The sequence below is a fragment of the Girardinichthys multiradiatus genome, chromosome 2, assembly GCF_021462225.1.
Source record: "Girardinichthys multiradiatus isolate DD_20200921_A chromosome 2, DD_fGirMul_XY1, whole genome shotgun sequence".
Lineage (NCBI taxonomy): Eukaryota > Metazoa > Chordata > Actinopteri > Cyprinodontiformes > Goodeidae > Girardinichthys > Girardinichthys multiradiatus.
In genome coordinates, this window is record NC_061795.1 from 18,728,380 (window position 1) to 18,971,403 (window position 243,024).

The 243,024-nt window shown below is 39.5% G+C and overlaps 5 protein-coding genes across 10 annotated transcripts; 3 read left to right on the forward strand and 2 right to left on the reverse strand.

Moving 5' to 3' along the window:
• Nucleotides 1–280: 280 nt before the first annotated feature.
• Nucleotides 281–20,228, forward strand: mov10l1 (Mov10 like RISC complex RNA helicase 1). Of its 5 annotated transcripts, XM_047383067.1 has the most exons (27): nt 287–427; nt 1,374–1,472; nt 1,572–1,759; nt 1,946–2,105; nt 3,464–3,576; nt 6,356–6,543; nt 6,631–6,771; nt 6,850–7,104; nt 8,496–8,693; nt 9,419–9,533; nt 9,753–9,930; nt 10,007–10,077; nt 10,155–10,246; nt 10,376–10,431; nt 14,195–14,256; nt 14,337–14,409; nt 14,510–14,691; nt 14,802–14,948; nt 15,417–15,538; nt 15,631–15,730; nt 17,625–17,771; nt 17,952–18,125; nt 18,276–18,425; nt 18,546–18,653; nt 19,432–19,572; nt 19,709–19,800; nt 20,050–20,228. In XM_047383067.1, the coding sequence occupies exons 2-27, from the start codon at nt 1,376–1,378 to the stop codon at nt 20,075–20,077; spliced, it is 3,378 nt and encodes a 1,125-aa protein (XP_047239023.1). In that variant the 5' UTR covers nt 287–427; nt 1,374–1,375; the 3' UTR covers nt 20,078–20,228. The 5 variants fall into 5 exon arrangements, with proteins under 5 accessions (XP_047239050.1, XP_047239023.1, XP_047239044.1 ...); XM_047383094.1 differs by lacking the exon at nt 1,374–1,472 and having other exon boundaries at nt 281–427; XM_047383081.1 differs by lacking the exon at nt 287–427 and having other exon boundaries at nt 1,159–1,472; nt 19,709–19,850.
• Nucleotides 20,229–24,879: 4,651 nt separating this feature from the next.
• Nucleotides 24,880–26,744, forward strand: szl (sizzled). Its single transcript, XM_047353286.1, has 4 exons — nt 24,880–25,624; nt 25,711–25,877; nt 25,981–26,073; nt 26,180–26,744. The coding sequence occupies exons 1-4, from the start codon at nt 25,257–25,259 to the stop codon at nt 26,488–26,490; spliced, it is 939 nt and encodes a 312-aa protein (XP_047209242.1). The 5' UTR covers nt 24,880–25,256; the 3' UTR covers nt 26,491–26,744.
• Nucleotides 26,745–33,599: 6,855 nt separating this feature from the next.
• dbx2 (developing brain homeobox 2) lies at nt 33,600–41,034 on the reverse strand. Its single transcript, XM_047390324.1, has 4 exons — nt 40,662–41,034; nt 37,414–37,497; nt 34,391–34,572; nt 33,600–34,226 (listed from the first exon to the last, which is right to left on the reverse strand). The coding sequence occupies exons 1-4, from the start codon at nt 41,032–41,034 to the stop codon at nt 34,026–34,028; spliced, it is 840 nt and encodes a 279-aa protein (XP_047246280.1). The 3' UTR covers nt 33,600–34,025.
• A 14,588-nt stretch (nt 41,035–55,622) lies between these two features.
• LOC124860380 lies at nt 55,623–59,494 on the reverse strand. Its single transcript, XM_047353680.1, has 8 exons — nt 59,311–59,494; nt 58,557–58,857; nt 58,189–58,350; nt 57,951–58,047; nt 57,473–57,817; nt 57,218–57,368; nt 56,845–56,954; nt 55,623–56,740 (listed from the first exon to the last, which is right to left on the reverse strand). Exons 3-8 carry the CDS (start codon nt 58,302–58,304, stop codon nt 56,414–56,416), a joined length of 1,146 nt encoding a protein of 381 aa, XP_047209636.1. The 5' UTR covers nt 58,305–58,350; nt 58,557–58,857; nt 59,311–59,494; the 3' UTR covers nt 55,623–56,413.
• A 1,840-nt stretch (nt 59,495–61,334) lies between these two features.
• Nucleotides 61,335–225,093, forward strand: nell2a (neural EGFL like 2a). Of its 2 annotated transcripts, none has more exons than XM_047354661.1 (20): nt 61,335–61,714; nt 61,945–62,076; nt 75,484–75,634; nt 79,803–79,976; nt 81,318–81,414; nt 87,688–87,760; nt 88,385–88,467; nt 91,476–91,604; nt 96,132–96,237; nt 106,622–106,713; nt 111,574–111,679; nt 113,332–113,460; nt 140,214–140,339; nt 155,878–156,000; nt 161,282–161,377; nt 186,665–186,805; nt 191,435–191,628; nt 207,234–207,410; nt 216,595–216,819; nt 224,334–225,093. In XM_047354661.1, exons 1-20 carry the CDS (start codon nt 61,663–61,665, stop codon nt 224,373–224,375), a joined length of 2,448 nt encoding a protein of 815 aa, XP_047210617.1. In that variant the 5' UTR covers nt 61,335–61,662; the 3' UTR covers nt 224,376–225,093. The 2 variants fall into 2 exon arrangements, with proteins under 2 accessions (XP_047210617.1, XP_047210625.1); XM_047354669.1 differs by having other exon boundaries at nt 96,135–96,237.
• The last annotated feature ends 17,931 nt before the right edge of the window (nt 225,094–243,024 follow it).

The following is a 243,024-nucleotide window of genomic DNA, read 5'->3' on the forward strand; positions in this document are numbered from 1 at the left end:
AAAGAGAAACCTAGAATTATTCTTGTTCTGAATGAGAAGGTGTGTCCAAACCTTTGGTCTGTACTGTATATTTACATATAAAGAAAACAGATTCACTTATGTAAGGAGAGTTATTATTGTATTTATACTGTAAAAATTGATTAATAATAAACATAAGTAACATATTTATTCGAACTTCCCTATAAGTACGAGTTGTTAGCTATATATATATATATATATATATATATATATGAGTTTATGTTGCTCCACTTGTGACGTTCATCGTCAACCTGGTTGTTTGGTTGTTTTAGCGCCCCCTGTGGAAACATGAGCGCATGTCTGATGGCCCACTCTCATCTCTGCTCGTCACTCACGAACACCTGATGCGGAAGGCTCGACCACAGAAACTGAAGTGTTTTTCAATATTTAATAATTTGTGTGAAACCCGGTAAGCTACTAATATTTTAACTACTTCCGCTGGATTATTTTTTACAGTTTTTACCGCTGCAGAGTGCTTCGTGTCGTAGCTAATGTAGCAAACCTGTCTTTCGAATACTGAAAAACGTATTTTCTTCAGTAAGATGTGCCCATTCATTGTTTTTTATATTTTTAGACCAAAGTAGGGCCTATACTATAAATAGGACCCTTAATAAACTTTAGCAATACTGAAGCATATTTAATGGCATTGGCGGCTGGTGAAGCTTTCTCCAGGGTGGTTACAGATGGCTATAGTCAAGGCGCATTTCCCATGTGGATCCCATTGTTTGTGCTTCGTTGCCTTTTCTGAAAAGTGCTTTAAATCAGTCATACCCATTTTTATCCATACCAGGTTCTGAAAAACAACCGAGTGTAGAGTCTCCCTCTGTCTTTGGACCGCAAATTAATTTTGCTGTTTTTCTGATCAGCTCCAAGTTCTTTCACTTCGAGCTTCTCCTGATGCGATCTCCTCTGAAAAAAAATAAATAAATAAATGTTTTAGGAGATTTAACTGAATTGTTTAACTCATCTGTCCACCTCCCACCCCTCGACCTGTCAATCAGCCATACTTTATGACGTCGCCCCCATGTGCGTGGTGGTACGCAAATGAGGCTCTTGGCGTGGGCAAGCTACGCCGAAAACGTTTATTGAAGAGGAGCTACTGCGCATGTACCTGTGGGCAAAGATTTCTGCGCCCCCAGAACGGAAATACGTCACCAAAAAACAACATCCATGAACGAAAGTTCGCTCATCAATAACTAAAATATTTATTTTGTATATCTAGAAATATATATATATATATATATTCGGCGACCCCCTAGCGCCCCCTTTTGGCCAGCCGTCATTGTTTGCTGTACAAATAGTTTTCCTAGCGCGAATAGCAAGTTACGTTGCTCCCATTTTCCTATATTCGGCAGAAATGCTTACTGCTGTTCGCTGTGTGCTAGCCAAGCTGGTTTCTCCATTTTGGAGAACGGCTGAAAAAGGTGGCGAGGTCATCTTCACAGAAAGCCCTGGTAAATGCAGTTCTCCCTGCAAATTGTTAAACATCCACAGAGTAGCATGTCCTTTTTTGTTTGTTTGTTTTTCTATTTCTTTTTTAATTTTCTGCACAGGCACAGAGGACATTCGCCACCTGCGGGGCAGTGTGGTGACGCAGCTGTGTTTGGACTACGGCATGATAGACGATGCTATCTACTTTACAAGTAGTGAGGTTCTGGGCGGGATGCCACTGAAAGAGGGAGACCTGGTGAACTGCATCGCAGTGAGACGTGGTGCCGAGAGTGGATGGAAGGCTCTAAGAGTGAGGACCCTCTCATCCATCATAACAAGTGGCAGCTTGAACTTTCATACAACGTGCACTTCATATTCAGTATCTGATTCTGTTTATTCATGTTGGTTGGGTACTGGCTCCATTCAGAGATTATAGATCATGTTTTTAATAAGGTTTTGCTCTGTCAGACTTTCAAAATCCAGTCTTGTCGTTCAGGTGGAGAGGAGTGCAGATGCCTGGGATGATGGAGGAAGAACCTCCCTAGAAGCGGACATTATGCAGCTGCGCCCTCTTGTAGGAACTGTCACATCATTTGACGGTGATGGTGGCTACATCAATCAGACCACGTACTTCACACGTTACAGCCTTTCAGAAGGTAACGATATAAACTTGTTTTAATGAAACTTTGAATTTCCTAGTCCTTAGATATCTTTCTTTCATTGTAGAAATTGAATTGAGTTACCAAAGTCAGTAACTGAGCAAAACTATTAATTCTTGTGCTTTTTCACATTTTGTCAGGTCACATAAATGAATGTAAATGTATTTTAAGATATAGACTAACACAAAGCAGGGCCGAACTTTGAAGTTGAAGCAAAACAATACATAGTTCCTTAAAAACATTTTTACAAATAAAAATCTTAAAAGCCTACCATGCATATGTATTTATTGTACTTTTTAGAGCCACCTTTCATTGCAGTTAAAGCTGCAAGTCTTTACCACCCTTTCTCATCTGGAGATCTTCTCAATTTTTCTTCACAAAATTGCTAGAGCTCAAACATATTATTTAGAAAGCATTTATGAACATCAACTCGTAAGTCTTCTTACAGATTTTTAATTGGATTTTTCTCTGGACCTTGACCGGGCCCTTCTAACAGATGCAGCTTTAGCTGGATTTTTAGGTGAACCTCAGCTCCAGTTGCAGGGGGCTTTTTCCAGCTCCAACAATTTTTCTTCTAGGACTGGCCTCTATTTTTGTATTTTATTATGCCTTTTCTTTTAGTATGCAAAAAAAGAAAAAGCTTTATAAAAAAAAAAAGCTTTTTAAACAGGTCAATAGATTAATAAAAAAAAACTTAAGTGCAACTTCAATCTTTTTTCTTAAACTGCCTTATGGTGACGTTTGTTGTGGATTGACACTATATAAACAAGCTGAATTTAATGAAAGTATATTTAGCACCATCCATCTTCACATCAACTCTGAGCATCTGATGAAAAAATGTCCTTCTGCAGTATGATGCTGCCACTGCCATGTTTCCTGTTGAGGATGCTGCCTACAGGCTGGTGTGTAGTGTTAGTTTTCCACGACTCGTAGTGGTTTGCATGTAGGACAAATCGTTTCATTTTGGTATCCTCTGAGCACAGCTTCATCTTCAAAATGTTAGCTGTTTCCTCTCCTGGCCATGTAGACCTATGAGGGCTGAATACAAAAGCAGGCCACACTTCCATTAACCTTTCCACAGTTATTAGGTACTCTGGTTGGTCTATCACATAAATGAAATCCATTGGGGTCTTTGGTTGTGACATGAGAAGATACTCAGCAAGTCTGTCCCCTAAGTGGCGATAAAGTCCTAGACGGCATTTATGTTCCACTCACAGACCTTTACTTTCAGCAAATGAGGTGATGTCATTCTCTTACAATTTCATCAACATTTCCAAATCTGATAAAAGCTTATGTTGTCTTTTTTATCTAGTGTTGGTTGGGTTTGCTTTGTGAGTTTGTTATTGTTCTTACAGGTTATGAGCCAATGAAAGGCGACTGGGTCCAAGCAGAGTTTTACATCAACCCCAGCCAGTGGACCACCCAAGCTCATTCTGTTGCTCCATTACGCTATAGTCGCCTAGACCAGGTGGTTATCATTTGCTTGTGGTATATTCATTAATAATACCTATCTTTAAAACTGTATTTTTTTATACAGTACAGACCAAAGGTTTGGACACACCTTCTCATTCAAAGAGTTGTCTCTATTTTCATGACTATGATTGTAGCTTCACAATGAAGGCATCAAAACTATGAATTAACACATGTGGAATTATATACTGAACAAGAAAGTGTGAAACAACTGAAAATATGTCTTATTTTCTAGGTTCTTCAAAGTAGCCACCTTTTGCTTTGATTACTGCTCCGCACACTCTTGGCATTCTGTTGATGAGCTTTAAGATGTAGTCACCTGAAATGGTTTTCACTTCACAGGTGTGCCCTGTCAGGTTTAATAAGTGGGATTTCAAGACTTATAAATGGGGTTGGGACCATCAGTTGTGTTGTGCAGGAGGTGGATACAGTACACAGCTGATAGTCCTACTGAATAGACTGTTAGAATTTGTAAGTAAAGAAAAATTAGTGGCCATCATTATTTTAAGAAATGAAGGTCAGTCAATCCGAACAATTGGGAAAACTTTGAAAGTGTCCCCAAATGCAGTCGCAAAAACCATCAAGCGCTACAAAGAGACTGCCTCAGATGAGGACCGCCCCAGGAAAGGAAGACCAAGCGTCACCTCTGCTGCGGACGATAAGTTCATCCGTGTCACCAGCCTCAGAAATCGCAGGTTAACAGCAGCTTAGATTAGAGAACAGGTCAATGCCACACAGAGTTCTTGCAGCAGACACATCTCTAGAACAACTGTTAAGAGGAGACTGTGTGAATCAGGCCTTCATGGTAAAATAGCTGCTAGGAAACCACTGCTGAGGACAGGCAACAAGCAGAAGAGACTTGTTTGGGCTAAAGAACACAAGGAATGGATATTAGACCAGTGGACATCTGTGCTTTGGTCTGATGAGTCCAAGTTTGAGATCTTTGGTTCCAACCACCGTGTCTTTGTGCGGCGCAGTAGAGGTGAACGGATGGACTCTACATGCCTGGTTCCCACCGTGAAGCATGGAGGAGGAGGTGTGATGGTGTGGGGTGCTTTGCTGGTGACACTGTTGGGGATTTATTCAAAATTGAAGGCATACTGAACCAGCATGGCTACCACAGCAGCTTGCAGCGGCATGCTATTCCATCTGGTTTGCGATTAGTTGGACCATCATTTATTTTTCAACAGGACTTATTAAACCTGACAGGGCACACCAGTGAAGTGAAAACCATTTCAGGTGACTACCTCTTGAAGCTCATCAACAGAATACCAAGAGTGTGTGGAGCAGTAATCAAAGCAAAAGGTGGCTACTTTGAAGAACCTAGAATATAAGACATATTTTCAGTTGTTTCACACTTTTTTGTTCAGTATATAATTCCACATGTGTTAATTCATAGTTTTGATGCCTTCAGTGTGAAGCTACAATATTCATAGTCATGGAAATAAAGAAAACTCTTTGAATGAGAAGGTGTGTCCAAACCTTTGGTCTGTACTATATACACTGCTCAAAAAAATAAAGAACACTTAAACAACTCAATATAACTCCAAGTAAATCAAACTTCTGTGAAATCAAACTGTCCACTTAGGAAGCAACACTGATTGACAATCAATTTCACATGTTGTGCAAATGGAATAGACAACAGGGGGAAATCTTTGGTGATCAACAAGACACACTCATTAAAGGAGTGGTTCTGGAGGTGGGGACCACAGACCACTTCTCAGTACCTATAATTTCTGGCTGATGTTTTGGTCACTTTTGAATGTTGGTGGTGCTTTCACACTCGTGGTAGCATGAGACGGACTCTACAACCCACACAAGTGGCTCAGGTAGTGCAGCTCATCCAGGATCAATGCGAGCTGTGGCAAGAAGGTTTGCTGTGTCTGTCAGCGTAGTGTCCAGAGCCTGGAGGCGCTACCAGGAGACAGGCCAGTACACCAGGAGACGTGGAGGAGGCCGTAGGAGGGCAACAACCCAGCAGAGTCTGGAGACACCGTGGAGAGCAATCTGCTGGCTGCAACATCCTTCAGCATGACTGGTTTGGCAGTGGGTCAGTAATGGTGTGGGGTGGCATTTCTTTATAGGGCCACATGGTCCTCCATGTGCTCGCCAGTGGTAGCCTGACTACCTTTAGGTACCGAGATGAGATCCTCAGACCCCTTGTGAGACCATATGCTGGTGCGGTTGGCCCTGGGTTCCTCCTAATGCAGGACAATGATAGACCTCATCTGGCTGGAGTGTGTCAGCAGTTCCTGCGATGAAGACATTGAAGCAATGGACTGGCCCACCCGTTCCCCAGACCTGAATCCGATTGAGCACATCTGGGACATCATGTCTCGCTCCATCCACCAACGTCACGTTGCACCACAGACTATCCAGGAGTTGGCGGATGCTTTAGTCCAGGTCTGGGAGGAGATCCCTCAGGAGACCATCCACCGTCTCGTCAGGAGCATGCCCAAGCGTTGTAGACAGGTCATACAGCCACGTGGAGGCCACACACAATACTGAGACTCATTTTGACTTGTTTTAAGGACATTACTTCAAAGTTGGATCAGCCTGTAGTGTGTTTTTCCACTTTAATTTGGTGTGTGACTCCAAATCCAGGCCTCCATTGGTTAATAAATTTGATTTCCATTGATGATTTTCGTGTGATTTTGTTGCACATTCAACTTTGTACAGAACAAAGTATTCAATGAGAATATTTTATTCATTTAGATCTAGGATGTGTTTCTTTTGTTCAGTTTTGTGCCCTCCTGTGAACGGCTCTCTGTTTTTAGGTGCGTGTGACCAGTGTGTATAAAAACGGTGGAGTGGTGGAGGACAGCTTTTTCTTCAGCTTGGACTCTCTGCTGCTGCCAGCCCAGTACAAGCCGTCACTGGGGGACCTCGTCAACTTGGTAATAGTGGAGAGCTGTCAGTCCTTATACTGCTGGAGGGCCCTTTGCATGGCACCCTGCCGTCAGAGGTACAACTGTAAATATAAATCTAATCTTACTTTTTCAAATTCGTCTTCTTCCTTTTTGCTGATTCTAGTGTTTTTCCTTAATTCCAGCTGCAGTATGAATTTACCCACTACACCGGTTGCTGAACTCGAGCACCTCTTGGAAAACAAAGGAGGGCTTGTTGTATCAGATTATGGGCAGTTTGGGGACCTGATGCTCGGGGAGAGATGCGAACTGGTGCTGTGGATACAGTGAGTTGGTCTTGAGTCATTTTGGCATAAATGTCAACAATCTGAGACAGTGTGAGCAATTGTTCTTTTCCATAACAGAAATGAAGGCTCTCAGTCTCAAATACTGAAATGCTGTGACTTTGCTGGGTGGGACTCTGAAGAGCAGTTCACGCTGGTCACTGCCAGCATCAGAAAGTCATCGGAAAAACAAGTTGGAGATGCAAAGGAGGTAGACGGAGAAAATGTTGCAATACAGACAGACGCGGCACAATCGCCTGGTGCAAGAAAGGACACGGGGGAGGTGGAAATATCACCTGGAGGAAGAGTGTCTGTTGTAGTAGCCTGCAAAGCTAAGTAAGATGTCATTAAAACTGTTTATATGTATGTATCGTGTCTTGCAAAAAAAAATCATATCCCTGAAAAGTTTCACATTTAAGTTACAACCACAAACTTTTATGTTTTTTATTGGGATTTTATGTGATAGTCCAACACTAAGTAGCTCATAGTCGTGACAAGGAAGGAAGATGATGCTTTAAAAAAAAAAAAAAAATGTATACAAATAAGAATCAGAAAAGCGTGGCATGCATTTGTATTAAGCTTCGCTTAGGCAAAACTTTCTAGGTGGTTCTACCTTTTGCTGCAGTCACAGATATCTCTCCCAGATTTGAACATTTAGAGTATTTAGAGAATGAAATATTTTTGGCCGTTGTTCTTTGCCAAACTAGCCAATGAGAGTCAAGCATAGTTAGATTGAATGAACGAGTTTACTCAAAAAGAATTTAGTCTTGCCACAGATTTTTCTATTGGATTTAGGTCTGGACTTTGACTGGACCGTTCTAACACATGAACATGCTTTGATCTAAACCTGTCCGTTGTAGCTTTGGCTGTATGTTTTTGGGTCATTGTGCTTTCTGGAAGGTGAACCTATGGTGTCTAAAAGGTTTTCTTGTAGGCTTACCCACTAAATGGCTCAATTTACCTTCCCATCAACTCTGCCCAGCTGCCCTGTTCCTGCAGATAAAAAGCGCCCCCTATACATGATGCTGCCGTGGCCGTGTTTTACTAAGGCAATGGTGTGCTCATGGTGTTATCCAGACTTGAGAAGTTAACAAGATTCTCTCACTTGAGCTGTGTATCTCTGCAGCTCCCCCAGAACTATGGACTTCTTGGCTTATTCTCTAAATAATGCATGGCCGGTCAGTTTAGGTGAGCAGACATATTGAGGTATTTGCAGTTATGCCATAGTCTTTCCATTTTCAGATGATGAATTAAACAGAGCTCTGTGAGATGTTCAAAGCTTGGGATATTGTTTTACAACCTAACCATAGTTTTAACATCTCACCTGCTTTATCCCTGACCTGTCTGGATATCTTCCCTTCATCTTCTTGATGCCCTTTGTTCACTAATGTTCTCACATGCACATATGCTCATCACAGCTACATTTATTCTGAGGTTAAATTACACACAGTTGGATTGGTTTACCAATTAGGTGACTTTGGAAATCAATTGGTTGCACTGGATTTTCTTAGGGGTATGAGAGTAAACGGGGTGGAATATAAAATTCATACCACCCTTTCTATATTTTTACTTTTAAGATTTTCTTGAAGGTCTGTCACATACAGTTCCAATAACAAATATAGAAGGTTGTGAATTTAATGTAAGAACATGTAGAACAAAAAGCAGGATGTTTGAAAACTTCTTTAAGGCACTTTATATATTTTTGTACATGTTGGATTGCACCACAGGAGCCTTGGATGCTGTACCGAGCTGCTGTTGCTGCATTTCTCTTCTTTCACCATTGGGAGGCGTCTGGTGGTCACAGTGGGCAGTGAGGATGAAAACCTGCTGAAGCCCTCTGAGGTCTATTGTCCCAGTACTGACAAGCTGCTCCCGAAAGCCCCCTCACATGTGGTCACCGTATCTGCTCCAAAAGGTGCACCAAGGTACCAAGAGAGCTAATGAAAACTGGTACTAATGAATACGTAATGCTCAGTGTTGGGAAGGTGAGACGAATCGTCTTGAATGAACAGAACAATTCACGATGTCTACGTTTATTTATTAAATGCAATAATGTGAAATGTTCAAGGAAAGACATACAGAGACATGTTGAACTGATTTATACACAATTCATTTTTAAATGTGTTATGAACAGATTCTTCTGTTAAACATTGTCACTGCTTATTTGCAGTTTGTAATTTGACTAAAGCATTCATGATGGCGCGCTGCTGTTGGTGTAGGGGTTTAAGTGTGTCATGTACTGCGGCTTTGGTCCTCGATGCGGCCGTCCCGGGTTCAAGTCCCGGCACCGGCGACGTTTGCTACGTGTCTTTTCCTCTCTCTTCACCCCTCTTTCCTGTCTGCCTTCTGTCAAAAACACAGAAAAATAAATGCCACTAGTGCTGCAAAAAAAAAAAAAATAAAAAAATCATTCATAAAGTGAATGATTATCTTCTGGTTTATTTTCAAACTGCTAGGTAAACAAGTTGGATAAAAATATTTAATCGTAGCTTTACTGTTCCTGTTTTCTGCTGCTCCTGGCATCAGTATTTAATCTTAGTTTGGCTGACCTCAGTAACTGGTATTGTTTTCCATCTTCTGAAAGATTTGGCTGTTTAGATCCTGATTATCTGTGTTGATTCTGGTTTGACCCTAACTCTGCCAACTCCAGGCTCAGTAAGCGATTGATGCCAAACTTCCTGCAATGCTTTCCGGTGCCCAAGGCCCTGAGAGACTGTGTGGAGTCACAGAAAGATGTGCTGGTTGTTCAGCCCTGCTTAGGAGAGGTGAGCATTGTCATGATTAGGTCTGATTTATACATTTATTCAGATTATTCAGATCACATGCAGGTACCAACGTTTAGGAGAAAGCTGCTCCTCAACTGTTTGAACATTTATGTGGAGCAATTTGTTTCAGTTGTGGTTGTTTTAAGCGCTTTCTAAAAAAGTTTGTATGGTGGTTGCAGATCTAATAATTAAAGCGCCTTGCTGTCTTCCTGTATGCAGGTTCTCTCACCATCCAACGTGCATTCACGATTCTCAACCCTTCTCTGGCTTGAAGAGCTGAACGCAGAAAGAGAAGTGAGAGAATTCACCATCAGTGGAGCTCTTCTCCGCAAAGGAGGCGTCTACCTGCACCTGGAGGTGCTTGGGTTGGCTGAAGGCAGACCTAACCTTAATATAGGTGACGTGACCTCAGGTGTCTTTCAGCATTACCGTTAATTGTTTTGTAGGTTTTTGTTGACAAGCCTTCTCCACAGGGGACAGGGTTTCACTAAAGAGGCTACACAATGATGGCATGGCGATGGAGTATGTCAGTTACGTCGCTGAGGTAAGCCAGTTTGAGGCTCTGAGGCATCTCTGCAGACATTTTATATTTTCGTCTAATGCTTTAATGCTCCTATTCAGATTAATGAGGAGGATGTGAGTTTGAGAGTGAATTCAGACTTTCACCATAGCTACCTCGGCGAGCCACTTAATGTTGAGTTCACTTACAACAGGTAAGGAAAATAAATGCATGATGTTCGATTATTTGATCTGTTTCTGGGTTTATGTTTTACGATCATTCACCTTATTTTCGCCTAAACTCGTACAGTTTTAGTGATATTTTTTCTGTTTTCAATCTTTAGGTTAACCATGAGGAGATGTCACAACGCTCTTGAACTGACAAAACATTTTGGGGAGAGTAAGTAGTTGTTTTTTTCTCGACAGTGATTTGTTGTAGCGGGATCCAAATATGTCGGATTATTAATTCTGTGGTCGATTTTTAGTAACCTTTTCCTTTTGAATTTGCTAATTTTACAACTTTTGCCCTCCTGACAAGGGAATTTCTTTTCAGCAGAAATCGTATCAACGGTGACTACTGTTGTTCAAAAGATAAAATATAACAGCAAGTATCGTCTGAAAAAAAAACATTCAAAAAATAAAAGTGTGTACAATGAGGGGTAAAACAATATCTCGTAGTACAAGACCCCACAATATTGTAACACCATATTTCTGTTCAAAGTGAATTCTGGCCCACTAAGCGCCATCTAGTGGTTACAAAATTACTAGCTGTTATTATAAACATCCTGACACCGTTTGTTTAAAATTCCTATTTTGAAGTAAGGAATTAAGTAGGCCTTTTTATTCCTGTCATTTTATTATCTAATTGCTAAAAAACTGAATTTCTAAAAGTAAAAAAATATCTTTAAATGCCAATTTTGTTAAACTTGTTGATCATCTTGGATTTTCAGTGATTCACTGAAAAGCAGCAGAAAAATCCCGCCCCCAAAATTGCGGTATTAAACCGCTATATTTATATTCTGCGCCCTTTTAGAACATTTTTTTTAACTGGACCCTTGGTTCCAGAACTGAGTCTGGTTTAAATGGCCACGAGCACTAAAAAACGTTTTAGTTTTACAGTGAAGGTGTTGATGGTCACAGGGTGTGTATAAAATATTCCAGACAATAACAAGTCTAAGTAGTAACAATTTGAAAAAGGAACTGGTCTGCAGTCATGAGAAACATTGACAGCCCATTAAATATTCAATTCTTTAGTAAGAATTGTTCCCATATTGAGGTGGAATCTTTTTTTAAAGTATCTGTGGAAAATAACTTGATTTAATTGATGGTAAATAGCAAAAATTAGCTGATTTCATTCATTAAACAAAGCTAAAATGTTTCTACCTGGGGTGGAGACACCCCACCCTCTAAACACTGTTGTTGCCCACCTTGGCTGAAATGACTTCAGTGAGATGTTTCTTGGAGCCATCAAGCAGCATCAAACGTGTTTCAAGAAAGTTTGCCCCAATCCTCCACTTTCAGCTGCAAGATGTTTGAGGAGTTTCAGTGACCTGTTTCAAGTCACCCCACAGCATCTCATTTGGATCAAGAGTTTTACTCGACTCACAACTTTCCATTTCTGAATTTTTAGCCTGTCCTTGGTTGATTGCAGGTATGTTTTGGATTATTGTCCTGTAGCAGTGTCCAGTTTTGCTTCAAGTTTATTAAATTTCTTTTTTGCCGATGGTCTCACATTTTCCTCAAGCACCCTCTGATACATGGCAGAATTCATAGTGGATCTTAAGCTGGTGAGCTGGCCAGGTCCCGCTAACAGTAAAGCATCTCTAAACCTTGACACTTCACCCTCTATGCTTCACACATGGAAGAATGATGTGTTCCTGGAATGCTGTATTTGGTTTATGCCAAACATTTCCTTTGTTCTGGTGTTCAAACAGTTCAGTCCAAAGAATATTATTCCAGAACTTTCTCTACTTTCTCTTAGGCAAATCAAAGTACTTCATGTTTTTATGGACAGCAAAGGTTTCCTCCTTACACATCTCCCATGAAAGTTAAACTTATTGCCATCTCTTTCTTACTGTACAGCCTGCTGTTGGTCTTCTAATGACAATTTAGGCTTTTCTGAGACTTTTCTTTTTTTTAGCATGTTGCAATGTGTTCTTTGGCTGAATTTGCTTAGACGGCCATACATTTGCACTATTGCAGTTGTTATAAATGTTCTCAAATTTGAAGACTATTTTCCATACAGTTCCCATCATATTAAGACCTCTTTACATCCCTTACCAGACTCATAAGCTAAACATGGTTTACAAGATAGTTAATGAACCTTTACTTTTATTTGCAAAAGCACAAAAAAGTCATTTGAATATTTATGGCCTTCCATTAGCTTCACTTTTACAGAGTCTGTGATTTGTAAAGTCGTTATTTGTGAAAACAAAATTATAAAAATTTTCCTCAGAATGTTGCTAAAATCTTATCTCATCTCTTTTTCATGACCCCAAATATCATGTGGTCCCCATAGTATTTTTTCCTGCTTGACCCTGGACAGATAAGCGGATGATGATGATGGATGATAAAGTGCTTTTATTTTATTTTGTTACAGTTAATAAAAAACTGGGTGATTACAAAAAAATCTTTACTTGCATAACGGTCTGAATTACTATTTTTTTTAAGTGGATGGGCACAAACACAGCACTACAATACCCACCAGGGGGTGCTGGTTGTATTATTTAAATCTCTACTAAGCACCACAAAGAAAGAAAGAAATAGCAATAGCCTTCAAAATCAATGTAGCATTTTAAGTGGCTCTTTGAATCACTTTTGTGCAAAAAGTCTGTCAGGCTTTTAATTTAGTAAATCCTTCTTAGTTTAACCATTAATTCAGTTCAGTTTTATTTATATACCACCAATTCACAACACATGTCGTCTCAAGGCACTTCACAACAGTCAGGTACATACATTCCAATTAATTATTGAACAGTGCAGTCAGATTCAGTTATTTATTGAAATTGGATAAAAAGTTTTTCTGTCTAAGGAAACCCAGCAGATTGCATCCAGTCAGTGACTTGCAGCATTCACTCCTCCTGGATGAGCATGTAGAGACAGTGGACAGTCACTGGTGTTGACTTTGCAGCAATCCCTCATACTGAGCATGCATGTAGCGACAGTGGAGAGGAAAAACTCCCTTTTTAACAGGAAGAAACCTCCAGCAGAACCAGGCTCAGTGTGAGCGGCCATCTGCCATGACCGACTGGGGGTTTGAGAGAACAGATCAGAGACACAAAGAGAACAAAGAAGCACTGATCCAGGAGTACGTTCTATGGGAAGGAAAGTAAATGTTGATGGATGTAGCTCCTTTAGTCGTTTCACCTAGAAAGAAAGAACAGATAAACTCTGAGCCAGTTTTCAAGGTTAGAGTCTGAAAAAGAGCACATATAATTAGCACATAATATTAGTTATATAATCAGTCATGACTGCTAAGAGCTAAGTGAATGGATGGCTCAACAGAGCTATGACTCTGTGTAAGTTTAGCAACTGTACTAAAGAGAAACCTAGGATTATTCTTGTTCTCTTCTATTAATGATGAGAAATAAGCGGTTCTGGCTTGGCGAAGTCTCTTTTTATACAACAGTAGGCTATTTTTCCGGTTTAAGTAGGAATCCTCTAGGTGAGTAAAGTGCCATTTTCTCTCCAATTTTCTAACATTGTGCTTTAAAGTACACAGATCTAAATTAAACCAAGGAGCCAGCCTCCTATGAATGATTACCTTCTTTTTCAAGGGGGCTGCATTGTCTAATGCATCACGCAATGATGAAGAAACACTATGAACAAGAGAATTAATTTGTGAAGGGGCAGAAACAAAATTATTGCCCTCCACTGTGTTTTTCTGTGATAATGAAGAAATTAAAAGTGGAACAGATTCTTTAAAGGTTGTTACAGCATCGTCTGATAATGATCTACTATAATGAAATTTTCTTTCAGGTGTGGAGTACTCGGTTAAATTAAACTCAACGGTTATTAAAAAATGGTCAGACAGGACAGGGTTATGAGAAAATGTTATGTCTTTACACTCAATGCCACATGTCAGCACAAGGTCCAGAGAATGAAGACAAAAGCCATTAGGCCTTCCAGAGTCTCACTGGTGTTAATTTCCTGTTGCTGTGTAGTTATCTTCCCCTCCAGAGTGACATCTCAGACCCTTCAGTGGACTGGAGCTTGGATGGATGAGGTAGGCCATAATTAACAGGAAAAAAATGAAAACAGAAAATCTAAAAAGAGAATACTTTTAGAAACTTATATGATCACCAGAGTTCGGCAACTGAAAATGAAAAATTGTGGAGCACGTGTGTTGACATGAAGTCGAAGGCCACACAGACTAAAGGTAAATAATTTTTAGCTTTGTATAGAATCTGCCTTTTTTTGTTTTGTTTTTTGATGATGATATCAAAGGTTTCAGTAAAAATTGTAAACATTTCTTCTAGAAGGACAACAAACCTCCAAACCGATCCCCAACCAAGGGCAGTTTTTTAACCCAGATCTCAACCCATGTCAGAAGGAGGCGGTGAAAAGGATCCTGGAAGGAGAATGTCGACCTGCTCCTTATGTGTTGTTTGGACCTCCAGGAACCGGAAAGACCATCACTCTCATTGAAGCCATACTCCAGGTGCATTCACAAGTTATTCAGAGGACAGTCCTCGACTCTTGTACATGTTGAGTTCAGTCCAAATCATTTTCCTTTAACTGTATGATCCTATGAGGCCTTTCAACCATCAGGTCTACCACTTTCTGCCCAGCAGTCGGGTGCTTGTATGTACTCCATCCAACAGTGCTGCTGACCTCATCTGTGTTCGCCTACATCACAGTGGCTTTCTACATACTGCAAGCTTGGCCCGTGTTAACGCCTCCTGTAGGGAGCACAAGGTACTGAACAGCAGCAGACTAAAAATACTTTGTGTGTTTCATCAAGACATCTCACTCATGTGTGATAAACACATATGATAACACATTCCCCTGTATTCTCTGCTTATCTGCAACTATTTTCATAGTTCATGAAGTTGTGGTGAACTCTTTCCACTACGTCTACAGTGCTTTACACCTCATTTTGTCATTTTCCAAACACAAACCTCCATGTATTTCGGGGGTTTTATGTGACGGGTGTACACGGGTTTATAAATCTCTTTCGTCTTATCTAAGCTTCATGTAGTTTGCAAAGAAGAATGAACAGACAACTCAGTGTCAACATGTGCAGACCTTGTAGAGAGATGCCTCTCAGGACTGCAACTATTGTAGCATTGGATTTGTAATTGCAAAAAGATTTGGAAACTTTTGCAAGTCACTGTATCTACAGTATTGTTTGTATGTCAGGTTTTTGTAACTGTTACTCCTTAGTCTATTCCCGAAGTGTTGCATCCTTACTCACGGGCTGGAGAAGACATCCGTCATGCTGCTTTCCACAGGATTGTGGTCAGCACCTGCTCCAGTGCTGGCATGTTTCATAATGTTGGATTACAGTAAGATCAATGTTGTAGACGAGATCAAAGTTAACATTTCCAGTATGTCTCAAACTAAAGTCTTAGTTAACTGTCCGTCTGTATTGTTTCAGAGTGGGACATTTTACCCATGTGTTTCTGGATGAAGCTGGCCAAGCCACTGAGCCCGAGTCTCTGATCCCCATCAGCTTCATCTCCGAGAGAGATGGACAGGTAAGAGCAAATAGGTTTACTTCTGCACCAGTTAGAAATGTAAAAAACACTCATCAGCATGAATGTCATATTCATTATGACGCATTTGAACAGTTTTTTTTTTTTCCCAGGGTAAAATGGTTGTGCAACAATCTTAACAAAAAAATTATTTAGGTGCTCAAGTCACTTTTATAAGGACTTTCTCAGGTCTAACCAGGGTCAAAATATAAATACATACATAGGTGTATACAGTTAAAACAAGATGAATTAGATGTAACTGAGTCAGGTTTGTAGAAGATCAGAGCTTTGTTATGGCTGCTCCAAAACATTTTCTCTGTTGTCCTTAGGCCACTTTTGAGCTAATTTAGCAGTATGTGCTTAGGGTTAATATCGATATGGAAGACTCATTTTTTCTCACGTGTCAACTTCCTGGCTGTCTTAAGATGTTGTTTCAGTATTTCCACATAATGCCCTCTACTCATGAATGCCGTCTGTTTTGTGAACTGCACCAGTCCCCCTTGGAGCAAAATAATGGTGCTTTACAATTAGTTTAGTGTTTTGAGGCTTAAAAGCTTTTGTCTCTTTTTCTTTAAGAGTAAGGATCATCATTATGGCCAAACACTTCAGTCTTAGTTTCTTCAGACAATCGATAATGTGTCTGTCTTTTTTTTTTTTTACATCTCGTTGAATTAGTCGTTTTATTCTCTTTGACTGGCCTATTAACTGTAAAGGACTGCTTTCACTGTGGATAATATCGCTTGTACCAGTTTCAGTCAGCATCTTCACGGGATCTTTTGCGTTTGTTCTGGGGTCGGATGAGCACATTTCGCACCAAGAAGCCAGTGTGTTCAGTGTTGTTTTAAAATGCATCCACAAGTATTTCTCCATTTAACTCAAATGTTGTGAAATGGGTATGTAAACTTGTGACTTTAAAGAAAGTAATAAAAAGTTTATTATTCTGGCATTTGGCAAACAGAAGTAGTTTGACTGGCCTAAAAAAGGAAAAGTTGAGTTTGATTTGAGTCTCGGAAAGTGGTGGGGGAAAAAGATGGTGTGATTTTCTTTTTTTTGTTAGTATATGACGAGATCTGATTTCAGCTGTATAAACACCTCACTAATATTCAGAAAAATAACTCTTAGCAAATTGCAGGAAAAACACTTATTTTTACCTTTAATGTACATTCTTGTTATCCAAAATGGTAGAACTAATTTAAATTGAAGTTTTGTTTGTGAAGTCATTAGAGCTGAAACAATTAATTGGATTTATTGTGATTAATCGCTTATGGAAATAATTATCCGCTATTTAGTAATAGAATAATTGTTAACTAGAATACATGGACTCTAAAACATGTCATCTGCTGAAAGAACAACCCACTCAGAGCAGTAATTAGGCCAAATTTGTATTTAAGATGAAAAAGCTTTGTCTGTAAATTTCCTCTATCCAGAACTATTTAGTGGCAAAGCTTAAGATTCACCTGGTTCAAATTCTGTAACAAATCCCCTATGAAGCACCTTCTGCTATCCAATTAATAATCGATTAATTGCAAAAATAGTCAACAGATTAATCGATTAGAAAAAATAATCGTTACCCTAATAATCAGAAAAGCTTCAAATGCATAATAAAAAGCACCCAATTAATGATTTCATCCTAATGAATGAATGTAAACTTCTGACTGACATTGTGCTTTTCTTATATGAAGTTCATTAGGGTATCACATTTTTTTCTGGTTGATGTAGTCTTAATAAAACAAAAGTGTTGCATTGTCGAAGATATTTCACTTCATTATGATTAACTTATTATTATTATTATTATATACTATTACCACCATATGTTATGTTATATATAGATATAGATTTGACGGAAAAGAGCAAATGAACTTAGATTTATTGCTGAATAAAGATGTTTCCTGTATAGATAGTGCTGGCTGGAGACCCATGCCAGCTGGGTCCCATAGTGAAGTCCAAGCTCGCCATGGCCTTTGGGCTGGGGGTGTCTTTGTTGGAGAGGCTGATGGCCAACCCACTGTACACCAAACAGGACTGGGGATATAACCCTAAACTGGTAAGTTCTCAGATTGTTTAGTGATTTCATAAATGTTTCCCAATAGAAAAATCCAAGGTGCAACCATGTCATGTTTTTCATGGAGATGTTGCTAGAAGCTTGCTAGAACAAAATGCTCTTTATTTTTTTTCACATAAATCATTTTTGAGTCTTTATTTATAGATGCGTTTTCTCTAATAGGTGACTAAGTTAATCTACAACTATCGTTCCCATGGGGCCCTGCTTGCTCTGCCCTCCAAGCTCTTCTACCTGGGAGAGCTGTGCTTTCAAGCTCAGAGGGATATTGTGGACTCTCTCTGCCAGTGGAAAAACTTGCCAAAAAAAGACTTCCCCCTTCTTTTTCATGGTGTCAGGGTAATGCCCAAATAAAAACAGCATGTTTTTCCTTTAAACTAGTCCGAGTGCAGCTGTGATGTATTATTTACTCTCGTTCCGCATTAGTTTGCTAGTCTTTGCTGCAGGGATAGAAAGTTTCCTTGTTTATCGTTTTTGTTTCTGCCCCAGGGTACAGAAATGAGAGAAGGCAACAACCCATCATGGTTCAACCCAGTGGAGGCTGTGCAGGTGATGCTCTACTGCTGCCAGTTGGCAAAGAAGCTCTACAACCCTGTGCATCCCTCTGACATTGGCATCATTGCTCCCTACAGAAAACAGGTATGTCTGCACCAATTAGTGCAAAATGTTGTGTTGTTTTCTTTCCCTGAGTTTATTTAATGGAAGTTTGAGCTCAATCTAGCAGTAGACTTTAAGGTGTGTTGTCATATTGCTGTCCAGTGTGAGAAGATTCGAGTGCTGCTGTGTAAAGTGGGCTTGTCTGACATCAAAGTGGGTTCAGTGGAGGAGTTCCAAGGACAAGAGTTTCTGGTCATCATCTTGTCAACGGTGGGCCGAAACACGCTTTGATTCATGGCTTGCTTTAATTGCAGCCTAAATTTGGTTAGGTAGAGTTCTCAAGCTTCTAATGGGTTAAGAAAACAGTTAAACTGTTTTGAAAACATTTGTAACGTCATATTTCTTGTCCTGTAACATTTTCTAACAATAATTAAGGCTGAGGTTTGGCTGCTGGGTAGGTTTAAGCAATAATTCATATTTTGTAAATGTCTTACGTGCATTGAACAACTTGTCTTCACTTTGATGAAAGAGCTTTGTTTTTCCAGCTCGTAATTAGTCAGTGCAGAGCCAATCCATGTTAAAACAGCAGTTCCTGTCACCAGCCGATTTTCCTCTCATCTTTTATTGTAATCCTAGATGTTTGCTTACAAGAGGTCGTCTTAAAAACTAAACCATGTGCGTTAATTGTATTTACTTCTATTAAAAAGCTGAATCATAATTAAACATAAATAGCGTTTGAGCTTCATGCAGTAACAAATTACACGATTAAGGTTATTATAGAGTTACTATGAATAACTGTAGCGCAGGACCAATGTGCTTTACACACTGGAAAGATGAGGCAGATTTACAGTCAGATGCCATAGCTGGTTAAAATTCAATCAGTTGATTTTTGTCTTGATATTATCTGATTTTGTTACTTTAAATGAGCTTGAAAGTTGAATTAAAAGTATTTCTCTGATTTACTGCCATCTCATAATTTTTCATAATTATAACAGTAAAAAAGCCAAATTGCAATTGAACTATTAATTTTGATCGTTTTATGATCCAGGTGCGCTCTAATGAATCAGTGGGAAGTGATGATTTACAGAGTTCGCTTGGTTTTCTAGCCAATCCGAAACGCTTCAACGTGGCTGTTACTCGTCCCAAAGCTCTGCTAATAACAGTCGGAAACCCCCACATTCTCATCAAGGTGAGTGGGAAAAAAAACAACCTCTGTGGACCTGTGATTGTTTTTCTTTTAGGTACTGTTGTTTTTTACACTCACTAGTATGTGCTACAATATGTTTTGACATAGAAAAACTCTAAATGTCTTGCTTTCTCTCCAGGATCAGTGCTTTAGGGCTCTGCTGCAGTACTGTTTCAACAATGGGGCGTACCTGGGCTGTGACCCTCCTCAATTCCTGAGGGATTCCCAGATGTGTGTAAACTGACGTCAGGACATCACAAACCTATTTTAGGATGAACCCTGTAAAGATTCATTTTTATAAAGGGAAACTTTTTGCATAGTTTTGCTTTGAAAAGGTCCAATTTACTGATTTGAATAAGTAACGGTTCAGATCAGTTCATACTAAATTAAGTTTTGTCTCAGTAATTCCCATTAAAATAGTAATTGCACGTTAATTACTGTAAATTAATCTGCTTTGCCTTTTTCTTTTAACCTCCATAGCACTGCAGAGAACCAAAGAAGTGCTTAAGAGGAACATGGCGTCACTGATGGCAATTCTTCTGTTTCCTTTATATTGCTTTGGCTTTTTCTGTGTTGACTGTTGTTAAACTTGGTCCTAACCGATTGAGGAGAAACGTTCGATTTTGCCTTGAGTTGTAAAATAAAGATTACGTGTGTTATTTTTGTTGCCCTCCGAGTTGTTCTTGTGCTTGATGTGACATGCCAGCTCATTGTTTTTCAGGAATTTGCTATTTAAAAGATTTTATCCAGTTTTTTTTTTTTTTTATTGCTGTAAATGGAGATAGATGCAGGACAAGTTTATTCTGTTATTTAAGTGCAATAGGTTTTGGATCTGTCTGCAGCTTCTGGGATTGGGGGAGCAAGTATTCTGCTCAGGTCAGCCTGGCTGTGTCTGCCAATAAGGCTTGGAGACTGGATGTAACAATTGAGTGCTATTGACAGTCTGTACAGGGACTGTCAGTCTTGCTGGAGCCCAGCAGGATGGAGAAAGGAAGGGGTGTGAGGGTGGAAAAAAGAGACAAATGGGTTCAATGTATCAGTGTTCTGTGTACAAGGGTAGACAACGTTTATCTGAGTTTACTGTGCTGACACCCAGTCCTCCCCGTCTGCCTAAATATACCTTAGTCTTTGATGTGTTCCAAGGGGCTCGTTGTGCTTCACAACATGGCCAGAAAACAGCAGTATAACATTATAATTGATGGTAAGGGTGTTTAATAGTTTCAGTGAGACTTTCCACACAATTGTTGAGATATACAGCGGTATTATGTTTTCGTCCTTACAGATTTCTTCAGTGTTTGCTTTTTTGTTACACCTGAATGTTTCAGATCATCAAACAGATTTACTGTTGGATAAAGATGACCTGAGTAAAAAACATCATAAAGGCCTGTCTCGTATTTGGACAAAAAACATCTTAATGATCCCTAAGTGAAAATCTTTGGAACGTGTGCATTATGTTACATCTGACATAAAACTAACAGCATTTCAGTAAAAGACCTTCATACTCAGTCAAGCATAGAGGTGGTAGTGTGAGGTTTGGGGGCTGCTTTGCTTCCTCAAGCTCTGGACAACTTGCCATAAATGATGGAATCATGAATTTTACTCTTTACCACATGATCCTGCAGGAGAATGTCCAGCCATCAGTATAGGACCTTAAGCCCAGGCACACTTTGGTCCTGCTGCAGCAAAAATGATCGAATGCACAATAGAGAGGCCTCTGAATGATTAAAAAAAAAAAAAAAATGAAATGAAACTTTGGAGTGGCCTAGCCAAACTCTGGACTTATACAGCAGTATCTAAATTGGATATGACCTTAAACACACTCTTCATACTCAAAAACCCTCCAGTGTGGCTGAATTAAAACATTTCTGCAAAGCAGGGCGGGTCAAAAACTCATTGATGATGTTGAAGACCCTTTACCTCTTATCGCAAACTCTGGATGGCAGTTGTTGCTGCTAAGGGTGGAAGAACTAGTTATTGGGAGATTTATTTACTCCAGGCCAGGTTTGAATAGCTTTTCTCCCTTAATAATTGAATGAATGAAATCATTCAAAACTGCCTTTTGTATTTACTCATGTTATCCTTAGCTAATATTTGATGATCTGAAACATTTAAGTATGACTAAAAAGCAATAACATAAGCCACTATAATTGCTAAAATAAAATGTCCACTTCTGTATAATTAGATTTAAAAAAATCCTGCTGTTCTGTGAAAGCCTCAAAGGTTAAGCAAACAGCATCCTGAAGATCAGGGGACACAACCACAGAGGTCAGGGATAAAGTTGAGGAGGCCAGTACAGCTTTTAATTGTGCACTCTACAGATCTGCCCTTTATAGAAGAGTGGCAAGGAGAAATGTAGGTCCTGTTTTCAATGTGCCACAAGCCATGTGTGGGATAGAAAATATAGGGAAGAATGTTAATCTTTTTGTCCAACCTGCAACATGCTATGCACATCACCATAAACACCACCCCCACCATGAAACATGTTGATAGTGTCATAAAGACCTTTCCACAGAAGGCACAGGGCAACTGGTCAGAGCTTGTTTTGGAATCCTGGAAGGAAAACCTCTTATGCCGCTTTTCCACTGGTACCTACTCAACGCGGCATGGCTTTACTCACCGTTTAGGCTTTTCTATTAGAGGCTGGACAAGACTTGATGCTGGGGAAGTAGTTTGACTTCCAGCAAGACAGCAACTTAAAACCTACAGTCAGAGCAAGAGTGGAATAGTTTGGATAAGCTCTAATGTTTTTGAATGATCCTGTCAAAGTCTAAACCTAAATAAGAATCCGACGCAAAACAAATTTTTCCACCAGTTTTCTTATTCTAGTTTGATCTTGAGCTAATTTGCAAAAAGGAATAGGCAAAAGTTTCAGTTTCTTTGCAAAGCCAATAGAGACATACTTCAAAAGACCTGCAGGCATCATTGCCCCAAATGTTGGTACTAAAGTATCAACTTGCATTTATTGCTTTTTGAAAAAAGAAAAAAAAAAAAAACGCATAATTTTCCTTCCACTAAGCAATTATTAATTACAATTAATAGACTTACTATTACTTAAAATACCAATAAAATATATTACAGTTTGAAGTTAAATAAATGCATTAAAAGTTTAATCTGCACTGATTCACATGGACAACTGCTTTATCAGGATTTGTTGTTTCTGTCAATGTCTCCCTTTGGCGGACAAAGAAACTAGTGAGCTACCAAGAGGATGTGGTCAGAGAAAGCTTTCTGATGCAGGTGGCAAATGAAAGATGCTCTTCAGCAGCCATTATGAAAGAATAAAAATGGTTTAAATTCTTTAACGGTTGTTAATGTTTCTTATAAAGCAAAGGAGTGTTATACTTTGTTGCATAGAGTGTGCCTAAGCTTGAAGGACTGGATGGATCCCACCATGGAAATTATATTCCTCATGAGGCGATGATCTTGATCAGCAAGAAAATCTGCTGAATTACAAGCTAATTTGAACAGCATGACTTTTAGTTTTTGTCTTAGTCTCTGAACTCTCTAGAAATATGTCAGTGAACAATTGTAGGACGTGCTGTAAAAATTAGTCGGGTGTTGAACCACTCTGCTGACTCCTGCCTAACCTTCTCATTCACTGAGTTTGGGGCAGGCAGCCCATTACTAAGACAGACACACTGTCTACACAACCGGCATTAGGCCCAACAACAGACCCCTGCGGAGATCCTGGCAGGGGGAGCTTGTTAAATGTATGGATCTATTGTTCGGCCAAATTGGCCTGTGACTCTAATTGCCCAGTCAGTCCCCTCTAATGGGCTGAACTCGTCTACCCAATGTGGAACCAGCCTCCAGTCTTTAGATCATGCCGTAAAATGTGGCTCAGCTGTGGCCGGTTACATATTCATTGTCCCTTTTCCAGACATTCCAGACAGGCCTGCTGTAAAGTCATATATATGGGAGTATACTCAAAGGTTGACTCTATTTAGGCAAGTCCAACAGACTGAGTTCAACGGAGACCTCTGATTCATAAGAAAAAGGGCCTGGAGGAGTTACCCCAGGTTTAGATACGCATCTAAATTTGGAGACAGCCAATCCCTATACAAATACATTGAAATGTAATGTAGTAAGTGGCTGGAATACAAGAGTTAAAGAGAATGAGAGAATTGGGTTTGTCTCTGGTCTTATTGACAGTAATAAGCTTGTTGAGCAGAAGCCAGAAGTAGTTGTTCAGAGTAAAATGGTATATGTGGTCTATATGTTTTAGTAGTAAGAATACATTTGTGATTGTGATTGAGACATTCACACTTATTTTTCATGGTCTTGATTAGTGGTTCTCTAGGTTTTTTTACGTCTTTTGATCCTTTTCTCCAGACTTTTTTTCCTTCCTTTTTCCGTTTTGTTCCTTCAGCTCCTATCTCCTCAAAACATTATTTCCTTTTGGTGTAAATACAGCTCTTCTGAAATGGTCTCTGTGGTCTGTTACTAAGCATAAATGAAAAAGAGCATCACGTTGACCAAGGGACACAGGAATGGTCATAGATAGAGAAAATTAAAGCACAGATAGGTTGACGAACCAGACAGCTTACAAAGCATTGTTCAATCCATCATCACAAATAAGAGTAACTCTATAGGGGCTGCAGATATCCACAGCTCAGGTGGGATGATCTGTTGATAGGACAGCTTGTAACTCTGCACTCCATAACTTTGGTCTTTCTGGAAGAGTGGCAAAAAGAAAGCCATAAGAAGTCCAGTTCACAGTTTGACTCAAGCCACCTCTAACATGTGGAAAAAGGTGTTCTGGTCAAAGTGAGACCCAAACTGAACTCTTTAACATCACCCTGATCACAACATCCCTGTGATAAAACACGTGAGTGGCAGCATCATGCCCTCAGTTGCTTTTATTTTATTTTTTTATCAGGGAAGCACCTCAGACTTGATGCGAAGATGGATGGACCTGTAATTTTCAGGATCCTGCTATAAGTTGAGGTGAGCAGACTCTGTTTTGTTATGTCACAAAAAATCCTAATAAAACACATTGGGGTTTGTGGTTCTATTATAGCAAAATGTGAAAAATGTAAAGAGCTTGTAGCACATTTGTGATGCATTATATAAAGGGTTTATTAATTTATATTCATAATGATTTTATCATGCTTAGGCATAAACCTTTACATCCATAGCTGTCATTAAGTCAGTAACAAGGAAAACAGATTTTGGAACAGTTTAGCTTTATGATTGAGCTCCTACAGGATTATCTGCTGATGAAACCCTGCAATTCTGAAGCAAAAATTAAATGCAAATAGCTTCTGAGTTGAAAAAGACTTTTTACAATGCTTAACATTTCTGATTCTTTCCAAAATGTAAACCTCCTGAGATATAATACAAAATTTGTTGCGTACTGCCAAGTTCTTTTTAATATGATGTTGATTTTCTTTCATCCTCTTCGAACTGTATAAGTGAGTGAAACAGATTGTGTGGCTGGTTTTCACTCAGTTAAACTGGGATGTGAGTGCCCATTGTCACACCCCCCCCCCCCTCTCTCTCCTCCACCACCTCCACCCCCATCACACACCCTCCATCTGCTCACTGCCTCCTTTCTGTCTGCAGTGATCACAAAACAAGCCGTTGTCTCCAAACACATCGTCTCTATGTCTTTTGATAGATAGTTGATAGCAGACTTGTTGGCTGATTGGGCTGGCTAACCTTGCTGTATATAAAGGGAGACACTCATGAAAAGGGCACCAAGGACTCACAACCACTGTGAAAAGCTCAGCCATTCCTCCTGTGTGCTTCTGGGACTTTGTCAACTTTCCATTATGGCTGCTTTCTTGACTGTGCTTCTTGCAGTTGTAGCATCTCCTTTACTGGCTTTCGACATGGGCCAGTCCACCCGCTGCGTTACTATCCCCAACCAGATGAAAGTCTGCAAAGATGTTGGATATTCAGAGATGAGGCTGCCAAACTTTTTAGGCCACAGCAACCTTGAAGGTGAGGTGGTGCCACGCTCTGAGGACTGGCGGCCTCTGTTGCAGACCGGCTGCCACCCTCAAGCCCAATCCTTCCTCTGTTCCATCATTGCCCCTGTCTGTCTTGACACGTAAGTACTTTATTTTTAAAGGTTTTCTGTTTAGATTTATTTCTGTGAATGAAGATGATCAAATCTGTGCTTTCGTTTTTCCTCAGCTTCATCCAGCCTTGCCATAGTCTGTGTGTGGCTGTGAGGGACAGCTGTGCCCCAGTGCTTGCCTGCCAGGGACATCTGTGGCCTGAGGCTCTCAACTGTGATCGCTTCTCTGCTGAGGAAGACATGTGTCTAACCCCCCTTGCAAAATTTAGCCACCTTATTAAAGGTGACAACCACAACATAATACGTTTAATTATTCATCTTAATGTTCTTATGATAGCCCTTGTTCCCACCTACAATTAGTAAATATGTTGTTTTTTTTATCGCAGACTTACCAAAACCTGCTTGCCAGAACTGTCCCTCTGTGGAAGTGGCTCCTGCAATGAAAACAGTTCTGAGTGCTTTTTGTTACCATGACTTTGGTAAGTTTTCAGATTGTTTTAAGGCAACTCATTTGCTCTATTCTCATGCAGTTTGTATCAAATCCTCAGTTTTTCCGAAATGTTAATTTCTTTCTGTCCTCCACAGCTGTCACAGCTAAACTTCACCGTCTTCGCCACCCCACAGGAGAGCCAGATTTCCAGGTCGAGGGCTGTGTGGAGTTTATCCGTCAGGGCCCTCTGTTGCCTTATGACACTAAGCATCTCCTCCAGGAGTGGCTCCTCATCAACCTCAGATGTGCCATCGCCCTGGTGCGTCCAGGCCGCTCGCAGCTCTACGTGCTGACCGGCTCTGTGCAGCCTGACGGCGACATCATTCTGGTCCATGTATTCCCCTGGCACAAAAAAGATGCAGGAATTGCACTGGCCACTCGCAAATGGAAACATCATAGATGTTGAAGTACATTGAAGATCAGGAGATCTATTTGAAGGCATTGAATTACCTCAGCACAGATGGAGAAAATCTTAAGACTTTTATTATGCACTACTGTTGGATCCAAGTCAAACTATATTACTCTCTTTATTGAGTCACATTTCAGATGCCAGTATGCTGTAATATCATGCACTCAGACCTGTAAATAGTATTAAAAAAATGTAAATTCACATATTTAATTTTCTTTAAGGATATTGATGTATTTATAACATCTTTTTGTGTGTTGTGTAGACGTGACAAATAAAATATTTTATATCATGTTCAACATTTTGAGTGCCTATAATTTTTAGTGCTTATTATAGACTAATGTTTCCTAATCAGCTACAGTTCTGGTCAGAAGTTTACATACGCTCATCATCAGCAGCATGCATGTCATTTTAACTTTGGGCTATAGAAATTATTTGGTAAACAGTTGGATATATATATTTTTTAACAAAAATGATCAACCCGTGAGGTTTTAGAGAAAAGAAAACCACCCCCTATGCAGTTATGCTGTTGGTAAATGAAGCTGCCTTGGCAAATAAGAATAGTGAATGTTCTGTCAGTATTTATATTGCGTTGCAGAAGGTTTTGATACTTTAGGCCACAGATATTTCTGTAGAATCTAGCGAAATATGAGACACAAAGTTTATTAATTCATTATTATAGTTTATTCATGGTCAGAAAGTTATTTAAAATAGTGAGTCTGCAAATTAAAGATGCAGTGTGGCAATTTAAGGTGACCAAATGTGGAGTCCCACAAGGAGCGGTGATTGGTCTGAAATTATTTCTGTTGTGTTTCAGATGTGTTAAAATATATATTGATCAAATATATATTGCAAATGACATTAATTTATGTTTGGTAAAAACTTCTAAAAACACCTATCTCTGAATAAGAAAAACAAGTGTAAGTTTTTTGATAAATAAAAAATAATATTGAATAACAAAATTGCAATGCTAATATTAAAAGACTTGGTAAGATAAGATTCATTGGGGTTGTAATTGTTTATAAACAATCATGGAATCAGTGTGTCATCAAAAATAAATGAACAATTTAAAAGTCAATGGCACTACTGTTTAAATCCAGAGATTTGTTAAATTATAAAGACTTATAAAGCATATAAGTTATTGCTCACATCTGTGTAGAAGTATGAGGTTCAGCCGTTAACACAACTTTGAATTCACTAACTATAAAAAAGCCATTTGAATCATATATAAAGAGTGGTTATTATGCTCACAAAAATCCACTGTTTCTAAATGTTCATGTTATGAAATGTAATAATTTAAAATAATGAAAAAAATGTCCAGAACAAAATCAGTGCCACCTACATTTTTTTCTTATTCAGGTAGAGAAAGTATGATCCAATAGGTGTGTGTGAAATACCCATTTGTTGTGGAAGACTAATGTCTGTATTCACCGAGGACTGCATGTACAATGTACCTCTAATGAGAGGATAAATGAAATGCTTTACATCTCAATAAATTCATTTTCTCTACAAGACTGAGCAGATCTATCTGCAGTTATTAAACAAGCTTAATGTTTTATTTTTGTAAACAAAACTATTCAGTTTTACGCTGCAATGTTCAAAATGGGCTGTTTAACTATTTAAATAAATTAATCTTTGAATTAGATGATATACTCCATTAAGCACCAGTTATTTTAAATGTTTCAGCAATGTTTTTCATCTGAGAGTAACATTGAAAAAGTCTATTATCATTATTCTATTTAGTATTTTACTGAATCACCATATTAATGTATAGTAAGACTGTGTTTTTCCAGTTCATTTTAGTTTTTTTAATTTGTTATTAAAGTTTTACTTTGTAAAGATATTTACTTTTATCCTAGTTTTTCATGATGAAATATGGCGATATTTGTTGTTGCAAAAGTAAAATCAATAGAAACTCTAATGGCTGTTAGCAGTCACAAAAGCATCATAACTATAAATGATATCTTCAAATACACTTTTAATTTTTGGTTCTAGTCCAGAATAGCATACAAATTTGAGACACTCCAGTAAGTAAAATCTTAAATCTTTAAATTAAATTTAAATGAATCACCTAAATCTGTGCTGATTTAAAAGGCTACAGTTTTACAGTGATTCAGTTTTGTGGCATAATGAGTATCCCCTCTTAGAAGTAGTTGAAAACAACACTAACATACAGGCTTCATGACAGGTGAGGGAAAAAGTTGTGGAGAGAATTAAAGCAGGGTTAGGCTTTAAAGCAATATCCCAAGCTTTGAAATTCTCACAGAGCACTGGGACAGTGGCAAATATCTAAGACATTGCCATCTATTGATACTGACAGGTAAGGAGATCATTAGCCAGAGAGGCATCCAAGAGGTCCATGATAAGCTTTCCTTTACAGGACATGTAGGTATCAATTGTGCTCACAACAAATCTGGCCTTTGTGGAAGATTGGTGAAAAGCTGAAGGAAAGATGTAAGTCCTGTTTTCAGTTTGCCAGGACCGCTATAGGAGACATAGCAAATGTATGGAAGGTGCTCTGGTTAGATTCTGGCCTCTATACAAAACCCTACGTGTGGTAGAACACTGCACAATACCTTGAACATACCACCCTGCGAAACACAGTGGGTATCAGCATTATGCTCTCAGCATGCTTTTCTTTCATCAGTAATCTGGAAGCTGGTCAGAGTTGATGGGAACATGAACAGGTCTAAATAACTTAAAAAAACCTAAATGGTTTAGATCAAAGCCTATTGATGTGTTGGAAAGGCCTAGTCAAAGTTCAGACCTAGGTCCAATGGAGAATCTGTGGCAGGACTTGAAAATTGACGTACACAGAAGCCAAAGACTTGCAGCTTTAAGCATGGTACAATGCGTTTCAACAAAATACTGATTCAAGCTGCAGTTATACCATCTTGTACCAGTTGTCTAGAGAATTCAGTCACGAAGAACATCCCTTTGTTTTTTTTAATACTGTAGTCTCACATGAGACGCATGGCATTCACTGCAGATATTTTAAACAGTAGATGGTGCTGAGGATAAAATCTGCCTGCATTTGAGGGAAGAGTTTATAGAGAAGGTGCATTCCTAACACAATGTACAAAGTTTGGCATCATAAGTGTTTCCTTTTAGTCATTTTAAGAGTCTATTAAACATTTTACCATATTTATTTTCACTGTTTTTTATGTTCAATTATTCATATACTTCGGAACGTCAAAACAGTGTGTGTGCACACAGAAACAGACATCAAGTATAAACCAGCAATTAAAGAAATACGTATATTATTTTCCTTCCTCTTACAATTATGCATTAATTGTGTTTGTCTGTTACATAAAATATAGTCACAAATATAGGTTTGTGCTTGTAATGTGACTAAATGTGAGTACTTTTATTTGAAGAGAGCTCTACTCATCGGATCTGTTTCACTACTCCAACTAAAGAAAAATTACAAAAAGGTGTGCTATCTAAAATTATCAACAGTTCAAAAATATTATTATGGATTTTGGGGATTGCTTTTTTTTACAACAGTGTAGGTGGGGCCAATTCCCTAGCAAACCTATTTGATTAAGCTTTAAATCAATGTAAAGCAATTCATGGCATTTACATTCTAAATTCGTGCATTTTGTCATGCTTGACATGGTATCATCCATCACCACCTAAATGGCTTTGTCAGACATTCCTTTATCATCAATCACCCATGTTGGAGTAGACTATTTTCCAGGCAGGGCTTTTTGACTGCTTTGTACGTTTCTCTCTACACAGGAGCGGTTAGTCTATCGATGCACGGATATCACCGGAGAGCAAGAGTGCAACACAACATTAAATGTGAGCACGTTTAGACTAGAAATTTTCATTTTCATTTTTGAAACGTAAGGTTATGGCTTTGCATGCACACAGCAGATAACAAGATGACATTTACATGAAAAAGTCCCATCTTGATGAAATTGTTCATACAGTGCCTTTGGTCTTCATTTCTTTTGAAATGTATCAACTTATTATTTTAGCACAACCTTAAGCCTCAATGTGTTTTAGTCAAAAGGTCAAAGTATCATTATTTGTCTCCCTTGGACTAATTTGCTTTGGACAGAGGGTCTTACTGCACCGGTACACGTTGCACTCATCTGTAACTTCACATAGCTAAAGAAATAAATCAAACAATTCCTTACAAAAAAGAAGAAATTCTTAGAAAAAACAACTAATCACTAAAACACTTCATTGGAAACAGTTGGTTAAAAAGATTAATTGAAAATTAGTATAAACAGGACCAAATTTACTATCGTCCTGGTTAAAAGAACCTAAAGCATCCCATGCTCCTCCTACCACCTTGCATACGGGATCACAGAAACAAACTAGTTAATGAAGAGATGAATATCTGTGTGACTTTACAGGTGTCCTGGCTGTCTGTTCATCTCACGCTAATCATTAATTAATGAGCTTAATTGATGATGGGATGAACAAATGTGTGTTGGTTGTGTTTACAGAGTAAAACTCTATAACTTCTTCCAGGGTTTAGTAATGTATGTTCAGTTTGCAGAACGTGAGAAGTATCTGATAGAATGCTGTCTGCCTGTCTGAAAATGTTTTTTTTCTTTTTTTGCATTTTGCTTTTTGCATTTTGACCACATTAGAACTGCTTCATTTCAAAATTTACAATCCTTAAACTATTGAAACCTGGACTAGATTGCTCTAAATTAACAGCAGAATATTTCAAACCCAGTTTGCAATTTGTGAAATCTCTATTTGATTTGTGAAAGTTTATTGAAATTTTATGCGATAGACAAAGTTGTTATAATTACAAAGTGGAAGGAAAAGGACGCATGGTATGTTTTATAAGCAAAAATCTTGAAAAATGTGGCATGAATTTGGCTTCAGTCCCACTCGTAAATACTGTGTAGAATCACCTTTTGCTACCTTTTGGACAAGTCTCAACTTTTCGCATTTAGAGATTATCATTTAGTCCCGTACCTTTTTTTCTAAACAGCTCAAGCTCGGTCAGACTGGATGGAGAGTGTCTCTTCTAACACATCTATAAGCTTTGATCTATACCATTCCATTGTAGCTGTGGCTGCTGCAGAAAAGCATCCCCACAGCATGATGCTGCCATCACTATAATTTATGGTGGTGAATGTGTGTTCAGAGTGATGTAAGGTGTTTCGTTTCCTACACACACAGCATTCAGCATAGAAGCCAAGACATTTCATTTTGGTCTTACTGTAAGAGAGCACTGTTTACCATTCTTGGCTGCTCCTATGATTAATTCCCTGTCAGTATAGGTGGACAGCATTATCATGGAAACTTGCAGCTGTGCCATACTATTTTAATTTTTGTCTGATTTATAAACAGCGCTCTTAATACCAGAGTGGGTTGCATTTCTCTTAAGAGTTGGGAACCTTCTTTTGTATTCTCACAAGAAAACCTCCACTTAATGTGTATCTTTTCAGGATTAAACTGTTGGCAGCGATAGCAACTCACAATGTGGTTTGCCTTGCATATTAATTCGTTTATTTATTTTTCATTACTTTGTAAATCAGTTTATGTTCCTGAAACATGTACTTATATTTAACACATTTGGATCGCTGTGTTAGTGCCTGCAGCATTACTACAAACAGTACAGGAAATAATAGTAACCTTATTTTTATTATTTTAAATCCATGTTAACCAATAAGCATGTTTAAAGAAATGTGGTATAGAATTTTTCATTAATCATTTGAATCCTGATGCAGTTAACTTTCTCATTTTTAAATATGGACCTGTCTCCTAGCATTTAGTTGTTTTTTTTTTTAAATTAGACACATTTTTTTGTCCCTAAGGACACACCTGACATGTTTCGATGGAGGCTTCCGTCTTCATCAGAGGTGTCACTAGATGGTACGTGACTTATCAAAATTAGCTGTTGTTCTCTGAGGCTGTGACACCGCCCCCTGCTGCTGGCTCATTACAGGAGGATGTCATTCTAGATAAGGGAAAGCTGGAAGACCCCCCTAGAAGGGCTCACTTTCTAATCTCCACTGCCTCCATGTTTTAATGTGTTTTCTAAAATAGGATAGAATAGAAACAGACTTCATGAGGTTGGCCTGAGGGCCTAGCGTCCTCTAGTAAGCCCGGTGCTCACTTTCCGGCACCATGGAGCTTGACTGGCATTTGCCAGAGGACACCAGAGTAGGTAGGTTCGGCAACCTGTTCTTTTGACAAAGGTAAGCAGGTTCACTCTGAGCTCATTTGTCAGACATGAAAGATCCTGGAGAAGCTGTGGTGAAAATCATGCTTTGTACAAAATTTGTTCAGCATGATTGGTTTGATGGTGGGTCAGTTGGCGTGGGCAGGCATATCCATAAATGGACACGCAGACCTGTACAGGATAAATGATGGCACCCTAATTAAATCCTTACACCCATTGTTAGACCCTTTGCTGGTGCACTGGGTCCTGGGTTCCTCCTGGCTCATGATAATGCCCGGCCTCATGTAACAAGAGTATGCAGGCAGTTCCAGGAGGATGAAGGAATTGATACCATTGCCTGGCCTCCACACTCCCCTGATCTAAATCCAACAGAACTTCATGAAAGATCCATCTGACACCACCAGGTTTCTCCTTAGGCTGTTCAGGAGCTCAGTGATTCCCTGGTCAGGATCTGCGAGGATATACCCCAGGACACCATCTGTCATCTCATAAGGCGCATGTCCTGATGTTGTCAGGCATGTATACAAGCAGGTGGGGGCCTTTCAAACTACTGAGGGCCACGTTGAAGTAATGACATTTTAGCAAATTGGACCAGCTTGCCGCTTCAGTTTTTCATTTAAATTTCATGGTGACTTTGGATCAAGCCCTCTGTTGTAATTTTCATTTTCATCAAATGATGTGGCATCATTACGTTTTTAACACATTACCCATTCCATATCAGGATGGATATCCAGTATGATTTTTTTTTTTCAAATTGAAATCTGATGTGTTTTCAAAGTGTTCCTTTAAATATTTTGAGCCGTGTATTTAGTAACACACAGCTAGCTTATGAGGAACATACCAATGTTGTTATAGAGGTAGAGGTCTTGCAAAAACTTGTCCCTAATAATAAACTATAATAATAAAGTAAAAGAAATTATTGACAAGGTAACAATTTAATAAACATGTCATTTACAACTGATCCATGTATTTAAAATAATGAGCAAAATATATCAACATGTAACCAAAGTAATATGCCTTAAAAAGACTTAAAAAAGAACTGAAAGAATCTTTCTAGAATAAGGATTTTGTGTAATTTTAAGAGAGCTTACAGTTTAAGTAAAGGTGTACATGGCTCATTTGACCTTTAGGTGACAACAGTTTTAATTGAAAAGTGGGGGGTCTTTCCTAGAAAGTGTAACAACCTTTAAATTATTTCTTGAAGTGACAGGAAATCAGCTAAAGCCACAAAACAAACATACGTATTTATTTACATACATTGATGACAATGGAATAAAACCTGACATGCTTGCATTTCAGTGTGAGTCTGCAAGGTGTTTCATCAATATTCAAGTCTTTGTAGAGGATTCAGCAGATGTGAAAAGTCACTTGTTTAGCATCAGCTCATGCATGTGTCCCTTGTGCTCTTCTGTGGCACTGAACTCTCTGCTTTCAGGTTAGTGTGACTGTGTGACGTTTGGTTCTCCTCTTGAGGATGACCTTTGGCCATGAGCTCGTCCATCGGGGAGCGAATGTTATGAACTTCCTTCTCCTTGTGGTTTCTCCATTTCATACGACGGTTCTGGAACCAGATCTTCACCTAAGTGAGTAGGAAAGTAGAGAAGTACCTCTGTTCAACCCATGGTAGGTTTATTTATTAAAGGTTAAAGCCAGAGGAAGATTAGGTTTTTATTGCTACGTTCTCTTTTACCCCTTCTCTTAGGATTGTAGAATGAAAATCTCAGATTGTATCAACTTGATTACCTGCGATTCTTTCAAGCTAAGATCAGCTGCCAGTTTGTTCCTGTCCATTTTGCTGATGTACTTTTGTCTCCGAAAAGTTCTCTCCAGCTCTTTCCTTTGTTCTTCAGAGAAAACAGCCCTCCTAAGGATCCCTCTGCGGGATTTAGGGCTTGCATTCGGTGACCACATTTGAACATTTGCTCCTGAAAAATAATAAAAACAAGTTGTTTGAATTATATAAGCTGAGACAGGGACTTGCAAGAGTATTCCTACCCTTGGGACTTTTTCATATTTTCACATGTTACAACCACACACTTCATTGTCTTTCATTGGATTTGTTTGTGATTCAGGAACATAAACTAAAGCATAAATGTAAAGTGGAAGGAAAATAGTTTATGGTTTACAAAATTTGTATCAATAAAAATCTAAAGATGTGCACCCATGCCACCTTTTTCAGCCGTTAAGGCAGTCTTCTGAGTTATGCCTCCACTAACTTTGCACACTTAAACTTAAATTCTTGCCTATTATTTGCAAAATAGCTCATTCTTGGTCAGATTGAATAGAGAGACTCAGTGAACATCAATTTTCACGTTTTTGCCACAGATTTAAAAATGTTTTGATCTTAACCCTTCTAGTTTAGCCCGTGCTGTATGTTGAGGGCTGTTCTAAAAAGGTGAACTTCAGCCCCAGTCCTTTGGAACTTCTAAAGGGTTTTCTTCCAGGATTCTGGGATTTTCTTCCTGTATTTATTTCCACCAATCATCCTATTGACTCTAGTTTGTACCCCATTAAGAAAAGTATCCCACAGTATGATGTTACCACCACCATGTTTTACCATGTGGATGGTGTTCAGGTCATGCACAAGGTTAGTGTTGTCCAACAAAAATCATTTTGGATGTCAGTCTAAAAAGGTCAGTTTTTCTCCCATCTGACCAGAGCACATGTTTGCTGTGCCCCTTACATGGTTTATTGGAAATAGGAATTCCTGTAGCTATTTTTAAATGTAACTATCTTGTTACCCTTTTGTGAAGGTCATATTTATGGAGTGGACAACTAATATTTGTACTATCAATAGATTCTTCAACCTGAGCTGTATATCCTTGTAGCTTTATGGGTTTCCTGGCTTCTCTTAATATTCTCTTTGTCTGGCTGTCTTGATTAGGTTTCCAATTTTACCATACTCTTTTAATCTTTGGATAATTGATTAAACAGCGCTTCATGAGATATTCAAAGCTTAGGGTATTATTTAATAACTTAAACTTGTAAAAAACGTCTTAGCAACTTTATTCCTGAACAGTCTTCAGCATTCCTTGGTTTTCACAAAACAGTTTTTTTCACTAGTGTTCGCTAAGACAGATAGGGAATATTGTAAATTGATACTAAAATAAAATTACACACAAGTGGATATTACTTACCAATTAGGTGACTTCCACTTCACAATTATTTGCTACTTTGCATTGCTGTTTCTAGCTTTTGCATCCATGATTGTTATATGTTAAATGTGTTATATGTTAAATGTGTTAATCACCCTTTATACCTTTCTCTTAAAACCAAGATAAAAGCTGTTTTTGCCATTTCTCTTTTGCCATTTTGGCTCCTCTCTTTCCGATTGTCTAGTTTAACAAACTGGGGATGAGTAAACTGAGTAGAGCATTGCTTTTACAAAGAAAAAAGGAGATTTGTTGACCTGTAAAGACCAGTCCCACGGTGCCTCACTCACAGGTTCACGCACAACAAAAGTCAAGTGAAACAATTTATCTGATACATTCAGAATTGCCTTTTTAATCTGTACGACAAATCTGCACATAGACCACCTCCAGGGAGCACAAAACGGGGTTGGATATGCTTCTTACTTTTCAATTGGACCTCAATAGCTTTTACTTAAATGGCTGATTACCAGGTCATTCCTGGGTGATGTGTGTGTCTATTGTAGTGGGCCAACTATTGAGCCCTGTGGGACACCAACAATGCGGCCTTACAATAGAAATGCCATTACTCGATGGCTCAGTGGCCCAACACTAAATCGTTTCTCTCGCAAATTTGAAGCCAGTTTGTATGTGAAGATGAGCTCGAATAAGTCTATAAAAGTCACTTTCATTGAGTGCTTTATGTCCTAGTCAAGTGGTCTCCAATGGGCCGGAATGATAGTTGAAGGACAGGAGAAAAGAAGGGGGGTCTGCGAGCCAAGCTCTTTAGCCACACAATAGGTGGGGGATGTTCCTCATCCTGCCTTCTCCTGCAGAGGAATGGGCGAGTTTTTTTCACACTATGTGGAGTTCATTGCTGTGGTGAAAAATTGCAGTGAGGTCGCGTGTGGATGGTGAAGTGAAAGTGCCGATTGGTCACGGCCGCCGTTGGCATTGTCTTGTTGCTGGGCACTGTGGGAAAGTGTCAACCTACCAAGAAGACTCAAGGGACTTGTGGGATGAGGGCTCTCTGATTTGTGCTTTTCTCTACAACACCTGACAGCTATCATGAATTGCTGCAACTAATAACTTCCAATTGCCAAGGAAGACTAAAGAAGACAAACGTTTGACTTAATCAGTTTTGTGTCAATTTAGGACAGAATAACAGTAGTTCAAGCGCAAGACTGCAAATTTCACCCTAGAGAAAATGACAACATTTGATATGAATTTGTTCCTTTGGTGGATATCCAATTTAATTCCTTCTGAAAGTGAAGCTTCAGATTGTTAGGATTGTCAACCAAACTCATTAGAAAGTACAAAAAAGACACTATGCCTTATTTAACAGTAAGAATTCCCATCAGGTTATTGTCCTAATATGACAATATGTTTACTAGCTCTACATATATGCAGTGGTAAACAAGTGCATTTGTAATTACAAAAGACTGAACCTGGGACTCCCCAACCCTACGACCCCGTCCTGAACAACCGTGAATGGTTATGAATAGCGCTGTGCAGAGATGAACGGAGAATTAGCTTTTTGGCATTGCATCAATAATTAGCCATGGAAAGTTTGGAAGACCTCACTGCTTATGCTTAGAGAGCAACTGAGGCATTGCTGATGAGGTATAGAAAACTCACTGGAAAAGATGGGAGGGGGGCTGGACCCACCGCAGCATGCCAGCAGATACTGCGGGCTCTGCAAGAAAGCGCTGCTCAGAACACCTGCAAAGATAGATACAATCCTTAAATGTACATGCAAGGTGTGATCTGTTTAATAAAGTTTTTTTAAGTTGTGATGCTGTGTAAAATGTTGGTAAAAACACAGTTCTGTTGTGTTTAAATTATTAAAATATTTCAGAACTAAAATGGTTGTACTTTACAACATGTTGTACTTTACATGCTGATGTGCATTATTATGGGAGACATCTAAAACAGAGTTATTTAATAAATAAAACCATTGGACTGGCTGGAGGTATGTTGCTGTTCTGTGTACAAACTGAGGTTTGTCATGGTTTTGCTGAAATAACATCTTTCTTAAAAAAGCAGTCCTCTCGATGAAAGCCTAAATTACCCCAAACCATAGGCGGTTCTAGAAAGGGGCCAACAGGGGCCAGTACCCCTGTAGACCTGGTCCTGGCCACTGTTATGGCCCCTGTAGTGAAGACATAATACTAAATCAATTTCTTATGATAATATGCGAAGGCCTTGGACCAGTTTTATTTTTTAACTTTACAGTTTTACTTTAACAATGAATTAAAAAAATACGTTGTTGCACTTTTAGCTTCAGCCGTATTGAGATATGATCACAGTTTTTTCTTTTCTTTTTTTACCGTGTCCTGTCTGGCAGAGTAGAGCTCAGAATTGTTGTCTGAGTGCCAAGAAATTGCCCAACAGATTTACTTTCACAAGCAGAGCATCACAGCTAATGCTTTAAAGCTCTGCTTGATATTTATAGAAGAAACTTTATTATAAACTTATTTGGGAATATTTCAATTGTTACGGACACGGAGACTGAAATGAAAAGGAAAAAAAATATGATCACAGTTTGCATCTGCTAGGTCAGGGGTCTGCAACCTGCAGTTCCAGAGCCACAAGTCTCTCTGTGGCTCACTTAAGATATGAAATGGTGAAATATCCCCCTGTTATTTTTGGTTTAAATATTTTGTTCTGTAACCCCATGAAAAAACACTGGTCCCATCCTGGCCCCCCTGGTAAATTTGTTTTAGAACCGCCACTGCTCCAAACCCCATATAAATTGCCCTCCGCAGTTATTGCCACCCCTGGTAAAAATGTGGAAAAAAAAAACAGTCAAATTGGTTATTAATTGGTAACTAATTTATTCCAAGAGTATGATCTCAGATTTTCTTTACTGTCCTCATCATTATGTGTACTGTAATGCTAAACACTCATTCAATAGCTTTGTTTAGATTTTTACAATTTTATGAAGATACATTTCATGTTGTGGTTGCAATAAAGCAAAGTTCAGGTCATGAACACATGCTGTAGGTCGCAGTTTACCATTAAAGTGACATTTACCTGATCGTCTTTGCTCATAACTTCCACAAATCTTCCCTTATTTACAGAATAATTTTAGCTGCATTCTATACTGCTCATCTATCATGTAATTACTACAGATACCTGCCTCTGTACTTTCACCTTCACTGCCCTCATCCTGATTCTCACCCTTATCCTCATATGTCTGACTTTCTCCTGGCAAGTATTATTTCAGCTCATCTTTTTCATCACTGCTTGGTCCTAAGTCATCTTCACTGTGCTTAGCAAGAAGTGTGGTTTCTACCCTGTTCATGCATGAAAGCTTGTAGATTGAAATTGAGTTCTATTTCTAAATTAAAGAAATATATGGAAATTATAAGCTAATAAGACAGACTTTGTTGTAATAGTAGAGTATGGCCTACAGATTATAGAAATAGCTTGATCTTTATGTTATTGCAGCAAAAAATAACGTTTATAATCATTAAATTGTAAAGACGAAAGCAACAAAGTAGTGAATAAAATGCCTTTGAACATTATATATACTTCAGCACACTAACAAAATGTCATGCTGCTATGGTCAACAGGTGGATTTATTCTTTAAAAAATGTTGTTAATTGGTTAGTTACTAACATATTTATGTAAAAAAAATTTTTCCAAATGGAAAATTATTAGGAAATGTTCAAATTAGTTGTAACTTTAAAAAATCTGTAAAAAAGGTTTGAGAGTGGCTTCCTGAAAGTAATTTGGCAAATTAAAGCATTATTATTGGCCCCTTATGTTCTTTAAAGCATTGCAAAAGGACTGCATTTTAGAGATATGGCAGACCAAAAATGGGTCAGATGCATGAGGTAAACATGATACCCCAGAGGGTTAAAAGCTCCTCGACACTCTAATCAGCTAAAAATAGTAAACGTTAGTAAATCAAACATAATAAATACATGCTTGAGCAATTTTAGGGTACAATTTATAGCACCATGAGCAAATCTGATAGCTATTTTTTAACATGGAATTTTTCTTTACCCCCAAAACTAAATGTGCTCAAATTATTTTTCAAAAATGCTCACTGTCAAGTTATTCTAATGCACTAAAATAATTTGTTTTGAGGATTTTTACGCATCTTTACCAGGTCTACCAATAACTGTGGTAGTATATAGTATGGTATTAACCATATCATTACCAGTAGTAAGTGCCATCACAGACAAAAAATGAATCATGCACTGGCACCTCTATACTGTCATTTAAAACAATAAACTCATAGAAGAAAACTGGACAATAGCACACATTTACACAAAGGATTTGTTTTGGAAATATAAATAATTAGGCCACAGGTTAGTTTTATTTTTATATTCAATCTGTCTTGAATCAGCTGGAGCACAATGTGGACCCAAACATGTTATTTTTCTCCTTTTGTTTAGGTAGAAAATCACTTGTATTTGTGAATATACATCCATTCTTAACAGTAGCTTTGAAAAACTCCTGAGCCAATGTGCCTGCTTAGGTCCACCACAGAATCTATGGCTGTTTCAAATGCAAGGAGCAGATTTGGTTAAAATAAATGAAAGATCTCCAATATACTTTCTGTTTCTTTTGGTGGCTTTTACCCTGGGAAATATATTTAAGCACAAATATTTCTAAGTTGTCCAATAATCACTAGAGGTATTAAACCTCTTACTCTTTACTTTTGAGAGAAATCTTTGAGGTATTATGATATTACTCACTTTTTGCCAATTATCATGACTTTTATCATGACAAATGCTGCTTAAATCAGTCAAAATTCTTTTAATTAGATATTTTGTCACACCATTTTTTCTTCATTTAACTAATTTAAATTATTGTGTTAGTTACTGTTATTTATACATATTATTCAAACACTTAAAGAATAAGACTAATACCTGAGCAAGGCAAAAATGGTCTCCCCATGGTTTTCCCCTGTGGAGGACTTTGGGTCAGGCTTTGATGGGTTCCCTGCTCCTGGCCCCAGGTTCTCCTTGGGCATTCACATGCAACTTGTCTCAGGTGTCCACATGCCGTTCCTTCTGGATGGACAGGAGGACTTTGTGCTTTCAGAAGATTGTCGATAAGAAAGCTCTTTCCGGAGCTTCCAAAGCCTGGTAAAGTTTCAGCCATATTCCTTCTGGTGCAGCTCTGAACCATAACCATCCTTCTCACAAACGTCTGGCACTGCAGTTTCCTCTTCAGCAGTTGCAACTTGGTGACACTCGATCCTCTTTTAATCCTTTCCTGGATGACCCAGGCCAACTTCATTAAACTCTGAGGAAGACAAAAGTTCTGTGGTCTTCTTATTTTGGGCCTTACTTTGCTCCAGGGCTGTGATGTGATTGGCTGAGAGACTCTAATGTGTTTCTCAATTCAGATAAGGCTGGGGCCTTTCTGGAGTGGCAGAAGGTGGGTCTGCCTCATTCATTATGTCAAATAGCCTATTAAATGATAGACACCGGAGACAATGAGGTGCTGGCCGAAGTTTAACATGGACCAAACAGTCCTCTGCAGTAGTAAATAGTTTTTTCTTTTCTCCAGCCTCCCTCAGAGCTCCATTGTGCCCGGTAAAAACCCCTCAGCAGTTCATTGGAAATGCACTTTGTTTCCTTTTTCAATGTAATTTAAGAGACTTTGCTTTGTGGGTCTCTTCCTGGTTGAAAAATGTATCTGAAAAGGGTCAAATGTTTATGAATATATAAAGGTTGATAAAAAGCATAAAAATTTCAAGTAACATAAAAAACACATATGCATTTGGTTTAGAAATTGCATTTGGTCAATGTTAATTTGGCATTTATGTTTGAGCTGCTGTTTAAAAGGAAGAAAACAGAAGTTAGTATTTGCTGCTTGTACCAAGTTCTTACAACAGTGATCCTATGTTTGATGGACTAATAATAAAAATTATGACGAAGAATAAAACACAACCTATGTTGCCTAAATTACACCATTATTTTTTGAGCCATTTTTGCTCAGGCTTTCGTTTTGCTTTTTGCTTTTACTGTCATAGTGTGGTTTGCCGGCAGACCAAAGTGCAGACAAGAGCTGGGCAGCAACATGTTGTAAAAGGTTTTAGCTTTATTTCCAGAGGTTTTCAAAAGAAACCAAACAAGGCACTGCAGATACAAACAAAGTCCTGATCCAAAAACGTACAAGAGGTTCAACAGGCACATGGAAAAAACTCGAATACGTGGGTTGAGAACGGGGTATGACAAAGACAAGGAACCATCCACAAACAATGACACAAAACCAACTAATATACTGAGGGATAACAAAGGGCAGGTAATCAGAGAAAACAGGGAACAGGTGTGACAAGGAGGCAGAAGGAACAGGTGAAACAAACACAAAGACTGACCATTGGCAAAGTAACTAACAATAAACAGAAACACAGACCAAGCAAACCTATAGACAAAGATAAATAATCAAATGGGGAATAAGAAAACTAGAATAATCATGAATAAAGTAAACAGAGAAACTAGAGGGAACATAGGAACAACAATAACAACCTGAGAACAAACAAAGAACTCATAAAGAAAACCTGAATACAAAAGTAAACAAACCTAACCACACTGACTGAATTAACTGGAAAGGAAACAGAAAATAAACTAGTAAACAAGAAGAGTGCAAAGAACAAATAATAAAACACAATAAACACAAAGTTACTAAAGAGAAATAAAACTAGAGAATCCAGGGAAGACCAATAACTATAATAATAATAATAATAATAATAAACCATACAAAGTAATAAGAAAACAACCATAAAAGAACTTAAGAAGTAAACACTAGGAGATGGAAGAGGGAGAAAAGAAAACATGATACAAAAACCAAAATGGAAACATCTAAGCAAAAGGTAAACAAACACAAAGCCACAAACAGAGTCCAGAAATGTCACTCTGTGACATTTACTGTGGAAAATACCAACCATTTGTGTATACCAAACGTGTGCACACCGCTGTTAAAATGTCAGGTTTTTGTGACATGAAAATGGTCATAAATCATTTGAAGATGGTACATTCATTGTGACATTAATCATCTAAAATTCAACAAAAAAACAGAAAAAATATATAATAAATAAAAACGTTGCTAAAATATGGTTGTATTAGTGCAAATACTCTCAATCGAATACTTTTGAATCAATTTTCACAGATATCCACCACAGATATTTAGTTAGATTTCTGGGTTCCCTCATTAAGCCAGTTTTGCTGACTGTGGGGTATGCTTGAACACACAGTGATGTTAACAAATAAAAATCCCCCCTTATTTTCAACTCTTTAGTTGGCAATAAAAGGTTTTGGTTCAAAACTGGCTGGAATTTAGAACTGCTCGTGATTTTGATAATCAAAAGCTGTAGTTCTTTGCAAAAAGTAACCCCAGAGCATGATCCTGCCTCTTCCATATTTCACTGGCTTTTGGTGTTTTTTTGTTGATGCGTACTGTTTTTGTGGCAAACTCACCTGCTATTGTGCCCCAAAAGTATGTTTTAATTAGACTACAACACACAAGGGTGTGGGAGATTTTAGCCAGGCCTGGATGTTTTCTTTGAAAGAAGATGATTCTGTCTTGCAATCCTTCTAGATATTTTAGACAAATGAGAACATAGATTGTTGTCACATGCGGGTCAAACTAATGCTTAGTAGCTCCTTTAGTGTTCCTGTCAGTCTTTATGCTGCCTCCCTTACTAATTCATTCCATTCCTTTCCATTTTATCTTTTCATTATTTTTGTACAAACATCCAGTTTTTAGAATACCCATGTTGTCCAATACATTCTTTATTATTAACATTTTTTTGTACTCTTCTCCTAACTGTTACCTTTGTATTTGAAGACAATGTTGATCCTTTGTAACCTCTCTCTAAGCTGTGGCTTTAGGTGAAGGATGCAAATGAGCAAACGTCATAAAAAATTATGCAAAGTGATGTCCCCAGAGGCATGGAAGTGCTTTTTTTTCAATGGTTAGATTTTATTTTTATTAAATAGCGATTTGCAAAAATAATAATAAAACAAATAAAACTGACCTCAACATGTTGTTTAACATTTGCCAAAATATATTTAAAGTGAGTTTGATTTCATGGACACATCTGACTTGTAGATCTAGTCTTTATGCACTATGTGCTGCAACTTTAAAATAAATTGGGTTATTTGAGAACACGCACACATATACAGACACACAAGTTTGTGAGGTTTTGCAATAAACACATCCAATGAGAGGCTTGTGCAACCTTTCACACTGCAACTAATGATCCTTGGTGTGTGTATGTGTGTCTGGAGGCGGGTGTCTGATAGATCCAGTCCACGCGTGCAGATACCTCATGCTGAGCATGGAAATTGGCCCAGACAGCTCGGCCTATTGTATAATGGCCAGGGAGCCAAAGGTTGCTTGTAATCAAATTTGAGGTTTTTATTCTTCAGACTGGTGGAGAAACCACAGCGCTCTGTGTCTCCTAACACCATGAGTGTTAGGAGACACCATGCTCTATCCACTTTTGTGTGTGGAGTGTGTGTTACAGTGTTCCACAAATAGACCCGTGGCTGTGATGGCCCACCATCAGCCTTTTGTTTGCTTGATGAGTCATTTGGTTATATGATGAGAAAAGAGGAAAGATAGTTCTTGAAACTATTTTTGAAGCTTAATCCTCAGATTCATCTTTTCACATTGCGAGGAAACTGAAAAAGCCATTTCTGATCAACTCTGACAAGTTTCCTTGTCAATGCTAAAAAAAAAACTAAAACATTCCAACAGGATGATGATGCCACCACCATTTTTCATGGTGGAAATTATGTGTTCAGAATGTTGTCAAGATGTTATTTGTCAAAGTATTCATTGTTGATGTTTAAACTGTATGCCGCCTGACATTTAGTTAGATTTTTCGTCTCACAGAACTTCATGCCTGTGCTAAAAGGCAAAGCTAAGAGCATATCATTATTAAGATTCACCACTGTGTAATTAGCCAGATTCCAATAAAACTCTCCAGAAGAGGGGAGGTATAATTAGGCTATTCCTAAACAGTAGGCTTTAGAAACACCCTGAAGCAAGTTCATGTGAATCTATTTGATGCCCACCTCTTGTCGAGAATGGAGGGAAAAAACAGGGGTCCCTGCATTCAAACAACTCACAATGGATCTGTTGAAAGCTAGCACTCTGCAGGGTGGCTAACGTTCCTTTTCTCTCTTTTTCAACCCCAGAAAAGCTCTTAAAAAGATACCGGGCCATTGCACACGCAATTGATATTCCACCACTCGAACTTAATATTGTGAAAGGAGGGCCAGGTTCTATGAATCAAGCGGACAATGCGCTTAGCATAGCAGCAAACTGGCACTTTGTGTGTGGTGTCTGTGTCCCACAGGAGGAAGTTTCTAATGTGAGGCTCACAATTGTGCATCTATAGAGTTCTAATGAGCTTCTGTGTGCTGAGTGAATGGGTGAAGGCTATTCATCGCGAGGGCCCAATGAACCAGCTCATTGCACACATTCACAATGGCATCCAGGAGGAATGGGAGTGACTGTGTGGAGCAACTCCACTGCCATGGCAGTGTAGTAGAGCTCTCCATACCTTTAAGCATGCGTTGATTAAAAGTATGTCCACATTTAGATGGTTACATTTAATAAGAATTATTTGGATCTCCATGGTAGGACAAGGTGCTTCCAAGACAGTTGCTTTTCTCATAAAAAAACATTGTCCACCATGATGGTGTAAGTAGAAAAAAATCACAATTTAATGTCCTAGCTTGTCACTAGCTTACCAGCATCCATCCATCCATCCATTCATTTCTGGTACATTTTTGGGTCACTGTGATGTTACCGGTTCCAGTTTTGCTCCAGGTTTAGTTTTCGTAAAGATGGTCTCAGAATTTCCTCACACAGCCTCTAATACACAGTAAAGTGTGTATTTATTCTATTATGTGAGCTGGCCAGGTCCTGCTGCTGCAAAGCATTCCCAAACAGTGACACTTGTGGGTCCCATTGTAGGGCTTTTGAAGACTTCTTGTATCATCTTACACTTTGTTTTAAGAGGAAACAAGCCTGGATGACCAGACCTGAATATGTTGGCAGCTGTTTTGATTGTCCTCCACTTGTAGACCATTTTTCATACACTCAAATGGCTGATATCAACATTTTTTGAGACCCCTTTAAATCTCAGCCTTTGGACCTCACCATGGTCTTCAATCCTACTTCAAACTAAACATCTGAGGTTTAAACAAAGCAGTTTTTTTTTTTTTTTCTGTTTTAATTCTATATAATCTATATAGCACAGTTTAAAGTGCTATTTTGTGTTGGTCTATCACATTAAAATAAAATACTTTGCAGTTTGTAAGGGTGTGAATACAATTGCAAGGCACTGTTGTATGTTACTGTTATGTTTTGTTCATTAATAATCAACTAGGTTCTAATGCATAGAAGAACTTATAATGATCACAACTGATTTAAGAAAGCACTAACTCATTACAAAACATTACATAACACTAAACATACAGCCAGAGGTACAATGGAATGGGTAGATGAAATGATTTTCATGTGTTCATTTGATTACTTTTGCTGGACATTGCATATACTGTAAATACCCTAGAATTAAAATAGGAATGGACTTCCACATAAATAACACAAAGTAACTATAACTTGAAAGGTTTTTTGATAGCCAAATTTAAAAAATCACAAATATTTCTGAACATTATTAACCTATAATTGATTAAATCTATCTTGTCTGGTTTTCAACTCCTGGTCTTCACAGACCTTTTTTACATTCTGTTTAAAGAGCCTGCAGTAATTTATCATTCTGAAGGATAATGTTTTGCCATATCATGGCCTGAGGGTGACACTGTCTGTTGGACTTCAGTACTGCTTCACCGAGATGCAAATCACTGCCTTTTCCAGATGGCACTGAGAAAATAAGAGGCCAAATTATTGCTAAGTTTAGAACAAAAAGGGCACATATATTTAGTTGACTTATGGAACCATCTGTTCCTGTATTATTATCTAAGTATTTCTGCATTTTCAGCTTTACCTGAGTCACGTTTTTCCTCTAGATGTAAAATAATTTTGAACATCTCAGAGTGATTTCATCAATACATTAATATGTGGTCAGAGCTTTCTTATAGCCATTGAATAAGCCTCTAAGAACATTGTGCTGCATCATCTATTTGACTATTGCAGAGATGGAAGAAAGGACCTCCACTGTTTCTCTGTCCTTGTCCTGAGAGATTTGCTGCGTGTTTGTGCATACGCAACAGGGGAGTCAATGTGTTGTAATGTGCACCTTTATTACTTTTCTTTTTTTCCTGAGTGCATGTTTAAATGAGTCTTGTTTTCCTGATGGCACTTTAGGAAATGAAAACTTGTGGGCAATAGAAAATAATTACATTCCCTGCGTCTGCTCCCAGAAGAAATCTAGTTTTATTAATTATGAATAGAGGGTTGGGGGCCCTTTCTCTCAGCAGATGTGACACCGCATGAAGAGCCCCTGCTCGCCTTTGTTTCATTGACAATAACTATCCATTAGCCGCTCACTGTGTGTGCATACCGTGAGCGTTACAAGAGCTGTATTAACAGATAACATGTTTGTCAAAGTACATCTGTTTTGCCTAAATCATAAAAAAGATAGCAATTAGCATTGAACAATGATGTTTTAAGGGGAAGACAGATTGGTGGAAGACTGCTATGAATGCTAACCAGGATCTGGATCTGTCCCCAGAATCACTGCTGCTGGTGCACACTTGTCTACACTACTTTAGCAGATTGGCACGGGCAGCATTAGAGAACCAGGGATTGGCTAGACTTTGAAGTGGGTTTAAGTTTGCCCCTAACAAAGCCACTACAAAAAGGTTTCAGTTTATGTCCATCTGTCCAGAAATATTTTAGGATTTAGTAAAAATATCCTTGTTTAGTACATTGTATGATTAGGAATTTGTATTGCATGGGCACAGATATGTTTAAAATGGTAAAATGACTGACATTACCCAGAAAATAAATACAGCGCCATAAAAAATATCCATGCCACTTCATTTTATTTTCACATTTTCACTACTAATTTGAATGTAATTTTTGGGGATATCATGTGATAAAGGAGCACTAAATAGTGCATAAGAGAAGCGACAGGAAAATTTTAATGCCTGGTTTTCAAAATGTTTTACAAAAAGTGCACGTTTGTTTTCAGCCCCCCTGTCTTTTGGGAATATGTCTACCAGCACTGTAAAACAACCAATTTGCTTTTTTTGGTGCTGAAAAATTGTGACAACCTGTAAAATAAAGTGTAACATATTAGGGATAGTATCTTAAGTCAGTCCAGCAAACCAAGGTGGTTGTAAGCTTTAACATTATTTAATTGTCAGTACAAATATTTCTAAGTTGTAGGTCATTGCGATGGGCAAACGTTCTGCTAACTTTCATATTTTTGTTGTGAAATGCGGGAAAACTTTGGTTTTGAGTTGGAGGCTGAGTATTGTTGTAATATTTAGTTTTAACAATAAAAATGCCGCCAAAGAAATGTTGTTGTACTTTCTGGACAATGCCAATAAAGCTTCCCATTAATTTAAGTCACTACAACTTATAGTTGAGTTGCCAGTAGTCAGGATTATTAACTGTTATATTGCGGCCTGGAGAGGCAGGCATCAGCAGTCTGGCTCCCATGTTTGTTGGTTCAAAACTCAAACTGTCACTCTGGGTCTCTAAGCAAGACCCTTAACCACATAATCCTTCCTGGGTGCCACTGGTGTGTGCAGCCCACTGCTCCCTGGAAAAAACAGGGGATAGATGGGATAATTCAGGATTCAAAGTTCTTACAGCCTACAATTGTAAGTCTTTACAACATTTGGTTCAGTTACAAAAACATAGAAATTAGTTTGGAAAACTCAAAAGCAAGACTTTACTGGTTAAGTTGAAGTCCTAATCTTAATAATGCCCTGACGTTTGTTGCCTTAGAATTTTTAGTTCTGCCAACTTTTCTTTTTTTTTACAGTGATGTTTCCACATCTGGAGACTGAATTTTGTACCCATATTTCATTGCAAATAGCTCATGTTCTGCTAGATTGTGTCTGAGAATAAATGCTCAAGTCTTGCTACAGATCTCAATTGTATTTAGGTCTGAACTTTGACTGAGCCTTTCTAACACATGAACATGCCTCATTCTTAAGTGATCCTTCACCCTGGTCTCAACTACTTTCCAACCTCTTAAAGCTTTATATCCAGGATGACCCAGTATTTGGCTGCACCCATCTTTCCATTACCTCTGACCAGCTTCCCTGTCTCTGCTAAAGGAAATAATTCCTTCAGCATGATACCACCATGTTTTTCAGTTGGGATGATGAGTTTAGAGTGATGTACAGTGTAAGTTTGTTGCTACACAGGGCGTTTTTCATGTTGCCCAAACAGTTCAGTTTTGGTCTCATCTGAGCAAATTACCTCTTTCAACATGATTGCCGTGTCTTTAACATGGCTTGTCACAAAATGCAAAGGGGACTTATGGCTTTCTATCAACAATGGCAACCAATACTCCCACTTGCGCTGTAGATCTCTGCAGCCAGCTCAGGAGCTCAGCCATGTCATTGTAGGCTTACAGTTGTGTCAATCTCTTTCTATTTTTGGATGATGAATTGAGTAGTGCTGTGTGAGTTGATCAGAGCTTGCAATATTGATTTCTAATAAACTAATCTTGCTTTTAATGTTTCCACAACTTCATACCTGACAGTCTGTTGTGATCCTTCATCTTCGTGATCCTTTTGTTAACTAATGTTTGTTCTGCTGTTTTTGGTACTGAGATTAAATTACACACAAGATGACTATTGACTTCTAAAGGCAACGGCTTCCACTGGAATGGGAAACGGGCTGAAACATAAATGCATGCCGCATTATACTGATTATTATTGGTAAAATGTTATGCTTTAACTTGCAATGGCCTGTCACCTAACATCTTGTTAAAATATATAGAATTTTGTGATTGTTATGTGACAGAATGTGAAGAAGCTCACTATATATTAACTACAAAGCATCCGAGTGCAATAAAAGGCATAAGAGAAAGCTTAGTGAGGTATGCAGTTGATTTTAATGCCACCTGCTGAGCAGCTAATGTTCAACTTCAAAAGACGACTTGAGCATTTTGAAGGAATAAAGCTGGATGCCAGCAAGAGGTCACACAACTTTGCACAAAGAGCAGCCTTAGAAGGGTTTAGAAAAGCAGTAAAACACACCTTCAAAGTCAAACTGAAAAACACCCATCAACATTTAAACAACTATAGATGGTGGACCTGGAAGACCATTGCCAAACTAGGAAGTTTCACTGCTGTTTGCCTTCCCTTTTAATAGACTAGGAGCAAAATAATGCTGACAACTTCTCAGATACTATGCATCCATTTGAATAAATAACTGAATCTGACTGCACTGTTCAATGGTTAGGATTAATTGGAATGTATGTACCTGACTTTTGTGAAGTGCCTTGAGACGACATGCGTTGTGAATTGGCGCTATATAAATAAACTGAATTGAATTCATTTTTTATTGCCACTAATCTTGCTTAGTCACAGCGCTCAGGCATTATCTAACATTAACATGAAGCCATCAATTAGATGTTTGTCCAGTGTCTGTCAGAAGAAGCCTCACATGAAGCCTCTGAGAAGCACATTCTTAGTCCAAACAGGGGTAGGTAGTCACTTTTAAACATCTGCAGACGCACTTATATTTAATCATTTTTACTGTTTTGATTTCATTGACCTTTCAGTCCAATGGGTAAATGTTGCATCTTACTGGAAGATGGCAAAGGACTTTATGGACCCAACCTAATGAGTGTTTTCTCAGTTAGCAACTAGCATTGCTACTAGCTTATCAGAGATTTCACTGTATCGAACCACTGTAGCGTGACATCAGCAGGCCCAGCTCCGCCCCTTGGTCTCCCTCTGACTGTCAGATGAGCCACACTGCTGTTATAAAGCATCATGAAACTCATGCAAAATTGGGTTGGGTTGGGACTGAGCCATCTGATATTCATTTGCAATAAGTGGCAGGATTGCTTTCTAATTTTAGCTGATGTCATTACTTTTATTTGACTTTTTTCACATCCCTGTCTTCATGTGTTCAATATGTTCCCTCTGTCCATCCATTTTATACACATAGCTTCACTTATGGACAGCTATGGTTTGAGTTCTTTGCATGTGTGGACTGGATGGGCTGTTACAGACTTCTGGCACCTTTAGAATAATATTTACTTAGAAACGTATTGTGTTCAATACTAATTTTACCCACTGTATATGCGTTCAAATACATTGCATAGCTATTGAGTACAATTCTGCAAAGCAAGAACAATAAAAGTATAATATTAGAGTAGCGGGACCCGGCCGGGCCAAGCCCAAACGAGAGACGCGAGGCCATCCCCCAGTGGGCCCACCACCTGCAAGGGGAACCGTGAGGGACCGGTGCAAAGAGGATCGGGTGGCGGACGAAGGTGGAGACCTCAGCGGCCCGATCCCCGGATGCTTAGGCTGGCTCTAGGGACGTGGAATGTCACCTCACTGGGGGGGAAGGAGCCTGAGCTTGTGCGGGAGGTTGAGAGATATCGACTAGAAATAGTCGGGCTTGCCTCCACGCACAGCGTGGGCTCTGGAACCCATCTCCTTGAGAGGGGTTGGACTCGGTTCTACTCTGGAGTGGCCCACGGGGAGAGGCGGCGGGCTGGTGTGGGTTTGCTTGTTGCCCCCCAGCTCAGCCGTCTCGTGTTGGGGTTTACCCCAGTGGATGAGAGGGTCGTATCCCTGCGCCTTCGGGTTGGGGAGAGGTCTCTGACTATCATTTCAGCCTACGGGCCGAGTGGCAGTGCGGAGTACCCGGCCTTCTTGGCGTCTCTGTCGGGGGTGCTGGATAGTGCCCCTCCCGGGGACTCCATTATTCTGCTGGGGGACTTCAACGCCCACGTGGGGAACGACAGTGACACCTGGAGAGGCGTGATCGGGAGGAATGGCCTCCCCGATCTGAATCCGAGTGGTGTTTTGTTATTGGACTTCTGTGCTAGTCACGGTTTGTCCATAACGAACACCATGTTCAAACATAAGGGTGTCCATCAGTGGACTTGGCACCAGGACACCCTAGGCAGGAGGTCGATGATCGACTTTGTTGTCGTATCATCAGATCTTCGGCCGCATGTTTTGGACACTCGGGTGAAGAGAGGGGCTGAGCTGTCCACTGATCATCACCTGGTGGTGAGTTGGATCCGCTGGAGGAGGAGAAAGCCAGTCAGACTTGGCAGGCCCAAGCGCATAGTGAGGGTCTGCTGGGAACGTCTGGAGGAGCCCTCGGCCAGGGATGTATTCAACTCCCACCTCCGGGAGAGCTTCGACCAGATCCCAGGGGATGTTGGAGACATAGAGTCCGAGTGGACCATGTTCTCCGCATCTATTGTCGATGCTGCTGCCTGTAGCTGTGGCCGTAAGGTCTGCGGTGCCTGTCGCGGCGGCAATCCCAGAACCCGGTGGTGGACACCGGCAGTAAGGGATGCTGTTAAGCTGAAGAAGGAGTCCTATCGGCTGTGGTTGGCTTGTGGGACTCCTGAGGCGTCTGATGGGTACCGTGAGGCCAAGCGTGCTGCGGCCCGGGCTGTGGCAGAGGCAAAAACACGGGCCTGGGAGGAGTTCGGTGAGGCCATGGAGAAGGACTACCGGTTGGCCTCGAAGCGATTCTGGCAAACCGTCCGTCGCCTCGGGATGGGAAAGCAGTGCTTCGCCAACACTGTTTATAGTGGGGGCGGGGGACTGCTGACCTCGACTGAGGACATTATCGGGCGGTGGAAGGAGTACTTCGAGGATCTCCTCAATCCTGCCATCACGCATTCCGTGGTGGAAACAGAGGCTGGGGACTCGGGGTCGGACTCTTTCATCACCCAGGCTGAAGTCACCGAGGTGGTTAAAAAGCTACGCGGTGACAGGGCTTCGGGGGTGGATGAGATCCGCCCTGAGTACCTCAAGTCTCTGGATGTTCTAGGGCTGTCATGGTTGACACGTCTCTTCAACATTGCGTGGCGGTCGGGGACAGTGCCTCTGGACTGGCAGACTGGGGTGGTGGTCCCCCTTCATAAGAAGGGGTGGTTAAAAAGCTCCGCGGTGGCAGGGCTTCGGGGGTGGATGAGATCCGCCCTGAGTACCTCAAGTCTCTGGATGTTCTAGGGCTGTCATGGTTGACACGTCTCTTCAACATTGCGTGGCGGTCGGGGACAGTGCCTCTGGACTGGCAGACTGGGGTGGTGGTCCCCCTTCATAAGAAGGGGTGGTTAAAAAGCTCCGCGGTGGCAGGGCTTCGGGGGTGGATGAGATCCGCCCTGAGTACCTCAAGTCTCTGGATGTTCTAGGGCTGTCATGGTTGACACGTCTCTTCAACATTGCGTGGCGGTCGGGGACAGTGCCTCTGGACTGGCAGACTGGGGTGGTGGTCCCCCTTCATAAGAAGGGGGACCGGAGGGTGTGTTCCAACTACAGGGGGATCACACTCCTCAGCCTCCCTGGTAAGGCCTACGCCAGGGTATTGGAGAGGAGAGTCCGACCGATAGTCGAACCTCGGCTTCAGGAGGAGCAGTGTGGTTTTCGTCCCGGCCGTGGAACACTGGACCAGCTCTATACCCTCTACAGGGCACTCGAGGGTTCATGGGAGTTTGCCCAACCGGTTCACATGTGTTTTGTGGACCTGGAGAAGGCATTCGACTGTGTCCCTCGTGATGCCCTGTGGGGGGTGCTCCAGGAGTATGGAATCGGGGGCCCTTTACTAGGGGCCATCCGGTCCCTGTATGAGCGGAGCAGGAGTTTGGTCCGCATTGCCGGCACTAAGTCGGACCTGTTCCCGGTGCATGTTGGACTCCGGCAGGGCTGCCCTTTTTCACCGGTCCTATTCATAACTTTTATGGACAGAATTTCTAGACGCAGCCAAGGCCCAGAGGGGGTCGGGTTTGGGGACCAGTGGATTTCGTCTCTTCTTTTTGCAGATGACGTGGTCCTGCTGGCCCCCTCTAGCCAAGACCTACAGCATGCGCTGTGGCGGTTCGCAGCCGAGTGTGAAGCGGCTGGGATGAGGATCAGCTCCTCCAAGTCCGAGGCCATGGTACTCGACCGGAAAAGGGTGGCTTGTCCTCTTCAGGTTGGAGGGGAGTTCCTGCCTCAAGTGGAGGAGTTTAAGTATCTCGGGGTCTTGTTCACGAGTGAGGGAAGAATGGAGCGGGAGATTGACAGACGGATCGGTGCGGCTGCCACAGTAATGGGGGCGCTGTGCCGGTCCGTTGTGGTGAAGAGAGAGCTGAGCCGAAAAGCAAAGCTCTCAATTTACTGGTCGGTGTACGTTCCTACGCTCACTTATGGCCATGAACTTTGGGTCATGACCGAAAGAACGAGATCCCGGATACAAGCGGCTGAAATGAGCTTCCTCCGTAGGGTGGCTGGGCACTCCCTTAGAGATAGGGTGGGGAGCTCGGCCATCTGGGAGGGAGGGGCTCGGAGTAGAGCCACTGCTCCTCCACATCGGATGCCTCCTGGACGCCTTCCTCGGGAGGTGTTCCAGGCACGTCCCACCGGGAGGAGGCCCAGGGGACGGCCCAGGACACGCTGGAGGGACTATGTCTCTCGGCTGGCCTGGGAACGCCTTGGGCTCCCCCTGGAGGAGCTGGAGGAGGTGTCTGGAGAGAGGGACGTTTGGGTGTCTCTGTTGAGTCTGCTGCCCCCGCAACCCGGTCCCGGATAAAGCGGAAGACGACGAGTATGAGTACGAGTACGAGTATTAGAGTAGCAAAAAATAAAAAAAACAACACAAAGATGTACAATAATTGACTAATACATTAGTTAAAAGTTAAGACAAGAAGCCAAAGATTAGAGGTGACTCTTTAAAAATTCATTTAAGGTTTCTAAATTATGAGCTGCTCTTAAACGGGGTGGTGGACATCATTCAACAGGGTGCTCCCCTTTATGAGTTTTCATAAATAAAAACTCTTCCCCTCTTCTAGACAAGTGGTTCTCAACCTTTTTTGACTTGTGTACCCCCTGAGACATTTTGTTATACTACAGGTACCCCTTTAGTCAAATGTAATTTAATCATTTATATGTAATCTCCTTAACTTGAACATTTAATGCCTAAGAACTATAGTTCTTAGCCATTTTATTCTTTTCAGCTCAAATTAAACATAAAAATAACTCTGTTACTGTGAATGTCATAATGTTAACTGCCGACCAGACCCACATGCAGAGAACAATCAGAGACAGATGAGATTAGTGAATGTTTATTTAAACAAATGATCCTGGGAACGGGAAACAAGACTGGAACCGGGAGAAGAGCAGAGTTACAAACTGGACCTCAGAAAACGCACCAGAACTGATTGTGCAGCTTACAGGTAAGCACAGGGAAACCCGCCGGGGGGAAGGGTCATATATCCAGTGGTGTCAGAGAGAGTGGCTCGCCTTGACCGCCGTGTTCGTTGAGACGTGGCTGACAGAAGGTGCTGGGAGGGCGGACAGGATTCGCTTCGCTGGTGGCTCACAGAAGAGTCGGCCTGAAGGTTCAATTCGGGACTCGGTTCAGACCAATTCTTTACATCTCTGGTCAACTCCGTCGGATCCAGAGGTAAGGCACACTCTTAAAACAGATGTGTCAAAAACAACACATGATGTGTTCAATTTTAACACATGTGCTGAATCAGCTCAGGGACAACACATGTTGTGTCATTTATGACACAACTAATGTGTTAGTCATTTTAACACAACTAATGTGTTAGTCATTTTAACACAACTAATGTGTTAGTCAAATGAACACAAATGTCTGTCAAAATGTGTTGTTTTGATACATATATGTATAAAATGTGTTTGCATAGATAAGGTCAAATAAAAATGGGAATTTTCATTTGAGGATATTAGAGATACTTTTATTACAATTAAGTATGTTACAACAATAATGCTGGGGCAGCTAAATATTTTAAAAAGTGTTAAAATAAATTCATATCACAAAGTCAAGCAAACAAAATACCCATTTTTCTAAGGTATTAACACCAAACCTTTTTAAAAATCCCTAACTGTCTGTGTAATAAAATATGTTTTCTAACATTTAGTGAACATCTATGAAAAACATGGCAATAAATTTCATAAAAGAAATAATGAAAAAGAATCCCTGTCCCTTCCAATAATAATCAGCTTTTCCAATTGCACTCAAATGGCAACATGTATTTACAATCCAGTACAGTCATCAACCAAGGTACAAGATTTTGTATTTTGGGGACACATACAACTCTTTGGTGCCAAAACTCCTCATAACATCTAACGGATGCAAATCTGAAACTTCTGCAGGTGTGATCAACTCGTATTCGCTTGTTTTTTGTACTGCATAAGCATAAAAAATCGATCATCAAAGTACAGTACATTTAGTATTCGAACAAACATGAAAATGGAGTCGTTATGCACCAGAATATGAACAACTTCTCCAAATAAAGGCTCCTTTCTGTGATCTGTTCTCAAGGGCAGATTTCATTTAATAAAACTAGTAATTTCGAATTTAAAACGAATTTAAGTTATAATATGTCCTTGGACAACGGTCTTGACCACATATAATTTTTATATTCTGTCCATCTGATAAGCAATGTATTTCACGGAGGTGCAATATGAGGTTTTTTACCTCTTTGAAAGCAGTCCCTCCACATTGTGGACAACTGTACATTTTACTTGCAAGCTTTCAGTTGTGCAATCAGTTCCAGAACTTTTGCCTTTCTTTGTGTGGAGAACAGTAGATCGTAGATGTACTCAAAGAATGTAAAGACAGGGCAGAGTTGTGGAGGATAAGACAAGTTACAGACCCAGTAGAGTTTGAAAAGCTTGTCCACAGCACACGTGAGACCATCATTTAGAGGGATGGTGACTTTGTCATTCTTAGCTACAATGACATACTGCTTCAATGACCAGAGGTCACCGATACAGATCAGCTGGGGCTGATGAGTCGTTGATGAAGCAGAGGAATCACTGCACAGCGATGCTATTCTTGTTCCAGGCTTAGAGACAAAAGATCACAAATTAAACACATTTGTTAGTGGAATGATCAAGGTCTCAGACAAATTTTATATTTAACAGAACTTTTACCAAATTAAAAACATACCAGCACAAAATCCAGAAGGTACGTTATTGTTGTCTTGGTGCTACAACGACTGACACCAACAGGGGGTAGTAGATGTGTTAACAACACAAGCATTGTGTAACAAGCCTCATCTGAAAGTGGAAAAACAAGCAAAACTCAAATGTATACTTTATGCTGTGTGCCACTGTAAATACACATCATCTACCATTTTCTATAATTACCAATATACCCTCCTGCCAATGGCTGGCATTATACATAAAAAACTTGGCATTTCAAAAGAATTCTCTTTTAAGAAATTTTTCAACAAAAGTGCTTTTGTAAACTTTTTTCCTTTTTAAATATTACGACCTGAATTATTTACAAAGTTCCCTAATTCCTGGTTTCACATAAATACCTTTGGTCATGTCTTCAATTCCTTTCAAAAGAGTGCACAGTCTTGGTTCCATAGCAGCCACGGCTTTGAGTTTTGGCATGATGTTGGCCTCCCATTTACGAAGGAATAGGTCTGCCTTTTCACCTGTGATCCTTCCAAATTCTGAGTCCAGCTAAAACAAGGAAAAACAAATACGATTTTGGAAAACTAAAAGTAGAGCATTGTTGTTTCAGTAATAAACTTAGAAAACTAAACTTGGAAAAGAAGCAAACCTACCAGACTTGGCATGTCCAGAAACCGTGGATATTCACTCAATATTTCTGCGAGCGTGGGTGACTCCCTCGTAATCCAGGCTCTGCGATGAGTGAATGTTTTCTCCATTTCTGACTTAATTGCTGAAAGGTTTTCGGAAGAGGCCCGCAACCTTTTGATCAAAGTGACCCACTCATTTGTGGTGTTGTCATTTTCAGTCTCAGTAGCATTGAATGTGTGTGTTTCCCCTTGGTCGCTGGTCACTTTTTGTTTCCTGTAGCGCCTTTCTTCTTGTTGCAGATTACGTCGAAGGTTGCGCAGTTTAATCTCTAGGAACCCACTGTGAGATGCTGGATCATAGAAATGCTCCTAGTGAAGAATATGTTTTTCAATTACTGGTAGCTGAGGATTTTTCAGAAATTCAAAAGAAATATACAAGGAGAGACAACTAAAACTTTTATTTTTTTGGCCCCAAAAGAAAATTGCTATGTTGTTGACTTACAAATCCTTCTCCTTGTCCAGCCACCTGGACACTCAGAGATGGGAAGGTGGCAATGATGCTCTTTGCTAAGGCCGGCTTGTCTCCATTAAGAGGATAACTGGGCGGAAAAGACCACTTATTCTTAGTCATTTACTCAATTTACTCATACAAAGGTGATCAAATTTTTCTACATCAGTTCACAAAGAGATTTGTAAAGTGAAAAAACAACTCTGAAGTGTCAACAAAGAACAATACTTACAAGCCACACCTCTCAACTAGATCTCCAATACACGTCTTCACAAGAAGCTTTCTTGACTGCATTGACAGGAAGCCTGTGGTTTTGTATTCCTGAAGAATCTGTGGAGCTTTCTTCATGAGTAGTCACTGTAAGGGCTGACTCCTCTCCCCTATTAGTATGAGGCTGTGGAGGATAAAAGTTATTGCTGCAGTATGTTTAATATCATCACAATAATCTTGAATCTAAGAACTATGAAGAAAAAGTGAATGAGTTGGTGATTAAATTACAAATAAATTTACTCTGTAAACATGCTGAAACATGAAATCCTGATTTTAAATGAACATGAGAACAGTATAAAAATAAATACATTTGTCCAACTCAAACACTACCTGGTTTTGATTCATCTCCTCAAGAAAAGCTTCCACTAGGGGCCCTCCAGTTGACAGGAACACATGAAATCTGTCAAAGTCCTTAATTTCCACATTGGTGTCAACATCAGTGATCAGTGTACTCCAAGAAGTCAGAGTTATACTTTAATATCCTGTCCAAAGAACATCCAGATTGCTGGGCAAGATTTTGTTCAATGAGATTATTGATACTTGAAACATGAAGAATTTTTTTAGAAGTCTCTTTTCCATTTTGAAAAGTTGTTACAAGGACTTTGACAGATTCCAGATTGTCAAATGAGAACTGAAAAAGAGAATAAACAAAAATAATACAATTAGAACATTTTCGTCTAGATTATAGACATGAAAAAATGCTTGTTTGTTAGCTTTTGAATTCAACACCATCATGATCCAAAATTGCACACAAGACAAACTAAATTTGTTGAACTGCAGCCATCTTAAGAATAATGTTAAACAGAAAAGTTTTTTCCTACGCTAATACCATACTAATTCGTTCCCACGACATAGGTATAACGTGCGCATAAAATATTAAATCATAATCTTCCTGTACAGCGCACTTTCTGAAACATAGGGAGGAACAAAACAACAACTGGATGAAGAGGGATAGTCTGATCGAGTTTCATTTTAGGCTGGGGAGGAGCTATAAAGAGATTGGGAAAAGTCTGGCATCTTATTAGAGAGAGGCCATTAAATAGAATATTGAAAGCCAGGTGTTCACCCTTCCTGCTTCTGTTACCTGACCGTGGTCGGGAAACACAGGGGAGATGCTTCCTCCATGGCCAAAATGGTTGTTCACTTCGGGGTGTAATTTTTGTAGAGGTAAGGCATCTGGACAGGCAAAATCAGTGCAAGTTTACAGAAAATTTCAGAAATAACTTTCAAACTACGGGAGTAGATTTCAGGGGAGGCCAGTAGCTGTACCGCAGGGGCAAAACGCTCAGGCAACGAAGTGCAGGCGCAGCCTCTTCATATACTGTCCAGTTGATAAACCTGATGAGCTGCACCTGACCCTTCTCCAGCACCTCCAGGCAACGACACCTGGCGGTAAAATGGTTAGCTGCAGGCAGACACACCACGGATTCTGACAGTGAAAGTGAATAAGTAATCTAAATAACTACACAATCAACATGAATATTAAACCTGCCTTTTGGTTAAAACAAAGCTGGAGCTCTTTTGAATAAGTCCCCAATAAAACGACATTTAAACTTACAGAAAATCAGGAGCAAAGCACTGACCATGGAAACAGCTATTACTTGTTTTTCTCTCTGCATTGTGCAGGTGAACAACGACACCCCTGCTTTAGACTTTCCTACCTGTAGTTATTTTATTGTGCTTGTTGTGCTCTTCTGGTTGATAAAAGCTTAGTGTATTTTGCACCTGGGTCCTAATAAAGCGTCACACATTTATGAATTATCCCTACTAACTGATGATATTTACCCATCCTCCTGGAAATAAAATATGAAAAGTTTCCACGTACCCTCTGCAATGTGCTCACGTACCACTAGGGGTACGAGCAACCCCAGTTGGGAATCACTGTTCTAGACCATATTCTAGGAGTTCATTAACATGCTGTATATTTAAAAGCATTTCTCTAATTCAATTGCAAACGTGAAATTTATATATGATACATATTCATATCACACTGAGAGATAGATTTCAAGTGTTTATTTTTATTAATGTTGGAAATCCAAAATTTAGCTTCTTAACAAATATGAATTACAGAAGAGCAAAACAGGACATAAATGTTGAAAAGTATGTCAGTATGCTGGAGAGTATATGCACTCACTCCTTGGCTCCTTTTGCATAATTTACTCCATCAATCCACTGCAGGCCTGTGGTTCTGCTGAGGTGTTAAAGACACTCAGGCTCAGAATGTTAATTTTGATAAGGGACGTGACATTTGCCATCCATCCTGCCGACTTGTCCTGCATACCTCTACATAAGGTCACTCTTGAAACACTGACTCCAGCCACAGTCTGCACCTTTTGAATCTCCCCCAAGCTCTAGAATGGGCTTTGATTTATGCCCTCTCAAGACTGTGGTTATCCCTGGTGCTTGAACACCTTTGTCTACCACACTTTTACCTTCCATTCAACTTTCTATGAATGCATGTGGATACAGCACTCTGTGAGCAGCCAGCTTCTTTACCAATGACCTCTGTAGTTTACCCTCCTTTTGGAGGATGTCACTGAATCTCTGTTGGACCCCTGTCATGTCAGCAGTCTTCCCCATTACTATGAAGGCCACAACATAAAATTTCTGAATTAGTAGTTGTTTTTTTCATTTACTTTATACTATATTCCAACATTCTGAGAAATTAAATTTTGAGGTTTTATTTGCAGCAAACAGAAATAAATGCCTGAAATCATTCTGTGTGTAACGATTCTATGTAATGTACGACGTTCACTTTTTGAATTCAATTCTGAAAATAAATGAACTCTTTAATGACATTCTAATTCTTTCAATTGTATTTTTACCTATTTAGCAATGCCTCCCCTGAACATGGTTACTGTATAGGTTAGTGATGTGCGAAAGGAATTGATTATGATAAAATTCTTCTTTAAAATTCTGTCTGTCTACATTTGTATATTTGTTATGTATCTTCTAACAGAATCGGGCACGATTATAATCTCACAAAGGTCTTATTTTATGTTTCTTTGCTGAAATCTGCCCAGAAGGGGGCGTCATGGTCCCTGTTTCTTCTCCTCTCCCCTCTCTCTCTCACACACTCACCCCTTCAGCGGTGAGTGCGCCCAGCCTGCTGTAGGAGCGTCTGTTGAGCTGGTGATGCAGGGCAGCCCATCCACCTGTGCCGCGGATGCTGCAGCCTGGCGTTACATGGCGTAGTTTCTGCGTCGCTTACTTCTTGTCTCTCCTGAGGATTTTGTCTTTTGTCTTTCCTCCTCTGGCATTTTTTCCCCCCCGTATCCTTGAAGCATCTAAAGTTGTGATGATGCCTCCGCTCGGCGTGTGGGATTTGTAACAGCCTCATGTGCGAGGGTGATATCCCGTCAGCCTGTGATTTAACGACACGGTCCTTTGGACGCGGATAAAACATGGACTAATTCTTTGTCTAAATACAGTCAGTATGGGATTAATACAGCTATTTCTGGTTTTTTGCTTATTTTGCACCTCCTCAGGTAGGATGTCTCTGCTACCTCATGTAACTTTGTAGCTTTTAGGATGACATATGCAGTAAAAGTATATTCTGGATAATTTGCTTCCAGAAATCTTGCAGAAGTTAGTCAAAAGCTATTGAATGTAATATATATTATTGTGCAAAAAAAAAAAAAAAAAAAAAAGCCATCATGGAAGAATTTTATTATCCAGCTAACATCTTCAGCGATAATTTTCTTTGTCTGGAAAAAAGTTGTAGGTTTTGGGGTTGACCCTGCCCTGCGTATCAGCGTTTTTGATGAACTAACACTTGGAGAAGGAGGCTTTGATGGAGTTACTCAGGTCCAGGGCTTCCACAGCGAGTCTAGAGCATTCCACTTTCAAGGTACTGGAACACACATCCTGCTGCATGTTTCTGTTTGGAGATAAACATTTGTGCACATGATATGAGCCCTGCTGTGAAACAACATACACTATACCTTGTTTCTATACTGTGCTTGTCAGGACTTTCAAGACAACCATAGTAGAGCCCTGAAATCCCTAAATTAGATTTTTCTGTCAGATAATCTGGGAATATTATAGTTCAATATAAAACGAAATACACATATCATACTGGAGTATTTGCTATGTCTGCAACAGGAATGAACTTGTGAGAGGATCCCATCTGCCTCTCTTGATGACTTTCAAGAACAATGCAGGCCTAAAATCCTGAAGTTGTTACCCATGTAGATTTTTTTCTTACAGGTAAGCCAGTGATGGCTCAAGTGCTAGTATACACCAATAAGCATGTAGCATTATATACACAAATACTATACATCATACTTGATTGAATTTTGTTTTTGCAACAGAAATAAGCTCAGGAGGGGTCCCACCTGCCAGAACAATAGGCAGTATTAGGTCATAAAACAGTGGGTTGTCCAGGGCAAGAAAAAAAGGTGGATTGTGCAAAGGATATGTTGATCTTAATCATGTTATGTTAAAGCAAAGATATAATATGTCGGTCTAGAAGGAGGATAAGCCCCTTTCTTGAATTTACTGGTAATCTTCTGGAAGTGTTTAGTAGTTTGAACAGTTTTCTTTCCAGAAATAAGTCATGCATCTGTGTTTCCAGTTGGAATGCAGTTGTTTGTTGTGCTAAACATAGACGTCAAAGCTGCATTTGCATTGTCATTAAGTTTTTAATTTCATCCACCAGTGTTACATCTTTACAGTCCATTGCAATCCAAATGATGCTGCTGAGAACCTAATCACAAGGATAGAGAAGACTATCATCATAACCCAGCTAAAAGTAGATTTGGAGTCAGAGGCAAAACTAAACATCTACTAATTTATTTGAATGGATATTGTTGTCTTCAAGCCAAAGAAACAGCCCGATCAGCTGCCGACATGTCTCTTCCTCCTCGTTGTCTTCACCGATATCTTCTCATCTCCCTGCACAGCCGGTGAGGCGGCGTTGCTTTGCCCTGCTGCAGCGGCTCCGGCATCCTTGCGAAGGCATGTTATGTGATGTCTTTTGTGTAGATGACACTCAAAGATGCGCTCTACACCAAGGCAGGTGGGAGAAAGTTGGCGAGGGTTATGAAAGGGAGTTAAACATAGATGCTTATTGAAAGACTCACCCACTCCTTCTTTTTGTAACAAGGTAAAAAAAACACAAATTGTACTGCGACTGGCTCCATTCTTTCTTATTTTACCTTCTCTGAGCACACGCAGTCAGGGTGTGCAGACGGTATGTGTTATTTATGGCGAAGCTCGCCTACATCCTTCATTCTGTGTAAATTCAGCGGTGCTGATGCTGCTGCTGGGCAAAGGAAAAGGGGGGGTTGTTGGGTGGGGTGGGGTGGGGGTGTGGGGGGGTTTGGGGGAGTCAGAGCAGAACAGACCTGGGCCTCTGCTTGTTTGTTATCAGAAACAGACAGCGAGAGAGTCGGGATGAGAGAGAAAAAAGCAGGGAGGCTGTCTGCTCGCTGCTTGATAGGCTGCGTTGATAACTCATGTGTGGACGTTTGGCTGGCCAGGACCAGCCAACAGGCCCAGCTGTGACATTCCGATGCTCATTAGATAGCAGGCAGAACATATCCATGGGTGTCCTCTCCATTGCCTGCATGCTTCCAGAGGGTTGTATCTCTCTGTGTTGCTCGGTGGAGGCAGGGGGAACGATCTTATTCTCTATACCGAAATGTACAATGAATATGTGCATATTTGTGATATCTCTGGATCTTCGTCTGTGAAAGTAGGTTTTATTTGCGTGTGAGCAAGAAAGAAGAAGGCTGTGAGCAGTGGAAAGGGGGTTTGCTGCTGAGGCTTTTTGAAGGGAGCTGTCAGTGCTACATTGCATGGCATTAGGAGACCTCAGAGACAGAGGGGAGAGAAAAGCCCCCAGGCCATGCTCCTATAATGTCCCGATGCCAGGTCATACTCAGATGCAAATTATCACATCACCAGCTCTTTCCCCCACAGTTGCCAGGATCCACACAGCCACATATTGCTCTGTATGAGCAACAACAACAACAAAAAGAAAGGGGGCCACACCCAGGAGTACTCCCTTCCCCCCAGCGTGCTCACACCCAACCTGTGTGGATGCAAGCATATGGATCAGGCTCATTTGAAGTGCAAACAGCACAATTTAAAAGTACCCTTTGAGCCACAGCACGGGGCTCCCTGTAATTGCATCTGTGTGTACGTGCGTGCGTGGGTTTTTGAATATGAATCCTGTCAGTCTCTGAAGCAGCGATTTTACACCAGCAGTAAGATGTTTCTGTGTTTGTTGTGCTTATGATGTCGCTGACTGCAGCGACAGTTAAGTGCAACAGGAGAGAAGAGGCTCATTTATTATACAGCCATGCTGTGTGTGTTCTGTTTTGTGTCCGTGTGAAAAGGAGACGGCAGACTATGACAGGCACACTTGATTGGTGTGTTTCCAAAATAAAAGTAACCTGACCAGCTGCTAATAAGGAAGACACTGGATGTATGTGAGCAGTAAGAGGGATGGTTTGACCTTGCAGTGGTGAAACTGTAAGCTCATTGGATTCAAATTCATTTGAAATGGTTCAGAGCTTTCAAATAGTAATCCTCACAGTTAATATGAATTCAATGCTCTTTTTCACACTCTACTATTCTTTTAAAATACAGTCTGTTGTCTGTGTTATCATTAAACGAACCATAAAGCAGTTCAATGTGAAAAGAAATATAATAAACCACCGTGATTGTTTTGCCTGATTTGGAGAATGGCAGGACGTTGCGATGCTGGCTTTGAAGGAACCTTCAAGAAACCACACTGTAAATGTTTTAGTAAACTTCTTAAATGTCTATTTGAACTGTGGCATGCTGGGAAACCTGAAAGACTTGTTCATTTCATGGATCTTCTTGGTCATTCACAGAGTCAACACCAACTCATGAGACAGTTAACCCTGGACCTACACACAGAGAAAGCTTTATTGTCTTCTAAAGTGGTGCATAGTTGTGAGATACAAGGAAATTATACATACTTTTCAGCATTTGAATTTATTGATTTTGTTTTTTTTACATTTTAAAGAAATCTCTGAATGTTTTGTTTTAAATTTTTAAGATTCTTTAAAATTAGGACTTGTGCTATACTGAGCTGTGCTCTGTGAAATGATCAAAGCTGTTGTATATTATTGTCTTACAACCTAGCTCCTTTAAAGCTGTTTCACCTTGACCTGTTTGCTTTGTTCCATCGTCTTCATAATGCTGGTTTTTCCACTAATGTTCCCTAACAATCCTCTGAGGCCTTCACAGAGAAGCTGGATTTATACCGAGATTAATTTGCACAAAGCTGGACTTTATTTACCTGTTTCAGCTATTAACTAAACATGTGATTTCTGGAGAATTGGTTGCAGTAGATTTGGTTTTTGGGATATTAGTGAAAAAAGCTGAATACTCAGTAATTGTAACACAACTCATTGTTTTTCAACTTTTAATTAGAGATGGTTAAAACCAGCATGCCGTTAGTGACATAATTAAAATGACTCATTTAGGATTACTCCAATTAAAAATCAAACTGCAAAAGGCTGGAGGAACTTTGCAAAACGGCCATTGGTCTTTTGTGACCAATACTTGAGAGTTAATTGATGTTAACTTTTTCTTACTAGTCTATTCATACAAAAGTGTTATTCCTAGCTGTCTTTTCATCATGTCTTTATGGTGCTGACTACAGCACCATAAAGAAAAAGAGTCGGATTTAACCTAAACTGGTGGGAACCAATGTTCAAAGTTAAGCTTAAGCTAATGTGAAGCTTTTAAGGTCTGAGTCGAACAGATCAGTGGGCTTTTTTTTTTTTTTACTTAAAGTCTTCTTAGTGGGGAAGTCCCTCTTTGTACTTCCACTGAAAACATTTACTGGCTAAACCACTGCAGATGGATTGCAACACAAAGTAAAAGACTAGTACAAAAATCAAAAGAAAAATACAAAATGACTGCATAACTAAGCTCACTGATCCCTGTTACTAGTTGAAATACAACCTATAGCTAAGATATATACTAAGGAAATTTAGTTTTGAGAAATAAAGTCTTTTCTATTTACATTTTATCATAAAATGGTAGGTCTAATATTATTCACACCCTTTTAAATAATCAATGGAAATTTATTAAGGCCTTTACAGCATTCAGACCAGTATCATTTCTATCTTTGGTGGAGAGTTCGAAGTCTTTAAGGTTGTAAGGCCTCAGTGCCATCACCCTAATCTTACACTGCTTCCACAGATTCTATGGCATATTCAAGTTGAGGTTCTGGCTGTGCGACTCCAAAATGTTATTATTAGTCAGAGGAAATATTTTTTATTAAAATTAAAAGATTACTTTTAACCTAAATCGGTCAAGTGTGTTATTAATTTTGGGCTTAACTGTAAATACCACTAATAAAAAAACATACAATAATTTCACCATTGTTAATAAAGTCTTTTGCAATATTTTGCAATATAATATTCTTGTGTCGTTTTAGAGAGCCACCAGACTTTGACTAAAACTTTTCAGCTGAATTCAGATAACCTTTAAACACAGTTTTGTTTTCACTTCAACATAGTTTTCGCTGTACCCCGTCGCATGCGCGCACAGAAAGTTTGCCAATCTCTCCAATCTTATGACTGACATTATCCCCAACTCCCTGTGGTCAAAGTCATCTTTGCTTGCTGACTTCTGAGGCAAAGCTGATCCACACAGGAACGCGAGTGGCCATGGAGAGAAAGTGATTTCTATCCCTTCAGGGCAGTTATACAGTTGGGTGGCTGGAATGCTGTCATTAGCTTTGTGTATGTGTGAATGTCAGACGGGCAGACACTGAAGAGGCGATCTGAGCATTGGGGAGAAATTGCTGGCCGAAGCAGTCCTGGAGGTGACCTTCGTTCGGTTTAGTATTTGTTCCAGACGAGTGAAGCCATGGGAGACGGTCGAGGGTGGGGGGGATGCTTCAAAAAATGCAGATTGCCTGCGGTGCAGTGGGGTTCAAGATGGACTGACCTAGTGGCCCTCATGGAGCAAAACAGCAAAATGTAATAAATGTTTTGAAAACGCACCTATTGATTGTACCTATTAATTGAAATAATTGTATAAAAATAATTCTAATTTGACTTTGAAAAGTTGACTGAATTCAACAAAAGGAAACATTTTCATAAACTGAATTAAAAAATAACAGTGCCGCTTGCTAACACCCTTTATGGATATATATTTGAAAACACATTGCTCAAATCTTTCTTATTTTGTAGAGATGCACAGATCCGGCTTTAAATAGCCAACACCCATTATTCAGATATCCTCTATGTCTGATCTGCTGCTTTTGATTTTTGTTTTTGAAGGATTATAACTCATGAACTCTTCTGTGTGACTTTGTTTAAGTTTAGCAATTACATGTAACCATGACCATTACAGGTGCTGCTGGTTACTTAATAAAGGTGGTAGCTTGGAATCTAACAGAAAATGAAGGAAGTATAAGGTTATCCCCATATATGCTTCAAAGCTTTTGTCTCTCACCTTTTATCTGATTTTAGTCTAAACCTAAATAAAGTGCATCGAAGGACTTGCTGATTGTTGATGAGTTTGCAGACTGAAAAAAAGTGTGCTTTTTTCAGGTTTTGGTGGATTTAATGCAGATTAGGGAAGATTTGCTGATTTTAATCACTGGCTAATTGATGTCTGCATTACTAATATTTTTTCCATCTGTTGATATGTGTCGTGTGTTCAGTATAGGAGGCAGCAGGGTAGCCCCACATTATGATAAAAGCTTTACCATGTTTTGCTCTTGGTAGGGTGTTGTTTGACTTTTAGGAATCCTCTACTTAATCTGTGAAGGGAAATATTTAGTGGCCATTGCTGTTTTCAGTTTTTGTGTTGTTTTAGCAGTGTTCACTGAGTTACTCTGAAGCTTTTTAGAAATCCACACTTTTCAGCGTGTGACCTGTCCACAACCGGTTAGAGCTAAACAAAGGAACATAGACCTATTGCCTTGGCCATTGCAATTTTTTTGTTATACAAAGAACCACTACCATGTTTTAGGTTAGGTTTTGTTCTACTATAAGAACAGCTCTGTCTTATAAAATATTCGGTAATTATTGTTTTCTGTTTTTGCTTCTTTTTCAGCAGTTCTGTTTTAATAAGTTATTCTGCAACTTCTTGGAAAATGTTTTTTATCACCGACTGATCGATTATTTGGTCGATTATTATTATTTACATCACAAATATTTCGTTTTTCTTTTGATATATTTAATGTGTTCAGTAACAGAGGCAGCTGGGCAATCCCACATTATGATAGAACCTCTACCATGTTTTAGTCTAGGTAGGGTCTTGTTGGAAGTAATATTCTTTCAGTATTTGACCTATTGATCACATCAGAGCCTATAAAAAAATTTGACAATTTTGATCACTGTCACTGAGTAATTGGTACTACACTGATTTTTTGTTACTCTTTTGATATATTTAGTGTGTTCAGTAAGAGAGGCAACAGGGGAGCCCCACATTATAAACCCCTTCCCTGTTTTAGTCTACTGTTTTTTTCACTTTTAACTTAACTGAAACATATTTCATATTTGGAAATAACTATTGTTTTCTATTGTTGCTACATTTTTTGTAGGGCTGTCTATTAATTCAGTCTTTAGCTTGGTTGTTTTTGTTTTGTGTGTTTTCAAACAATCAAACCTCCACACTAGGCTTTTCCTATTAAGGTATTACTTAAAAATAGGATGCAGCACTAAATAATCATACTGCAGTTTCCACTCTGTGCAGCATCAATATAGAACTAAATCCAGGATGACCCTGTAATTCTTTTTTTTATTTTGTGGCACTAGTGGCCTTTGTTTTGTAAGTTAACCGACAGGAAATGGGGTGGAGTGAGAAAGGAGAAGACATGAAGCAAAGGTCGACCGGGCTGGGACTCAAACCCACGTCAAGGACTGTAGCCTCTGTGAATGGGTTGCACTTTTTAATCCCAGCGCCAACGCCACGTCCTATTGACCTGTTAATTCTGAACTCTATTCAGAACTCAGAACCAGAACTCCATTTAGAATTTGTTTGAGCTTGTGTCCATTTTGCTGAAGCCCTACTCACTACATTTATCTCTTTCTTTCTATTGACTCAGTAGTTGCAGAAGATGAAAATGTTCACCTTTTATTGTACATCTTCCAGACTGCACCTGTTTATCTCCAGGCATGCCCTTACAGCATCGTGTGTGAGCTCTGACATCATAGAAGACTTTTGTGTTTGCTATAACTAAAAGTTTATCATCGCTGTGAATCCTCCTGCCAGAGGAGGATATGGCTTCGTGTGCATCCAGTAGATAAAATATCTTGCTTGGAACATGTTCAGTTCTTTGAACAGAAAACATTCGTCCTGGGAAAATAGTGCCGTTTTAGATGCTTTTTGGGCAGTGATGTCTTCCTTTGACATGTGGTTTTACCAGCATATTTAATGCAGAACACTCTTGGCTGTGGGCTTTTGATCACATCTCATGGTTCACTTGGTCTTAACTGGTAGAGAGATTGCTTATTAGCAAAATGCTGTAGAAAAGTTGTCGGATGTGTTGTTATGTTCTAGGAAACCACTAGGTGACTGAGAGTGAAAGTGCTTATTACCCCACAAAAGTAACCACAATCGTTTCATCTATCATTAGTAAGACTATTTTAAGCAAAATTTCCTGTATTACAAACTGAAAAATGAGACCAAATGTGTAATTAACATAGCTAACTTATGCCAGTCGGAACAAGCATCAGGGGTAACCTTAATCTCAAATACATTTTTACACCATAAACCATCTGCAATTGCCCTATGAAGTGAGATGAGTCAGAGAAGAAGCCTTTGGAAAGATAAAGGGGGATTAATTTAGGACAGGGGATTGAATGAGTGACTAGCACATACATTGACTTGCAAAAGTAATTACACCCTTTGGCACCCTTTACAACTTTTTCACATTGTATCACATGACAAGCACAGACTTCACTGTATTTCCTTGGGATTATATTTGATAGACTAACACAGAGTAGCATTTAATTGCAAAGTAGAAGGAAAATAATACAGGTTTTCACTGCAAGCATAATTTCCAGTTTTATGGGGTGTGTCCACTACAGCTTTGAATTTTTTACCTATTCCTTTTTCAAAATAGCTCCAACTAGTGATGTGATGTTCACGAACGAATCGATTCTTTTGAATGGCTCCTAACCTTGAACTATAGGATTTGAGTCTTAGTTAGTGAGAGCCGTTCATTGTTTGTACTACTTTACTTGCTTCTAATGCTACTTTTTCAGTTTAATTTTAGATTATATTACTTAAGCAATTAAAGACGAAAACCGGAAGCGGGTAGGTACGAGCATGCTCATTGCTCACTATTTTTTTCCTCATGTGTCATGACGGCAGGGGGTGTGGCGCTGCGTTCAACCTGGCTGCAACGCCGACACATGCAGTGGTGAAAGAAGGACGGTCACAGCGTGCTCGTTGCTCGGGGACAAAACAATACGTGGCACAGCAAAATGTTTGCACACTTTATTTGGTTAACGTTTACAGTTGAGTGTTGTTCACCATTAGTGCGTTGCCTGAATTATGATATTTAATGTTGTAGGAAGTGATTTTTATTTCTGCCAAAGCAACTCAAGTGCACTTTTTCTCTTCTATTGTGCTTTCTTTATTGTGTTTCTATATTACATATAGCCTTGAAATGCTATTAAGGCACACAAAAGTTGTAAGGAATGACATGGGTATTTGATATTTATGTTTTGATATTTTATACTTAATTTTGTGGAAATAAATGAAGATTTGTTTTTGCATACTGTAGTTCTATTTTGCACCTTTTAAATTAAACAATTATTCTTACTTAATACAGATGATTTAACTTTAATTTAAAATTTCACCAACACATTCCAGGTTTTCCAAATATTAATATATTTAACACTATGTTAGGGGTAAAATTGTTTGTTCTACTAAATATCCACATTTTCAAAAACTGATAATTTCAGCGGCTCTTTTGATCGGCTCTTTGAAGTGAACAAATCCTGAAGATTCGGTTCCCTTTAAAGAACCATAAGTCTTGTCACTAGCTCCAAGTTAAGGGAAAAACGTAGTTGGGTGCACTTGACTCCGCAGATGTCCGCGGACGTCCTTCATTCCTAATGTGGTTTAATGGCCTTTAACACCACCTTCTTTTCTTTTTGTTTTTCTAAAGCTACATGGCAAATTAGTTGTGCCTCTGTGTCTGATGACGCCATGGCAGAAAGCGATGAAAATGCAGGAATTTGTCACCAGAAATATAGGAAATTGGTACGCTCGTGTATGAAGCCGTGGACAGTGCGCACGGAGTTCGCACTGCTCACAGTACGCCTGAATATGTTCTGCCCTTTAGTTAGACTGTATTAAAAAACATGTAAACAGCAATTTTAAAGTGTTGCCACAGATTTTTAATTGTATTTAGGTCTGGCCTTTGACTGGGACAATCTAACACATGAATATTCTTGGATCTAAACCAATTCCATTGTAGCACTGGCTGTGTTTTAAGTCGTCCTACCCCAGTTTTTTCTTCCAGGATCACCTTGTATTTAGCTCCATCTAGCTTTCCATTAACTCTGACCAGCTTCACTGTACTTGCTGAAAGAAAGCATCCCCAGAGCAACTTTGCCATCACCATGTTTCACCGTGTGCTTGGTAGTTTGAGGGTAATGTGCATTTTTATTGCAGCAAGTTGCCTTTTGATCTCATCTGACCAGAGCACCTTCTTCCACATGTTTGCTGTTTTAACTACATGGTTTGAGGTAAACTGCTTTCCTAAAGAACAGATTTGTGGAGTGCTGGCAAGTAGTTGTCATGTGGACAGATTATCCCACTTGAACTGTGGATCTCTGCATCTCCTTCAGATTTCCAAGGGCCCCTTGGCTGCTTCTCTGATCAATACTCCGCTTTCCCAGCCTGTCAATTTAGTTGGACAGCCATCTCTTGCTAGGTTGTCTTATTTTCAGATGATGAACTAAACAACATTTTTTTGAGATGTTAAAAACTTGGTATATTGTTCTAGAACCTTACATTCATAACATTTCTCCATGACTTATCTCTGACCTGTCTGCTGTCTTTATTGGTCTTCCTGATGCTGTTGTCAATGGTTCTCTAACAAACCTGTGAGAACTACTTTGAGATAAAATTGCACACAGGGGGAGTGTTTACTGAAAAAAAACCAGTTTAATTAGTATTACTACTTTTATAGGCTATTAGAGCACAGTTTACTTAAAGATGGAGGCCAAAGCTGTATTTTCTAAATCTGCTATTAGGATTGTGGGTTTTGGAGCTTTGTGGCCAGCTGATAGAACTCGGTAGTCCTCAAAACACAGCACCTCAGCTGCTGCTTTCAGGCTGTAAACATCTAAAATAGATCAGAGGAATTTGATGCACGAAATCATCCTTTTATAGCAGTTTTGTGTCAGGATTTCACATCACTGTGGTCATTAGGTGCAGGTGGCTGCCCCATCCAGGCGCCTGCCAATACATAATCAACCAAAGGCCTTCTCAGCAGGGCTGCATTGATTTGGCAATAAAAAAACGCTGACTGGCTCATCGCAGCCTCAAAAGTGCATTTATGTATGTTTTTGGAAATGCAGAGATGTTACTGCTTTGGTTGTCTTCATCTGATATGCTTTCACAGCAAACAACATGTAGATTACAACAACAACCAATTGGGAGCAAACCTCATATCAATAATCCCCTGAAGTACCATATGATGTAGCCCCTTGCCCTTAAATATAAAGGAGGGTGATTAAAGTAAGCCAATTATAGGTCAAATGTTTCTGGCTGCACAAACTGTGGATCTGCCCAGTGTTAGAGGTTCCCTGCACTTCACCATCCCCCCCCTCATCGGCCTCTCCTCTGAATCGGACACGCCCTGACACCTGCTCCCACTGCGCATATTTTGCTCAAGCTTAAGATGTCATGGTACTCACTGTTCAGCCTATGGCCTAACAAAATAAAAACTCAGGAAACCTATTTATAGTTTATTTTGGATAAAAAAAAGAAAATAATGTCCATTAATCTCAGATTATTTCCAACAGTACCATTTGGATTTGGTTGTAGCAGATTGTAGCAGATTAATGCTGGACAGAACTCTTTTTGCAGTCATTGGACCATCTGTCCCACGTCAGTGAATGACAGAAATAATATCTGTTGATGCAAAATGCTTGAAACATCCCTGTCTTTTTGTAAGGCACAAATTTAGAGAAGTTTACACAATCAAACAAAAAACAAAAATCACATACCAGAAAGGGATAATGCTTAAGTATGCCAGCAGAATATAAAAATCTTAATCATGCTTTTATACTTTGTTTATCATTCTCTGTATTTAGACTTCATAGTTGGCCTGGCTTCCAACTTTACATGGCACAGGGTTCATTGGCTACTCCCACCAGCTGAAAGTAATGTAAATACAATGAAGAAAAGCTGCTATAGCATTCTGGAGTGCTAAAGTGTGCCAGGGCAGCTTGCATGCCTCCAATAGCTGAAAGTGAGCTTTCTGATGTGATTACTTCTGAGAACTGCCATTATTTATAGATGTTTCCATTAAAGTTGCACTGAGTTTTGTTTGAAAGGAGGAAGGGGGCACATGGCTGGTAGAAGGGCATACAAACTAATGACACACAACTGGAAATAAGTTCTCTCCTGTAATATTATTAGAGTTTCATTTCTTCTCTTGAAGTAACCTGGGTTCATATATTAGATCTTACAACTAACCAAGGAGATAGTTCATAGCTGGGAACAACAACCTGCAGCAATAAGACAGAACATTTTTATAAGCTATTAAAATCTAACCATATAAGTCGTAAGAGAGCCTGATCTGTGAAACGTCCTGAGCACCTCAAGCCAAGGTCAAGTGGATTGTGGCTGACGATGTGTCAGAGCATCTCTAAAATGGCAAAGCTTACAAAAATAATTCCAGTCCAGGAATAGTGATGCCATTCTCACTAGGTCTGTCATTTATCAAACATGAATAAGTCAGAAAAATGGGCGTGTGGAAATTTTTATGCTCATTTTGGGAAATACTCCGATCCCACAGCAGGCCTTAAATTGTCTGCACATTTACTTTAGTGCAGATATGAGAAGCAAAAAATATTAAGCTTTGTAGGTGAATTATTAGTACATTTTGGTGCAAAATTTTAACTGATATTTTTACTGTAGGTTTTATGTGGTGGATCATTTTTTTTCCATCAATTCACCTTGAATATGGCACAAATGTGTCATAGTCAATGCAAAGTTGTGCCATTTCAGTATCGTACATATAATACAAGACCTATGTAAACAATTCATTTATATCAGACACAACTGGTCCTTATTATTGAACAAAATACGTAGACACGTATTCATCAATCTTCAAGCAGACAAAACCATCACAAAATATACACTTGTTCCAGTGTTTATAGATGCTTGATGTATACTTTGTGTCACTATGTGTTAACATGATCTGTTCACGTGTAAAATGTACAAGCCCACATATTTGCAGCACTGTCGCTTCACATCATCATCACAAAGATCACTTCTAAGATATGACCCAAATATTTCAGTTTGCTCAGCAAATCTACTGCTCTAATTGAGGTATCAATTCTTTGATAAATGATGCCCAGTTTGAGAATGGGTTGTTGTTTCTGTGTTTGGAGATGGGTAAAAGTATGGTAAGCCTGAAGCCCAATAGGTAACAACAAAATGGTTAAGGCTTAATATTTACCAAACCTTGACCCATTGCAACACACTTGACTTCAACCTGTTTACAACAAAGAACTATTTATCATACCTTTTCCAAAAATGTTACTTAGGTAAAGTACCAATTTGTTTTGCAAATATTTATTTTTCCGTGCTGATTCTTTTAGATAAAACAAAACATCACCCCCAGTAAAGCATGGTGGAGGCTACATCATGAAATGTAACTCATTTGTTCCCTCTAGGACAGGAAGCACTGAATAGGCTCCCTCTATCAGTATTTTCACAAGAAGGTTAATTATGAATTTCTTGAAATAGGCAGTCATAATTTGTATATTACAATACCTTACCTACTACCTTACCTTAAAATACCTCACCTACAAAATCATTGGCATTATTGTAAATTATAAAGTGTAAAAAGCATCCAACTAGGTTAACGTTTTCTTATTCTCATCCAATCAGAGAACATGTTCTAGTTCCAGATCAATGTATACCTGCCTTACTTGATTGCCATGTTGTCTTGTCTTTACTATTCTGAAGGGCGAGTAAGAGAATGAGCCACTATGCAGTAAAGAAGAGATTTATTTATATTTATTGTCATAAAAGATTCTATCTTCCTGTCTCACTCTAGGAACCTCAAGGGAGGTGAAAGCTCCTGCTGTTGTCTCAAAACGAATGGTCCAGAAGCTTAAAAGCAAGAATGAGTTTACTGTGCTGGCAACACTCAAACAGGATCATCTCAACTCAGGAGTCATTCTCTCCATCCATCATTCTGAGCACAGGTTAGTGCAATGCACTTTTTAATCGTGATAGATATATATTTTTTAATATATACTCACCGATCTGATTTCTGTAATCAATTTCCAATCTGTGGTTTTTGTAAAGCTTTCACCTGCCGATACTGATTTTTGTTAATTCCAATTTTTCTTTGAGAACTTTATTGAAGGAAAATATAAGAACAAAATTGTAAATATTTTCAAGCATTCTGGCTGTGATGAGCAATTCATCAGATGTAGCAGGAGTAGAGGTAACGTTGCACCATGTGAAAGAGTAGCCAAAGTAAAACAGGATTTTACTATTGCAGTTTTATCCAAATACTTACCTTTACTTCAGTCTGACATTAAATCAAACTCAACTTTTGCTTTATGTCACATAGGATTACCAAAATCATTTCTATTTGCTAAATGCCAGAATATTAACATTGATATTTTTGATATATTTCTTTCTTTACTTTCTTCAATATCAGAAGTTTACATACACTAATTATTAAGCAATTTGGGAGAGACCAGAGGATGATGTCATGGGTTTGTGAGCTTCTAGTTATTTAACAACACTTGAGTTAAAATGAGGCACAGCTGTGGATGTATTTTAAACTTCACTTCAAACACAGTGCTTTCTTGTGTGGCATCATGGAAAAATCATGAGGAAAATTTTAAAGGACTCAACAAAAAATATCAGGAAGAAACCTGTTGAATTCAACAAGTATGGTTCATCTGTGGGTACAATTTCTGTCTAGTGAATAAAATTAGGTTTCACCATTAAATATTCAGATTGTTAATAAATGTTCAATCGACTTTCAACAACCTTGTTTTTTATCTCTGCACAAGCAAGGAGGGTTGGTTGCACTTAAACAACAACAATTATAATTATTTTAACCCATTGAACAAATGATATAAACAAAAATGCGTCTTATTGATGAGGAAAACTTTAGGACACCTTACCCTCTTAATAACTTAATCTACATCCTTTGGTTGAAATAACTTCTGTGAGACATTCTGATATAGCCATCTTCCAGTCTCTGAGGAAAGGTTGCCCCACTCCTCACCTTTAAGCTGTGAGATGTTTGACGTGTTTCTTGCATGTAGAGTCTGTTTCAAGTCTGCTCAAAGCATCTCCAAAGGATAGAGATATTGACCTTCTTTTTGTTTCAACGTGTCCTGTCTTGGCATTTCAGGTATACCATATAGAGCAGATGGTGCCAAGGCAGTTTTGCTCTACAAAAAGGATACGACAGTATTCTAATTGTGTGATTAACTTCATTAATTCCAGATTCAATCCAGCATCAAAGTAGGCCATAATGATGTTATAGTAAACAATCATTTGGAGTAATTGTGTGTTATTGCGTGCGTGTGTGTATTTGTGTGTTTGTGTGTGGGTGAGCATGTGTGTAGAAATGAGTGTGTTTCTGTTGAGTGGGTGTATGTGAGTGTGAGTTTGTCACCTGGAAGTGTACATTTGTAAGTGTAGCGAGAACAGTAGAAGGCCTGCAATCCACAGCACCTAAAAGCAGCAAAGGACATGTTGACTCAGCTCTGAAAGGCCACAGCAGTCCTAAGCAGCCAGACATACAAATCACTCCAGATCAGCCATATGCCCCACACAGAAGTAGGTTGCCAGCAAGGCACAGGAGCAACTCCCCCCACACCAAGGAGGCACAGAGCAAGACGCAGGGCACAGTCCCCCCGACCTAGCCACACTGCCAACCCCACCTGTGCAGGCCAAGCTGGTCTGGTCCGGAAACTGGCCCGCCCAGTGACCCAGGGCCCGCACCAACGACTAGCAGCAAGACCACCCGGTGCCTAGCAGGGGAGACCCCCAAATCCCCCACACATCAGGCAAGCACCAGCTCACCATACCAGTTGGAACCCAGAGGGACCAAGGTAGGAGGGACACATTGTATTTCTCGCTGGGGGGGCAGTGCCAGAGAGGACTATAGGGAGGGATGCCCACCAGAGCCCAGCACAGCCTCCGTGGCCCTCAACAAGCCCAACACACCTCTGGGAGCAATAGACCATGTTGAGGATTAAAATCATGTAATTTCATTCTATTAGTTTAGTTTGCATGTGAGAACATTAAACTGAGATTTAACATGAGTGAGCCTTGAGGAGAGATCACAGATCACAGCAGGAGTCAGGATAGAACAAGGGTGAAACAGAGGTTAGAAAGTTCTCAACAGCTGAAAGCAGTAAAAGCTGGCTGTATGGACAACAAAGCAATAAAGGTCAACTTTTGGGCATGGTATAGACACCATAAGGGAGCTTGGCTGATTTACAACACCAGACGGCAAAAGGGGAAGGCACAGTCAGTAAGCTTTGAAGTCAATGGTATAAAGATGAACTGGAACTTGTAATGACAGAGACATCGGGGTAAAGACAGCCATGCTTTGCTGAAATCTGCAAGAATATCAATCCGCAAGAATATCAGTGATAGCATTATTGTACCTCAACAACCATCACCTTTGAACTTCTTTTTAGACCTCTTTAAATCCCTCACAGACTAATAAACTGCTAAGGACTCACACAGGTTTTTTGATATCACCTCGGTATTCGCTCTAACTTCCACAGCCAAGAGCACACTAAAGTAAACATCTGTGGTTGAAATGGGGCAAACCTCTTGTAATTAAAGGCTACTAGGAGCAGAAGAAGCTATTACTCCAAAAGCAACATTAAAAATCCGACTACAGTTTGCAAACTGGTCTACCAGTCTGCTGACTGGTAAAAGAAAACATGAGCACATTACTCCTATATTGCCCTCCCTGCACTGGCTGCCAATACGTTTTAGAATTGTTTTTCAGATTTTACTTTTGGTCTTTAAATGTTGCAACGGTCATGCAACTCTTTACTTATCAGAGCTCTTACACAAGCATGTTATCAGGAGAACTCTGAGGTCAGGGAACCCGCTACTTTTAGATGTTAAATCTGTTCTCAAGAGTCATTTTTTTGACTTGGCTTTTTATTCCAGTTCAGCAGGAGTATCAGGCTAGTTTTATTAATAGTTGTTTTATTTTCTTATCTTTCTATAGTTTTAACTGCTCTAATTTTACTGTATATGCTGTATTTCATTGCTTATTTTATGTTTTTATTTCTTTTATGGACCTGTACAGCACTTTGGTCACTTTAGGAGTGTAAAGTGTTCTATAAATAAAGGTTGATTAATTCATTGATCAACTTGTGATATATGCCTAATTGAACTTAACTCTAAATTTAGAACATCTCATTTTGTCATATCAATTGACTGAATCTTTGTAATCAGTTATCATCAACATGTTTTACACACTATGTAAATAAACATAGCATCTATTTAAATGCTGATGTATTTCACCAAATAATGTAAGCAAGGAGTTTGTAATTTTGAGCTGTAAACACTATCTGTACCCAGTATGCAAATGTTGCCATTAGTTTGTGCTAGCTGAGCCGATCAGAACAGCAATCTGACTTTCACATAATGCACTGATTGAACAGTTTGTACATTAAAGTCAGTCCTGAGCAAAGAGCTCCCAGGGATGTTAATGACTTTCCCCCTCTGCTTTCCCAGCCGCTCAGATTCTACAAAGCAGCGCTGCATGGTTTCATTTGGAAATGTGACAAGGACTAATTCAGCATCAGAAGTATAAGCGAGTGCACTTCCAGAGCCAGGATTAATGTGCATGCATGGGTAGGGCAGAGTAAATCTATCAGATGTGGTTTGCAGATGAATCAGTTCCATTGCTACTCTTTCACGAGTGGCTTTTTTTTTCTTTTGAATGATGTTTCCAGGAAACAACTTTTCTTTAAATAAGTCTTCCTTTAAAAGCAGAGGTGATGTGTGTGTGTGCTAGCAGCTCTTTCCATTAATCTCTTGTGGTTGGTGAAGCTCAGTGCTGTGGAGAAGAGGATTCTCCTTGAATACTAATATACCAATGTAAACAGCCAAACAAGTGCATGTGCTCCATTGTTGGGTGCTGCTGATGTTGCACCAGTACCAGCCACTGTACACAACTAAGTCTAGCTAATGATGGGATTAAATTTAAAATTTTGTTGCAGATCTAAGGAATTTGAGTACACATTTTTAATTGTCTGAGGTGTTTACCTGATGATGGAAACTTAAAGCTTAGACATTTGGGTGATAACTGCAGGGGTTTTATGCTTCATGATTTGACATCATATGACTGGTGCTATTTTTATTCTTTAGGTTTCTGGAGCTTGAGAGCAGTGGACAGCGCAGTGAGGTGCGTCTTCATTACCGCACCAAAAGCCACCAGGACCATACTGAGGTGTTCCCTTATAGCCTGACTGACGACCAGTGGCACAAAGTCTCTGTGGCCGTGAGCGCATCCCATGTCATATTACACGTCGACTGCAACAGGTTCGTGATTCATAGACAGGATGCACTGGGTTTTTCAAAAATATTCATCCCCCCTGAACTTTTCCATCCCCATTGAACTGTCTTGTTACAATCGCAAACAATATCGTGAACAATTTCTATAATTTCTATAGTTCAAATGTTCATACACTAAATGATTGGAGAAGAAGCCTGTTTGCATCTGACAGAAAATATTGTGGAAGAGTGCGGCCTATGTCTCTGAGTCCACGCACTCTTCCACAATATAAATTCTGCTAATATAATTAAAAGCTGACTTGCAATGAATCCCTTTAAAAAAAAAACTATGCTTTGAATTTAATGGTACAAAAATAAAAGTTAAGAAAATGAAAAATAAAAACCTTTTTTATTTGAACAACTGGCAACAAGAAAAGCATTAGGGATTCTGGCTCAGGGATGGCAGGCTCATTAGCAGCAGCTTTGGGTTCCCTGTGTGCCCCATTTAACACATCTGTCATTACCTTTGGGTGAGAGGCTTTTGAGGGATGGCAACGTTATTTTATATATCTCAGCCAAAGTAATAGAGAGATGAAAACCTGCATCAGTGATCTGCCACAATAGGCAATTTGAATCGAACAACTCTCCCCAACTGCTTTGTACAAAAAACTAATGGAGCTACTACCATTCATGTTTTACTTTTCTTTCCCATAGAAAGTACTCCTGCCCACTGTCGCTACATGCTCATCCAGGAGGAGTGAATGCTGCAAGTCACTGACTCGATGCAATCTGATGGATTTCCTTAGATATTAATACTTCCTAACCAATTTTAAATAATAAACTGAATCTGACTGCACTGTTTGATAGTTAAGATTAATTAGAATGTATGTACCTGGCTTGAAATCTGAGTGATTCCATTGAATTTACTTTGTAAAGTGCCTTGAGACGACATGTGTTGTGAATTGGCGTTATACTGAATAGAATTACAAAAGGGTTTTCTGTAAAATTGAAGTGGCTAGGGCTCCATGTAAATGTAAATGTGTTTACCTCACTTTGTAAATGTTACAGGCACCTTGAATTTTCCTGTCATGCGGTCTGACTGACTGACTGACTATGTGCACCTGTTGTATAATTTGACTGGGGTGTTAATGCTTGTGTATGATGATGCTCCTTGGCACAACAAAAGAAGCAGACGGCATGACCATGTGCAATGCTGAGTGGATGTTTGTACAGTCCTTTGGGGAAAATGTTTACAGGAGGATTTAAAAGGGCACGACCTACAACATGGAGAGAAATAAATGCAATGAAAAGAGTAAATGCCATCTAGGTGTTTTAATCACAAGTTTAAGATTGTCAGCTTTAACCCCTTTATGTTTCTGTTTTTTTTAGGATCTATGAACGGGTAGTGGAAGCGCCCTTTATGGACATACCTGAGGACACTTCCTTTTGGCTTGGACAGAGAAACGCTGCTCACGGCTTCTTCAAGGTTAGCACTGCTAAGCAGACCTCTCCCTCAAAATATATTAATGTTGATGCCTGTCCTGATCTGTCATTCTAGCAGGCAATGAATGATTCGGAGCAGCAAAGAGCAGATCTTTTTAGTTCGAAAGCACTCTTGGTTTGTCTTCTTATACTGTATTTGTCTAGTTTGGGGTAATTTATTACATCTCTGGGATTTAATTGCATGCCTATTTCAATGGCTTGCCATTTTAATTTGAAGGGTTGTTGTGCTCACTCTAGGAATTGAGATTTTTTTTTTTTTATCATTGTTTATTCCTCTTCCCTTAGTCTGCAGCAAAGCCCAGCACAATTATCTCAGCAACTCCCACAATGCTGATTTGGGAGGGATCATTAAATAGCCTGTGGACTGAGCTCATTAAATTTAGAATCTACAGTACTGTTTTCTAGACACACAGACACTATATATCACCACTTACATACAGGTCTGAGCTGCAAAATGTCTCACCTGGGGAGACACTTTAGGGCAAAATATCACTTTACCTCCAGGGGTTACTATTAAAATCTGTCTGCGGTTGACTGGCTCTTTGTGTGATGGTGTGGTGATCTTCTGCATATGTGTACTTGTCGGTACTTTTCACACTGTGTCCTGGCTGTTTGTTTTCTCTGTGTTAATTGATTAAACAAAGAGGCCCTGATGGTCAACTCCAAATCTTCTCTAGCAGCATTACTATTCGATTTTTCAGATCTTGATTAGTTGCAAGGAAGACACCTCTTCTCTTTTGAAAACACGCGTTTGTGCACATGTGCTCAGTCAGTCACAAGAGTATACTGGTGATGAGTAAATAAATTATGAGGCACCAAAATTGTACTGTTGACTATAATGCGGTAATAATGATATTCCAGTCTTTTTACAATCAGTAAATGCAGAATAGTGCTACCAGATTGCAATAACAGTAATGGAGTTCGGTGTGGACTTGTCACTGAGGGCTCAAGGTTAGCTATTGTTAGTAATAATGAGCTGTTTAAAAATAAAAAGCGCAGCGACACAACAAGGTACTAAAAAGGAAACCAGAAGTTTTTGACATGTGACATATTTGCAGTTTATTCAGGCTGCGAAAGAGAGAGAGAGAGCTCTCTCTTCATAAGTATATTCAATTGATAACATATTAAAACTGTATTTCAGAAAAATTAAGATTATATTTTCACCTGGGAGAACAACACTTTTAGCAAATAAGAAGGCTAAACAAAGAAAACTTTCTGTTTTCTCTTTTTGAGCTTACAACCTTTATCTGTCATTGACTATGCTCGATTTGGAAATGTTGGGAGCCTTTTGGAAATCTCAGAGCTAAGGTAGTCATTCATGATAGACTACATATTGAGACTGCTACTTTATTATTGCTAGGTGTGCTAACCCTAATCTAAGATTCTAAGGACAGTTTGAAATGTTATTCTTAGTAATTTCTTTTTGTTTTAAAATAGTAAAACTCTGTTTTACAGGGACTGCTTTCAGGGACTGTTGTGACGTTATCTCTGCTCCTAACAAAAATAAGTTATCGTAATTGGGTGCTTTCTAGTGCTTTAACACTAGTCACATTCACCCAGTTGTGCTGCCAACGTTTACATATGGATACACTGATACTCAGATTGGTAGAGAAGCTGGGTCATAACACTGGTTACAAGCCAAACCATGGCAAAATGTTCATCTTTTCTTCTTTTTATGCTCTATATATTTTCTCACCTTACTGTTAGCTCTCAGTAGAATATCCTAGAAAGTAGATTTTTCATATGTCAGCTTGTTTATTAGACACCTGACAGCTCTTTTCTTTTCTGTATTCCACCAGCTATAGTCTCTTAAACTGATCCAATAAAACGTAACAGATTTCATATAAATTCACTCTGTTACTAAACTTCACACACAAATTTGTCACATTAGTTGGTTAAATGCTTTGTCTCTTGCTTCTCTGTGACTGCACTGCATATCCTCCTTCAACACAGCATTCATCACAGTTCAGATGGAGCCGAATGTTATGAAATTTTGCACTGGGTCTACAACAAATGTGCTTTTTCATGGTTTGATAACAAGTTTGATCTCCTATCTTCTTCCGTTTTTGGTGCTCGTTCTTAAAAAATTGTTGAGTTATTTCCACGGGATTTTAAATTTACAGCCTGCAAATTGAACTGGCAAGAAAATTTATACAACAATTTCTCGTATGTTGCGCTGCTCCACTTCTGTAAGGGTAATAAACGTTCTCAAGGTGTGTACTGGGCCAGGTTACCATGGTAACTGAGTATCTGTGTTTAGATGTGCATGTTTAAGGGGTAGCCGGTGTTTGGACAGAAAACAAAAGGTTGTCAGTTTGGTCTTATGTATCAAGCTGAATCTGTATCTAATGGTCATGCTTATGAGAAGAGATCAGAGTAGGAAAACAGATTTCACATACACACCAAACCTCTCATGTTGTTGGTTCACCTATCTTCCAACTGGTTTCCATATATGAGATGACTCATCAGAGCAACAGCCTAGAGGATAGGTTACCTCTCACCTACTGTTCAGACTGATAAATATGTCTTGCTCACTCTTAGATTTACTGCTGATGGTCTATTTCAGCTTATTTAATCCCAGCAATCAGCTGGAAGTAAACAGGTTTCTATTGAGTCCCAGCTTACTTACTGTTTTTTCTCAGTTTTAGCATCTTGTTTCTTTAGCTGGAGTTAAATGAGCTTGCTGTACTTATATAGGCATGAGCCTATTTAAGATTTCAATAGTAAAGCAATCTTTTTTAATAGTTTGTATACAGATACAATGCCCTACAAGACTCTTATCTTTTGAACTTTTTCACATGTTGTCATGTTAAAACTACCAAAGTATTTTATTGGGATATTATGTGATACACCAACACAAGATGCATACATGTGACGTGGGAAGAAAAGGATGCATGGTTGAAAAAAGTGTGTTAAAATAAATATCTGAAAAGTGTGGTGTGCATTTACCTTTAGCCGTTCTTTGTCAATGCTTTGCACAGTAGAACCGTCTTTTGAAGCATTTACTGCTGCAAGTGTTGTGGGTTATGTCTTTATCAGCTTTGCACAACTAGAGAGTGAAATCTTTTCATTTTTGCAAAATAACTCAAGCTTCGTCCGATTGGATGGGTTTCTGTAAATATTAACTTTGAAGTTTTGCTATAAATTTTCACTTGGGTTAAGATGTAGACCTTAACTGAGCCATTCTAATGCATTCCCTCACATTAATATACTTTGGCCATTCCATTCTAGTTCTTGCTCTATGTTTAGGGTTGGTGTCCTCCTGTAAGCTGGACTTCTGTTCCCGTCTCACATTTTCTGCAGCCTCTAACATCCTTTGTTCCAGAATTGCCCTATATTTATCTCTGTCCACCCTCTGTTCAATTCTTACAGCCTCCATGTCCCTGCAGGGGAGGAGCATGGTGCTGCCACCACCATGTTTCACTGTGAGGATGGAGTTCTTGGGGTGCTACACTAGACATAGTCTTTACCCTGGTGGCTGAAATTTCATGTGACACTTAGATTGCACACAATTTGACTTTTTTTAAACAATTATGTGACATCTGAAGGCAACTGGTAACCTTTTAGAGGCCTCACAGCAAAAGAGGTGGATACATATGAACATGCCATGTTTGAGTTTTTCTTAATATTCTTTGTATTTTTCTTTATGTTTTAGAATGTCTTTCCCACTTAATGTGTCTCTTTATTTCATGACTATTTAAATTGTAGATTCTCACCAGAGCCAACAAACCTGTGAATGAACACACATGGAATTATGTAGTAAACAAAAAGTGTGAAATAACTCTAAACATTTTTATATTTTAGATTATTACAAAATAGCCACCCTTTACTTTGATGACTCTCTTGACATTCTCTCCATGAGCTTCATGAGGTGGTCATCGGAAATGGTTTTCCAAAGAGTCTTAAAAGAACTTTCCAGATATTCATTTAGAGATGGCCAGAGGTTAACATTTCAGTCATTCCTGCAAAGCGCAGCTATTTTAAGGATTCTAAAATATAACATATTTAAAGTTATTTTACAATTTTTGGTTTGCTATATAATTGCATATGCGTTCATTTCACTGTTGCCTTCAATGATAATCTACGTACAATATAAATAGTCATAAACATAAAGAAAATAATTTTATGAAAAAAGGCATTCTAAAACTTTTGACCGGTAGTGTATATATATATATTTATATATATCATTTCACTTCACCAATTTAGACTATTTAGTGCAGATCCGTCACATACAATAAGATTAAAAAACATTTAAATTACAGTTTACAATGTAAAAAGCCAAGGTGTGTGAATACATTTGCAAAGCACCATAAACAAAATGAGAAAATAAAAGCCAATACTTTTTTTTTGACAGTTTTAAGGTAAACATACCCAATGTACATAATATTATTTCTGTTCTGCTCTTTGTGAAATAATGTTTGGGATCTAAAGAGCTGATGGTCGGTAATCAGTTAGTGGTGCTATACACCCTGGCACCCAGCCTGTTGCATACTGTTTATTTTACTGACAGACATGCTGACTCCCACGTGGGAAACGACAGTGACACCTGGAGGGGTGTGATTAGGAGGAATAGCCTCCCCAAGCTGAACCCGAGTGTTGTTTCAATATTGGACTTCTGTGCCAGTCACGGATTGTCCATAATAAACACCATGTTCAAGCATAGTGGTGTTCATCAGTGCACTTTGCACCAAGACACCCTAGACAGGAGGCCGATTATCGACTTTGTAGTTGTGTCTTCAGTCCTTCGGTTGCATGTCTTGGACACCTGATTGAAGAGAGGGGCTGAGCTGTCCACCGATCACCACCTGGTGGTGAGTTGAATCTGTTGGAAGAGGAGGAAGCTTGGCAGGCCCAAGTGTATATTGATGGTCTGCTGGGGACGTCTGGCAGAGGCCTCGCCCAGGGATAGATTCAACTCCCACCTCCAGGAGAGTTTTGACCAGATTCCGGGGGAGGTTAGAGACATAGAGTCTGAGTGGACTATGCTCTCCACCTCTATTGTCGATGCTGCCGCCCATAGCTGATGCCTGTCGTGGCAGCAATCCCTGTACCCAGTGGTGGACACTGGCAGTAAGGGATGCTATAAAGCTGAAGAAGGAGTCCTATCGGCTGTGGTTGGCTTGTGGGACTCCTGAGGTGGCTGACGGGTAATGTGAGACTAAGCATGTGGGCCTGGGAGGAGTTCGGTGAGACCATGGAGAAGGACTACCAGTAGGCCTCAAAGAGATTCTAGCAAACCATCCGGCACCTCAAGAAAGGGAAGCAATGCTTTCACCAAACACTGTTTACAGTGGTGGTGGGGAGCTGCTGACCTCGACTGGGGACATTATCGGGCGGTGGAAGGAGTATTTTGAGGATCTTCTCAATCCTGCCATCACGCCTTCACTCGTAGAAGCAGAGACTGGGGACTTAGAGTTGGACTCTTTCATTACCCTGACTGAAGTCACCGAGGTGGTTAAAAAGCTTCACGGTGGAAAGGCTTCGGGGGTATATGAGATCTGCCCTGAGTACATCAAGTCTCCGGATCTTGTGGGATTGTCGTGGCTGACACGTCTCTTCAACATTGCGTTGCGGTCGGGGCCTCTGGACTGGCAGACTGGGGTGGTGTTCCCCCTTCACAAAAAGGAGGACCGGAGGGTGTGTTCCAACTACATGGGGATCGCACTCCTCAGCCTCCCTGGTAAGGCCTATGCCAGGGTATTGGAGAGGAGAGTCCGGCCGATAGTTGAACCTGGGCTTCAGGAGGAGCAGTGATGTTTTTGTCCCAGCCGTGGAATGCTGGACCAGTTCTACACCCTCTACAGGGTACTCAAGGGATCATGTTGCAATGCTACCTTAAAAAGAGTAATAAGTGGAATTCATCTGCGATCCAGAAATGAGTTCCAAACAACTGAGTGGACTTAATTTTTTCCTTCTGCCAAAGCAATAAATCCAGAGAGTTTGCCTTCATTTAGCCATCAAACATAGCTAAATGACAATTCAAAGAAACTGGTGGGTATAAGATGACACTATGATGCATACACCCAGAAAAAGCCCTCTAGTATGTCAGTAAAGGGAATTTAAATTGCAGGAACAGCAGGACAGAAACATTTGGTGGTGTTAATATCACAAAACCAGAAACCGGCCAAAGCCTGCTTAGAAAACCCTATCAGGTTCGTCACATTATCCTCTGTTATCTGATTTATACAGTCTCTCTGTTCACTGAAAGCTATTATGTTCGCTAATAAAGACACTGATTATATGTCTGTGTATGCAGGGAGTGATGCAAGATGTGGAGATCCTGGTAATGCCACAGGGATATATCTCACAGTGTCCTGATCTGAACAGAAGTAAGTCTTTCTCATCTCATTTAAAAACAAAAGTTATTTTAGCCGCAGCTAAATTAATTTACACATACTGATACATGATTGTACTCATATTTTCAGGATTTAACCTTTGTACCTTTTGTAGAAAACTTTGATAATGTTTTTTTTATTTTTTTTATTCAATGGTTCCAACTGTATTGAGGAGACAAAGCAATCCCTTATTTACTGCAATGGTCAAGTTATAGAGTTTGTTTAGATTAGATATATTACAGATACCTGTTGCTGCAGCTTGTGAAGGCTTTAGCCCTATCCCTCTGTGAACCTGTTGGCAGATAATAAATGTAAGGTATTCTCAAGTTGCACAAATACCCCACTGCACATATAATCTACAAATCTCCTTAAAAAGGCTTTTCACTGGTCATATGTGATGGTCATTCTTTTGAAATGTTTTTTTTTGTTTTTATTTAAATAAGTTTTTGTTCCATACTTGGAGGCTTTCAGAGGGGTTCATATGAAGAATGGAGAGAAATACAACAATCAAATTTATTTCAGCTTAGCAATTTTTTTCTTTTTGCTTTATCATTACGGTGCATTATCATGTATTTATACACATGGCTTACAATTGTTGTGTTGTCATTTGTGACCCAGCATGTCCAACCTGCAATGACTTCCACGGACTTGTGCAGAAAATCATGGAACTGCAGGACGTCCTCGCAAAAACATCAAGCAAGGTAATGTAGAGTTTTATTTTTGCTAAAAAGAACATAATTTTCTAAAAAATGAGTCTAGTTGTAGGTGTAAATTAAAATGTTGTAATAGCAAAAAAAAACAAAAAAACAACTAAAAACAGTTATAAACAGGTTTCAACCCCAACCCAGCAAGTCCACCACTAGCCCTGCCCCTCTCAGTGCACTTTCTGGCGTCATAACAGGTCAGAATTATCTTTTTGCGAACAAGCCATGCCCATTCTGGCCAATCATTACCATATTGATAGCACCGTCTCAGGGTATCCTGAAAATACTCAGTAAATTTAATAAGAATCTAATTAGCCGTTTTGGCTATGTACATTTCTTCTATTTATAGCGCCCCCTAGTTTTTGATTTCACTGAATATTAGTACATACTTCAACGCTATGCACCGTTGGTATGGCATTTATTGATTATTATTAAACAGTTTTCAAATTTCATGTTTGTTCATGTGTAACTCGTAAATTTTAAATAATTTTGAAAAACTGTTCACATCGTTTGATTGGTTATGTCTGCAGTCTTATCAGACACAGTTTCTCTTTGATTGGTATTGACCCTTGGGAGGAGGTATAAAAATATGATTTGCAAATTAAGGAAGATTCATACTAATTGGCATAACTCCACAATTTATTTTCAAAAATTAAACACAATTTGGAATGACTCAAGGAACATGCAGTAAAAAAAAGAATTTTTTTTGTCATAAAACGCCAGGTGTAGAGGGTGCAATTCTATGTTCATTATGTAATTTGCCTGACAAAATTTTTACATTTCTCTGAGTTCAAAGATCAAATGTGAGATACCCTATAATAGCTTATAAGCCACGCCAACTTTATTATTCATATTAAAAATATGTCCTCAGAAGAAGGTCTCTAACCTATGTACCAAGTTTTGTGTAAATCTGTCAATCCGGAACGTATATATATCCGAATGTAGCTACTAGAGTTTCATCCATATCATTTCATTTGGTGCATCTATAAATGGTATGTACCGAGGTTTATGTCGATCAAGCTTAAAATGTAGGAACAGATTTTGAAAATAGGTTTTGCCTTTGTCGAAGTGTTGCAAAAAATACAGTGGGATCCTAAAAATGTAAAATGTCAACATCTCATTGATTACTGCAACAGACTGTTAGAGATATTATCAAGCTAGAACTGAGCTTTTTATCAAAGTAGAGCAGATTTACGAAAGTAATTGCAATAATCTTTTTAATTATCAACTTAGTTGCAAAAACAAATTTGCTACTGAAATAGCCCTACTGAGCTAATAAGGTCCAACTGCTCCAGGGGTCATGTTAACCGAATATTTTCTGTTTTTTTTTAAAAAGGTGTCAGAAAAATCTGAAGACCATCTGTCATTTTGACAGATTGTAATTCACACTCATGACCACTTGGTGGTGGGTTAGCATATTAATTAGCTGTTGTCTCACTTGATGCGTGACCTCGTGGGCTTTACTCAAGAAAATGTCACGGCTGAGTGTACAAAGTTTCTTCAAAAAGCCCAATAACGATGATGGTGTTGATAAAAGAGATGAAAAAAGAGGGACTGAAGCAGAGGAAGATGAAGAACATACAAGTAATCAGTGAGCAAAGGGCAGCAAGGAGGTTAGAGGTCAGCGGAAGCAGGAGTTCTGGCTGAGGAGGGAGGATGGAAAAATGTTCTGCAACGTGTAAAAAAGCCAATACAAGATACGGATTTGTCCAATGACGCACGAACATGCAGAAATTAAAATTTATGAAAATTAATGTATAATTAGAATAATTTTAAAAACAAAGTAATGGGTAAAAAAGATTATGACTTCTTTAATCCTGTCAGTCAAAATGACACATTTAACTGAAATGGCCTTTTAATAGCTGTATATTTCACAACATGAAAACTTTGGATTCTCAAAGACCAGAGCTGTTTTAATTATGCAGATAATAAATACAAAAAATACCATCTGTTGAAAGCCAGTAATAATTATGGTTAGGGGAAAAAAAGGTTGAGAGAGGGGAAAAGAAACCTACCTGATGTTGTTCTTACCTTTACAAAAAAAGGGTCAGGGATGTCACAAAAGGTAGAATTTATCTGGTTCTATTGTCAGATTAAATAACTTATTTAATATTTCTGTTCAAATAATTTCTCTTAAGTTGTGTTTAAAATTGTGTTATTGGTTTTTAAATCAGAGAATACAATCCTTATGGTGGAAACACTAACAGATGCTTCACATGCAGCTGTCAATATACAGGAGTTTAAAAAATTAACTATGAAGAAGATCCATCTGTGTTGCACAACTCTGATAATGAGATGAGGGACTGGTGAGAGACAGTTAAGGTAGTGTGATTTAGGAGTTGCGCAAGTAAACATCAAACACCCCTTATGCAAAACCAAATACCCTTTTTTCACAGTGAAATTGACAGGAGGTAATTGTGTAAAGGCATTCCTTTTTTCTTTTGATATTATATTTGTGTAGTCTACATCGCAGAAATGTCTGTATCTGATAAATTTTTATCTTTAATTATTCATTTTCAGATGAATATATCACTCTTTTACAATCTGCAGTTTTATTTACTGATGTAAAAACATCATTCTGATTCCTCTAGGCAGATAAATCTTTTTAAAGTTTTTAAATTTTAAGGAGCTGGAGTTCTGTGTTAATCAAAATACTAAAAAAGTGAAGAAAAATCTCTATGTCTATAATCATTTCTCTGCATCTGTTGTTTTTGTGGCTGAATAATTGACCAAAACATAGCTGCAAATTGCTTCAGGCTTGTATCAGTATTCATTTATTGCAATCTGCTTAGTAAATCCATCTCAGAAATAAAGTAAATGTCCAGTGCAAAAACAGTTGCCATAAGGAGGTTGCACTGCTTTGTCGATTCTCCCTCAGTGTGTGGAAGGTGTTGGAAGCCCCCACTTGCCGCATGCAAATATAGAAACAGACTGAATCTGACTAGAATCCTCCATTCTTGGCTCCTAATGTTTTATTTTCTCGTGTTTTTGGGCGGGGCGAGCAGCTGTCCAGGGCCGAGGAGAAAATGAACGGGCTGGACGGCTGCTATTGTGAAAGAACCTGCAGCGTCAAGGGGGTCGTCTACAGGGAGGACGAGGGCTGGACAGATGGCTGCAGGAACTGCACGTGCACGGTGGGGCTTCACAGTTTGACGCGTTTGTGTGTGCGCCAAAAGCAAAATTTTAATCTCATCGTGTGTGAAAGCATGAATTAAATGAAAACATTTTTGCTTATTACTGCTAGTTCTTATGTTCATGAATGTCTAAGTGTGTAATCAAATAAATTCTGTAATTATGCGAGAGGTCATGAGGTTTATGTGTATTTTGTGTCTGGGAACATGCATTTTTAGTCATATCTGTAATGCTGTTGTCTGAGCTCAGTTATCCATATGTTAAGCACGCATGGTCGCTTCTCTAATTGTAGGAGTTAGCTTTTATTTTTTTCTGTGTTTGATTAAGTTTGCCAATGCTGGGGTATCTAGATAGGGGATTGGATGGGGAATCGATGCAAATTGCTTTTATCAGCTTGTATTCTTTCCATTTTTCAGTACATTATGAGATTTTCTAACCCCAAAGAAATGAAACTGTTTTCCATGGTGCTCTCCACTGAATACAAACAGCAAGGCTTTCAAATATTTCTTGCAAGCATTTACTTTGCCATATAAAAAGTGTAAAGAATGATAAATGGCTGAATATATTGGGGCTGTTCCACATCAGCGAACAGATTTCACCGTTTGTCAGCGTACTCAGTTTTGGAACATGAATCTCATTGAGCGTTACTGAACTGCTCAATCCGGCCAATCAGATACCTTCACGCACCGCTAACCAACATGCAAAGAAAAAAGAAAAGGAAAGACATCATACATCTTTTAATGTACTGCACCTAATTGCTCCTGACAGATGATAATTATCATCAGGGATTTGTTCAACCCACTCATCCAATGGAATAGCTACATTCGTTAGAAAGGCTGTTTTTGCCATTGCCCAGCTGCAATTAAGGGATTAGATGGGATACGCTCCTTACCTTATGTGCTGCAATTATTGGTGACCTTTAAAATTCAAAGGTGATGCATTAAGATGTTATCAATTATGTGGATCAGGTTCATAGATGTTGCTGTCACAGAGCTCTCAGCCATGAAAACGATGCTAATTATAGGCATAGCAGCCAGAAAGTAGATGGCATCGGTGTGTGTGCTGGCCGCACTGGGAAATATATACTACTGTTAGTTTATGTGCAGATTAAGACACAGTTGTCTTTTTTCTAACTGAAGTGTGTGCATTTAATACTGGCAGAATTCTGCTGTTCAAAGGTATCAATGTTTCAGACTTTCCTGTAATACTTTAAATTTGTCATGCTGCTTTGTTTCAAGCCACTAAACTTAGAGCAATGAATCCTTCATCCATGAAATACCACCTAAAATCCACACATGAAAGGTCTATCTAAGCAGTTCTACTGCTAAACCACAGATGGTCCTAGAGCTAGTTCTTTGCTGGTTTCGTAAAGTGACGCTTTTGGCCAGAGAACCAGCTTGGAAGAACATGATTAAGTCACTAAAAAGTTTCATAATGTTTGATCCTCCTGCGCTATATGCTGAATTTTTATGTAGAGGACGGCATTGAAGCGGAACAGTTTAAAAAACACAAATTACATTATCTCTGTGCCCCTGCAAACAGATGTTCAAATATCACTATAATAATTTATTACGGTTGGTTTAAACAGCAGTCAGCATTTGTGAACACCACTACAAACTTGCTTCAAGGATTTGATGGAGTTTTTAAAGCAACCACGTTATATTAAAATACTGATACTTTTCCTATATATGGATTTGGGAATGGCATTATAAGTGCAGCTATTTGCAGTGCATTAACATACACGTATCAAAATAAACTAATGGAATTTCATGTAATTTCAGTGCTAATTTTATTTTTACTAATGTTATAGTTGAGTGGATTTGCAAAGATATTACCTGTAACCATTTCACATTTTGTCACATTTCAGCCATAAACTTAATTGTATTTTATTGGGATCCTATGTAATAAAACCAACAGAAATTTGCGCATAATTGTAAAGGCGAAAAAAAAAAGCCTCATTATTCTAAAAACGTCCGCAAATGAAACCCTGAAATAAGTTACGTGCATTTGTATTCAGTGTCATTTAGTCTGATACCTCAGAGCATTAATAGTTGTTAAAGTTCTTAAAAGAAAGCCATACACTGCCTGGTTTGCAGTTTGTTAGTAACCATGTCGAGAAAACAGCACACATGTAGAAGAAGGTGCTCTCTTCAGACAAGACCAAAGTTTTTGGCTATCTTCAAAATGCTATGAGTGGCAGAAAACTAACACTGCACATCACCCTGAACCAACCATCCGCACAAGGAAACATGGTGGTGGCTGCATGATGCTGTTAGGATGCTATTCCTCAGCAGGGACAGGGAAGCTGGTAAGAGTTGACGGGAAGACGGATAGAGCTAAATTTGTGGCAGTCCTGGAAGAAAACCTGTTAGACTTGAGAGTGGGGTGGATTTCCACCTTCAAGCAGCAACAAACATATAGTCAGAACGTCAATAACATATTAATGTGTTAGAAGGACTCAGTCAAAAGCTTCAGCTATTTTGTGAAGAACACTGAGAAAAACAAAATGTCTCTTGTGTGTAAATGTTACTGCGGACAAAATTCCTTTACTTTCACAATTTTGCAATGTTTGCATTGGTTAATTTGTGGTTTTAATGTGAAGTTTTGAATTGTTACATAACCAGTTGGGAAAAGGTTTAATACTTTTACAATGCACCATATTTGTCTGTGCCAGAATTGTTGCTGGAGGTTGTACAGGTCCTTCTCAAAATATTAGCATATTGTGATAAAGTTCATTATTTTCCATAATGTCATGATGAAAATGTAACATTCATATATTTTAGATTCATTGCACACTAACTGAAATATTTCAGGTCTTTTATTGTCTTAATACGTATGATTTTGGCATACAGCTCATGAAAACCCAAAATACCTATCTCACAAAATTAGCATATTTCATCCGACCAATAAAAGAAAAGTGTTTTTAATACAAAAAACGTAAACCTTCAAATAATCATGTACGGTTATGCACTCAATACTTGGTCGGGAATACTTTTGCAGAAATGACTGCTTCAATGCGGCGTGGCATGGAGGCAATCAGCCTGTGGCACTGCTGAGGTCTTATGGAGGCCCAGGATGCTTCGATAGCGGCCTTTAGCTCATCCAGAGTGTTGGGTCTTGAGTCTCTCAACGTTCTCTTCACAATATCCCACAGATTCTCTATAGGGTTCAGGTCAGGAGAGTTGGCAGGCCAATTGAGCACAGTGATACCATGGTCAGTAAACCATTTACCAGTGGTTTTGGCACTGTGAGCAGGTGCCAGGTCGTGCTGAAAAATGAAATCTTCATCTCCATAAAGTTTTTCAGCAGATGGAAGCATGAAGTGCTCCAAAATCTCTTGATAGCTAGCTGCATTGACCCTGCCCTTGATAAAACACAGTGGACCAACACCAGCAGCTGACACGGCACCCCAGACCATCACTGACTGTGGGTACTTGACACTGGACTTCTGGCATTTTGGCATTTCCTTCTCCCCAGTCTTCCTCCAGACTCTGGCACCTTGATTTCCGAATGACATGCAGAATTTGCTTTCATCCGAAAAAAGTACTTTGGACCACTGAGCAACAGTCCAGTGCTGCTTCTCTGTAGCCCAGGTCAGGCGCTTCTGCCGCTGTTTCTGGTTCAAAAGTGGCTTGACCTGGGGAATGCGGCACCTGTAGCCCATTTCCTGCACACGCCTGTGCACGGTGGCTCTGGATGTTTCTACTCCAGACTCAGTCCACTGCTTCCGCAGGTCCCCCAAGGTCTGGAATCGGCCCTTCTCCACAATCTTCCTCAGGGTCCGGTCACCTCTTCTCGTTGTGCAGCGTTTTCTGCCACACTTTTTTCTTCCCACAGACTTCCCACTGAGGTGCCTTGATACAGCACTCTGGGAACAGCCTATTCGTTCAGAAATTTCTTTCTGTGTCTTACCCTCTTGCTTGAGGGTGTCAATAGTGGCCTTCTCAACAGCAGTCAGGTCGGCAGTCTTACCCATGATTGGGGTTTTGAGTGATGAACCAGGCTGGGAGTTTTTAAAGGCCTCAGGAATCTTTTGCAGGTATTTAGAGTTAACTCGTTGATTCAGATGATTAGGTTCATAGCTCGTTTAGAGACCCTTTTAATGATATGCTAATTTTGTGAGATAGGAATTTTGGGTTTTCATGAGCTGTATGCCACAATCATCCGTATTAAGACAATAAAAGACCTGAAATATTTCAGTTAGTGTGCAATGAATCTAAAATATATGAATGTTACATTTTCATCATGACATTATGGAAAATAATGAACTTTATCACAATATGCTAATATTTTGAGAAGGACCTGTATAAGCAGAAAGAAGTGATTCTAATTGTTTTATTAAACCAGGAAAACTAATAATAAAAACTACTTTAAACTATGCCAAAGTCTTGCTGCTTAGAGGTAAAGTAACTAGGTAGGTTTTAAAATCTTTGCAGAGCACCCAATAGTTTAAGAAGTCAGCATTTAAAGAGGGGGGCGGGGGTTGGTTGTTTGGTCACTGTTTAAACAATGTGATTTTCTGTCCCCAGCAGAACGGCACGGTGCAGTGCGAGGCCATCTCCTGCCCTCCCCCTCAGTGCCCAGCAGGCACAGCTCCTGCCTACGTAAAGGGCGCCTGCTGCAAGGAGTGCTTGTGTAAGTGGAGTACTCTTAACCTCAGCACCTTTTTTACTCTTATGAAATCATGGACGCTATAAACACTCACACACACTACATTACAGCGGAACAGCCTCCACAAGCAGATACAGAGTGCACACATAACGCCTCCACAAGGGCTGCCTGACAATTGACCAGGGCTCCGCCGTGTTGCTAAGCTACCTCCTAACATGTCCCTCAAGATGAGTCTGTCCTTTCTGCATATACATGGACCAATCAATTATTCACAAGCTGGCGTCAAAACACAGATGGCCGGCAGTCACACAGACAAGGAAGCCAGTAAATCTGGGATCATTGCATGCAATGAAATGTACTTCCCATTTGTGGCTTGACATGTTGTGGCTCTGACAAAAGTGAAGAGGAGCAAAATGTTAAAGGCCCGAAATGAGGCACATGCTCTGTAGCTTCTCCATAAATGTCCTTGTTTAACTTTTAGCATTCATGCGTTCTGGCTGGAGGGATAAATAATTCTGTTTCATCATATTGCTACAAAGAGGGTCGGCTTTCTTTCCAAAAGACTTTGAGCTTAGCACTGAACTCTTATTAGCCTTCTCACAGCAACAGTCTGCATCTCATATTCTCTCAATTCCATTCTCATTACAAATGGATTTTAGTGGATATTATCCTTTTGCACCATGGAATAGTTTTTGTAAATAAAAAATTGCTTTTGGTAGAGAAAGACTATTGCTGTGTGGATCTATTTCCAATACGTTATTTATACAGTCTAATCACCTAATTCTGAGGTTTTTAATTACTTATATTTTCCCATATGTCCTATAAATATCTATGGTCAAACATCATCTAAAAAATACAATACTGTAGCAAAATGTATGCTTGTATACTATTTCTTTGCAGATTTGACTTCACACGTTGTGCCAGCCTACTTCATTTGACAGAACGCTTCTCACGAACTCCCACGTTCTGCTGTTTCCCTCCGGCTTCATTTGCCTACGTGACATAAGATGAGATTCAGCTCCATCAGAAAAGACACCGTTAGTCTCAGTGAGGGATAGGCGATACTACGTAAAAATCTTATCCTATTATTGAGTGATAATTCTTGGAATGATGATAAAAGGGATGATAAGAATTTCTCCCACTCTGTTTCACTGTAAAGGTTTCGCTGCATACAGTCAGACCCACACAAAAACAACTATCCTTCTAAAAATAAAAGTGAAACTGGCAACAGTTACATTCAGTAGTGCCACACATTTGTTGCGTTTTATCATACTTTGAAATACAAATCAGTAGTTATTGGTGATTGATCCGGCAGATACAAAACACTTCAAACAACAAAAGTAAAAATCCCAATCCTGCAACATTTTGGGGGTTTGTAAACATAATCAGTTAAAGTTTAGGGTTATTTTTATTGGATACCTTCTTATCATGATGAATATTTTTTTTATAAGATAATCATAAATGATATGATAACCCCCGGTCCCTGGTTTCTGATCATCTTGCCTCAGCATCATGGTAACGGTCAGTGGTATAGCCCTGTGGCTTTAAAGCATAAGCATTGTAGCTACTCCTGCATTTTGTAAATAAAAATTCCTGTGAAAAAGTATTTGCACCCTTACAGATTTTTTCTGTGATTGCTTTTTTTTTTATCACACTTCAAACATTAAAGAAATTCTAATACCAAACAAACTAAAACCTGAGAAAATACAAAATGCATTACTTTCCCCCTCTTGGAAAGCTGAGCTCCAGCCCTGATTAATGCCAGACCTTTAGAGTCAAGTAACTACTTAAATAGAACCTTTCTGATGACATGAATTAGGTTAAACAATCTCTAAAAGCAACACATTGCGCCCTGATCTAAAGAAATTGAATAACAGATGAGAAACAAAGTCATTGACATCTATCAGTCAGGAAAGGATTACAGAACCATTTGTAAGTGATTGGGACTGATGCAAACCACATGCCATTATTCACAAATGGAGAAAACATGGAACAGTAGTAAATGTTTCCGGGAGTGGCCTGCCTACCAAAATTACTCCAAGAGCACATTTACAACTCCTATAGGAGGTCACAACAGAACCCCAAAACAACATCTAAACTCTACAGAGCCAATTTTTCTCAGTTAAGCAGGGTGTTGATTATTAAACAACAAAATGGGGTTTCAAGGTTAAAACTACTGTTGACCAAAATCCTGAAAAAGGCCTTTGCCAAAAACATCTTGATGAAACATCTTGATGATCCCCAAGACTTATTCAGTTGACTTATGATCCCTAGCATATTATTATGTCTACCTCTGAATGGCTAAAACAACAAAATGAATGTTTTGGAGAGGGCTAGTCAAACCCCCGGATCAAGACAGAACAGCAAATAAGAGTGGGGCACAAAAATGTTTGCCAGTCATCAATTTCTCAAAGGCAGTTAGTCCTGCCAAGGGTGGCACAACCAGTTCTTAAATTTAAGGGGCAGTTACGTTTTCACTTACTGTTGGGTTGTTTTGGATGACTTTTACCTTTTATATATTTTTGCATATGCAACATACCTTTTAACATTTTTCTGATAAAAAAAACAACATTTTGCATTTACTTTATTTATCTAAAACATATAAGCATGGCATAAAAACAGAAGAAATCTGTAAGGTGGCAGAACTTTCTAAAACTACTTTTGCTGATAATACCCATGCAGCTACAGTCTTCATTAAACACTCATCTTCCCACAGCTGAGAGTGTAGTGCAGTTTGCTGAAGTGCTAAGTTAACGTTAGCCTGCTTAAACCCTGCTTTGATATTACGTCTGATAATACTACTCGTTACATATTTCAGTGGGTTTCCAGCAATCATGTAAAAAAATAATGTTAAAAAGTTTTTCTCCTCCTTTAATTACTTAGGGATTTGCTTTGAACATTATAAACTTTAACGACTAGTGTTTCAGCTGCTTTCATTGGAGCTCTTCCTCCTATGCAGACAGCTGTCTGAGCACAGCATGCAGAGCAGGCCTCATGGTATACACTGGCAGGGAGCTGCAGCAATCAATGCAGTCTCTCTTGCAAGCTAAACGGCAATTTAAAATGTGAAAAACTTAGATAAACTTAGAAAACCCACTTAGATTTTTAGGAAGAATCCATATTTGATCAGGTTCAATGTGCATAGCATATGATAAAGTTTTCCAGGTCATTTACACACAAAGATTCTTTCAGACACCATATAAACACTGCAATACTGTTGCAGAATGTATGTATGTATAGTATCTTTTTGTAGATTTGACTTCACACATTGCGCAAGTGGATTTTATTTGAGAACTCAATCGTGAAAAACTCCCACACACTTCTGTCATTGCTCTCCAGCTTCATTTGCAAGCGCGATATAAGATGAGATTCAGCTCAGGAAGAACCCATTAGTGCCGGCTTCTAAACATCTTGCCTCAGCATCATTTCAGGGGGTTGCAGCACAGGAGGCTTTAACCATAACTTTATCTGCAGCAAGGTTTCACAAACATAAACACGTTGCAGATACTCTTGAATTCAGCAATCCTGAGCGCACTCATCTCAACAAGGTACACGCAGCTAATGAGGCATGCTGCGACTTTTGAGAGAAGTGCACCACATGTTTTTCCTCAACAAAGACATGATTCGTTCTCCAAATTAAAAACTTATCTAATTTTTCTTGGCCTTGTAGGGGAGGGGTTGTATTTGTTTTTTTCCTTTTGACTGTCTGTCAAGTATAGCATTTGAGAAGCCTTCCCCTTTTATCATACATCGCTTTGTGATAGTGCCTGACCTGTGATGTCAATCATCCCTGCCCCTCAAATCAGTCTGAACCTGTCTGACCCCAACAGATCATAAAACTAACTCTTTCCACCCACATCTGTGTTTTGAAACACCCCTACTCCCATCAGCCTCTTCTATTATTTAAAACAGATTCTTGTTAAAGCGGTTCTAAGAAGTGCTTTCTCTCTCCACACATCAACTATGTCCTCACTTCTTCCATCGCAGTACTTAATTGGGTTTAACATGCTTGATTTGGTCTGACTTTCATTTACCTGAGACTTTAAAAAGCTTATAGAAGCTTTTCATAATAAGAATAGAATATGTCAGGCATGTTAAACAGCACAGGGTTTATCATTGGGTAATTGGGGAAAAATCAAAATATCAAGAAAAATCAAGACATTTCTTGTAAAGTAGGTAAAGTTCTTTCTGTTTATTATTTGTATTGAAGCCATCATACAGTTATTTGTCATGAATTGCCTAATGTTATTAATGACTAATATGATATAGTGATACTTTTTACTAGTCAGATTAGGGATTCATTCATCTTCATCCCCAGAAACAAACTCAATACTTTCTATCAATCAGAAATGTTCTTCAAGCTCAAGCCTCAGTTTTTAATCCAGATATTCATTCTGTCTCAATTAAATAAAAGACTTAAAAGTTAATTCAATAAAAAAGAAAATGAATTCAGTCATTTCTGTCTTTTGCTGCATATACTGTATTAGATATAGTGGATTCATATGTTGGAGCATTATCTGTCCTACAGCACTTTATAAAAGTATTCATATGCTAGAGCTTTTCCACATTTTGTCCAGTTACAACCATTCACTTATTGGGACTAAATCAACACAAAGTAGCATATATAACTGTGAAATGGAAGGAAAAGATGCCCATTTGTAGTCAAGCTCTTTTACTCAGTTCCCATAAATATCTGTGTGGAATTTAATCTCAGTATAAAAACAGCTGTTCTCTGTCAGCTCCAGAGGTTTGTTAGAAAGCCGTATTGAACGAACAGCATCATAAAGAGACACAGCAGACAGGTCAGACATAAAGTTGTGGAAAAGTATAAGAGAGTTAGGTTACAATAACAATATCCCAGGATTTCAAGATCTCAGAGAACACTGTTCAATCCGTTCATCGTCTAAACATGGAGAGAAGAGTGTGGAACAACTGGACACTTAGCCAGAGATAAACATCCTTCAAAACTGACTGGCTGGGCAAGGAGAGACTTACTCACAGAAGTCCAGGAGACCCTTGGTAACTATGGACTTCTTAAATTAACTTCTTATGGAAAAGAAAGCCATAGGAAGTCCTCTCTGAAGGTTGGCACAAACCATTTCTGGAAAACAGAAAACATCTGGAAGAAGGTGCTCTCTTCAGATGAGACCAAATTGGAACATTATGGGTTACATTCAAAATTAATACTGCACATTACCCTGAACACATCATCCCCATGGTGAAACATGGGGGTGGCAGGACCAGACTATAGGAATCATTTTCTTCAGTAGGGACAAACAAGGTGGGCAAAGTGGATAGGAAGATGGACGAAGTATACAGGGCAATCCTGAAAGAAAACGTGTTAAAATCGGCAAGAGATCTCAGACTGTGGTGGAGGTTCACCTTTCAGCAGGATAAAGATCCTTAAACATACATCCAAAGCTCCATTGTTTAAAAGGGACGTATCATGCGTTTAAATTCTTCCTTTTCACATTGAAATAATTCGGTTGTGGTCTATATGAAGTGGAACTGAAATGCTTTGGTCTGAACTCTTTGTTAATGTAACTCCACAGGCCCCTCTTTTACCCCTGTTCTGGGGTGCATCTGAGAGCAACTTGTTTTGGTGCCGTCTCTTTAAATGCTACTGAGCTACTTCACACCCCACCCCACTCCAGGTCAAGTAGTACTGCACTTTGACCCATTGGCCATTTTGTAGTTTAATAACAATTATCTAGCACCACAGAATCAAGACAACAACAGCAAAAACAATGCAAAACTGTTTATGTAATAATACTATTCAAAACTTCGAACAGGCTCCGATGCTGGGGCACGGTGTTATGAATTGTGTGGGTTAATACACCCAACAACCGAAGCCAAACTTATCTTCTTTTAGCGTAGGCATACTTGAGCTTGGACTACAAAATCGCAGCAAGAAATAAACCTGGCGGATACACCAAATTTATCAGCTGGAAGTCCATGACCTTATTTAGCTGTTCCGCAGCAAATACTGTGATGTAACAGTTGGAAAAACGTAACAAATGATGGAGAAAACTGAATGGAGTGAAAAATATGATCCAAAAAGTATATAAAGATATCTCCGCAACACCTGGAGGGAATAAATTCATCTTTTCTGCACTCCTACAGACTCCAGGTACACAACAAAATATACAATGCTCAAAAAAATAAAGGGAACACTCAAATAACACATTCTAGATCTGAATGAATGAAATATTCTTATTGAATACTTTGTTCTGTACAAAGTTGAATGTGCTGACAACAAAATCACACAAAAATCATCAATGGAAATCAAATATATTAACCAAAGGAGGCCTGGATTTGGAGTCAAACACAAAATTAAAGTGGAAAAACCCACTACAGGCTGATCCAACTTTGAAGTTATGTCCTTAAAACAAGTCAAAATGAGTCTCAGTATTATGTGTGGCCTCCACGTGCCTGTATGACCTCCCTACAACACCTGGGCATGCTCCTGATGAGACGGTGGATGGTCTCCTGAGGGATCTTCTCCCAGACCTGGACTAAAGCATCCGCCAACTCCTGGACAGTCTGCGGTGCAACGTCGCGTTGGTGGATGGAGCGAGACATGATGTTCCAGATGTGCTCAATCGGATTCAGGTCTGGATAACGGACGGGTCAGTCCATAGCTTCAATGTCTTCATCTTGCAGGAACTGCTGACACACTCCAGCCAGATGAGGTCTTGAATTGTCCTGCATTAGGAGGAACCCAGGGCCAACCGCACCAGCATATGGTCTCACAAGGGGTCTGAGGATCTCATCTCGGTACCTAATGGCAGTTAGGCTACCTCTGCCGAGCACATGGAGGGCCATGCGGCCCTACAAAGAAATGCCATCCCACACCATTACTGACCCACTGTCAAACCAGTCATGCTGAAGGATGTTGCAGGCAGCAGATCACTCTCCACGGTGTCTCCAGACTCTGTCACGTCTGTCACATGTGCTCAGTGTGAACCTGTTTTCATCTGTGAAGAGCACAGGGCGCCAGTGGCGAATTTGCCAATCCTGGTGTTCTCTGGCAAATGCCAAGCGTCCTGCACGGAGTTGGGCTGTGAGCACAACCCCCATTAGTGGACGTCGGGCCCTCATACCATCCTCATGGAGTCAGTTTCTAACCGTTTGTGCAGACACATGCACATTTGTGGCCTGCTGGAGGTCACTTTGCAGGGCTCTGGCATTGCTCCTCCTGTTCCTCCTTGTACAAAGGTGGAGGTAGTGGTCCTAGGCCTCCTTCACGCCTCCTGGTGTACTAGCCTGTCTCCTGGTAGAGCCTCCAGGCTCTGAACACTACGCTAACAGACACGGCAAACCTTCTTGCCACAGCTTGCATTGATGTGTCATTCTGGATGAGCTACACTACCTGAGCCACTTGTGTGGGTTGCAGAGTCCATCTCATGCTACCACAAGTGTGAAAGCACCACCAACATTCAAAAGCGACCAAAACATCAGCCAGAAAGCATAGGTACTGAGAAGTGGTCTGTGGTCCCCACCTGCAGAACCACTCCTTTATTGAGTGTGTCTTGCTAATCGCCAAAGATTTCCCCCTGTTGTCTATTCCATTTGCACAACATGTGAAATTGATTGTCAATCAGTGTTGCTTCCTAAGTGGACAGTTTGATTTCACAGAAGTTTGATTTACTTGGAGTTATATTGTGTTGTTTAAGTGTTCCCTTTTTTTTGAGCAATGTATTTAAAGACAAAAAAAGTGGATTTTGCATGATATGTCCCCTTTAAATCGTAGCATATTCATGGACTAGAACTGCCTCAAAGTGGAGAACTAATCCCAATTAGCTCTCATGTGGCAAGACTTGAAACTTACTGTTTACAAATGCTCTTTATTAAGTCTGACTGTACTTGAGCTTTCTTACAAAGAAAAATTGGCAATAAATAGTCTCTAGATGTACAGAGCTGGTATGGAAATACACAAAAAGACTTACCGCTGTAAATGCATCATTACTTGTATTTTTTTGTCTTGGTCTGTCAAATACAGGTCCTTCTCAAAAAATTAGCATATTGTGATAAAGTTCATTATTTTCCATAATGTCATGATGAAAATTTAACATTCATATATTTTAGATTCATTGCACACTAACTGAAATATTTCAGGTCTTTTATTGTCTTAATACGGATGATTTTGGCATCCAGCTCATGAAAACCCAAAATTCCTATCTCACAAAATTAGCATATCATTAAAAGGGTCTCTAAACGAGCTATGAACCTAATCATCTGAATCAACGAGTTAACTCTAAACACCTGCAAAAAATTCCTGAGGCCTTTAAAACTCCCAACCTGGTTCATCACTCAAAACCCCAATCATGGGTAAGACTGGCGAACCGACTGCTGTCCAGAAGGCCACTATTGACACCCTCAAGCAAGAGGGTAAGACACAGAAAGAAATTTCTGAACTAATAGGCTGTTCCCAGAGTGCTGTATCAAGGCACCTCAGTGAGAAGTCTGTGGGAAGGAAAAAGTGTGGCAGAAAACGCTGCACAACGAGAAGAGGTGACCGGACCCTGAGGAAGATTGTGGAGAAGGGCCGATTCCAGACCTTGGGGGACCTGCGGAAGCAGTGGACTGAGTCTGGAGTAGAAACACCCAGAGCCACCGTGCACAGGCGTGTGCAGGAAATGGGCTACAGGTGCCGCATTCCCCAGGTCAAGCCACTTTTGAACCAGAAACAGCGGCAGAAGCGCCTGACCTGAGCTACAGAGAAGCAGCACTGGACTGTTGCTCAGTGGTCCAAAGTACTTTTTTCGGATGAAAGCAAATTCTGCATGTCATTCGGAAATCAAGGTGCCAGAGTCTGGAGGAAGACTGGGGAGAAGGAAATGCCAGAAGTCCAGTGTCAAGTACCCACAGTCAGTGATGGTCTGGGGTGCCGTGTCAGCTGCTGGTGTTGGTCCACTGTGTTTTATCAAGGGCAGGGTCAATGCAGCTAGCTATCAGGAGATTTTGGAGCACTTCATGCTTCCATCTGCTGAAAAGCTTTATGGAAATGAAGATTTCATTTTTCAGCACGACCTGGCACCTGCTCACAGTTCCAAAACCACTGGTAAATGGTTTACTGACCATGGTATCACTGTGCTCAATTGGCCTGCCAACTCTCCTGACCTGAACCCCATAGAGAATCTGTGGGATATTGTGAAGAGAACGTTGAGAGACTCAAGACCCAACACTCTGGATGAGCTAAAGGCCGCTATCGAAGCATCCTGGGCCTCCATAAGACCTCAGCAGTGCCACAGGCTAATTGCCTCCTGCCACGCCGCATTGAAGCAGTCATTTCTGCAAAAGGATTCCCGACCAAGTATTGAGTGCATAACTGTACATGATTATTTGAAGGTTGACGTTTTTTGTATTAAAAACACTTTTCATTTATTGGTCGGATGAAATATGCTAATTTTGTGAGATAGGAATTTGGGGTTTTCATGAGCTGTATGCCAAAATCATCCGTATTAAGACAATAAAAGACCTGAAATATTTCAGTTAGTGTGCAATGAATCTAAAATATATGAATGTTAAATTTTCATCATGACATTATGGAAAATAATGAACTTTATCACAATATGCTAATGTTTTGAGAAGGACCTGTATAATCTGAAGGAAATATTGTAAGGTTTAGATTGAACTGTAAATTGTTTTGAAAAAGTTTAAGCCTTATGAATACTATTGCAAGGAACTGAAATCCTTAGGACTAGTTTTAATACTTCAGATCCTTTCATGTGTACCAAAAATTAGAGAATGTTGCCCTCAGAAACTGGCAATGCTTTTCGGTTCGTCTTCAGCGTCAAAAAATGAACTCTGTCTAGTTCTTTTCTTCTACCCTACTGATGCCAGACTCAAAGTGCTGCTCTTTGAGCCATTACTCCGATACTCGAGCACTCACCGTCTCCACACAAAGTCCTTCTCATTTGATCTTCAGATATTTCAACCAAAGCTTGACTCTTTTAGCCATTTGCAGACAAGGCACATTTTCCATTCTTTAAACTGTTTATTTAATCATTTTCACCCCACCAGTTGTGGGGCTAGTGGGGAATTAGCCGTGCTAACTGTGTTGAGCTCAGATGATCTCTTTTTTTCTATACAGAGAATAAAAACATGTAATTAGTATGCACAAAATAATACAAACTATTTATTTGACAAAATCCAAAATATGAGCGCAATGACACTTTTTATATGTTGTTTTTTGAAATGCAGACAATGTTAAGAAATACTTATTGCCAAACCACTTTTTGTTGACATGCCCTATATTGGACAAAAAGAGACACATTGCTATTTTAAATATAACATCAAGTAAATGTGGACTTGGGCTGTTATGTCTGTTTAATCTAGATGTATTTAGTGTACCTTCTCTAGTGTGTATATATATATTTATATCTGTGTGTGTGTCTGCCACCAGCTGTCTGCCTGTTTGGTGGAAGAGGGTTGGTGGAAGGAGATCAGAGGGCTGTGCGCGATTCTTCTGGCAGGTGCCTGCTGTTTGAATGCAGGGTAAGTCAAGTCAGCATGTACACTCAGAAACATGCACTGCAACCAATTCAGTGAAAAGATTTTAATCAGAATCCTCTCATAAAAGAAAATTGGGCAGTAACTTAGGTAGTAGCTATTACACTATTGATGTCCATGTCACAGTTTGCAGTATGCTGTCTCACAAAATGTTTATTACATATCTAGAGTGGTCTAGCTTAAAGTATTAAGGCTTACTGAGCTAGTTTTGTTTTTGCTAAACTTCTTTGTCCCAAACTTTTCTAAGCACTGCAGTGTGCTGCTCCACTTAACCTGGATCTTCTTTCTTTAGCTCCAAATATAAACATTCACTCTAAAGTGATTGCTCAGAATCTTCTTCTTTTAACACACCAGAAACAATTATTGAGCCCCATTTGACTCGTGCAGACACCAGTTCCAAAAAGAAGTAATTTGCTAGTTTAGAACACAGGGTTACCAGTATTGAGGAATGGAGTGCAAATCTAAGATGACTGGCAAGGTTTTCAAATAAAACAAATTTACCAGTAACTCTTTTTTTCTGACTGGACCAATTCACAAACACGCACCCATTCATACATGATACACAGCTCAGTAAGCAACTTAAGGCCCAGTGGCACATCCACATGTGGCAGGAAGAAGCTGGATTCAAACCCACCACTTTCAGATTGTACGACAACTACTTATTCAGGCTGACTGGTAATTTGAAAACCAAATTGCATCAAATGCAGAAAAGTTATTTCATTTTGTCTGCTAGTCTGTTTAGTCTGAAAACAGTGTTTCACTCATACTCATACTCGTTGTCTTCCGCTTATCCGGGACGGGTCGTGGGGGCAGCAGACTCAGCAGAGACACCCAGACGTCCCTCTCCCCAGACAGCTCCTCCAGCTCCTCCGGGGGGAGCCCAAGGCGTTCCCAGGCCAGCCGAGATACATAGTCCCTCCAGTGTGTCCTGGGCCGTCCCCTGGGCCTCCTCCCGGGTGGACATGCCTGGACCACCTCCCAAGGAAGGCGTCCAGGAGGCATCTGGTATAGATGCCCGAGCCACCTGAACTGGCTCCTCTCGATGTGGAGGAGCAGCGGCTCTACTCCGAGCCCCTCCAGGATGGCCGAGCTCCTCACCCTATCTCTAAGGGAGTGCCCGGCTACCCTACGGAGGAAGCTCATTCCAGCTGCTTGTATCCGGGATCTCGTTCTTTCAGTCATGACCCAAAGTTCATGGCCATAGGTGAGGGTAGGAACGTAAACCGACCGGTAAATCGAGAGCTTCACTTTTCGGCTCAGCTCTTTCTTCACCACAACTGACCGGCACAGCGCCCCCATTACTGCGGCAGCCGCACCAATCCGTCTGTCGATCTTCCGCTCCATTTTTCCCTCACTCGTGACCAAGATCCCAAGATACTTAAACCCCTCCACTTGAGGCAGGAACTCCCCTCCAACCTGAAGAGGACAAGCCACCCTTTTCCGGTCGAGAACCATGGCCTCGGACTTGGTCCATAAAAGTTATGAACAGGACTTGTGACATAGGGCAGGCCTGCCGGAGTCCAACAAGCACCGGGAACAGGTCCAACTTAGTGCCAGCAAACTCCTGCTCCGCCTGTACAGAGACCGGATGGCCGCTCCCTGTGGAGCACCCCCCACAGGGCATGACGAGGGACACAGTCGAATGCTTTCTCCAGGTCCACAAAACACATGTAGACCGGATGGGCAAACTCCCATGAACCCTCGAGTACCCTGTAGAGTGTATAGAGCTGGTCCAGTGTTCCACGGCTGGGACGAAAACCACACTGCTCCTCCTGAAGCTGAGGTTCGACTATTGGCCGGACTCTCCTCTCCAATACTCTGGCGTAGGCCTTACCAGGGAGGCTGAGGAGTGTGATCCCCCTGTAGTTGGAACACACCCTCCGGTCACCCTTCTTATGAAGGGGGACCACCACCCTAGTCTGCCAGTCCAGAGGCACTGTCTCCGACTGCCACGCAATGTTGAAGAGGCATGTCAACCACGACAGCCCCACAACATCCAGAGACTTAAGTTAATCAGGGCGGATCTCATCCACCCCCGAAGCCCTGCCACCGCAGAGCTTTTTAACCACCTCGGTGACTTCAGCCTAGGTGATGAAAGAGTCCAACCCCGAGTCCCCAGCCTCTGTTTCCACCAGGGAATGCGTGATGGCAGGATTGAGGAGATCCTCGAAGTACTCCTTCCACCACCCGATAATGTCCCCAGTCGGGGTCAGCAGCTCCCCACCCCCACTGTAAACAGTGTTGGCGAAGCACTGCTTCCCCCTCCCGAGGCTCCGGACGGTTTGCCAGAATCGCTTCGAGGCCAACCGGTAAGCCTTCTCCATGGCCTCACCGAATTCCTCCCAGGCCTGAGTTTTTGCCTCTACCACAGCCCGGGCTGCGGCACGCTTGGTCTCACAGTACCCGTCAGCCGCCTCAGGAGTCCCACAAGCCAACCACAGCCGATAGGACTCCTTCTTCAGCTTGACAGTGTCCCTTACTGCCGGTGTCCACCACTGGGATCGGGGATTGCCGCCGCGACAGGCACCGCAGACCTTACGGCTGCAGCTACGGGCAGCAGCATCGACAATAGATGCGGAGAACATGGTCCACTTGGACTCTATGTCTCCAACATCCCCCGGAATCTGGTCAAAGCTCTCCCGGAGGTGGGAGTTGAATATATCCCTGGCCAAAGGCTCTGCCAGACATTCCAAGTTGACCCTCACTAAGCGCTTGGGCCTGCCAAGTCTGTCCGGCTTTCTCCTCCTCCAGCAGATCCAACTCACCACCAGGTGGTGATCAGTGGACAGCTCAGCCCCTCTCTTGTCCAAAACATGCGGCCGAAGGTCTGATGATACGACAACAAAGTCGATCATTGACCTCCTGCCTAGGGTGTCCTGGTGCCAAGTGCACTGATGGACACCCTTATGTTTGAACATGGTGCTCATTATGGACAATCCGTGACTAGCACAGAAGTCCAGTAACAAAACACCACTCGGATTCAGATCAGGGAGGCCATTCCTCCCAATCACGCCTCTCCAGGTGTCACTGCCGTTTCCCACGTGGGTGTTGAAGTCCCCCAGCAGAATAATGGAGTCCCCGGGAGGGGCACTATCCAGCACGCCTGACAGGGACGCCAAGAAGGCCGGGTACTCCGCACTACCGCTCGGCCCATAGGCCGAAACGACAGTCAGAGACCTGTCCCCAACCCGAAGGCGCAGGGATGCGACCCTCTCATCCACAGGGCTAAACCCCAACACGAGACGGCTGAGCTGGGGGGCAACAAGCAAACCCAACCCAGCTTGCCGCCTCTCCCCGCCGCCTCTTCCCGCCGCCTCTTCCCATGGGCCACCTCAGAATAGAAGAGAGTCCAGCCCCTCTCAAGGAGATGGAACCCATAGTGTTTCAGCTTTGTCAAATTACAGCATTTTTTACAATCCATTGCATCCTTAATGTCATTCACTGCTTTGGAAATAGCCGCCATTCTGCTTTGTTGCTTTCTAAATCCTGATTAGTGTTAGAAGAGAATCCCAGTTTCTAGGCAATAGGTAGCCTAGACTCACAAATGCAATATTTGTTTTTATGTCTGACTTTTATGTCAGTTGTAGAAGGTCCCCCTACCTTTACCATGAAGACAAACGTGTTTTAAATTCAAATATATTCAATAATTTACTTCAGTTGAGCTGTACCTTGCAGTAGACAAGAGGCTCACCTGAGCTCTGCTCCTTAGAGACCTTAGCAGTGCATCTGTCATCAACAATTTTTCAAAACCAATCATTAAAGATAATGCTGACTCAAATTAGTTTTTATTAACTTATTAATCAAAATGTTTTACTTTTGTCCGCCTGCTACACCAGATGGGTGCATTGCTCACTTTTGGGAGTAGTTCACTTGATGGCATTATACTAGACAGGCTCAATCAATCACAGAAAAGTAATTTGAAGTTTTAATCACCCGCCTCCATCATAGCAACCGATTCTTTCGTTCTGCCAATGAACCGTTAGAATCTGCAATTCCAGACAGCTGTCTGGCTTGCTTGTGCCACACCTGGCCCATCTGTAGTCCCAGCAAAATGACTGGCAGCCCCTGGCAGATCAAAGAAGTGGGGAAGGGGAGGGCTGTCAGTCAGCCCACCGCTGCAAACTTCTCCGGGCTTCCCCTGACAGCTGCTTGTCATGCCTCTGATCTTCTGTCAGCCTGGTGGCTGAAAAGATGGTGAAGGTTTTAGGTGGTGACTGGCGAGAACTACTGCTTGAAAAGAAACTTGTTTTCAAACTTTTTAGGGAAACGTTTACCAGAATTTCATTCAAGCATCCCCAGACTATGATGAGCCGAGCTCATGAAACATTGTAGACTTTTTTTTCTTTTTTACAGAGAGACCATTTTCAGATAAAATTAAACATTTTTGCTGAAGAATGTGACAGAGATGTTTGATTGTTTTTATCGTAGCTATCTCAGAATTTTAATGAGTCCAAATTAGCATCAATGGGATGCACACAGATTAGATCGTTAGAGAAACAGGCTACAGGCACGTGGGAAAAGAGAACCTCGAATCAGTTTTACACACTGACTTAATTCAGACACAATCCAAATGTTTAATTCACCATTTGTTTCCTTTAATAAGATACACCATATTTTTTTCTCACCTCCAAAGGTAGCTTGGAAAAATGAAACACCTGTGAGTGACCAATCCATAATTGGACTATAATGAACGTACAAGGAGGAGGGAGAGCGGAACATTGGAAGAGGAAACACAATAGATGAATAATTACCTACATAATTATCCTCAGGCCCTGAGAAAATGAAGAAGCAAAGTAGAGTTCTCTAAAGAAGTAGCTCATGAGAATTTTGATGTGCCCTTCACAGGAGAGAAGCATGCACCGAGTTGTCACCACCGATCCATGTCCTCAACTCAACTGCCCGGAGTCAGAGCAAATTGCTTTGAGCAGCAGATGCTGTAAAGTCTGCAGAGGTATTGAAGATTTGCAATGCTGTACATATTTTATACAGTATATTCCATTATACTGTAACATTTATTACATACATTATAGAGTACCTTAATTTTTAAGGCCCAGGTTAAAGATGCTTCTGTTACGCTAAACAGATAAAGGAGGAGTATTATTGCTTAGTGCTCTTTTCATTTGTCTGCACCTCTGGTAAAGAGTCCTTAATAGAAATGTCCCAATGAAAAACTCAACCTTTTATTTGAGTACATTTATTTAGTAAGGAAAAACTCCCATATAAAGAAATGTAAAAAATGCAGGTGCCACAATTATAGTATCGCTGACAATTACTCTAAAATAAAGTTAACTGAAGATTTTTTTGTACATTTAAGCTTTACCTTTTAACTTGAGCACATGAATATAACATGACAAAGAGGCTATTTGATACTAGGCTGGACAAGGAGCCAGGAAGTGAGGTAAAAATAACAACCATTAGGCCCCATGGACATGCCAACCTGTTGTTTGGGAGGCATGACAAAAGAAAGCCTTTTTCAGTCCAATCATCATAAACACAAACATGTGGAGTTTGCTATATTTGCTGTGCCTATAACTGTAACTAAGCCCAATCTTAGTCTTATGTGACAAACTCCAGGTGAGTTTGGCATGAAGAATGAATGAAGGATGAATATGTGGAAAAACATCTCATGCCCACTGTTAAGTTCGGTAGAGGACATGAGATGCAGTGGGCCTGTAACGCTTCTAAAGAACCTGGGATGCTTGTTAGAGTGCACGGCACCATGAGATATCTGAAATCTGTCAGATTAGACCTATTAGTAGACTGAAAATTGACATTAATGGGTCTTTGGCCAACTCAGAAGAAAGCGTGTTGATCCACAAATCAACTTTCTTCTATTGGCTTCTTAGTCTCCAAATGTAAATCCTTCAGGAAACCTTTGGGGTGGGCTGCAAACAAGAGAGCATAAGAGACAATCTAGAGAGATTGTTAAAAGGAATGTCCACAGATCCATCTCTCTTTCTGCTGCAGCCTTATGAAATGCTATAAGACTGCTGTACTACTGGCCAACTCTACAAACCATAAATGTGGCAGCAGGGAATACATTTTCTCTAACTGCATGTAGGATTTTGAAATTGTTCAATGTGAGGTTATGCTAGTGGATTTTCACACATCTTTACCAAACTTGCAACTAAATGTGGAGGAAGCTATAGTTGCCACGCATGACAACAAAATTACAAGTAGCCTATTAGCTAAACTCATATTTGCTATCATCAATCCTTTTTTGTTAGAAAATGCATTGTAGTATGAGATACAACCATCTTTAAGATCTAATTATTAACTGGTAATTACTGTTTAATTGTTATTGGGTTTTTTTTGTTTGGTTTTTCCAGGAATATATTTCTCTAGAATTTGATTTAAAACTGTGAGATTTTTATTGGTGAATAGAGTGGACAAGTAAAAAAAAGCCTTTTCTTGTTTAAGAAAAGCATGTGTCTTTAGTTTTTAGAATAACTACATTGTTATTGTGTATTTTTATTAAACATGTTAGAGTTTCCACAATAAAACACTGTGGAAGAAAGTTTGTGATCCTGCTACATAATCTCCACACCCCTTGCCTCCTGTCTCCTCTGTGTTTCCGACCTTTTGAATCCGTGCCTCCCGCAGGTCATGACTTCTGCTCAGAGGGCCATGGCTGCATGGAGCACTCTGACTGCATGAACCTGGAGGCGGGAGACTGCTGCGTCTGTAAAGATGGCTTTCGCCCACTGCGCGATGATAATGCCTACTGTGAAGGTACGACGTGGCTCTGAATAACAAAACCCTGACTTTTAGCTGAAGTTAGTTTCCCCTACACAAGAGGGCATCTAGGCTGTCTTTCTTCTTGTTTTTGTTTATGTGCAAGAGTTGCATCCAAAAATGTCCTAAGAAAAAAGAAGTACCTTCTGGGAGAAGGTGGCAATGTCAAACTGTTATTTATACTCATATTTACACAGTAGTCCTGCCTCAAGATAACCCTGTGTATCATCCATGACAGCAGACAAATATAACAACATGGGTGGCATTGAAATAAGTAGGTGGAAAATTTAAGTGAGTTGGAGAACATTGTCCACTTGGTCCACTTTACTTCATTTTATTTACATTTTGTAAGGCAGAAGAAAAACGATTCATCCTTTAGTTTTTGTATTTATGGTGTTCGGTTCCATTCAGCCCCTGAATCCATACCTTGTAGCAATCTGTAAGGGTTTTGGTGTATGTGTGTACCCTTTTACACATTTAGGGATTTTATTTGCAGTGTAATTTAAGCTTAGCTCACACTAGAGCATCTGTAAACATTAGTATTTGAATGTCTACCTTGACTGGGCCATTCTATGCTCTGATCCAAACTATTTCATTGTAGCACTGGCTGTATGGTTAGGTTTGTTGTCCTGCCTCATTGTGAACCTCCTTACAATAACTTGGGCAAGCTTTCATGGCCCTGCTAAAGAAAAGCATTCCCACAGCCTGATGTTGCCACCACCATGTTTCACAGTAAAGATGGTGCGGGGTTTTTCAGGCAAATGCAACACGTATTGTTTTGGATGGATGTCATACATTTTTATTTTGGTGTCATCTGAACACCATACTTTGGACATACATAACATTTTATAACTTTCTTTCAGCAACAGCTATCTTATCGTGTCTTGTTTGTACAGGCTGGATTTGCTCATGACTTGTTATTTTCTTACATCTGAGCTGTGAATATAAGCAGCCTCTCCAAAGTAACTATTGGCTGCTACCCTGGATAATTGGCTTCTTGCCTGGCAGGTCAATTTAGGTGGATGGGTGTGTTTGCAGTCCAGCTTTTGAAGCAGTTGCAGAATATTTGTATATATACTGAGATTAAATTACTCATAGATATACTCTGTTTACTAACTAGGTGACTTCTAAAGGCAACTAGTTGCACCGGCTTTTATTTAAGGATATATCAGAGTAAAGGGGTCTAAAAACAAATTCCAGAAATTTGCACTTGTGTTTGTGATTGTAACGGGGCACAATGGGAAAAGGTTCAATTAGTCAGTAGTAATACTGTGAATGGGTTTGTCATGTTAAGAAATCCTTTTATGCATCTTATTTTTAGTCCTGCAGAGATAAGATCATAGTCACCATGGGCAGTGATGCATGTTTGCTGCTTTTATTTGCTGGTTCTATAAACAATGTACATAAACCTATTATAAGCAGCTTTATAATAGGTTTATGTAGGGAATATGCAGAATCTTCTCTGATGTTAAATGCACCTTGTTTTTAAACCACCCAATTGAAAGAAAGCCTCCTCCACTGTTCACTGAACATGCCATTTGCTGTTTATGGCAGGTTCAAATATTCATGCATGAAACTCAATTTCTCCTCTGCCATCTTTGCTGAATTTTACCTGCCGCATCATTAAAGATAATAACTTTATCACCATGCTCTCCTGCAGTAGAAAATGCAGTAACTGCTATCCTTCTGTGTCTCGAGCATTAATGAGCAAAAGAGGCTTCAAGGTAATTTACCAACATTTTTCCTCTTCTGACCCTGAGAGTTGCCCCGTCGATATACAGCCTGCTTGATCTTCTCTTTTCTTGGTGAGCACTGTTATGGAGCATCTGTTAGCGGGTGAATCTCTCTGCCTGTTTTGTTAACAGCGTTTCAGACACTCCCTTACTCAAGCCTACTTAAGACAGGAATCGTGTATTAATCAGGCTGTAGAGGTTTTTAATACTGTCACGAGGATGCTTAATGTAAGAGTAATGATTCACAGGTTCAGCAGATCACATTCATTTGCTGATATGAGTTTATGCCCTGGCAATTAGCTTGAGGGAATTTGCTTTGGTACAAACTATCCAATGTAAATTTAAAGAAGGAAAACCTAGAGGTTTTAAAATTTTTAATCAAACAGCAAATTAATGCATTAATAATCATAAGAATGTGTAACCATGGTCTCACATCATTTACTCTTTGAGTCAAGATAATTAATATTACCATTAGTTAAACATAACTATGAGTTACATGTGGTATTTAAATTACAAGTGTTAGTCAGCGCAGTATTGTTTTATTCCCCTGCCTTTAGGTGTTCAGATATAGACAAATTTATTTATTTTCCAGCTGAACACTTCCATTAGTCACCCCAGGCTCCAGACTGCATAACATCTGCATTTGTCTGCTGTGCCCTGTTAATGTCACAATTAGAGTTTCAAACGAAAAGATGGAATACATTTTGTATTCAGCATATGTGTACCACAACCATGTATTTTTTGCATTTGGTGACGTTTACGGTTTTATTGACTGAATATTATAGACGTCAATCTGTATGAAAGAGTTTGAAAGCCTGCCAACCATGACGTACAAAGCACAGTGAGAGCCAGTATTACCAAATGGAGAAAACATGGAATAGTGGTGAACCTTCCCAGGAGTCTTATAAAATTACCCCCAGAATGCATCAACAACTCCTTCAGAAGGTCAAAGAAGAACCCATGACTCAATCTAAAACAATGCAGACCTCACTTGCCTCGGTTAAGGTTGGTTTTCATGATTCAACCATAAGAAAATATATGAAAAAATTGCATCCATGGGAGAGTTCCAAAGGTGAAAACCACAGCTGACCAAAAAGAACATAAAGGCCCATCTGACATTTGTCAAAAACATCCTGATGATTCCCAAGCCATTTAGGAAATTATTGTGTGAATTCATCAGACAAACGTGGAACTTTCTGAAATAGGGGTCCGATTACAAACTAAAACAGCATTTCAAAAAATAAATGATCATTCTGACAATCAGACATAGTGCTGGTAGTATGATGGTCTTTAGCTGAAGAAGGTTTTGAAGAGAGGTAATCAACCTCCGGACGTAAATACTATTAAGAAACTGTCTTATGACCTAAACAGACTGCTTATACTCTCTGGGGTGAGTCTCAATCATTACAAATGACCCTGTAACACTTTTCAGACTGATAGATGTTGATAACTTTGTTCCTCCAGTGTTCTTGAATTTCTTTAGATCGGGGCATAATTTGTTGCAGTTTTAGATCTTTTTGCCTGCTTAATGGTGTCAGACAGGTTATTTGTAAGTGATGTCATGATTCTACAACTCTGGCAGTAATCGGGGCTGGGTGTGCCTAAACAAATTGGCTTCAGCTGTCCAAATTTGTGGTTGATCATCTAACAAGTGGAAGATTACTTTATTTTACAAAGTACAAATGTTTGATAACTCCCCCCCCCCCCCCCCCCAAAAAAAAAAAAAAACCATCATTAAAACCTACATTTTGTATATTCACTCAAGTTATTTTTGTTCGATGTTTTTAGGTTAACCGATTTAAGTGCAAGCAATTAAATTCGTTTGATGGTCTGGAACATTTAAGAGTGAACAAGTCAAAATAACAGAAACTGTAAAAAGGCAAATAATTTTTCACAGTACTGTATTTCTTTGAAAGTACACCTGGCTCAGTGCCTCTGTCTGTCTGCGTCGCCTTCATTTATACTGGGCTTGGTTCTGTTGGAGGTTTCTTCCTGCTAATGTGAAGGTTCTCCTCTCCCCTGTCATCAAATGCTTGCTAAAGATTAAGTATGGAAGTGAAGGTTCAGTGCTGATTTTTATAGTTGCCATTTTGTGATCAACTGAATCTGCCTGGTTTGGGTTGAGTTATATTGGAAAAAATTGGATTGAATCGAGCGACCTGGGTTGTGCATAACTGGGTTTAGATTTTAACCTTTTGGTCTTGCTAGGAATTGGTGCTATATAAAAAACTGATAAACAAAATGTATCAGTTTGACAATGGTGTAACAGAAAAGGCTGTGATCTCCTCAAATCCACTAAAAACCCTCAGAAAATGTGCCAGTTTTTTGCAGCCAGTTAGATTCTTCTTTCATTGCTGCCTCTTGCTTACCATCCAAACTCCTCAAACATTTTCAAAGGTTCATTGTTGTTGAAATAAGGTTGGAGGAGCCTATCTCATTACCTGTGGGAAAGTAAGTACAAGCGAGTAGACCTGTGCCTCCAATGTCAACACTTCAGATCCAGACTATTCATCTCAAGAGCAGCCTGGCTCTCTCTATAAAATTGGATTGCAGTGTTTGTGGTAAGCCTTTACATCAGAGACTTCACAGAGAAACCTGAAATTGACTCAATTTGCTGATGGAGTTCTTTCAAAAGCAATTGATTGCTTTGTCTCTCTCTGTAACTCACTTGCTCAATAATTGTGTGTGTCCCGTGAGGAGAATAAAAGGAATCTTGTCAAAATCATTGAGATCCTGCAGGTGGAGGAGCAAATACTTGTGTTCTTGTAATGGATAAACTATTTTGTGGCTGCAAGAGATGAACAGAAGGATGAGTAATAACTTCTGCTTTCAATTCTAGAGTTGCAGCAAAGATATCTGCAAGACGAGATGTGTCCAACTTGGAGGCAGTTTTCAGTATTGCACAGTATGCTGCAGATATATTATAGAACAGTAAGACCAAAAGGCACACAGCTGATTATGTTTTATGTACATACAAAAACACACACTGACAACATTGTTGAGACGATTGTCAGACGCAAACACAATCATCACAAAAAGCCGAGACAGATACTAGCCCTTTAAAACCTTGCTGGGTCAGAGATGCGCTTAAAATAGCTGATGAGATCACTTCTGTGTAAATTTTTCATAGACACAGCAGTAGGGAACACTCAGGGGGATATTGGCTGTGCCTTTGTGCAGCTCTGTGTGTGTGCAGGTGCACGTCTGTGTTTGAGAGCTGAGTTCCCCTACTGAAAAAGAGCTCAGTTTTTCCCTCCATCTCATTTTCAGCACGCAGTTAGACTAAGGGCCTATTCTGCTACATACATGCGAGTGTTTGGGACAGAATTAGGCAGGGAAGCAAGCAGCAGAGAAGTGACAGACTGTGTGATTGTTTCTAAATTGAACTATCAGTGTGGTTCAATGTGTTGAGATAATACCGTTATTTAACTCAGCATTGTTGACGACTGCAAGCAGAGACATCTCCCATTGTTGTTTGATTTTGAAATGCCCTACTTTAGAATATTCCTGTCAGAAACGCTCATAAATGCTGGCAGTTTGAGGCTTGTTTTGCGACATTCATGTAAGAAATATAAGAAAAATAATAATGCTCTGTAAAATGGAAAAAATGGAAAAGTCAGTTTGAGGAATATGTTTTTATTTTGATGCACAGCATATTAAGGAAAGGCTATTTTTCAAAAAACAGTTCGTAATTAAAGAAATATTTACTCTGGTGGTGGAAACAAAATCTGTAGATTATTAGTTTTTCTAAGAATATTGTTAAAATATTGTCTCATCTTTTACTCGTAAACCTAATATCAAAGAGCTGAATGTACCGTTACAATCTTTTGGGGTTTCTTATATATACAACCCCAATTCCAGTGAAGTTGGGACATTGTGTAATATTTAATAAAAATATAATACCATGATCTTCAGATCCTGTTCAACCTATATGCAACTGAATGCACAACAAAGACAAGATATTTGATGTTTAAACTGTTAACGTTATATTTTCTTTTGCAAATATTCACTCATTTTGAATTTGATGCTTGCAATATGTTCCAAAAAGCTGGGACAGGGTCATGTTTACCACTGTGTTACATCAACTTTCAACAACACTCAATAAGCTTTTGGGATCTGAGGAAACTAATTGTTGAAGCTTTGTTGGTGGAATTCTTGCCAATTCTTGCTTGATGTACAACAGCCCAGGGTCTCTGTTGTCGTATTTTGTGCTTCATAAAGCAACACACATTTTCAATGGGAGACAGGTCTGGACAGCAGGTGGGCCAGTCTAGTACTCTTTTACTACGAAGCCACACTGTTGGAACAGGTGCAGGATGTGGCTTGGCATTGTCTTGCTGATATAAGCAGGACGTCTCTGAAAAAGACTAGTCTGTACCTTGGTACCTTCACAGATGAAGTAACCCAGCCATGGGCACTAACACTACCCATACCATCACAGATGCGTACTTTTAAACTTTGCGCTGATAACAATCCAAATAGTCTTTCCCTCTTTGGCCAGGAGGACACGACATCCATGATTTCCAAAAACAATTTAAAATGTGGACTCATCAGACCACAGCACACTTTTCCACTTTGTTGATATATGGCTTTCACTTTGCATGGTAGAGTTTTTAACTTGCACTTGTAGATTTAGAGACAAACTGTGTTAACTGACAATGGTTTTCTGAAGTGTTCCTGAGCCTGTGAGGTAATATCCTTTACCGAATGATGTTGGTTTTTAATGCAGTGCCTCCTGAGGGATCGAAAGTCACGGGCATTCAATGTTGGTTTTGGACCTTGCAGCTTGATGATATTATGGACTGTAAGTCATGAAACCCCTAAATCCCTAGCAATTGTAAGTTGAGAAGTGTTGGTCTTAAACTGTTGGACTATTTGCTCACGCAGTTGTTCACAAAGCTGTGAACTTCGCCCCATTCCGGCTTGTGAAAGACTGAGCCTTTCAGGGATGCTCCTTCCACACCTAATCATGACAACCACCTGTGGAATGTTCTAAATAGGAGTTTTTTGAGCATTTCTAAACTTTCCCAGTCTTTTTTGGAACATGTTTGCTACATGCATCATATTCAAAATGAATGAATATTTGCAAAGAAGCAATACATTTTGTCAGTTTGAACATTACATATCTTGCCTTTGTAGTATATTGAGTTGCATAGGTTTTCCAGGATTTACAAATCATTGTATTGTGTTTTTATTTACGTTTTAAACAACATCCCAACTTAATTGGAATTGGGGTTGTAGTATTTCATAACTTTGGGCTTGGGTCCATAATGGTTTTCCATTCTGGACTCAATATTTATCCTTATACCTGATATAAAGGCTTCCTAGAGATCAGTTTTGGCAATCACTGACAGGAAACAGTATTTTTTTTGCTTGCAAGTCAAAAAGCAATAAGAATAAGACATCAATCAGATTTAAAAAATAAATAAGCAGCAACTTTTTTTGTACTGCTAACTTTCTGAAATTCTTTAGCTGTCCTTGAATGCAGCAGCAACTTATTATGTTTCCAGCATACCACATTTTTGTGAAACGCTAATCACTCAAACATGCCCTGCCAGAAGGTTTCTTACAGATAATCCTCTGGGAGAAATTAAATTTTTGTTACTATTACTTTTCAGTGTACGAGTTACTAGTGGTAGTAGTACTACTGCACCTTGTTTGCAAGAAACTGCAGTTTTATCAGACATGTGCAGCTTCCCTTGCGGCATAACAGAATTGATCCATGCTTGTTATAGCTGATTCAGGAGATAAAATAAAGCTGATTTAATTTTCTCATAGAGCTGTTTTATGGGTAGTTTGATGAGTTATTTCTTTCAATGTTACCATAGATAGTATTACTGTTTTTGTCTGAGGTTTTGACACTGTTGTTGGATATTATTATTTGTAACACAAACAAGTCTTACCTGTGTTTACATTTGCAAACATTTCTGTCTGCAGATTAAGATGATACCTACATGTGGAAATAGTTTTTGTGAACCCGATTTTGCATTTTCCATAACTTTTTCATAACTTTAAACATGTAACACACATTTGTAGGTCTATTTATAGTTGACTCGGATTATGCCAATCATAAACCTATAGATCAGTTAACATTTTATTCTGAAGAATTTGTGGAACGGGGATGTAGTTTCCAGCAAATTACTGCCAAACGTTTGTCCAAATCTACCTGGCACTTTTATTGTTACCAAACTATGACTTCGTTCAAAACGTGTTTCGGTGAATTTCATAGAAATGGTTTCATCTTCAACTTTTGTTGGATGTTTTGTAACATAATCTGGTCTTGAAGCTAGTTGTACATTTATTTGTCCAAATAAAAACAGTTTTTACCCGTTCTTTTCTTGCGCTGAGCCAAATTTGATTTAAAGCACTGATTTAAATCAATAGAACTGAGTCAGTGTTAGTGTTGGATTTCATAAATTTTTTCATACAGTTCGTAAAAGAATACCAGAGTATACAATCTTCACGTATATCGTATATATACGAATACTTCGGTATATGGTGTTACTCCATTCCATATATACTTGTAAAGGCCAGCAGCATATACAGTGTAGGTGTCTGCCTGAAAGTAATATTTTTTCTATGACTGCATGTAATTTTGGACAATGTGAAAGTGCCTAATATATTTTTAATCTTTATTTGTCAAACTCGATGTGCACCACCCAATTGTTATTTTCTGAAAACCCTTTGGGATGAAGTGATCAAGGCAAATGAATAAAGGAACTCAAACAAAGGGGTTCATAACATTGCAGTGGACATTAGGGAATAGACATCCCAGCTTTACAGGTCACACATCATGTTCCCATTGGTTTTAAGTGGGGGAATAGTAGTGTCCTAGAAGATGTTAGCTGAACCTAGAACAGTACAAGTCCTGGATGGAGGGAAGGTCATCGCCAATGATCCTCTCCGCAGACCTGATTGTTCATTGCAGTTTGGATCTATCCTTGAAAATCTGAGGGAAGACGGGGGCCACTTAGTCAGCGCAGGCTCTCGGGCATGAGGAGGAGACATTGTCAGGTCCTGGAGCTTTCCTGGTCCTCTGACGCTGAAATAGCATATTTACATCTTCTTCTAAGTTCTTTAGTCCCGGCAGGGGTCTGAGAGGAGGAGGGTGGTGATGCATGTAGAACTGTTGTGTCAGAGTCAGATATGGACAAGTTGGTGGGAGATGCTAGCAGCTGCTTTGCAAACTTGCAGTAGAAGCTGTTAGGGTAATCTGCCAGAGAAGGCTTCTCCCCAGGGTGGAGCGATGGGCTCCTGGAATTAGTGATGCTTTTCAGACCAATCCAATCTGAAGTCGGGTCATCTGCTTAAAAGAGGTTTTTTAGCTTCTCGCTTTAGCTTTCCTTTGCTGCCCTGATCTCCTTGGTCAGTTTGTTTCTTGCCTGCTTAAGCAGAGGCTTGCGTCAGACCAAGCCTCTGCTTTGGTCTGATGCAGCTTCCTCAGATGTGAAGTTAATTATGGGTAATTGTTTTTGTATGTAGGCTGCACAGTATCACAGTGTTAGCAAGCTTGTTCAGATTGTTGGCTGCAGTTTCAAAAACACTGAAATATGCGCATTCAAATCAGCCCTATAGTTCTTGCTATGACGTCTCTGTCCACTTTTTTTAATTTCCAATACGTTGGAATGAGCTCAAGCAGACAGCAAACAGAAAGTCCCATTAACACTTAACATTGTGTCACATATACAGTTTAGGCATATTTACTCCACAAAAGGTTTCTAATAAAGTGTATGTTTTAGGTTTGTATTATTATAATGCCATAATGCATAAGATTTTGTGTAGTGATGTCCCAATCAGGATGTTTTTGCTCTTGATTTATTCGAGAATATGGTTTTGAATCAATTTTGCTGCCCAGCATCTGATTTCCTGGAATATGATGGAATATCAATATATTTATCTATAGTCCTCAGTAAACTCACATCTTGCTCCTGCTGACAATGACGAATGCTGAGCAGTTTATTTATAAGTGCTAGGTTAATGTTACAAGGTTTACTTTTTGTTTTGATATGACTCATTGATAATTCAGTTTAAAACATATTTCAATGTGGTTGTAAATTACAAATTGCCAAAGCATAGTTTGCAAGACGAGCACACAAAAATAGACTGGAATAAAAACAAACAAAAATGACCAAATTGCAAAAGAAATTGCAGCCGCATGAATAATGTATGAATAATGTATGAATAGTGCAACAGGTATCGGGAGTTGAGTTTAGTCAAGGATTTACATATTAACCATTTTGAAATGCTTTAATCAGGAGCTTGTTCCAATACTTAAGATCACATCAGAAATGCCCAATTTAAGGTAATCCAGTGGCAAATGTGTTTTTAATAATGTATGCAGCTGTTTAAAATCTTGAGAATATTGGAAATGATTGTGTTTTATTTACCATAGAATTATATCCAAAAATACATACCTACAATTGCCCCAACGAAGAAGTCGGTTCAGTAAAACATAATCCTCAGCAGCTGTATTTTCTCCGACTCAGCTATGGGGGGATTTTTTGCATTCAGCCTTCACAAGTCCTACATAGTAGACCTTTGTAGAAGCTCAAGCTAGTCAGAATAATGTTTACAAATAGTTATTTAAAGCTGCATTTTGAACATTAGTTTTGCAGGGCTCATTTAGGATAAACCTTCTTTTGGAACTAAGGAAATAGACTATTGTACTGCCATAGTGCAACAGTGTTCTCATGTATGTATTCTGTTATTTAACTGTGCTGTATATATTTGTTTCATTTATTTTGTGGTATCACCTGAAGGCAATGACTGCTTGTGCACAGCATGCAGGTATTTTTGTGTTTGTGCGTGGACAAGTGATTGCTGCTGTTTTCTTTTAAATGTCACAGGGTGGCAGTGGGTTAATTGGCAGCATCTGAAGAGCGCAGCCCGCTCCAAACCTCAATCACTGCCAGGATGAGCCTGGAGCCGCTGGGCTTCCCACCTGCTAGAGGCCTGATCCCCCCCAAACACCCAGATGAAATAGGGTCAGACACATAGCGGGAAAACCACACTCACAGGCATCCTGACTGGTTGTGTTTGTACCTCTGTGACCCAGCTTAAATGTCACCCAACAAAAGCACTCTCTGAATCTTCTGGAAGATCTCGTCTGCTGTAAATAACCAGCCTCCTACAAAGGCCACATGGCATAATTATTCCTTCTGCTCTGTGTCCAGAGTGGATAATTTTTTACTGTGTTAGGCTCAGGCTGAGCCTACAATCCATGTGAAGATCTACATTATATTCTTTATTTTAAAAGGTATGTTTCAGTTTGGAAATAAACATTTACCACTGTAGGACCAAAAATACAGATACAACCATCAGGCGCTCACTGAATGATAGTGATTATTGGTTTTGTTTGAGGTCTGACCTGTTTAAAGGGGAAAAGATCAAAGAGGAACAGAGAAAAACAAGGCAGGCTCAAAGTTTTGGTCACAAGGATAACGGTATCAGTCAGCAAGCAATAGGATATTGAAAGATGCCTAATTTCAGTCAAAGGAGCTGTTTTGTATCTCGCTTTTTTAAAACTGAGTTGGTTTTTTCAGACATACGATTCTATGCCTGCCAGTGATGGTCAAATTCCTTTTTGAAACCAACAATAGGGTTTTTCTTCTGCACCAGTTTCCTGGAAATCCAAAGGCTGCTCTCTTTGGGTTCAGAACCAGGTGATGCACTTAGAAAAAGTTATAGAACAATTAAACAGAAGTCTTAGATATGAAAAAGACAGAAGGAAAGATAAATATAACACACATTTAATCTCTGCAGAAGTTGATCAGGGTTTTGTTGCTCAGTCGGGGCCAGCTTATTTATTGCACAAAAGTTTTCTTGAGTGTTGTTTTGTATGTGTTGCTTCAAACATAGCACAGCTTTCCAAAAAGGAAGGCTCCTGGAAGAAGGGTTGTCAAGAAGACATTATCAGCCAATCAGAAGTGGAATTTGGTCTCATTGTGGAAGTAAGTTAACAAGGGTGGAAATTTTATATTCCCAAATCTGGACTTCCTTCTAACATCTGAGAGACAGAGCAGTAGGTTGCGGTAACAATGATGTTATTCATAATAATGGTATTTGTTTAACAAAATGCTGAAAGCACATATTTTGTTGTGGAAAAACAGGGTATTATTTTGAGAAAGATGCTATTTTTTTGGCATCCAACTGGGCAGGTGAGGTGGGCACAAGGGCAAGGAGTATCAGCTGAAAGGTCAGAATCCAAAGGCGAGTTGTCTACACAATGAGTACAAAGACTGATTTTTTAAACTATAATTTTTATCTTAAAAGTAATCATTTAGCCATGCATTGTGGCTACTTTTATATCATTAGCTTGGAAAATACATTTAGAAATGCTTTGTCTTAGTTTATTATCAGTGACCTTTTATGTCTGCTTAGCCTGTATGTTAATTACAATAAGTGTAGCAAGCATGCCACTAAAAGCACATAACAAGTACAGAAGATTTTAATTAAAACACAATAAAACACATCAACAAATGAAAGAAAGCAAACATGTCATTACACAAGCACTGCTCTCAGCAAGATACCATCATCAGCCTTTCTAAGAGCCCTGATTGTTGTTTGTGCTCGTCCTTTCTGATTGTTTAGACCTCCAGCCAGCAGGCTGCGTCAGACAATGACAAGTGATGGATGATGATGCTCTATCGATTGAAACATTTTCCAGATTAATGAGAGCCCTGATGGAAAGCAAAATACCATTCACGCCTGCTGCTCGTAAACAAGGCAGTTGGGATCTTTGAATTCTCCCTCCACTTTACTTGAGTTGGGCCTAAATCAAACTATGTTAAGTGCAGCTTTAATATGATGTTAGGATACATTAGCACATGTGCACACACTTTAAAATGGGGGTGTATGTTTGCATAAAATATTCAGGAGTATCTTTAAATTGAGTGGCATGTGGACATTTGTTTGAACACACTGACTAGAAAAATTAAAAATTGTTTCTTGCAATTTTACCAACAAAACATGGACAACCCCTTTCCAACTGCAACATCCCCTTATTTGACACTATGTTTTGTATCAAGTAGAAGCTTGATTAAAAAATTAAATTACCTTTTCTAAGCAGTGGTTTAAGGGATTTACTGCAAGCACTGACATCTAGCTAAGCTGAACTTTACAATATGATTAAAATAAAAAGCTGCCTTGTCTCTCTCTAAAGTCAGCAAAATCTTCAAATATATCTGCATTTCCCAAACGGCAGCTACAATTCAATGTGTGATCTAATTACACTCCCACTAAACAAAAGGAAACAAAGTCTAACACCCTCTGACACCTACCCAAAGGGAAAGAAGACCAACAGAGTAGATAAATTGGCTTGAGAGGCAGCTTTTTGTCTCTTTGCTCTTTTCTCTGACTCCTAAATCTTTGGACATAAGTGATCTGGCTACATAGAATTATCAAAAGGGTTTATCAAAAGAAAGAGTGAAACAAAGATAAGGAAGGAGAGAGAGAGAGAGAGAGAGAGAAAGAGGCTGTTGGTGGTGAAAATCTCATAGAATTAGGTTTCATTGTGGGACGTCCAAAGGCAATGGCAGTGTTATCTGTTTACTCCCAGACCTTGGTGTTACTGCAGGCAAGGGACATGGAGAGTAAAGACGATCGCTACAGAACGCACATGCTATGCATGCAAAGAGGGATAAGCTACAAGCTCCTATTTATACTGTTGCGGGATCGCTTGAATGAGCAATAGTGGGGATAATAAAATGTCAACACAGGAACTGTTAGAATGATAGCAGTGAATGCATGTGCACTAAGCCATTGCTCTAGGCAGTTAAATAAGTCATTGAGCTCTTAAATTGTTTTCAGTTTTGTGTCAATAAGGTAAAAGCTTTTAAAACATTTTTTGTTGTTAGTCTATGTACACATTAAGAAAAGCTGTTATTTCTCTCTATTTATCTAAGTTAGAAAAGCTGTTATAAGTGCATTTGAATGCATTGTTAAAGTTATCTACATAACTACTTTAAAACACTAAAAGTATTAAAATCCCTTGAATATTTTTGAGTTTGCTTTATCACATGTTAAAACTATGGACATTTTCACATGGATTTTTAGTCAGTCCAAGTCAGCTTAAATAAATGCTAATGTTTTGACTAAAACAATCCAACAGTGAGTGACTAAGCAGTTTCTTTTTTAGAGTCCGGTCCAAAGACGACAACTTCTGTCTTGTCTGAATTTAGAAGCAGAAAATCTAAAGTCATCCAAGTTTTTATGTCTTCAAGACATGCTTGTAGTCTATCTAACTGGTTGGGCTCATCAGGATTTATGGATAAGTAAAGCTGAGTATCATCAGCGTAACAGTGAATATTTATCCTATGCTGCATGATAATTTTACCTATTGGAAGCATATATATAGTAAAGAGAATTGGCCCAAGTACTGAACCCTGTGGTACTCCACAATTAACCCTGGAGTTTGAAGATACATTATCATTTACATGAACAAACTGGAATCTGTCAGACAAATACGATTTAAACCAGCCTAGCGCTGTTCCCCTGATCCATACAGAATATTCCAGCCTTTCTAAGGGAATATTGTGATCGACTGTATCAAATGCAGCACTGAGATCTAACAGAACCAGTAGAGACACAAGTCCATTATCTGAGGCCCTAAGAATATCATTAGTGACTTTCAGCAGAGCTGTTTCAGTGCTATGATGAGCTCTGAAGGCTGACTGAAACTCTTCAAACAGGCCATTGCTGTGTAAATGCTCACACATTGGATTAGCAACTATTTTCCCAAGACTTTTAGATAAGAATGGAAGATTGGATATAGGTCTGTAATTTTTTAAGTCATCTTGATCAAGCGAAGGTTTCTTAAATAAAGGTTTAATTACAGCTACCTTAAAAGCTTGTGGCACATATCCATTTACTAAGGATAGATTAATCATATCTAAAATGGGGCTGGTAATCAGAGGGAACACTTCCTTAAATAATTTGGTCGGGATTGGGTTTAACAAACAAGTTGACGGTTTAGATGAAGCTAATATTTCTGATAACTCAGGAAGCTCCACAGGATCAAAATAGTCCAAACACAAATCAGGTTCTACAGTTACTTCCAATGTTGTTTCATTTGCTGAGGATGAAGTAATCATCTTCGGGAGTATGTCAAAGATTTTATTTTTAATAGAATCAATTTTATTTAAGAAAAATCCCATAAAGTCATGACTGCTGAGAGCTAAGGGAATGGATGGCTCAACAGAGCTATGACTCTGTGTAAGTTTAGCAACTGTACTAAAGAGAAACCTAGGATTATTCTTGTTCTCTTCTATTAATGATGAAGAATAAGCTGTTCTGGCTTGGCGAAGTGTCTTTTTATACAACAGTAGGCTATTTTTCCAGATTAAGTAGGAATCCACTAGATGTGTAGAGCGCCAATTTCTCTCCAAGTTTCTAACATTATGCTTTAAAGTACGCAGCTCTGAATTAAACCAGGGAGCCAGCCTCCTATGAATAATTATCTTCTTTTTCAAGGGGGCTGCATTGTCTAATGCACCACGCAATGATGAAGTAACACTATCAACAAGAGAATCAATTTGTGAAGGGGAAGAAACAAAATGATTGCCCTCCGCTGTGTTTTTCTGTGATAATGAGGAAATTAAAAGTGGAACAGATTCTTTAAAGGTTGTTACAGCATTTTCTGATAATGATCTACTATAATGAAATTTTCTTTCAGGCATGGAGTACTCAGTTAAATTAAACTCTAAGGTTATTAAAAAATGGTCAGACAGGACAGGGTTATGAGAAAATATTGTTATGTCTTTACACTCAATGCCATATGTCAGCACAAGGTCCAGAGAATGAAGACAAAGGTGGGTAGGTTTGTTAATGTTTTGAGCAAAGCCAATTGAGTTTAAGATAGCATTGCCTAGACCTTGCCTTGCCTTTTGGATTTATGCCTCTGCCTGCTCCCTGTCAGACTATTTGGATTTTGGTTGTCGACCTTGTTTCCTGCATCTGGTTTATGCCTTCTGCCTGCCCCTTGCCTGACGCCTCTTGTTCCGATCGTTGACCCTGTTTCTGTCCTTGGATTATTGAGCCAGCCTAGCCCTTGGATTATTCAGCCATCAGCCTGGAGTCACTTCTTACCTGTGCTGTGGAGATCACCGCCTGCCGCCCACTGAGGTTTCCCTTCTGGGTTTCAAGGAGTGTTAAACTACGACCCTGGTCTGAACCCTGGGTTGTCAGAGTTTTGGAAAACTAATAAATTCGGCCAGATTCCTAGAAAGAAGTGCTTCTCCATCCAAAGTGGGATGGATGCCGTCTCTCCGGATCAGACCAGGTTTTCCCCCAAAATGTTCGCCAATTATCAGTGTAACCCACATCGTTTTCTGGACACCACCTAGACAGCCAGCGGTTGAATGACAGCATACGGCTAAACATGTTGTCACTGGTCAGATCAGGGAGGAGACCAAAGAAAATTACGGAGTCCGACATTGTTTTGGCAAATTTACACACCGAAGCAACACTAACTTTTGTGACCTCTGATTGACGTAACCGGGTGTCATTACCGCCAGCATGAATTACAATCTTACTGTATTTACGCTTATCCTTAGCCAGCAGTTTCAGGTAGGATTTTATCTCGCCCGTTCTGGCCCCTGGCAGACATTTGACTATGGTCGGTGGTGTCTCTAGTGCCACGTTTCTGACTATGGAGCTGCCAATTACCAGAGTTGGCTTCTCAGCGGGTGTTTCGCTGAGCGGGTAAAATTTTTTAGAAACGCAGACGGGTTGGGTGTGACCTGTGGGCTGGGATCTAGGACAATGCTTTCTACGTACCTTCACCCAGCTGACCTGAGGCCCCAGCTGCGCAGGTTCTGCTGAAGGACTGCTACGGGGAGCTACCCTCGGTGGCTCCGCGCTGGCTAAGGGGCCTCGGCTATCTGCTGGTTTTTCAACAGCGCGGAGCCGGGCCTCCAATTCCGACACCCTCGTCTCCAAAGCTACAAAAATGCTACATTTATTACACGCACCATTATCACTAAAGGAGGCAGAGGAGTAACTGAACATCTGACAGAGAGAGCAGGAGAGAGGAGGAGACTCAGGGAGAGAAACAGCAGAACGGGTAGCCATGGTGGAGCTAAAGCTAACGCTAAGCTAGCGACCCCTTACCACTACTAGAAAAACCGTGTAAGACACGGAGAGTCCCCAATAGAAAGTATGTGTTTTAACGTGCTTATGTATTATAACAAGTAAGAGATATCACAGTAGAGAGAAATCACACCAAACGAGAGAACCTTCACACACCAAACAATCCACCGAGTGCAACAGTGAAAACAGAAATGTTGTACCTTTACTTTTACAATTATGCAATGCTTTGTGGTCTGTTTTATTTAATATTTGTGCTTATGTTTTCTGTCTGTAATTGTGTTTTTTATGTCTTCACCTAGCCGGAAGGTAAATTCCCCTATGGGGAGAATAATAAAGTGATACGGATAATTCAAAATATGCGGTTGCAAGGCGATAAATATGAAAAAGTTCAAGGGGTATAAGTAATTTTGCAAGGCATTGTAATGCAAAGCAATTCCTCCTACCTGGATATGACCATGATAGATTCACTTGTTATTCCAGAATGTACTGAGGTGAAAAACAGGAGAGAACACAGCCATTATCGCGCCATCCATTGATGTGTGGCAACAGACTGACCCTCGAGCACTCTGTTTAGGGATAAAAGCTGCCGCTGACTCTCGGCCAACCCTCTTTGCTTGGCACGTCATGTGTGTCCCTGTGACAGGCCAATCAAGAAAATGGAGTGCGTTAATAGAGATGGAGATGGCTGCTCTCCCCGATGCACTTGTGCCGTGCCCCTCATCATCTCACCTCCTAATAAACTGTTTTAATAGACGCAAGTCCTGTCAGTGGGGTTGGGATGGATGAGTCAGCCTAATGGCCTCTAAATCAAAGTCGAACAACGTATTACTAAACATATCCTTAAGATCTTTCCGTAAGGATACCTGTGTGAAGAGCCTGCCCTATTTTCAATCCATAACTTAAACACATTCTGCCTTTCCTCTTTTTTTCCATAAATCCCTTTCATGACCCGCTCACTTACTCAGTCTAGTTGTTTTTAGAGAATGCAAAGCCTTTATAACACCCCATCCCCACACAGCAAAAATGCGGTAGCAACATTATGCTATGCTGTGGTTTTTGAATAAATGGTCTTAATGAACTGTTTGATTAAAAAGAACTACCATATCGTGCTTTGACTAAATAAATTGTAAGTGTTGGGTCAAAGCATGCTATTGAAATGCTTTTTGACCTAGCAGTTCTTTAAAATCTACAGAAAGCCTCTATGGAAAGCCTGAAATGTTCTCCTATTTTCTGTCCCCTACATTCACAGTTTACACTACTTTTTCTCTTTCTACATCTCTTCTCTGACCTGCTCATCTCCCCAAACAGGTTGTTTTTAATAAATAGAAAATGCCCTAAACACACCAATCACTACAGTGAAACACAGTTGAGGCTGCATCATGCTGTGGGGATGTTATTTGACCAATATTTCTCAAGATTTCTGCTAAATAATTTCTCTAAGGAGAGTTTTTCTGTTTCTGTCCCAAATATTGACAGTTTTGTGCTGTTTTTTTCTTTACGTAAAATGCTCTGAACATGGCAGGGATGGCATCATTCTGTGGGGACATTTTTTGATGAAACAGTTCCTTAATCTCTCTACTGAAGGATGCACCTGGGGAGAGCTCTAAATTGCTATTTCACTTCTTTTTAGTTCTTTACACTCAGGTACATACTTGCCACCTCTCTACACTGACTCTGTCCATCACCGTCCCAGTCATTCACTCCCCTCCTATCTATGTTAAACCACCCTGTGTTTGCTTCATTGTGAGGCATTCATTCACCTGCCTTGCTGTCTACCATTTACTCTCCTTCAGATTTTCTTTTCAATCTCTTTACATTCCTCTTTTTTTTCAAAGCTAGTGACAGTTTTAATTAACCTGTCATTCATGAAGTGAAGGACACATGTACTTAAGTAGTTTAGCAATTGTTTGCCTTCATCACTTATCAATGAGACTTCTGAATAGCTGGAGGCAGTGAGTATTGATGGCACTGTGAAAGAAAACGTGAATGCCACAGTTGTTGGCAGGTGTCGGGTTCTTAGCTCGTGGGGCGGTGGGTGGTTCTTTACCCAAGGACTTAGAAGCAGAGTGAATGCCAATGCAAATCAATTGATATTCAGTTTCAAGAGCTCTTCATCTGGCACCTAACGTACTCAGGGGTGGATGTCCTCTTGTGCTTTCAGAGACACTAAATACAGTGAACGAATAATAAATTGCTAACGTCAAGGACTCTGGAAATCGTCTCACCGAAAAGTTCCTATATTTGACCTGTGCTATGAACTGGGGCGAAACCTCAGAGTGTATTAATATGGTTGGATTTAGTCAGTATGACCTGTATTCGCATGGCATTGCATTTGATTGCATCACATTATCAAGATTATTTTATTTACCCTGGCAACATTATGTGTTTTCTGTGTGAAGGCTTGGCATGCAGTTTGAGAACCAAGAATAGCTGTTGCTAAGGAAACATGGATCCAAATATGAGATCTTGATTGGGAAGAAATAAATAAGGGAAATCTAATAAAATATATTCTTCAATCTGGTCTTATCAAGTTTTAATAACTATAGTGCAGTGAAGTGTTTACATAAACAGCAACCAGCATTGAATTTTACGGAGTGGGTCTGGTAACATGTAAAAACATTGATGTTTGTACCACAAAGGCAGAGTAATGCCAATGAAACCCTATTCTGGATAGTTGGATTTGCAGTAAATAACTGTCTAATAGAAGAAAAAAGATTAATTCAAGTCCACATTGTTTATGAGATGTTGGTTATTACGGGACAATCATTATGTAAGGTTACTTACATGGCAGTGAAGTGTGCAGATCTGTGTCAGGAATTCATCTAGAAAAGCAATATTCCACAATTATCTAGAAAAAGGTAGCAGCCTTGCAGCAGCCGTTAACCCTCTCCTATTACGTTTACTTGACAACAGTTGGCATTTAAAGGATAAAATCAAAGATAGGATCCCTCTCTATTAATGTTCAATACAATTACTATGTTCAGCAATTCTAAAATGCACTGAAGTTTAATTTTTTACTCTTTTATTTACAAAAGTAAGATAAAAATAGCTCAGCATTCAACCCAGCTCAGCCTTGTTAGTAGAAAGTTACTTTTGCTTCAACTTTCACTGAACATACAGTGACTTTACAGTGATCCGGACAAAGCAATTTGCCCCCTTACAGATTTCTTCTGTTTTTCCTTGTTGGGATTATGAATCTCAGAATATAATTTAATATTAATATTTTAATATTTTATCAAATAATACTTCGGACGGTTAAAGGTTATCCTGTGAATACCAGCAAGTGAATTCACACAATTTCTTAAAATACAAGAATTTATTAACAAAAATAAGTCAACTCAAAGTCAAACATATTTCAATAAACAAACTCTTTACTATGCGAAAACAATCCAACTAAACTACCAAGCAGAATTAAAGAATAACAAAGACTAGTAGGCTATGTATAATATAAACAAGTTGATGAGAGATGATTGAAACCATGACCAAAAGAGTGATGCAACATTACCATACAATATTTATGTTTGAGAACCAAGGATTATCTTGAAGAATCTGGAAATGAAGTCAAGTTAGTCTTGGAACTAACTTAGGCAATAATCAGCATACCTTTAGACAACCGTTCACAATGCAAGATCAGGTAAAATATTATGTTAATAAAATAATGTTTTAAGAATTATCTGCTGAATAAAACCAACCTTCTGGATGAATTCTCAACGGGGTCTCATTAGCTGCCTTTATTTATTAACATAATATTTAAAGAAATATTATTAAGGGAATATTTTGGAAAAGAGCCAAATCTTTCTGGAGAAATGGGGCTTAATGGTGTTTACTCAGTTATCAAATTTTGTAAAATTATGTTAGGGACACTGGATTGAAAACTAAACCTTTCTGGGTAAATATTATTTGGCAGCAAGCACGTGTCCTTACCTGTTAGCAATTGAAGCTAACAAAGGAGGCTGATAGCTTAGCGCCAGAATCAAACACATACCTTTAAAAATACTGTCAATAAAAGGGTTAAAATGCATAAGCGCGGACGGCGCGTTATGATCAATCTTGTGTTTAAAATCACCCTTCAAGTAAAGTTTGTCTTAACTTTAAAAACATACAAACAAAGAACACAACCTGAGCACGTGTGCTGCAGATATTTCGCTAGCACCAAGATAGCTGAGTTCAACACAAACAAAACCAAACTTCATAAAATGGAAAACGTTTAGATTATTTCAATCTAAATCACTTCTATATTATTCGGCCCAAACACTCAACCTCATGAACTGTGGTGAGGAACGTTGTCCAAGGTGGCGAAGTTTGAAGAAACGTCCACAGTCTTTAAACGGTTAGCTGCAGCTAACCTCCTTAGCTGTGGGGAGTAGCGGCTGTTCTGTCGGCCGGCCAAACTGCACGTTACCGTAACCACGGTGATGCGGTCTCAGTTGTCCTTCTCTCAGGCAGGGAAAACTGCTTCACTCGGCTTGCAGACACACCGTCTCTACTGGGGACTTCTCTGGGACAGTTTGCTTCTGCAGGCCTCAGAGAGAAAGTAAGCAATGCTTATACCTTAATTTACCCCTTTTTATGAATGAATACCGGATTCTTTCAACAGTAATTCATCAGTACTTAAATTAGCGCATATGATCGATGATCGTATGACACCCTTGGATCCAGTTTGAAGAGTTTATGTCTTTTTGCCAGCAAAGAGATATTAGTGCGCTGTTCCTCTCCGGCCAGTCTCTCAGTGGAGTCCCGGGTGGTAGAGATCGGACCATTGGAAAGGGGGTGCTTTTATGCAGCCAGTGGCATCATGGGAAGTCCGCTGCTACAGTTTGCTTGGCTGTGCCGGAAGTAGGTTAATGCAATTTATTTTGAAAGTTCCAGAAAGGTTTGTACCGGAGTTTAATGTTGAAATCCATGGCTGTGCCCAACATCCTGTTTTATCACCCTTAACTGCTTCAGACAATCAATCACATTTTTCATATCAGACGAAGATAACCTGAGTAAATACAAAATGTGGTTTAAAAATGGTGATTTCGTTATTAAAGTTAAATTTGATGTTCAGGTAAAGGTTTATCTTGCATTTGCCAAAAAAACATTTTGAGGATTCTCCGGACCTGCACGGTGGCGGAGCTGGTAGCACTGTTGTCTTGCAGCTAGAAGGTACAGGGTACAACTTCCAGGCAGGAGTCTTTCTGCATGAAGTTTGCATGTTCTGCCCATGCATGCGTGGGTTATCTCCGGGTACTCCGGCTTCCTCCCAGTCCAAAAACATGGGTGGTAAAAACTATGGTCTCTATCATTGCCCTTAGGTGTAAACGGGTCTGTGCATGCTTGTTTGTCCTGTGTGTCTCTGTGTTGCCCTGCGATGGACTGGCAATCTGTCCAGGGTGAGCCCTGCTTGACTGCTGGGGATAGGCACCAGCTCCCCCACGACCCTGTATGGAAGCAGATATAGAAGAATGAATGGATGGATGATTCCCAAGACTTCTGGGAAAATATTCTGTGGATTGACGAGACGAATGAGGAACTTTTTTGGATTGTGTGTGTCCCGTTATATCTAGGGTAAAATTGACAACAATACAGAAAAGAAAGCCTACCTATAGTCAAACATGGTGGTGTTAGTGTGGATGACTTGCCATTGATGGAACCATTTGAATCTTACTTGCTGCTAGAAAATCCTGAAGGAGAATGTCTGGCCATCAGTGTTTTACCTTATGCTCAAGTGCACTTAGATTATGCAGCAAGATCAACGGTCTGAATTCAATTCAATTCAATTCCATTCAATTCAAAGATACTTTATTGATCCCCGAGGGTAAATTAGAATTCCAGTACAACCCATCCAAACATACATCATGACACAAGACAAAGGGGGGACGGGTCACCGAGGCTTTGCTGCCCACTCACAGGCGCTGCCCTTACTAGATGAGAAAAGAGGCCACATTAGGTAAGTAGAGGGAAAAAATCATATTTCACACTTTATTCTTAGCAGGATACAGTTTGAGATTGCAAAAAACCTCAGCACAAAGAAGCAACAAGTTTACAAAACAACATCATGCCGGGAACGGTGAAGGTGGTGTGAGGGGGTGCATATGTTTATCTTGAGCATGCGTGTGTGTGCAAGTGAGTGTGTGCAAGTAAGTCCATGAAGCACTGTCACAGAGGCCATTGTCCTTGATGGTACGTTGGAATGTTCATCAACCGGTCACAAAGTTCTGAGCAGGTCCACAGGTGTCCTCAGGGAAGGGAGGGGGCAGAGGGAGCAGAGCGTCATGTTTACATAACTTCCAGGAGAGGTTGATGATAGCCAGCCATCAAAGCCATGCAGGGGAGCCAGATTCAGAAAAACAATAATTATTTGGGTTAGGCTACTCTTAATTTTCCGTCAGCCTTGAGAGTCTCGCTGGTGCTTCTCAAAGGCGAATCCAAACAGCCAAATTCCTGGTCCTTTCCGCCAGATCTGAGCAAACAACTTTCTCCAAGATTTATCCCATTTCACCCCTGAGTCCAGGAACCGCAACCTGCCTGCGGTCTGGTTTAAGGATCACATTCAGTCTGCGATTCAGCTCACGTAACATCTCAGTCTCAGTGCTGATCGCCCTGAAGATCCCATCACACATGCTAGGCAGCCGCACAATTGCCAGAACAGCTGCTGACGTTTTCCGAATTTCTCGATATGCCAGGTAACCGCTGACTCCAAAAAGCAGAAATCCTGATACCAAACATCCAATTATATACACATCTTCCACATCCTCGACTGACATTATCGACAGACACACAATCCTCCACTTCTGACAGGAGTCCATCGTATATCCAGAGAAAAACGTCCCGCCCGGACAAGTTGGGCTCTCCTGTCTTCTCGTCGAGGAAATTAACGCCCACCAGCAAGTCTAGCTCTGAATGGCAAAAAAAAAAAACAACTTCATGGTTCTTCAATTACTGTTTGGCAGTAATAAACTCCTTCAGTTTTCACCAAGGATGGCACAGACATTAACAGGTTTTTGTAGGAATTAGTTTGTGAGAGAACAAAGATTTTTAGGTGGGTTCTTCAAGGTCATATTCAATAAATCCGAATATACAGTGCCTTGCGAAAGTACTCGGCCCCCTTGAACTGTTCAATCTTTTGCCACATTTCAGGCTTCAAACATAAAGATATAAAATTCAAATTTTTTGTGAAGAATCAACAAGTGGGACACAATCGTGAAGAGGAATGAAATTTATTGGATGTGTCAAACTTTTTTAACAAATGAAAAACTGAAAAGTGGGGCATGCAATATTAGGAATAATATAATAATAATATTCGGCCCCCTTGCGTAAATACTTTGTAGTGCCACCCTTTGCAGCAATTACAGCTGCAAGTCGCTTTGGGTATGTCTCTATCAGTTTTGCACATCGGGAGACTGAAATTCTTGCCCATTCTTCTTTGTAAAACAGCTCGAGCTCAGTGAGGTTGGATGGAGAGTGTTCGTGAACAGCAGTCTTCAGCTCTTTCCACAGATTCTCGATTGGATTCAGGTCTGGACTTTGACTTGGCCATTCCAACACCTGGATATGTTTATTTGTGAACCATTCCATTGTAGAAGATAAATCTCCATCCCAGTCCAGATCTCTTGCAGACTCCAACAGGTTTTCTTCCAGAATGGTCCTGTATTTGGCCCCATCCATCTTCCCATCAATTTTGACCATCTTCCCTGTCCCTGCTGATGAAAAGCAGGCCCAAACCATGATGCTGCCACCACCATGTTTGACAGTGGGGATGGTGTGTTCAGGGTGATGAGCTGTGCTGCTTTTACGCCAAACATATCGTTTTGCATTGTGGCCAAACAGTTCGATTTTGATTTCATCTGACCAGAGCACCTTCTTCCACATGTTTGGTGTGTCTCCCAGGTGGCTTGTGGCAAACTTTAAACGAGACTTTTTATGGATATCTTTGAGAAATGGCTTTCTTCTTTTCCATAAAGGCCAGATTTGTGCAGTGTACGACTGATTGTTGTCCTATGGACAGACTCTCCCACCTCAGCTGTAGATCTCTGCAGTTCATCCAGAGTGATCATGGGCCTCTTGGCTGCATCTCTGATCAGTCTTCTCCTTGTTCGAGATGAAAGTTTAGAGGGACGGCCGGGTCTTGGTAGATTTGCAGTGGTCTGATACTCCTTCCATTTCAATATGATTGTTTGCACAGTACTCCTTGGGATGTTTAAAGCTTGGGAAATCTTTTTGTATCCAAATCCAGCTTTAAACCTCTCCACAACAGTATCTTGGACCTCCCTGTTGTGTTCCTTGGTCTTCATGATGCTCTCTGCGCTTTGAACAGAACCCTGAGACTATCACAGAGCAGGTGCATTTATATGGAGACTTGATTACATACAGGTGTATTCTATTTATCATCATCACTCATTTGGGACAACATTGGATCATTCAGAGATCCTCACTGAACTTCTGGAGTGAATTTGCTGCACTGGAAAGTAAAGTGGCCAAATAATATTGCACACCCCACTTTTCAGTTTTTTTATTTGTTAAAGAAGTTTGACACATCCAATAAATTTCATTCCACTTCACTTCAGAATTTTCTATCTTTATGTTTGAAGCCTGAAATGTGGCAAAAGGTTGAAAAGTTCAAGGGGGCCAAATACGTTTGCAAGGCACTGTACATTCAGATGAGGCTCCTTTGTCAGATTAAAAGTAACAACCTTTAAGCATGCATGAAACATACTCCTCAGTAAGCCCTCATTTCTGTATTAATATTCTAAGGGTTTGTGGTTTTTATTAGCCATACGCAGAAAATCATTATATGAACAGCTTGAAAACATCCGCTTGTGTATAACTAATCTGTATGTGTTTTATTTGGTGAATGAAGGTACTGAAATGAATTAACTTTTCAATAATATCCAAATGTATTGATTTGACTTTATTTATATAAATGAAAAAGATAAATCTTTGTTTTTGGTTATAAAAATCCTAGGTTAAAGATTAGGACTTAGCTGGACTGGTAAAAACTAAAGAGCATGTTTACTGCAGCTTGTACTAAAAATCAAAGCTTATTATCATTTAATTTTTATCTTATCACCTATTTTGTTTCATCTAAGCATCTGATTTATCCATTTTCTTCCAAGAAGCACTGGAAATCCTCGTCTGAATAAATGGTGTTATACAAAAAAAAACAAAAAAAATTTCCTTGTCTTGCAGTATAAATGGAGAGAAAATGGTACATTATTAGAGCTTAGATCAGGAGTGTGTGAATATGTTGTATGTTTGGAAATGGATATCCCCTTCTGCTGTTGTACCTGTTAAGGTGGACCATTATTACTGTCTTCTGCAACGTTTTGATTTTATGTTCTGTTCCCAACCAATGCAAGGTCAGAATCAGAGGAAATGTATGTGTTTGTCTTAACCGTATTTCTAAGTTTAGTTTTAAAGCACAATAATTCCTGCTTCCTGGTATCTATTTCCAGCAGAAAAGTAAAATATGCTGAAAGCTAGATAATGTGCTCAATAACAAGGAGAGTAGTTGCCACCGGATGTTGAGGGCTTCTTTTGTAATAGATTGAAGATCGAGTGGTGTAACTTTAAGTGCTCAGTGCCCACCACTCATGGCCTATCTACATGTCTGTAGATAGGCCAAGGTCTCCACTCATGAAGACAAATGGTCTCCTTTTATTGGCTCTATAGGAGGCTTTAGGAGCCTTGTGTGGCCAGAAACGTTTTCATCTAGCAAGGCTCAAAATAGATATTATAAAACACGTGTCATGACTGTAAGGGTACTTTAAATGTGAGTCCTTGATGCGGACAGTTGTGACAGCACAGCCACATTCATTACATTGACAGCAGGGGAAATCACTGTTTGTTCAGTTTAATTACTGTAGTGTGGATTTTTTAATAAAGCTTAGATTACCGTACACTACCATACACATCTGTTAACTTTACCCTTCCCTCCCTTCACTTTAGATATTGATGAATGTGCTGAAGGGAAACACTACTGCAGAGAGAACACTATGTGCGTGAACACCCCTGGATCCTTCATGTGCATCTGCCACACGGGCTACATCAGGATCGATGACTACTCCTGCACAGGTGAGCTCCTCCCAAGATTCACCAACAAATCGTCCAGAGATCGGAATCAGACAGTTTTCCCATGATCGGTTCTGATCAGAGTACAGCAGGCCAAATACAGAATAATTATCATTTATATTTTTATTTTCATTAAAAGATTTAAAATAAAAACTCCCAATATTGTTTTTTAGTAAATGCACCAACCGATAGAAAATACTCTGAAGCACATTTATTGAATTAAATAAAAAACAGAGAGAAGTTCCAGACATATGCTTGGATACATAAACAACATAAAATTGTTATTACTATGTTATTCCTTTTATTTAATTTATAACTACTAGCTCTGCAGCACAGTCATTCACTTTTATGTTTCCTATTCCCTACAGTATAAAATCGGAATCATCATATCGGATATGAGAGATCAGACCTCAAAGAAAACCAGAGATCAGTATTGACCTGGAAAGGCCTGATTGGTGCACCTCTATATTTCAGCTAAAGTTATGAAATTATACACTTAAAAAAGGCTGATGTAATGCTATATTTTTCATACAGTAGGGGAAATTTTCATACATATGTTCTATTTCAATACAGTTGTAAAAGAACAACATGAAAGTCTGTGAAAAAAGGAATCTGTGATATAGAAATCATTTTATGACAGGCTGACATCCACTGTATGATGCAAGACACGCTAAAACTGTCTTGCTAGTTTGTAGTACAAAGAGCTTTTTTTCTTTAGCCAGATTATCATTTCCAGCTTTTTAAAAAAAGTTTCTGTAGTTGGTGAGAATATGTATGACATCGCCTTAAGCAAATAAGCTCAGTCAAGTCCAAGCCACTTTAAACAGAACCATTTTCACTTACAGCCTTGGTGTGCGCATTTATGAGTGTGACACAGACAGAGAAAGTCACTAGGAATGAACCGCAGGACCATGAGTGGAGGTGGCAGAACCTATTTGTTGCTAATGAACAATGTAACCAGAGTCAATGTAAAGTACAGCCTGAAAAGATTCACTCTGATTTTTTCTGGTTATGTTGTAGATGAGAGTAGTCGCTGAAACGTATGGTTGTAACATGTTCTACCACTGGATGTTTTATCCTGTTAAGACAAGAAACCTAGCTCTTTGTTGCATCATTTAGCATTGTTTATGCTTTTGACAAAGACAGTTGAATTTTAATTTGGCTACAACAAAACCTGAAAGTATTTAAAAGACAATATTTGGGGAATGTTCATATAGAGATAGATGCAGGAGAAGGGTGGTGGTATCCCACATTAATGCACAGGAAAGAAGTCAGATTTTGTTTGACCAATTCCTCTGGTTTGATTTGGGCATATGTTTGGAATCCTTATCCTGTTGAAAGACCCATTTTCAACACATTTTTATTCAAGATGTTTTATTATTTCAATGTTTTCATGATGTCATGGACCCACCTGATGTGTTTCATGCCAAAAAAACGTAACCATAGTTTCATCAGACCAAAGCATATCAGTTTAAGTCCACGTTTAGCTTAGCAACTCCAACTGATGAATTTCTGGGATCGCTCCTAAACAACCACCTGCATGTAGACAGCATCCTTTGGTTGTTATGGAGACTTGGTGAGTTCACCATGACATTCTTTGTGGCAGTTCTCTAACAGTGAGCATTGGAGAATTGGTTTTTGCTTTTGTTACCATCCTCATCACTCTGTGAGGTGGCAAAATAATCATAAATCCTTATCCTAGCCTAGTGAACAGTGGCTAAAAGAAATGCACATCTGTGTCAAATCATATTTTTACCCAAGGGAAACCTGTAAGTCATTCAGTACTCTGGAAACTCTGATCAACTTTAAAAAGTAATAATAAAGGGAGAGAATGCTTTGTCTATATTTATTTAAAAATGATTGTGAGGATATCAATAACTGTGATATGTACTTTGTTGAAAACAATTATCTCTTCACATGGTAAGCATGAATATTGCAGTTCAATTATTTCTACAAATACAGTTAGTCTTAAAACCATTCATACCCCTAGCAGCTTTAGATTAAAAATTGTTTTTATTCAACTAAAATGTTTGTTTCTGATATTAAATGAGACAGGCATCCATCAAAAGATAATTAAACAATGTAAAAGGAGCATATATTTGGAATAAAAAAGGTTTTCTTTACATGTTATTAAAACTTTCAGACCTATAATTATTTACACCCTTCTCAATCGACAGCAGAACATTCTTTATATTACAACAGTCAAACTCTTTTTATAAGTGTAAACTGATCTGAATGTTTACAGAGAATTATTGTGAATCGTTTGGAAGCTCCTGGCAACATATAGAATCAGATGTTAAAGAAGTGAGTTACACAGTTCTGCAATGTAAGAATTATAAAGCAGTTTTTTTTGTATTGTACCAAATACAAAGTTCATGTTGAGTTAAAATCTGTAAGAAACGCCTGAGTCAGCATACTTTGCATGATGTAATGTCTCTGTCTATCAATGAGAACGTCACAATGTCACTTTCCAGGGATGTGCAGCTCCACTAGCTCCTGTGCAGCTGTTTGCAGCTTGTGAAACACAGTGTTAAGTAGCTCCCTGTGTGAATCATCTCTGAGGAGGGTGGCAACATGCTGCGTTTCCTCCGTGCCTGTAATTAAAGGAACAAATTACACCAATGCAGTCTAACTCAGCGGCAGCGTAGCGAGGGAACCTGCTGCCGCCTGTGCTGAGTACTGGATGATTTAGGCCCGCAGAACTTCCCGCAGTGCCTTTAAGTTAGAATTAAAGCTGCTAAACTAGACAACAAAAATGAAATCCTGGTTCATCAACCCTCCTTTACAGAGTTTCTCCAATTGAATTTCAGTGGCAATCAGAAAATAATAAAGAACTTTGAAATGCAAAAAGAACTTTTAAGGAAATAACAGACATTCATCTGTTGTGTTTTGTCCTTGGGAGTGATTTAAGGAGCGAATCCTCTTTGTTTGCACAGATATTTCCCATAATAACTTCAGGCAGGCACTGTACCACTTGTCATTTCACTCTCCTTGTTTTCTCAGCTCATTTTCGAGCTTTGGGCAAATTTCATTGTTCTACTCATTTGTCTTTCTTCTGCTGTGAACTTTCTCTAGACATTCAAAATAAAGATTAATTCAGCCAGAACTTAGAGGATTAAATTGTCACTGCATTTTATATATTTTCCCATTAAAAATGCCTTTACGGAATTGCAGTGAAACACACATCAACGTGCCTCTTTATAGAAGTTATTTTCTGTGATTAAACTGAGGTTTTTGTGAAAACTTGATGTAATTACTTTTCTCCCCCATGCTTCGGTTAAATTGTTGTTGTAATGTTCCAGCTGTGTTATTGAACCGAGCTTTACCATCACCAAAGCATCACATCTCTCTTCTGAAACAATATTAGAGTGATGCATCATGGTGAAATTAAAATGAAAAGAAAAAATACAATGGCTTGCAAATATTCATACCCTTTGAACTTTTGTCCCATTTTGTCACTTTTCAACCAGAAAGTGTTTTTTAATGGGGCTTTATATGATAGACAAAGTCGGAAAGATGTTCATAAACGTGAAGGGTAACAAAAGGTATTCAAAATGTTTACAAATAAAATTAACTTCAATTTTCAAGTGTTGCTACAGATCCCCAATATATTTTAGAACAGGACTTTGACTGGACCATTCTGATACATGAATGTGCTGTAATCTAAACCAATTCCATTGTAGCACTAACTATGTGTTTAGGGCTGTTGTTCTAACCCAGTTTACATTTGTATTATATATGTATTATATTTACTGGACATAGTCAATAATAGAATCAATAATTCACCTATTAGTAATTGTTAATTGGTAATTGGTTAAGTAAGAAAGTGAGACATAATGAAACAAACATGAAATCTTATGACTTTCTCAAGGGAACTAATAATAAACTAGCAATTCTTGACATGTTGATGCGCATTTGAAAAAGTTAAAAGGTTTAGGTATAAATTGAGCAATGCAGTGGTTTTACAGAAGTAGACATCACTTTACCTAATACAAGCCTCTATGCAGACCATGGTGTCACCACAGTAATCCTGCTGGTAGTAATTTACACCAGAAATACAAGCGTGGAATAGCAATAAAACATCTGTTGTGTTTGAAGAGTCCAGCAGGAACAGTGATTCCTCTAATTTGCCCGCTGATGAAATATTACAGCAGAAGGAAACATTAAACCGCCCCCCTCCAGGAGCTATCGACACTGTACATTCGCATGATTTACAAAGGCCTTTTATCATCTGCAATGACTTTTGCCAATTAACAAACAGCCGACTCAGCAAAAAGAGCGGCTCCAGTATTGACAACCATTTCTCCAAGTCTGTTAGTGTTGCATGTGGGCCAATCTCCCAAGTAAAGAGGATTAAGTTGACCCCCGCTCATTTCATGGCTGAATGTTTGTGCGCAGAATGGTTTTAAAGAGTTGATCCGCAGATTTAAGTCCGGGAGAAACAGCATGGAATCCTGGTTTTTATTTCTCCTTAGCCTGTCGGGGGTCTGCTAGCCCAGACAGAAGTCCATATTTTACATCCAGGCCACCTGCAGGGACAAGGAGGCAGCAGCTTCAAGTCATAGCTGGGGCTTAACTGCAGCATGTGGACCTTTTGCACTTGTTTAAGTATTTATATAGTATGTATATATATATATATATATATATATATATATATATATATATATATATATAGGGTATATATATATATATATATATATATATATATATATATATATAGGGTATATATATATATATATGTATATATTGGTTGTGCTCACTGTCGGAATGTCATTAAAGAAGGCTGTCCTCAGGTTTGTGTTTATGTACTCTGCAGTACAGTGCATTCTTCTGCTGTGTGTCCATGTTCTAATCCTCTGATAGCCAGACCTTAACCCCCGAGGCTAAGTAACTGATGAAGGAATAGGTGGAAGGCAGGGGACAGAAGGAAAGGCACAGGCCATAGGTGAAGCAGGAGGGGGGTTGTCAACAACAGCGATTAGAAAAGGTGACTTTCAGTCTGACACCTCAAAGAGAAGCTGTAGACAGAGTTAGGATCAGTGAAGTTCAGTTTTATTTATATTGATATTCAATTCAATTCAGTTTTATTTATATAGCACCAATTCACAACACATGTCGTCTCAAGACACTTCACAAAGGGTTTGGAATGGTATAAGGTTGTTGGGGAGGTTAGACTAATGAGCATTAGAGTTTGGCCATTTTAGAATGGGCTATGTGTAGAGATACTAAGTAAAATAATACACTGATAAAGTGTGTCCAGGTAGACCCCACTGGTGGCCATTGTTATACTACAAACCACAAGGATTGGGGGTACCTCTTTCTGTCAGGCTGATTATAACCATTGGAAAAGAGAGGGGTCGCACATGTAGCAGAAATGGAGGGTGTGTTTGCACCTCAACCATAACTGAGCCAATTTAGGCTAAACCTGACTCCCCCTTACTCCATCCAACAGGGAGGGAGGAAGGCACAGGTAAAAATAATTGGAAAGTGTTGTTTCCTGTTGCATTGTGTGAAAGATCTGTAACTTTAAAATGGGCTGAGTCAAGTCAATCGATTCATATAGATTTCAAGTCAGGAACATACATTCCAATTAATCCTAACCATTGAACAGTGCAGTCAGATTCAGTTATTTATTCAAATTAGATAAAAAGTTTTTCTATGTAAGGAAACCCCCCAGATTGCATTGAGTCAGTGACTTGTAGCATTCACTCCTCCTGGATGAGCATGTAGCGACAGTGGACAGTCACTGGCGTTAACTTTGCAGCAATCCATCATCCTGAGCATGCATGTAGCGACAGTGGAGAGGAAAAATTCCCTTTTAACAGGAAGAAACCTCCAGCAGAACCAGGCTCAGTGTGAGCGGCCATCTGCCACGACCGACATGGGACTTGAGATACCAGAGCAGAGAAGGAAAAAGAACACAGAAGCAGAACACAGAAGCACTGATCTAGGAGTACTTTCTATGGGAAGGAAAAGTAAATGTTAATGGCTGTAGCTCCTTTAGTCGTTTCATCTAGGAAGAAAGAAAAGATAAACTGAGCCAGTTTTCAAGGTTAGAGTCTGAAAGAGAGCACATACAGTTAGTCACAGTGTATCATCAGCAGAAGGTGAGTATTAAGTTGTTGCCAGCAGAACCTTGGACGATGCCCCTCTTCAGAAAGGTCTCACAAGTAGACACAGAGTCAGGCCAGGTGTAGCTTCTAGGAAGAGAAAAGAGAGAAAACATAAAGTTGAAAGCTGAAATAACAGCAAGTAATGCTAAATTGGAGAGTAGTATGAGAAAGTAGAGAGAGTGAAAGTGGTCATTATGTCCTCCAGCAGCCTAAGGCTATAGCAGCATAACTACAGAGATAGCTCAGGATAACCTATGCCACTCTAACTATAAGCTTTATCAAAAAGGAAAGTTTTAAGCCTAGCCTTAAAAGTAGACAGGGTGTCTGCCTCATTGACTAAAACTGGGAGCTGGTTCCACAGGAGAGGACCCTGATAACTAAATGATCTGCCACCCATTCTACTTCTAGAGACTCTAGGAACCACCAGTAAACCTGCAGTTCTATTCTGGATTTAACAGGGAGCCAATGAAGGGAAGCTAAAATAGGAGAAATATAATCTCTCTTTTTAATTTTCATCAGAACTCTTGCTGCAGCATTTTGAATCAGCTGAAGGCTTTTAACTGCATTTTATGGACATCCTGATAGTAAAGAATTGCAATAGTCCAGCCTTGAAGTAACAAATGCATGGACTCGTTTTTCAGCGTCACTCCTGGATAGGATATTTCTAATTTTGGCAATGTTCCGGAGGTGAAAGAAGGAAATCCTAGAAACCTGTTTAATATGGGATTTAAATGACATGTCCTGGTCAAAAATAACACCAAGATTTTTTTACATTATTACCGGAGATCAATTTAATGCCATCCAGGTTAAGTGATTGACTAAGCAGTTTTATTTTTAAAGACTGTGGTCCAAAGACGACAACTTCTGTCTTGTCTGAATTAGAGGCAGAAAATTTAAAGTCATTCAAGTTTTTATCTCTTCAAGACATGCTTGTAGTCTATCTAACTGGTTGGGCTCATCAGGATTCATGGATAGGTAAAGCTGAGTATCATCAGCGTAACAGTGAAAATTTATCCTATGCTACCTGATAATTTTACCTATTGGAAGCATATATATGTGTTAGAGTTGTAAAGCTGATAAATACAGACAAGTGTAAAATAAGACACAAGTGAACCAAGTAAGTTTGACTTGCAAGGATGAGACAGTCCTCTGCCAGCACAGCGACTTCCTTCTCACAAAGGAAAAATCCTTGCACCAGCCTTTTATTTACAAGTCACATTCCAACAAGCAAAAAGCGGGAATTGGTTCAGCCAATTCTTACAGAGATTTCAACTTAACAGAGTAGTCATTCCCATATATGGTATAAGCATGTCATGTCCAGGGATTGATCCACTCCGGACCACATTCCTTAACTTTCCACAAAAACATTTACACACTAAAACATATCACAGGAATCATCTTAACTAGAGTAGAACTTCAAACATAAACATGATTTAAACTAAGCAATGATAACTTATATACATTTTTCCAACAATATAGTAAAGAGAATTGGCCCACGTACTGAACCCTGTGGTACTCCAAAATTAACCCTGGAGTACTCGTACTTGTCGTCTTCCGCTTATCCGGGACTGGGTTGCGGGGGCAGCAGACTCAGCAGAGACACCCAGACGTCCCTCTCCCCAGACAGCTCCTCCAGCTCCTCCGGGTGGAGCCCAAGGCATTCCAGGCCAGACAAGTGACATAGTCCCTCCAGCGTGTCCTGGGCCGTCCCCTGGGCCTCCTCCCGGTGGGACGTGCCTGCAACACCTCCCGAGGAAGGCGTCCAGGAGGCATCTGGTACAGATGCCCGAGCCACGTCAACTGGCTCCTCTCGATGTGGAGGAGCAGCGGCTCTACTCCGAGCCCCTCCCGGATGGCCGAGCTCCTCACCCTATCTCTAAGGGAGTGCCCGGCCACCCTACAGAGGAAGCTCATTTCCGCCGCTTGTATCCGGGATCTCGTTCTTTCGGTCATGACCCAAAGTTTATGGCCATAGGTGAGGGTAGGAACGTAGACTGACCGGTAAATTGAGAGCTTTGCTTTTCGGCTCAGCTCTCTCTTCACCACAACGGACCGGCACAGTGCCCGCATTACTGCGGCAGCCACACCGATCCGTCTGTCGATCTCCCGATCCATTCTTCCCTCACTCGTGAACAAGACCCCGAGATACTTAAACTCCTCCACTCGAGGCAGGAACTCCCCTCCAACCTGAAGAGGACAAGCCACCCTTTTCCGGTCGAGTACCAATTGGCCTCGGACTTGGAGGAGCTGATCTTCATCCCAGCCGCTTCACACTCGGCTGCGAACCGCCCCAGCGCTTGCTGTAGGTCTTGGCTAGAGGGGGCCAGCAGGATGGTTCTCCTGGGGTTCCCGTGTTCTGGGGCCTTCGGACGTCTCTGTGTCCGTAACAATTGAAATAATCCAAAGCAGTTTCTAATAAAGTCTCTTGTATAAATATCAAGCAGGGCATTAGCTGTAATGCTCCACTTGTAAAGGTAAATCTGTTGTGCTTCTTCTTGGCACGATAAAAAAAAAAAAAGAAATCACTTAGAGCAACCTGCAATATGAAGTAGGTAGATTGATGTTAAAAAGCAGAACATTCTAAAGCAATTTAAGTGAAGTTGAGAAACAAAGTTAATGACATCTATCAGTCTCAGAAGGGTTTCAAAGCCTTTTTTGAGGCCGTAACCACTGTAAGAGCCATTATCCCCAAATAGAGAAAATATGGAATGGTGGTGAACCTTCCTAGGAGTGGCCAGTTTTCCAAAATAACTCCAATCGTTATTCAAAGCACTGCAGACCTCATTGGTTTCAGTACAAAATAAAATGGAGTCCATGGGAGGGTACCAGGACAAAAAACCACAGCTAACCAAACAGAACACAAAGGCCCATCTCACACTTAACTACATTTTGATGACACCTTTTATGAGAGTATTCTGTCTGCTGATCAGATCAAAGTGGAACCTTTTAGATGTGTGTCCTGTTACATCAGATGTAAAACTAATACAGCATTTAAAAAAATAATAATAATGGCATCCTAACTTTTAAGTTGGGGCGGTTTGCTGTTTTAGGACCTGAATGACTTGGTATAGTGATTAACCTTTTAAATTCTCAATATACAGATAGATAGATAGTGTGGCATGACCATAAAACATGCCTTTATTCTCAAAAACCCTCCAATATGCCAGAACTAAAACAATTCTACAAAGAATGTGGGAAAAATTCCTTTAAACTCATATAAAAAATTGACTGCAAGTTATCGCAAATGTTTTATAGCAGTTGCTGCTGTCAAGGGTGACACAACCAATAATCGGTTTTAGGAGAAGGGCTGCACATATAGTAATTGTTAAAGTAAGTCCCTCACTATCATTCCAGGTTCACTCAAATCCACCAGCTGCCAATGCAGAGCAAGCTCTGCTTTGGTGGCAACACAATTCTGTTGTGCACTCCTCAGAAGGAGATGGACCTTGACCCTTGCTGGACATCCTGAAGCCTTTTCCACTGCAGCCAAATGTCTTTTGAATTTGGTAAAGTGTTCCTTTAGATCGAACACTGTTAGTTCCAGTCTCCTTAACATCAGGCTATTTTATTGGAATGTAATGATTTTATGATGCTTTTCTTTGGATGTAACATTGCTAAGACGTCAATGACTAGAGCACTCTTGTTTCAGCTGTCAGTGAGCTAATTAGACTAACAGAGTGATTTCAGGTGGACTATTTTAACTGCGCCTTTCAACTGACAACAGAGAATTTAGGTTAGCTGATAATTTTGTGCCAGGGCACAAATAAAGTGTAAATGGGGTTTAATTACAGAGTAAACATTTTTAGCAAATAAAGCTCTCTGCAGTGAAATATTATGCATCTGATTTTTCTGTACAATAATCTCAAAACAACTTAAACTGTCCCCACATAAACTGAGGCTGTGACATTTGCTTGATGGCCATGTCTTTACAATAATCCTTAGAATTTTTGGAATCTCTATGAGATTCTTGAACTCTTTAAGAAATTATGATTAGTGTCAGTACTACAATGAGTAATTGTTTCCTTTTTGGTATGATGTGACATAGTTTTCAAACCTTTAATTGCATTTATTTGTGTTGGTTTTTCCAGGCTTCTCTCCATCCTTTGTCGACACACTTTTGGTACAATTCACCTTTGCACAATGCAACTTCATTTGAAGATAGTAAACGATAAAAACCATAAATATTTGGCTAGCACTTAAACTACAAGAAAGTTTCTTGTAGTTTACGTTTTGTGGTGATTTTCTGTTTATTGTGTCTGCAAGTCTTCCACATCTTCATAATTTTTTGTAAGAGGATTACTATAAAGTTTTCCATAATGAGGGCTGTGTTGGGGTGTATTATTCCTCAGTTGTTGTTTTTCCTCTAAGAACCCTATTTTGGCTGGAGAAAGATTGCCAGTTCTTTATCAAGTAAAACAATACTTTTGTTTTTCATAAAATTATTTTTTCAAGAAGTTGCTCAGTCTGCCATTTGTAGCATATTCGTTAATTATACATTAAATAATATGGTTTTAAATATGCTTCTCCTGCAAAACTCTGTTGTTCACACAAGCAAACAAACTACCATTTTCTTTTTTTCTTGACATCAGCTTTATAAGATCAACAACCTCAGGCCTATAAAATAAAAATTGAGGTATTGTCATCTGTCAGAGGTCAGAAAGTGCAAAAGCTGATATTGTTTTGGCAAATGGTGGAGGAAAAACAAGCTCCAGGAGAAACAGGCAGTTATAGTAGGAGCTCCCCGGTGACAGGCTGTACATAATTGATTGTTTATCTGTCTGCAGCCTGAGCCTCAGCAGTCAGCGAGGTAACACACACGCACACATCGTAGGGATTTAGGAAGCGATTAAAATGGGAGTCGCTTACACTGAGTGCATGGGTGTAATAGGCCTAAATTCCTAAGTAATAAATTCTGGGGTTATAGTGATAAGACACACACAGTGACACAGGCGGAGTTCCTTTGTGGTCCCACTACTCTTGCTCTTCAGTCTCTGGCAAAATAGACAAATAGTGCCCTCTAATTTACTTTCCTCTCTCCTGTGCTTTTATTTCTGTTTGTGAATGTCTACAAGGAGCCTTTATGCTGCCCCATGACAGGAGTGTGTGCACATGTGTGCACAGTAGCAATAGTACAGCACATGGTCCCTCCTAAGTGTCCTTCAATCTATCTCACACATGCTTGCACACATACATCATAGCCTCAATGGAGGAGCTCATCACAATGTCACTTTCAATTTGGATGGAAAACACGATGCATTCAGGGGATGTAATGGATTGGATGATGGCAGGTAAATGGATTATGTGACTAAGTTGAAAGCAACAAGCTTTCAGGTTTCTGATTTTCTAACTCTTCAGATTCCATTTTTCAGTACACATGTCTTTTGCAATATTTCAAAAACATGAAAAAGAAATACATGACTAGTTACAGGTTAATACCAAAACAATGTCTGAAGAATGATGTCGATTTCTGCTTGTTGTCTACACAAAATGTACTTGAAAGCAGAAGATTAACATAACCAGATTATTTATGTCCCCCTCCTGGGCTTGTTGGAACTCCTCACCTTGAAACTAAAACTAAAATAACAATCACCTGCATAACTGCAAAGCTTTTGTAGTTTTCCACAAGACTTAATATTAACCAAGAGATTTTGTTGGCCACTTGTCCATTTAGCAGCTTCTAAAAAATTATTTAGCTGTATAAACACATGATAAAATGTGCTGAAATGTTTAAAATTTTAAAAGAGAACTCTCCTACCAGATGATGGACATTTGATTATCTGTTGGTTTTCATCCCTTTGGGAAAGATTATTTTTAAAGGCAGGCTCCTGGGGACTGCTAGCAAGAAATATTTATTTACATGAATCTAAAAAAATACAAAGGTAAGTCTGATTTTGAAGATACTTGTACTCAGTGACTGAATACACGAGTGACTAAAGAGCATGATGAGAAAAGATTTAATTACCTTGCCAATAAATAATTCATTTAATGCCCTACTGTACAGGTAAGAAACAGTTTTGCCCTGAACAAGTTTTCTGTTGCTTTTATGCAAGTGCTGTGAGTCAAAAGGGTGTCATGAAGTCATGCATTTACCACCTCTGACGTATTTTGTAAGCACACACAAGGCAGTTCATAATTCTGGAATGAAAGGAGAATGATACAATTTTTCATCAATTAAAATCCCAAAAAAATCTATTTGTATTCAGGACTCATTTAATCTGAAACCTCTAAATTAAATCCAGTGCAACCAAATACCTTCAGAAGTCACATAATTAGTAAATAAAATACACTTGTTTATAATTTAGATAAAGCAGCCTTAATTAATGAATGTTCTAACTTTCTGTGCATCGGATACTTTATCATATGTAATCTGATCTCTAGCTGAACCAAGATTACAATAATACTTATTTTTATTGTTAATATAGTCTAATAATGTTAGCTATAACAATGACTTCTTTTGTATTTAACTGTGTCCTGTCCAGCAGAGTAGCGCTCAGAATTGTTGTTGAGTGCCAAGAAAAAGCTCAACAGATTTACTTTCACAAGAGGAGCATTACAGTTAATGCTTTAACGCTCTGCTTGATATTTATGAAAGAAAGTTTATTAGAAACTGCTTTGGGATTATTTCAATTGTTATGGACCGTAGACAGAAACGAAAAGAAAAAAATAAGCACGAAAGAGAGAGAGGTGGGGCAAAAAGGAAAAGGGGGAAGAAGAAGAACCAAATGGAGGTGAGAAAGAAGGATGAAGAGATTACAAGATAACACCCTGCTTGCTTGTACACCTGCAGAAACATACATAATAACTTTTTTACCGAAAAGTGCATGGTACTTATGAATGCCAGATGTAATTAGTGTTAAATGCAGTTCATTATAGAACATTTGTCGTGTGGTGGAGGGGTTTGAGTGTCCCATTAATCGTAGGAGCTATGTTGTCAGGGCATCTAAGCCCCTGGTAGGATCACCCAAGGCAAACAGGTCCTAGGTTTGGGATCAGATAAAGCACAGCCCAAAGACCCCTTATAATGATTATCATAAATGGAAACCATGTTCTCTCGCCTGGACGCAGGTCACCGTGGCCCCACTCTGGTGGCCAGGCTTTCACCCATGGAGCCCGGCCGGGCACATATTGAAGAGGAAATGTGGGTCCCACTTCCAATGGGCTCACCACCCGTGGGAGTGGCCGATGGGGTTGGGTGCAATGTGGTATTGGCGGCGGCCGAAGGCGGTGACCTTGGTGGTCTGATTCTCGGCTGCAGAAGCTGGCTCTTGGGACATGGAATGTCACCTCTCTGGTGGGGAAGGAGCCTGAATTGGTGTGCGAGGTAGAGAGGTTCCGGCCAGAAAGTGTCAGGCTCACCTCGACACATGGCTCTGGCTCTGAAACCAGACTCCTTGAGAGGGGTTGGACACTCCGCACCGAGGTGATTAAAAAGCTCCTCGGTGGTAAGGCCCCGGGGGGTGAATGACATTTGCCCGGAGTTCCTTAAGGCTCTGGATGTTGTAGAATTGTGTTGGCTAACGCGACTCTGCAGCATCGCGTGGACATCAGGGCCAGTTCCACTGAATTGGCAGGCCGAGGTGATGGTCCCCCTATTCACAAAGGGGGACCGTAGAGTGTGTTCCAACTTTTATGTACCGTTTTGGTGGCCGTAGGATTGCGTCTCTGCTTTTTGTGGATGATGTGGTCCTATTGGCTTCATCAGCTCGTGATCTACAGCTTTCACTGGAGCAGTTCGCAGCCGAGTGTGAAGCGGCCGGGATGATCAGTAATGATCAGTGCCTCCAAGGCCGAAGCCATGGTCTTGAGCCGGAAAAGGGTAGAGTGCCTTCTCCAGGTCGGGGGGGAGGTCCTGCCTCATGTGGAGGAGTTCAAGTAGCTTGGGGTCTTGTTCACAAATAAGGGAAAAATGGAGCAGGAGATCGATAGACGGATTGGTGCTGCGTCAGCAGTGATGCGGGCACTGTACCGGTTTGTCGTGGTGAAGAGAGAGCTGAATCAAAAAGCGAAGCCTTCGATTTACTGGTCAATCTACGTTCCTACCATCATCTATGGTCATGAGCTTTGGGTTGTGACTGGTTAGGATGCCTCCTGGACACCTCCCTGGAGAGGTGTTCCAGGCATGTCCCACCAGGAAGAGGCCCAGAGGAAGACCCAGGACACGCTGGAGGGAGTAGGTTTCTTGGATGGCCTGGGAACGCCTCGGGATTTCCCCAAACGAGCTGGCCCAAGTGGCTGGGGAGAGGGAAGTCTGGGTCTCTCTGCTTAGGTTGCTGCCCCCGCGACCCGAACCCGGATAAGCAGAAGACAATGGATGGATGGATGGAATATTCAACAGCTAGTGTGAGGAGCCACAGACCTGCCCCCCTGGACCTGGGACTGATACGGAGGAGATCCGAGCCATGGACATCCAAAGGCCCCTCCAGAGCACAGGAACCCCAGGAGAACCATCGTCAGGACTACCGCAACCCCCCCAGAGAAGAGCAGGGGAGAGTCCCAGGGGAACCACTCAACAGCCACGGTGCAGTAGCCCTAGGGAGCTGCAGCGACAAACCCACAGGCCCCGTCGGCAGCCGTCTACGCCAGAGCAGATCCTGCCATGGACCCAGAGACCTGAAACCCCGGGACATATCACTCCCCAAGCAGAGGCCCGAAAGAGCCCAGGGGTCCAGGCCCCAGCAAGCAGCCACTGGGTGTGAGCCAGCACACATCAAAGCACCCAGCCCTCGTCAATCTATGGCTCTAAGCCGTTTTTCAACCTTGTTGGAAATTAAATCCACAGTGATTAGGGCTATAAAGTGATGTTTGAAGGTGAACATTGTTTTGCTTGTATAACACCTTCAGAAAACATATCCTGTGTGAACTTGACACAGCAACTGTAAAAACGTGCATTGCCTAAACTGTTGTTTTTGTTTTTTACTTTCACTTAACAAGGAAAAATCTCAGTTTATGAGTTTCCTGGGTAAATAAAGGCCGATGAATTTTACTGGATAAAAAATTTATCTATAATAACTATGCAAATTATTAATATTGTGTAACAAATTCTGGTCTTTAAGAAGCACAAACAGTGACAGAGGCCATCCCTCATAATGTGCCACACAAACGCAACTAATGGCAGCAAAACATCTAAGGCCATTTCTACGTAATAACAAGATCAGAACCAGAGGAATGATTCATTCTGGACTCATATCTTAGACTCACAGCTGCTTTACTGTCAGGGCATTCATTCTTAATGGACTGTAAAATAAATTACCAACTTGCTGCAGTCATTTCTCACATTTGCTACTATTTAATCAAGGGTTATTTTTCTGCAGGCAAGTTGTTGTCTTCCATTTTTATCAGTTACCTAAGATATACATGTGCATTAAACATCTGTATGCATTACCAGAGAACTCGCTGAGAATGATGGCTGTCTGTTTGCTTGCTTTTAGAGCATGACGAGTGCCTCAGCGGACTCCACAACTGCGATGAGAACGCCTTGTGCTTCAACATGGTTGGAGGCCACAGCTGCTCCTGTAAACCAGGATATACAGGCAACGGAACAGTCTGCAAAGGTACGTAGCTGCTTTCCCTGTCTTTGGTTTTGTTCCCCTTGCTTCGCATGAGGTTCAACCAGTATTCATCAGGTTCGTCAAAGAATGATTGAAAAAAATACTTTAATCATTCCTAATACACTCATGTTTTGTTAAATTTTAACACATTTTGAAAGATATTTGTTGACTTTTACTCTAAAACAATTTCTTGAATTTTTAACAAATGTCTTTGACGTGATTTGTTCAAAATACAGAGAGATAGTACAACTGTTTAACTTGAATTTATAGTCCTTTTCATAGCAGCTTGGGTTAGCAGGTGGAGTTAGTAAGAGGTCTTATCAAGGGATGTTCTTCCAGGTGTTAGTCTCTTTTGAGATGTTGTGATCATGAATATTAATATATTATTTAATATTAATACTTTAATATTTTATGAAATAATATTTCATTCTGTTAAGGGTTGTCCTGTGAATACCAGCCCAATAAGGCAGTGGCATTAGGACCAAATCTTTCTGGAGAAATTGGGCATAATGGTGTTTATTTAGTTATCAGATTTAGTAAAATAATATTTAGGGACATATTATTTCCTAGATTGAAAACTAACAACCTCTTTGGGTAAATGATCTTTTGTAGGCAAGCACGTGTTCTTAGCTGTTAGGGGTTGAAGCTAACAAAAGAAGCTTATAGCTTATCATCAGAATCAAACATACCTTTAAAATACCACTGATAAAAGGGTTAAAATGCATAAGCGCGGACAGTGCGTCACGGCCCAAGAGGTCAGTTAACATTACACCCACCCCCAAAAAATTTTACGCAGAGAAAAAACATAACTCCTTTAACATGTGTTACCATGTTCGACAAGGAGGTTAACACTGTATCCGGGAAACTACATCAGCTATTACATTATCAATCCCTCTCCTATGTCTGATGTCTAGATTGTATTCCTGGGCAAGTAAAGCCCATCGTATTAATCCCTGGTTGTTGTTGAACATACGTTTCAGAAAAGGGTTTTAATCAGTACAACAGGGTTTGTTGTGAAACTTAAATAAACCTGAACCTGTTACGCCATAAGGGTTTTTCAAAGCAATTTCCACCTGAACTTACATAACTGAAATAAAGCAAGTGTAGCTCCACAGTTATAAAGTCTAAATACAAACATTTGGTACCTGTATAAAGGTAAGACATATGTTGTGATTATGAATATGAATATATTATTTAATATTTAATATTAATACTTTTATATTTCATTAAATAATATTTTGGTCTGTTAAGGGTTGTCCTGTGAATACCAGCCCAATAAGGCGGTTGTATTAGGACAAAATTGAAAGGGCTGAGCCAAGCTCTGACATTATTGAACAGCAAAACTCTGCACGCACATGGAATGAATTCACACAATTTCTTAAAATACTAGAATGTATTAACAAAAATAAGTCAAACATATTTCAATCAACAAACTCTTTACTATGCTAAAACAATTCAACTAAACTACTGAGCACAATTAAATAATAAGGAAGACTAATGGGCTATGTACAATATAAACAAGCTGATCAAAGATGGTTGAAACCCTGACCGAAAGAGTGATGCAACATTACCATCCATTATTTATGTTTGAGAACCAAGGATTATCTTGAAGAATCTGGAAGTTAAGTTAAGTTAGTCTTGGAACTAACTTGGACAATAATTGGTATACCTTTAGACAACCATGCACAATGCAAGATCAGATAAAATATTATTTTAATAAAATAATATTTTAAAGAATGATTTGCTGAATAAAACCAACCTTCTGGATGACCAATTCTCAACGGTGTTTAATTAGCTGCCTATATTTATTAAAATATTATTTAAAGAAATATTATTTTGAATAAGAACCAAATCTTTCTGGAGAAATGGTCTTAATTGTGTTACTTAGTTATCAAGTTTAGAAAAATAATATTTAGGGAAATATTATTTTACTAGATTGAAAACTAACAACCTTTTTGGGTAAATGATCTTTAGCAGGCAAGCACGTGCTCTTAGCTGTTAGCGGTTGGAGCTGACAAAAGAAGCTTATAGCTTATCAAAATCAAACACATACCTTTAGAATACCAATAATAAAAGGATTGAAATGCATGAGCGCGGACACCGCGTTATGGCCGATCTTCTGTGTTTAAAATCACCCTTTAAATAAAGTTTGTCTCAACTTTTAAAAAAACAAACAAAAAGAACACACAAACTGAGCACATGCACTGAGCAGATAATCTGCTAGCACTAAGATGGCTGAGTTTTCAACACAAACAAAACCAAATGTCATAAAACGAAAATGTTTTAGATTATTTCACTCTAAACTACTTCTCTGTGCCCAAAACACAACCTCTTACGTGAACCGTGCTGAGGAAAAGTTGTCCGGGGCGACAAAGTAGAAGAAAACATCCACCGTGAACAAAGGGTTAACTTGCTAACCTCCGTAGCTGTGGGGTGGGGCGGCGCGCTCTGTCGGCCAGCCAAACTTCACGTTACTGCTGTAACCATGGTGATGCGGTCCCGTTGTCCTTCCTTCAGACCGGGAAAACTGCTCCACTCAGCGTTGTATAGACAGGGTCTCTGCTAGGATCTCTTTGGAACACAGTTTACTTCTGTAGACATCAGAGAGAAAGTCAAGCAACGCTTGCGCCTTAATTACCCCCGTTCATGAATGAATACCTGATACACAAACAGCAATTCATTCCTACTTAACTTAGTGCATATGATCGAGTGATTGTATGACACTCTTGGATCCAGTTTGAAGAGTTATGTTTGTTTGCCTGCAACGAGACATTAGTGCGCTGTGTCCCTCCGTCCAGTTCCGCTGGGGACCTGCGTGGAAGAGGTCAGTTTGTTACAAAAGCGGGGTTTTTATTCGGACAGTGACGTCACGGGAAGTCCGCTGTTATTCCGTTTCTGGCTGTGCTGGAAGTAGGTTAATGCGATTTAGTTTGAAAGTTCCAGAAAAGTTCTTACTGGCCTTCATGTTGTAACCCATGTCTGGGGTCCCAACAGAGATCTGCCCTATGATTTTTCCTGGCATCCAATAGCAAATGTGTACACAAATAGTACCCACTGACCCTTACAACATTCTTATTCTAGTAAAAAGAAGGTTTACCCACTTCAGATTCTAGGATTGTATCAACTGTGCCCATATCTGTGTGTGTCTGTACTCAATTAAGTTTGTGTCTGCCTCGGATCAACAACAGTTAAGCCTATAATTATCCAGACCCCTGGCAGATTTAAGTTTAAAGTAACCTAAAGTATCTCACTGTTGAAGATTCCCTCACCTCACCATTGCAAATGCTTGAAGTGACTCCAACAAGAGATCAGTCCAGCAACCTTTCTGATTCAGTCACCTAATCAGTATTTGGCCTATTAGGGACTCATAGAGTGCAGCTGCTTGACCATCATTGCTAGATGGTCAGGCAATACATGAATATGTTAAAATAAATAACAGAAGTTGACATCACAGTAAAAATAACTACATTTGTTCAGCAGCAGTAACACAATGACTTTTAAACCCTTCTTCCCAGTGCACACATACTCGGAAGAAGGGTGCAACTAAAATACTTCATAGATTTGACGAGACTTGATTTTGTTTTGTTTTTTGCATTTAGACCCATGTCAAAAACATTGTTAGATAAGAAAAAGTGTGACAGGACATGTTCAAGATCACAATAATGTTTGCTGTAGCAATGATTGTTTTAATTTTTATTTTGACTTTAATTCATAGGCTAAAGCGAAATTATAGAATAAAAATACATTTTGTACAGTCCAATTTGCCTGATTAGCTGAGAAAAAATGTTAAATAATGTTCTAACCTGTCTACTTCAGAGAACAGACCTACTGAACATGCTACGGAACATATACGGAAGCCAACAGAACTTTGTTAAATGGAAGACATGATGTTTAATGTACACTATATCTTTATTAACATGATGTGCTGATTTATAATTTAATACAGTGTTAATTTCAGCAAGGGTAGTGCTGATTTATTGACGCTTCTTGCAGTCATTATGACACCTTTGGCTGCATCGTATTTAAATGTCTTTTTCAGATTTAAGTTTAAAGTAACCTTTTAATTTTACCAACATGTTTCTTCTGACTGGATGTGATACTAACATTTAGGAGTAGCTCAACCAGTGTCTTGACTTGAATCTGATAGAGAATCTGTGGAGGCAGCTAATCATTAGGGTTATGGCAAGGAAGCCTATCAACTTTAAAGACTTGGTTCTCATTTATTGAATATTGAGAAGACTATAAATAATTTTTGACATGCCATTTTTAATAAAATCTAAATAAAAACATATAAATAAAAGAAAGAAGAAAGGCCGGCTACATTAATCCATTCTTCCGTCCTTCAGTTATTTCAGATTTAAATTGTGCTGCAAGACAGCCCACCCCATGATGTTCCCATCTGCAAATGTCACCCTTTTTGCATGGTGTTTTTGGGTTGATGTGCAGAACCATTCCTGTTCCTAGCATGTTAGTCCACAAAGAGTTCATCTCTGAACAGATGGGGTCTTTTTTGTACTCTTCTCCTGAATAATACCTTTGTAAACAAAAACATTTTAATCCTCTTTAACCTCTCTGTAATCTATGGCTTTAGCTGAAGGATGCACCAGAGCAAATGTCAGAAAAAACCAAGTGGAAGAGGTGAAGTTTATTTCAGGTTCCTCAGATTCACCATCATTGATAGTAGGTTTGAAGACAAGAAAAAAGTATTGTGAAAATGAATCAAAAGGGGTTTCAGTAAAGCTTTACATTGAGGCTGTGTACACGTATATAAAAGGGTTAGTGAACCTTTTCTGTTTTTTCTAATTTTCTTTAAATAAATATGTTTACTTTTTCCCAAATGTCCCATAAAATGTGGAAAAGGGTTTTGAAATGATTTATTAGTGTCATTATGACATCACTAAACCTGATATTTTAACACATTTTGAGAGTCGCTTTACTTTCTATTTTTCTATTGTTCTTTTCAGGTTTTTCTCAAAAAAAGCATTAAAGGTTTTGTGTATATATTACAATGATTTCCATTTCTTTCTGTCAACATCAGTGACCTCTCTGTATTTTGGGGAGATATTAACCAACAGTCCTCCCACAGATAATGAACACTTTGAAATTAACCTCTGTGAGAAGCATTAATCACGTGAGGTAATGTTATGAAAGGCTGTAATGAATCACATTGCCAAATTAGCTCTTATTCTGTATGCGAATACTTGTGCTGCTGCTGGTCTAATTACACGGTTAATGCTCATTAATCTTTGAGAGTAATGGCTCTTCTTCTCTGGTGCATCTCTAGCAATGTGTGATGGGCTGTGCCAGAACGGAGGATCCTGCGTTTCACCTAACAACTGCGTTTGCCAGCAAGGATTTACGGGAGAGAGGTGTGAAACAGGTAGGATTTCAATTCAGCTAAGCTCCTGTATTCTATTATTTCTATCTTTTAAAGAGAGGACAAAGATTTATGACTGAATGCCCAGGAAAGATTGAAAAAAAAAAAACAAGATGGAGACACCATGCAACCTAGGTTTCAGGTGATTAGGGTTGTTCTTGTATTTGTCTTGGCATATCAGTGATCTTGTTTAGAATGACAGATTACTCTTTCCTTATGGAGCTGCCTGTTATCAGACCTCTGACACAAACAGATGATTGGCTGAGTAGTGAGTAGTTTTCCGAGTTGTGAGACAAGTGCTGTCATTGTCTGCTTTAGTCAGCGTTTGTCTGTATTGTCTCTGTTACAATAAGTCTTAGTCAATGGAAGTTTACCTTCTGTACCATGCAAAAACATCTATACCACCTGAACCTTTTCACATTTAATCACATTACAACCACAACTTAAATGTGTGTTATTGGGATTGTATGGGAAAATCCATAACTGTGAAGTGAAAGTGAATGGTTTTCAAGATTTTTTACAAATAATCTGAAAACTATGGTTTGCATTTGCATTCAGCCTTTTGATCCTCATGGTGGGATAATGTGCAGTGTTTTTCTAATCTACCGCAGCAACACATCAACACCTTTTGTAAAATCTGTTTCAATCTTTAATGGAGTGTCCTTCGGGAGACAAGTGGCCAGGCTAATGAAAAGAACCTGAGAACCTTGTCCCTTAGTAATGACATACTACTGATTTTCACACATTTTCTTACTCTCTTTATGGGTTTAGATCCCAACCTTTTTCTCTTTAAGTCCTTCTGTTTTGACTGCAATGCTGATTAGGAAAAATGAAGAAAAACAGTTATAACAGAAAAACAGATAACACATCTTAACAGCTGTTGTGTAATTCCATTGTTATATTTCATTGGAAACAGAATGATAGCAGTCCAACATCGTTAACCAAATCAATTCAATTCAATTCAGTTTTATTTATATAGCGCCAATTCACAACACATGTTGTCTCAAGGCACTTCACAACAGTCAGGTACATACGTTCCAATTAATCCTAACAATTGAACAGTGCAGTCGGAGTTAGCTTTTTATTCAAATTGGATAAAACGTTTTTCTATCTAAGGAAACCCAGCAGATTGCATCCAGTTAGTGACTTGCAGCATTCACTCCTCCTGGATGAGCATGTAGAGACAGTGGACAGTCACTGGCGTTGACTTTGCAGCAATCCCTCATACTCAGCATGCATGTAGCGACAGTGGAGAGGAAAAACTCCCTTTTAACAGGAAGAAACCTCCAGCAGAACCAGGCTCAGTGTGAGCGGCCATCTGCCACGACCGACTGGGGGTTTGAGAGAACAGAGCAGAGACACAAAAAGAACACAGAAGCACTGATCCAGGAATACTTTCTATGGGAAGGAAAACTAAATGTTAATGGATGTAGCTCCTTTAGTCGTTTCACCTAGAAAGAAAGAACAGATAAACTCTGAGCCAGTTTTCAAGGTTAGAGTCTGAAAGAGAGCACATAGAGTTAGTCACAGTAGAAGCTCAGTCAATTGCCATGTCTAGGAGAGAGAAAGGGTTAAACACTAAAAGACAGGGCTATGTGGATCATCGGTAGAGGGTGAGCATTAAGTTGTTGCCAGCAGAAGCTTGGACGATGCCCCTCTCCAGAAAAGTGTCACAGGCAGACACAGAGCCAGGCCAGGTGTAGCTTCTAGGAAGAGAAAAGAGAGAACAAGGTTAAAAGCTGAAATAACAGCAAACAATGCAAAATTGGAGAGTAGTGTGAGAATGTAGCGAAGAGGGTGAAAGTGGTCATTATGTCCTCCAGCAGCCTAAGCCTATAGCAGCATAACTACACAGATAGTTTCAGTTCAGATTATTTAGTTAAGCGGCGCTTATTTACAACAATGTCGTCTCAAGGCACCTCACAAAGGGTCCCACTGATGGTCATTGTTATACTAATAGCCACAAGGATTGGGATACCTTTCTCTGTCAGACTGATTATAACCATTGGAAAAGAGAGGGGGTCATACAGGTAGCAGAAATGGAGGGTGTGTTTGCACCTCAACCATAACTGAGCCGGTTTAGGCTAACCCTGACTCCCCCTTACTCCAACCAACAGGGAGAGAAGAAGACGGAGGTAAAAAATAAGGAAGATAGCTCAGGATAAACTAAGCCACTCTAACTATAAGCTTTATCAAAAAGGAAAGTTTTAAGTCTAGCCTTAAAAGTAGACAGGGTGTCTGCCTCACGGACTAAAGCTGGGAGCTGGTTCCACAGGAGAGGAGCCTGATAACTAAAGGATCTGCCTCCCATTCCCATCAGTCTCTGTTTTTGGTTGAAATTATATTTCTAGATGGTAAAGCATTTACTTGTAGGTGTAGTAGACTAATAGAAAACCAGCAGACTCAACAATCAGGACATGGATGCTGCTGGTTCTGTCTAAGTGAATCATTATTTTGAAGGCAGAAAATAATAACAGGATGGAGTTCAATCAATGAGCTCATTCTGTGAGTAGACGTGTCAAACAGGTGGCCTTTATTTACAGAGGAAGACAGAGAATGTTTTACATGCTGGTTAATGTGCATACTTCTCTGAAGTATGGGTTGTCACAGATATTTTTCAGAAATACTGCATATTTTGATAATATCTGATAGAATAAGGAAGAACCTGTGAGTACTGTAACTACCAGAAGATACCTATGTAAAGCCAAGCTATCAGCAAGAAGCCCTCTAAATGTCCCATTGTTGGAAACAAAACTGGAGTTGAAGATGTTACCATTTGCCAGAGAACACAACTGGCCTAAACAATAACAGCACAACTTTTTGCAAACTGATGAAAGCAAGATTGTTCTTTTTGTGTCTAAGGGTTGCATCCGGTTTTTCAGATGACCCCCAAACACTGAATTCAGGCCACAATACATTGTGTGGGCATGGTGGCCCAGCTATCATGATATGGGGAAGTGTCTCATATTATGCATAATAGGGATCAGAAGTTTCAGTACATCACAGTACTTGAAGAGGATATGTTGCTTTATCCCGAAAAGGAAATGTCCTTGTAATGGATGTCCCAAGAAGACAAGTATACCAGTAAGTGGGGAGCATCTTGGTTCTAGACCAACAAGTTACATTATGGAATGACTAGCCCAAACCTTGGACGTAAATCTATTAGAAAATTTGTGGGGATGAACTCAAACGTGATGTCTCTGAGATGGAACCAAGCAATGCAGAGGAATTGTGAAATGTAGTCCAATCGTTAAAATCTAAGTAATTTCAGGAAACAAGGAAAGATCCATTTCAGAAAGTTAGCACTTTTATTTCAAACTTTGTGCCTGACCATGGCCCTACCACCTTAAATGTTGGTTTCTGTGTGAGTGATGTAGTTAAAATACCGTATTTTAAAATTTTGGGTTATTTTGCTATTCTTTGAAGGTGTTTAAGGCAATGTTTCTCTAAAACGTTAAGGTTAAGAAGGAGTTTGATGTACACCAGCTGTTTCACCAGGAAAGTGTTTTTGCAAGTCTGTTTTCAGCTAAGTGTATCGTTCCTCAGCCAAAGGAATGTGGTTTGTGTGTAGCAACTATACCTTAGCCTTATTTCTGATGAAATAAGTTTGGTTCATACACTTTATCAAGAGAAACGGACCTAAGGTGGAGCAAAAGTGAAACTGGTGATATGTTAAATCCACTTGCTACTTAATGTGCTTGTTTGTTAGTAGATAACAAATGTTTCTTCTTGAAAAATAGGCCATACAATTTCCCTACTATTTACCTTTTATTTAAATTCAGTTTTTTCTAATAATCCCAAGTAACTATCTGGTAGTTAATATATTTCTCACTTTAAATTTTACCTGCATGATTATTGGACAGAACACACAGAACTCTCCCTTGCATTTTGTGCCTGAAGCGACATGATGTTTGACACCACAGATGCTGCCGAATGCATCTTTCTACTTCTCTGACAATCACTTTCATATGTCTCAGCCCCGTGACAACCACTATCCTGATGTTCTTTCATTGCGCTTTTAAGGCTAAGACCATCATCAGATCTCCAATGCTGCAAGGCTAAGGCCTCTGGCAATTTTAGGGGACTCCATCAGTCATTCATTTTGAAAGAAAAGCTTCTCCTTGCTGCCTCCTCAGCATGACAGGAACTCCCAGCAAGGGCTATGTCTGGTGCAGAAGCTTGCAAGAATGTATGGGGGCTTTATGTGCTGTTGAATGTGCAGCTCTAGTTTGTGGGAGAGAAGTGGGGGGAGGATGAAAGAGAGGAGAGAGCAGCAGTCGGGGAGAAAAGATGGAGATGTAGGGATGAGACTGACAGATGCAGAATTCAAGGAAGGGTAGGACAGAGAGATAGTGATTTGGAAATGAGTAAAAGGAGGTGAAGTGGAATGGATGATACAAAGATGTTGGGAAAAACTGACAGATGCAACGCTGGAATGGGATATGCGGCGGGAGGGACGGGTTGTTACGTGGTAGGGGTTAGTGAGTTTTTCCCTGAATGTCGATGCGGAATGAGGCTGTCAGAACCAGGGCTGCCAGAGGAGGAGAAGCAGAGCTGGCTGGATGAACATGGAAAAGCTTTCACTAGGTTTGGGCTCCCCACCCGCAGAACCCTGTGAGCTTTTAGAGGCCTCCCCAGGGACTCCACCACTCCTGCTGCCGCAGCATTACACTGACGGCTTGTCATAAGCTGCCGAACGATAATATCTAAACACCTGCACACACATACCTGGAGCGTGATCACACTCATACACATTATAAACATGCCACCTGATTTTAGATTGTCACACATCCATGTGTAATTGTGCACATGCTCTTAGTGTAATTGAGCATGTTTGTTTCTCTGCATCTCTGAGGGACAGTGCTTTTCAGTTTGGTCTGTCTATGTCTTCTGGTGACAGTGTGTGCACTTCCCAACCTTGTCATTGCCATTCAGTAGGAAAACGGGAAGGAGGGGGACAGGGGACACGCAGTGCTGACAGACAGGCAGCAGCTAGTGGAGAACTCTGACACATCATGAATTATGCAGGATACAGCTGCGACTGTGCACATCAACTTCGGTCATAGAAATAAATGGACGCAGGGCCAGCCATGTAATATTTGCCCCCAACATGGAGCATAGCCACCATGACAGCCCCAGGCTAGCTCTTTGTCTCACATTTTCTTAGTAAGTGATGGACAAATGTACCAATATTAGGCTCATTTCTTGTAAAGTGTTTTCATTTAGAAGAAAGATGCAGCCGTATCTACTAGCAGATTTCATAGTTGGACTCTATACGCCCTGCTTTGTTTGGCAGATGCTTTTCTCCCAGAGTGATTTGATACAAGATTAAAAAAAGCAATAAGATTTTTGCGCTTTGTGTTTTTCTCACTGAATTTGAATGTATGTATAAAATCAATTTAGGTGTATTTTAAAATTATACATCCAAGTTGCCGCTTCCATATTCTGTAATGTTGTTTGTATTTCTATTTAGACTCATCAATCAAGCAATTTTGTCTCCCATAGCATCAGTTGGTCACCAAGCAAATTAGAGTATAGCTCTTCAGCCTTGGCTACTTATAAACACACTTTAGATTAGTGAATATGAAATTGTTGCTTTGAAAAGCTTTTCGTTTAAATAAATGGTTGTTGATAAACGAAAAGAGTAACTACACATATTCGCAATCTTGCTAAATATTATGAAAATCCACACACCAACCATAAAGACAACCTTCTCTGAGTACTTAAACAGTTTTTCTTACCTAAGGATTACAGGGCAGTGGTGTCCAAATTTTTGTCCTTTGGGCTAAAAAAAGAAAAATTCTTGTGCTGTTTTTATTTTTATCTGCTAAAACATAAACTGTTTTCTTTTTTGGTCAATAGTATTTTTTTGTGTGTACTTTAAACAACAAGAATAGAATATTTGTCATTCTTTTTTCTAAAGCACTCGTGTATGAATGAATGGCGGACAGACCCAAGATTTGTGGTTCTACATACTACGAAATTTAAAAAAATGAATAAACCTGGTTAAGAAATCTAAAATATTTTTTTTATGATGATTTCATTTGTCTGCGAAAATGTTACTGTTGTGGAATTTTCTTATCAAAGTGGGTAGAAGTTGACTCATAACAAGAGAAAATCCGGACTTTGTCTTTATAAGTTTTATTCAAAGGCATTCAGCGTTTGAATGACTCTGTCACCAAGCAAGTCAGTTGAACAGAGCCCCGATCGACATTTACACACAGTATTTATACCAGAACATGACAGTGTTATCTCAACTGCAAAGAGTCTGTGTTTTATGACCCAAACCCTTCTTAAGTTCAAAAGTGACAAGGTTATCTAGGAACAGACCTAACTGCCCTTCCTGACATTGTCCTAAAGATGGGTCTGAACCATTAAACTTCTGATAATGGCTTTTACAGCTTCTTCCTCTAACACAGATGTTCTGAGGAGTAAAAAAGGTTATACACTGTGAAATGCTTACTGCAAGAATTTCCATCACACTCCCTTCTTCTGATTACAAGATAATCACAACTAAAGGAACATTCTTCAAAATCATCACCCTCTCAGCTAACAGATAATCCAAAGCCATTCTATTTGCAAACTCATCGTTCTAATAGCCTGCTGCTCCGTAGTTAGAACAGCGAAACCTTCCTCAGATAAAGCAGTAAGATTAAAAGTTAACACAAAAGGATCTGGAGCCAAAGATTCTGAAATAGTATAAGGATCAGTTCTGATAGGACATGACTCAAATTTATGTCTGTTGATTAACCACACATTGTCTTTGCTGTACCTTTTCCCAAATGAACACAAGAGTTACAAAAATACTTGCAATACCAATCATTAGCATCAGAACAAACCATCTTCCATATAGCTGCATCGTGACCTTGAAGTGGAATGTCCTTTCTTCTGGTACTGAAGAAAACAAATTATAAACACAAATTATAAACACAACTTAAAAAACAAAAAATCCTGCTGTCTCTCCTGAGTGGCTTCAAGCTGCCCTGTTACCAGTCTGGTACAGGTGGGCGGTCGTAGGAAGCTCCTCTAGAAATATATTTAGAAACAGGAACTCTAACCTGCTAGAAGTTAGGCTTCCATAGTCCAACTGAACAACGGTGGAAATGAACACATTCAAATTTGTAATAATACCATAATGATAAATATCAAGAAATAAACATAAAAGTTAGATAAAAGCATCCGAGATTTCCTCCTCAGAGTCAGTCTCGCTGCCAAAGTGGGAGGAAAGAATCTCTCACTGTGGTGTGTGTGCAGTGAGGCAAATGACCTTATGATTTCTAACTTTCAGGCAATGCGATGGCCTTAAGTAGATTCTGAAATAACGTTGCACTGCCAAGGGATTATTGTGCCCTTGTAAGAACAGTGTTCTTCAACCACATCTTCAATCACTCGCCAGTGATCAGCTTACAGTTCTTTGTCTTGTGGTGGTCCGCTGTCCTCACACCTTTCAGCCGTGGATGATCCAGTTAGAAGATGACTTGTGTCCTGGAAGCCAGATGAGCTTTCCTGCAGCTTTCCTGGGTGTCTAGTAGGATCTGATATGGGCCTTTCCAGCCCTGGACTTCCTGTGTTTTCTCCTAAATTCTCTGAGCAGAATCCAGTCGCCAGGAATAAAGGACTGGAGGGTGGAAGTGGCTGTTTCTGGTAATGCAGCCTTCACCGTCTGTGAAACGTGAGAAAACACAGTGGACAGGTTTTGACAGTAAAACAACATCCTATCTTCACACAAAGATGTGGAAGAAACTTTTCTTGGCAATATCCCCATATTCAAATTAGGAGACCTGCCACACAGCACTTAAAAAGGACTGAGATTTGCCTGTGTCCTTTGTCTCAATCTCATATAAGTGAGATCAGGGCCTTCACAATGCTTGGCTAACTTTCAATTCAAAGTCCCATTCTCAAACCTAAGTGCTTAACTACATGAACTTCATCAAAACATCCAACAAAATCAAAAGAATTGATCTTCTGACTTCACCTGATATACTAGCAATGACCATCAGCTAAATATTCTGAATATCAAAAATGTGACATAATGTTTGAGGAAGGTCTGATTACAGGTCAATATTTCATAGTTTCAGAAAACCCAAAAATAATTTCAAAAATGGTCTAATCTGTGGAGATATAAAATTTCACAAAAGAATCAACACCATAATTTCAGAAAGGTTTTCATAATGTGGTCTCAGGGAGCTATGCACCATTTATATAAACAAAGTACAACGTCTCTCTCGCATTGTCACTAAGTCCTCACTGGAGGTATGAGCTACCCTTTTTCCCATGAGTGCTAAAACTTTTGGAACCCCATGTTGCTTTATTCTGACATTCCCCTCTTCTGGCGCAGGGTCCAACCCATGCGACAATTCAGCAAAAAGTCTGAACAAAAATGTTTTAGTAACCAAGATCACATAACCTAGAACCAAAGAAATTAATTCTGACATAACTATGTGTCACTATGAATTTAACGAAAGCAACATAAAGAAAATCCAGATGTTTTTAACTGCAATTCAGTTCCAACAAAACACAAACTTTAGTTATTCAGTTCATCAATGTCTCACTTAGAAATTAGTCACATATCATCCTAATTTGTCTTGTACAAAGATGAGTATTAGATTAATGGACATCTAATGTAATTTGGATGAATAAACCCTACAAATTGAATCTAATAAATAAATCCCACCAAGTATGAAGTCATGACTCAGATTCTTTATCAAAAATATATTCCTTACTTTTGCATATCTTGAACTGTCAGCTAGTTTAATGGTACCAGGGAAACTGTCAATCTAATAAATCACCAATGATTCTGCATGCAAAACTAATTCTTCAAACTAGTTTAAACTATTTCATTAACCTTTTAATAATAAAACACATAAATCCAAAAGTCATGCTACATCCTTAATCATTATACAAAAAAAAAACATGTTATTAAGGCAACAATCACTACAAGCATTTTGATTCTATTGTCTCTTAAACAGTGTTAAAACTCAGGAAGGGAGGTGCTGAGCATTACCATGACAACAAAGGCATGAACCAACCTAGTTGGTGGGCGGAGTCAGGCAGAACTAACCTCTGATTGACAGCCTATGGGCGGACCCACAGTTTCTTCATCCCATCCCACATTAGTGTAACTTAAACTGCAAAACTGTTAACATGCACCTACCTCATAAACAAGCTGCTTCTTAACTCTCCTGAAAACTCAAAGTTTTAATCAATCTGGGATTTAGAAACATTATTCTAAACATGGATTATTGTTTCATGCAACATATAATCAAACATTCAGTCCAACAAAACAAAGACAAAACATCAAAGACAGACAAATGACCAAATTTGAAGCTTCAAGAATTAAAAGAAATTTTTAACAATCTCTTTTCAGAATATGTTTTCTCAGCCACATCTTTTAATGCTATAATTGATCAATGTTGTTATGACAATCTTAAGGATCCTTTTTTTAAAAATGAGTGCACATAGTCCAAAAAATCTCAAAGTATTTAGAAGCACAGCAACAGTTTTCTCTTAAATGAATCCAAATTTATTGATGCTGAAACCTTTTGCTAATTCTTTGTACTGTAACTCTGTAATAATAATAACTACAATCCTGAGAGTTATTGTTATAGTTCTCTTTTTGTTTGGCTCAATTTGATCACAGCTGTATTGCAGAATTTCAGGTTAAATGCAAAGAAGTATTTTAATTCAATTCAATTCAAATTCAAAGATACTTTATTGATCCCCGAGGGGAAATTAGAAAAGTCAGCATTGACATTTTTATGGTATAACCAAACTAAACAAAAACTGCAGTGTTTGACTTAATCAGAAATTAAGATAAGAAGCTTGACTCCAAAATGGACTTTTTCCCACATAGTGTTTCAAAAAAGAACAAACATCATTTTCTTTAATTTGGCCTATTTAAATTTTGAGAGTTGGGGAAAACTTATTACTAGAAACCCTCTTTAATAATCCAAATGCTGATAAATGTTCCAATATTTTATCTCTTAGTAATCTGAAATCACCTTGTGTACCTTTGTACTCATATGTATTCCTTTAATCTTTAAACCCTAAGAAATAAAACAAGGAGACTTGAGTTTGAGTCGACCATCCTCTTACTGTTAAGAGGGCCTTTATTTCTTTTCTTTTCCTAAAATGAAGGATTTTACTTGTCTTGATTCTGTTATAAAAATCCTAACCTTGGTTCCAAAACTAAACTCTTCAACCCCAATCTGTGTTCCTCAGAGTAGAAATTTTGAGTATTATTGCATTTCAAAACCACCAAATGACTGAAACTCATCATTGGCTTAGATCTATTTTAATAAGTAATCGGTCTACCTTTAATTAAATATTATAATTTTATGGACCCAAAATCTATGGCTTACGGGCTTCAGGAGTCCAGGAACCACAAGTTGAGTACTACTGCATTGAATAATGGTGTTAACTTTCTGCAGAGATTGAAGGATTGGCTAAATATATTATTTCTGCTTGGACAGCAATCAGATTTAAAATCACTAGTTCACAGCTCCTAATTTACCTCAGATCATATTTGCTTCTATCCCAGTTCATAATAAGCTACAGACAAACATTATGCTAAAAAGCCAAGAACAAAACAAAAACCAGATCTGTTTTAAAATAAAGAAAAAGCATGCTTAAAAAACTTGGTACTGTGGTGGAAAATAACTCCACGGTTCTGAAGGCCTTTTCATGCAGAATCTTTTAGGAAACATGAGATTAGTTTAATTTTTTGTGTGGTACCACTGTCCATTCAGTTTCTTTCTAAATAACCCCATTTTTCATACTTATTTTAAAGGTTTGTTTTACCAAGGGAAATGTGTTTAACAAAACCAATTACTCTCAAAAGTTTTTTAAGTTTTTAGCTGGTGATATCTTAGAAAACAACAAATGTTTTAATATTTCTGTGCAGCACAGAACTGATCAGGTGTCCTTTCCTTCTCCAAAGGGAGAAAAGAGAACCTGCAGAACCAAACCTTTCATAGTTTTTGTCAGGACCTGATATAAGGTACAGTGTAAATCAACACGCTGCATGAATCAGAAGAGGGAAGAAAAAACCTAATATAACCTCTTCCCAGCAGCTGCTGTGAAAAACAATGAATTTGTACTTTCCATAAGCGTCAGTTAGCACTTGCGGACAAAAACTGCACCAAACTGTAAATACTGTGTCAGAAACTGTATGAAGACCATCTGCAGTAAAACTACGCCTGTTTTAATGAGGTCTCTACCCATTAGATTTATGGAATACAAAATCTGACAACAGAAAATTATACCTGAAGGAGAAACCCATCAGGTTTTACGCATGCGCTGGGTTTTAAAAATGCTCCTTCATGAGATCTGTCCTGAGAATAACATAGAAACACTTGGTTACTGCTGAGTTTTGGAGATGTTGTAACTTCCTCTGCTTTTAATAACTTTTAATAACTATAATAATTGACCCTGAATATTCCACGACGAAAGAGAACTTGTTTCTCTAAAAGAATTAACCAGAAAGTATCAAATGAGTTAAGTTATCACCATTTTAAAGATACTTTTCTAACCCTAAAATAATATTTTAACCCGCTATATCTGTCAACGTCAAGCAAGCGTGTCACATGAGCAGCGGTTAATAAGCGTTCTTCGTTGCAGAAAATAGGAAAAGATTTATGCAAATGTGTGTGTGTTTGTACGATACCCCCATCAGTTTCTAAATCGCTCCAGAGTCAGACTGTCATGGCACACAGTCCTCTATCAGTCCAAAAAAAAACAACCAGGCCCTTCCCCGGTCTGTTGGTGAGACATTGAATCATTCTTTGTCCACTTTAACTTCTCCAGGAGGGAGAAAGAAGAAACTTTGCTCCGGTTTCTCTTCTGCCCGCATAAGATGCTTTCAATATAAATCCAGTGCATTCACTCTTCTGGCTCTTGCAAACAGCATGGATCGTTGTCCATCTCAGTGGGGACAGACTTCTTCTGAGTTTCGTTTTTTTTTCTTGTAGAAAGTCACACTGCGATTTTCAACATGCAGGAAGGCAGATCTCTCTCTTTCAGGCCGTGCTGGAGAAGCGTCTCTGGCGGAGTAGCCATGGAGAAGGGCAGGTTTCTAAAATCCAGACTCAAAAACGCAGATGTTGAACTCAAATCCCATATATGTATGTATTTGTGTGTGAGAGAGGCAAAAGAAAAGTTTAGTATAGGTTCAGATTTTGCACAAAGAAATATTATCAGTCAGTCAGTCAATTGTCCCCCTGCCTGTCACTTCCTTCCACAACATGCACTATAATCCTTTCTAAAACAACTTTCTTTTCGCATCTCTAATGTCCCTTTTCACTTTTACCTTCTTTTCTGACTGATCGCAATATTTAAGACAAACAAAACTTCCTTCAGAAACGTTTTAACTCTTTAACCCCTTAATTGATGCACTCTGTGCTTTTTAATCTTTTCTTATGTTTTTTTTTTTTTTTCCATCTGCATCCATCAACTGTTTTACTTGAAACGTTTTAAACTATTTAACTTATTTACACTCAAACTTCCACGCTGTGAAAAACCAAACTTATCTTCCAAATTAAAGCACATTTCACACAATCATCCCCACTTTTTCCTTTCATTATTTTATAAATCAGAGTATGAAGAAGGAGACACCCCTGATGCCTCAAGGTTCCGGAACCATTTTTTTTTACCTGTTCAGCGGCACGTCTGCCCTCTGGCTTTTCTCCTTTATGAGGTGTAGAAAATTGCTAAAAACCACCCGCAAAACCCTGTGTTTTGCTTTATCCCATTGTTACCAATGAGAACCTCCCTGCCATTCCTTTTGCAGGGTAACTGGGCCCTCAGCTGATGTCCTCCCTCTCGCAACTCTGGAACCTAATTAATTAGTTAGGAGATGATGGTTAATGTGTAATAAAAATAATAATATACATTATATCATACAGAGCAACTTCTCACCCAGATATATTTGAAGACAAATAGTTCGGATCCAATCGTCCAGAAGCCGCAGGCGGGCACCAGAACTCCCCTCCGTAAAATGGAAGTGGACTGAACATGACAGTGTTATCTCAACTGCAAAGAGTCTGTGTTTTATGACCCAAACCCTTCTTAAGTTCAAAAGTGACAAGGTTATCTAGGAACAGACCTAACTGCCCTTCCTGACATTGTCCTAAAGATGGGTCTGAACCATTAAACTTCTGATAATGGCTTTTACAGCTTCTTCCTCTAACACAGATGTTCTGAGGAGTAAAAAAGGTTATACACTGTGAAATGCTTACTGCAAGAATTTCCATCACATTACCTTATTAGAAAAAAATTGTCTGCATCAACTGCCTGTGTTTGCATGACAGATTCGCTCTATTCTAGAATTGTGGTCAGGGGGCCATCTAAATGATTTTGTGTGGCCTCCAGGTCACACTTTGGTCACCCCGGGTTTAGATAACACATTTAGAGAGGTAAGGACTGCAAAGCAACTTTACTGTACTTCATTTAGCCATCCTGTTATCTGTTGAAAGTTTCTCGTTTGCCATACAGGTCCTTCTCAAAAAATTAGCATATTGTGATAAAGTTCATTATTTTCTATAATGTAATGATGAAAATTTAACATTCATATATTTTAGATTCATTGCACAGTAACTGAAATATTTCAGGTCTTTTATGGTCTTAATACGGATGATTGTGGCATACAGCTCATGAAAACCCAAAATTCCTATCTCACAAAATTAGCATATTTCATCCGACCAATAAAAGAAAAGTGTTTTTAATACAAAAAACGTCAACCTTCAAATAATCATGTACAGTTATGCACTCAATACTTGGTCGGGAATCCTTTTGCAGAAATGACTGCTTCAATGCGGCGTGGCATGGAGGCAATCAGCCTGTGGCACTGCTGAGGTCTTATGGAGGCCCAGGATGCTTCGATAGCGGCCTTTAGCTCATCCAGAGTGTTGGGTCTTGAGTCTCTCAACGTTCTCTTCACAATATCCCACAGATTCTCTATGGGGTTCAGGTCAGGAGAGTTGGCAGGCCAATTGAGCACAGTGATACCATGGTCAGTAAACCATTTACCAGTGGTTTTGGCACTGTGAGCAGGTGCCAGGTCGTGCTGAAAAATAAAATCCTCATCTCCATAAAGCTTTTCAGCAGATGGAAGCATGAAGTGCTCCAAAATCTCCTGATAGCTAGCTGCATTGACCCTGCCCTTGATAAAACACAGTGGACCAACACCAGCAGCTGACACGGCACCCCAGACCATTGCTAACTGTGGGTACTTGACACTGGACTTCTGGCATTTTGGCATTTCCTTCTCCCCAGTCTTCCTCCAGACTCTGGCACCTTGATTTCCGAATGACATGCAGAATTTGCTTTCATTCGAAAAAAGTACTTTGGACCACTGAGCAACAGTCCAGTGCTGCTTCTCTGTAGCCCAGGTCAGGCGCTTCTGCCGCTGTTTCTGGTTCAAAAGTGGCTTGACCTGGGGAATGCGGCACCTGTAGCCCATTTCCTGCACACGCCTGTGCACGGTGGCTCTGGATGTTTCTACTCCAGACTCAGTCCACTGCTTCCGCAGGTCCCCCAAGGTCTGGAATCGGCCCTTCTCCACAATCTTCCTCAGGGTCCGGTCACCTCTTATCGTTGTGCAGCGTTTTCTGTCACACTTTTTCCTTCCCACAGACTTCCCACTGAGGTGCCTTGATACAGCACTCTGGGAACAGCCTATTCGTTCAGAAATGTCTTTCTGTGTCTTACTCTCTTGCTTGAGGGTGTCAATAGTGGCCTTCTGGACAGCAGTCAGGTCGGCAGTCTTACCCATGATTGGGGTTTTGAGTGATGAACCAGGCTGGGAGTTTTAAAGGCCTCAGGAATCTTTTGCAGGTGTTTAGAGTTAACTCGTTGATTCAGATGATTAGGTTCATAGCTCGTTTAGAGACCCTTTTAATGATATGCTAATTTTGTGAGATAGGAATTTTGGGTTTTCATGAGCTGTATGCCAAAATCATCCATATTAAGACAATAAAAGACCTGAAATATTTCAGTTAGTGTGCAATGAATCTAAAATATATGAATGTTAAATTTTCATCATTACATTATGGAAAATAATGAACTTTATCACAATATGCTAATTTTTTGAGAAGGACCTGTATATGTTTTGAAACCTCGAATCAAGACAAAATGCAATTAGCTCAAAAATCAGATGTCATGGTTGCGCATTATTCTGTGGCGTAGCTCTGTGCAGCCATTGAGTATGAGTATATATTTTATTCTAATAGAGAGAAAGATAATATTATTGTGGGCTAAATATATGATGACGATTCTACACACCCATGCCATTGCATGCTTTTTTAAACACAAAATTGTATCTTACCTCTAAAGGCTAAAAGTACTTGTGAACAAAGGTATCTAATATTTTGCAAACTTATTTTAAGCTAAGCAGAAGACCAAACATTCTGAAAAGGACATTCAAGGATTTCTTGAATGCACTGAAGGTTCAACAGAAGTCATTTTCTTTTCACTGTTATATAGTGACTGGAGTTATCTCTTTGGTTTATGGTATCTTTATTCAAAAATAATATCTTTGCATTACATAATTGAACTTTAACATCTGGGAACACCTGCTGCTTCTTCAAGTCTCAGATGTGTTTTTTGACTGAATTGCCAAACCTGTCCTGTGAGATGAATACAACATGAGCTATTGTATTTTTCTTATTTTCAGCTCATTATTTTTCTCCTTTCAGCTCCTGCTGAGCTTATTAGGATGCCTGGGCACCAGTTAGAACTCTGCGTCACCAGGCTGTCAGCTCTGTAACTAATGACCATCTTAGCTGTCCTTGGTTGACTTCTTGCTAGTTTCTCAAAAGACTGCTGAGAAGTGAGGTTTTAGTTGATTAGATGCTGAGAAGGCACATCTCTCCCTTTCTTTCATCTTTCATTTCATCTGCAGTCCCAGGTTCTTGTTGGCACTTTTAATCAGTGGCATTGAATCATGCAGGGTCCAGTTTAGCATTAATGGTGTTCTTTAAGGACAAGGAGAAAGAGATAAAAGATTTTTATGTTCAACATTAATGATCCAATTTAGATGTGTGCCTCCTACCTGCTGCTGGAGAGTTATGTTCAAGAGTACCATCAAGATGCTGTAGTGTTTTACACCTACGCTGTAAATTGGTGTTTTATTGAAAGGAAAAACTCAGTTTCCCAACTCGTTCTCTTTACGACTACTCATCTTCTTCCAGACCAATGCTCCTATAAAGAGACGTAGAACATTTCTACACAGAGTTCCTCGTGTTTCAGATTTTTCACTGGAGATATCAATCACAATAAAAGCTTTTAAGTGTGTTTTGGATCTGCTTCCTTTTTCTTCAGCATAGCCTGTGGATCATGTTGGGGAATAAAAGGAATGAAAAGAGATGGAAAGTAGAGGAAAGTTAGTTGGAAGAAGATGTGTGTGACAGGTGAAGTGAACAAAAAAGGATGGGGTATTTAATTATTGGGTGATATCATGCCACATTAGAAAAGAGCAGAGCAAAAGGCTGTAAGTAGAAGGTGATTTATGATAACATGTATAAATGGAAGCAGAGAAGCAGCAATCAAAATGATGATTAGAATGGGAGGGGGTAAGAGATGAACAAGATTTTTATGGGTAAACCATGAAGTCGGTGAAGTAAAAGGAAAAGTTTAAGGACCACAAAGTCGAGGGCAGAGAGCAAAAATTAACCAAGCAAACTATGGCTCCTTAACATTACATATATCGTAATTTTTACAGCTTTTCCTTTTTAGTTGTGTTCAGGCTGGTAGATTATAAAGTTAGATTCATTTTCATTTCCAAAATTGAGAAACATGCCAAAAAATGTGAAACGAAGAAAGGTTTATTTGTAATTCTCCACAGCAGAGGAATAAAATTTGGAACAAAAATTAGAAGTAAGAAATACAATTCTAGCAACATCCAAGTAGGTGTGATATCTTCTCCAGTCCCCCTCGAAACACATGGATTCAGATAAGCCTACTGTATATTAATGAGTCATGCAGTGGTTGTTTTAAAACACTGTAGCACTGAATGGGAGCACTAGAGTAATGTAGCTGTCAAATTGTTATTTTGGTGCCACTGAAAAGCTATTAGCCCATCAACAGTTAGTTTTTGCTCCACATCCTTCCTCACTTACAGAACATAGCAGATTTCTATTCACCATAAAACAATTACAGTCTCACACACTCACCTGTGGGGTTCCCCAGGTGTCAGCCCTGGGACCCATTCTATGTTAGCTCCCATTTGACCATGTCATCTGAGCCATGGAATTTTTTCTATGTAAAAACTATAACAGCTGCTATACTTCCATCAGCATCACCTTCATAGCTAACTGTCTGGAAGATATAGAGGATGAAGCACGACTTTGTCCTGCTCAACAGCTTCAAGACTATAGCTGTTTAAATAGGAACGCCTCACCAGAGACAGTCATCATCCATTGCCAGCATCACATTCTCTGGACATAATATTCCTCTGTTCTCATCAGTTATCAACCTTATAGTGAGGTTTGATCCCCACCTTACATTTGAAGATCATAATAAACACTTTTGCATGGTTTCATTTTTCTACCTCAGAAATATTGACATGCTTCATCCCATTTTCCCCCACTCTGATGAAGGAAAACGTGTTCATTCCTTTGTTTTTTCTAGGCTTGACTGCTGTAATACACTCCTCACTGGGATCCCTACAAAAAATCTCCAAAACGTGCAGCGTAACCAGAACTCTGCTGCTCGGGTCAGGATGAAAGTGCAGAAACATAAACATGTGACACCTGTTCCTTAACATCACTGCAAGAATGTGTAGCACTTTCAAGTTCTGTTTTTGAAAATCTAAAGTGAGTAAAAATGAATAAAATGGATTGTTATTATTATTTCATCTTGTTTGGTCCTATCAAAGCACTTCAGAATATTGTTAAATACAAGTTGTTTGGAAGAGAAGATGAGATGTGTCAAAACATTCCTAGTTCATTTAGCTCAGACAGTAAGAAAAAACAAGTTGCTGCTGCAGCAACGTATCATGGGTAAATGTGGAGTGCTCAGAGAGAGCTGTTGCTGATTTAATTCAATAATGTGGTCCACAGCTTTCAGCAGAAGTTTTGGAGTTACAGAAAACAAAACGTAAAAAACATGATAAATCAATGCAATTTCTGCAAAACGTTATGCTCACAAACAACCACTGCCTTAATGACATTAATGACCTGGCTGCTGACTCTGCTAGAGCTATTAGTTGTAACCATCTCATGAAATTTGTTGTGTTCTCATTCCTTAGCATTGGGTTATTCTTTCCCTGAAAGCCTTGTGTCCAGTTGTATCATAATCATAGTGCAAACAGTGTTGCAAATGGAGAAACTTGTTTTGGTGCAGTAGCAGTCTGTCACCTACTTTTAGGAACCTCAACCACTTTTTTTCTGTAGTGGATCTTTGGGGAAAGTTAAAGTTCTGGGGAAGTAAAAGTCTGGGGTCACAGATCAATGAAATTGAACATGAAATTTCCATAGATATCTATTTTATGTCAATAAAACAGTCTGCTTTCTATTTACAACATCTGTTGTTCCAGAAAACCCATCACTATTCAGTGGCAGAGGGATTGCCTTTTCATTTCAGAGAGTTTTTAAAGGCTGCTTTTGTGTTAGAAAACCGTTTTGTAGTTGTTTAAAAAAATGAAAATAATGCAAATGGTAATTGTTATTTATTCATGTTTCCTACTTTACAAATTGGATATCTATCTCTAAAATATAATAATATATGACCCTATAAATATCAGGCAGGTTGTCAGAGTTTAAGACAAATTAATAAAAAAGAGAAAACTTAGAAGCATAACTTTAAAGGCAGTGTAAAAGGAGGACCCCTCTGAAATGAACAGGGAGAAGAGAAAAACACCCTGAGGTAATAAAGTCATTATCAACTGGTGTATAACCAGACCAGATTCACGTATTTCAGTTGGATACAGATTGCATGTGTATGTGTATGTGTGTGCTTTGTGCTCCTGTTTTGCATGTGTTTGTGTGTGTGTGTGAAAAAGGGGCACGTTATTGCTAAGTAGCAGAAAGCAGGAAACAGCCAACAGGTATCAAAGCTGTTTATGTTGAATAAATTCAAAGAGCAAAGGCCACTGTGTATCTTCTCATAATAAGTCACAAAAGCATAACATAGTTTCGTCTTAGCCCAAATCTCCCCTTGGTACGTTCCACCCAGCAATCAGGCTCAAGTAGTGAATAATTTAAAACCAAATTCATTTTTCCTGCCCCTTGAAAGCTCTCATGATGCGTTACTGCAGCTGTCCCTCCTTTGCACCACAGTTTACCCACAAGGCCTGCATGCCTGTCACTGTTTAAGCTCAAGCGGCTTGTTTAAGCACGATGATTACGTATTCATTATTTATTTAGGGACGGCTTTGCAGAGCTCTCACTCCATCACACGCTATAATTAGTGTGTCTTAATTAGGCCCTGCTAATGGCTGGAGCTGTCGTTTAGCTGGGAGCAACCTGCTGGTTGTGCCTAAATGACACGTCTCTCAGGGATAGGTTGATACTGTAGATGCTAGTGTGCAGCAAACAACACTGGGCACGACTGACAGAATGAAAGTACATGGTTTTACCAGTGAAGCAAATAAACACTGTGTGAACAATCTAATATTTTCTTTTATTTCTGTTTTGCTTCAATCACTCTTCCATGGAAAATCTCCAGCTTTTTAAGTGTCAATTTCTACCTTTTGCTAACCAGCTTTAGAGGTTAATTTTGTGTAGCAGATCAGATTTATTTATTTGAAGTGGGTTTGTGTGCAGTAGCACCTTATGTAGCTGTCAGTATCTTACCGGTAATACACAGCAGTCAGATCATCAGTTTGGCGAATCAGTGAGAATTTCTCATGACAGAGTAAAGCTATTCGCCACTCAGAGCTGGGTAAATTCAGAAGCAAATCTCCACTATCTGTAACTCTAAGATTTCCTTGCAGTTTGAGAAAATGCTACATTAGGGTATTTTTAATCCATATAATTTTTTGCATAACATTTTCAAATTACATGTCCCTGTTTTCTCAGCTATTTAATATCTCTGTTGCTGTTCTAATTGCCTGCTCAGGTTGCCTAAACACTTCCAGCTTCCATCCCACTGGAACTAAATGTATTGACGCCCTGATCGCTAACACTGGCAACAACAGAATTTACCAATTATAACCAAATAAAAAAGTATAGACTACAGCTCATAACAGAGAAAGGATATTTTAGCAGTCCCACAGTTCACATTGTCCCAAAAACGTTGAACAGTTTAGAAAGTAGAGAAAACATGACTGTAATGCTCGAATGAATGATTTAGCCCCGTCCATACTAGCATGACTCTGTATTAGAACTTCTCTCTGTCTCTCTAGGCTGAGATCACCCTGACTGCTGTCTAAATGCAGTTCTAGAGTTCTAAATACTCTACACAACCAAACATCCACATTTGTTTGTTGTTTTTACTGGACAAAAATGCCTCCTTCGGCCAGTACATATTGTACTGTACTGTCCATTGTAGGTTAGATTCTTGGTTCATGTTTATGTACATTTTGCATTATTTCTGTTAGATTTCTTGCCTGTGTCTCTCTCTGTCACATCCTGTCCATTTGTCTCTTTCCTCCCTCAGCTCTCGCCCCTTCATTTGTCTCAGCTGCTACTCATTCCCACCTGATTGCTTTCACCTGCTCTCTTCTTCTTCATGCCTTTTCTCCACTCTTGCCCCAGTATATTTACTCTCTGGCTCTCTTTGTTCCTTGTTGGTTTCCTCCATTATTCTGCTATGTTTACTCTACTCCATGCCCTTTGCTCCACTGGATCTCCTTCTTGTCAGCCAATGCTTAATGTCCTTGATCTTCTGTGTGTGTGTGTGTGTGTGTGTGTGTGTGTGTGTGTGTGTGTGTGTTTGCTAGTTTGCTGTTTTATTTAGAATTAAAAGACATTCTACTCACCATGCTGCTTCTGAGCTCCTGTATGCGCTTTGGTCCTACAAAGCCACAACTTATGACAAAGACAAGTTCCCCACAGAATAATGCTACCCTCACCGAGTTTTAGTATACAAAGAGTGTTAATAAGGTAATCTTCATCCATCTATAGGAAATCTGTGAAATCTTTTAAATATAAGACTCTATATAAATTGTATTTGCATCACTCATGCAATTAATGTGCTTCTGTGTCCTTACTTGTCATTTAGAGATATCCATCCTTCTACTGAAACACAACCTGGAAGACAGAGGAGTAATCTCTGTAGAAAAAAAACACTGTCCTTTAGAAGTTCACATGTTCTACTCTGTTTTATTTTTGACTAAATAATGCCAATTAAACACACACGTAAAGATGGAGGAATTAAAATACGGAGTGAGCGTATTCAGAGCATTCCGGCAGACATGAATTGTTCACAAGCCTTGTTTCCAGTTTCCCTTGATTACTCACCCTCTCTCCCACTCAAGTGCTTGCAGATATGGATTTGCATTTCAGTGTCTGTTTCATCTTCAGGAACTCTGCGTGAAGCTCGGTTTGACTCGGATTTCCCAATGAATCGCTGATAGTTGGGCTTTATTTCCTCTCTTAAAAACTGAGCATGCATCACAAAGTCAACTCTGTTTTTTGTACTTCACCGTTGACTTGAAGGCTTAGAAGTGTTTTCTTGATCTGACATGATAGGTTAGCCCATCAGGAAAATCAAGTAGGAGCTTCAGCTTATAGCAGGTCAAATTTCTTGAAATAAAAGCCAACCAGGCCTTTCAGGAATGCAAGTGCATTTCAGTAAACAATAATAAATCAAAAAAATCAATGTTATCAGATGTTAATTTATTTTAGCAAATGATCAATTTTGTTGTTATTGCTTACAGCTAATTAAATACCAATATATATGTGTATATATATATATATATATATATATATATATATATATATATATATATATATATATATATATATATGTATATATGTATATATGTATATGATATTGAAATTGAATAAAATTAGGTGACTGTGCAAAAGATGTGGCAGTAACTTTTCCTATTAGAAATGAAACAATAAGAACGTGGGCAGTGAAAGGGGGGGGGGTCACAGGGAGAGGTAAAGGCAACAAGCTGCACTTAGTCAAAGATCAGAAAGAGAAAAAAATAGAATGAAGTGAAGAGGTTATTACGAGCATGGACAATGAAAAAAGTCATACAGAGGTCAGGCTAAATCTACCTCTTTATTCTGCCCTTTTCTGCTCAGAGAGACATCAGACTGTGAGGGTTTGCCAGAGGTTATAATGAGAGCACTTCTGTTTCTACCTTAGCTTTAAGGTAGACAGAGAAAAAGAAATACCTGGGAAGGTTAAGGTGGCGAATGAATAAAACTGGAGGAGAGCGTTTTTATGACTTGGAGACATAAGGAGCTCTCAGAGGAAAATCCGGATGATTTTTCCCATTGACTTTGTCCTTCGAGACATGTCTTAATAGAGCTGTTGTTTCTGCGATGCCACTCAGGATAACGAGAAGTATAATTGCAGTCTCTCTCATACACACTTGTTTTTTTTTTCTTCTCCTCCTTTCATTTCTTCTATCTTGCTTGACCTCTTCACCCCTTCTCGATTCCCTGTCTCATGCATGCACAAGGTATTTCAGTCGTTATGCCTTTCCATCACCAGGGTAACCGTTGTGCCTTAGCTTCTGACCTTTCCAGGAGAAAGAAACAGACCATTTTGTTTGTGTAGTCGATTCATTTTCCCAGGGAGGAGAAAGGCATCATTTAACAAGTGTAACTGCTAAGCCATCCCCATGAATGACTGAACAAAAACAAAAGCCTTTTGATTCCAGGGGGACAGCTACTCTCAGCAATGCCCTTGTCTGACTGTTATTGTTGATGATTTAATTACTAAGATCTTCTCTTTTCATTCAGGAAAAGATGATAAAGAAAGAGAAGGCAAGATATTTTTGCAAGGTGCACTCTATCCCAGCTGTGCCTCCATGTTACCATGTCCAAAGAGCAGCTGAATTTCTCCATCCTAATCGCGGCAGCACTTTAAAAGTTGATTTGACAGCGACATGGTGGCATTGCAGCTGACAGGTTTGCATACATAAAAGAGAAAGGCGGCAAATCTTTTGTAGAGGGTGTAAGCCTCTGTTGTTATCACCAGACAGCGGAGCATTTAAATACCTGAATGAAACCGGCTGAAAATAACCCATTTGCATATTTTTAGACTTTTACTTCATCATCGCTGCCTGGTATAAATAGCATCTGACGGGCACAGTTGTACTTTGAACTGCTTCATACAGCAGTAAAGGCAGAGGCTGAATTTCAGCTTAAAATTCTCCATATCCTGGCAATGCACCTCATGCATTTTCTCCCTTTTTAAAAGCTCCTTGTTTCTTTATCAACCTGACATCCACAGGCAACACATAGAATTGGATTTTTATCTCAAGAGGCAGGGAGATCTAAAAATAATTTTCAATGATGGGGGAGTTATACTAATTGCAGTCAACTTTTGATATGAAGCTGTGTGCTTGGAACTGGCTCTTGGAACCCTTACAGTACGTTACACTTTTGTCTGTTAAAGATCTGAAAAGTCTAGTTTGTGTTCAACATTCCCTGAGTAAATACTTTGAAGATCTGCAATTACACGCTAAGTCTTGGAGTATGTCTTTAACAACTTTGCACAGCTAGAGAGTTACTTTTTTTCCCATCCTTTGCAAAATTACTCAAGCTCAGTCCGATTTAGTGGAAAGCATCTGTGAATATCAACCTTGACACCTTCCCACAGAATCTCAACAAGATTTAGCTCTGGACTTTGACTAGGCCATTGTAACACATAGAAGTACTTTGATCTAAACCATTCCATTGCAATTCTGGCTGGATTATCAGAGTCATTGTCTTTCTAGAAAATGAACCTCTACTCTAGCCACAAGTATTTTGACAGTCTTCCATTAGGTGCCAGATTTCTCAGCTGCACGGCTATATTCTCTGACCTGAACTGTGGATCTCTGCAGCTCATCCAGAGTTACAATGGGCCTTTTGGCTACTTTTCTGATCCGTCACCTCCTTGCCACACCTGCCGGTAATACTGATCTAAACAGTTACAAGCTTAGCATATTGTTTTACAGCCTAACCATTCTTAAACTCATCAACAACTTTTCCCCACATCTTTGACTACCTTTGCAGGGCACTGTAAAGCCCTAATCTGCAAGACATTTGATCAACCATTAATCTGCAGCAGAATTTCTATTAAAAGGCTGAGGGCTCATTAGCCAATAGGTCTTAATCCTATTACTGCCTGGGTGGTGGGGGACCATGAGCCCTTCTGTCAGTCGCTCGAGGACGGGCAGGTGTGGGGGGATAGTATTGCAATACAGATGTGAAGAAGGTCATCCACGGCACACTACCATTTTCATAATGAGAGCAGAGCATCATGCATCATGCACAATCATAAAAAAGCCATCACCGGCCATGCAGACACATTTAATCACAGCACATGTCGGGAGCTAACATATTTAGCCCTGCTGCATAATGACAAGCTTTATTCCTTCCTTCACGTGGGTCTGGCCCGGGGTTTAATTAAATGTTAGCCAAAATATCAGAATAATCTCTCTTTCTCTCTTGGTCTCTCTGCCGGTATTATGCTCATTGTTAACAGCTCAATAGTACTTGGATGATGCGGGGATGCCTACTATAATAATAAAGAAGTTTTAATGCGTGTGAGTGTATGAAAAAGAACAAGAATAGACACTAACACAAAATGATGGGGAGAGAAAAACACGGAGCACTTAATTTCAGGGTTGCTATAAAAACAAGCTGAAAAAGGTAGCAGAAGATTTTTCACATGGCAGTTTTGTGAAAATAAACGTGAACTCTATGAATTTACAGCCACCCAAGGACTGAAAGAAATGGTGTCAGAGTAATTTGTTGAGGGTCTTTTTTCACAACAGAATGTTTTCTTCAATAAAACAAATCGAGACCACACTAATTTTGGAAATAATATGTATACCTGCATGGCAATGCATTTTATTACACCTTTAATGTTTAAGTATTTTAGATTAAAAAAAACATGTCGACACTGCCTTGTAAGAATGTGCTTCCTATTTTATTTCCCGCTTTCTTTTTTAATACAGATGTAATCATCTGGCTGTGAAGCTGTCTTTGATCAATAAAGCCTTTGGTCTGGATGCTCTCAAACGCAAGACAAGTTGTTTTATTAATTATGAATCAGTCAGAGTTGAAAACGCCCAAGAGGCAAGAATACAGGCGCAATATCTGACTGAGTGTAAAAAGCTGATTCTGAAACCAACATATATTGACTGCATATGGATGTCTTATTGTCTCTCCCCCTCCTCAGACATTGATGAGTGTGCAGATGGCTTTGTCGAGTGCGATAGTAAATCCACTTGTGTCAACTTGCCTGGCTGGTACCACTGTGAGTGCCGCGATGGCTACCATGACAACGGCTTGTTTTCCGCCAACGGGGAATCGTGCGTAGGTGAGTTACACATTTTGTTTATTAAATATTAAAAGGTTTGCTGAGAGTAAATTTTGACACCTGAAATGGGAAAATCTCATAAATACATTTTAGGCATGGGCTGGTATCATATTCTCACGGTATTCTCACGGCATCATGGTATTAACACAAACATTTAAAACAAAAATGGATAACATGATCTACTTTGAGTGTTCTCAAGATAGTGGTACAGGGTACTGCTGGTGGCGCCTTTTAGAGGTACAGAGAAAAAAGTTTGTTACTAACAATTTGCAATGTATACTCACCAGCCAATTTATTAGGCACACCTGTCCTACCGCTTGTTAACGCTAATTTCTAATCAGCCAGTCACATGGCAGCAACTCAATGCATTTAGGCATGTAGACATGGTTAAGAAGATCTGCTGCAGTTCAAACTGAGCATTAGAATGGGGAAGAAAGGTGATTTAAGTGACTTTGAACGTGGCATGGTTGTTGGTGCCAGACGGGTTGGTCTGAGTATTTCAGAAACTGCTGATCTACTGGGATTTTCACGCACTGCCATCTCTAGGGTTTACAGAGAATGGTCTGAAAAAAAGAAAATATCCAGTGAACGGCAGTTCTGTGGGCGCAAACGCCTTGTTGATGCCAGAGGTTAGAGGAGAATGGCCAAACAGGTTCGAGCTGATAGCAAGCCAACAGTAACTCAAATAACCACTAGTTACAACCAAGGCATGCAGAAGAGCATCTCTGAACGCACAACACGTCGAACCTTGAGGCGGATGGGCTACAGCAGCAGAAGACCACACCGGATCCCACTCCTGTCAGCTAAGAACAGGAAACTGAGGCTACAATTTGCGCAGGCTCACCAATATTTTACAATAGAAGATTGGAAAAATGTTGCCTGGTCTGATGAGTCTCTATTTCTGCTGCGACATTCGGATGGTACGGTCAGAATTTGGTGTCAACAACATGAAAGCATGGATCCATCCTGCCTTGTATCAACGGTTCAGACTGGTGGTGGTGGTGGTGTAATGGTGTGGGGGATATTTTCTTGGCACACTTTGGGCCCCTTAGTATCAATTGAGCATCGTGTCAACGCCACAGCCTACCTAAGTATTGTTGCTGACCATGTCCATCCCTTTATGACCACAGTGTACCCATCTTCTGATGGTTACTTCCAGCAAGATAACGCGCCATGTCATAAAGCACGAATCATCTCAGACTGGTTTCTTGAACATGACAATGAGTTCACTGGACTCAAATGGCCTCCACAGTCACCAGATCTCAATCCAATAGAGCACCTTTGGGATGTGGTGGAACGGGAGATTCGCATCATGGATGTGCAGTCGACAAATCTGCACCATCTGTGTGATGCTATCATGTCAATGTGGACCAAACTCTCTGAGGAATGTTTTCAGTACCTTGTTGAATCTTTGCCACGAAGGATTAAGGCAGTTCTGAAGGCAAAAGGGGGTCCAACCCGGTACTAGCAAGGTGTACCTAATAAAGTAGCCGGTGAGTGTAAACGAAAAGCTAAATAACAGTGCCATAGAGCTATTAAGCTACAGCCAAAGCCGGGTTGTTCAAGCAAAAAATGATCCTAGCTTCAAACGCAAACTACTTGAGAGAACTACTGTGGAAATATAAATTTAGTTTACATTAAGGACAGGAACATGTGACACGTATTTACATCTGAAGATGGAAATAAAAAATCTAAGCATTGTACCAAACCCAACTTAACCATGTTCCAGTTTCAAGGCTGAAAAACAGTGCGATGCAATGATTGCTGTGCTCAGCGACAAGCTAACTGCTATTAGCAATACCGCCTAACAACAGTGTTTTTCATTGCATTTCATGCACGGGCTACTATATGTTGTTGGCTTTAGTAAGATATAAACTCTTAGAAGAGCAAACAAACAATTAACAGTAGTTATAAATTTGTTTTAAACAGACGGCAGCCATATTGTTTTTTTTGTTTTGCTCAATACTGGGAAAACCATTAGCTTTTCCCGTCAAAATTCAGATTTATGGGGCACCATTCTTTTTTTCCCTTGTTTTGTGTTTTTAGTTCTGAGTAAAAATGGGACTCAGAAATACATGTTTCTTCTTGTTTTCATGTGTGCAAAACACAACCAACTAAATAAAGTCCATGTGTTACTTCATTAATGTTTTTAAATAATCCGTCGGTGGTGTGGTACTTGGAGACCTTTGTATTTACAGTGATGGGGATTTTTGGAAGAACTTTTGTAAGAGTAAATAAAAACAACAATTCCTACTGCTGCTAAAATAAAATGCAGATTTTTACAGTTGTAAGTATAGCTATGTTTAAGTGTTTTGATTTTAATGCATAGACAAGGGGAAAAGGTGAAAGAGTTGATAGTCACTCAGTTCAAATTCAGTTTCTTTCAGCTAAAGATGTTTTAAAAGTAAAGGATTAAATTCTACAATGTAGTGAGTCAGTAACAGCTAAAACAGAAGGCCATTTTACAAGAAGCATTTTTAACAAATGAGTGATTGTAGGTTTTTTTGTATCTTTAACATTCCAAAGAACCACCTTTATCTTTGTTGTACCACAGGAACAAGTCCAACACCGCACACTAAAAACTAATTGGGTTAGGAGGACTATTATGGAATATTGAAACAATCTCACTATTCCTTGATACAACTAACTAGCCGTGCCTAATGTATGGATATATTTACATCTTTCAAAACATTCATGAGTACCTCTTAACAAGATTGCTTTTTTATGTCTTGAGACACTAGGCACTCAGAGACCCCAACAATATTTGGAATTTAAACTCCAAACTGCTGAACTCTTAAGCTGAAGGCAAATTAAATCATTATAATGTAATGTAACTAGTCACAATACATTATATGTTACAGTGTTAAACTATTGAGAACAAACAAAGTTTTTAATCAAACTTTACTGTTTTGTCAGCAACAGAAGGATACTTGTGCTCTGAACTAATTGCTGTCAGCAAATTTGTAATATTTAATATTTAATATTTCTGCCTTTTTATATAACAAGATTTGACTTCCAACTTTACCAAGCTGCAGTAGCTATTATCTAAAACCCTCCTCTTCTTCATCTGTTCAGATCCTATGGTCCCATCTGCCTGTTCCATGTTTCATCTCGACTTTCCAGTTTTGTTTTAGTCTGATAAGATCCTGAAAAACAAGCTTTTCAAAATGTTTTGTTTAGTTTATTTAGCTTTTCCTTTTTATTCATTTGTAGCATAATTTACCAGTTGATCTAGTTTAAGCATCAGTTAAAGTGATAACTCAGATTCCGAAATGGGACTTTCAGAGGCTATGGCCAGGTTGTTTTGGAAAGTTTTTCCCCTTAATAAACTAAATAATTTTTAACTGCTTTCTGTATTTACTCAGGTAATCTTTTTCTGATATAAAAACATGTTACAGCTTGGCAGAACAACAAAGCCAAAAAAGATGAAATCATTAACGGATACTTAAACCACTGTAATTGTATATTATTTTCTGTAAATAAATAAGCTCTGGATTCTCAACAACACTGACTGGAGTCACATAACCCACATATCCTACAGTAGACTCCAGGTAGAATCTAGGAAATAAAAACATCTTGCATGTACAAAACGTCCCCCTGGCCAGTATGACTTGATCCTCAGTTGTTATGATACATCCCGTGGCAGAAAGCTCATACATGAGAGTCTGGTTGGAAATGATCTAAAGTTGAAAGGTATGAAGGGTCGAAATGTCCTTGTATCTAAAAAAACAAAAACAGCAACACAACTGTGCCATGTTTGATGCCTATTTAGAATTGATTTAAATTTATTTTCTTATTTTATTCATGGCCATACTGAAAACCCTATGGGACAGGACATGGTACTCAAAAAATGTTCAGCAAATTTAAACTTTTGTAACTGAATTCAGTCACAAAAGGATACATTTGATTATTGATTATTCACGCATGTGATATATTCATTCAATTGTTTGCTCTATAAAACCAATTGCTTTGAGATTTGCTTATAACTAAGAAAATGTTTTAATGTCTCAATTTCAGAAATGTGTCAGTAATGTAGTTATGAAATTGAGGAGGCACAATAGCTGCACTAGCCAGAGGTTCAGTCAACTTTTTTGATGGTTTGTGATTCAGGATTTACTTGGAAACGTGTGCCATTTTTAAGTGTTTTTTTCTTTCCCCCAAAAATGTCTCTTCTTTCTGCAGTCTGTCCACTTTTTGAAACATTCTCTCTGATTTAGTATGTCGGAAGACATGTCGAGCTGTCAGAAGTGAGACCCTCAATCAATAGTAACATGGAGGAAATGCCTGGAACAATTGTGCTGGTGCTGCTCCATTATTTGACCCCATCTTAGCTGTCTAATGGGGTTGAAAAGGCTGAGAAAGAATGCACATTAAAAGCACTCTGAAATAAATAAAAAAATAAATGAATAACTTGTCTGCACCTCTCAGAAGCAGAGTTTGACCAAAGTGGGTTTTTGGGTTACGTTGCTGTCGCACACTGCAGAATTGAAGTGTCCGTGTTGCTCTCCTGCATCAAAGCAGAATTAATTGCTTTCTAATGTTTTGTTTTTTTTCAAACAGCTCATGCACAGAAACAGCTTTACTTGCACAGAGCATATGTATGATGCCATTTATTTGTGCTCTCTGCAGATATTAATGAATGCAAGACAGGGAGGAACACCTGCGCCAACGACACAGTGTGCTTTAACCTGGAGGGAGGCTACGACTGTCGGTGCCCCCACGGGCATAACTGCACTGGCGACTGTATCCATGACAACAAGGTCAAGCACAGTGGGCAGATCTGGGTGCTGGACAGCGACAGGTGCTCGGTGTGCTCCTGCCAGGTAATAAAGAGGGCAAGATGGAGAGGAAAGAGAGATTAAAGATAGGGGTAGATGGAGCTTCTTAAACAAGTGGACAGATGGAGGCATGAGACATATGTTCACAGCAAGCATGGGGCATGGGCTGGTGTGATTCTGAGGGTGGAATAACCTTGTATCTAATCAGATTAATTTTATTTAAAGCACATATTTATGACTATGGCTCCTGAAATATCTTATTGCGATCATAATGATTGATTTTATTATGGCTATGACTATGATCATAATTTAACCGAGTACTCCACACCTGAAAGAAAATTTCATTATAGTAGATCATTATCAGACAATGCTGTAACAACCTTTAAATAATCTGTTCCACTTTTAATTTCCTCATTATCACAGAAAAGCACAGTGGAGGGCAATAATTTTGTTTCTGCCCCTTCACAAATTGATTCTCTTGTTCATAGTGTTACTTCATCATTGCGTGATGCATTAGACAATGCAGCCCCTTTGAAAAAGAAGGTAATCATTCACAGGAGGATAGCTCCCTGGTTTAATTCAGAGCTGCGTACTTTAAAGCACAATGTTAGAAAATTGGAGAGAAAATGGCACTCTACACACCTAGAGGATTCCTACTTAATCTGGAAAAATAGCCTACTGTTGTATAAAAAGACACTTCGCCAAGCTAGAATAGCTTATTGCTCATCATTAAAAGAAGAGAACAAGAATAATCCTAGGTTTCTCTTTAGTACAGTTGCTAAACTTACACAGAGTCATAGCTCTGTTGAGCCATCCATTCACTTAGCTCTCAGCAGTCATGACTTTATGGGATTCTTCTTAAATAAAATTGATTCTATTAAAAATAAAATCTTTGACATACTCCCGAAGATGATTACTTCATCCTCAGCAAGTGAGACAACATTGGAACTAACTAGAACCTGATCTGTGTTTGGAGTGTTTTGATCCTGCGGAGCTTCCTGAGTTATCAGAAATATTAGCTTCATCTAAACCTTGTTGGGATTATGAATCTGAGAATATTATTTAATATTAATATTTTATCAAATAATATTTCGGGTCTGTTAAGGGTTGTCCTGTGAATACCAGCCTAGTAATGGTATTAGGACAAAATGGAAAGGTGTGAGACGAGCTCTGACATTACTGAACAGCAAAGCTCTGCACACACATGGAATAAATTCAAAGAATTTCTTAAAGTACAAGAATTTATCAACAAAAATAAGTCAACGCAAAGTCTAATATATTTCAATCAACAAACTCTTTGCTATGCTAAAACAATCCAACTAAACTACCAAGCAGAATTAAAGAATAGGAAAGACTAATGGGCTATGTACAATATAAACAAGTTGATTAAAGATGTTTGAGAACCATGACCAAAAAGAGTGATGCAACATTACCATACAATGTTTATGTTTGAGAACCAATGATTATCTTGAAGAATCTGGAAGTGAAGTTAAGTTAGTCTTGGAACTAACGTAGGCAATAATCAGCATACCTTTAGACAACCATTCACAATGCAAGATCAGATAAAATATTATTTTAATAAAATAATGTTTTAAAGAATGATCTGCTGAATAAAACCAATCTTCTGGATGAATTCTCATTAGCTGCCTTTTTTTATTGAAATAATATTTGAAGAAATATTATTAAGGGAATATTTTGGAAAGAGCCAAATCTTTCTGGAGAAATGGGGCTTAATGGTGTTTATTTAGTTATCAAATGTAGTAAAATTATGTTAGGGACACTGGATTGAAAACTAAACCTTTCCGAGTAAATATTATTTAGCAGCAAGCAGGTGTCCTTAGCTGTTAGCAGTTAGGCTAACGAAGGAGGCTAATAGCTTAGCACCAGAATCAAACACACACCATTCAAATTACTGTTGATAAAAGGGTTAAAATGTATAAGCGCAGATGGTGCGTTATGATCAATCTTCTGTTTAAAATCACCCTTTAATAAAGTGTGTCTTAACTTTAAAAACCCACAAACACAGAACACAACCGAACACGTCTGCTAGCACCAAGATAGCTGAGTTCAACACAAACAAAACCAAACTTCATAAAATGAAAAACGTTTAGATCATTTCAATCTAAATCTTTCTATATTATTCTGCCCAAACACTTAACCTCATGAACTGTGGTGAGGAACGAAGTCCAAGGCGGAGATGTTTGAAGAAACGTCCACAGTCTTTAAACGGTTAGCTACAGCTAACCTCCTTAGCTGTGGGGAGTGGCGGCTGTTCTGTCAGCCGGTCTGTGAACAAACGGTTAGCTTCTAGCTAACCTCCGTGGCTGTGGATGAAAGACGGCCTGTTCTGTCCACCAACTACACTGCACGTTACCGTAACCACGGTGATGCGGTCTCTGCTGTCTTCCTTCCAGACTGGGAGAGCGCTCCGCTCGGCTTCGTAGAGACCGCTTCTCTGTAGGGACTTCTCTGGGACAGTTTGCTTCTGCAGGCCTCAGAGAGAAAGTAAGCAATTCTTACACCTTAATTTCCCCGTTCATGAATGAAAATACCAGATACACAGACAGTATTTCATTCGTACTTAACTTTGCATATCATCGTTGATCGTATGACATCCTTGGACCCAGTTGAAGAGTTTATGTCTGTTTGCCAGCAAAGAGACATCAGCGTGCTTGTCTCCCCTATCCGTTCCCCCTGGAAGGCCATGTGGAAGAGGTCGGCTTGTTGGAGAGAGGGTGCTCTTATTCAGACAGTGGCATCATGGGAAGTCTGCTGCTACCCCCTTTTCCTCAGTTGCTGGAAGTCAGTTAAATGCAATTTATTTTGAAAGTTCCAGAAAAGTGTGTACCGGAGTTTTAATGTTGAAATCCATGGCTGGGTCCCAACAACCTTCAACTTGTATGTTAGACCCAATCCCAACCAAATAATTTAAGGAAGTGTTCCCTCTGATTACCAGCCCCATTTTAGGTATGATTAACCTATCCTTAGTAAATGAAAATGTAACACAGGCTTTTAAGGTAGCTGTAATTAAACATTCACTTAAGAAACGTTCGCTGAATCGAGATGACTTGAAAAATTACAGACCTATATCCAATCTTCCATTCTTATCTAAAATTCTTGAGAAAATAGTTGCTAATCAAATGTGTGAGCATTTACACAGTAATGACCTGACAGCTCTGCTGAAAGTCACTAATGATATTCATATGGCCTCAGATAATGGACTTGTTTCTGTACTGGTTCTGTTAGATCTCAGTGCTGCATTTGATACAGTCGATCATAATATTCTCTTAGAAAGGCTGGAATATGCTGTAGGGATCAGGGGAACAGCGCTAGGCTGGTTTAAATCTTATTTGTCTGACAGATTCCAGTTTGTTCATGTAAATGATAAATCATCTTTAAACCCCAGGGTTAATTGTGGAGTACCACAGGGTTCAGTACTTGGGCCAATTCTCTTTACTATATATATGCTTCCAATAGGTCAAATTATCAGGCAGCATAGGATACATTTTCACTGTTACGCTGATGATACTCAGCTTTACTTATCCATAAATCCTAATGAGCCCAACCAGTTAGATAGACTACAAGCATGTCTTGAAGACATAAAAACTTGGATGACTTAAAATTTTTTGATTCTAAATTCAGACAAGACAAAAATTGTTGTCTTTGGATCGGAGTCTTTAAAAAAAAAACCTGTTACTTAACCTTGTTACTTCAAGGCTGGACTATTGTCATTCGTTACTATCAGGATGTCCACAAAATGCAGTTAAAAGCCTTCAGCTGATTCAAAATGCTGCAGCAAGAGTTCTGATGAAAATTAAAAAGGAGAGATCGTGTTTCTCCTACTTTAGCTTCCCTTCATTGGCTCCCTGTTAAATCCAGAATAGAATTTAAAATGATCCTCCTCACATATAAAGCCCTTAATGATCTAGCTCCATCATACATCAGAGATCTGATTGTTCCATATGTTCCTAACAGAGCACTTCGTTCTCAGACTGCAGGTTTACTGGTGGTTCCTAGAGTCTCTAGAAGTAGAATGGGAGTCAGATCCTTTAATTATCAGGCTCCTCTCCTGTGGAACCAGCTCCCGGTTTTGGTCCATGAGGCAGACACCCTGTCTACTTTTAAGGCTAGGCTTAAAACTTTCCTTTTTGATAAAGCTTATAGTTAGAGTGGCATAGGTTATCCTGACCTATCTTCATTATTTTTTACCTCCGTCTTCTTCTCTCCCTGTTGGATGGAGTAAGGGGGAGTCAGGTTTAGCCAAAACCGGCTCAGTTATGGTTGAGGTGCAAACACACCCTCCATTTCTACTACCTGAATGACCCCCTCTCTTTTCCAATGGTTATGGTCAATCTGACAGTGAGAGGTAACCAAATCATTGTGGTTTTTAGTATAACATTGGCCATCAATGGGCTCTAGATGGACAAACTGTCTAATTTTAAGGCTAGGTTTAAAACTTTCCTTTTTGATAAAGCTTATAATTAGAGTGGTTTAGGTTATCCTGAGCTATCTCTGTAGTTATGCTGCTATAGGCTTAGGGTGCTGGAGGACATAATGACCACTTTCACCCTCTTCGCTATATTCTCACACTACTCTCAAATTTTTCATCATTTGCTGTTATTTCAGATTTTAACTTTATGTTCTCTCTCTTTTCTCTTCCTAGAAGCTACACCTGGCCTGACTCTGTGTCTACCTGTGACACCTTTCTGGAGAGGGGCATTGTCCAAGCTTCTGCTGGCATCAACTTAATGCTCACCTTCTACAGATGATCCACTTGGCCCTATCTTTCAGTGTTTAACCCTTTCTCTCTCCTAGATATAGCAATTGACTGAGCTTTTACTGTAACTAATTATATGTGCTCTCTTTCAGACTCTATCCTTGAAAACTGGCTCAAAGTTTGTCTGTTCTTTCTTTCTAGGTGAAATGATTAAAGGAGCTACATCCACTAACATTTACTTTTCCTTCCCATAGAAAGGACTCCTAGATCAGTGCTTCTGTGTTCTCTTTGTGTCTCTGCTCTGTTCTCTCAAACCCCCAGTCGGTCGTGGCAGATGGCCGCTCACACTGAGCCTGGTTCTGCTGGAGGTTTCTTCCTGTTGAAAGGGGTTTTTTCCTCTCCACTGTCGCTACATGCATGCTCAGTATGAGGGATTGCTGCAAAGTCATCGCCAGTGACTGTCAACTGTTGCTACATGCTCATCCATGAGGAGTGAATGCTACAAATCTCTGACTCGATGCAATCTGTTGGGTTTCCTTAGATAGAAAAACTTTTTATCCAATTTGAATAAATAACTGAATCTCACTGCACTGTTCAATGGTTAGGATTAATTGGAATGTATGTACCTGACTTTTGAGAAGTGCTTTGAGACAACGTGTTGTGAATTGGCGCTATATAAATAAACTGAATTTAATTTAATTGAATCGAATTGAATTGAAAGGGAAATGACAACTTTCACATTTTTTTCCAAATGCAATTTAAAACGATTTAAGTAGACAGAAACAAATTAAGAAAATATAAACATAATAAACAGTTAAATTTAAGAGTTCCAAATTAAACAAAATTATTTTTAGAAATATTATCCTGCACTTCGGTTTGTTTGTAAAGTGATATTAGAAGTCTCACAAGTTCATATTAACAAGACAATTATTTTCAATACTCTCGGCAGCTAGCCCTCCTTAACTGTTTGTTTTACCGACAGCATGTTAAATATTGTTACTTGTTATAAAATTTTGTTCAGCAAACAATATTTTCTTTATTTCCTGACTTTTGACCAGCTGTTTGTAAACTCAAAAATCTGATCTTTTTTTCTGATCAGTGAAAGCAGCATCTGGTTGCACTGACAGCAGAACTCTTGTTGTGGTAGTTGTTACTGTGGGAAACTCAAAGTTAGCTATTTTCAACATTAATGAGGTGTTGATATGTTAAGTTACAGGAAGGAAATCTGTAAGATGTATTTTTAGAAGGATTTTTTTCTGTGGATGCACATCAGCTGTTTAGTCAGATTTATCAGGTATTGGTTTTTTTGCTCCTTCACCATTTGGAACATTTGCGGTTTTGGTTGTTTCATCTTTTTAGGCACAAAAAACATGCGGTTCAACCACAGCATATCAATTTGCAACCACCTTAGGGAAATTTCCTCAAATTGGTAAAGTGACCATGAGCTTTCTCTAGCAAATACCACAAAGGCCGAACATATTGCAGGAAAGTTGCACTGTTTAATCCTTTTATGCGTCTAAGCTCTATCAGTCATTAAACATGGTGGATTTGGAAATGCTTGCAGCTTTTTGCAAATTTTAGAGTTAAGGTAAGTGTCTGCACTCTCTAGGGAATACACACAGACTGTTGCTAACAACACAAATTATGCTTGTCACTAAAACAAAACATAGTGCCAACTGTAGTTTATGTGTGTTTGTTTTAAATTAATAAATCCCTGTATCGTCTCTGCTACTAGTCTGAGTATTAATAACTGCTCATTGCAGAAAAACCTTTGAAATCTGGTATTCTTAGTTTTGAAGAGAAATTGGAATCAGACAATTTTATATCCAGAGTTCAAACCTTTGTACAAATCAGAGATCAGGAAATGACCACAGCATATTTCTTCCGACCAATAAAATAAAAGTGTTTTTAATACAAAAAAGGTCAACCTTCAAATAATCATGTACAGTTATGCACTCAATACTTGGTCGGGAATCCTTTGGCAGAAATGACTGCTTCAATGCGGCGTGGCATGGAGGCAATCAGCCTGTGGCACTGCTGAGGTCTTATGGAGGCCCAGGATGCTTCGATAGCGGCTTTTAGCTCATCTAGAGTGTTGGGTCTTGAGTCTCTCAACGTTCTCTTCACAATATCCCACAGATTCTCTATGGGGTTCAGGTCAGGAGAGTTGGCAGGCCAATTGAGCACAGTGATACCATGGTCAGTAAACCATTTACCAGTGGTTTTGGCACTGTGAGCAGGTGCCAGGTCGTGCTGAAAAATGAAATCTTCATCTCCATAAAGCTTTTCAGCAGATGGAAGCATGAAGTGCTCCAAAATCTCCTGATAGCTAGCTGCATTGACCCTGCCCTTGATAAAACACAGTGGACCAACACCAGCAGCTGACACGGCACCCAGACCATCACTGACTGTGGGTACTTGACACTGGACTTCTGGCATTTTGGCATTTCCTTCTCCCCAGTCTTCCTCCAGACTCTGGCACCTTGATTTCCGAATGACATGCAGAATTTGCTTTCATCCGAAAAAAGTACTTTGGACCACTGAGCAACAGTCCAGTGCTGCTTCTCCGTAGCCCAGGTCAGGCGCTTCTGCCGCTGTTTATGGTTCAAAATTGGCTTGACCTGGGGAATGCGGCACCTGTAGCCCATTTCCTGCACACGCCTGTGCACGGTGGCTCTGGATGTTTCTACTCCAGACTCAGTCCACTGCTTCCGCAGGTCCCCCAAGGTCTGGAATCGGCCCTTCTCCACAATCTTCCTCAGGGTCCGGTCACCTCTTCTCGTTGTGCAGCGTTTTCTGCCACACTTTTTCCTTCCCACAGACTTCCCACTGAGGTGCCTTGATACAGCACTCTGGGAACAGCCTATTCGTTCAGAAATTTCTTTCTGTGTCTTACCCTCTTGCTTGAGGGTGTCAATAGTGGCCTTCTGGACAGCAGTCAGGTCGGCAGTCTTACCCATGATTGGGGTTTTGAGTGATGAACCAGGCTGTGAGTTTTAAAGGCCTCAGGAATCTTTTGCAGGTGTTTAGAGTTAACTCGTTGATTCAGATGATTAGGTTCATAGCTCGTTTAGAGACCCTTTTAATGATATGCTAATTTTGTGAGATAGGAATTTTGGGTTTTCATGAGCTGTATGCCAAAATCATCCGTATTAAGACAATAAAAGACCTGAAATATTTCAGTTAATGTGCAATGAATCTAAAATATATGAATGTTAAATTTTCATCATGACATTATGGAAAATAATTAACTTTATCACAATATGCTAATATTTTTAGAAGGACCTGTATTTCTAAAAAGGATGATGGGTGATGCTTTTCACTAATCAGAAGTTTAGAAACACTGTGAAGTTTCATGGGGTGTTACTTCCTAGATGGAGCAGATATGCAAAAAAAGGCAGAAACACTGTTCCATAAGAAAAAGTAAAAATTTATTGGAAGCAGCATCTCATTTAGAGGCTTTATCTAAGAAACACACCGAAGCTCTGAGCTAGTAGTAAAATCTCAGTCAGTCATTTTCCACCGCTTATTCCATAGTGGGTCACGGGGAAGCTGGTGTCTATCTCCAGCAGTCTATGGGCGGGAGGCGGGGTACACCCTGGACAGGTCGCCAGTCCATCGCAGGGCAACAGGACAAACAACCACGCACACACTCATTCACGCCTAAGGGCAATTTACAGAAATCAATTAACCTAACAGTCATGGTTTTGGATGGTGGGAGGAAGCTGGAGTGCCTGGGGAGAACCCACTCATACACAGGGAGAACATACAAACTCCATGCAGAAAGACCCCTGGCCAGGAGTCGGACCCAGGACCTTCTTGCTGCAAGGCAACAGTGCTACCAACTGCAACACTTTGTCTAGGAGAGAGACAAGGTTAGACACGTCAACTGTATCATCTATAGAAAGAGAACATGAATTTATTGGAGGTAACAGCTCAGCCGATGACTCCCTCCAGGAAGGTGTCAAAGCTAAACAGCCAGGCCAGGTGCAGCTTCTATGAAGAGAAAAAACAGATAGAGAGCATCAACTTAATGTCAGCAATTACAGCACATCACAAATAATCGGAGAGTAGAAGCAAAAGGTAGCAGAAAAGTGGTCAGTATGTCTTCCAGAAGCCTAAGCCTATAGCAGCATAGCTATGTAGATAGTTCAGGATATCCTATTCCTCTCTAACTATAACATTTTTAAAAAAGGAAGGTTCTAAGACTTGTCTTTAAAGTAGACAAGCTGTCTGCCTCAAATGCAAAAACTGGGAGCTGGTTGTATAGGAGAGAAGTCTAAAAACTAAAAGGTCTGCCTCCATTTCTACTTTTAAAAACTATAGGAATAACCAGTAAACCTGGAACAATATGATATGCAGTATTATGGAGTTTGGTTATTATTAGAGGTTAATATGTAAGAACAGAAATACTATTCTGGATTTAACAGAGAGACAATGAAGAGAAGCTAAAATAAGAGGAATACATTATCTCTTTTTGATTATTTTAAGAAGCCTTGCTTCACCATTTTGTACAATCTGAAGGCTCTTTAACATAGTTCAGTCTTAAATTAATTAAAGCATGGATTTGTTTTTCTGAATCTCTCTGAAATAGGATATTTCTAATTGCAATACAGCAGTAGTGAAATAAGATAGTCCTATAAATCTATGTAGTATGGGATTTAAAGGATATGTCCCTATTTAGATCAATGTAATGCCATCCAGGATAACTAACTGACTAAGCAGTTTGTTATTCAGTGGCTCTGGTCCAAACATGAGACGTTTTGTGTTGTGTAAATTTAAAAACAGAAAATTAAAAGTTATCTAAATTTTTATGTCTTCAAGACAGGCCTGTAGTCTGCCTTACTGACTGGATTCATAAGGATTTATGGATAAATATAGCTGAGTAACTTAATAATCGCATGAAGTCTGATAATTTAACAAGTTACAGGTTTATATGAAAGAAAGAGAAATTGCCCAAGCACTGAGCCTTGTGGCATTTCACAAGTGAAGCAGATTTATTATTAGCATGAACAAAGTAGAATTTTTTTCAGACAAACATGACCCATGTGTCTTATTGCTGTGTAAATGCTCAGACAATTGATTACAGCCTTTTTTTTGTCAAGAATTTTAGATAACAAATCAAGATTAGACATAGGTGTAATGTAAGCCTGTGGCATATGTCCGTCTACTAAAGGCATGTTATTCACATCTATTTGCATGCCCTTTTTCCATCATTTTTACTGTATGGGCATCAAGCTGTTCTGGGAGTATATTTTTTTCTTTAGTTTTTTATCCTCTTTCCATTTTCCAGTTTTCTTACAAAAAAGAAAACAAGTGGAAACCTGCTCTTTCTTCCAAGTGACTGAAGCTGGCCCCCACAGGGCCTATCGGCTACAAATGTCATCTCCCTCTGTTGTATGAAAAAAGTGCTCCTCCCCAACAATTGACATTTTGCCATTAACTGAAAAAAGAGGATGAATTATGGCTTTCTTTCTTTTTATTTAAGAAAACTCTTTAATTACTACTTAAAATGTAATGTCATGACACCTATAAGCCAATAATTGTATGGGTCATGGACAGCAAAACTTTCCAATTATAATTTTGTAACTGAAGTGTAAACATGCTGCTGTAAGATCTTCAAAGGAGACTAATTGAAGTGTATAGGTTCTTTACACCGAATTACATTTTATCGTCTGCCCTTCTGGGGAAAAAAAGATTTATACTGCAGTTTGCACTCATCCATAGTTAATAATTCAACAGATAGTGTTACTACATGTTCTTAAAGTGGTGCAAATAAATATTTTATATCACCAGTGGGTAAAATGAGTTTTATGTAATGTGCTTGTAGTAACAAACCCACAATAATTAATAGCTAACTTTTTCTGTTCCCCCTGGTATCTAGTGGAACATTTAGAGTGGGAGAGTTGAAGTGTAACCTAGAATAGGGCTAGAACAACAAAATGACCTACACCTCAAATCAGAAAGTGTTTACTATTAAACTGGCACTAATAATTGGGTCATGTGTAACAATACTCCCATCAGCGTATTGCTCATCTTCTTGCAATTTCAATGCCATATGCAGATATGTGGTTTTAAGCAAGTAAAGACTTTTTAAACATCTGATCTGGAACCAAGACTGACTGTCACAGACCTTTTTTTGGAGGTTTCCAAAAAAATCCATCCTGTGGTTTGAGCAGTACAGCCTGGAGACACCACATTTACCATATATATATGAGCCACTGCTACGCAATTTATTTAAATGCTAAATAGTAATGACTCAATAAAGATATTGCTTCTTCTCATGCTACCCTATGCAGACTCTTTGTCTGTGCTAATAAACATTCGCTCACATCAACATGCCAAAATGCTCAAAGCGGCTTTAACAGCAGGGCAGGCAGTTGTATTTTGATGCTTGATGCTTCACAAAATGTGTATAATATGTTCGCATTTAAAGTGAAGTCCAAAATTATTCCTACCCTTGGCAGATTTAGATTTGAAATTCTTTTTGATTCAACTAAGACGTTTGTTCCTAAATAGAAATTACCCAGGCACCCTTCAAGAGATAGTAACACATGAAAAAATTTTATAATTTTGGAGAAAAATATTTTCTTTGTTCTTATTGAAATTTTTACGATAAACTGGCATGGTGGACATTTGCAATTTTAATCATTAATCTTTTGTGATTAACTCAATGCCTTTTACTCTCGAAGGCCACCTTGTCATCAACCTAATTTTTAGCCCCCTCCACAGATTCTTTATTAGATTCAAGTCTGACCCCTGGCTCGGCCACTCTAAAAAATATTGCTATTTCCAGACAGAAGGAACATATTGATCAAATTTAAATCACTTTGCATGTACATATGGCAAGGGTATCAAGGGTACGTTTAACTATAGACTTAAAATGCATTTTTGGATCTGCCAGTAAATGTGGCAAAATTAAAAAACAGATATACAGCAGCAACAAAGAGTTAAGGAACAACATTTTTTAGGGGCTTACATTTAATAATGAATGAGTTGGCCCAAAACATGTGTGTATGTTTATGGTTTTTCAATTAGCAAAGCTGGTAAAAGATCAGCCACCAGTCTACACCTGTTTACAAGCCATTCAGGTCAATTAACATAAAAGGGAAGGAAATTAAATTAAATAAGGGAAAAGTGCAAAAAGAATTCAAACATTTGGTGCCAGCTGGTGCCAGATTAAAATTTGCTGTCCCTTCGCAAAAGAATCATAAGTTATTTATCTAATGTAATAGATGTGTCAGTGGAAAAAAATTGTAAAATAACATACACAATTAGCCCAACTTAGTATTATTTTAACATCAGAATACCCAAAACTAGTCCATAGCTTCCTTTATTTAACATTGACAGACTGCATTATTTGTTAAAAGATATCCTAACTACATTTGGGACATGATAACACATAATTGGTTCTGACAAATCCAAAGTTACATGAATAATTATAAATAATCAGAGAACTTGCTCACAGGAACATCACTTTCTATGAAGGGAGTACAGCAAGTGGAGTGGAAACATTATCTTATATTATTTCAAGCGTTTGTAAAGAGACGTTTCCGAATACTCTGAGCTAAATGCTAAAATGAGTACTGCACATCTGCAGGACGGCACTGAATATCGTGGCTTTGCTTCTACTCTTCTAAGCCATGTTTGTTGTTACAGATTTAGAGGTTTGCATGGAAATAGGTCCACATGATCTTTATGTGTGTGAAATCTTGGTATAAAGCTAAGACTAACTGTGGCTTTCAGATGTTCTCAAAACAAATTTTTATTTACACTTATGCAAATTTGTCCAATTATTTTTGACTCTCAGTTAACAGCGGAAATTGATGGGACATGACAGTGATGCTATTTTGAAGCTGCATGCAGTACATGTCATATTTTCGATAGGTTTGATTGACTCAGGTTTCTGACGTTGTTTTGATCACTTCCTGTTATCCAGGTGATGAGACACCTGGGAAGAACTGATCCAGAAAACCCATTCTGTCATCTCAGATATATTTTGTTTCATCATTATCGGGTCACATAGATGTCACACTCTAAATTTACAGTGCTTTACTCCACCTAATGCTGAGTGTCTGGGAGTAGTGGAAGGCGATTATAGTGGATTAGTGTCGGTAGTGAATGATCAAGCGGTAAATTATTCATTTGATTACAAAGGAGCAGGACAGAAATGACTTCCTAATTAAATGAGTTGTTTAATTGATTTGAGAGACTGAGGTGCTGCCTGTCAAAATTAGTTGTATTGAGCAGATTAAGGAGCAGGGGAGTAAACATGTGACTGTTTTGGAAGTGATTGGGCCCAGCTGGATAATAGATTGAGGGGCGTAACTAAGTGACTTGGGGAAACCAAGGTCAAAGACCCCAGACGAGGCAAAGTTAAGAATGTTTCCAAACCTGTTCACTATGCAAATAAATATGCTTCGTAGAAAAGGAAAATACAAACATTTGTTCAGACACTTGCATTAAAATCCTTATAAATCTGCATCAAAATAGTACTATACAGTTGCACTCAGTTCTGTTTAAACCATCTATTCGTCTGGGCGTGTGTATACAGGTCCTTCTCAAAATATTAGCATATTGTGATAAAGTTAATTATTTTCCATAATGTCATGATGAAAATTTAACATTAATATATTTTAGATTCATTGCACACTAACTGAAATATTTCAGGTCTTTTATTGTCTTAATACGGATGATTTTGGCATACAGCTCATGAAAACCCAAAATTCTTATCTCACAAAATTAGCATATTTCATCCCACCAATAAAAGAAAAGTGTTTTTAATACAAAAAACGTCAACCTTCAAATAATCATGTACAGTTATGCACTCAATACTTGGTCGGGAATCCTTTTGCAGAAATGACTGCTTCAATGCGGCGTGGCATGGAGGCAATCAGCCTGTGGCACGGCTGAGGTCTTATGGAGGCCCAGGATGCTTCGATAGTGGCCTTTAGCTCATCCAGAGTGTTGGGTCTTGAGTCTCTCAACGTTCTCTTCACAATATCCCACAGATTCTCTATGGGGTTCAGGTCAGGAGAGTTGGCGGGCCAATTGAGCACAGTGATACCATGGTCAGTAAACCATTTACCAGTGGTTTTGGCACTGTGAGCAGGTGCCAGGTCGTGCTGAAAAATTAAATCTTCATCTCCATAAAGCTTTTCAGCAGATGGAAGCATGAAGTGCTCCAAAATCTCCTGATAGCTAGCTGCATTGACCCTGCCCTTGATAAAACACAGTGGACCAACACCAGCAGCTGACACGGCACCCCAGACCATCACTGACTGTGGGTACTTGACACTGGACTTCTGGCATTTCCTTCTCCCCAGTCTTCCTCCAGACTCTGGCACCTTGATTTCCGAATGACATGCAGAATTTGCTTTCATCCGAAAAAAGTACTTTAAACCACTGAGCAACAGTCCAGTGCTGCTTCTCTGTAGCCCAGGTCAGGCGCTTCTGCCGCTGTTTCTGGTTCAAAAGTGGCTTGACCTGGGGAATGCGGCACCTGTAGCCCATTTCCTGCACACGCCTGTGCACGGTGGCTCTGAATGTTTCTACTCCAGACTTAGTCCACTGCTTCCACAGGTCCCCCAAGGTCTGGAATCGGCCCTTCTCCACAATCTTCCTCAGGGTCCGGTCACCTCTTCTCGTTGGGCAGCCTTTTCTGCCACACTTTTTCCTTCCCACAGACTTCCCACTGAGGTGCCTTGATACAGCACTCTGGGAACAGCCTATTTGTTCAGAAATTTCTTTCTGTGTCTTACCCTCTTGCTTGAGGGTGTCAATAGTGGCCTTCTGGACAGCAGTCAGGTCGGCAGTCTTACCCATGATTGGGGTTTTGAATGATGAACCAGGCTGGGAGTTTTAAAGGCCTCAGGAATCTTTTGCAGGTGTTTAGAGTTAACTCGTTGATTCAGATGATTAGGTTCATAGCTCGTTTAGAGACCCTTTTAATGATATGCTAATTTTGTGAGATAGGAATTTTGGGTTTTCATGAGCTGTATGCCAAAATCATCCGTATTAAGACAATAAAAGACCTGAAATATTTCAGTTAATGTGCAATGAATCTAAAATATATGAATGTTAAATTTTCATCATGACATTATGGAAAATAATTAACTTTATCACAATATGCTAATATTTTTAGAAGGACCTGTATGTATCATCTAGACCCTGTACAGAAGAAACAAACCAATCAACATCTGTGCATTGTTATTTATTTAAATTCATTGCATTACAGTGAAAAAGGTATTTTTCAAATGCACCATTAAAAATGCATGTAAACGTCTGTCCAGAACAGTACATATGAATAAACTTTTCTGCTTTAACTAGATCTAAACTGCAACATCAATACATTGTTGGCATGTGAAAGATTTCATGTGACTTTTCAAATATGGACCTTGAGTCTTGATGAAAAGAGCTGCAGAATAACAAACAACATAGAGTCAGTTGACATACACATTCTTTTTATTAGTCTTTGTAAAGGTCTGCCTGAATTCTTCCTGAATGAATTGCCTGAATGAATGATGGAAACAATTTTCCCTTTATGCTTTAGAGACATCTCACTGGCAGTACTGCATATAAAAGAGAAGAGGACAATTTGTCAGGAGCAATAAGTTAAAATTTAGACAGTTTGAAGGCAGCTTAGTGCACACTGATGAACATGAAGAGGAGAGAACTATCTGCATCAGCCTTTATTAAAGCCATTGCAGTCTGGTTTGTCTTTCCCTACAGTTTGGACGAAAAACACTGCTTCGAAACGGCCGAAGCAGAAAGGTTAAGGAAGACTCCTTAACCTTCATTGCATTATTTATCATGAACATGTATATTTAATGACTCAAATGCACAAAGGCCTTTGTGTTTTTCATGTGGAATAGTTTGATCATGTCTGCGCATTACCCTGTGTTGAAATGTTTTCATTGTGCTCCACTCTCAGGCTGGCCAAGTGATGTGTCGGAGGATGGTGTGCGACTGCGACAACCCGAACGCCGACCTCTTCTGCTGCCCCGAGTGCGACCCACGCCTTAGCAGTCAGTGTCTGCACCAGAATGGCCTGCTCACCTATGGGAGTGGCGACACATGGGTGGAAAACTGCCAGCAGTGCCAGTGCTTGGTGGGTTTATAAACATTCATAAAATATCCAACTCAGGATTCAGAAGGGTATTTTGGGTTGACAGTGTAATAAAAAAAAAAAACATACACATTTCATCAGTGTGCTGCAGCACCCACACAAGAAATGCAACAAATACCCCAGTCTCCATGGAAATGCTGATCAAGGAGAGATGTGTTGTGAAAAGAAAGTCAAGGAAAAATATTTTATAGGAAAAGAGTGATTAAGAGGTGAATAGGAAGGCTGCAGGGAGGAGAAAAGGAAGATTGGTTTTTGTGTGGTACAAAAAAAAAGAAAATAACAGGAGTGATCGCTTTGATTTGTGTGAATACAAAGAGTCCACATTCATGGAACAACACGTTTTACTGAGGGTTCTTCCAGGGTTGAGCATGCGTGGGAATGTACAACTGTGAGTGTTATTCATGAGTTTACAGGATATATGCTCATGTTGACTCAGGAGTGTTTGCTGAGAGTGAGTTTCTTGTATTTTCTGGTGTCCTCCGCTGTCTGAGAACCCCTGTTCCTCATGCCAAACAAAATTACAGTGTTCACCCCATGAAGCTCTCACAGTAAGGCATACAGTATGGACTATTTACCTTTGTGTTCCCATCTTCTGCTGTGCTGACCTTTTCCAAAGTTTACACAGGACTGTTGTTTGGACAACAGGGAAACAGGTTGCAAGTGTTTCCCAATAAAACTGGCAAAACCAATAAATCTTTCTAACTCAGCATAAACCCTTGTACCTTCTGACCATATGTATATAGTGTTCGCAAACCATCTCTTGCAAAACTATTATGCCTATTGAACTTTTCACATTTTATCATCTTACAGCCACAAACTCTAAGGTATGTTATTGGGATTTTATGTGGGAGACAAAAATTAGTACAAATTTGTAAACTGGAAGGGAAATGACACATGGCTTTTCACATGTTTAAAAAATCTAAATCGGAAAAGTGCTGCACGTATTTATGTTTTCAGTCTCCCTCTGTACTGTAGATTAGGGTGACCAGATGTCCCGATTTGTGCGGACTGTGCAGCATTTTTCACTCCTGTCCCGGTGTCTCTCAAACAGAAACAATGTACTGCATTTGACTGGGTCAAATTCTGATAAGTCAAAAAAATTACTGGAGCTTTTCTGAAATGTAAAAAAGCAGAGTTGCAGTCATCATCACAGACCGGTATCAACTGTCAGTCAAAATACGCAGCGGCATCCCACGACATGACCAACTTGCGCGCCACAATGCTAGTCAAATAAAACAGAAGAAAAGGATTTTCTTGTTTAGCCTACATCAGTAGGCATACAGAATATAATGAAAAGTATATCACAGAAAAGAAACTGCTGCTACAACAAAGACTGAAATGGTTTATAACTGGGTGAAGCCAGTGGAAGGTGATCTCTGAGGGATTTTTATGAAGTTTGCCAAAGTTATTTTTCCAATTTCGCACGGAGGAGAGCACGATGTGAAGTGACAATGTAAAAGTGAGTCGCACAAGAAATGCACAGCTGAAAAAGCTGCCTGCTGATCTATGGACTCATTTTTACTCAAACCCAAAGATGACTGGCAGACAGACAAGGTAGCTAGCAGCAGCTGAGATTAACAGTGTTAAACTTAAAAATCTTGTCAAGCATTTTTCTTTTTTTCTTTTTCTTCAAACGTGTGCTAATTCATTGTTTTGAGTTCAATTCAGTTTATTTATATAGCGCCGATTCACAACACATGTCATCTAAAGGCACTTCAGAAAGTCAATGCAATTGAATCATACAGATTTCAAGTCGGGTACATACGTTCTAATTACTCCTAACTATCAGACAGTGCACTCAGATTCAGTTTATTATACAAAATGTTTTGTTTTTCCAGAGTTTTTCTATCTAAGGAAACCTAGCAGATTGCATCAATTCATAGTGTTGGTAATGTGTCCCACAATGTCACTCATAACCATCCTTGTTGTCCTGCATTCGGTTTTTTGATTTCTGGTCACCCTACTGTAGATGTATAACCAGATTTTGCTGCAACATTGACTGGTTCATTCTAATACATTATTATACTTTGATCTAAACCAGTGGTGTTAACCTCCAGTCAATAGGTGTGGTGCCCAGCAGGTGTTCGATGTTCTGCTCCAACACAGTTGATTCAGATGGTTAAATTACTACCTCAGCAAGTTGCCTAGCTCTGCAGAGGCCTGGTAATGAACAACATTATTTTGATTCAAGTGTTTGAAATCCAAGCAACATCTAAAAGATGTAGGAAGTGGCCCTTGAAGACTGGCTTTGGGCAATTTGGATCAAAACCATTTTTTTGTTGCTCTGGCTGTACACTTATGATCATTGTTCTGCTGGGTGGTCAACCTCCACCCCATTCTTAACTCTCTTTCAGCCTCTTAACAGGTTTGCCCTTTATTTAGCAATTTAGTCACATCAGACCTACATGGCCTCTGGCAAACCTCAAGGAGGGCATCTTATGGATTTCTGTCAACAATATCTTTCTTCTTGCCACTCTTCCATGAAGGCCACCTTTGTGTCATCCACAAGTGATATTAGGCTGGACAAATAATCCCACCGGAGCATGGAAACTCTACCGCTTCTCCAGAGTTACCATGGGCCCTTTCGCTCTATTTTTGATTGATGTTTAAATCCATCCGTCATTTTCGTTCAAATTTACAATCTCACCCTACTTTGGGTTGGTCTTTGTATAAAATCCCAATAAAATACATTGTTTGTGGAATGTGACATAATGTGATAAAACACAAGTAGGACGAATGAATTTTGATTACATCACTGTTCTTCTGCTGAGCTTCGGCATTCATTTTCTTTCTTGAAGCACTCAGAAAACATCTTTACTTTGAATCCCAGACAGCACTATACAGCTCGTTTTTTTTTTCTCTCTTTTTCGTTCACTCTCACTTGCCTTTAATAACAATCATGCTTGTAGCTTAGCTACCGTGACATTTTCTCTGGTCTGACAGATTTACCCTCTAACCAGAACCGGTAATAACCCCTCTCCTAGCCACCTTCCCTTCCCAGTGCTCTCCTATGTTGTACTGCTGTCCTGCTGCCTGAACCTCGAGGCTGTTCTTTGGATTTCTTACAGTGCACCATTACAGGAGCCACTGAAAATCACAGCTCAGCTGAGAGGCAGCGGGGAGGCACTCTCGGCTGAAAATGAGATCGCACTGCTTCACTCTCGCCGCAGCCATGCTCACTGCAGGCAATTGTACGTGTTGACACAAACATATTTGAGAAAGCCAGACTTGCCTGTCACCACAGCGGAGCACACATGCAGTGTAAACACCAGAATGTACACAGCGTACACATGTTTGAAAATGTCACCACAACTCTCAGCAAGTCAACACATAACCTGCAGATGTCCAGGTGGTGAGCTTGCAGAGACATTAAAGTCGCTCAATTAAGGATGCGCACATGTATGCACTTGAAAGAGAAGGCAGCCCTTGCGATCTCGTACCATGGCTCCAGTACCGTGACAGGGATGTGAAATGAACCTTGAATGCTCCTACACTTAGCAGAGCAATGGCTGTCCAAACTCTGCGGGGAACTTTAAATACACAGTGACAGCCTGCAGATGGGCAAAACATGTTCTTAATACTAAGATGTGAATCCTTCTATCCTTAGCACATGCAATTGTTTTGAAACCAAGAATATGGCCTCTGCAGGTTGCATGCAAATTTGATGTAAAAAAGTTTTTTCCCCTTACAACATTTCTTCCAGTTTTGCTTTTCACGCTTACATTTTTGAACACATCAAGCATTTTTAGGCCCGAGCAGCAAAGCAGCTGCGAAGGCCTATTGTAATCACTCGAATTCTTATTATTCTTTTTTTCCGGGGACTTTTGGCGGGGCAATATCCCAAACTTTGCCATATCCCAAAACTCACCAAATTTAACCCAAAAATATGACTTCTCGCCATAAAACACTACATTGATATAGCTCCTATAAGGAAAGTCACAGACAAATGAAACCTTCTGGGATTTATCTGCCTCTAGGCCTCAACAATATTCACTGATCACATGCTGACATCATCGAAGCCCCGCCCCCTGACAACAGAAAGTGTCCCGTTTTCCTTTAGAGAATCAATGTTTGATGTTCTTCACCTAATCAATGTTAAACTGTCCCAAGTAACAGATAACATTATGCTCTTAGACAGTCGACAGTACTTACTGCTTTAGCTGGAGGGTGTGAATATGATGGCGTGGCAAATTCTGATGTCATGCCACGGCCATACGTTTGCCTCTCAATTACACATGCATGGTCCGATTCACTCCAAACTCAATATGCTTGATCTTTGTCAACCCCCAAACAGCTCTATTGGATTGCATTGGAATTTGGATCAACAGCGCCCCCTAGGACATTTCAAGGGCTATATCTCCCTCATTCATCATCGGATCCACTTGAAATGTAGTATACATGATCATGACTTAATGATGGACATTTTGACACAGTCAATTGATGATGTTGTTTTAGCCCCGCCCACAAACAATCAAGTGAGTGCAGCTTCCATCTGGAAGGTCAGATTTACTCGAAATTTTGAATGCTTTTTGCCAGACTGAAACTCTGCATGACCGAAGATCATATGACATGTTGCTCACAGTACCACTTAGTGACGACGTGTTGAAGTAAAGCAGTGTCATCGTCGGTGGCGTGTATGAGGTGATGCCAGGCTCCTGCGGTCGCTCAACAGCCCGAGTTGCGCTGAGGGGTGCGAGGGCCTTCAAAGCTGCTTGCAGGTTTCTAGTTTTGTATTGTTTTTTTATTTAAAAAAATGCAATCCCAACCAGAAACCACCAACAAATTATAATTGAACTGCGATTAACCACATATTGTTAGTTTTGGTTTACTAACCACACACAAGCCTGATTACTGCCAGACATGTTGAATAAAAACAAAATCACTTTAAAAGAACCTGGCTTTTTAACAGGTGAAAAGGTGTTTAGAAAAGCAAGCATCATCCCTCAATCTACAGAAATGAAAGAACAGATGAGCAACAAAGTAAAAGACATGTTTAATTTTTGAAAGAGTAGTAAATCCATTTCTAAAGCGCTAGGACTCCAGTGAAAACAATGAGAGCTACTGTATTATCCAATAATGGTGGTGAACCTTCCCAACAGTAGCCAGCCTACCAAAATTACTCCAAAAGTGCACTGACGACTCACCAAGGAACACAAAACAACATCTAAATCACTGCAGGCCTCACTTGCTTCTAATAGGGTCAATGGTCATTTGTCTACAATCAGAAATAGGCTTGGAAAAAATTGCATCCATGGAAGAGGTCCAAGGTCAAAACCACAGCTGATCAAAAAAAAAACAACAACATCTTAGACAACAACAACTTAGATAAACATTTAATGATCTGCAAGACCTTTAAGAAAACATTTAATAGACAGAAGAGACAAAAGTGGAACTTTCTTTTCTGGTGTCTATCCCCTTACGTGGCATTAAACAAACCTAACATTTCAGAAAAAGAACATCATGTCTACAGTCAAACATGGAGGTGAAAGTGTGATGGTCTAGAGCTGCTTTGCTTGTTTACGACAATTTTCGACAATTGATGGAACCATTCTGCTCTTAAGTTGAAACTCTAGAAGGAAAATGTCCAGCTATCAGTGACATTAGGCTGAAATGCACTTGCCTTTGCAAAAGGACAATGATCCAAAGTGCACCAGCAAGTCCACTTCAGAATGATTTCAACAAATAAATAAAGGTTTTGGAGTGGTATATTCAAAGTCCAGACTGAAATCTGATCTATTAGGCCTTTTGTGGTTGAATACCCATCAGTGTGGTTGAATTAAAACAGTTCTGCAAAAATCCTCCACAGGGATGCCAGTTACCATAAACACTTAATGTTATTTATTTGTTATAGCACATAAGAGTCTGAGAGATTTGGATAGCTTTTTCACTTAATAAATGAAATCATCAATCCAAGAGTGCATTTTGTATTTCCTGAGGTTATCTTGGCCATTACATTAAAATGTGTTTGAAGATCTTAAACACATAATTGTGACAAGAGACCCGAAAAGAAAAAGAAATCTGTAAAGGGGCAAATACTTTTTCGCAGCACTAAAAGGGGAACACTTCTGATTTTCCACCCTGTAAATTTAAAGGGATCGTTAATTTCCATTAACATGCATGTGAGCTGTGGTTAAGGTCAAAGCCCATAAAAAAAGGGAACATGATTGTTTGAGGCTAATTTCCAGGCAGATAAATGTCACCAGTTTTAATCTCTTGGAGGCATTTTTTTAGCATTCACTCTTGCACAAAGTGAAACCGTTGCATGGTCCCATGTAAGAAAGAAAATATAAAATTGCAATAAGATACAACGAATGCTAAACCTTTCTGAAATCTGAAATCTGGGCGATTTTCAGTGATATTTGGCTGAATGGCTGTGGAAGAAAGACAGTCTGCATTATTCTTTGGTTTTGTTAAGAAACATCCCCAGGATGTTTTTAACACAATTAATACTGTTTTAAATCCATCTACATCTGTCCTACTCGATGCCTCAGGCACTACTCGTGAGAAATTGCTCTCTTTTATTGAAAAAGTAGCACACGTTAGGCTACAGGTGCACCTGCTGATGCTAAATTAAAGCTTTCTGTTGCCTTTTCTCATTCGGCTGTATTTGAAATAGTGTCTTGTTCTCTTCTGGACAAAAAACTTCATTTTATGAAACCTACAAACTGGTCCTTTGACTTTCTTCCCACTAAATTGATGAAAGAGCCTTTTAACACTGTTGGTCCTTGTCTCATCTCTTTTATTAACTTGTGTCATAGTTTAGAAATTGTTCCATCCATAAAAAACAGGCCTTGATCCTTCAGTCTTATCAAATTTTAGACCCATTTCTAATCTGCCTTTTAACTCATTAAAGTTTTACAAAAGATAGTTTTTATGCAAATTCAACCATTTTTACACCCGTTTTCTCCTCCATACATTGGCTTCCTGTCTGTTCTAGAATAGATTTAAAACTTTTGCAAACTCTTAACAGCATTGGCCCCCCTTATTTATCCGAGTTATTGAGCTTTTCTATTCGCACCGGGTCCTTGAGGTCAGAGAGTCAACAATCACAGTTCCACGGACAAATAACTTATGATGGGGTGACGAACCTCTCTGTGGCTGCACCTTGACTCTGGAATCAGCTTCCACTACATCTTCAGTCTATATCTGAACTTAAGCTTTTTAAATCAAGGCTCAAAACTTTTTTATTCAGGCAGGCTTTTAATACTGAAAATGTGGTGGCACTTCTGGTTGTATCTATTTTTTACATTTTTAAAGTTTTTTTTTGCAGCACTAATGGCCTTTATTGTTCATTATTTTTGACAGTAAGCTGACAGGCAAGGGGTGAAGAGGGGGAAGACATGCAACAAAGGTTGCCTGGGCCGAGAGTCAAACTCGCAATGGGTTTCGTCAAGGCCGCCACATCACCTCATCAACGATGTTTTTAACCTGCTTTTTTTTCTTTTCTTTTATCTCTTTGTGTTTTTTATATGTTGATTTCATTAAGAATTTTGGTTACCAATATTGTGAATGTGGAAAGGGCTACACAAATACATGATGGAAATTGAAATTAAGTACCCCCGGTGGGACACTTGCATCGAGCGTGCTAGCATCTTCTGGCTTCTGCTGGGTTTTGTGTATCATGATTAATAAATGGCTATGGGACATTACTTTCATGTCGGTAGAAGTAGGTCAGGCCAGGGTGATAAAGCACGAAGGTACAGGGCAGAGCTTGGCAAAGACAGTCAGAGTAAGTGATGTGTTTTCTCTGGCCAGTTGAAACTGCAGTGTGAAAAGTCCAATATAATGTTCCCAGCTCAAAGTTTGCCATGAGATTAATATGGGAACAACAATAAGACAATTGGAAAGCTGCAGCGTTTACTTCCCCAGTCTGCAGAAATGCTGACTTTGTTGAAAGATTGCTTTGCTCAGCTATTTTTTTCTTGGTACCTTAACAACTTTTTCCCTATCAAGTCATGATGTTCCCTCTGGCATGCTAATGCACAGCGTTAGGAGAAATACACTCACCAGCCACTTTATTAGGTACACCTTTGCAATTGCTCATTGACCCAAATTTCTAATCAGCCAATCACATGGCAGCAACTCAATGCATTTAGGCATGTAGCCTTGGTCAAGACAATCTGCTGCAATTCAAACCGAGCATCAGAATGGGGAAGAAAGGTGATTTAAGTGACTTTGAATGTGGCATGGTTGTTGGTGCCAGACGGGCTGGTCTGAGTATTTCAGAACCTGCTGATCTACTGGGAGTTTCATTCACTACCATCTTTAGGGTTTACAGAAAATGGTCAGAAAAAGAGAAAATATCCAGTGAGCAGCAGTTCTGTGGGCGCAAATGCCTTGTTGATCCCAGAGGTCAGAGGAGAATGGCCAGACTGGTTCGAGCTGATCGAAAGGCAACAGTAACTCAAATAACCACTCGGTACAACCAAGACATGCAGAAGAGCATCTCTGATCGCACAACACGTCGAACCTTGAGGCGGATGGGCTACAGCAGCAGAAGACCACACCGGGTGCCACTCCTGTCAGCTAAGAACAGGAAACTGAGGCTACAATTCGCACAGGCTCACCAAAATTGGACAATAGAAGATTGGAAAAACGTTGCCTGGTCTGATGAGTCTCGATTTCTGCTGCGACATTCGGGTTGGTAGGGTCAGAATTTGGCGTCAACAACATGAAAGCACGGATCCATCCTGCCTTGTATCAATGGTTCAGGCTGGTGATGGTGGTGTAATGGTGTGGGGGATATTTTCTTGGCACACTTTGGGCCCCTTAGTACCAATTGAGCATCATGTCAACGCCACAGCCTGAGTATTGTTGCTGACCATGTCCATCCCTTTATGACCACAGTGTACCCATCTTCTGATGGTTACTTCCAGCAGGATAACGCGCCATGTCATAAAGCACGAATCATCTCAGACTGGTTTCTTGAACATGACAATGAGTTCACTGTACTCAAATGACCTCCACAGTCACCAGATCTCTGAAGGCAAAAGGGGGTCCAACCCGGTACTAGCAAGGTGTACCTAATAAAGTGGCCGGTGAGTGTATGTGGATTTGAATTAATGACTTGTTAAGGTAAAAAAAGGTGTTGCTGCATCTGCTTAGATTTTGTTTCTGCATCTCTTTCTCTAAATCATGTGAAATTCTCTCCTTCTCCCCCTCGCAGCAGGGGCAGGTGGACTGCTGGCCTCTGCCGTGCCCACCCGTGGACTGTGAGTTCACCATGGTGCCAGAGGGCGAGTGCTGCCCCCGCTGTGTCACTGACCCCTGCCAGGCCGACACCATCCGCAACGACATCACCAAGACGTGCACGGATGAGCACAACATCTCACGCTTCAGTGGGTCCTCCTGGATTAAACACGGCACAGAGTGCACCCTGTGCCAGTGCAAGGTGAGGTGCCCAGCATCGAGTCCCCAATCTGTAATAATTTGCTTATTTCCTGTTGAAAAGGTGGTAGGCTGTGGTGCAAATTACATGTCCTTCTCAAAATATTAGCATATTGTGATAAAGTTCATTATTTTCCATAATGTAATGATGAAAATTTAACATTCATATATTTTAGATTCATTGCACACTAACTGAAATATTTCAGGTCTTTTATTGTCTTAATACAGATTATTTTGGCATACAGCTCATGAAAACCCAAAATTCCTATCTCACAAAATTAGCATATCATTAAAAGGGTCTCTAAACGAGCTATGAACCTAATCATCTGAATCAACGAGTTAACTCTAAACACCTGCAAAAGATTCCTGAGGCCTTTAAAACTCCCAGCCTGGTTCATCACTCAAAACCCCAATCATGGGTAAGACTGCCGACCTGACTGCTGTCCAGAAGGCTACTATTGACACCCTCAAGCAAGAGGGTAAGACACAGAAAGAAATTTCTGAACGAATAGGCTGTTCCCAGAGTGCTGTATCAAGGCACCTCAGTGGGAAGTCTGTGGGAAGGAAAAAGTGTGGCAGAAAACGCTGCACAACGGGAAGAGGTGACCGGACCCTGAGGAAGATTGTGGAGAAGGGCCAATTCCAGACATTGGGGGACCTGCGGAAGCAGTGGACTGAGTGTGGAGTAGAAACATCCAGAGCCACCGTGCACAGGCGTGTGCAGGAAATGGGCTACAGGTGCCGCATTCCCCAGACCTGGGCTACAGAGAAGCAGCACTGGACTGTTGCTCAGTGGTCCAAAGTACTTTTTTCGGATGAAAGCAAATTCTGCATGTCATTTGGAAATCAAGGTGCCAGAGTCTGGAGGAAGACTGGGGAGAAGGAAATGCCAATATGCCAGAAGTCCAGTGTCAAGTACCCACAGTCAGTGATGGTCTGGGGTGCCGTGTCAGCTGCTGGTGTTGGTCCACTGTGTTTTATCAAGGGCAGGGTGAATGCAGCTAGCTATCAGGAGATTTTGGAGCACTTCATGCTTCCATCTGCTGAAAAGCTTTATGGAGATGAAGATTTCATTTTTCAGCACGACCTGGCACCTGCTCACAGTGCCAAAACCACTGGTAAATGGTTTACTGACCATGGTATCACTGTGCTCAATTGGCCTGCCAACTCTCCTGACCTGAACCCCATTGAGAATCTGTGGGATATTGTGAAGATAACGTTGAGAGACTCAAGACCCAACACTCTGGATGAGCTAAAGGCCGCTATCGAAGCATCCTGGGCCTCCATAAGACCTCAGCAGTGCCACAGGCTGATTGCCTCCATGCCACGCCGTATTGAAGCAGTCATTTCTGCAAAAGGATTCCCGACCAAGTATTGAGTGCATAACTGTACATGATTATTTGAAGGTTGACGTTTTTTGTATTAAAAACACTTTTATTTTATTGGTCGGATGAAATATGCTAATTTTGTGAGATAGGAATTTTGGGTTTTCATGAGCTGTATGCCAAAATCATCCGTATTAAGACAATAAAAGACCTGAAATATTTCAGTCAGTGTGCAATGAATCTAAAATATATGAATGTTAAATTTTCATCAATACATTATGGAAAATAATAAACTTTATCACAATATGCTAATATTTTGAGAAGGACCTGTACATACCACAGAGGCAATTTGTGCAATTATATGACCTCACTCCAGCATTTAATAGACCAAGACCAAGGTAATGAAATTCACAGATTCTTTTGACAAAAAGTCCTAAAATAAAATGACATTAAAAAGTGAACATATCTAGACAGTGAACATCTGAATAGAGAACTTGACAAAAATGGTAGTACTTTACAAAAATTTTAAACTGTCCCTTTTCTTCATTGACTTCCAAAGAGCCAGACCCTTCTGTATTCAATTAAATGGATCTGTTCTCACAGTTTTCCAAGCTTTCTGAAGGTTTTTCAATTGTTTTCTTTAAACCTTCACTCCTTTCTTTTACTCATTTTCTGTCCAGTTCTTGTATCTGACCATTAGAGCATGTTTTCAATTTGTATTCAAGCAGGTACCTTAGAAATGATGAGAAAATAAGAAAAAGAAGAAAGGCCTAAAAAAAGTTATCTACAAAGGACGAGCACTATCTGAAAGCAAAATTCTTATCTCATAACGCTAAGTTAGATGCAACACAGGTTTAGACCAAAAGATCAGGAGGCATTTTACATCTGAATTATTTACCCATCAGATTGAAGTGGTGTTCAAAACAAAAAACATTCCTTTGAAAATAATCATGCCCCATACACTGAATGTCCTGACCGAAAGGAAGCAGCAAAGGCACATGAGCAAATTGCTCAGCCCTCGTTGAGGTCTAGCTCTCTTTTGAAACAGGCTAAAAGAACAGCGGACAGATTTCTTTTTATAGCTTTTGCAGCTTTTATGCATCCTCTGACTTATTTCTAAACATCTCACATCGCCTTTGACACTTCTTCCCTCAGTAACAGCTTCCGCAGTGAAAATGGTTGTTCTCAGTGCGCCCTGATTGCTTTAATGTGTGTTCATTGATTGGAAAAAAAAATTTCCCCTGTAAATGGTCAGGTGCAGGATAGAAAATCAGCTTTGGGAGCAATTGAGCAATACCACATTTAAAGATTTAAAAAAAAGTTGGGATGACTTAACTGGGATTTATTTTTTCCCTGATTCTCTTGACCACAACTCAATAGATGTCTTTATGTAAACGGCCTTTCACCTCCCAACCATATTTAGACGGAAAGGATCAAATGACAGAATTGATCAGCAGGACATAAAGCCACAGCCAAGAATATTGCCTTGCTAGCTTTTTAGCTGAAAAAAGGGACACCGCCCTGATTCTGTTAGCCTGCAAAATAAAATGAAAAAATAAATCAATCTATCTGCACGTCTAAAGTTCACTTTGCAGTTTTATGTGCTTATTAGTAAGGTTGTCAGAATTATGTTTCAACATAATCTATGATACAAAAAAGGAATTCCTTAAACATACGAATCTGAAAATTTCATGCATAAGGATAACCCAATACAGGATTTTATGCACTCATCTGCAATCAAACACAAAGCTTCCAGATTTTATAAATTATTTAATAGCATGCAGGGGGATGTGTGTAGGGGTCTGAGGATTGCCTGGCAGAGGGACCGTGGCTGCATTTTTAATGATGATGACTGGTTGAGAATACTATCCAGTAATGGGAAATATATTAAAGAATCTAGGAGAAAATTTGTGCACTGTAAGGTGGTGCATAGATTCTATTTTACCCCATCTAGACTTCATAGAATGGGTCTACTTACCAATAACCTATGCTGGAAATGCAAGGTGGAACCAGGAACCTTTTCACACGCGATCTGGGACTGTAAATACATTTTCCCATTATGGAAAACAGTAATACATCATATTGGAAAGTGGATAGGTGTGGCGATACCCATGTTACCAAGATTATGTTTACTGGAGGACCAAACAGTGATGCCTAATATGTCAAAACACCAAAATACGGTGATGCGGGTGGGGGTGGTTGCGGCTGCCAGAGTAATCCTCAGACTATGGAAATCTACATCTGTCCCGAATGTTAAAAGCTGGCTGGGATTAATGTTGGAAACTGTGTCATATAAACAAATGTTGGCCAAACTAAATAATGACACTGAAAACTTCAAGAAAACTTGGGACTGTTTTCTCTCCTGCAATACTGGGACAAATAAATACCTCAACTGAACTGCCAATTTGGAAAATACTGATGGATAATTTTTGTTTATTGTGGCTGTTGCTGTTACCGTCAAGGATGTTTATACACACAGATCTTTTTATGAAACTTTTATGTTATTAATCTGATATGCACTGACCTGGCTGTTTTATGTTTTATTTGTATTAGTTCTTTGTTTGTTTGTTTTTTGTTGTATTTTGGTACTGTTTTTGTTTTTATGTATGTGTTCTGAAACTAATAAAAACTTTAATAACAAAACAAAAAAACATACTAATCTGGATCAATTTTGATACAAAATAAGCCACTTTCATCTCCCCAAGCTGGTACATAACTTTGCACAGCACTGCTGCATACACAGAGACAAGCCCCTCCCTTCCCTTGCAGAGGTTCACCTGAATGATCATGGCTAAGAATCAAAACAATGAGCTGCTGCTAGAACTTTAAAACTCTGGAAACATGGCAAGTACACCTAGAGAAAAGCCTTTGTGCCTCTCTTCTGCCAGTGTGACAAATTTTGCCTATTAAGAAGACAAACAGGAAAAGCTAAAGAAAACCAAGCCCTGATGCTAGTTGTTCTAGCACTACAACAATTTAAAAAGGTTATTAGAAGCTTCTGTATGTGTAACAGTGCAGTAGTAAACATGCTGAACGGCATAAACCAACTTTATCTGTTTAAATATTAGCTACATAAGGACAGCCCCATTATGGTGTTTTCCCCAGTGAGATGCGTTTCCCCAGTATGCAGAGTCCGCATCCCCAAATGCTCCATTCTGCTGTCGGTATAAGCAGACGACTCCATCTTTTACTTAATGCTAAAGCATCAAAATGACTGGCGCACCCCTCTTCCATTGATCCTCTGCTCAGTAGTGAAGGATTACGGGCTAATGTGACTAAAAATAAAATGAGTGAACATAACAAATGGTGGACCTAGATTAAAATTCCCAATTAGAGTAAACTCGACAGAACCTGTAGCAACCTACCCTGCTGACTAGTTGATCACCAACGACAATATGATGCAAAATTACAAGAAACAGAAACTGAACAGGGTTGCTGCTGAATACTTTTATATAGACTATACTAATGTTTACACTTAAAAAAATCTTTTTTAGAACAGAATAATATTTTTCCAGTAGGAAAATGTTTGTGTATTAGAAGCAGCATAACAGGAAAAGGGAAGCACACAGATCCACACTAAAAATAAGCAATAACACTAAAAATAAAATAATTAAATCCTAGGAACATACAGGTCCTTCTCAAAAAATTAGCATATTGTGATAAAGTTCATTATTTTCCATAATGTCATGATGAAAATTTAACATTCATATATTTTAGATTCATTGCACACTAACTGAAATATTTCAGGTCTTTTATTGTCTTAATACGGATGATTTTGGCATACAGCTCATGAAAACCCAAAATTCCTATCTCACAAAATTAGCACATCATTAAAAGGGTCTCTAAATGAGCTATGAACCTAATCATCTGAATCAACGAGTTAACTCTAAACACCTGCAAAATATTCCTGAGGCCTTTAAAACTCCCAACCTGGTTCATCACTCAAAACCCCAATCATGGGTAAGACTGCCGACCTGACTGCTGTCCAGAAGGCCACTATTGACACCCTCAAGCAAGAGGGTAAGACACAGAAAGAAATTTCTGAACGAATAGGCTGTTCCCAGAGTGCTGTATCAAGGCACCTCAGTGGGAAGTCTGTGGGAAGGAAAAAGTGTGGCAGAAAACGCTGCACAACGAGAAGAGGTGACCGGACCCTGAGGAAGATTGTGGAGAAGGGCCGATTCCAGACCCTGGTGGACCTGCGGAAGCAGTGGACTGAGTCTGGAGCAGAAACATCCAGAGCCACCGTGCACAGGCGTGTGCAGGAAATGGGCTACAGGTGCCGCATTCCCCAGACCTGGGCTACAGAGAAGCAGCACTGGACTGTTGCTCAGTGGTCCAAAGTACTTTTTTCGGATGAAAGCAAATTCTGCATGTCATTCGGAAATCAAGGTGCCAGAGTCTGGAGGAAGACTGGGGAGAAGGAAATGCCAAAATGCCAGAAGTCCAGTGTCAAGTACCCACAGTCAGTGATGGTCTGGGGTGCCGTGTCAGCTGCTGGTGTTGGTCCACTGTGTTTTATCAAGGGCAGGGTCAATGCAGCTAGCTATCAGGACATTTTGGAGCACTTCATGCTTCCATCTGCTGAAAAGCTTTATGGAGATGAAGATTTCATTTTTCAGCACGACCTGGCACCTGCTCACAGTGCCAAAACCACTGGTAAATGGTTTACTGACCATGGTATCACTGTGCTCAATTGGCCTGCCAACTCTCCTGACCTGAACCCCATAGAGAATCTGTGGGATATTGTGAAGAGAACGTTGAGAGACTCAAGACCCAACACTCTGGATGAGCTAAAGGCCGCTATAGAAGCATCCTGGGCCTCCATAAGACCTCAGCAGTGCCACAGGCTGATTGCCTCCATGCCACGCTGCATTGAAGCAGTCATTTCTGCAAAAGGATTCCTGACCAAGTATTGAGTGCATAACTGTACATGATTATTTGAAGGTTGACGTTTTTTGTATTAAAAACACTTTTCTTTTATTGGTCGGATGAAATATGCTAATTTTGTGAGATAGGAATTTTGGGTTTTCATGAGCTGTATGCCAAAATCATCCGTATTAAGACAATAAAGGACCTGAAATATTTCAGTTAATGTGCAATGAATCTAAAATATATGAATATTAAATTTTCATCATTACATTATAGAAAATAATGAACCTTATCACAATATGCTAATGTTTTGAGAAGGATCTGTATTTCCATAAAGGACAATCACCTTTCTGCTAAGTGCTATCCTGTTCACTGTTTTGCTTTTGCCGAATTGCCTATTGGTGTGGCCCTAATTAAGATGATGAACATATTGTCATATTGTAACTGTTATATCTTTCTGCCCTTCTTGGAAAAGAACCATGTGCTATCAAACTACATTGCTGCAGTATTTGTAAGAGTATGGAATGTCGAATTTCTTCTCAGTATCGGCACTCTGTAGTGCTTTTGTCAGGCTGCTGGAGTCTCAGCAGACTGCTGGAGTCTCCTGAAGCCTCAATAAGTACTTTTTAAAAAGACTAGACTAAACCTTTACCTAAAAACAAGGCATAAATCTTTAAAAAAAAGAAACCTGTTCAGAGAGAACAGCTGTTGACCTCTCGTCTGTAGCCACCGGCACAGCTACAGCCTCAATTCTCCTCTGCACTGTGTTTAAATGAGCAGACATGTTTACACAATGCAATATTCTTAACATTTGTAGTGATTTATGAGAAACAGAGGCAAAAAACGTAATTTGTTCGGTAGAAAAAGCTGCTCTCTGAGAGCTTCTGTATTGTTAAACTGAACAGTAATTTAGACAATAATCTATGCAGGTAATATTCTACCAATGTGGGTTTAAATTATTTGTCTTGGCTTTAGAACTAATCCTCTCTTTCTTTCTAGTTACCTGACAGTGTTCCCCTGATCAGAAACAAAGGATGTGCCAGTATTTCACAAAGGAAGCCTTTTAGAACAGATTTACATCCAACTGACAGCCTTTTTTGTATGTAGCTTTGAACTGACATCTAGTTTTGATTTATGACTTAGTGGGCATTCACATTTGAATTCTGGGTAGAAAAATGCCTCTTTGGATCAGTTGGTAGTAAGACGACAACCAGAGAGGCTCCAAATGTCAGGTTTTGCACCATGGGGAAATACCATCTGTTAGGTCTCAAAAAGAGTAAAACTGTTACCCCCTTCCCCTCCTCTTTTTTCTCATTTGCAGAATGGACACATCTGTTGCTCAGTGGACCCGATGTGCCTTTAGTCCTTGGCAGATCTGAAGGCACCTGTACAGTGTTCTCCATGTAAAAAGAAGCAAGTAACACGGCCCCTGTGTCTCCTCACTGTCCTCTTCACAGGCTGGGTCAAATAGTGTTTGCACTGTCCGGCTTGGTTTTGACCTGCTGAGCCATATGATTGGAGGTTACAATTTAGGTCACAGATAATTGTACATCTTTGACATTCAGGTTCTGTCTCCTCTCTTTTTTTAGTTTAAAGCTCTTATTGTATGTTGCATACATCAGCATCACCCATTTGGTACTTTGTGCACGTTAAGTGTAAAAAACAACCTGCAAACAGTCTGTGACCCGCACCTGTATTCTCAGATCCTTTATACCGATTGCAAACAGATGATGGACTACAGTTCCCTCAAACCCATGTTGCATCTGCTCAAAGTGAACCTTTGAGGATTGCAGTTTTCCCACTCCAAAGCATTGCTACATGAATCTGTAAGATATTAATATTAATGGCATGACTGTGCTTGATGTCCAGACATTTTTGCGGATTTCTATAATAACAATGTTTATGAAAATAATACCTTAGATAGAGTGAAAACCATTAGCATAAGGTTCTGTTGCCACTTTAACAGTTGTCGATATGATGTGTTGCTCTGTAGGATTTTGTTTGATTTTATCTCTTTTTGTATTTTTTTCCAAGCTTGTTACAGTGTTATTGTGAAATAAAGTATTTCCATTTACATTTAAGTTCTGGTTTGACTCGTGTATAAAGATCATTTCATTTTATTGTGCGTAAACCTGAGCACTTATGAATATCAAGTAGAGTATTACAGGTTCACCAAACAACTCACTAACCTTGTTAAAAGGTAAATAATATTCTATGGATATTAGCATAAACTAATCAAAATGAGGTTTAACAAAGTGTTGGCTAAAACATTCTTTCCAGTGGTTTTAACTGATAATCAATACATGCATAGACCTTTATCCCAGCACCTTACCTTCTATACTAGAGCTACGCTGCAACATTCATTGTTATAATACATCAATAAATGTACTGCTCCTGGTGATCTTTTTAATTTGAATGTTTAATTTTTTAAATTATATAAAATGATGCAACCTGTTGTTCAGAATAGGTTTCCATATAAACTGCGTTGTTGTCATTATCACAATTATAGATTGATTTCATCTGTCTGAGAACTGTTGTGCCAAGTTTGCAGTGGCTCCTTTTGCTTCAAGAAAATTATGGGTCTCAGTTTTTTTCCTTTGGTGTCATGCAATTTTTGTATGTTTCTGAAAGAGATTAAACTTTTAATGGTGTATTGAAGATGGCCTGTTATCCAGGAACAGCTGCATGGCCAACTGCTGAGAAAGAAAAGCCAAAAAAACTAAGAGGAGATTCAAGGAATGCAGTGTGCTTGGAGATAGAGACAGCAATCTCTCCATTGTTGTCTCTGTCATAGTAGCTCTAATTTATGACAAGCGCTTCAGCAGCTTTCAGCGCAGCCTCGTCTTCCAGACCAAGAACTGTCTGACTGTATCTGAAGACATACAGAGACGATATCTTTGTTTAGGGCGTAAAAACCAACACTGCAAGACTTGCCTGGTTAGCTAGTTTGATCAGTCCTATTATTTAATAAAGTTAGACCTCAGTAGACATCTTTATGTGAATAGTATTTCATCTTTCAACCATATTTAGACGGAATTTAGCATGAGGGATTTGCTCAGCAGAACATTATGCCAAAAGCGAGCATAAAACCTTGCTTCTTTTTTAGCATAGCACAAAAAGAAGACAGCTGGTAAAATAGAATAAAAAAATCTAACCATCCATAGATCTAAATGTAACTGATTTTTCAAGACTGTTAATCAGCATGTTAAAATATCAAGTTGCAGTTTTATGGTGTTTGTGCTCTGTATCCTTTGGTCTGGTTGCTGGAGTCTCCACACTGTAATGACAGAACTGCTGTTTCAGTCTGTACTCCTAAAGCCTTAATGAGCTTTTTCCTAAAATACTGAATTAATCATCTACATAGAAATGAGGCATGAATCTTGGAAAAACAGAAACCTGTCCAGGCAACAGCTGTTGACCTCACATCTGGTAGCCTCTGGCTCGAAAACAGCATCAATTCTCCTCGTCACTGTTGAATGAGCAGACATGTTTGCACAATGCAGTTCTTGCAACATTTAAACCCTGTCTAGGAAACTGAGGGAAACAATCTTTGGTTCAAGCCATCAAAGTGGGAAAAACTGCTCTTTTGGAGCGTTTGTGTTTAGTAACACAGAAGACAGTAATCTTTGCAGGCAATATTCTAACAAATATGAGTGTAAATTGTTAGGTGATGCACAGAATGCAAGGTGCTTGGTGACATACAACCTCCCCTAATGTCTAGGAGATGCATCGACAGTTTTATTTAAAAAATGTATACTCAGTGTAACAATGTTTATTGTACTGTGTGTTTATTGACTTTATGATCAATTTTCTGGTCAAAGTGTGATTGTTGAACATACCTAGCACTAGTTGGCACTAACTTATTAGCAGGTAAAATACTAATGTTATCTTCAGTGAACAAACCTATTCTTTAGTATTGACCAAAGGTATTAACACAACCCATCGACATTAGCATAATTATACAGGATAATTTTACCATCTTATCATTTCTCATGACATCCTATGGAAGATATTCACTGAAGCCTAAATAAGCAATTATTTAATTCAAAATGGTGGTCTCTAAAGAATGAGGCTCCTTCAAGTCTCTTCTCTATCCCAACTGATTGTTTCTTTAAAACTGCCCAACTTTATCCTAACATTAATTCAGCATCTGGGCTGAGGAAATATTCCAGCAGTTTTTGGTGCACGTATTCTGACTTAGACCCTTATTTGCTAACTTTAAATATAGACTCAATGCTACCAAAAAATTCAAGTCAAAGATTATTTCCAGCTTTGGGTATCTAATTCAAATCAGTCTTCACATACATGTAGTAAGACACACCACACCGTTGCTATCTCTCCCCACTAACTTTATATATATTTAAATATATATTTATATTCCAACACACTCTCCACAACACTCATATGTGATTTTTCTGATCCTGTAAAATTGTTTACCTCAGTTATTATGACTCAGAACTCATCAGAGCTGAATCTTTGGAGAGAGGACACAGCCAGTCGACAGTGGGTCTACAGAGGCTGCCTGTTGCCTCCCTGCTTTGGTCCAGCAGTTTCTAGCTGGTGGTGGCAACAGGCCAGTAGGCACCTGAGTGGTGGTGGAGCAGAGAAGCAGACCGCTCCTCCAGCTGCCTCCTAAATCTCCAATTTTCCATGGCAGCGCTGAACCCCCCACAACAGATGAAGGGACCCAACAGGGAGTCCACTTCAGCGCCTGTCCTATATTAACATTTAATGACTATAGGCTACATAGAAATATGACTTTGGCTGGTGAGGAAGTAAAAGAAGTGAAGGGTCAGTTTTACTTTAGGGAAGAGTTTAAGTTAACATGAAATACCTACACTTTGCTGTGACAGTTTTTCCAGTACATTTCTAGTCATCGTTTTGTTTCCTTTTTCCATTTAACTAATTGGTTTTCAAAACACACTGCTCTGTTGAGGAAATGCTACTTTTTGCAGTCAAAATTTGAGCTCCAGCATGCAATTATTTTTTAAAGTGCTCATCTTGTGTGTTTAATCTATGTAAAATGCTGTGAAAAAATCTAGCAGCATTCAGAGATGAAGGCATTTACCATTTATAGCTACAGGGTGGATTGTTCTGTTGTTTATCACAGCTTATGGTTGACTGACGGCACAGACATCTAGAACCATGGCCAAAAAATAAACAGGAAGTATATGTGTAAAAATAGATATCTGCAGTCTCTAAGACTAAAGGTCTTGGTCTTAGATAAATCTTTGTTTATAGATGAAAGTGAACTTATCAGGACAGCTATTCATAGGGATGGGAGAATGCAAATAAAGTGTAAGAAATGTTTGCCAAATTTTTATTTAGTTGAAAAAGGGAAATTATGGAAATGTGAATAATGGTAAATTATAAATGACTTGCTGGTTGATGCTGCACACGCAGTAATTAAAGTCCTGTAGATGGTTTGATATTAGAACATTCACTTAAACTCTTAAGTTTTTACATTATTAATTCTGTATTAGTTAGATACTCTCACTGGGTACACGTTTTTCAGTTAGAGTTGCTTTAGATGAGAAATCTAGAACCTGCACAGAGTGAAGCCCCACTAAGAATTGAGTATGTATTTTAAATGAATATGTTTCATTTCATATTAATTCATATCTTTTTTTTAAAGAAATAAATATCTAAAACGTGTGGCATGCATGTCTTTTCAGCCTCACCATCTTTCTCAGCAATTATTGTGCCAAGTCATTTGGGGTATGTCTATACCAGCTTTACACGTCAAGAAACCTAAGTGTTTGCCCATTCCTATTTGCCAAATAACTCAAACCTAGTCAGATGGGGTAGAGTCTATCTGTGGACATCAATTTTGTTGTTAGATTTAAACTATTCCATTGGAGCTTTGACATGCTTAGGGTCGTTGTCCTGCTGCAAAGGTGTCTCAATTCTTTTGCAGCCTCTAACAGGTTTCTTGCTGTATTGCCCTGTATTTGACTTCATCCATCAACTCTGGCCAGCCTAACCATGATACTGAAGAAAGCATTACCCTAATCCTGCTTGAAACGTCTTCCCTTCTTCCAGTCCAAATGCAAAACAAAAAAACATTCACATGTTTTCTGGCTATAAATGTTTTATTTTTTTCTAGAAAACACACGCTTTCAAAAGCACTGTGATTGTGATGTCACAATTACACTTGCACCTAGCAACGTTACCCGAATCCCGCCCCTGACTAGCAACTGTAGCGGAGCTCCACCCACTTGATTTTCAGTAGAGGATAACGTCTCGTCGGCTGGTTTTAACTTTTACTCACTTTACAATGGCTACCCTCAAAAGCAGATGTTCTGTTGTTGGCTGCAAAGACCCACAATGTCCATGCACATTCTCCCTCTGTTGGATAACAAAGATTCATGGCTTCATTTTATTTTTGAGGGCAAAGTTCCAGTCACATTACCGAAGACTGTACTAGTTTGAGCAAATCACTTCACCACCGACTGCTTTGAGAACTCACATCAGTACATGTCAGGATTTGCAGAAAAACTTAGACTGAGGAAAAATTCTGTCCCTACTGTTCGTGGCAAATCTGCAGATGACAGAAATGTAAGTACTTATTGTACTGTCTTATGAGATTTGGTTTTGTTTTTAATGTGTACAATGTGCTGGTTTGGGATGTGGCCAGATCCAGCTAATTCGCTTAAAAGTAACAGAGCCCTAAAACAGCTCATTCTGAAAGGAGCTCAAAAAAGGGGAAACTGAGGAGGTGAAATCTCACTATCTGAGAATGACTTTGTGTGAAAAATGTAATTAACATTATTAACATGTTTTGTATAGCCCATAGACCTATACTAAAGCTATAAAGGGAGTATAATAGGTCACCTTTAAAACATATGCCACTTTTGTTAATACTGCCCCCACCTGTTCCACGTCTTACTCGAAACGTCTCTCAAAAGTTGGTAATTCTGATTAAACAGGTATAAATACAACACAAATAGCGCTAACCATCAATGTATTGTCTTTATCTATCTCGTATAGGATCTAAACTGAGTGTAACTTACTGTTTTTTCACTGCCCTCATAAAACGGACCGCAACTTCTTAACGCAATTTGGTTCTTCCACAAGGTGGAAATCCTGGTCCCTCACTTTAACAGGCCTGTAAACCACTTGCAGTAATTTTACTTGATAATAATATTAATTGAATATATTCCAGAAATATACAATGTTTCTGATTATATACAATAAAAGATTATTTAGGTACCAATAGCTGTTTTATTTCCACAATATTTCAGTATGACGTGTTTATTAAAATCCACCTTGATCATACATTTTGTTATGATAAAAAGTATTTTTTAAATCAATTTTCATTTTCATCTATCTTTAACGCTACGTGGAATAAATACAGCATTGAAATTATTTTAAAAAAACAACTAAAAATACACTTTAAAAATGTTGAATAACGTTGGTCATTGGTGTCACCCTATGCAAATCCAGTTGCATTCATTTGACATAATGCTTTGAAGTGCATTAGACAAGGCAGAAGGTATGTGAGATGTCTAACTTTATTAGTGTAAAACAGGATTTGTGTTTTAAATGTCATTAATGTTGATGCTTTTTAATGTTCAACTCTCAAGAGTCTGCAGTGTGCAAAAATTAAAAGTCGTTTTTATACTGTCCTGTGATGCAGAATAGACAACACACAGACGTTGAGCTTGTGTTGGCATTGATACACAGATGTTTATTCTTTTGTTGACCCAAAAAACCTGCTACTGGTTTCCAAACGTTTCAGCTTCAGACTCACAAGGCAGCAGCAGGAAAATACTTATGACCTCAGCTATCAGTTCAGTACAGAACCACCAACAGTTGCCAACTCTCCCTGCTCTAAATGAGACTCATGTTTCACTCTCATTCTGTCCAGATAAATCTCCAAAAACACAAACTTGCCTGTACTCAAAGCAAAACACTTTTCCCACTATCCATATTGCGATTGCCTAGACACAGTGGTATTCTGACTCTTCTCTCAGAGGTCCTGATCTCTCTGCAGATGCTTACAGTCTCTGGTGGTTCTGCCTCAGTGATTCACTTATCCATGATTCTGGATGCTCTTGATAATACAGCTGTATTTTGGGGGTTTTAGTTTTTTTGTTTTGATTCAGGCAAAACTTTGTCTTGCTGATTTTAAAACCTAGTCTCATCTACTTTTTTCTCTAATTTAGGGAGGTTGTTGCTTTCACCCCTCATCGCCGGACTTCCCACTTCTGTATGCTTCTATCAGTGATTCGCTTCAGTTACATCTGAATATCTCACGATGTTGTTGTTGGTATGTGTGGCAGCACAGTCATTGCTCGACGTGATACCTTGTACCTTCAGGCGTCCCCGGAGGCCTTCCTGTGTTAGAGAGCATGGCATCAGTCTCTTTAAGTTAACCAAAAGCACTGACTATACGGCATATAGTCACTTACTTTCTAATTATTTCTTTTTTTAAAATGCAACTTTTGTTAATACTGTCCCCAACAACACCCAAGGCTCACTTCAAACTTCACTCAGAAGCTGGCAGTTCTGATTAAATGGGTATAAATACAACACAAACAGTGCTAACAATGTATTGTTTTCTATTTTATAGGTAATGTTCTTAAAACTCTTATAGGATCTAGCTTACTTTGCACAAAAAGTAAAGATAGTTGTACTTGGTTGATTATTTCCTTGTCGTAAAAATGCCTTTTAGTGATAAATCCTAAACTGTTGGAAAGCCTGTTTATTTCTCCTTTAAATTATACCACATAAGGAAAATGCATTTGTGGGTTGAACACTACAGTTGAGCAAGTAGTTTCCAGCTATGAAAAAGTTGCCAAATCCTCTCTGCCGATTCCAGAAAGCCTACTGACTCTTGTTTGGTATTATTTAATTGACTGGATGATTGAAGTTTGAAGAAACAACACATATTGACAATTTAACAATCTGGGGCCACAGCAGTGCATGGGAGAACTGTACACAACCACAACAACCTGACACATCCTCCTCCTGCTGGTCACCAGCTTCATCACACACTGCTGTGAGATGGTTTCCTATTTCTCAGCCAGCATTTTTCACAAGTGTGGTTGTGCTGGTCACAAGCAGCTGGCCCAACCTGATCCCACAAGTGTTCAGTGAGGTTGAGGTCAGGACAGCAGGAAGGCCATTCCTTCCTCTTCACTCCCCTGGAGATAGTCTGTGATAAACCCTGGGCTGTGGGGGGAAGTGTTGATGTCTTGGAGGACACAGCTCAATCCCTAATAGGGGAGATATGGGATCACCATTGGTTGCAGAATCTCATCTCAAGTTTTCTCTGCATATAGATTGCCTCCAACGATGACAACCCTTATTTTTTTCAGTGAGGGAGATGCCAGCTGACGCGATCACACTGCCTCCACAAGAAGCTGCTTGGAATTTGGCAAGGTTTTCATGGTCAGAATCAAATAAGTAACAGCAGTGTCTATTTTCCATTTCTACCAATATTAACACTGGCCAGTGGTATGGGATGGTGTAGATCCATACTGAAATTAAACTAAACCTAATTATTTGGTATAAAGTCTGTTGGCCACAAAGGTTAAGCAAAATATCACTCTGAAATAACTCAGATGCTCTTGCTTTTTGGAGAACATTAAAATCAAACTAGGACTTAAATGCTGTTGGGTAGAAGACATCTGACTACGGTGGCCGGGGGGGTGCAAAACACTTTTACAAGTACCGAAACAAATTAACATTTTAGAAAACAAATTTACATTTCAGAAAACAAATTTACATTTCAGAAAACACTTTTACATTTCAGAAAACACTTTTACATTTCAGAAAACACTTTTACATTTCAGAAAACAAATTTACATTTGAGAAAACACTTTTACATTTCAGAAAACATTGTACATTTCAGAAAACATTGTACATTTCAGAAAACATTGTACATTTCAGAAAACACTTTTACATTTCAGAAAACACTTTTACATTTCAGAAAACATTTTACATTTCAGAAAATCAACCGGAAAGGGAATGTACCAACGCCGAGGCTGACCCGGAAGTCAGCCTCAGGGTTGCATCCTTCGAAGGCCGTATTTGTAGGCCGATTACTTTACAGCGCGGCGACGAAGGCTGTCCCAATTCATGAATCATTCCGAGCAAATGCTGCCGACAAATGTGTCCTTATTTTGCCCGATTTGAAGGATGGGTCGTGAGTATCTTTCGCGGCCCATCATTTCCCATCATTCATTGCAGGTCGAAGCGGATTGGTCAAGCAGGGGAAGCCATAGCAACAAAAGCTGTGAGTAAATTGTGGAAAATTACACTTTCTGTGACACAAATTAAGTTCTACAATGTTTTTAGTGCGGGAACATAACTATGTAGACGTGAAATATCTGCTTGATTTATCTAGACATCGCTTAATTTCAAACGTGCTCCGACGTGTTCGGAGTTTTCCGTTCCCATCGTAGTAACTGGCTCGCCTCGCCAGCCCTACCGGCGGTGAGGCGAGCTAGCCCAGTAGAGATCTGACCGGACTATCGGCACTAAGCTCCCGCTGGCAGTCATCACAGTGAACGTTTAACACAAGTGATTTCTGACAGTTTATGTTATTATTTTAATTGTTACTGAAAATCGATTTAACATTTCAGGTGATATTAAGGTTAACCAGAATAAATGGTCAGTTTTATGTAATCCAACTGTATCGCTGGAGAGTGTGGTTGAGAATAAATAAGCTTTTCAATATTCAATTTTAATGAAGAAATGGATATTTATGAAAGTTAGAAAGATAGGAGTTATTGAAACTGGACAGAAACTGACTGCAAAGAATGTTGTTATTGTACCTCCAAGCCACGGTGGCTGAGTTTTTAGCTCCAGTAAAAAGGTGGTGGTTCTCACTCCTGAGCTTCATAAACTGGCCCGTCTGCTCCTTTGTACCTAAAAAAAAATATGAAAATACCAAAAAAAAAAACATCTTGCTTAATATCAGAGCAAAAATAAAGCCTTTTTTAATTTCACATTTGTCTTAATTTGAAGAAAATATTTCTATGCAAATGTCTAAAACAAGCTCTTTCAAACTTTTCACTTCTTTACTGAGATTCACTTACATTTGGAGGTGTATTCCTCGTCGGGTTTACCTGGAATCAGAAATTATATTGCTAACTGAATTATAAATAAACTTTTAAAACATATAGCACATTTCTTCATTAAAAATTAATATTGAAAAGCTTTTTTATTCTCAATCACACTCTCCAGCGATACAGTTGGATTACATAAAACTGTCCATTTATTCTGGTTAACCTTAATATCACCTGAAATGTTAAATTGATTTTCAGTAACAATTAAAATAATAACATAAACTGTTAGAAATCACTTGTGTTAAACGTTCACTGTGATGACTGCCAGCGGAAGCTTAGTGCCGATAGTCCGGTCAAATCTCTACCGGGCTAGCTCACCTCACTGCTGGTAGGGCTGGCGAGGCGAGCCGGTTACTACGCCGGGAACGGAAAACTCCGAACACGTCGGAGCACATTTGAAATTAAGCGATGTCTTGATAAATCAAGCAGATATTTCACGTCTACATAGTTATATTCCCGCACTAAAAACATTGTAGAACTTAATTTGTGTCACAGAAAGTGTAATTTTCCACAATTTACTCACAGCTTTTGTTGCTATGGTCCGCCATGGCTTCCCCTGCTTGACCAATCCGCTTCGACCCGCAATGAATGATGGGAAATGATGGGCCGCGAAGGATACTCACAACGCATCCTTCAAATCGGGCAAAATAAGGACACATTTGTCGGCAGCATTTGCTCGGAATGATTCATGAATTGGGACAGCCTTCGTCGCCGCGCTGTAAAGTAATCGGCCTACAAATACGGCCTTCGAAGGATGCAGCCCCTGAGGCCTCGGCGTTGGTACATTCCCTTTCCGGTTGATTTTCTGAAATGCAAAAGTGTTTTCTCAAATGTAAAATTGTTTTCTGAAATGTAAATTTCTTCCGCATTTTCATTAAATTTGACTGACTTCTTAAATATTGATTTTTTGTACATGAACTCTTTGCTCTGCATTTAAGAGACAGAAATATTAATATTTTGTGGTTCTTTTTGCTTTATTATATTTATTTTAAAGTTTTATATAACAACTACTACAGAATTAATTAAAGAACGCTTGGAATGCCTTAGTGTTTGTGGCAAACCTTTTAGCAGTAAATTGTCATATTATGCATATCTACATTTGATCTGACTGAGGATCAACAGGAACATAGCCTGCCCCCCTTCATCCACAGTTAGGAAACATTATGGTAAACCCGTGGCTGGGGATTCAGTCCTCAGAGTGACTTTTTGGAAGATTTATGTGAGCCATGTGTTCCTCTGTGAGGTATCAGACACCTGCAGAAGGAAATGGTGACAAATTCAGTTTCCCCTGTGACCACCAGGGACAGACACCATCTCATGATGGCAGGGGGGAGCGGCTACAAGCTGGCTGGGACTGACTGCACTGATAAATTTCACATTGTCTCTGAGAGTCACAGAGCTGTCACCGCAGAGTGATGGGCCATGCCAGGACATGATGCACTGATCTAATTGGAGAAGAGCTCAGAGACAGCAGAGGAGATTCCAACTGATCACTAGCTGAGGAGCATCTCCTCGGGGGATTTTTCCTGGTTTATATTTAGTTGAAGGTGGAAAAACAGCATGTTTTTTTTTTTCAAGCCAAAGTCAGCTCTTGTCTTTCACCAGTTCTGAAAAGTTAAATGTTAACGAGGGTAAAATCTACCGAATTTTTAAACTGTCACTCAGGCTTAAATTTTTAAATCAAATATTAAAAGAAAAAGGTAAGAATGACATCAACAATTTATGCTGCCAACACAATTACATCTGCTTTCTTAAGGCAGCAGTAAGTACACATGTCGCATGTGTATTAGTCACAACAAACATTTCTGTAACAATAACTCTGATGTGCTCTCTAAATTACTGCCTGGTCCACTAAAAAAAGGAAAAAAAATCAATATATTTCTCAGGCCTTTGGCACACTTGGTGAATGCCTCACTCAAACAAGTAATTCATTCTGGCAGCAAGATTTCTCTCCTTCAAGACAAAAAAATATCAACAATAAGACCCCAGGTGTTCATACACCTACCTGCTTTCACACTCCAGGTTTTTTGGGGGGGTTATCTGAAAACACCATCTGGCTGTGGATCTTATTAGAGATCCATTAAAGTAAGGAGTGAGGCAGGTTTGAGTTGGGGCACAGCTTCACAAGAGGAAACATGGAAACCATAAAGGAAGGGAACGGATATTAAACCTGGGATTTTATGTTCATAGGTCTGTCTTAGTCTGTTTAAATGTTTGCATACAACTTTCACATTTTATTAACCTAGAATTTATATCATTTGCCAACAAATGAAAAAAGCTTTTTACTTAAAAAAAAATAAAAACCCCTGTTCTCCATTCATGTCAAGAGCTCTTTGTGACGATAATTTGCACTTTAATATCTATAATAACCCAAAATGTTGTCACTTTGCTGGTCTGTAGCACTGGTTTCTAAATATGTTTTGACTTTGTAGTTTTCATTTCTAATATGCATTAAACACAAACTAACAAACAAATAAAAAGTATTTACATTGACCCAAATATCACCTGATTTGTATTTTGAATTGTGGGTTTTTCTTTTTATTTAACTCTTAGAAATTGTCAACGTTAGGTATTTATTACTTTAATCCATTTTAAATTATATTTTAAGTGTTTAGGTTTGATAGAAAACCTAAACATAAATCAACCCACATCTTGATCAGTGAGTGAGCAAAACCTTCCAAACTGGGTTGTACACTCACCGGCCACTTTATTAGGTACACCTGTCCAACTGCTCATTAACGCAAATTTCTAATCAGCCAATAACATGGCAGCAACTCAGTGCATTTAGGCATGTAGACATCGTCAAGATGATCTGCTGCAGTTCAAACCGAGCATCAGAATGGAGAAGAAAGGTGATTTACAGTGCCTTGCGAAAGTACTCGGCCCCTTGAACTTTTCAACCTCTTGCCACATTTCAGGCTTCAAACATAAAGATATAAAATTCAATTTTTTTTGAAGAATCAACAACAAGTGAGACATAATCGTGAAGTGGAATGAAATTTATTGAATGTGTCAAACTTTTTTAACAAATTAAAAACTGAAAAGTGGGGTGCGCGATATTATTCGGCCCCTTTACTTTCAGTGCAGCAAACTCACTCCAGAAGTTCAGTGAGGATCTCTGAATGATCCAATGTTGTCCCAAATGACTGATGATGATAAATAAAATCCACCTGTGTGTAATCAAGTCTCCGTATAAATGCACCTGCTCTGTGATAGTGTCAGGGTTCTGTTCAAAGCGCAGAGAGCATCATGAAGACCAAGGAACACACCAGGCAGGTCCGAGAAACTGTTGTGGAGAAGTTTAAAGCCGGATTTGGATACAAAAAGATTTCCCAAGCTTTAAACATCCCAAGGAGCACTGTGCAAGCAATCATATTGAAATGGAAGGAGTATTAGACCATTGCAAATCTACCAAGACCCGGCCGTCCCTCTAAACTTTCATCTCGAACAAGGAGAAGACTGATCAGAGATGCAGCCAAGAGGCCCATGATCACTCTGGATGAACTGCAGAGATCTACAGCTGAGGTGGGAGAGTCTGTCCATAGGACAACAATCAGTCGTACACTGCACAAATCTGGCCTTTATGGAAGAGTGGCAAGAAGAAAGCCATTTCTCAAAGATATCCATAAAAAGTCTCGTTTAAAGTTTGCCACAAGCCACCTGGGAGAAACACCAAACATGTGGAAGAAGGTGCTCTGGTCAGATTAAATCAAAATCGAACTGTTTGGCCACAATGCAAAACGATATGTTTGGCGTAAAAGCAACACAGCTCATCACCCTGAACACGCCATCCCCACTGTCAAACATGGTGGTGGCAGCATCATGGTTTGGGCCTGCTTTTCATCAGCAGGGACAGGGAAGATGGTCAAAATTGATGGGGAGATGGATGGGGCCAAATACAGGACCATTCTGGAAGAAAACCTGTTGGAGTCTGCAAGAGATCTGAGACTGGGACGGAAATTTATCTTCTACAATGGAATGGTTCACAAATAAACGTATCCAGGTGTTGGAATGGCCAAGTCAAAGTCCAGACATGAATCCAATCGAGAATGTGTGGAAAGAGCTGAAGACTGCTGTTCATGAACGGTCTCCATCCAACCTCACTGAGCTCAAGGTGTTTTGCAAGGAAGAATGGGCAAGAATTTCAGTCTCTCGATGTGCAAAACTGATAAGAAACATACCCCAAGCGACTTGCAGCTGTAATTGCAGCAAAGGGTGACGCTACAATGTATTAACGCAAGGGGGTCATATAATATTGCACGCCCCACTTTTCAGTTTTTAATTTGTTAAAAAGGTTTGACACATCCAATAAATTTCATTCCACTTCACGATTGTGTCCCACTTGTTGTTGATTTTTCACAAAAAATTTGAATTTTATATCTTTATGTTTGAAGCCTGAAATGTGGCAAGAGGTTGACCAGTTCAAGGGAGCCGAGTACTTTCGCAAGGCACTGTAAGTGACTTTGAACGTGGCATGGTTGTTGGTGCCAGACGGGCTGGTCTGTGTATTTCGGAAACTGCTGATCTACTGGGATTTTCACGCACTACCATCTCTAGAGTTTACAGAGAATGGTCCGAAAAAGAGAAAATATCCAGTAAGTGGCAGTTCTGTGGGCGCAAATGCCTTGTTGATCCCAGAGGTCTGAGGAGAATGGCCAGACTGGTTTGAGCTGATAGAAAGGCAACAGTAACTCAAATTACCACTTGTTACAATCAAGGCATGCAGAAGAGCATCTCTGAATGCACAACACGTCGAATCTTGAGGCAGATGGGCTACAGCAGCAGAAGACCACTCCGGGTGCCACTCCTGTCAGCTACAAACAGGAAACTGAGGCTACATTTTGCACAGGCTCACCAAAATTGGACAACAGAAGATTGGAAAAACGTTGCCTGGTCTGATGAGTCTCGATTTCTGCTGCGACATTCGGGTTGGTAGGGTCAGAATTTGGCGTCAACAACATGAAAGCATGGATCCATCCTGTCTTGTATCAACGGTTCAGGCTGGTGGTGGTGGTGTAATGGTGTGGGGTATATTTTCTTGGCACACTTTGGTCCCCTTAGTACCAATTGAACATCGTGTCAACGCCACAGCCTACCTGAGTATTGTTGCTGACCATGTCCATCCCTTTATGACCACAGTGTACCCATCTTCTGATGGTTACTTCCAGCAAGATAACGCGCCATGTCATAAAGCACGAATCATCTCAGACTGGTTTCTTGAACATGACAATGAGTTCACTGGACTCAAATGGCCTCCACAGTCACCAGATCTCAATCCAATAGAGCACCTTTGGGATGTGGTGGAACGGGAGATTCACATCATGGATGCAGCCGACAAATCTGCAGCATCTGTGTGATGCTATCATGTCAATATGGACCAAACTCTGAGGAATGTTTCCAGTACCTTGTTGAATCTTTGCCACGAAGGATTAAGGCAGTTCTAAAGGCAAAAGGGGGTCCAACCTGGTACTAGCAAGGTGTACCTAATAAAGTGGTCAGTGAGGTTATGTAATCCAGCAGGTTTTAGAGTCTGTGTCCATCTATCCACCTCTCATAAGATTCAGCAACCCATCTATTTTTTTTTCCAAAGTAAAACATGAAAAATACAACTCCAATATTGGAAAGAAACATCTGCATTTAAATTTTTACCCTATAGGCTACATGTATATTCTTGGAAAATCAAACAACACATACTACATACCATATATGACTGAAGATTTTTCAAGTCTTTACAGTTAGCTCATATTAAAAATGTGTTATCTTGAACCAATCAATCAGAGAACACTGCATTTACGATTTTACATGGGAACTTTAAGTCAGAATCCCGTATAACTGAGCTTGTTGTCCTGAGTCATACTAGTTAAAGGAAGAGATCACATTTTCTAGAGCAGAGTTCTGTTAAACATTTCAATATTTTAATTGCAATACATAATCCTCTTGGCCTCTTCACTTTGATGGAACAGAAATTAGTTTTCCAGCTAACATCGAGTCCGAGAGGGACCAAGACGAAATGGAATTCCTGTCATGTTACAGCAGCTCCAGTCTCAGATAAATCAAATCAGTTTATATCAACAATATTTTAGAAACCTTTAAACCAATATCAGGGATGTTACGTGGTGTAGCGGTAGAGTGGACGCCCCATATACAGAGGCTATAGTCCTCAATGGAGCCGTTCTGTTTTCGATTCCTGACCTTGAGACCTTTGCTGCATGTCTTCTCCAAAAAAAACACCAGATTTATTTTTTTTATACAAGTCTACTGTTATTTACAAGGCTTGGATCGGTATAAAACTCTTATGTTATAACCTTGAGTAAAAAAGTTCACAGTTATATGGTATTAACAATGATCTTTAAGACAAAAAAATGTGTAATTGTCTTGATACTAAGAACTTTTTTTTTGTGATCATTTTGCTGTTTTCTTTACTTGCTCTTCATGTGTTGGGTTGAATTCTGCTTGGATTTCCTGTTTTATTTTGATATTGTTACTTCTTTTGTGCATCATGTCCCACTAAATGCCTTATTTGTTCAGTTTTCTGGTGTCTGCGTTTAACTTTTTGTTAATTTCTCCCCTAAGTTCATGTTTTCCTTCAGTCTTTTCTATGGCTGAACATTTATTTCACTCTTCTGCAAACTGCTGCCTGCTCCTATTTGTATCTAGGTCTTCCACAACACTAAAGCTTGGCAATCTTATGATGTAACTGCTGTTATTAGAATCAAAATCCTGCAATTATTGCAACTGGTCCTTGAATGTTCTTTGCTGCCCTAGCTGCCTTTATTTGTTCATTTCTTTTTTTTCAAAGTAGGCTGACATGAAGAGGGGAGGAGAGAATGGGAAGACATGCAGCACAGGTCTCCGTATATGGGACTTGTGCTGTACCACCACCAGTTTTCAACTCTCTTAGGAACGCTCCTAAGTAGAGTATGGAGTATTCCTAAGTATTCTTAGGAATACTCCATACAGGAGTATGTTTATAGGAATATCTTAGCATTCTTCCAGGAGAGCAATTTGTGAGGTAAGACATTGATGTTAGACAGATCAGTCTGGCTCCCAGTCTCTGCTCTAATTCATTTCGAAGGTGATCTATTGTGCTGATGCCAGGGTTCTAAATAGAGCAGTCAAGTTCCTTCACACCAAGCTATCACATTTACATCATTGTTCTTGTCTGAGGACTGCTGGAGCAGGACGGGGTCATTGCCAAACTGTTTGCAAAGACAGTTTGGACAATTTTATGCTTTGGACACTGTGGAAACAGTTCTTTTTATTGCAACACCTAGCCCAACTCCTAAAAACAGCCCCACACCAAACATGACACAATGAGGTCAGGCAAGTGAAAACCAAACCCGGACTCTTCTATTGGATTACAAGGCAGATAGTCGTAATTTGTCACTCCAGACAACACGTCTCCATTGCTCTAGTGTCTAGTGGAGGCGTGCTGTAGCCCACTACTTGGTGAGGTAAGACTTGGATGAAGCTGCTTGGCCATGAAAACCACTTCCATGAAGCTATCTACATACTGCCAATCAAGTATGTAGCTACTGACTCTGCAGAAACACAGGCACCTCTGAAGAGGTGCTGGATTTTGTATACCCGAATTCAATGATGCCAATATACCTTATTTACAATCAACCAAATGTACACTACCGGTCAAAAGTTTTAGATACACTTTTTCACTTAATGAGTCTCTTTCTTTTAATAATTATTTACATTGTAGATTCTCACCAATGGCATAGAAACCATGAATGAACACACAGGGAATTATATAGTAAACAAAAAGTGTGAAATAACTCAACATTTTTACATTTTAGATCCTTCAAAATAGCTACCATTAGCTATGATGAGTGCTTTGCTCTCTTGGCGTTCTCTCTATGAACTTGGTGGTCACCTGAAATGGTTTTCCAGAGTCTTGAAAAACTTCTCAGAGGTTCATTGAGAGACAGTCAAAAACTAATATTTCAGTCATCGCAGCAAAGGGCAGCTACTTTAGGGAATCTAAAATAAAAAAACATATTTAAAGTTATTTTACAATTTTTTTGTTTGCTACAAAATTCCATATGTGTTCATTCACTGTTTTAATGCCTTCAGTAATAATGTACATACAGTACAATGTAAATAGTCATGAAAATAAGGAAAACTAGTAAATGAGAATTTTGACTGGTAGTGTATATTTTTTGTAAGAGGGGAAAAGTGTAAGAGCCATCTTTCAGTCAGCTGACTGGCAGTGCTTGACACATTAAAGGGACTTTAAACCATAAGAACAGTAAGATGGAACATTTTAATGGTTTTGAAAAAGTAACCATTTGAAACAAAATTTGTTAATTGCAACTGGCTAAAGCGTTAGAGAAGTAAAACACAAATAGAAATGATACAGTGATGATAGAAAAATGAAACAAAAACGTTACTGTATAGTGGTTTCAAATTAACTTGGGTTTATACATTTTTATCTGTCAATTATTCTGGCTAGATCATTTTAAGATGCTCTATTATGCATTTTGTGTTTCACAAGGAAGGGTTATTGTTATGGGTTTTGACCTACCACAGTTTATATTATAACTAAACATTACATGTAAATAAAAACCATCTGATACAAATACGCCTTGGCTTAAATGTTTAAAAAGCATTTACATGACATTTTCCGTATTTAAATAGTTTTAACATGGTAGAAATCCATAAATCTAACCTGTCCCTTTAAATGGAAAAAAAATCAATTGGTTGCAAATATTGTAAACCAACCCACTTTATGCAATTATAAACTAAACTGTTTCTTTTACTTTGCCTCCATTAATTAGCTCTTGACTCCCTATATTTCTCATAGCACCAGTTAGAGGTTCCACATCTCAACATCAGACATCAGTTAGGTCTGCAGGAAATTCAGTTTTCCTCATTTTTGATCAAATCTATAACTTATTTGCACACAGAACGTGCTCAAACAAAGCT

Coding starts and splice junctions, on each gene's coding strand:
- dbx2 (XM_047390324.1), bottom strand. CDS start 41,034: ATGAAGTTGGCCTGGGTCATCCAGGAAAGGATTAAAAGAGGATCGAGT. Junction 37,498..40,661: donor ACCATTTTTGCCTTGCTCAG/GTATTAGTCTTA, acceptor CTATCTTTGCAG/GTGTTCTGAGCAGCGCTTTC. Junction 34,573..37,413: donor CCCCCCTCCCATCTTTTCCA/GTGAGTTTTCTA, acceptor ATTATTTTTCAG/GAGCAAATGTTCAAATGTGG.
- mov10l1 (XM_047383067.1), top strand. CDS start 1,376: ATGCTTACTGCTGTTCGCTGTGTGCTAGCCAAGCTGGTTTCTCCATTT. Junction 3,577..6,355: donor GCTATAGTCGCCTAGACCAG/GTGGTTATCATT, acceptor CTCTGTTTTTAG/GTGCGTGTGACCAGTGTGTA. Junction 17,772..17,951: donor GGGGATATAACCCTAAACTG/GTAAGTTCTCAG, acceptor TTTCTCTAATAG/GTGACTAAGTTAATCTACAA.
- szl (XM_047353286.1), top strand. CDS start 25,257: ATGAAAAGGGCACCAAGGACTCACAACCACTGTGAAAAGCTCAGCCAT. Junction 25,878..25,980: donor ATTTAGCCACCTTATTAAAG/GTGACAACCACA, acceptor TTTTTATCGCAG/ACTTACCAAAACCTGCTTGC. Junction 26,074..26,179: donor TTTTTGTTACCATGACTTTG/GTAAGTTTTCAG, acceptor TGTCCTCCACAG/CTGTCACAGCTAAACTTCAC.
- nell2a (XM_047354661.1), top strand. CDS start 61,663: ATGGGATTAATACAGCTATTTCTGGTTTTTTGCTTATTTTGCACCTCC. Junction 106,714..111,573: donor GCCTGCTGTTTGAATGCAGG/GTAAGTCAAGTC, acceptor TGCCCTTCACAG/GAGAGAAGCATGCACCGAGT. Junction 186,806..191,434: donor CAACGGGGAATCGTGCGTAG/GTGAGTTACACA, acceptor TGCTCTCTGCAG/ATATTAATGAATGCAAGACA.
- LOC124860380 (XM_047353680.1), bottom strand. CDS start 58,304: ATGAAGAAAGCTCCACAGATTCTTCAGGAATACAAAACCACAGGCTTC. Junction 58,048..58,188: donor CTAGTTGAGAGGTGTGGCTT/GTAAGTATTGTT, acceptor TTTTCCGCCCAG/TTATCCTCTTAATGGAGACA. Junction 56,741..56,844: donor ACCTTCTGGATTTTGTGCTG/GTATGTTTTTAA, acceptor TTTGTCTCTAAG/CCTGGAACAAGAATAGCATC.